Consider the following 288358-nt stretch of genomic DNA (forward strand, 5'->3'; position numbering starts at 1 on the left):
ACAGAAGACTTCTGTGTTTCCTTTTTTCTAACATATGCCTCATGTTCTTTGACGCGAAATTTTAAGGCTCTCTTAGTTTGGCCAATGTAAATTAAACCGCACTGGCAAGGAATCCTATAAATACCCCAGGAATTCATATCCGGAATGGGGTCCTTGAGTATAGAAGTTGGAATTTTATTGATGGGAGAGTAAACAACCCGAAAGTTAAATTTCTGCAAAATATGTGCAACTTTATAGCTAATTGATGGAAAGAAGGGAATGACAACAGAATTTTTATAATCTCCTAAAATAAGAGTGTGGCTTTTAGTGTGTTGAGATGAGAATTTTTTAACTGCTTGATTAATAATGTTGGGTGAAAAGCCCCTGTCAATAGCTATTGCTTTTAAATAATTTAGTTCTTCATCAAGGGCTAGTTTGGAGGAGCAAACTTGAAGAGCACGGAAAACATAGGAATAAAATGAAGCTAACTTTTGTTTAGTCGGATGACATGATTTAAAGTGTGGTGGAAGGCAAACCGATGAAGGTTTACGGTAAACTGTAGTACTGAAGTTGGATGTGTTACGTGTGACCAGAATGTCGAGAAACGGAAGAGAATTGCAAGTCTCAAGTTCAAAAGTGAACTGAATAGCAGGATCAATAGAATTCATTGCTGAAAGAACTCTATTTAAATCATCTTTATTACCTTCAAACAGGGTAAAAGTATCGTCTACGTAGCGGAACCATGCCGCGAATTTTAAAGTTTCAAACAGTTTTGATTCATAATAATGCATGTAGATATCAGCCAGGATGGGACTGAGGGGGCTTCCCATGGCTAATCCCTCAGTTTGCTTGTAATATTTATTTTGGAAAACAAAATGTGTTTGTTTCAAACAGAGTTGAGTGAGAGAAATTAGCTCATCAATTTCGATGCAAGAGAAATGAAATTCGCGAAGTCTGGTTTCTAGACATCTTAATGCACCCTCCACTGGGACATTGGTGAATAATGATTTTACATCAAAAGAAACCATGAGTAAATTACGAGGAGAAATGTTTTTAACCTTTTTTACAAACTCTATTGAATTTTTTATGGTGTAAATGTTATTGTCTAATAGAGTGGAAAATCTAGAAACTAAATATTTAGCTAATGGATACGAGGCAGTACCTAAATTTGATACAATAGGGCGGAAAGGAATACCACTTTTATGAATTTTGGGAAGAGCATATAATCTGGCACAATTCGCAACAGATGGGACAAGCGAATGTTTTAAGTTGCTTGAAATGATTTGCGAAGATTTGATCGCAGTTTTTATTTTGGATAAGTCCGAAGGTGAAGGATCTTTAGGGATCGGATTATATGGTCCTTCGTTTAAGAGTTTAGTGACACCATCGATGTAAGTGTTCTTATCCATGACGACTATCTGGCCACCTTTGTCGGCCTTTGAAATGACAATATCCGGGTTAGAATGAATCTCGCGCATTGTAGCTCTTTCTCTCGCAGTTAGATTTGGTTTCAAAGGTTTATTATTGAATTTCACATTATGAGCGATAAGATGCCTAATCATTTCTTTCTGTGAATCTGAAAAAAAAAGCTTTCAAGTTCAGTAAAGTTTCAGATTCACAGAAAGAAATGATTAGGCATCTTATCGCTCATAATGTGAAATTCAATAATAAACCTTTGAAACCAAATCTAACTGCGAGAGAAAGAGCTACAATGCGCGAGATTCATTCTAACCCGGATATTGTCATTTCAAAGGCCGACAAAGGTGGCCAGATAGTCGTCATGGATAAGAACACTTACATCGATGGTGTCACTAAACTCTTAAACGAAGGACCATATAATCCGATCCCTAAAGATCCTTCACCTTCGGACTTATCCAAAATAAAAACTGCGATCAAATCTTCGCAAATCATTTCAAGCAACTTAAAACATTCGCTTGTCCCATCTGTTGCGAATTGTGCCAGATTATATGCTCTTCCCAAAATTCATAAAAGTGGTATTCCTTTCCGCCCTATTGTATCAAATTTAGGTACTGCCTCGTATCCATTAGCTAAATATTTAGTTTCTAGATTTTCCACTCTATTAGACAATAACATTTACACCATAAAAAATTCAATAGAGTTTGTAAAAAAGGTTAAAAACATTTCTCCTCGTAATTTACTCATGGTTTCTTTTGATGTAAAATCATTATTCACCAATGTCCCAGTGGAGGGTGCATTAAGATGTCTAGAAACCAGACTTCGCGAATTTCATTTCTCTTGCATCGAAATTGATGAGCTAATTTCTCTCACTCAACTCTGTTTGAAACAAACACATTTTGTTTTCCAAAATAAATATTACAAGCAAACTGAGGGATTAGCCATGGGAAGCCCCCTCAGTCCCATCCTGGCTGATATCTACATGCATTATTATGAATCAAAACTGTTTGAAACTTTAAAATTCGCGGCATGGTTCCGCTACGTAGACGATACTTTTACCCTGTTTGAAGGTAATAAAGATGATTTAAATAGAGTTCTTTCAGCAATGAATTCTATTGATCCTGCTATTCAGTTCACTTTTGAACTTGAGACTTGCAATTCTCTTCCGTTTCTCGACATTCTGGTCACACGTAACACATCCAACTTCAGTACTACAGTTTACCGTAAACCTTCATCGGTTTGCCTTCCACCACACTTTAAATCATGTCATCCGACTAAACAAAAGTTAGCTTCATTTTATTCCTATGTTTTCCGTGCTCTTCAAGTTTGCTCCTCCAAACTAGCCCTTGATGAAGAACTAAATTATTTAAAAGCAATAGCTATTGACAGGGGCTTTTCACCCAACATTATTAATCAAGCAGTTAAAAAATTCTCATCTCAACACACTAAAAGCCACACTCTTATTTTAGGAGATTATAAAAATTCTGTTGTCATTCCCTTCTTTCCATCAATTAGCTATAAAGTTGCACATATTTTGCAGAAATTTAACTTTCGGGTTGTTTACTCTCCCATCAATAAAATTCCAACTTCTATACTCAAGGACCCCATTCCGGATATGAATTCCTGGGGTATTTATAGGATTCCTTGCCAGTGCGGTTTAATTTACATTGGCCAAACTAAGAGAGCCTTAAAATTTCGCGTCAAAGAACATGAGGCATATGTTAGAAAAAAGGAAACACAGAAGTCTTCTGTTGCTCAACATTGTTGGTCTGAAAATCACACTTTCAATTTTTCTGCTGCCAAAATTATTCAAAAAACATCTTCCATTGGAGAACTGGATTTTCTAGAGGCATTTCACATTCATAAAAATCTTTCTGTTCTAGTTAACGATCCTAATTCCAATCCAAATCTGCCTTCGGCTTTTAGAGAAATTATGTTTTAGTTCTGGTTTCGCCAACAGATGGCGCCACTTGCTTATTCTTGTCCAGGCTTTCTTATCTTATCTAAACATTATTTCCTATCTTGTTCATTTGCGGTTTTGCAGCTGAAGATGATGGTTCGGTAAAACCATCGAAACTAGTCCTGTGAAAATTTTGTAAATTAACGCTGATTTTTGTTGTTTGACTTCTGAATTAGCCAATAGTAATTTTACAGCAGTATTAACTATCAAAGACAAGTAAAAATGCATCGAGAACCAAAATTAACTCGGTCTGAATTAAGATTTCACCCTTAACATAACACGTTTGCTTTTTACGCTTTGTATTAGCTGGATTGCAGTCTGTCTGCTCCTTGTTTCTTACTACACATTTATCAAAAATGTTAATTTTTGGAATAGGCATAAATAATGTGCCAACTTGTTTGTGGCTGCAACATATTTGCTGGAAAAAAAGTTGAATTAAATCTACCTCGACTGCCAAATTTCTTATTCATTGTGGATTGGAGTTTCAACATCTCTAAGCCATCAAAATTCTTGCTGTTCATTACGGATTCAGCTGCTTGTATTCGACTACAGAATCTATTATATATATATATAATATCATTTCATTTGATGGTTGTGAATCATTACTTTGAATGTATATATATTATTGATTTCATTATAAATATATACATATAGTACTGTACCTCACTGCATATATTTGTATTTCAGTTCTTTAATTGGGAAATTAAACAATTGTATTTAATCACATCAGCTTGTTTAACAATTTGATACCTAATGAGAAATGTATTGCCAAAGGATGGTACTTTCTAGCATCTGCTTAAATTTTAAGTTACCTACAATGCACTCAACTAAATTAAAAAAAAAAAAAAAAAAAAACTAGAAGAAACCCAAATTTTCAGGAAGAGAAACATTATTAACAAGCAAGGAAAAAGAATACGGGACTTGCAAATTAGAAACTTAACATAGAGTTCAAATTTAGCATACTTGCTATCCCCTTAAAGCTCGCTTACCAATGATAGTAACACCCTGCAGCTTATTATGACATGCATACACATAGATGTTTTGCGTGGAAGAAAGGATGAATCCAAGAATATAATGTAGTGAAGAAATAATAATATACAAACACTGTGTCGACCCCTTATTACAATACTTTGAATGTTACCTGTATCTCTCAAAAGATAAATGAAACATGAAGATAACATATAATAAACTTAATAGTACCCAAAATACAATAAATTATATTGTAACAAAATGAATTTTAAAAAATTTACATGTTTCAACAAATACCAATTCTCAACGCACAGTTCGGGAATTAAGAAAATATCTCATAGCGTATAATGTTTTATTCCGTATCTCACTTTTAGCGCTATATAATCTTCCACAGATTTTATATAAATAATATCTACAACATAATGGGTATTTATAGTATATGTAGTTCCTGATGTAAAAAAGATCAACTTTTGTACTGTAAAAATTCCATCTATGTGAATAAGTATGAATATACTCATATACACATAATTATACTAAATAACTAATTTAATGAAACTAAATTCCTATAGAAAAATGGGGAAAGTGTAGAATCGCCCACTGCTTGGCGTGTTTTTAAGAATTGCACATACTCGGTATCCATGTACACATCGACCTATTTTCACTTAAAAAAACATCTCAGAATTGCACAAAAATGCCATTGTGCACTCCTTTGACTTTATTCATGTATACATCAACCTATTTTCACTTAAAAAGTCAAAAGAAAATTGACAAAAATCCAATTCCTTTTACTTTTGTACAAAGTGCCAAATAAATAAGTGGGCAATTCTGCACTTTACCCAAAAAATATATAAAAATACCATTTACCTATATATATTAATAATTTATTATTACACAAGGTTTTTCATATATCATCTCAAAGGAACATAAATTTAATTAAAGCGATGCATTATTGGAATAAATTTGAGTCAGTGTTTTACGTGCAAGTTATTTAGATTTCTATTGTAGAAAGAATACTTGAAATAATGTATAGAAATATTATTTTGAACCATAAAAATTCTCAATAGTAAAATTTAAAGTACTGAAAAGGTAGCTATTGTTTTTGACAGTAGATTGTATAATATAAAAATACCTCATGCCGAGCATTTTCTGAAATTACAATGCTAAATGAAATTGATATAGTGCAGTATTTAGCAATAATAACTTTTTGTAAACAAATGTGGCTATATTCGCTTAATTGTAATGACAGTAATTTTAACTGCATTAGTATAAGGCTGTACAGAAGATTTATTTATATGGGTTTTCATCCGCAGAGAACAACCGGATTCCCTGTGGAAGTGCTTCCGAAAATAATGTTTAAATATTACTCTAACTATATTTGAAAGCAATGCTATAACAGTGCCCTTATAAGACTCATGATCCGAAGAGCTTTGGTTTTAAATGTCTCGTAAAAACTTTCAATTACTTCTGCAAAATTCATACCCACGTAAAAATTACTACACCGAAGTCAATTGATTATACAGCAAAACATTCCTAAAACAATCAACTCCACAATTCCAGATAATGCCAGTTTCCTGTAGCCTGACAAAACTATGAATGATTTTTAAGTCCTGCTATTTAATTATTGTCCTGACAAATGTGCCATTATCAGAGGTGGTCATTTAAGAAAATAACCACTATACGAGGTTTCAACTTAATGTAATTTTTTTTCAAATAAATAATTCACTTTTTATACTCCCAAGACTAGTACATTTAATATTACATAAATCTTATTCACAAATCTATTTCTATTTCAAAAGCAATTTATGAAAAACACATTTGAAATTTTCTTCATCAAACTAATAATAATGAAAATTAAAGTATGCATAAAAATGATTATATGTGTTTTAACAAAATAGCACAAAATATTTAATGTAAAAATGTGATTCTAGTCTCATACTTGTAAAGAAAAATAGACCAAAAAGGAAAAACAATGTAAGCTACTATGATCATCTAAATTTTCACATAATTTTAGTAGTGGAATAAAGATTCCTTAAGCTTGTATGTCTTGTCTACCCCATTCAATAAGTAATAAACACATTAAATACTTCAATGTTTATTTCATTAATAAAACTTACCCTTTTTTGCTCGCGAAATATAATTAGTACATTTTTTAAAACATAAAAAAACATTCTTTTTGCTCGGCCACATCACATTAGTCGAAAAATTCAAAATTGAATCATGCAAGATCATTTTTAAGTAAGGTATGCTCAAATTTATTAGTACATAAGGAAGCACTTCCGGAGAGAACCCGGTGAATGTAAACATTGCTAAATTTGGCGATAATAGTTAAAATCTGGTAACCCAGCGGATTCAACCTATTCGCTTGTTGCAACCATTCATCTTGCGTCCATTTTGTTTCGTTATCACTGTGGTTCTTCGCATTTGCAGATTTCTATTATTCTTCTTTTATTTATTACTTTTTTTAATTTTTTAGCTACGAATAGATAGAAATATTTTCGTAGATCCCGGTTCTCGGTTCGGGATGAAAGGAAGAAAATAAAGCGGGAGCGGTGAATGCTAATTTGTAATACGGCTGTTCACGTTGTGTTCTTAATTATTAACAGCTGTACGCACGCAGAACCATGAGGTTCGAAACGCTCAAATAATTCGTTTTCGTACTCCGCAAAAATGTGCGTTTTAAATAATTAAGTAATGCTTTTATTTTTATTATTGTTTATTCTCACCTAAAACTATGATAATAAATCAATTTTTATGGCGTAAAATTGTAACAATATATTGTTAATGCTTTTCTTACAATAACCTTTCAGAGGATGGCAGGTGTGACATAAATAGATTATTAAATTTTAATAATAAATACTATTTATTACTGATTATCTGTGACAGAATAGTTTGATGTATTCCCATGGTCATCAAAATTAGCAAACCACTGCTGGTGTAAGGAATATAGTTCAAATGACTCTTGAAAAGTAATGAAATGTGTAATGTTCAAGTTTTATTAACAATGCTACTGAAGAAAATTTGATTACTGTTGAAGGTTATTAGTATTGTGAAATAAATTATGAAAAGGATGGGTATTTGTTTCAATGTAAATTGCTTTAACCTGCATGCAAGTAACATAAAAAAAAAAAAAAAAAAATACTGAAAACTGTTAATCAGAGTTCATACACATTTCTGCACACAGAAATTAAGGACCATTAATGAAAAAAAATTCACGACCTATGAGTAAACGCGAACTGAATAAATTCAATTAAAAATATTAGCGATGCCTGCATTTCACATTTGTAATACCATCCTAAAAATAAAATAGATCCATAAGTAGTATGTATTATTTATTACTAAACATGATTAACATAATTATTAATAAGTTTGAAAATGAAATAAACTTTAAGTAATTGATCAAGTAGCATTAAATATTTTACACTTATAATAGTTGGGCATATTTGAAAGAAGTGACATTTACATTTTACTAACTTTATGTAACTTTTTTTTTGTCTCATAATGTCACATACTTGGTCAGGCTAGCGGTTTAGTAAGTAGCAGGTTGATTTTATGTCAAATGGCATAGGTTAAAATGAGAAGTATCATAATCAGCAAAATTCATAACAAAAGTTAATAATTTAATAATTAATTTCTGTTTAAATTTAATACCAATTTATTTCCGTATATCACGTTTAACCTGTTAGTTTTACATCTACATGCTTATTATCTGTGAATTTTTACTACCATATGCTTAATATATTGTTTAGTCTGCTAACTAGAATTTACATGCACTAAAAATTACGTTTACAAAGTATCACGTTTACGGCTCGCCTCAAGCGTCGATGAAACGCGAGCTTGGCGAGTAAAAATGGAACGGCGCCAACGGGTTCGCTCCCGAAGCGCCAACGGGTTCTCTGCGGATGAAAACCCGTACATAATATTCAAATGATAAAGCATCTACATGAACAAGCTTTAAAAAAGTATTTCTAAACTGTAATCAAAAAAATAAATTTTCCAAAATACAGTTTCAGTAGAATGCAAAAACTACATTTCTGCATCTGCACACTGAAACAAATTTTTAAGTCTGAAATTATCACTTTTCAGTCTTTAAGCACATTGTTTTTCAGGATAAAAGTAAAGATGGAAAATCAATTTAACGCTCAGAAACTCCATTTCACAACTAGTCAGTTATCAGCAACGTTCTCTCAAACATTTGACACGATTACACGTGCATGGCTTTAGTGGTATATTCATAGTCAGTGCTGGTATTTTATTATTTATTACTAATTTCTAAACAGTAAAACATAGTAAAATTTGTAATACAGTAAGTCCTAGTAAATAATATACTGCATTACTACAACTACGAAGAAAATAACACCACCATCACACAACAATAACTAGAGCGGCGCCATATTGCTTGTTTGGGAAACTTCTGAGAGTGAGGGAGGGAGGGGGAATTTTTTTTTTTCACGTCAGCGTTAACAGGGAGAAAAGTTTTGCGATTGTGAATGAACTTGTTCGCATTAAAGAGATGTTGGTTGATATCGGTGTTTATTTGTAATATCAGAAATGTAAGTGCTTATGTGTGTGTATTCAGAGAACCAACTCGTAGCAAAAACCACCTCCCTAAGACGACCGCCTCTGAAAGAAACCAGTATTTCTGAAAACATAAGTATACTTTGGTATTGAATATTCCCTCTGGAAAGCGACCATTCACAAAGAAAATTCTGCAAGTGTGTCCGGTCGCCTTAGAGAGATTCATTCCGTAGATGCACTCTCCCTAAGACGACCACCTCTAAAAGATAAACGTATCTCTGAGAACGTGAGTATCTATTGGCATTGAGCATCACCTCTCTAAGGTGACCACTTACAAAGATGAATTTTTATTTGCGGCTGGTCGCCTTGGAGAGACCTCGTTGTGTGTGGTGTATATGATTACTGTTATTGTTTCCGAAAAAAAATTTAAATCAAATAAATAAGCATATTTAGTAAAAACCCTCTCTAAAACGACCACCTGCGTTTCCAGGTTACTCTGGTGGTCTTAAAGAGATCATATTTTCATTCTGTTAATTTTATTGTTTACAAGAAGTATATTAACGTCAGATAAAAAAATAGCACAAACCCATATAAACCAACAAAAGATTTATTATTATATTGATACCAGTAAGAAAACCAGTAAAAGTCAATATAAACCTATACAAACCAGTACAAAGTTCTGCCATTGAATGTTGGTTGTATGGGTGTCAATTGATACCAGTAAGAAAAACCCACAGAGATCAATAGAAACCAGTAAAAGTCAATAGAGACCATCAAAAATTCTATAGGTACCAGTAGAAAGTTTTACTGGTTTCTATGGATCATTTTGAAACCAGTAAAAAAAACCCAGAGAGACCAACAGAAACCAGTAAAAGTCAATAGAAACCCATAAAATCTTATGGGTACCCATAAAAAGTTTTACTGGTTTCTATGGGGCATTTTTAGTAGGGCTTCCACATACGGAAGGATCAAGACCTGACATAGTTATAGCAGAATAAAGTGTCCATTCATGAAGATGTATGTCAAGATATATGTTCAGAACGGATGAATTGTAAAATTTTATTTTTCCTAGCTTTAGTCTAGCTTTTAGAATTGTTGTAAAGTTGGCCCTAAAAATGAAACTTTAAAGTCATTTAGTTAATTTAAAAGTTTGAAGAGTGTAGTTAACGTAAGTTTTTCAGACTTTAAAGTCTTAAACAAGGTCGTTTTGAGACCTTATTTTTTGAGTATTTAAAGTCTGGTCGGAAGCTATGTAAGGATTATGTTAATTTTATTAACAGTTAAATTTTAAGTTCCTTTCCTGTCAAATTCTTAACTTCAACTTACTACTTCCGGCCAGAACGTAGTTTTGGAATCTTGCTGAATATTTAATGAGGAGGAGCGGTATTTAAACCACGAAGTTACTTACTGAGTCAAAGAGAATCAGAGTTTCTAATTTACGCGCGTCTGCCTTTTTGGCCACTCTCTCTCTCAAAGCCGTACTCAGGTCCTTGCTAAGTTTCGTAGTCAAATAAATTGAGGGGCCAACTGGATTTGAATCTTGATAGCTTCACAATATTTCTTTTGTTAATCTTAGTTTTAGTTTAACTCTTAGTCTCTTACTTTCAAGCCCAAGTGTCGGCTTTGTTTGTACACTCCCAGGCGAAGTTTTGTTAAATCGTATTGGAATAATAAAGGGTTATTTACCCTTCTATCTTGTTGTTTCTTGTCATCAGAACTTCGCTATCTAGTTCTTAAGACTCGTCACTTTCTAGAGTAACTGAGATTTACACAGTGAAAGTCTTACAGGTCAATTATGCAGTTACAAACAAATAAAAACAAGATTTCATAAAAAATAGTTTTCCTAACCGAATAAAATATTTTCAGTGCAGAGTAGGAAAGTTTAAAAATTCTATAACATAGAAACGTACTTTTCTCAATACAGAAGAATATCAACAAAAATGATCTATTTTTGTATAAAAAGCAATATTAATTTAAGAAAATTAATTTAAATTAATTTAAAAAAATTAAAAATGAGTCATTATAAAGACAATTGAATTTATGAATTGCGTTTTATTTCTTGAAAAACAGGAAGAAAAAAACATATTTTAGGGCTAACTTATTAGCATTTTTTTTTTTTTTTTTTTTGTGCATTTAGTTTTTCCGTTTGTCTGATTTCAAACAGTGTGGGATAATGGCGGAACTGGTTAGCCAGGCTATGCAAGGTATTGCTGTATCTTTTTTAAGCGAATCTATGAAAGATTTTTGTTTTAAATTTAAATTGCAGTTTATTGTTAATCAATCTTAAATCCATGTGAATTTTGATTTTACAGTTGTTGGGTAATTTCGTTCTTTGAAGAGTATAGCAAAAACTAACTTGTATATTTTATTTTAATTTTAAATTATAATTAATTCTAAACATGATCGAATTCATATAAATTGTATTTTACCGTTGTTCCATTACTCTAACGAAGAAAGAAGTGCTGCTCACTAATACGCCAAGTTTAGCAAGTTATCGCCAAATGTGAACGAAATTAAAGGAAATCTTGGAGGTACTAGAGCAATCGGAGATCTAAGTGAGGGTTCCTTAAGTTCCTAAAAGTGCGGGGAGAATTTTCGGCTGAAAAACCTCTATTTTCCTTTTTGGCTCAACTTCCATGGCTAAAAGTGGACATCACCGTGGGGATGGTGAAATTTTAAAGAGAAGTGATGGGTCATTTAGCAGTCGATACTCAAATATGCATCGGAAATAGATTGCCGTAATTGAGATCCCAGTGATTATGAAAATTTTATTAATAAAACTGATAATTAATTCTTTATTAATATAATACTATATCATACAAAATGAAGTCTTATTCAAGAAACATGGGTACGCAAAGTTTTGGAATTTAAAAGTCATTCGAGGGAAATGCTTCCAAATAAAACTCGCTGGCTGAACGGACTGGCTGCATGGACGTTTTCGTGATTTTCTCCGCGTGTAGCGTGTATATGAACCAGCTTTGCTTAAAATGTCCCCCACGAAGGCATGCCTCCTCCTAGGCAGATAGCCCTCGAGGCTTTGCCATAATCACACAAACCAAACCAACCAATCAAGGTAAAGGTGATATATCTTGTAGAATCTGCGGAGTAATATCTTCAATATATGTAAGTGAGTGGCACGGGAGATATTGGCCATTACGACTAGGAAACTCGCATACGGCTCTATGCTTTCTATAGAATTTGAATGATGAAAAATAAAATTGATTTCAGCATATATAAGAGTTTCGTGTAATAATACTATAAAACTGGTAACTTACATGTTTGTGATTACTGGCTTATATATCACCGGTATGGGATGGTGTACAGAAAATTAATATAAGATTTTAAAATTAGATTAAACGGTGGGTATAAGTTCCCATGAAGGCTGTTGATCCCAAATGATCTTTAAGTTGGTGGTCGCAAAATTAATTCATGTATCACCAGTGTGAGACAAGTGTAGTAAATTTAGATAGATTTTAAAATTAAAATTAACATGAGGCAAACCAACGCTTGTGAATGCTATTTGATAGTCACTGGTCCTGACGAGATATGGAAATTTTAATAAAGATCTCGTACATTGAATTATTAAAGAAATCAAATTTTAATTGAATCCTTTACTTGTAACAAAAAATATAAAATACAAATAAGTATGGAGGAACAAGACAACATTTAAAAATAAAATAATAATAACACCTCTGGAAAGTTTAACAAATAAAATATAATCGCAGAAGTTGTATAAATTATGAAATGAATTTAACTTTAATTAAATTTATTTGTGCTCCATAGTTTATGCCAGAATCTGTCACACGTTATATCCTTCTTTTTATAATTAGTTCGTTTTCTATGATGTTCTGAGACCAAAAAGTGAGTTTATAAAAGTGTTTTAAAGCTCTGGCTTAAATTCTGTTAAAGGTTTCACATTTAATGAGATTGTTATTAAACTAGACATATACAATCAAAGAGGATCTTCTTGTATTTGTTGTGTTTTATTACTATCTAGCTGTAAAAATTAGAACAGAATTTCAATCCATCGCCTTGACGTTAAACAATCTGACACCCAACAATAAATTTATTGAAAACAATGGATATTTTCCAGTTCCTATTTAAATTTTTGAATATTTACACTGTATTCGACCGAATGTAAACGAAATCAAACGAGATCCTAATTCTAAAGAAGAGAAAGATTAACATCGGTCATATGGTGATTATAACACAGAACATGTGTTTTTTTTTTTTTTTTTTTCTTGATTTGATAAAAGAATGAACAAAAGGAGCAAGGGCTTGCAAGGTAGTGATAAAATTAATCTCTCGAGGGCTCGCTCGAGGCCCGTACTGATTACCAGTGGTCATTGGTGGTGTGTTAACGGCATCACGTGATGTCAACCTTGTGCCACTGATGTGGGGAGATGAAATAAATTCAGACTGCTTTTAAAATTAAAAGAAAAGAAAACCTGTGCTGTTCATGGCAGTTTATTATGGAGACCTACAGGTTGATCGTTACTTTCTGTCGACTCACGGGCCATCGGTATGAAGTAGTGCAGCATATTAAGATATACAATTTTAAAGTGGAACCGAAAGATACTGGTTATCTACGGTTTCGTTACTAGTGATCTATGGTTATTGGCGGTCAATCCATGTTACTGCAAGGCGAAGCAGAAAATTTAAATCGAATGGTAAAATTAAATTTAATGGAAGGAAACCATTGACTTAACAGATGACCTCGGTAGTCATCAGACTACCATCTAACCCATTGGTCACTGGTAAATTAGGTTTTCAGTCACCAGAATATTGGAATGCGATATTTCTTGCAGTGGTAACATTTGGCAAAGCAAGTGAATGATAACTACATGGTAGAGAAAGGTAACATATCTCACGAAAAATTATGAAAGATTCTACTGAGGGCGTTTATACTAACCTCGAACAATGTCTTGAATAATTAAGTCGTCTCCTTTATTAAATAAGCATAAAAGTCTCCTACTGTTTAACATGTCTATTTTGAACATACTATAAAATTGTTAAATATACGATTTTATATTCTGTATCTTGAAATTTTAGGGATTAATTCTTAAACTACATAGTTGACCATTGTAATTGTGTCATCTAAAACTGTTCCAAATGTTAGATTTAAAGGTGAATATGAAAATAAGATTGCAATGCTTTAAACTTTCTATACATTTGCATATTTTACTAAAATTTCTCTAGAATATTGAGGATTTTTATATGAAACTGGCCGTTATTAGCAACCTTATAATTTTACTTTTAGTCCCATATGAATTCTATTGTAGCTACAGATTTAAAAAAAAAAAAAAAAAAAAAAAAAAAAAAAAAAAAATTTGTGCATTTAACTAAAACGTGTATTTTAAAGTTAAAAAAATATGTACATTATATTATCATATTTGAACTAGTCGCTGTTTTCAATCGAGTTTATTGTTGTGCTTACCATTTCATTAAAGACTTGATTGGTCTTTCCGTTCACTGCGTATCAAAGACGGAATCTGTTGTAGAGACATTAGGTTAATTGAAAAAGCTGGAGAGATGAAAAATTAGCAACCGCCTTCGCCGGGAATCGAACCACAGACCTCTGGAATACCGGCCCAGCGTGCAGAACCACTACACCACGAAGGCATGCTAGGAAAACGTGAGAAATACCTTACATACTCCCCTTTTTATAGGGCGACTAGGGTTTTAAGGGTGTGGAGAATCATCATCCACAACCCTTTTAGTTCGGGCGCCAGTGTAGAGACATTAGGTTAATTGGAAAAGCCGGAGAGATGAAAAATTTGCAACCGCCTTCGCCGGGAATCGAATTACGGACCTCTGGAATACCGGCCCAGCGTGCAGAACCACTACACCACGAAGGCACGCTAGGAAAGCGGAAGAAATACCTTACACTGTTATTTTAAGAAAATTATATAATTGCAGTGTTTTCAGAGTTAATCTTTTTTACGTCTATTTATTTATTTATTTATTTTTGTCTGTCTTCACGGAAAGTAACAAAATTTAACTATTCTTTCTAAATGCAAATTCATCTTCGATATATTTTTCTATAATCTGCTGTACAATGCGTTTCTTTCTATTCACAAGCCTTTGAGCTTCATAAAAATACTCACTGTTATTAAAAATACTTTTGAGTGTACTTTACAAAGAGATAATTAAAAAAAAATAATATTTTTTATTTACCTTACATTTATCAAATTACAATATATATATATATATATATATATATATATGTCATAATAAGAGCACAGTAGCGAGCAAAAGCTGAAGTGCGTCGTTATGAAAGATGGAAGCACGCGAAGAGAAAAGTTTTGGTTTACAAGGTCAGTTTCAGTTCTTAATTATTACGTCATCAGAGTTGCGCGGGCCATAGAGTGATCTAGAAATGACGCAATGCAGAGAAGTTATTACGATTTTAGAATAAAGAGGAAGAATTAATGTTTTTAGTTATTCATATAATTTTATCTTACATATTCCCCCCTTCAAAAAGAAAAAGGTGTAGCGACAGAGAAGCCTTTTGAAAGAGAAATAGTTAAAGCACTAGCAAATGTAAAAAAAACACATAAATCATAAAATTTTTGTCCTGTAAAGTATAATTTATAAATATCAATTTTTTTTAATAAATTTTTAATTTTTAGAGTCCTATTGAATTTTTCAGCATTTCAGTCCAAAAGTCTTTTTGTTTGAGAGTTCACATAATCATAATTCTTCAGGGAAGGTTCTTGTTATTACAGAATATCACAAAATAAACTTTTACATAATTATTACTTATAATCAAATGTAATGCACATAAATATTTATGATACTTATATCCATACTGATAAATTATAATTTAACATCATATAATAATAGGATTAAGATTTTCAGAATTTATGGTTTCACCGTTATCATCTTTCATTTACAATTCCTGATTTTACCAAACTGGAAGCCTCGCAATACTTCTAAACAAACATATCCATCAATAGGGCTGTCCTCTTGAGCTAACCAGTGTGTTTGTTCTCTGCACTAGTGGCCCAGGGTGCCTAGGCAGTTACTTGAAAAGGCCTCCGTTCCTTGCATTAAGGTAACTGGCCTTTGAGAACTGCACTAATACATTCCATAATAAAAAAAATATATAATTATAATAATATAAAAAATTTACATGCATTCATAAAATGAGAGCCTCCAACATTATCTTGCATGAAGAGGGTAAAAGGAACAACTGTACAGAGGTAATTACAGGCTTCTGTTTTAGGAACCCAGTACTCCCTCGACATACACTGTACTTAACATACAATCACCCATAAATTTTACATGCATTTACCATAATTTCATATTACGTATCTGTAATAATTTCACTTATTTTTTACACCAACTTCATTTTTAGAATAGTTATAAAATTCGTATTCAAAATTCTCAACAAAATTTCAAAAACATAAAAACTAATCTTAATATCATACCCTATGAATAATTTAAGTAGCTTAAATTTCGTTACTTAATTTGCTCACACATAATAATGAAAAATTAGAAAAATTAATGAACAAGAATTTCTCATAACAAATTGCAGAAATTTTAACCAATGTTGAAATGAAAACTATAGAATCCTCAGCACATTAAATAATTTAGTTCCTGAGCTAAATTCACACGAATGTAATACACTTTAAGCTGTTGAAAAAGCAGAAGTGCAAATAATTTTCTGTCGCACACACTTGCAAACACTAACTCAGATCGACCTTGAAAACGCTGTAATGCTGAATTCCTAAACGGTAATTCACTGATGATTTCCTTTTCACTAGGCATTCGAACTTCTCAATTTATCGAGAGATTACTTTCAATCTGTAAACACTACGCGTGATTATTTTTTTGAAGCACTTGCAAAACACCACAGCAGAAGAATGATCTGTTATCTTTTTACACACTGAAAAAACAAACTTGATGATTCACTTCTTTCACATTATCTTGGATTTATCACAAAACGATGATTTGAAGAGCTGAATTAAATTTTCCATTGAGGTTTCAGGCTGCAGGAAACTATCCTTACCGGCTTTATTGTCATAATAAAAGCACAAGGAAATGAAGGACGGAACACTGTAGATGCGTAGTTATCCTATATTGAAGAGGAAGTAATCTGATTGCGTCGTAAGCTAATGTGTTGACTTCGTAAATAAAACATGGCAGTAGAAGCGATTTTAATTCCATTTTTATTTCCAATTGATATTTGTGGCCACAATCACTTGGCACTCTAGTCGTGCCTTTCCACAGATGATTTACATTTTTGATATTGTTGGGATAGAAAGCAAGCCAGCGAAATTACATCTTAGGACAGTACAGAGCAAAAGCTGAAGTGCGTAGTTATGACAGATGGAAGCACGCGAAGAGAAAAGTTTTGGTTTACAATTCGGTGATTGGTTGTCAAGAGGCATCTGGTATTAACGGTTACGTAAGATCGCATGATTAATTTGAATGACGCAATGCAGATACGTTATTACGATTTTTGAATAAAGAGGAAGAATTAATGTTTTTAGTTATTCTGATTCATATAATTTTATCTTACATATATATATATATATATAATAATAATAATTTATTTCCTAAACAGTATTGATTAATTGATTATATTATCTCCTAAGTTTAATTAAAGTAGAATTATTTTAAAAGTGTGCATCCATACTGGTAAGTTATATTTTGAAAGATGTTTTGAAGTAATTTGAAAGCAAAATGTTAATAATGTTTTAACGGGGACCGGAGTTAAATCATCACGAAGAATAATATTTCAATTGTAAAAGGAAAAATTAAAACATGTAATCATTGTCATTGATCGGATATATATATATAAACAAAAAGCATATTGGAAAGAAAATTAATCATACATAAATTTTTAAGGCACTATATATATCTATATATTCCATAAAACTTCATGTATTAATATTTACAAACTGTAAAATCAGTGAATTATATATATGTAATAATTTTCTTCATTTTGAAGTATTTACATTATTTACAACCCGGGTATAAATCTGACCATTCTGAAAAGTCTAAATGTCCGAATCTGAGTCTGATAATTGCATCCTGAGTATGCAGATGGTTTTCTTCAAATGGAAAACTATACAGATAAGATTATGCCAAAGCTTCGTTTTGTTCATGAATCTGTAACAGAAAAGAAAGCTTTATGTACAATTCATCACCGGTAGAAAAGTTACAAAACTTAGATAAAAGATTTCTGGATAATAAGCAATTATTATCTCTGAAGTAGTATCTAATAAGTCATTTATGAAATGTAACTTTAGAAATAGACAAAATTAAACATTTTCGGTAGTAGATGAAATTTAAACAATTTACGTATAATATAAATTACAAGACGGAAAGAAATTAAGTACATTATTAAGATATAAGTCCGTTACATTTATCTTAGTTTTCTTTCCAAGTTTTTAAGTGTATTAATTTTAATTTCTGTTTTTTATTTATTTATTTATTTATTTATTTTCGATTTCTGCGTTAGATTTTTCCTGCTTATCATCGGAGGATCTTTTCACTAGAGAATTCTGTTGGTACCAGCATTTTATTCATTCATTCATTGCTTTTCGGTCTATGTATACATAGGCATATAAACAGAAAAATAAGTATAGGAATTTTAATTACAAAGTTATATATTATTTATTCATTAAGAGTTATTAATAAGAAATTTGGCTGAAAATTATTTCTTTTCATGTTTCCCATAGGAGATGAAACAGCATAGGTTATGTAAATATTATCTAATTTCTTTTATAAAATCTCCACGAAAGCAATTCTAAGCTATTAGCCACCTTATAAGTAATAATTTTCTGTATAGCTAAGCAATCAGGCAAGTATTTTTCCCAGTAAATTTTCATTTAACTTTTTATTAATACATGTTTGAATCAATGCTTTTCAATATTTATCTTACTTTCTTATACTATGCTGTTGAATTTAACTGAAATACTGAAGTTGATGGTTAAGTTTCGAGCATTATAGCATTTTTCAATTTAATTCACAACTAGCTGTTGCATCAGTAATTTCTAATTTTATGCAGATATTTTTCTATAAACAAGCAAAAGAGTTTTATAGAAATTACTAGTACATACACATTAATGTCTTATTACCATGAGAGAATAAATTATGGACAAAAATTGTTTCTTATTCAATAATTAGAAATAACAAAATAATAATAATAATAATAATAATAATAATAATAAAAGATTTTATTATATTTCTTAGGATAGAATTGTCGAAGAAAATTATATATTTGTCTTCTAGGGTATATAAACGTATGAAGCAAATGTAAAAGATTTATTAATTATCTTCTTCGATGCAGGGGATATTTGAAAGAAAAATACAGTTTAATCAAATCTGAATTCCGTTTGACCATTTTCATTATTTCTTTTTAAATATATTCTCTATTTTAAAAAATGTAGACGGAGCAAAATTTTATCAATGACATACCGAATCCTCAGTTATACTTTAATGTAGATTACAAATTGTTAAATTTCTAGAGTATAATTAACTCTTTTTTTTTTTTTTTTTTTTTTTTTTTTTTACTAGATTTTTCATGGTCTTCGGGAGCTCGTAATTATATGGCAGAAAGAAATTTTGTGCTCGTTATTTTATGATATATTCAAGTGACCAAAATATTAGAAGTATCTCCGGCGGATTAGCGCTTACTGAAACTAAATGCAAACTATAGACGAGCGAACACCTGGGCTTCCCAAATACTGAAATAAAATTCATGGGTGTATGAGGCAACCTTAGCAATAATACCCCTTCATACACTACTTTACAAACATTAACCTCGTTGCATCTCTTCAAGTGATGTTGCAGGAAGAAACAAAGTAATCTTTTCTGGCTATGTATTCCTAAATGTTCTCGATCGGATAAAGATCGATAAAATTGTTAGTTTATACGCTGAATATGTTATTCGTGTAGGTATCGGTAGACAACCTAACCCTGAGAGGATAGACGTTATCATCTATTAACACAGAGAAATCATCGACTACATCAGCACATATGGATCAAAGATGTCGTTTTTAGGCGTCTGAACTGTGACAAGAGCATATGCAAAGCAGTGTGGCAGCATAAACATATTTCTGACCAAATGATGATATTGTAGCTTCGTCTCTGGCATTCTCCAGATCCTAAGGGACTGTTCACACTGGGGTTTAACTGAGCTAACGGAGACATTTGGCATAGCCGCTACAAAGCCATTTCTTCCTAGAGCAGAAAGTTAAAAAAATTCTGAACTTCACGTACAGCGAACCTAGTCGACAAATGGAACTGACTGCGTTAGCTCAGATAAATCCCAGGTGAATGCATTTTATATGACGCAAATCAAATTGTATAAAATTTGGACTCATTTGTGAAGCGTAATGATTGCCAGTATTCTCTGCTTCTCTTATTCATCTCAACCGCAGTGATCTGTTTGAAGACAGAGGCGGAATACAAATAGTTAAGTCTTCTAGCAAATATTCTCTATATGTGCAGTGTTTTCTTCACAGTAGAAGTAAGTATTCTTTTTGAGGCTATAAAATGATCAACTATAAGCTGACGCACAATCGTGCTTCATCGTCTTTTAGCCGAAAGAGTCAGGAAGTGGTCTTTAGAAGTACTCGGTGTCGGTGAATGGTTTGGGACTTTGGTTAGTGTGACACTGCACATTTCCTAAGAAACTGATTCCATAGTCAGGGGGTAACACTACATCTAACATTTTGCTGCTTCGTTGCTTCAACTTGTGACAAACCCCTTGCGACAAACCTTTTCCATCTAATCAGCTACTCCCCATTTTACACACTAACTACGACAAACTTTTTCTCTGGAACGTCGTTTTCAATATTAAAAAAAATCAATAAACACAAATGCTTTATCTCAGTTTATTTTTATAAATGTATCCCCCATGCCTGCAATTTAAAATAAATACAAACGTTCCCTAAACAAATAAGAATAATTATTCGCGCATGTTTTTTATTACTTTTATCTTTTAGCTCTTCTCTAAATTTTATGCGATATTCATATAATTGATTTTTGTAATACTGTAGTAGAAAAGATATTTGTTTCTTAATCTTTTTGAAGGCAGTGCACATTTGGAGAAAGAAAGATTGATTATTCCCTTTCTGGAGTGACATAAAGTCCTCTGGAGTGTCTTGGTGGAGTTTTTGACAGTTCTCAAGAGCAGCTGGATCAATGATCTACCGCAGATATATTAATACTGATGTACGCGGTAACGCTAGTGAGCAAATATTGGTTGCCCGTGTGACCTTTATGAATGGGTTCAACAGATATTGTTGAGAATTGAGTAAAGGGCAGATCACATTAGGCTCAAAAACAGAAACCCAATGAGTTTCGGCTAGGAAGGTGGCAGCAAAATGTAAATAATACACTACAGAATCCAACGGCTTATTTGTGTGACACTGCTGATTTTCTCTTTCAATAAATGAGAACTGTATGTCTTATGTTGTACGTGGAACATCAAAATTAAATTTCTGAAGAATCACGCTGAATTATATGGTCAGACAAATTCTATTTCCCACGATCGTGGACTAATCTTTAAGTTGGTTCTGTCCTATGCGATGGAGATTTTGTGAGTAGGATAAATGCTCCTGTGAGTCACTGGGACCTTCTATGTTTATGAAACATCTTTAAAAATTACTTGTTACCAGGATATGTTGCCTGCATATTTACACTGTTTTATTAATCGACTCAAAAGAGTTAAAACGAAGTCGCAATTAATGTTGTAACAGTCATGGTCTGCAATTCGTTCTGTCAACATCAGGCGGAGTCGATGTTTTAATGAGTACTGGTTTCATGTTGTTGGTAAGGAATGTGTACAATGTTAAAAAACTAGGATCGTTAAGGAAAAAAAGTAGGTGTAAGTTTTTGTTACCTTACGTTTATGATTGTCATGGAAATAATATGTCCTAAAGAAATGTAAATGTATTGACTTGATTAAAGCATTTTGATAAGGAGTATTTAGCACTGTTCTCCCTTTAGTTGTTACAAACATATCATATCCTACGATTATTTATTTTTAAAAATACAGATAGAATGTAGATGCAAAAAATCATATAAGAGAGCAAATTACACGGGACTTATAACCTACAATATAGGTTTCTTTCTTTGTATCTATAATTTTTAGGTTTACCACTGTACCTTTTATACTTCTGTGAATGTACTCTTAGAATTTTTATACCCTTAGAAATTTTATGATATTTAGTTTTATTGTTGCTTAACTGTCCACCAAAACATTGAGAGACTGAAATACAATGCTGATCTCAAGAAAAAGAAACTGAGTATACACAATTTGATAACGTAAATCCTCTGATAAAATAGTTTTGTCTTAATAATTTAAACAGATGCTAATGGGGGTATATTTAGTAGAATTCTATATGAAATAATAGAGCTTCAATTATGAATTCAATACTAATTTAAATTTAGAAACATTGATTGCGTGTTTCTGCAAACATTTTATCTATTTTGGAATAATATCATAACTTTACGCACAATAATGAAACACTTACCAACATATTCCGTGAAAAGGCTTGAGAAATTGTAAAATTCTTCTAAAATTGCGTCTGAATTTTCAACATATTGTGAATCTTGTGAAGGCATTGGACTGTCGCTCAAAAGTTCAAAACTCGGTTCATATAATGGAGAGTATAACATGTTTTCTTGAAAATTCTTGGCCGGCGAATGAAAGTTATTATTATCAAAATACAAATTTAAGTTCATTGGGCTTGTGGAAGGAACCAGCTGCTCTTCGTTTGCTGAAGGTGAGTTACTCATGTAAATGAATGGCAACCTCCTATCCTGCTGCTTTGCGTTTTGGTAGAATTGCGATGCATCTGTTGTTGATTTCCAACTGCATCTCTCTTCTTGCAAAGTCAGATCCTCTCCATAAGCTATTTTGATGGAGAAGAGAAACATATGAGTCCTTTCCACTTATCATTTTAGAAGCGCATGCTTTAAAGATTAGGCAGATCTCTTATCTACACAGCGAAGCAAATTTTATAAAAAAAAAAAAAATTGTTACTGTTTTTAATAGATATTTATATGTTATCAAAATTTATTTTATTCAAATTTTCAAAACGTATAAAAGAAAATATACTTTTAATTGTATGTGTGTTTTTAGTATATTCACTGAATTGCGACCTCTTACAAGTGTTTGGTAAATTCCCTTTTTTCTCTGACGAACATTGAAACTGAGTTGTAATCGACTCAGTAAAGTGCTAGAAAGTATCGAGATGGATATCTAAACTTTCGTTCTGCGAAGTATTTATAGCGATTGAACAAAGAAACTGGTGCTAACGTGTGTTTCAAAATATTTCACGAATGGTCGATCATGTTAAACTTTGGCATTCAGGAAGCACATTTGTATGTCTTAACATTATCGGAGTGCGCTTGCAGTTTCTCTACTAAAATTCACGCTCAGTTGAAATTTAATTCAGTATAGTGATTTCTAACCATAGTACGATACACAGTTACAATGGAATTGCATTATTGCAAAACCCAGTAGAATATCCGCTTAGTCCCCTGTAAATTCGATTCAACTTTGGTAACGTTGCTGTATGGGAAATTGGTGTTGCACTACCTGGTTTTTCGATTTTGCTTCAGTTCTTAAACACTGATGCTTTAATTATCTTTTACGAGTCTTCCGAACTGGATTCTGAGATTAACGAGCAACCTGAACCGGATTACAACTAACTGCATTTTTGATATTACGCAGTGTCTTTGACAATTCTGTTGATTAGACACAACTATATCCTTCGACCTACTGGGTTTACGTACCACTGGCTTAGTATTTTACTATGGCAACAGCGGGTCTGAGAGCACAATAATACGGAACCAGTTCCAATGGCCAGAAAGGGCAGCCAATTCTGTTCCGGACGGTCGCGGCTTCGGCCATTCGAGTGGCCTGACGGCCAGAAGTGTGGTTCTTCAATAGAATTCTTTGCCCTTTGTGGTTTCCGTACCCCTGGAAATGGTGACCCTGGGTTGCCGGTTTAATGAAGGTGTTAACTCTCTCACATGGAAGTCGCACCAAACGCCCGACCATTCAGACATCGGCAGGTCACCCGAACGCTTACGATTCCTTTTCTACCTAGTGCTTTCCACCAATCATGTTAATGCACTGCTCATTGCTTTCGGGAGTTGTTAAATAAGACGCCAATCATTCTTTTGAAGCGACTAAAACTAGTTCTGTTATTTTAGTGCACCTTCTTTTTCCTATGTTTACTTTGTATGCTTAGCTATTGATGTCCAAAGTTGCAATCCTAAGGGGAAACTGCACACAATGGAGAAAGCTTCCAAGAAAGAAGTTGCCGCTTTACTTAATAAGGTAATTGTTAGTACAAGCCCTAAAGTAAGTAATTGTTAGCACAAGTCCTAATTAGGTAATTGTTAGTACAAGCATTCCCCCATGACAAGCGTTCTACTTGTCATGGCGGAAGGAAATCCAATCCAAGAGAAATTCGTACACAGGGACATTTTCGATGTTTGAGGAAAATAAAGTTTGTCCTCTTAATGCGAAAGAATTAAGAGAGAGTTCAAAATATTTAAATCTTCTCCGCAGTGAAGTGGAATTCCATTGCGAGCGGTCTACGAGTACGCAACGACGGCTCCCTTGTGAGGGCTTTTTGAGATTTCCCGGCCTCCCGCCTCATATGGAGGTGTAGGGTCCGTCCCAGTAGTTCCTGAATCAGAGATGGCAAAACAAGTAACTTAAATATACTTGCATTCTTTTATGAAAACTTTGTAGAGACTGTTTTTATACTCCAAACTGGATAATCCTCACTGTAGAAAATGAATTAGAATTGATCGTGGCCTCCTGTAGGTCTGACAACAGCAAGAACATATAATTTCTGTCTGGAGTCACGATTCAGTGAATATTCTGTACACACACGTGAACGTATATAAGATATCTATGCATGTGATAATTTTAATGAATTCACTGGTGCAAACAGAAAGTTTAAGTTCAAATACAAGTTTTACTATTTCATTAGACAGAGTAATAGTACAAAATTTTAGTTTAACAAAAGCCGAAATGCTTTTAATTTATTAGCTTAAATGATTTAAACTGATCAGAAGCATATATTTTTCCATTCTAATAAAAATATAAACATACATTTATATTTAAACAAATTAAATTTAAATTTTAACAAACACGTATAAAAGTAAAAAAGCTAATTTAAAGCCGAAATTAAAAAAAAAAAAAAAAAAAAAAAAAAAAAAAAAAAAAACGCAAAGCAAATTTAAAGCAGGAAAAATTTAGAAAAAAGTGTAAACATATAAAAGATTTAATTCTCGAACTAATCTACAATATCATTTAAATTCAGAAGCATAAGCAAATCAAGTGCAAAACCAATCCATGAAAATAAATTCACTAATTTAGTAAATTAAAATTAATCCAAACAATTTTTTAAAAATGCATGAGTGAATGACTGTTGAGCAGGCAGGAGACAGACTTATCAAGGGGAAGTTGCCTCGAAACCTAACTCTCCAATCATTCAATTCGTGTTTCGTCATTCATGCAGGCAAGGGTAAAAGTCAAAACCAAAAGTAAAAAGGTGAAGAATGTCCAAAAAGAAATACCAATAAAGTGGTACCCTTAGAAATTAGCATTTAAGAATTAAAGTTCTAAAAGGGAAATACTAATGAAGTCTTTTGAGAAACAAGCAAGTAAAGTCAAGTATTAAATTAAACTTTTTTTAAAAAATTAAATTTAAAAAAAACTAATTTTTTATAAAAAATAATCTAGAAACTATAGAAACTAATCTATTTTAGAAACCCTTGTCTACAGAAACTAGACATAATCCATATAAACCAATAAGAAACAAAAAGAACTAATTCACAATTTTTAAAAAACAAATATATACTTAAAAATATAATTTCATATATAGAAAATACTTAAATACTACATAAAAATTTTTAAAAAATACTTAAAGGAAGTAAATAGTAAGTTTTAATTCTAACTTACGTACTAAATGAGCGTTGGGGTCTGCAAAAGTGTTTTAAAAGAGAAGTAAGTGTGTTCTTCAAATTAATTATATAGATGGCGCTTATGTAGGTAAAGTTGAGTACCAAGCTGCTATCTTTGTTATATTAAAAATTTTTTGCAAACATTAATATTAAAATATAAATAAATCTAGAAAAAATTAAAAATTAAAAATCCTAAATGTATGTAATTCAAATTTTCATTTTTACGATAAATTATTTAGGGAGTTAGGCCAATCTAGAGAGATAAGTTTGCTTGAAGTCATCTAGAGAAGTAAGTTTGCTTACATATCTAGATTGGCTTAACTCCCTAAATAATTTATCGTTAAAATTAAAAATTGAATTACATACCTTTAGGATTTTTAATTTTTAATTTTTTCTAGATTTATTTATATTTTAATATTAATGTTTGCAAAAAAATTTTAATATAACAAAGATAGCAGCTTGGTACTCAACTTTACCTACATAAGCGCCATCTATATAATTAATTTGAAGAACACACTTCTCCTTTAAAACACTTTTGCAGACCCCAACGCTCATTTAGTAGGTAAGTTAGAATTAAAACTGAATATTTACTTGCTTTAAGTATTTTTTAAAATTTTTTATGTAGTATTTAAGTATTTTCTATATATGAAATTATGTTTTTAAATATATATTTGTTTTTTAAAAATTGTGAATTAGTTCTTTTTGTTTCTTATTGGTTTATATGGATTATGTCTAATTCTTTTTTAGTTTCTTTTTATTGATATGCATATTCGTGTCGGGGTGGTTTCTGTAGACAAGGGTTTCTAAAATACATTAGTTTCTAGATTATTTTTTATAAAAAATTAGTTTTTTGAAAAGTTTAATTTTTTTTAAAAAGTTTAATTTAATACTTGACTTTACTTGCTTGTTTCTCAAAAGACTTCATTAGTATTTCCCTTTTAGAACTTTAATTCTTAAATGCTAATTTCTAAGGGTACCACTTTATTGGTATTTCTTTTTGGACATTCTTCACCTTTTTACTTTTGGTTTTGACTTTTACCCTTGCCTGCATGAATGACGAAACACGAATTGAATGATTGGAGAGTTAGGTTTCGAGGCAACTTCCCCTTGATAAGTCTGTCTCCTGCCTGCTCAACAGTCATTCACTTATGCATTTTTAAAAAATTGTTTGGATTAATTTTAATTTACTAAATTAGTGAATTTATTTTCATGGATTGGTTTTGCACTTGATTTGCTTATGCTTCTGAATTTAAATGATATTGTAGATTAGTTCGAGAATTAAATCTTTTATATGTTTACACTTTTTTCTAAATTTTTCCTGCTTTAAATTTGCTTTGCGTTTTTTTTTTTTTTTTTTTTTTTTTTTTTTTATTTTTTTAAATTTTGGCTTTAAATTTGCTTTTTTACTTTTATACGTGTTTGTTAAAATTAAAATTTAATTCCTTGCAGCAATGGCGTAAAGAATTATTTAATTAAATTTGTTTTTAAATTTTAATTAAATTTATTTAATTAAATTCTATTTCTTATACAACATACATTTATACATGTATTGTATATGAAACATACATTTATACATGTATTGTATAACAGTTAATAATGCATTGATGCGGTTTTCATTTCCACAGGCCCACCAGCGGCCGAGCGGTAAAGTCGCTGAATACTGGTAGTTCGGTCCGAGGTTCGAACCCCGCGAACGAGCTGGCTTGAATGGGTGTTTTCGTGGTTTTCCCCATGTTTAACGTGTATACGAGCCAAGTCCCCTTAGAAAGTCCTCCACGAAGGCATCCCTCCCCTTAGGCAGATAGACCTCGAGGCTTTGCCGTAATTAAATAACCTAACCTAACCATTACCACAGTTAATTTGAATTTATATTTTTAACATAAAAAGCATTCTAACATATTCTGAAAATTTTATATGCAGAATAAAATTTCTGTTTTTTATTACTATTTCTTAGATTATCTAGGATATTCAAAAATAAAATAAAATGTAGGTATTTATTTGATGTAGGAGACTTTAAAATTCTTGTTATGTTCAACGATAATATTAAAAGGACAGCAATTTAATGTTTCTACTGAATGTTTTATTGTCGGCAGTGACTTAAATTGAAAGGAAAAAGTTATTATTTAATCAGAGGAAAAAAAAACATGCATATTTGTTTTGATAAAAATTTAAAATTTATCTGAGTAAAAAGAAAGTGTACATAATTTCACAAATTAAGAAGAGCCTGAATTATACTAAGTGAACTTGATTAAAATCTATGATAAGCAAAAGCAATTTTGTGCAGAGAACAACGTAATAATTGATCTAAATTTTTTCTTTTTCGTTACATACGCATATTCTAACTCTTGTTTAAATACACAGATTGAAATGCAAGGTAAACTGAATGCTCTACGTCTTACATTCCTAATTTATTAAATTTAACTATCTAAATGCTACATATTTCATTGTTCATCACAAAATCGAATTCGATTTTCATGATTAGTGCCATTTATCTTTTCTGGAAAAGAGAATCAGACAAATATCTGAATGTTGCACTAGAAAATTTGATTGAAGTTTAATTAATTATTAAAAGACATTTGCAATTTGTACCTAACAACAGTTAGTACAGTTAGTTGCAGGCACATATTTTTGATTAATGTAAACTACATTGGAAAACATTCGGATTCCCTTTTGGTTAAAGTATTTGCTGTGTCTAATAAACTTTAAAATTACATTCCCTTCCATTTGCAAAAATATTCATTCTCCTATTCACGAATATCTCACAGTACATTAAGGTTCTGGTGGGCAACTAATTGTATAAGTTATGTATTGAAATTTCTGGCGAACATTACATTTCATTTGAAACCAGTTCCTATTTTCGATAATGTAATGTATTCCCAATTTTAGAACGTTTAGTATTGTATCTTACATTACACGCAAAAGGAAGGCAATCATAAAGCATATATTTAAAAAGAAATGGTCAAATCAAATTCAGGGGATTAAAAGAAAACGCATAACTTTCAAATCCTGAATAGAAAGTGCTAAAATAACTAGAAACGTAAAAAGTATTTACCAGATATATCTTTCGACTGCTTAGGTGGCGTCAGTCTATTTTGGTGATTGAAAGTTGTGAAGGACGGCAGGGGTTTGCCTAGCCTTTGCTCTCCTGTTAAATAAAAGGAAAATTCAATAGGAATTATTATATGTTAAGATTTTATATGTTTAATTTCATCATATTTAATTAAAATGCGTTCTGTCTTTGTTTCAAGAACTTCAAAACTCAGTCAGTTAACAGTAACATGAAATTTTATTGGAATAAATAACGTTCGAAGACAAAGGAATAACTTTGATTAGTTAAAAAATAAGTGAAATGCATAATAGTGAAAGTTTCTGACTATATATAAGTGATGAGTTAAAAGATTTAAAGGAATTTAGAGCGATATAAAATAGTATATGGTTGAAAAAAGATTTAATGTCATGCAGAGGGATTTCTTAAGACATCAGAATGAAATTGTTTTTAAAAGCCAAGTCATAGAATACAAAACTGAGAAAGAGAGAAATGTGTCATCTTACCCAAAAGATAACTTGAGGAAGTTATCGTTGACAACTGTTCTAGATTGATAGTCGAACATAAGGAAGGGGGTGACTGGAAGTCCATCATTGTTTGTATATCACTGTTTGGCAGCGGCGATATTCGAGGGCTCATAATACGCTGTTCATCAAGAAAAGGTGATGACTGGAGTTCAACGCATGACATTTCTTGTAATTCGTGAGCAGATGGAATTGTTTGAAAAGGCGATGTTCTGTCGGCGATGGACGGAGTGACTTGAGCAGGCGACATTCGTTGGACGTCAGTGATAGGTGATGCTGGTTGAATATCTGCGCTGGGTAACTTTGCGCAGAAAGGAGACATGCTTTGGATTTCTGGAATTAATGGTATTGCTTGGAAAGGCGTAAGGCGATGATCGACTTTCTCATTGGAAACAGGCATGCTTGAGGACATCTGGGAAGAAGATGCTGAAGAGTCATGGTGAGTACGTATTTCGGAAAAAGACAACGTAATATCTTTTTCAATACTTTTCTTTCTACCTCTTCTTGACTGTTTCGGCTATTAAAAAAGAAAAAGAAAAATACCAACTTAATAAATTTCCTCCTATAACAGAGTTTTTATATCAGAAATGTGGGAAGAGTTATATCTAATATATTTTTTTGTGCATTTCATAAACATGAATGATTTATGTTTGAGATTTGAGAAACTTTAAGAATAATACTCGCTATTCTTCGTAATTTTTTGTAGGAAATGTACACAAATCTTATAATCTAATGTTCACGTCGAGAATCTCTGATCTTAATTCTGTGAGTGAGTGAAATATGCCATATAGTATTATTTCTTTATTTCATTCTTTTTTGCATTAATATTTTATTATTATCTTGCTTTAATATGAGATAAAATTAAAAGGTAAGTAATATTGTAAAATAACAATAATTTTACTTCCTTTTTCATAGTTTCCAGTTTATTCTTTGCATGAAAATAAATACATCAATTTTGATGAATATGGAATGCTCTTTCAATCCTACCTACCTTAGAATTTACCAGATAGTATATCTTTTGACTGCTTAGGTCTATTTTACTGCCTGCGATCTTTAAATAAATTTTAGAAAATCTAAAATTACATGAATCCTTCCGAAAATGCATATAATCGGAAGCAATTAACTGTACTGCCTAATACGAGTTTCTTCTGTCATTTTTTAACTACGCAAAAGCGCTTGCTAAAGGCATTATTACATGATAGTTTACTTTAATTATCACAATTCAAGTACGCTTTTATCAAATATGTTACTAAGGCAATTAAATCTAATTAAAATTATTTTCTTTTATTGAAATTTTATTATTAAAAATAAATGAGAGACAATGTAAAAATCTCTGTGTAATAATAAATTCTTCGAAATGACTAACAGGCATTATTTGAGAAGAAATAATTTAAAATGTTGCTTTTCGGGTCCATAAAACTTTCTGAAATGGAAAATGATCTTAAAATTGAAGTTAAGGTCTTCGATAGCTCAAGGACAGAAGATCCAGTTGCCTTTCGAGTTCCTGATCCGCAACGCCGACCAAAGTTTATTACTTAATATTTTGTTCACGAAACAGTAAAACTTCTCATACCTAACATCTTCTGCCGCCAAGGTAATCAATAGTTCTTTGAACATAAATAAAATTAAAATAAAGTTTCAGCTCTCCTATGTGACCATCTCCACAAGACCACTTCCAAACAATAGTTCGGAACTTCAGTGATCGTGAGGTTATTAGCGTAGTTTCGCTCAACAGTAATTTTGCAATACGAAGATTATATTTGCAGTGTTAAATGAAAGACCATCGAGAGTCTATATTCTTAATGTTGCTGAAAAAAGAAGAAATAAGTAATAAATCTCCTTGAAATAAACAATTAATCTGCTAGTAGTTGATATGGCCAGAAAATTCAATTTCACCTTTCTTGATTTAATTTTATGCTGCTCATATCCCCACTCGAGTTAAGTCGTTATATGTAAAATATTTAGAATGCAAGAATTTTAAATACCCTTGAAACAGGTGCCTTCGTATATTTTCGTTTTTTTGAGCTACGGCATACTTCGTTGCTTCCGAATGTAGCAATTCCTGCATCTCCTTCATCGGATGAGCTTGAACTTGATGAAGAAGTTGGAACGCTTCTTTTAGAGTTGTTTTTGTCAGCTTCTGTTCCTGTATCTGCATATGGAAACAAGCAAACTAATGTTAGAAAACTAGATGGGCATTTGAAAACTCAGACTTAATGCAATGGAAAGCAGAACTGTGAATTAGCTGCATTTATATTCTCAAAAGAATATCTAGAAAATTTAAGTTTTCCCACATTGCTATTGTTTCCTATAAAACCAGTTACATCTGGTTTTATGTGTGAACTCTGATTGTACGATTTCTCATTTCATATAACTTTTGCAATCATTTTTAGCAGCAAGTAAATTTGGTCGTTTACAAAATGAAATATTTTAAAAAATGTACGCCGATCTTTTCCCTGCTAACGAGCGTCGTAAATTATTAACTGAATACAAACGGGAAATAATACATCTGAAACAAATTAAGAGTGAGATTTACTAAGAAATCAGACATGACATTAAATTTTATTGTTTTCAGCTGAGGTAATTATTTTAGTAAGCTGACTGGGGAATGGAATTTTTAAAGGAATAGTTAGAAGGATTACTTATAATTGCTTCAGTCATATTCATCTCTAAATAGAGTTCAATTCTAGAGAACAAAGCTTCATTTGTAAAATGTCTATCTAACAATATTGCATATTAAAAGAATTTGTCACTTTTAAACTACTAAATGTTTAATCTAGGTAAAACACAATAAGCTTTCACATTAAAAAAATCTGCGTTTCGAAAATATGCAGGTTGGTAAAATACATTTGAACGCTTTTCTTACATTTGTCTACAGCGGGACATATGCTTGATATTTGCACTCTGTTAGAAGGCGAGATCTTTGCATATATTCTTAATGAAAGTCTATAGGCCTTTTTTGTCTTTTGAGTAGTAGATCACAGGAAAACGAATAATTACAACTTTGTAAGTGAAGAATTTCTGTCATAAGTCGATGAGACTACTCGGAATTAGTATACATTCAGTAGCTTTGATTTTTTAAGCAATGATTTTCATTCAGAATATTTCAAGATTTCCTTAAATATAAATAAAAATAAAAATGTATGTTAATATCCATAACTACGCAAAACTGTACCTTGATAATTAAAATCGAATGGTTTGGAACTCAAATAAGACTAAGGTAATGAATTCAGAGTTATGTATACTGAAGTGAAAAACTAAAGTGTCACTTAAACGAACGGGATTATTCTTTACGTTTAAAAAAAAATTAAATTCGGAAAATATTTTTCCATTTTTGTAGCTTATAATTACAAAAGTAAGTTTTGTTAATTATTTTATTCAAAACTAGGGAACGAGTAAAAAGGGAGCTAATACATAACTGTGTAAATGTATATGAATTTGAAACTAAATTTTCATAAGTTTGTATTATTTTGATGATTTGTTTTCACAATGCACAAAATTCGAGGGGATATTTTTATGTTATTATAGCTTTGAAAATAATTTGAGGAAGCTAATTTTCATTAAAGAAATTTCTCGGAGTTTTCGAAAATGAGGCTATGTTCTGAAGTTTCCTCTGCTATGTTCAGACATACTGCAAACATGTTCAGTCAGGCTCAATTCCAGGAAGTGATACCCGTCGAAAACATCGCGGAGAAGAACGTTGCGGGGAAAACAACGCAGGAAAAACGTCGTCGTCGTACTACATGGAAGAAAAGAAAGCAAAGAGAAAACATCGTTGTATGAAACAAAGTGGTACGAAAACTTTTAAACTTATCTTGCTAACTATTAAATGTCATTTATAAAAACATATTAGTAGATTTTAATGAAAAAATATTGTATAAAAAGATTAGAAAGAGGAAGGTGCAAAAGATACAAATTTTGTCAATTGCTTTACATAGCATTCATTTTTACTCATTTTCAGATTTCGAATGCTTAAATTATGTTAAGTTATAATATAAAAATATGAAATATCGAGGTAAAATTATTATTTGTTTTCTCTTGTGTTTACAAATCATTACGAGGAAATTGACTTAAAATTTTTCTGTTGTAAAACACATTTCTAGGATATTTTCGTCATGCGATAATTTGTAAGGCCTCCCCTCCCCCAACTCAATATTTTGTACGACGATGTTTTGAAACTTTTATTTAGAGTTTTAAAAAATATTTGTTACATTGCACTGCTTTATTTTTTACTACGACGTTTTAGATTTAACAATGTGCTAAGTTTTTACCTTGTCTTCTTTTCTCCCATGATGTTTTGTACGGCTACGTTTGCCTCTTGCGTTGCTTTCTCCGCCATGCGCTCGTCTACAATGCTGTGCTGCGATATTTTCACCTGTAACACGGAAAGCGGGCTTATCAATCGCCTGTGTGGATACAATCACTTTTCATGCTCACGGCCAAGCATCTCTCAGTAAAGTCGTGCATTATCATCCGCTGATGAGACTTTTGATAAATCTCACTACGTTCTTGTAAATATAACAGGCTTACAAGCAGTTTGTTGTGCTGTCATCAGTCTTTTTCTCTTCGATAATAAACCCATTAAACGTTCTTCTGACGGTATCGTGGCCGTGAAGTACCCTATCCCTAGGGAGCAGATACTCATCCTTTTTCTCTAAAGTAATAACTGCGTGAGTAAATATGGAAGAAGAATATTTGGCGGTCAGTTAGAACTGTGAATAATTTTGAATGATTATGTTCGGTTACTATTCTTCATGTCACTCGTCACCGATTTAAATGATTTCTTCTGGGCATAATCAGACAAAAAGTAGTCAAAGTTTACTCTGGCTAGATTTATAGTACAGAAATAGTTATCGGTACTTTAACGCTACGCTTCTGCTGCGCATTCGGTAACACATACTAAATTTGCGTGTTTTATTGTACTCAGGAACTTCCTAAATCATAAATGGATCAATTATTTCCGACCTATCTTAGTAGTTAAACTGTATGCAAAATTAATACAGGAAAGCGCGAAGTTTTATTTTTCACTTCTTTAATTTTTCATTTCAGTGTAGGTTATAGCATATCAAGATTACTATATCATGACGTTGCAAAGAGACAGAGAGTGTGTGAGAGAGAGAAAGAAAAGAAGGTGCGTACCTATAATTTTCCAAAACAAACGATCCTTAGTTTTTTGGACTAGTTTCAGTTCTTTCTTACTTCTAAGAGCACATCTAAAATTTGCTTTAATATCACGAGGATTTTCCTTTTTATTTCCTGAAAGAAATAAAAGTATTTTATCGTAATCATTCTAACAATAATTACGAATTAATATATAATATAATCTCATTCATATAAAGTAAATTAAAATTTTAAATTATGCAAATTCAATTGTTAACAAAATAAATTGATGAATTATTGCTACGAACTAATTTGCAATATCATTAAATTCAAAAAACATAAGTAACTGAAGTGCAAACATGTAATTACAAGAAAAAACAATACAATCCTAAAATGTTTATCTTAAAAACTTAAATTTTTTAAAAAATAAATTTTAATTTGCATAAAGTGAATAATTGTTGAGTAGGCAGGAGACAGATCTTTTCAAGGGGAAGTTGCCCCCAAACCTAATTCTTCAATTACCCAATTCGTGTTTCGTCACCTATATATGTAGGTATGGGTTAAGAAAATACAAAAAACCAAAAATAGTGATATGTTAAAATGAGAAATTTAAAATTTAAGTAATTTTCGAAAAATATTGAAAAGAAATCCACTATAGGAAAAAATATAAATTAAATGTATTAAAAGTACATAACCAAAGTAATTTAGAATCCCAAACATATATAGGTACTTCCCCGACACGAATTATGCATGCAAACCAAAATAAACTAAACCAAAACACTAATTCTAAAAAACATAAAAATTGCAAGAATAATAAATGATATAATATATAAAATAAATACAAAAAGGCAAGTAAATAGTTTTGGTTTACTTTTTACAACATTATCCCAATATATTTATATATGTTAAGGCCAAAATTTGAAGTCCATTCAAGTTGCGAAATGATCGACAGGTCCGATTATTAGAAATGATTTGTGTTTTTTCTAGTTTGGCATGCTATTTCCCGAAGTGGAGATCTCTGGCCAAAATTCAATGCGTTGAAGTAAGGCGGTTTGGTAATAGGCATATTGAGTGCCGTCTTAACAGCATTATGGGCTCTGGGTAAAGCGGTGTGCTGGGGCATCTGATACGATAACCACTCACAGAAATAAAATATAGATGGATTAGCCTTGTTCATGGGTCCCTGAGCAAGTGTTTAGCGTTAAGGCGGCCCTGGGCGTGCGTGAATGTTTATGTGGAAGGAATAAAAAGGTGCTATATTGTGACGATAATATTCCGTTCTTTTACTGCTTTTTGGAAATCCTAAAAAAATTGCTGTAAATACAGAAATAAGAAACTGTTGTGCAATTCCAAATGTCATAGAAATTCAACTTGTTGCAACAAGTGATGATAATAACTAAAGAATAAATAATAGATTTAATAGCTTGCCATTTTTCTTCCAACTTTGGGCGATCACCTGTGCCATTTTGCGAACTCGCTGGGTAAAGCGCAAAATCATGAGAAGATCGAAAATTGGGTTATCAGTTCACAGGAACATTAACCAACATGCAAAATGGCTGGCCAATTGGCAAACTGGCCGATTTTGGGCTTTGGCTGCAACACACACAAACAAATATATATATATAAACTAGCTGCTATGCGGCCAGCCTTCGTCTGGGTTTTAAATGTACCGGAAAACAAAGGTCTTCTCGACAAACCTCTCGACGAACTTCCTCTCGACAAACGTCGTATCCAGGAACCTCTCGACAAACGTCTAGTGTCCAAGAGAAACATTAAATTTAAAAACTGCACAGAATTATTGCCCTCATTTTTCCGAGTGGCAACAGTGCTGATTACAGCAACAATGGTAACAGTTATATGTGAGCAAGAATGGCTGCGTGCTTACCGATTTGATGCTATTTCATCAAGATATATAAAATAAAAAAATCTCGTTCGAATTTTGAAAAAATCGCTTCGAGATGCACTGGCTGTTATCTAGATGCATCTATGTACCAAATTTCGTAGCCTTGGGTCTATTAGATTACGCGCAGCACGAACGAAAGGCATACACCACGCAAACAGACCCTTTCTTTTGTTATATATACTATATAACAAGTGATTAAATCTCCAGAACCCAGCGAAGTCATTTATGTAATTGTGAATGACTGTGTTATGTCATTTAACAAGCACAGCAACAACAACCAAAAACATTTTTTTAATCAACATTTTTACTGGTTGTTCCAATATTTAAACAATACCCAAACTTTCTCAGACAGACGCTAATATCTGTAATCTAAAGTAAAGTATCTCTTAAAATACTAATTACGAGAAATAATGAAAATTTAGATGATTCATGACGATGAATTCTAAGCAAGCATTTGCGCAGTAATATGGAATTAAATTGGAAACCTCGTCAGACCTAAAACTAGTTTTCTTCCCTTTCAAAGTAATCGCCCTCATGCATTTAGGCACAAAAACTATTACAACAGAGATTTTTTAGAAAGTCTTGACGTGCGTGTAGAATTTCTGCGATTCACCCTGAATCGCCTTCCGAATCAAAATAACGACCATTAAATTTGGTTTTAAAGCTTTCGGACAAAAAATATTCACAATGGCAAACCTGTTAAGGAGGTAGATTGATGTTAAAAGTGACGTTCTCAACAAGAAATGTTGTTTCTTCTTAATATCGTATAAGGAATTTTCTCTTTCCTTACCACATGTCTTTTTGGTGTAATTCGAAGCACTTCCTGCTAGGAATGAGGTGGTTCCCGACGAGGGTAGTTCGAATCCCGTCGAGGGTAGCTCTGATTTTTCAATTTTTTGACAAAAAAATATTTTGAAAAATGTTTCTACAATTGAAGCTTGGCGCTGTGCTGCGGTGAAACAATAATTAGGTAAGGCCTTAAAACTACAAATGTTCTCTTTCAGTAATCCCAGCCTTTCAAATTAAACCGCCTCTTTACATTAGGTCGAATCCTTGGTGCACAATATACTTCCTTCTCCGAGAGAGAAAGAAAGATATTATTTTCATTTTCCGCTCAGGATTTGTTGTCTCAGAATTTCAGATCCTTTATTTTGCTGCCTCTTCTCAGAGTGGTAATATAAACAATTGAATTCATTGCTCAGACCTGATACATTAACTTTGTAGCCGAACCGTAGACAGGGTCTGGCAAACGTGAATTAAAAACCTGGCAAACAACATTCCAATCATGGTCAAGTGTTGGTATTGGTGCATTAAATGCTGAAGGGATTACTTACAGAATCAGATTTAATTTCAGTAACTTTTTTAAAATTTTAGTCGCCCTTGATCGTTTCTTTTTTATCAGAGTATACTTAGCTGAAACTGCAATGTTTTGCCGATGTTATTTACGATGTTCGTGGAATTATTATTCACATCTTGGTTAAGCTTTTCTTTATTTCAAAAGAATTAATGTAATTTGTTTCAATGAAGTGCGTGTCGCTGATGCTTCCACTTCCATTTTAGTATTTTTGCTACTAGGAAACCAATAAAAATTAGATGTGCAAACAAGACACGAAGATAAAGAATGGTGCTCATACCATCAGTCTTTATAATATGCAAAGGACAATATTGAACAAATGAAAAAGTATTTTTAGAAATTTATTTAACTAGCATGTAATTTAATAAAAGTGTTTAACATTACAGGTCAGCAGCAATGGGAAAAATGAAAATATTCCTATTGTTAGAAATGCACTCTTTTCCTCGTAACCGTTACTTCTGAAACTCCATATTTTCGTGTCTTATGCTGTTCAAAATTTTCAACGATTCTCATTTCTGTTACCCACTTTTCTCCCTTACCATCTGTTTACTTACAAAGACTTTGATTCCTCTTTCATTTTCCCGAGAAATCTTTTATACAGATAAAGGAATCAGGAAAAAAAAAAGGATAAATGTAATTAAATCTAAGTAAGGTTCGTAACGTTTTTTTTAGCTGTCAGACAGAATTTCTGATCAAGAAATAAATCGAATAAAATTTACGCAGTGGATACCATTGGCTTCGTAATAAGAAGCAAGATATTTGCATGTTATTATGTTGATGTTATTATTCTTGGTATGAAATATTACCTTTATACTTAGCCCATGCTTCGCAAACTTCCACTTGTTTTCGTGTCCACGGATCGGCTGCTTTGTGCATCCAATACACATAGAAAATTTTGCTATCTTTATCTGACCATCTCAAACCTTCAAATGTCTCTCTTTCGAGGTGATCTATCAACCACGGCAGAAGAAGAAGTGACTCTTCCTTTGACTCAGGATTTGCCATTTTTTTCTGAAAGGATATCATTACATTTGTAAGGGAAAAAAATTCAAAATATTTCTCTTAATAATAATGAATTTAAATATAGTGAACCGTCTTTAACACGGCTACTCATCGTTCCAGACCAATGTGGTCATTTTTGAATGGAGTCACCATCCAGAGATGAATATCAATATCTGCATTTATTTATGTTCTCAAAAATACTTGTTACGTTTAGAGGTGGTCATTTTAGGGAGATGGTTGCCACGAGAGAATCCATCTTGCAAGGAAAGAATAAGTTTAGAAGGTATAATGAACCTCTAGAGGCCCCCACCTCTCTAAAATGAAAACTTATCATTAATAAAACTGATCCCTATTGCTGAAGAACTAAATGACGGTTTGCCTTGAATGTCACCTAATTAAAGCAACCACTTCAACAGAAAATATAAATTACCTGGAACTGTGGATGATCATCTTAAAGAAAGTTCATAATTATTAAATTAATTTAGGTACATTTGATTATCTTTCTATTAAATGAAAAGAAACTTATTAACTTCAACTCTTTTTAAAAGATTTATTTTTTAAAATTCAGTTTTAAGACTAGACAGCAGCAACGTATATGTTGTTTCACATAATGAATTTCTTTACTCTTCAAATCTCATAACTGCAACTTATCGAAACCTCAAGTTCGTTATCCACAACAAGATAAGACATTCGACAGGAATGAAACATTTAAAGGATGAAATAGTAAAAATAATTCTTCATGTTGTCCCACCCCTAGAAGCTTGTTATCTGTTACTATAAAATAAAGGAGCCAATCGCAAAATAGCATACGCCCATTTTGATACTTGAATGTTATCACAATTATTATTTCCTTTCAGATGTATTTTAAAATGATAAAATCTTTTCAGTTAGATAAAAAGTTTAACTGGATTTTATGCACACACACACACATACATACACACACACACACACACACACACAAAAAAAAAAAAAAATTCGGCAGGCTTGAGAATGTAATATTTTAAAGCATTTTAACTGGGCACTTTGCCTGACAAATGTAAATGAAGGATACTGAACTGTAATCTCCTTTACTTGCAATCTGATAGGAGTACGCCAGAAATTTCAGGATGAATTAAATCATAACATTGGTTCGCTAGTTTGAAGAGACTGCCCAAAAAAGTGTGATGTCAACTGATGAAGCTACGCAAAATAGGTGACGCGGAATGTTTGCGTACGTTCACAATCGCTGAGGTTGACTAAAACATCAAAGGAAATAAAGTATATTTTCCCATGTGCAAAGTGTAATATAAATATGAATCATTTCCTCATCGCAGACATTTCAGACCACACTACTCAAGAGCTTTTTATTATTATTATTTGGGAGGGGGGAGGAACCTGCAACTTATTAACAATTGGCAAAATGCTGTGTTTCTCTTGTATTATCTTCAGCCTGAAAAAGATTTTCATGTAACCTTAAAAAATAACTTTTTTTTTTATTTGAAATTAACTTAAAATATAATTAAGTCAAGAACAGAAATTGGCATTTCAATTTTGATTGATTGAGACTAGCTTGCATCGTTTACCATTTTCTCGGAGTACCGTGAAATCACCGCAAGTGACAATCCACGATTAACATATGATTTTAATCCTCTCTAGAAATGGTGGTCTCAAAGAACATGATTTTTAGCGATGTTTTTTTTTTATCGTGGTTGAATTATGTTCTCAGAAATACTGGTCAGTTTGAAAGGTGGTCCTCTTCGGATAGCAGTTGTCATAAGAAATTGAACCGTAATTCCAAAAATATTGTGAATAAACAATAATTTTGACCTGATAGTAACTGATAGTAAGTGTCTTAACTGATAGTAAAAATTAGGTAGAGAACTAGAATAATATTTAATGGATCAATAGATTTCACGATGATCAAAATACACCTAAATGAAAACAGATGAAAAAAAATTATGATCAATAGATTTCGCAATAATGGGTTTTACGATGAAATGAATGGTCATAAAAATTTTTACATGAATGATAAAATTCCCCAAAATATAAATTTTAAATTTAAATTCTGCTGTTATTGCTGTGAAACCAGTTATCAGGAAGAGTAAAGCAATATAAACAGAAATTTATTACCATCATAGAGTAGTTCAGTCACTAAATGTAAGATTCTTATTATTTTAATTTAGTGTAAAATTCATTCATTATTATTGATTATCACGATAATCCCAAAAAATAATCACGGAAAATAAAACAATAGAACTATAAATCTTTAGCATTATAATTCAATCCAAACACTTAATTCTCATAATGATGTTTGTTGTAATTATAACATTTAAAATTTTAAAATACTATTTTAGAACTTTGGATAGTTAACAGCAAGCGAAACCGAAAGCGTAAATGAAATCTTTTGACACTGTAATATAATCAAAGGCTAAAATAAAATCTAAATTTTGATGGCTGCGTTAACTTTTAGAATTTTAAAACTTGAGCATTTCGATCATCATGAAAAATAAAATAATACAAATTCAAATCTCTTAAAATTGTTATATATTTTAAACTTTGCCTACAGGCTGATATCTCTCTTATTCTTTGCCTTATCAAGGAATAAATTAACCAAAAAATAAAATAAAATAAAATAAAATAAAAAAATAAATTATAAAATATACTATTGCTGTTTGATGGTCATTATTCCAATTTAGGTTTCATAATCTATTATTATTACTCTAAATATTCCAATAATCAGGAAAGCAAAACCACAAAGTTGTTGAAGTCTAAAAAGTATAATATAATCCTAATACTTAATTCTCTATATTGATGTCTGCAATTAATATTTCAATTTTACATTTAAAAAAATTTCTCTAATTACATAAGCTGCATATATTTTGATGACCAGGAAAAATGAAACTGTAAAAATGCAAAACTTAATAATTATAAGCAGATTTTAGTGCAAACAAAGCTAAATTAATAAAGAGCTCACCTTAAGAGAAATGCTACATGAAGAGAAGCAAGAACGAGAAAGAAATGTTGCTTACATGCCGATAACCGGGAGTTTTGAAGAGGGAGATAAGCTGCCGACAAGCACGCGATTGGACGCTGGTTTTTCCCTACGTATCAGTTCCTTGTTCCCGCGGAAACGCATTTCGAATTTCAGCAGCGCTCCGAGAAAAATTAATAAAAAAAATAAAACCGCTCCGCTCTTTTACTGATTCATGATCACGAGCATTGATGGCCGACAGCCATCTGTATTCTCGCATATACAAAGTTGAAATGCATCTAGTTTAGAATTTCAGATGAAATGGGAAGTTGTTTTATTATGGGCAAAAAAATTTTATTTTTATATACGTTAAAACCCAGCTTAATCGAAATCCGGTGTAAACGAAACAATGAAAAAAAAAAAAAAAAATCGATCATTTAGTTTGAAAATAAATCACCACAGTCTTTTTCATTAACTTGTAGAGACATTAGATATTTTTTGGAAGTAGGCAAGATGAAACAGTAGCAACGCCTTCGCCGGGAATCCAACCACGGACCTCTGGAATACCGACCCAGCGTGCAGAACCACTACACCACGAAGGCACGCTAGGAAGGCGGGAGAAATACCTTATAAACTTTTATTCCTCTTTTAATTTTCTAACAGTAAAGATTTTTTTCATAAAGGCAGCAAGCGCCTACTATGCATTACATTATAAATTGCGAATCTCCATAAAAGATACGAATTTCAAGTTTTTATGCTTAATGATAGAATTTCGTGTAATTGGGAATTAACGCTGTATTTTAAGATTTCTTTAAAATTAATAAACTCTCAAAACGGAAGCATGAAAAATTTCACTAATTTATAAAAAATGCATATAAGACATTCCAAATAAATTTTGCTATGAGAAAATTTCTTAGTGGAAAATTCTCACTGCTGTTGATGCTATTACAAACAAGAATTTATGAAACTACAAATTTAAGATATGATTTTTTTAATTCATACTTTTCATAAAATGGAACTTTTTTTAAGTACTCTAATCATGCTTTTTATGTATTGCACCTTTTTTTTCTCTTTAATTCTATAAACTATAGTGTGCTTAATTTTCATCACGAGGTTTCTTATTTTATCCTGGAACATACATGTTACAATGTAAAAATAATAATTGTTAACAATATAACGCTTCTTCTTTTTCTTTTAATTTTATTTTTAATATATATATACCGTAAATACATATTACTTATCTTAGGCGATTAAACGAAAATAAAAAAATTAACTAATTAGAAAAGCATAAAAAATTGAAATAATTTTTAAACTGCATTTCAAAACGAGATTATTATTAGTATTCACAAAAACAAATTTCACTACATGTTATCCGAAGGAGATGTTATTCAAAATTCCTCTTCTCTACTTAAATTGTATAAACTAAATCTTATTGTATTACCTCTAAAAAACGTCTGACTTTAAATTAAAAATTAATTCAGTGAACTTCCTCGTGGTGACCATTTCTCTAAGACGACCGCTCTAAATATGACCAGTAGTTCTAAGAGAGAATTACTCACCAGCAATATTTAATGTCACTCTTCTAACACAACCATCTCTAATGAAGTCCAAAATCTTCTGGAACAATGTGTGGTCGCCTTAGAAAGATTTTATTGCATTTAACATTTACATAGGCCTGCCAGAGGAATGTTCAATATATTTTATGTTCAAAATATTTTTCACTTTGAATAATGAAGTAAAACTTCTTTATGATGGCCAGGCGATTATGGCAAATCGATTTCGGTCTTTAGAAGAAAGCACGGTTGACAAAGGATGGTCAGCATCTATTTCGTGTTCTAAGAAATATTGGTCATTTACTGCAAGTGGTCGTCACGGAAAATGAACTAGCTGATAGTGCCACTTCAATATATCTAAGAGAAAAAAAAAAAAAAATTCCATACTCTACAGTCTACAGTGATCTCTAATACACCTCTTTTTAAATCGACCACCCCCCCACGAAATGGCAAAATCGTCTGCAGACGTAGATAGTGAACTTAAGGAAATTTTATTTCTTATCGACATAACACTACGGTTATTTTCATTGAAACTACAGTTTTGCAGATTTGTACTGTGTTACAGAAGATATGTGAACACGCTCAAGGACGATAATGCACAGTTCCAGATAAGTTTATGTGTTTGATTTATTGTGGACATGGTCATCTTAACAGATGATATTAAGCACTGACGCTTGTGTACGCAATTATCACTTTCAGAAGTGGTCACCAGTAGAGGAATTTCTGTATATCAAATACGTATAGTTGCTTTGAAAATAAAACTTCGTATTATATTATAGTAGTTATATTTTTACAATGTACATATATTTTTTGCAGGTCTGGACTCATGCTGAATTTATCGTTGTTTGAATCATACGCATAACCGTTTTGAGTTTTCTTAAAAATATATTTTACTTCATAATTTTCAGTTTTAAGCGATATTACCCTATTTCGGCAACACATTTTGATATAACTTCACAAAGTCTTCTTATTCAGTAAATTCAAGCACTCCTTCAAGGTGTTTAAATTATTTGTACGAGGAATCCTGAGCGGATTTTGTGTACGCTGCGTTTATTATTCATTTCAAAAATTTTGAGAAGTGGAAAAGTTTGTGAATTAGATGGGAGTTTCACTCAGTGATTCGCCTTGGATCTTCCGAAATTGAAGCGTACCACATGATCTGCGAACTAACCACTATTTTACCCTATAACACAACGAAACACTATTTTGTTGCGTTTAAGTTAATAAAGTTAAGCAGTTTTAAATGCATTTAAGCAGACAGTAGTAACATTATAGAAACTTTATCATTTTCCTCTGACTAAATGCGAATTTCTGTTATCTTCAAAAATAAATGCCAAAAATTCCACATTTAAATTTCTGAATTATAAGATATAAAAATATGTTACCCTTTTCTCAGAAAAGGAATTTTTTAAATGTATGTTTTTAAAAAATTTTATGAAGTCTGCATTATAGCAGCAGTATGTTTTCTAATACAGAAAAAAAAAAATAATTTTTAATTTTCAAGTGACTGGATATAAATTATGAGGTACAGGAAACATATGCAATGTGGTCACAAATCATTTTAAATTATATTCTTACGGTTTTAAAATGAATTAATGAAGCTTATGGTTCAACATTTTCTTGCAAGTAAAATAGAAAATAGCTAACATCATTTAAAAAAGAACTTCAGTTTGTTGGATAAAAACTGAATCGATATTTGAATTATAAATACGATCAACGTTTTCCAATGCTAAGAATGCATTATCAAAAATTATTCTTCATACCTGGTACTTTCAGCTCTTAAAATTTTATCAATAATGTTCTTTTTTTAATCAATAATGTTTTTTTAAAGTATTATTTTGGGTTTTCTAAGTAAGACTGTTTTCCCTGATGTACCTCATATTGAATCTTACTTATAATCGGAATAAATTTAACCAAACGGCATATTATCTGTGTACTTCTTTGGCGATTAATCAGCGGTCTAGGTCCCTTAAGTGGAGAAACATTCCGGTTTTTCTCTGTATACAGATGTGCATTTTTTAATTTTATTAGAGTAAAACTTCTCATGACGTAGAACAGAAGACTACCTCTTAATGTGAAGCATTATTTCATAATAACATAGGAGCAAACATAGGGGTTCCGTTTCTAAAGCAACCACGTCCATTCTGGAATTGTGTGTTTCTAATCGTTTAACTATCCCTATCGAAGTAAGTCTTCCTCAGAAGTGATGGTTTTATAATGTTTAATACTGATATTTATCTATGTTCTCGGAAACAGTAATGCTTAGTACAGTAATTTTGAAACCGATATCGAATATCTGACTGATAAAATAGTTCATTCCTACACTTAGAATTGTATCTAATATATGAATCACAACCATCTGTCACGTGATTTCCCTTTTCTAATGCACTATTAAAAAATCTGATTAAAAATAAGACATTGTCCATAAAATCATTCGGAATTCAAAGTATCGAATTCCGAATTTAATGAATAGCTTACCTCTTACAGTCGTGCTATCAACGGTAATCATTCACATATAATTATTTTAGCTGAATGTATTATGTGCAAAATGTTTAAACCGAATGATTGGTTTGGTTTACTTGATTAAGGTAAAGTACTCACGGGCTATCTGCCTAAGGAGAGGATGTCTTTGTGGAGGAATTTATAAGGGAAACAGGCTCATATACACGTTATACGAATGATTTCACGGGGAAAACCACGAAAATGTCCATGCCATGGCAGTCCGTTCGCCCGGATTCGAACCCCAAGCCGAACTATCAGTATTCAGCGACTTTGCCGCTCGACCGCTGTTCGGCATTTAAACTGAATGAAAGGTTATATAACTATTATACATAAATGAAATATTAGTTTGTTACTATGGGAAAACATCGTCCTAAACTTGCAAAATTATTTTAAACATATATCGGAATATAGCAACTAACATAAATAATCATTAATTTTTCAAAAACCAACTTCGATTAGGAAAATTTTAATGTAATTTGAAAAGTCGATTTAAAACCTGTTTAAATTTTACATTTTAAAATTCAGCTGTGAAACTATTGCCCAGAACTGATCTAGAATAATTAATTAAATTAAATAATTACAAGTCGTTGTAATAGCGATAATAAAAATAAATTTTACTGACAAATTCCTAAGAATGAGCATTATTATCGTAATTTTTATTACCATATGTTAATTTCTTACACAAAGCACGCTTTTAAAACATCGTAATGACAAAGCCATACCTGAAAATATCGCCACAGTGATTTAATTACTATTTTTTGCCTTGTCCCAAAAGATTTTCTTTCATAAGCTTCTCAAGTTTGGCTGCGAACGGATGAATTCTGTCTATAATATTTTTTTTAGTCGTAGTTCAGAGCATCGTATAAATACTTTTAAGCAAATATAGGCATGCACATATATTTTGTTTTTAATTTTAGTTTAAGATTGCTTAATTGTATTGACTGTGCTACAAGAAAGGAAAAAGTTTTACAGCTTTTGTGTTAAGCTATCTGTAAACACCAGCGATTATAAGAACCGTATATTTCGGCGTAAACGCATACTTTCAATACAAATAAGATAGAAATTGAACAGTGCGCGTTATACGCCGGATATAAAAGTCATAGATTAAAAATTAGGAAAAAAAATCAGAGTACAAAAATTACCTAATGCTGTTTGTTGAAAAGAAATGACATAACATGTAAACTTAAAAACTTTCATTATCGGATAGTATGAAAGATTCGTCATGTTCGTCTTCCGTTGTACATTCAGGCAGATCTCTGAATTCTGTTTCAGCTTCGCCATCATTGTTACTCTGATCCATAAATAAGTAATCATCTTCCGTTCTAACTTTCACCAACACCAAGCATCCTTGCTGAAGCATATTTCCATTTTCTTTCGCAAACTGAATGTGCATTTGAAACCAGCACTTTGTTTGGCAGGAGCCATATTTGACACTAAAGGGAACACTAGATCAACTATATTTCAGCTAAAGCAAATGCTATTTACTAAGGCCTTTAATGTTCATTTCAAAATCATGGCTTCAAGTGACTACAGAAAGGAAAAACATCTGAGTCTTAATTTCGCGAATTCATTCAGGTCGGAAGTAGTACATTCGTATCCCAAATTATTTTCACCTTTCTCTCGAAACCCTAGAATATCATTCTTGGACCTTTAGGTGTTTAAACATTAAAGAGAATTATCTGTCTTTATTCCTCATTTCGCAGTCATATACTTAAAGAAAATGAAAGTATATTTTTAATTAAATATTTTTCATTCGATTAGAAAATCGTAGTCGTTTATGAGAGAAGTGTTTCCATTCTCTTTTAGATCACGCCATACTTCAACGCCTCGAAGAAGATTTTGATGCCTTCTATCACATAATATTAGTCCTACATCGGTAATGATGTGACCAATGATACACCGTTTGATAACTGAGATTAATTTCAGTTATAAAACGGTGTATTTTAAGCAATAATGAGAAGCAAATATCTGATTTCTTTTTTTTTTATATTAGTATTTTTAATTGATTCCATTCTTTTCTTTTCTCCATCCACATGACATCGGGCCACTTGGGAAAGATGTTAGTCTCCCTTTAAAAGTACATCGATTCCATATTTGAATATGCCACTTCACAAATGTGCGTAGATTTAAATTCTTTGCTTTTCATGTTGGCTGATTCACCAACTTAGACTTTTAGAAGTGATTCTAATCACGCAACTTTCTATTATGTAATGTAATTTTAGGTAAGATAACTGACACATTTATTTTTCTTATAATCTGTTTATCCTCCTTTCTAACCAATTTTCACATTTATGGGAGGCAATTGAATTCAATAAACATACACTCCTGTGTCTCAAACAGGAGTCTTGATTCTCATGCTACAGTAGGTATCCTTAACCATCCTAAATCAGAATGCTGAGTTATTGATTATATCTAATTATTACGGACATAAAAACAGCGACTGAATATAACAGATTTTGTGGTAGAATTTTAGAAGTAATTCTAATCACGCAACATTTGGTTACGTCCTGTAAGTTTAGGTAAGATAACTGATACAATTTTTTTTTACTTATACGAGTAATCTGTTTTCTCCTCCTTTCTAATCTATTTTCACATTCATGGAAGGTAATGGAATTCAATAAACATACACTCCTATCTTTCAAACAGGATTCTTATAAGTATGAACTTCATATCTATGAAAATGAAATGACTATTATGTTTAACGATAATATTTATCATTAAACAGTAAAATACCATGGAGAAGAATCATCTAGTCGAAATGTCCTATAATGAAATTTAATTTTCCGCAGAACATATATAAACTGAAACCTATAAAATATAATAAACTGACGAATAAAAAATAAAAAAATAACAGCATATTTTTAAAGAAAATCTATAGAGGATTTTGTTAAATCTTACTATTCATACTGTCGTTTATTACATCGGCATAATAATTTCCGCTTACCACTTATTAAACTTAGCGTAATTCAAAAATTTTAAATTAAACGTATTAAAATTTAATAGCGAACTTGATCAGTAATGTAAAACTTCATTTGTTCAAGCCGAAACTTACAGTCTGAAAACAAAGTAAATACAGCACGAATTATTTGCGACACAAGACGTTGATTGATTCTTTCAGAGAAATTTAAAGGACTAGAAGAATGCTGCGTTCCAACATCCTCAATGAAATCATCTAAAGCTTGAAAGTTTTCTAATTTGGGGCCTTTAAATCTAATTTCGTAGTTTCGTGATTAAGCTGCTTTGCAAGCTCTAATACACAAAATAGCAATAATAATCACCACTGAATTGTAAAATGTTTTATATTCTTAATTTTCTTTAATTCGCTTTCCCTGTAGAAATGAAAATTGAAGAATGAAGATGGTGAAAAACATATTTGACTAAAGTCTGAGTGAGCGAGCGCACCGCTAAGATGGCTTCCAACCACGGAAATGAACCAAACGGAATTGTATACCATCCCAACGAGTCAATCTCTGTCGAAATATGAGCAAAATTTATCCTTTTTTTTTTTGTTCATGAAAATGTAAAGATCATTGTGAATGATCCATGTATTGTTTCTTGCTACATTCAGATTCATCGTACTGGTATTGTATTTTTGCAATCAATCCATATTCGTAAAAACGAGTAACGCAGGAAATGCAATTATTGTTCATCTTTTTTTAACTTTCGATTTGCGTATATTTCCTCTTTTTATTTCATATGATATCTGATCTGAAGATTTTATTTGCAATATTGTTTCCAATGCTAAAGTTATAAATTTCTAGCATTGCTACTTTGACTGCAGAAAATTGTCATAATCTATTATTACCCATGATTCATATTGGAATTACATCTAAATATACGATAAGCTTTTAATTACTTCATTATGATAAATCTTATATTAAGCAAAAATAGTCATAAAATGGTACAACTTTCATTTTATTTGCTTATAGGAATGTATTTTCTTTTCAGTCCCAAAATGAAATACAGTTAGATTTTACTGTCACGACTAGCAATTGATTTTACTATCACCACTAGCAATTACTCGGCATACTAACAATTAACGAAACGATATAACGAAACAGAAGTAAACAGAACTGAATGGAGGTTGGATAGCTAAAAGTGTCAGATAACATAGAAATACTAAAGATGGGTTGTAAAGAGAGAAGCGCCTAAACAAAAAACAGTATTTTATTAAAAAAATTAACAATATATGACAAAATTCATTAAACAGATCAGAACATAATTTTTTATACCCGTAACAGTAAAACTATTTGGTTAGAAGATAAAGATAGGCACATTGCAATAAAGTTTACTGTAAAAAGTTTTGCAATCGGAAAAATGTAATATGATATATATTAAACAATTATTCTGTGAACTTCAACAAGTTTCTGCATAGTCAACAAGAAAAAGCTACTGTCGATGTCATGGTTGATGATCTGAGAACTGTAACTCGTCTGGAGGCAATAAAGATGATGTATGTTAAATGAAATACACAATAAAGTATAATAATATTATTATCATAAATGATTATATATAATAGGTTCTATCATGTGAAGCTCCAATGCAAAGCCATCTACAAAATTAAAATAAGTGTGCCACGGTACTGTAAAATTCCAATATTTGTAAATAATGTAAAGTATATTGTATATATATTTATATTATTTACAATATTTGTAATACAATATTTGTAATAAGTAAAATGATGATTTCTTAATGCATTCATTTCAGTGTAAAAGAAAAATTCACAAACGAAATGTCTGCAGATTTTCTGGGATAGTGGCATAAAAATAATTTAAATAATAAACGTTTCAACTTTCTTTTCAACTGCGTGTGCGCGATTCTTTTTTTTTTTTTTTTATTATTTCTCTTTTCGTGATGTATGCTACGTTACATTCATCATCTTTAAACTCAAAATTAAATTTATCTTCAAGTGAATTAAACCACATTTTTAATCTGGTGAATGTAATTTGACTTAAAATCAAATACACTAATTTAAAAATATTTCTAAAATTGATTTATTTATTTAAACTACAGCCTTGGTCAAAAGTATTAGGCACCTTATAATAATGCATATACTTCGAAATGGTTTTGAGATAAATAAAAATCAAACTTTTTCTCATGAAATATAAGCAATATTTATCACAATTTTAATATTTGGTGCTTCCACCTTTAGTTGAAATTACAGCAGCAACTAGCAATTACTCGGCATACTAACAATTAACGAAACAGATAATATTTAGCGAAATTATTACACACTCATGCCATTCCAAATTTGTTCAAGAGCATTTTAAGAGAAACTTTGGATGTTACTGGATATGTTGGTTGACTGGTTTATTAGATTATGGCAAAGCACTCGAGAGCTATCTGCCTTAAGGGAGGGATGCCTTCGTGGAGGGCTTTCTAAGGGAAACTGGCTCGTATATACGCTACACATGGGGAAAACCACGAAAACGCTCATGCAGCCAGCCCGTTTGCGGGATTCGTACCTCGGACCAAACTACCAGTGTTCAGCGGCGTTACCGCTCGGCCGCTGGTGGGCCGTTACTGTGTATTATTATAACTTCGCTTTAAAAGATTCTATATATGTTCTATCGATTTAAAATCTTCGGACTGCGGTAGCCAGTCTTAAACATCTATATTATTATAAAGAATCTACTGCATTAAAATCAATGGTTTGTTGCAACCACATTTGCATCACCGAATAATTTACAAAAGGATGGTTTTAGAACAGTTTTAAGAACATTGATGTATATCTGACTATTGAAGTGACCTTAGGAAATGTCCTACTTCATTATATCTCCAATTTATATAATCATCATAATACAACCTCCTCTATATTTTACACATTCTATGTTGCATTCTTTACATTTTTTATCTATCTTCATGCCAACAACATTTAAATCATATATATGTATATGTGTGTGGAGAAGTAATCTAACAGATTATAAAATAACTATAAAGAAGACTTAAATCTAAAACAGAAGGTGATTTATGACGAGGAAAAAGCGGAATTATTCTTTTATAATGGCATGTAAGTACTCTCTTCATAAAAGATGCTACTTGGCCAGTTTGTAGTAATAAAGGAAATCGTTTAGTAACGAGGCAAACCAGTTTAAACCAGTGAAGAATAGGAGTCTAAACGCCCAAGGACTATGCAAGTATACGGATATATAAAGATAGATCGTAAGGAAAAGAAAAATTAAATTATTGTATCTCTCATATGGAAAGCAAGAATATGAAAGAGAATATTTCTTCATGTGCCCGTTCTCCAAAACGTTAATTTAGTTTCTCGTTCTCCTAAAATTTATCATTATATCCTAAAATTTATTTATCATTTATTTATATTAAAGAATACAGGAATGGAAGCGACTACGAAACAGATGGATATTGTTCGAAAATATTAAAAATTCTTCTTTTTCAGAGATATTTTCACGCGTGTTAAAAAGTATAAGTTCTTTTTTTCGTAAAAATGGTTAAAAAGACAGATAATTTTCAAGCTACGTTAAACTTCAAACTTATTTTCGGAAAAATATATTAGAAGCTTTTTAACACCCAAGAAAATTACTTGCTCAGCGTCAAAATTTAGCTTGAGAAATATAGCAACTTGAGGGTTTAATCCTAGTATATGATACACGCGGGAGTATAATAAGTCTAAAACGATGTATAAAAGAAATTAAGCAAGCAACAACAACAAAGTTTTTTTTACACAGACGATTCAGTATTTCTTATTCAATTAATTCAGTTTTCACTTTGCCACAAGGCAAAAATATATAAAAACTCAATATATTTGTATTGAAAATTATGAAGTAAATCTTAAACACTTATTTCCTCGAATAAATTCCAGAATGGATTAAGCATGATTTAATTCGCAATAATAAAAGAAGGCGTTAGCTTTGTTATTGCGAAGCTTGCTTTATCTGTGTTGGCAATAAATCCACTATCCTGCTGTTTCAAATGTAAACAAGCAATGGCCGCCATGGCAAAAATAATTAGGCTTAGCGGCACTTAAACAACTCTTAAATTGTTGATAATTCTAAAAATATTGCATGCAGATTTACTAAAGGCATAAAATCCTTAACCGGAAGATAAGAACAATATAATTCAATCATTTTTAAAGCAAAAAATGCACAATTTACAAAAATATAAGAATAAAGAAACTGACATCATTGAGCCGAGTAACAGAGTGGATATATATGTATATATATACATATATTTATATATTTTGGGTGAGTCCGATTGCAACCAAAATACGAGGGGCAATTGCAACCAAAATACTACATGTTATAGCAGTCCTATATACAAAATTTCAACGTCCTGAGGCTACTCGTTTTTGAGTTATGCGAGATACGTACGCAGAGACGCCACGAAAAATTCCCTTCAGAATTCATTTTAAACAAGTTTTATAATTTTTTTGGGGGAAAAAGGTCCTTTATTCTATCCTTACGTACAGATGTCACGCAAAAACATCGTTAAATTGCATTCGATAGCGGTCAAAATGGATATTTTCGTTGAAATATGATACCTGAAATTTTTCGCGATTACTATACTTCCTTTTTACTTCGTACAAGGAAGTAAAAAAGGTGAGGGATATATTTCTACTTGCTAGTGTAATTTATCGAATGAATTCCTGTAGTGCTATATTTAAATAGTATTCGATATTTTGATTTTTAAATTCATTTGCTTTATTGTTAGCCCATATAGGCGTTAGCTCGAATGAGCCATTTATCTCGAAACGGGATTTGGCGGCGTATCGCTGCAAATGTCTGAATCAATTTTCAAATTGTTCCTACGAAATATTATTGCATTGTATTACTTTTAAAGAAATTAAATAATGAAGAATCTGCAATGAATTTATGCATGTTTCTTGCACTGTGAAAAAGCGACGGTATCTAGAGCCATTAACTTTTGAATAACGTAGTCCTCCACCCGCACATGCGCACCTGGAAACCCGAATTTCGAATTTCGAATTTTATATTTCATATTTTGTAAAACTTTAATGAATTTTTAACAAACTCAACGATCTGAAAGCCATCAGTGGCAACAATGTACGGATTAAAACATTGTTATCTGCAGCGCCCGAGACTGTATATCGGAAATTCTAAAGATGTGCGGTTTTTAAATATTTTGTGATTTTGCTGTTAAACTGAATTTTATGTGGCTTAAGTTCGAAGAACATGATATTCAATTAATAAATTTAACACACAAAACTTTAATAATAAAAAGACAGAAAAAGTTTTGTAAGGCATCTTACTAAGGAAACTGTACATTAATGTAATAAACTGAGAAAAGACTGAAAAAAAAAAAAAAAAAAAAAAAAAAGATAAAGAAAAATATTAGCCAGCACTTAACATTTCATCGGAATTCTAAACACATGCTACTTTTAAAATCTTTGTAATTTAGCTTTGGAATTGCATATGGCGTAAGTGCGAAGAAAATGATGCTTAATAATAAAGCTGGAAGGATGAAAGGAAAAAAAAAAAAAAAAAAGGTTAGCAGGAGCTAGTGCAACAGCAGACTGGTAAACTTCGATCTCAACAAGAGTGTAGAAAAACCTTAAGAAACTCTTTTGGGCGACCGTTAAAATTTGAGCCATTTCAGATTTTTCTTTTGTTAAAGATTAAAAAAAATTTTTACATTCATTTACTTTATTGTTTAATAATTAATGAATGCAAATAACGTCATAAACTGTTTTCATTAAGATTTTGATGCAAATAATCTCATGACTGGATAAAAAGGTCAATCATGACGCTTCCTTACTGCTATACCTCATGACCGGATAAAAATTTCTCATGACTAATTAGAAGTGAAAGCTCAAAAAAGGTCGAAGGTATGAACACGAACAAAATGCGTTTTTCTAAATGCGAATACTCTGACATCGAGTTATGATTTTAAAATAATAATTCATTTATAAATGTTTCTTCAATAATATGCCTATCTCTCCCTTTTACGGTGTAAAACATCATAAAATAGCCCAGAAAACGTATTTAGGCAGAAACAGTAAAAAATGCAGGTTCATGCATGTGGCATATTACAGAGATAATGTGCACACGTAATTTTGCAATTCATTTTCTTCTCGTGTTGCAATAGGGAAACATTTTTCGTTTCCTCGTGCTAGAAGAAACCGGTAACACATTTATTTTTGAATATTTAATAATGCAACAATCTATAAAAGTGCATACTGGAATTTTCCTTTGCTTTTCATCAGAAGCTACTACCAGCTTCACGAGATGCGAAATTGTCTGATATAAATAAAATGAACTTCGGATTGATTTTGCTGAAAGAGCACTGTTTTGACGTGATAAATAGTGGATTAGAATTTATCATATAAGATGCATAAATAAACGGGATATCATGAGCAAGTTTAAAATAATTTGTAATAATTACAAATTAGATTATTTTATTTAAACTAATAATAAATATGCATATTTAGTCCAAAGGGGCTTTGTCCCTGAAGGACTATTGTTTTTGTTTTGCGACTTTGCGTTGAATCACTATAAATGTCTGTTTCACTTTTCAAACTTTTGCCACCAAATGTTAGAGTCCTGCATTATATTTGAAGAAATTAAATAATGAAAAGTCTGCATAAATGTATGTCTATTTCTCGCACTGTGATAAAACAACGGTACATAGAGCCATCGAATTTTGAATGACGTAATCCTCCTGCGAATATGGGCAAGTGGAAGCCCAAATTTGAAATTTGGAATTAGTTTTATGATCAAGTTCATATTTTGTAAAACTTTAACGAATTTTTGAGTAACAAAATCAACGATTTAAAAGCAGCAATGGCAAGAATCTACGGGGGGGGGATAAAAACCTTTTTATCTTCAGCGCGCGGAAATGTGCATCGGAAATTCTACAGATAGGCTCATTTTAAAATTATTTTGCGACATTGCTATTGCAGTGAATTTTATGGTTTAAGTGCGAAGAATATGGTATCAAATAAATAAAGGTAACATACAAAACGTTAAAAAAACGCCCCTTTGGACGCAATTTAAAATTTTAAACCTTTCAGATTTTTTTTTTTTTTTTTTTAAAGAAAAATCATGGAAATGTTTGAGTTTGAAGTTTCATGTATGAAATACCATTGAAACCATTCAATATAAAACGCTTCAGGATGCTGATGCACTTTCAATTGTTTTAATAACTTGATGTGTAATGATTTTAAAATTTAAAGCCTGGGGACTATGAAATTTCTAATGTTTAAGATTGATGTGTAAACGATTATGAAATACACAAAAAATACAATACATAAAAGCAAAACATTTCATGCTGGGGAAAATTTAACAGATTTACTCAATTGTTTCATAAAACATTTCTTAATATCTATTTTTTTTTTTTTTTTTTTTTTTTTTTTTGTCCTTTGTGTAAAATAAGGAAAAGACATTAAAAGCTTATTTTACAACGGAATTGTGATTTTATGTTGCAAGACGAAGCTTTAGCTATTATTTTTGCTCGGATGTGTACTGAATAAATGGAAATTTGGATTAACGATACAATGCCCCATTTTCACCAAAAATCTGTATAATTAAGTATAGCTGAAACAGAAAGTGTCAACAAAACTGAAAATAACATTATTATCTTTATAGTTGTAAAAATTATGTCAATGAAAGATTAAGCAAGTTACTTTTACGGCGAAACTTTCCCAAGACGGTTGCACACATGATCTTCTTCAGAGAGATGATACTGAATACCAAAGTTTCTTCATGATTTAAGGTTTGGTTTATTGAGATCACGGCAAAGCACACTAGGGCGATCTGCCTAAGGGAAGGGATGCCTTCGTGGGGAACTTTTTAAGTATGATCTAAGGAAATAGTAGTTAATCTACCGGAGTTTTTAGCTATCGGCTACGCATAAATAAATAACCACAGGACCACATTCTTAAATCAAAACTCTAAATTGGTTGATTTTTATTTCTTACTTTAAAGGGTAGGGCCATGTAGAACTGAATTTGTTGACACTTTTGTTTATCACTTATACAGTTTCCTTAATATCTGAAGAATATATTTTTCATATTATAAACCCAAATCGGAGCTGTAAAAGTTATCAAAGCGACATAGTCGAAAAGAACAACTCAAAAAGACGCCAGGATATCTCGGAAAGAGGAGTTCGTCTAGGGTTGTGACGCCTAGGGTAACGTCACTCTAGACGATTTTGCGGAGGAGGGGAAGTTATATTATTGGCCCTGGGATTGTAGATTAAGCTCATATAATGGTATATTTATTTAATCATTATTTTTTTCTACTTTTCCTAAAGAAAACTTTAAGCGCGTTTTTCTCAAAACACAATTCTTAGCGCACGGTGAAACCTCACTCATTTAATTGGCCGATCGACTTCAAATTTTACAGATATTCTTTATTTTATTGATCCTACCTTAAATCTAAAAATTGACAAAAAAACAATAATATCCCTATTTATAACAAATTGCTCGTAACATTGCGCTTCTTAGTCTTATTTCACTCCGTGTGGTGTCAGTTATGGAGGTTAACAAAGATGTCTTCTTGCTTGAAAGTTTCCATCTTACCTTCATAATATCAATATCTTGGCAACATACGGATTGAAGGAAAAGGTACTTTCAGTTATTCACACTTTGTTGCTATACGTTGTGTTGCTGCATATTATGCAAAGTTTCTGCGGGCATTTTCAGGCCTAAGAATTGCATCAATTTCGCTTAGTGTAATATTAATATGCATACTTTTAGGGCCGATCCTAGCGGGAGACAAAATGGTGCACAGCAGGTGGACGGCCAAATTCAGCGGCCGCGAAATGATTATCAAACATATTATATTTCTGTAAAAAAGGGCGGATAATTTGTATTTGCAAATTTGCGCTTGGGCAGCTGACGGTCTAAGATCGACACTTAACTTATTTACATCCAGCTGAGTTGCTGTATCGCCTCTTATATGACTATCAGCATGTGTACTCAATTGGTGGAGCATTCTGTTGTCGCTAGACCCAGGCAAAAATCTCTTTGGAATTGTAGCGGAAAAATTGAAAATTTGTAGCGGAATTTGTAAAGTTACTTCGGGACATGGGTATTTGTGACCTGTGATTATTAAAGAAACCCTGTCAAGACTTTGCTGAATCAGGATTTTATCAATGTTTTATACATTATGATTCTGAGTTTACAGAGAACATTTATTCTAGAATTCAGTGGTGACTTGAATATAAGAAATTATTCAGATGCATTACACTGAACCATTTCAACTGCATATATTAAAGCACATCATATGTGCTGTTCATATATCTGCAGAGTTCTTGCGTAATATTTCCTTGTCACATTCATAATAGTTTCTTGTGGTTTTGACTTATTAACAGTTAACTTAGAATTCACTAAAGTATAGTCTGCCTAATAACTGGTGCTCTGTATATAAGTAAACCCACTTATATATATAGAGCACCGTTTTATATGTGCTTGGAATTTTGTGCTGGTTACTGGTACAGAACACTTGAAGATAGGAAGAGAAAATACTAAGTTCATTATAACACCACTCAGCTGATATATCCGCGCTGAGTGTATTCTATCTTTTTCTTCTTTGTATTCTAGATTGCTTATATTCTAGCAGCTTACTCTTTTGGAGTTGTTTCAACCATACCTGGGCATAGCGGTTCATTGTAATTTAAGGAACATCTCCTTTTTCATTTTTTATCGACTGAAATAGATTTCAGATGTTTTTACTCATGAATTTGTCTTTTTCATCTAAATCTTAGCATTTCATTCTCTCCAAAATGAATATTCGTTTTCTGGTTTATTTTTTTCTCCTGCACTTCCTTATATGAAACGTGAATTGTTTAGTTGAGTTCAGTAGATTGATCTAGAAAAGTAAGTACAGCAACCTCTTTTCAATTAAAACATAAGCCATGCAAATAAAGTTAACCTTACAATACGCTGTTTTTGAAGTTAAAAATGCCTACTTGATTAGAATATAAATAATATCGAATAAAGTTTCCTTTAGTTGTAAGTTGTTGCAAGCAACAGTGAGAATTTTTTACATATTTCAAAATATAGGATCATTCCAAAAGTATGCCATTTTTTATGCGTTACATTTTTCGAATCACACTGAATACAATAATTGTGTAAAGAATTTTGCACAGTATCGTATGAATCCCCTTTATATCGCTTTTTATACAGTAATGTATATACAGTATTGTGCATTACTACAATAATGCAAGTTTAGTGTAGGAAATAGTACAATTACAACAGCAATAAATATTAATGAAGAAGCAACTATAAGAGGTTAACTCGAGGAAATTTCATAGGAAGTTTATGAAGTTCAGAAATAGGGATTTTATTTTTCAGTATATTCTAAAATCAGATAAACTTTTAAAAATTCATGATAAAAATCTTTTAGACAGTTGAAAAATCTCGCAAAAGCCACCGAATGAAATTTCCGTAATATCTATGTAATCAGAGTAACATTTTCCGCCATTTACAATCAACAGAAGAAATAAACAAAGCTGAAATATAAGTTCCTCCAGCATTTAGCGAATAATAGTAAGCTTCAACGTTTGTCAATTAATTCAGTATTTTTCCTACAGGCAATTTAAGTGATATTTTCTGGTAAAATGAAGAGGAGCATTAATTAAAACTCCTACTTGCAAACGGTAGTATTTATCATTTATTGAAACATTCAGAAGCAGCAGAGTGTTTTAATGTGTATTTATTTCGCTTGGAGAAAAGCATGCTATTCATAATGAGCTTCATATGGTAAATTATTTACCTACTTAGATGCAGATAAAGATTACATCTACATATTTGATATTTACTGTGGTGCATTCTTTAAGTTTTACTGATCAAACCAATTCACACCAGTTCTCACCCCTTTTTATAGACGTTTGATGGGCCTATATCTCATCGTTTACATTCATCCATATGGGCAAGATTTATTGCTTAATTGACTTCGGCTTGAAGTTGACTTCTTTTGCCACTACAGATAATTTTACAAACAGATTGGTGTTGCAGGCTTATGTATATATAACATCTTTACTAACTAGCGTATTAAGTTTTGCAAACGAGACGATATTTTTTAATGCAATTCTCAGAGACCTGTAATGCAGACGTATAGACCTCTTATGCAGAAGTATGCAGACGAAAATTCATATTATTTCAGTTGCAAGTAATTTTTTCATTATTTCTTGCTCTCTTCTTGACAGCATCTTACACTAGTTTGTACTTAAATGTAATATTCTAAAGGCTAAGACCTGTTAGAAAATTTTCATGTTTGGATATTCATTTACTATATCCCCACACGGAAGTGTTTCTCTTATGATTTGCACGAATTTATACTCATGGAAAGATGTAGAGGTTTTCAATCTCACGGTCGCACCGCACATAAAATTTCCATTCGTAGAATTGCGAAAATGCAAATTTATTTGAATCCAAATGAATTTGCATTTTCAGTCTTGCTTTAGTCTACTTTTAATTCGACCGCGTCTAGTGAGCTCGTACATTGAAAGAAAAATTGATAGAAATGAGACGATTAAGATAAATCGATTCATTAGCTTTTCAGTTCAAAATATAATTATGCTGTTGCCCACCCTGCATGCCCTTTCGGAAATATCCAAGGCATTTATAAGTTCCTTTCTAGATTCCTGAAGTAAATCGCTATAAATTTTGACTACTGCGCAAGTCGTTTATTTCGAGCACTGGTATTTCGGTCAGAGTTTCGATTGCCGCGAAAGAGCTGGCTGCATGGGCGTTTCCGTAGTTTTCCCCATGTGTAACGTGTATACAAGCCAGTTCCCTTAGAAAGTCTTCCACGAAGGTATCTCTCCTCTTAGGCAGATAGCCCTCGAGGCTTTACCATAATCACATAAACCTAAACCCATTGCATTAACACCCTGATGACGATGCAGTGAAAGATGTTGCTTTTGTATTCTTCAGATATCTTGTCTATTACAAAAATATTAAAAATCATTAAAGAGCAGGCGATATTTCCCATCAGTTTATGTGTCTGCATCAAAGAATGTGATGTCAAAAATAAAAGACTAGTATTAATAGCCTCGAAACCACGATATAAAAAAGTCAGTGAAGTAGAAAAAATGACCTTCAGAAATCTAGAGGTACTGAATAGCAACAAAAGTTTCAGTAAAAATTTTAGAGACAGATACGAAAAAAGTTGAGTTTGTATAAAAGTGAACTAATAAAGTGCAGCGCTATATCAAGGTATATTTTTATTACATTAAATTAAATTTATTTTGCGTAAAAGTTACAAGTTTTGTCATTGGATATTATTTAAAAAAATTTTCTCCCTTCTTTCCGCGTGCCTTCGTTCGATAGAGGTCCAGGATTCGACTCCCGGCTATCCATTTTTCAGGTCTTCAGCATCGGAAAAAAAATATAATGACTCTATAAGTGGCGCCCGAACTAAAAGGTGGTGGGCGATAATTCATCACTACCAGGAACTGGCAGCTAGAGTCTCCTAATCCCCAATCGTTCTTTAAAAGGCGGAGTATATTAGGTAATTTATCCTTCCCTTTCGCAGCCTTTACATTGTAATTGGAAGCACAGTCGACACTTGTTCAAGAGGTCTAGGGTTCCGAGTCCTGGCGAAGGCACTGCACGTTTTTCACGTCTCCTACTTCAAAATAATCTAATGACTCTACAAGTGGCGCCCGAACTAAAAAGTGGTGGACGATAGTTCGTCATCACCAGGATTTGGCGATTAGTCTCCTCATCTGCAGTCGCTCTGTAAAGGGGGAGGGGAGTTCATAAGGTATTTTCTTCATCCTTTCCGCATGCCTTCGTGGCGTAATTGGAAGCATACTCGAAGCGTATTCAAGATGTCCAGGGATCAATTCCCGGCTAGTGTACTGTACATTTTGCACGTCTTCCGCTTCTAAATAACCAGTGATTCTACACTTTCAATATTGCAAATTATGTTTATATTATTTTATTTTATTAGCCTTTTATATTTCGTCTGACATATGTTTTTAGAGGGTATTAAGAATTAATTACAGTAACTTTAGTTAGTTTTATAATCTTAGCCATGCGCAAACAACGATTTTTAGATTACTTTGGAATGCTGCTGCTATAGAAATGAAATAAAAGTGCTATAACGAGTACTTGTTGATTAGCATTTTTTGCACGAAGTAACCATTAAGTCAATACAGATAATTATATCTAAAATGGAAATAAATTAAAAGCTGAAATCTTATACTGCTAAAACATAACTTAATTTGCTAATAAGTGGTTAAAATATGTATAAAGTTAAAAAGAGGTATTTCCCAAAATTAACCGGACAGTGATGAGGGGGAAAATGAATCTAAAGTGTAATGTAAAAATAATTACCAACTAAAAGTATGGAATGCAAAAAGGCATCAAAGCTATAAAATCATCATTTTTATATTTTATTTTTTGATCTTTCTGTTTTTCATCATCATCTCTTTGAATTCACCTCCTGCTCTGGATAGGAAAGGCATTTTGCTGTTGCAATCGTAAAGATGGATTGTAGCTCTACGAATACTTAACATCTGTCTTAGGTGCAATATATATACAGATATATATATATATATATATATAGCAGTCATCCATAAAGGGTGTTAACTTCGAAAAGTAACAAGTTTTTAAACTTTATGCTCGTTTTGATTTTCTATACGTGATAGTAATTCATGGATTTATTATTTTTTCAAATATTTTTTATTTCTGTTTGCTGAATTTGTTTCCTTTTGCATTATTTTCTTTTAAAAACACATTTATGTTAATGTACACACATACACGATTTGCTTAGTCAATAAAAATAAATTATAAATTTTGTATAAAAATTCATTCATTAATAAAACTCAAAATAAATAAAATAAAATAAAATTTCTTTATATCCTGTTATTGTTTAATAGAAATATAACCGTAGTTTTCCTATATCATATGATCTATTTTTTTACTATATTTAACAGTCAAAATTACAGTAGAAAGAAAACGCATTCGGTAGTGGGAAAAATTGCGTTTTAAACAGTATAAGAAAAATCCAAATTTAACACCTATTTAAGTACATGTTAAGTACACGATCATAAAGGCAAGAAGCAAAGAATAAATAAAATATTTTTCAGATAATTTATTAGAGAAATTTTCATTATTTTTTTATTACTTTCCAAAAATAAACAAATAAAAAAAAAGAAGATAAAAAGTTAAAACTTATTTTTCTGCATTTGTAACTGTAAATAAACGAAATAAAAGTTTTTAAATTTCTATTTATTTTTCTCCTACTAGATTTGCCAATTCTTACGCGAGTAGTAAGAATAAGATCTAAAATACAAATAGGAACCTTACAATAAAATGCAATTACATTATGTACTATGAGAACATATTAATTTCCATAGCTTAAAAAATACTTACATCACTTGAAGCAAATAGAACAGACGTTTAAAAGTAAAATTAATTAAGAACATTGGAAATAAATTGTAAGCACAAAATGGTGAAACTCTCAGGCGACCATCCTTACTAGTAGTACTAGTACCTATGAAAATGACCTAATTTTCGAGAACATACATAAACAATGGGAATAAAATCACTGATGGTAACCATCTTCTCAAAAGATCTGAATCTTATGGAATTGTTGGTAAACACCTTTTACTATACAAACATTAGAAAACAATATCATTTCGTGGTTTTGTGGTTGAACATAAAAGGAAATAAAATTTTCAGTAGCCAAAAATAATTAATAATAATGTCTTCCTGATAATGTCTTCCTGCATTTGCGGTTGGATGTAAAGACAGTAAATATTCACCATTTTTTTTTTTTTTTTTTTTTTTTTTTTTTTAAGTATTTGATTGACTAAAATATTCTTCCAAAACTTGCTTTCCGTTAACCTGCTTTCCATTCTAAGCGGCAAAGGTGTTTGTTTAACAGTGAATTTCAATAAATTCTCTTCAGATTTGTTTCATTTTATTATTTTTTCATACATATTAATATATAACATATATATTAACACACAAATGAATTTTTGTTCTTTATGGGAATATTAAACCAAAGGAAAGACTCCATAATATCCTTATGTAATATTTTATACATAATTTTATTTTTAAAATACACTGAAAACAAATCATAAATATTTTCTGAAATAAAATTTCAAGGGCACCATAATGTTGATTTATTTATTTTCGGAAAAAAGTTCTGTTATTTTTTCCTAGTTATCCATAATTTACTTTTTGTAGTACTAAGATAACCGACCTCTTTCGAAGGGCCATTTTCAAAATGTTTGTTATATTTCTCAATTTATGACATTTTTTTATTGGATTGTATTCACACTTAAATATAATCACTAGAAAAGTGATAACAGATTCATTATTTTGTGAAGTTCGTGCAAAAACTAAACATTTTACATCGAAATTAACAAAAACATCAGCTATCACTGACTAGAAAATAATTATGATTAACCATAAGAGTGCAGTGAAGTAGAATAATTGGAAAATGTTGATTAATGCATGGCTAAATATGCTAGTCAACACACAAAAATTAGAAAACAAACGCGTACACTATTGAAGGAAAAATTATATAATTTAAATTCTGTAAGGCTAATTTTTTAACTCTCAGCCTATATCATGCATAATAATATGCAAACTCTGTTTGCAAAATTTCAAGTGATTCTGTAAGGGAATTTTTAGAGTTATCATGGTTGTTTGAAAATAAATCATAAAAAAAGTATAAAAAATAGCGTTTAAATTTCTCAGATTAACAATGCCCCACATATATACACAACTATTCACTTTGCCAAACGTAAAATGAGAAAATTTATAGTAAAAATACTTTTCCAGATTCTCTAAACTAACTTAAATGCTTAAAATTATTTAGATAACACATAACATAAAAAGGCGAAAATTAAGTTTTTAATTTGCCCTTTAAACTTTCACTTCCGCTGTGGCAAAAAATAACTTCCGGTTTACCGTCTCTCAAAAAAAAACTGGTTTATCTTCACTTCTAATAAACATGTTAAGAAAAGAAAAGTAGTTTTGATTGTATTATGACCTTTAAAAATGTGAAATAAAAAAATGGAGATTTTTTAGCCGAAATCGGCCTTTCGAAAGAGGTCGGTTACCTTCTCTTTTGCTTTCATACTATTACTATCTTGCATTTCTTATGTAAACTCTTCTAATATTTTTTAATTAGTTATTTAACGCATATAAGCAATTTTATGAATGTAAAATAATAGCTTGGAATACTTTTATTTATTTTATTATTTTGAAAACCATAGTTATTGATCAGCTAAAATCTTGGCATATAAAATAGAAGTGAAGTAAACAGGCTTATAATTCTTTATACGTATTATATTAAAAATTACTTTTGCTGAATTATACATATAAATATTTAATTATAGACATGTGTCAGAAATATGTAAGACAATAAAATGTACAAGTTAAAAAATGGAAATTTTAAAATATTAAAGTTACGATCAGAAAAATCTAATAATATTAACTATTCTTTTAAGTAACAAACATTGAGAAACAGAATACAATAAATGATGTTTTACATGAACTAAAACAACATTAAATTTAACATAAGTAACAAACTAAAGCACAGCAAAATTTGAAAAATATTTAAGTATAAATATTTGCGAAAACTTAAAACCTCGTGATTTTCTTTTCTTTTTTTTATTTATTCAGAACATTTAAGTATTTTAAACGTAAAGCACAATTTCAAAGTGTCAAGATAAGGTTCAGAAAAGGGCATATTTTTACACAGTTCGCGATAAGAATCATATACATAAACAACAGCATAAATATATCAATGCACAAAATTTCTCAATCAGACCCCTCACCTCCACACATAAATACCATAAAATCATAAAATATTAATGCATTGCAAAAATTAAACTCAATAACATCGATATTTCAACAAATAATTTTAAGCTTAGCATAAAAAAATACTGATGTCTTTCTAGATTAAAAAAAATAAACATGACTTAAATACTAATTATTACAGTGGAGAGAGGAGGGGACCAATATTTATAACAAATAATTTTATTGCAACATTTTGAAAACAAATATTTATTCAATTAAATAATTTTAATTTCGAATGCATTTAAAGTAGTCATAAATTGTAATTTAAATGAAATACTAACCTTTTTAATTGTGAGATTTTATTATCATGAACTTACTTTAGCAACTCTGGGCATCTTGTTAAATAATATTTATATTTTTTGTTGTACTCATAGATGGGGTTTTATCTGATAGAAACACTGTTAACAGGGAGATTCGGTGTAGCGGCGAGAGATGAAGAGAGAAATAAAAATTCCCTATTCGAAATCCCTAAGAATTTACTTCCTCATAAAAATCCCTAGGAGCATTCTGATTGGCTAACCTTGTTCTTGTATTCCAGGAAATTCTAGGAAAAGTCAAGAGGCGCGTATATTGCGTAATCGCGGCGCAAGAAACGGCAACTTTTCAGTTGATACTCTCCGATTGGCTGATTTAATGCATTTACTTCCTTGTTACTGTTTCGCGCTAGTTTTGGTTTCTTAGGTTTGTTCGTAGGTCCTTCTTTTTACCAATATATACAAGTTTACTTGTTAATATTACGTTATATTTTAATATTTATTATTTTAATTCTCGCTATTCATGGGTTTATTGCAACAAACAATAAACCTGACGTTAATTAATTTGTTCCTAATAAAAACGTAGCTACAGGTTAGGAATGTTTTTAACAGATGTTGTATACAATGAATTCCATGACAATACACTAAATGTTTTAGATTTCTGTGATGCAAAATTCTAATTAATAAATCAGCATTTTTCATTCATTGACAGTTACGCAGTTTGCCAAGTCAGTCAAGTTTGCATTTAATAGGATTATCTCATTATGGCCAAGAGTATAAGAAATATGCATCCCAGAATTTTGATGGAAGATTTTCAGAGAGAAATTGCTTCGTATGGTTGTTACATATGATGGGGCATCGCTGCATTTCCGTGAATTCAGCGTATTTCTACTGTTGGTAACAGAACTTGGAGCGAATTGCCAGTTCGTTGTAACTTTAGCCTTTCACTCTCTGGTGGCTGAAGTTTTCTGCAAAGAAGAAGATTTTTGTAATTAAAATTCTATGAAAATATGAAAATTTTAACCCGAAATTTAATTAATAAAATAAAAGAGAAATGTGAAAAAAAAAATGATAAACCATAACACCCATATATGCAGTGGCACCTCTTATGACGACCACTTTCCATAAACAATACAAATTTCCATAAATCCACTTTTCAAAATAACAAGTATTTCTGGGAATGCAAAACATCAAGCTTGAATATCATTCCTCCTCTAAGAAATGCCATTGAAAAAAAATTCTGATGTGGACACCTCATGACATTTTTGTACGGCCTATTAAGTTATTAATATGTATAACATATTCTGCTGCATTTCATTTAAACTTATTTCCTCGAATTATTCTAACTTAACTAACCGATCCTTCAAGACAAGTTGAAAATGACCTCAAAAATTGCAAATACTGAAATTGAATAATCAGTTTTTCTCGTAAGGGAGTCAAATTTCTTATAATTTTATTTTTTAAAAACAAGAGTAAAAATTTCTCAATATAATTATAGGAACCGGAAGATCATAATAAAAGTCAGATTTCGTCATTCGTCAAAAATTAATTCGTTTTAACATTTGACATTGTCAAAACATGAATATGTTCTTCGTTTAAAAAAATTCTGTAACTAGAAGTAAATGACTACGTCTGACGATTGCGAAAATAAAAGCTGAGTAAGGACTTTTAAGCCGGGTAAGGATATACCGTTTGGTGCTGGCGATTGCAATAAAAAAGGGAGGTGCACAACTTGATGTTATAGCAGTATCATATACAAAAATTCATCGTTCTACGGCTAATCGTCTTTGAGTTATGCGAGATATATGCATATATACGTAGATACATACGGACGTGCAGAAAAAATTCTTTTTGAATCCACTTCAAATCCATTTTACAGTTCGTTTTGAAAACATTGCTTTTCATTATGTCCGCACGTACAGATATCATGAAAATATTAAATCTTCGAAATGGATAAGAGAGCAGTCAAAATATATATTTCCGTTGAAATATGATACCCAAAATGTTTAGCGATTACAATACTTCTTTTACTTTGTACAAGGAAGCAAAAATGTGGAAGAGTAAGCCAGTTTCCGTTTCATTGGGCATAATGCTTCATATTTTAAACAATAATATCATCGCAAAGTAAATGAATGATGTCAACTTAATGTAATTTAATTATATGAACATAATACAATTAAGTTTCGAAAAATAATAATAATGTCACATCCTTAAGGAAATGGCATCCACAAGAGAAAATAAAATCATCCGAAAGTTTGAGTGGTCGCCTGACGGAGGCTTTAAAATAATAGCTTAGGTACACTTTTTGAAGGTTTCGCAGGAATTTCTCTATTAGAAACTTTATAAGGGACTATTGCTTTAAATGGGAAAATGAAATGTAGTGAGCCTTTTCACTTACGGTCCGGATGATTCGGTCTTCTGTGGAGGTGGTTGTCTTACGGAAGTGAAGTTCAGTGTCACTGCTTGCTTGTGTTTTCAGAGGTATTAATCACTTTTAGAAGCGGAAGTCTTCGGAATGCGGTTGCCACTACAGAGTTCACTGTGATAATTTCCGTTTAAAAGAAAGCGAAAATTTAGAGCGATAATAATATCAAGTTCTAAATTTAGATTTAAATTTAGAACTTGATATTATTAAGCTGAATCAGTAAAGACAAAAAATTTTTCAGGAGTTTTAAGTTCATTTTTTTTATCAATGAGTCTTTAAATATTATGCACATTCCGTAAAGTATTATTTTATATTTGACAGTAATGTAAACCGTAGCGCCACCCCCTTCCCCATATTTATACTGCTGCAGAATTTATCTTCTGTATTTTTCGGCACGTACATGTGAAGTTCCCGAATGCGCACAAACTGAAAGGAGCGAACAATTTCTCATTCTATTCTAACGCCAACGTTTGTGCTTATTTTTTTCTTTAGGCTTCATCATCCATACAATGGGTAAAGGGTATGTTATTCCCCGCAGGTCAGCTTAGTTGATTTCAAATATTCTAATTTGAAACTAATGTGATATATATGCAAATAAATAAAAGGGTAAAAAATATCCGTCGATTTGAAAGAAGTTACTTTTTGCTTCACTAGTTCGGAGGAAAGTGCATGTGTCGACCTTGAGAGATAACGGATTTCACTCTTCCAAAGCAGCTAGCTCTTCGACAGCGGCGGCCGGGTTGCCAAATTTAAATTTCGAAATAAAACCTAACGTTCCTAATAAGACAGAAAAAGACGAAATACAGTAGACTCCGCTTAGTGTGATCGCGGTTAATCATAGTAACATTCTTAGGCAGTTATCTAATTGTCAGAGCTTCGCTCATTTGTATATGACACCACGGTAAACATCACTCGTTTGTATACGAAACACGGTAAACCGATCGACAGTTCGGTTAGTAAAATAAAAGTAGTATAGAATAAATTTGTTTTAAACTGAGCAGTCAAGTAAAATAGAAAAAAATTATAAAAATTAACTGCCAAGTGACAGAAAAATGTAGAAGTAAGGGTGCAAAACAGACTGCAGCCATTTAAAATTAGGCAAAAAAAGGGGGGATGTAGTTTGGCGTAGAATTGAATAATTTCATCGATCTTGAGAGTGATCTGCCACAGGTAGTAGTACTTTAGCAGAAAAAAAAAAAAAAAAAATCTGCGAATTTCTCTTCTTTAGGAGGGGGAAAACATTCTCTGTAAAGACCTAAGCTAAACTGAGACTGCTTCTTCGCTTCTTTATTAAATTACTTAAATTCAACTGTTATTTTCAAGGAAACTTCTTATCAGTTAATGTTATTCCGTTACTGTTATCAAAATAGCCGTGGACAATCGTGTTCTGATTAAACGGCGCGTACTGTAAATTTAAATATCCTTTTCGCGCTATCGTTTTAATAAAAAAGTTAGGTCAAGGATATTAGTGCCCAATGGCGTACTCAGAAATTAATTTTTTTTTTGTGTGTGGGGGAGTGCATGAAATTATTGCCATGAAAGAAGCAATTTCTTTAGTTTATAATTATTACACGGTAAAAAACTAAAGTATACGCTCTATCAACCTTATTTCTCCTATTTATAACTGTTCAAGCATTGATGTAATTTTTATCACATCGTAAGTTATAAAAGTTACAAAACTAAAGAACATTTAAGAAAAATAATAAAAATACCATGAGAACAAAAATAGTTACTTACTAGAATCGCTGGAATTCAACATCATTGGAAAATTGATAAAAATCTTTTAATGATCGAAAAAATGGTCACAAGTCAACATATATTTTTATTTATGTATTATCAGGTTATTTTCTTCTTTTCCCCTTCTCTTAACACCATCTGTCTCCGACTTCTCTTCACTGTGGTTTTCCTCTTTTAGAGATTGAGGCTAGTCATGAGAGGCTACTACAGCTCTTGTTTCTAGCTTTAAGTGGCGAGAAAACTACTCATGTGTTTGCCATGTGTAGAGATCCGTGTCACTGGAAAGGAGTGTCCTGATAGTTGAGGGAAAAGGTACTGTCCCTAATACACTGCACTTTGTTGTCCTCACGGGTGTCAATCGGCTGTTCTTCTGACCTTAGTGTCGGCGGCTTGGGGATAAGGTCTCGGGAGTACCTGCTTTCGGGAAAGCCGACCATGGAGCTTCAGTTTGTTATAGGAACACAGGAATCTGGGCTCCCTTTTTGGGATCCGTGGAGGGTTGGGCGGTCGGACTCAAATCTTTTTTTCTTTCAAATATGGCGACTCCAAATATTCGTATGATTAAAAACCAAGAATCTAATCACATCATTACAAATACCGAACATGCTGAAGAATTTACTATAAAAAAGATGCGTACCGATGCAAGTGCTAATAAACCTAACGTATGTCCACATTTCCTTGTAGTCTCAAGCCCTTCTGAAGAAATGTCAAAGGTATTAATTACCATTCGTAATTAATAAATATAATCGTTCTTTCATTAGCGAGCCAATAAATATAAAGCTTCGTCTTTCTGGAGATTTGTTTATCGATACAACTTCAGCCATCCAATCTGCTTCTCTCTATCGATTAACCAAGCTCGGGCAAATTGATGTAACTGTGTATGCACATAAAAATGCTAAACTTTTGTAGAGGCGTAATTTCTGAGTTCGACCTTCTGTTTGTTTACGAAGAAAAGTTCGTTTTAGAGCTAGCTGATGAAAATGTCTGTGCTGCCAGGCCGATCATGGTGCGTAAGGAAGGTCAGTTGATAAACACGAAACATGTAACCCTGATCTTCAACTCTCCTGATCTGCCTAAAAATGTTAAGGCTGGGTACCTCAATTATCCCATACGACCATATATTCCGTAGCCGATGTGATGTTTCCAGTATCAGCTTTTGGTCACTCTAAGAGAGCACCATCTAAATAAAAACGGAAAAACTTAAGTACCACCGCTACATTTTACAATGATTATTTTTCAATTTCTCAATAGAAATATTAAAAGTAAATATATTTTGCCATTTGCACAACCTATTGGCTATTTATATATTAAATATGCATACACAAAAAATATATTAGATTAAAAATGGGTTAGCATTTTTATTATCAAAATTTAAGTTATAATACTTTAATTCTAAAATTTAGTGCGGAAGTTGGGCTCTTTAAGAGAGACAAATTTCTTTGTGTTTGGTCTTATTTCACTTAGTTTTAACCGCAAATAAAGATCCACTTTTAATTTTGTTCTGCATTTAATTTTTAAATATAACATGGAAGAAAATCTGTGTTCACACCTTTAAAGTTGCCTTTAAAGTTATTTTTCGGTTCAGACAAAATTTAACAAGTGTATTGGTTTTGAAATCTTCAGTATGAGTTTGATCACAGGAAATTTCTATCAATTCTTCTTTTTCTTAACGAGATTTTTCTTAATTTACTTTTTCTTTGCGTACCCCCTATTTTTCTCTTACGTACCACCGGTTGAGAACCCCTGCTCTAAGATTTCCTGCCGTGGTAAACTCACGTGTGCACGTTGTTCGATGGTAGGCCACGATAGTAAAACCTGTACCGCTGCTCCCCTGTGCATAAATTGTAAGGCTGAAAACGTAGCTTCTCACGCTCATGTCCCAAATGGAAGTCAGACAGGGAAGTTCAGGCTATTAAAATTGCGAGAAACGTATCCTATGCAGAAGCCAGAAGGATAGTTGAAGGCACTCAACCATGAGCATTCATATCTTTTGCAAGTGCTGTTAAATCAACTCGATCTATTGGAAACTAAACATCAGTTAACACACAAACACCATCATCGAAATCCCAGAAGTTTAGAAGTAAGCCCAAAAATGACAAATCAACTGATGTAATAAAAAAAAAAAATGAACTCGCTAAAATAAAAACTAACATACATAGAAGTGCTAGTAATAGTTCATTTGATGACATGATTTTTGATTCTGTTGATTCAGATAACTTGTAAATAGAGAAAATAAAAACGCATCACAGAAAGAACAAATACCACTCCTAATCGCCCCTCTCATATCATGAAAATGTCGTGTTTTCCCCCAAAATCTCTTTGATATCAAACACATTATCTGTGTGTATCGTCTTGTGTGCTTGGCAGTCCAGGAAACGTTGTAGAAATCAGAGCAACAGGTTAAGCTTTGAAGATACTGTTTGAAGAGTAAAGGAAATCCTGATGGTGATTGTGCGTGTGAGTTCTAGCTTTACTTGACTATTCCTCGATCTCAATCTCGTTAAGAACGAGCTTCCAAGCTGTAGCCATTAAAGTTAATGTACGGAATTTGGTTTCGATTTGTTCTCTTTACCTGCCTCCAAACCAACACATCGATCAACCAGATTTAGATTATTTAACAGAACACCTTTATCGTAATGGGAATCTTCAATGCCAATTGCCCGCTGTGTGGAAGTAAGGATACAAATTCTCGAGGCAGGCAGATAGAGCAAATGATCGAAGATTACTGCCTTTGTCTCCTCAATAATAGACAAATACCTATTTCCACGAGCCTGCAAAAACTTTTAATGCTGTTGATCTTGCCATCTGTTCATCATTTCTTTTTAGTTTGCTCAGTGTAGGGAATGATCCTTACAATAACGATCAGCTTCCCATTTTTCCACAGATGTGCCTACCGATGAAGCAGTGAAATCAGCTACTGATGCTATTATGCAGGCAGCAATAGTCTCTATACCTATGATATCAGCAAAACTACGAAAATATCCAAACCCATGGTAGAACCGTGAGTGCCAGAAAGCTCTGAGACAGCAGAAAAAAACTTAGGGAACTTTCCGTATGTCTTCTTTGTCAAACTTCATAGCCTTCAAATGAGTCAAAGCAAACGCAAGGAAAGTAAGAAGTAAGAGCCAGAGCGATACACGGATAACATATGTGTCTGGGATAGCATCTGCTATGCCATTTCTTCAAGTAGGAATCATCACCCAACATTTCTTTCTACTAAGCTTGTAAGGATCCTAAGTTTTACTAACGTTTATTTTATTTTAAATCTTTACTATCACTTCTTATTTTCTACTTCCGGCCAGAATTAAAAGCTTTAACTTATTTATGTAAATTTGTCTTGCTAACGCCAAGTACTTAAGTTGTGGCTTTTTGCCAAGCAAGATAGAGGAAGGAGTTATTGGAAGCAGGCCGCTTGCCATTGTCGTTTTACGAGCTTTCACTCGGTTGATTGTTGCCTTCAAGGCCAGAGGTTTAGTCCTCTTGATAATTTCAAACGTATCGTAGTTTTAGCAGCTCTCCGTACTACACACGGACTTTGTTAAATAACGGCCAATCTTATTGCTAGGCACTTGTATACTCATTCAAAGTTAGTTTTAGTTAGAGTTTTAGTTAGTAGTTTTATATTCTTACGTTCAGACCACAAGTGGTTGGTCTCTGTATTCCGAAGTTCCAGAAATCTCTGTAAAGATAGAAAAATAAAGGGTTTCTTATACCCTTCCTGTGTGTATTGTCTACTTCACAATTTATTGAACATAGCTTGAGTAAGCTCACTGTTCCGAGTCAGGACAGTTCATGTTTCGAAGGCAAGTCAAGAGGAACACAAGTCCTGATAAGCTGAGCTCGGAGAAGAATCCCATTGCATTTTAACTCTTCCAACTCTGAACCTTATAACAGTATTTTAACGATGCTTCAGTTGAAAAGAGTTGTATCACAGATAAATAGAACTACTCCGGGTCTATGTGGTTTAGTTAAGAAATGCTGGTTATTCTAACAGCAAATTACATTGAAATTTCCTATTCACTTTCTCATTACCAAATGAAGAGCTTGAAGACCCACATGTAGCTATTAGCAACCAAAATTTTCCAATGAAATCAGTTTTTTCTTCGTCAGTTAACTTACAATTGACGTAATTTGATATGTCATATTTTTCAAATTGCGATGTCGTTTTTATATCATAGGTAGTTTCTGAAGAATAGTGAATTATTAATCTCTACTTGTTTCCGATTCAGATAGGCTATTTTCTACTTCTTCATTGTTATTTAAAGCAGAGTTTCCTGCTTCAAATTGACATTTGGAATATTTTTCACCAGAGTTAACATAATTTAAAAGCGACTGCTGTTTACTCTTACTCATGGTCGAATCGAAAAATTAAAAAAAAAAAAAAATATTCAAGCGCATTTAAAGCTATAAGATTACAAACATAACAACTTGAGCGAAAGGCCATGGATTTCCTGACTACTGTTCATTTACCGAGAGCCGAGACTACTGCTCGAGCACCATTCAACTCCATAAAGAGATGATATGCTTAGATGGGCACTTTCAGAAGACCTGCTTTAGGCGCTTACATATCATTATCTGGAAAGAAATAATGCCTCCTGCATTTCTTTCACAGGAGCCTGTTTGGGAAGGGGAACGGAACATATTCTTTAGGGATGCACCCCTCTTTTATATATAAATATTGTCCAAGACGCATATGATGCAAAAAAAATTAAGCATGAGGAGAAATGAGAAGAGTAAACTTGGAGGGGGTGCACATGTCCTTTTGCACCTCCTGGGTACTCCACCTTTAGTGTCAGCACCTACTGAAAGGAAGCGAAGATGAAAAATTTGTCGTTTCTAAAAGATACAGCATTCGGAGCTAGTACTACCCGAAATTTCACAATACTACAAGAAGGTTCAGATAGGTGTAGTATTTATTTTGCTTTAATTTTTTTATTTTGTTCAACGGAAAATACAAGAAGGAAGCTCTAGAGTTTCGACATTATTACTGATCGATAACAACATTATTAATTCAGAAGTCAAACAACAAAAATCAGCGTTATATTTACCAGCGTTATATTTTGGTAAATATAACGCTGATTTTTGTTGTTTGACTTCTGAATTAGTATTTATTCGGCGTGTTATTGTGTCTTAACAACATTATTATTTGGGATTATTAGACTATTAAATGTAAATATGGCAAACACATACTTCATTTCGTCTATCTGTTCGTCTATTATGACTTTGGACAATTATGAGCCTTCATATTCAGCGAAACCTCTCGAGCTGTACACCTTAAGAAGAGAACCATCTTTGAAAGTGATCATTATTTCTGACAACATAAATAAACATCGATACTTAACATCACCTCTCTAGGAAGACCATCTCCACAGATGAATAGGGGATAGCTTTGGAGGTTGGGGGTGATAATCGCAATACCACAAAACAAATGCTTTTGGGATACTAAAAGATAAATAAAATTGAAATGTTTTCATTTCTGAGGGAAAAGAATAATTCCCTTAGTTGGGGAAAAATATTATTTGAGAAGATTATTAAACAAATGCATGTGTTATTCGTGATATTAATTTCAGCAAGGTAAAATGCTTTCACTCAAGTCGTACTGCGCACAGAGGGAGAGTATCTTGAATTTGGCTTAAAAATACTCATTCTAGCGACAATAATTGCTAACTGAATTGTAAACTATTCGGACAGGGAAACAACGGAGCTGCCAGATTAAAATTTCGAAATAAAGCGTAGTACATTCTCTCTTAGTGACCACCTCCACAGATAACCAGTTTGAAAGTGATCAATATTTCTAAGAGCATAAGCAAACACCAGTAATGTATATCGACTTTCTAAGATGCCTCCACAGACATAACCGCCTCCACAGAAGACCAGAATTGTCAAAAAACACAAATAGTTTCTTTAGAGACAGTTTGCTGTACTGTCAAAAAAAAAAAAAATCAAATAACTTTAAATGCCTAAACAGTAAAACCTACCATTGCGAGCACCTTCTTCGAAAGTGAAATGGTTTTTGAGAATATAAACAGACATCAACACTGAAGATCACGATATTAATGTTCTGTAAAGTGAACATTCCCACTGAAGATTAAAGTCAACTGGAACGGAGGTTTCACTTCATTTTCAGTAACTCATATTAGAGTGAACTTTCTTTTAAAGACCATATCTCTAATATGATACTTATGAAAGTGACTAGCATTTGTGAAAACATAAACAAACAACGGCAATAAGCGTCGGCTGTCTAAAACCACTACATTTACAGAAAACCAAAGTCCTTTGAAACTGTAAGTGGTCGTCTTAGAGAAGGTTTACTGCACTTGAAATAATCAAATTTACGATATTATTGCAATGCACTGGAGAATCTATGGCAAAAATGTTGTCAGATTAAAACTTTTCTTTATGAAGTCATCACGATGTCCTTGTAATATATGATAGCTGTAACTGTGCTCCAGTTTTAGCCTATAATGAGAAAATTCAAGTGAACTCTGCCTTTTTTTTATTTCCTTGTACGAAGTAAAAGTTTCGCGGCTTGCGAAAAATTTCGGGAATCATATTTTAGTGAAAATACCCATTCTGATCGCTTTCGAATTCATCTGAAAGTTTTTTTTTTTTTTTTTTTTTTTGGGGGGGGGGCGTGATATCTGTACTTAAAAACAGAATAAAAGACTTTTTTTTTTCTCTCCAAAACGGGTTGCCAAATGGATTTAGATGGAATATTTTTAGTGACATCTGTACGTACGTATGCACGTAGGTATCTCGCATAATCCAAAAACAAGTAGCCATAGATTGTTGAAATTTTTTATTATGGGACTGTTATAATATGTAGCTCTGCACTTCCTTTTTTGCTGTAATAGGCCGCATCAAACTTGTATATATATATGTAATATTTTGGCAATATGGCACATGAATGAAGCTTGGTGTGAAATGACACAGAAGAAATTAAATTTATAGCTGCATATCTTTATTCAATTCAAAAGGCATATTATCATTCTTTATTAAATAAGATTAAATTCATTGCGTCATAGTATTCTAACAAAGGGAGACAGATGAGAGCGGCAGCATAGATCCTAACAGCAGTAGAGGCAGAAGCGGTCTCCCACGCAAAATGGCGCGAGTTCTCTATTTATAGAAGCGGTTACGTAATAGCCTCGAATGTTCTCGAAAGCACTGGTCTAGGGGGAAGATCCTGAAATTGAGGAAAGTTAATTAGAGGTTGCTTGTTCGCATAGAGCAAAGCCGTCCTATTTTTTATATTTTACATCTCTTCCCCCTCCCCCCCCAAAAAAAAAGCAAGAAGCCGAGCGAGCAAAGCATTAGTAGTACATTAGTGAAGCAAAAAGTATGAAGAAAGACACGAAGAAAAATATCCAGGACATAGCTTACAGACTTTAACTATGCCCTATCATAAGTCATGATCTTTCTCATATAATTATAATTTTTTTTTATTATTATACTTTTTTAAATTGTGGAATGTATTAGTGCAGTTCTCAAAGGTTACCTTATGCAAGGAACGGAGGCCTTTTCAAGTAACAGCCTAGGCACCCTGGGCCACCAGTGCAGCGAACACATTGGTTAGCTCAAGAGGACAGCTCTATTGATGGATATGTTTGTTTAGAAGTATTGCGAGGCCTTCCAGTTTGGTAAAATCAGGAATTGTAAATGAAAGATAACAAAGGTGAAACTATAATTTCTGAAACTGTTACTCCTATTATATTTATGGCATTAAAATATAATTTATCAGTATGGAAATTAGTATCATAAATATTTATGTGCGTTACATTTAATTATAAGTAATGATTATGTAAAAGTTCTATTTTGTGATATTCTGTGATAACAAGAGCCTTACCTGAAGAATTATGATTATGTGAACTCTCAAACAAAAAGACCTTTGGACTGAAATGCTGAAAAATTCAATAGGACTCTAAAAATTAAAAATTTATTTTAAAAAATTGATATTTATAAATTATACTTTACAGGATCAAAATTTTATTTTATTTTATTTATTTTTTAAATTTTATTTTTATTTATTTTTTTCATTTGCTAGTGCTTTAACGCTTTTTCTTTAAAAAGGCTTCTCTGTCGCTTTGCCTTTTTCTTCTTGAAGGGGGGGAATAGGTAAGAAAAATAAAGAATATGCAAATCATTAAATTAGCGGCGTAAATTAATTTCCTTCTCTATTCTAAAAATAGCAACATCTATTTGCACTTTGTCATTTCGAGAAAAATCTATGTCATATACCTCTTACGTAATTCTGATGATGTAAATTGAACTAAAACTGAAGCAGCCAATAATAATTTTACAGCAATATTAACTATGCAATCAAAATGCTTTGAGAACCAAAACTAACTCAGTTTGACTTAAGATTTCATCCTCAACATGACGCACTTTCTTTCTACGCTTTGCCTTAGCTGGACTGCAGTCTGTTTGCTTCTTCTTTTTTGCTTTTTGCCTTTGCAACAGGCACATTTAATATGCCGACTTTTGTGTAGCCGCAACATGTTCCTGAAAATAAAACCGAAGGTTTAATCTGCTTTCGCCTCTAATTTCCTAGTCATTATGGATCAGCACCCCAGAGTTACAACGCCGAATGAGGACAGGTATTTGGCAGTTACTGACAAAAGAAACAGGCGGAGCACAGCCTCAGACCTGTCTCGTCACTGGTACGACAATTTCAAGGCAGACCGTGTACAGACGCTTAGGGCACATTGGTCTATATGCTCGTAAACCTGTCAGATGCGTTCCACTTACTGCAACTCACTGTCGCCTGCGGTTAGCCTGGAATAGAAAGCATGCATTGTGGATACCGCAACAGCGGGCTTGTGTGATGTTTTCCGACGAGTCCAGGTTTAGCTTGCGGTCTGATTCTGGCCGGACATTCATATGGAGAGCTCCAGGTACCCGTTACCACCAAGAAAACATCATTGAACGACACTGTTACGGTGGTGCAGGAGTGCTCGTTTGGGATGGAATTATTCTGTGTTCCAGAACTGACCTGCATGTTCAAATTGGAACCATGACAAGCCAAATCTATCGGGACGTCATTCTAGAACAACATGTACGTTTGTTTCGGGGCGCCATGGGCACACAATTTGTGTTTAAGGATGACAACGCCCGTCCTCACCGTGCAAACATCGTAAGCGAATGCCTTCAATCGGAGGATATCACCCGTATGGACTGGCCAGCATTCTCACCGGACTTGAATCCAGTAGAGCACGTGTGGGACATGCTTGGCCGACGAGTTGCAGCCCGTCAACCTCCTCCTACATGTCTACCGGAACTTCGGAGAGCATTGCGTTTTGATTGGTGTAATATCCCCCAAGATCAGATCGATAATTTCATTCTCAGTATGCCTAGGCGTTGTACGGACTGTATTGCATCGTCTGGGAGACATACATTGTATTAACAATCATACCAACCATGTAATATTGGTTTTTTGTAAATAGGTTCTTTTTGTAATTTGCTCCCGGGAGAAAAAAATCGCTAATTTTTTTAATAATATCAAACATATAGCATCTTTTCTTGCTCTTTACCTTTTGTTTAATAAATAAGCTTTACAGATAAGTCAAATTTGTTTTGCTTCTAACTCTTCCTTTGCCTGATTTTGTATTATCCTTAATTTATGGACATGAGTGTAGTTTAAGTTGTTGGAATAAATAAGATTTGAATCACATAATTTAGTAAGTTTTTATTACTGTTATTTTATTTTCTCATTTAGAACGTACTGTATAATTAAGTAAGTTTTTAACTTCTATTATTTTCTTTCTCATTTTGAATGTATTGTGTGTTTTAGGTTCTCATGTTCTTAAGTTCTTATTTCAAGTCTCAAGTGTATTTATTCGCGACTGAACTACGGAGAAGAAAATATGATATTGTTGTTTACTTCCACGCCTATCGAATTAATTTCTATCTTTTCGTTGCCCTGCGTTGGCAACACGCTTTTGAGTTTTGTCGTTCGTAGAATTCGGTCGCTAAAAGCGTAGCTGACCTGTAACTGTTGTAATTATTATTTTAAAGCTTATCTGTACTGCTGAATAATTACTAAATGTTTACGTGTGAATGTTTTGTTATTAAATGTATTCAGTTTGGTTTAAATAGAGGAGAGTGACTGAATTTATTAAGAATGTTTAAAGTCGAAACTGCGTCATCCATGTCGGCGTCATTCTAATGCGAGGAACGTAAACAAATTTCTGGAGGCACCGACGAGATCAGATCGAGAATTCGTCAGGAGTTCAAGTACAGATAAGTGCTTTTTATTTCGATTTACATCTGAATTTGATTCTTGAAGTTTTATAGCTATTTCGTATTGATTTTCATTTAGAACTTGAATACTTCGATTACTTATTATGGATCAAGCTACTGTCATTAGATTGCGTGGTAGGGCAAAAGCGGCCTTCACAAGGCTTCAGAATACTATTTCTTCCGATTTATCTAAAAATGAAGTAATTTTGCATCTGGAGCGCTTGGAAAGGATTTATTCAGATTTTGATAAATTTGATGCCCAATTACCAGAAGAACAGTCAGAAATTGAAGATTTTGAATCGAAGTATTTTAGTTTGAAACTTCAGTATTAAAATTTATTAGATGTATTAAATGCGGCTAATGTGCCAAATGTTTCAGGAAATTCTAATATTAGTAACTTTAAGTTACCTATTTGTTGAATATTCCTATTTTTTCGGGTATCTTTAATGACTGGATGAATTTTAAAGATTTGTTTGTTGCAACAGTGCATAATACTACTTTATCGAATATACAGAAATTTCAGTATTTAATCGGATCACTTGCTGATGAACCAGCTTCTATAATTAAACATATTCCGTTATCAAATAATTCTTATGAAGAAGCATGGGCAAAATTGCTCGCTAGGTACGATAAAAAGCAGCAAATCGTAAATCGTTAATTAAAACATTTATGGATCAAAATGTATTTCACAGGTTGATAATGTTAATTTACGACAATTAGCTGATACTTCCGATGAAGTTATCAGAGGTTTAAAAGCTCTTGGTGACGAAGCAACGTTTAGGGATCCATGGTTAATATTTATGTTGCTTCAAAAGGTAGATTCAGAAACTCGAAAGTTATGGGCACAGACAACAGCGGAAGATGATTTTCCTACATTGGATCATTTTTTGATTTTTAAATTTAAGATTTTCTTCTCTCGAAATTATCATAAATAAAGAAGCGGAAGCTAAAGTTGTTGATAAAAGTAGTAATGTTAGTTCTAAAACATTACATAATTCTAAATTTAGTAATACTAAATGTTCGAAATGTAACGGACTTCATGCGTTATATAAATGCGTTAAATTTAAGAATTTGGATGTTACTGCTAGACAGAACTTTGTACGAAAACGAGGATTGTGTTTTTATGTTTAAATTCACATCTAATCAAAAACTGTAATTCACAGTTAAAGTGTAATTTGTGTAATTCAAATACGCAAAATAGTTTGTTGCATGAAGATATTAAAGCTAACAACGTACAGCTTTTAACAGCGCCAAATGAAAACGAAAGCACTCGAGAGAGAATTTCGAATGAATCATGCGAGGGTCAAGGTCAGGTAGTTAGTAATATGATTCAAAATTGCAACTCGGCGATTTTGTTTACAGTTCTCGCACTCGCATTTTCATCCAGTGGCGAAACTATCGAAATTAAATTATTATTGGATTTCGGAAGTGAAAGTTCGTTTATTTCTGAACGAGCTGTTCGAAGATTAGGATTAAAAAGAATTAATCAAAGGTTACTTTTGCGTGGAATTGGCGGAGTGCCAGCTTCCAAAACTCGTGGTTCTGTTGATTTTAAAATTCAGTCAAAGTTAAATAATGAAGTAATTGATGTTAACGCATACATTTTGGATAGGTTAACTTTGCCATTGCCGGAACAAGTCATTAATGTAAAGCATATAGAATACATTAAATCTATTCCGTTAGCGGATCCGAATTTTGCTTAACCCAAAGGAATTGATTTGATTTTAGGAGCTGATTATTTTTTCTCCGTTTTGAGATGTGGCCAAATATATGGTTCGAAAAATGAGCCTGTAGCTCAAAATACAATTTTCGGTTGGGTGATTGCTGAGAAGGTCGGAAATAATATGTAAGGTCCCAAAACAGCAAATTCACACTTCATAAAGTTAGAAGATAATATAAATATTGATTACGAACTTTAGCGTTTCTGGGAAATGGAGGATATTGTCGATGTTGGAAAGAAGGAATTTCTGACACCTGAGGAACAATTTTGTGAATCACATTTTCAAAACACTCATTCTGTTAATTCAGATGGGCGATTTGTGGTAAAACTTCCATTTTATAAATCGCATTTGAAGTTGGGTGATTCAAAACCGGCAGCAATTTCTAGGTTGCGTTCTATGGAACGAAAATTCAAAGATAATCCGGAATTTGAAAAACAATATAAAGATTTCATACATGAATATGAACAGTTAGGACATATGACTGTGATTAATGATTATTTATCTAACAGATCGGATATAGAAAAGTTTTATCTTCATCATCATGCGGTCATTAAACCTTCCAGCACAACGACAAAATTAAGAGTAGTTTTTGATGCATCCTGTAAATCTGAAAATGGTATATCATTGAATTCTCTTTTAGGGGTAGGTCCGAAATTACAAAGAGATATTTTTGAGATTTTGATTAATTTTCGATTTTCTAAAATTGTTTTCACAGCCGATGTGGAGAAGATGTATCGTCAGGTGATGGTAGCCCCTGAATATCAGAATTATCAATTGATACTTTGGCGATACAATTCCAGTGATGAAATGCGTACGTACAAGTTGAAAACAGTTACTTATGGTCTTTCCTCTGCTTCAATTTTAGCAACTCGATGTCTGAAGCAGGTAGCTTTAGTGTCTATAGAGGAATCAGATGTATCTCGTATATTGCAAGAGGATATGTATATGGACGACTTATTGTCGGGTGCAAATACAGTTGATGATGCAGTATCTGTCTGCAAGAAAATATCTTCAATTTTACATGCACGCGGTTTTGATTTGAGGAAGTGGAGTTCAAATTCTGTAGAATTCTTAACTGAATTTAAGGAACATTGTTCAATGAATTCTGATTTTGAGATATCTCCTAATTCGAGACCTAAAGGATAGAAAATGCGAGCAGATTCTGCTAATATGCATCTCTTTGTTATAGGTGCGTTGATGTGCAGTGTAACTTTAAAACTATTCCATTGGAATTCAACTACTGATACCTTTAGTTTTAAAGCTACACTGCACATCAACGCACCTATAACAAAGAGATGCATATTAGCAGAATCTGCTCGCATTTTCTATCCTTTAGGTCTCTTATCTCCTTGCACTATATTGATTAAAATATTCTATCAAAAGTTATGGTTAGTTAAAGGCGACTGGGATTCAGTTGTTCCCCAGCATATCTCATATAATTGGTTTAAATTTCAAGAGACATTCAGTCAAATCAATAATTGGGAAATTCCGAGATGTATCATACTTACAATGGACAGTGTTATCCAACTACATGGATTTTCTGATGCATCTTCGCAGGCCTATGCGGCAGCCATTTACTGTCGTCAAAAATTCCATGGTACGGTTAAGGTTAATCTTTTGGTATCAAAGACTAAAGTTGCGCCTATAAAGCAAGTATCCATTCCTCAATTAGAACTCTGTGCTGCGTATTTGTTGATCAGATTAATGCGATCTCTATTGAACATTTTAAAGAAGTTTGATTTTGAAATCTTTGCGTGGACGGATTCCAAGGTAGTTCTGTCTTGGCTATCAGCTCATCCACGTAAGTGGAAAACTTTTGTGGCAAACAGAACATCTCAAATCATAGAAGTGATACCTATTAAGCATTGGAATCATGTTCCCTCTAAACAGAATCCTGCAGACATTGTTTCTCGTGGTATTAAACCTCAACTCCTACCAAATTGTACTTTGTGGTGGAATGATCCACCATGGTTGCGTCAGGAAGAGAAAAAATGGCCTAAATATGAATTAAAATCTGAAGATGATACTGAAGTAAAGGCCGAACAAAGATCTGATCCTATTTTTATTTCTCATATACGTGAATCGAATGATTTATTAGCTAATTTGTTCGAGCATTATTCTTCGCGTTGTAAAATTGTTCGTATCCTGGTTTACTGCCAAAGATTTATTACTAATTGCAAGAAGCATCATGTTACTCAGAACATTTCACGTAGTGGTATTAACTCCAGGTGCCTTATGCCGCTAACATTTCTAGAAATTCGAGTAGCAGAAAATTTCATTATTCGTTGGATTCAGAATCATTATTTCAAAGATGATTTAAAATGTATAAAAGAAGAAAAACCTTTACCCAAGAAGAGCCAACTACGTTCTTTGTATCCATTCGTAGATAAAAATGGTCTCTTACGGGTGGGAGGACGTCTTCGAAATTCATCTTTAGCATTTAACGTCAAACATCCTGTCATACTTCCTTCTCGACATAAATTTAGCGAATTACTAGTGAAAGAACTTCATATTACTTACCTTCATGCTGGTCCTTCTTTATTATCACACCTCATCAGGCAATCTTACTGGATAATTGGAGGAAAGAGACTGATACGCAGTTGTGTCAACCATTGCTTAATATGTGATCGATTTAAAGCTGCTTCAAATCCGCAATTGATGGGTGACTTACCTGAACATCGTGTTACTTTGGAACGACCTTTTTACGCATCTGGTGTGGATTACGCTGGTCCTATTACTATGAAATTTAATAAGGGTCGTGGCTCTAGAACAACGAAAGGCTATATAGCTCTGTTTGTTTGCTTGTCGACTAAAGCTGTGCATATAGAAGCAGTCAGTGACCTGACGGCAGACTCGTTTATCGCTGCACTTAGACGTTTCATTTCACGTCGCGGTGCACCACGGCACATTTACAGTGACAACGGTACCAATTTTGTGGGAGCATGCCGAAAACTACAAGAACTAAATCAGATTTGGTCTTCCTTGTATGCAACAGAAACGCTTCGCCACACTTCGGAGGAATATGGGAAGCCGGCATTCGCTCAGTGAAATTTCATCGGAGAAGAGTATTGAAAGAGACTCTTTTAACTTACGAAGAGTTATCAACGCTACTTACCCAGATCGAGGCTATTTTGAATTCACGTCCGCTTACTTACGTGAACGATACTGATATTGACTTTATTAATGTTTTAACCCCTTCTCATTTTATTACAGGTGATATGTTGACTTCCTTTCCAGAGACACATCAGTATGTTTGCACAAGGAGTTCTAGGTGGGAACTTGTACAGAATCTACGTCTGGGATTCTGCAATCGATGGAAAAGGGAATATTTGACTTCTCTTCAGCAGAGATCCAAGTGGCAGCACAACAGACCCAATCTAAAGATCGACACGGTGGTTCTTGTCATCGAAGATGGATCTCCACCTCTAGCTTGGCCTATAGGACGGATCATCGATGTCCATCCGGGGAAGGACGGCTTAGTTCGCGTAGCTACAGTCAAAACTAAAACTGGTATATTTAAAAGACCAATTAATAAACTTTCACCTTTGCCTATGTATCAGGACTAAACCTGATAGGGTGGGAGTATGTTTACTTCCACGCCTATCGAATTAATTTCTACCTTTTCGTTGCCCTACGTTGGCAACACGCTTTTGAGTTTTGTCGTTCGTAGAATTCGGTCGCTAAATGCGTAGCTGACCTGTAACTGTTGTAATTATTATTTTAAAGCTTATCTGTACTGCTGAATTATTACTAAATGTTTACGTGTGAATGTTTTGTTATTAAATGTATTCAGTTTGGTTTAAATAGACGAGAGTGACTGAATTTATTAAGTATATTTAAAGTCGAAACTGCGTCATCCATGTCGGCCTCATTCTAATACGAGGAACGTAAACAATTGTTATATGTTCAACATTCACCATTAGTACATGGTGAATGTCGACATTCACGGGTGTAAGTCAGAAATAAGAGTATTTGGAAAATACTTCGGACATACACCAAGAGACTAACTATGTGAATGTTGACATTCACCGGGGAAAGTCGACATTCTCCAGATTTCGGTGTTTCACCGTAACATATATATATATATATATATATATATATATTATTATTATTATAAGGAACAACCCTGATCCTCCTAGTAGGCACGGCTTGCTTGTGCCGTGCCGACTAATAATTCAGCAGTACAGATAAGCCTAAACATTTGAATTGTGCCGTATCAACAATTCAAATGTTTAGGTGGGGCTCGGTGTAACGAGGCGCCATTTGTTTACATTTGAAACTCTTAGTAGAGTATAGTGAATTAAGTCAGTTTGTGCACTAACTTCAGTGTCTTTTTGCCCAGTGGGACCGAAAGTTAATTTTCAAGTCTGTGCAACGAAAATTTGGTCTTCCACCCATTAGCCGAATTGCTTGTTTTGGCGTAGAAACTCTGATTTTAATTGTAAAAATTGTCTTTATGTAACTGATTTTAACCGTATTTGGTGTTTTACTTTTTTTTTCTGTATTTTACAATTTTTAATGAAGATGTCTTGAGTTTTTATGCATTTTTGCCTTGCCGTGAAGTGAGAGCTGAATTGATTGAATGAGAAATATATATGTAATAAAATTCGAAGAGATAAGTTTAAACGAAGTGCAGCAAAATATGTGTATAATTTAATAGGCCGTACAAGGCATATGATATCCACATGAAGTTTTTTTCCCCGACTATTGCATTACTAACTGAAGTTATTTAAGCAGCAGAAGTAAAAGTGAGGAAGAATTAAAAAAGATTCCATGGTCATTTTTGTGTCCTTGAATCACATTTAAATGTACGTGATTTTCATGTAAATAATTTTAACATGCAAAAAGGTCAAAAAGTTAAAAGAAGTTTATAAAACTAAATTAAAGCCAAACAGACAAAGGGGGGGGGTTTCTCTTTGAAAGTGCCGATTTGAGTAATTTTCAAAGCAACCACTTGATCGAGTGGTTAAATTATACAGAAATCTGCTTCCTTTCTTTTTAATATCATTGTGATTATTTCTACACTACTCTTTGTTCAGGGATTGTTTTATATATTCTTTTAATTTTCAAAACGAGTGTTAGTTTGAAAGGGTTAATTCAACTTCAATGAATATGACGACCAGCTTTGTTAAAAATTTAGCGTACCTGTTAAGTCTTTGTTCCGATCAAGAAATCTGGTTATTGTTCCGTTCAAAAATCTTTGTTCTGAGATGCTGCAGCTGCCTCCAGACAGATGGATATTTTTCTAGCTGATGTATCGCAAACCATCTTCAATCCTTCTTAAATTCTCCTTACTCATGTGTTGCTGTATCTGTGTTTAAGAAAAACAAGATTTGAAAAATTGGAAATATCTTTTTACATCCAAAAAAAAAAAAAAAAAAAAAAAAAAAAACAATTTACCAACTGACCAAGATTTTAGAATTTGACCAAGATTTTAAGAAGTTAGATTTTAGAATTTCGAAGAAATGAATAATAAGTTTTTGTTCGCCAGTTAGTTTTTAATTATTCATTTCATTCTTTAATTCGAAATAGATTTTGCTAACAAATGATAAGTACTTACATTCTGATTATTAGGAAAAAATAAAATTTGTGTATTTTTATAGAAGGCTTTAGGGTATTTTCTCCCTCCTTTCTTCATGCCTTCGTGGTGTAACGGTAGCACACTCGGCGCATATTCGAGAGGTCCAGTGAGAGGGCATTGCTCATTTTTCGTGTCTCCAGTTTCAAAATAACCTAATGTCTCTACAAGGCAAGTAACGAAATTCAGTAGAAAAATTATCATAAATAAACACGAAAGTTATTACTGCAAATATCTATTGTATGAAATGAAGTTTTATACTTATTTTCTAGCATTTTCATTGTGATTACTGTATAGCCGTATTACTAATGCATAAAATGGAATGAAGAGAAATACTACGTTCTCTGTAAAGCATTAGAATTTATACTGAAAGTATACGCATTAATGATGAAACTTCTATAAAGCTGGACTGAGCTGCAATAAATTGTAATCAACAATACATTTCGTAATTTTGCCAAATTTATATCGAATTCCTGCATTTGCGAATAATTCACTTTTCATGAATCCGCCCCACTTAAAATAAAAGAGTTTATACTTCCGCTTTTACATTATAAGGTATTTCTCCCTTCTTAGCAAGTCTGCGTGGTGTAGTGGTCAGCACGCTCGGCGCGTATTCGAGAGGTCCGTGGCTGGAGTCCCGGCGCGGGCGTTGCTCATTTTCCTCTCTCCTCTCAAAAAATGTCTAATGTCTCTGCAACGTAAAAGCCTGAGATAGCCTAAAGCTTTTCTTCTTTAAAATAATTTAAACATTAATCATCTTAAAACCTTCTTAATTTAACTGACATTATAGGATTTGTTTAGTTCTGTGCTAATAATCTGTTGATTATCCATCCATAAAATATTATTAATTTAAATTACTATTTAAATTGTAGAATCCCACATTTTTAGGTAGCATACACTAAGTCAAGACTCTGTATTAGACACAAGCGACTTATCACTATGCCCAGATAAACAATAGAACGTAAGAAGACTATAAAAGACCGGGTTTTTTTTTTTTTTCTTTCTTTTTTTTTTTTTTTTTTCAGAACTCAAATAACCGAACCGAAGGCACCGCTTGGGCTTACAAAAGCAGCCAGCATTTATGGCATGACTCAAAAGTAAGGAATTTCAAATTTAAGCTAAGCTAAATGATAAATTAACTAAAAGATACGCAGAAATAATTAACGCGCAAGTTGACTTCAAATCTACACCGGCGGGACAAGCACTATTGACCAGAATAAAAGCAACGTCGAAGATAGAATGCTACCATAGAATTGCAACTAATAACACGGCCTTCAGCAGGCGGATCACTCTCTGTCTAAGCAGTCTGAAACCTTCCCTTAAATACTATCTCTATCTCTCTCATTAAATACACGCAAATTAAATTTAACACTTCGGCAGGAAAACGGAAAGGGAGAAGTGACAGTAAAGATGCGTAAAATAAAATAACTGATTGATTAAAACAAATAAATGCTTTACAAAACAATTAAAATTCTTACAAATACTTATCATATAAATAGGTTTTTGATTAATATGTAATGTTTTATAATATCACATTCTGTATAACGTTTTTTTTCCAGCCCAAAGGGCTATTAATTTGGTTTTGCCATTTTGCGTCGAAAACTTTAAATGCCAGTGCCTTTTTAAAATTGTTGCAACCAAATATTATCGCTCAATGTTATATTTATAGAAGTTCAATGTATGTCTGTTTCTCGCATTGTGATAAAACAACGAATAAATATCTAGAGCCGTGAAGTTTCGAATAACGTTATACGAACATTAAATTTTTTTTTTTTTTTTTTTTTTTTTTTTTTTTGTGTGTGTGTGTGTGGAAGCAGGCAAGATGAAAAATTAGCAACATCTTCTCCGGGAATCGATTCACGGACCTCTGGAATACGCCCCCAGCGTGCAGACCACCACACCACGAAGGCATGCTAAGAAGGGGGGAGAAATACCTTATAACGTAATCTTTCTAAGCATTTGGAAGCCCTAATTTAGAATTTGAAATTTGTTTCATTATCAATTTCATATTTTGTAACACTTCAACGAATTTTTTATTAACAAACTCAACGAGCGATGACGAAACTGTACAAGCGATGGCAACAAACAGAGGGAGCAATGGCAAAACTGTACGGGAAAAAAAAAATTCTCCAGCGCGCGAGACAGTGTATCAAAAATTCTAAAGAAATGCTCATTTAAAATTTATTTTGCGTTATTGCTGTCGAATTGAATTTTATGGTTGAAGTGCAAAAAACCTTTAATAAATAAAGATAACGCACAAAAGGTTAAAAAAACGTCCATTTGGGCCTACAGTTCGTTAGTACCTCAGTAATACAATATTTAGACCCAGAAGATTATCAGGATTCAGTCTTTTCACCAACAGAAAGTTCTAAATTTTACGAACAAATTAACTATACCCGTCCTTCTGAAGTTTAAAAGAATGGTGAATTGGAGCATAAAGACATTTTCTGCAGAATTCTTGGTAAGAGAAGTGGTGCTTATTTTGGCTTAAAAGCTGAGTTATTTTTGATTTTCCTCTACGTCTGGTTTTTTCAGATGCTTTATTCCAGATATATGGATGAAGTATCAGATATTTTGAGCAGCCAACTGTAAAAATTTTCAAATTGCCTCATCTAACAGCCCACACATGGATAAATGCATTTGGTTTGGGATTTTTTAAACAAGAAATCTGAAAAGCTGACAGAACGCCTTTCTAAGTTCTTTATATTCCAGGTGCGTAGGAAAAAGTTTATGCATTGGTTTCCTTTTGATATTCCCATTTAGATTACTATTTTATAACTGCATTCCTGAACCAATAATAAGAATAGGTAGAAGAGAAATACATAATCTATAAAAATACGACAAAATTTAGAAAATCTGTGAGAGAAGTTTCCCAAGTATATTCATTGCATGTTTGACATTTCATGAAAGCTCGTTGCCAATCTAGTTTAACGTTTTATGTTTGATGCAAGTATGCATGTTATTGGCAATGTATGAAAGCAGGCACTGCAATAGAATGCTGCCTAGGTAATAGAATTGGACGTCAAAGTATGAAACGATTAATATTTCGTACATTTCCTAAGCATTCTATGTAATGTGGAAAGGCAAACCTGTAAAGTTTAAAATACTCTGGCCTAGTGAGGTTTCTAATGCAATGTGTCTAGGCGTTCGACGCTCGCCTGAGACGGAAAATTCGTCATCTGCATTTCAGTCTTGTGTGTCGAAAGACACTACTTTGCATTCGTTCAGAAAAGATCCTATTGCTGTGCTGGATGAAAATGGAAGAGCAAGATGTAGTGTTCAAAAAGGAATTACGGTATGCTGACGTGTAAAACGAAGATTCTTAGATGAATTGTCTAGAAGGCGAGCCTTGACTGCAAAAAACAGTATTTTCCTAACCGAAAGTACATCTAGAAGTTAGTGAGGAAAAGACTAACACTAAGAAGGAATGAGACTATCGGCTGCTGAATAGCTATGATGTGATTGAACGGAGAAAAAGTATAAACTGATATGTCCTGCTGCCTTATCGCTATCGAGTTCTAAATCACCTCTTTTCAAAAAATATATTAAAAAGAAGCCTTAATATTTTGCCTAAATAGCATTTGTAATTTTATATAATGTCTTAGCATTACATAAAAAACCTAGACAAAGTATACATAATATTAAAATAATTCGGGTATTTCATACTTTATTGAAAAATGCCAGTCATTCAAGATATTGCTCAGATATTCTATAGATCCGTTCATATATTGCCGAAACATATGTAGTACATGTGGTTCTTTAAATGCGCTTAGAACATTAAGGCAATGAGCATATAGATAGGTAAATAATCCTAATGCAATAAAAATGGCAGAGATATTTTTGGAAAATAATCAGGAAAACATATCTCTTTCATGAACTATTTGGGAACATCATGCGTTGTGAGGAAAGCAAAGGCTTAGACAATTGAGCCATTGACAATTGGACAATTAGACAATTGGCTATTTGAGTTATGATAATTTTATGATAACTTTTTTAGGTTATTTGAGTTATGAATACATACGCATTGTGTAATTCTTTTTTTCTTTCTTTCAACAATAAATATAATTTTACAACAATTAATCTCTATTAATACAGCATTTACGCTGTATTATATACTTCACATGTACATCATTTTAAAGCGCCTAAGAAGACTAAAATGCTTTCTATAAAGCATTATAAAGTCCCGTATTCTTTGGTAGCATCAAATGTATGAAAGATTCAAGACTTTTATCACTGTGTTTTGTAAAGCACCAAAGTGACTAAAAAAGAGTCTAAAGTATCCTTTTATTTAACTAAAATTAAAGTTAATAAAAGTACTATTCAGAAGGTTACAGAAACCAGCAATTATAATTTAAATCAAGGATAATGAATTTGACTTAACTAATTAATGGCAAGTTAACCTAACCACTACACAAGTAGAGTAACGCGCAAGTTGGCTCTGACTTAAAGTCCGCGTAAAAGGCCTAATGGCTAGAATAAAGCAGCGCCGCGGAAACAGCTCTCAAGAGAGTGAAAATAACAAGCCTTGAGCAGGCGGAACACGTTCTAATTCTACCCTCTAAAACCTTCCTTTAAGTATTATGTCCTTGTTACCTCATCTGAATACAAGCGAGCAAGAAATTTATATTCTGACGGGAAAATGGAAAATGAGAAGGAAGGAAAGCAAATTAACATAAATTCACTAGTTAGTAAAACCAGCAAGTCTCTACAGTATATAAGCGTTATTCTATATGGATTTTTGAATGTTGCAATATATGAATGAAGAAGGGGCACGAAGGGGAAAGGTAAGAACGCATAAAATGAGGGGCAATAACATTACGTCAGATCGAGATCGAAAGATTTTCTTCGCGGATAGATTGTTTCTGTTTTTATTCTTAAAGATTGTTTAAGACTGTATTTGTCAATATTCGGGTATGTGGAACCATTGCCTCGCTGTGATCCTGATCCAAATGATTGGCAGGATAAAATCGATTTTTTTATTGATGTTAATGAATATGTTTAATATAAATGGGAAAAAACCCCACTATCTATATTATTTTCTATCTATGTACGTGCAATTATCGCGGGAAAAAGAGATTTTCAAAAAACAGGTACAATTCTATTACATATATGCAGATTACTTGTCCTCAACGAATTTTACCATTTCTATTTTTAATAGCAATAACGTATTCTTTTCTTCTCTGATTTTTGGACGGTATTTCTGCTCAAAGTCATTTCTAAATTACATCATTGTTCATTATTTTCAGCTGAAGGGACTTTGAAAGGTTCTAAAATTGTTCAACCAGAAGTTGTGAATAATTAAAAAATGTATTTATACGGTTCCACACACATTAAATGTTAATTCCTAGAACAGCAAATCCAGGTCGACAAATGATCGCCCATCTTACTTCATAAGTACAGTAAATACATATTCAGATGAAAGTTTAAAATAAACCTTTTTATAAACACATCAGCCAGATGGTTACAGAAAATTGATAACAGTAACAGAAATATATATACATATATCTAAAATTTCAAAACAAATGCTCAAGTCAAATTAAAATAGTATATTAAAAACAAAGTAACGCGCGCTAAAGCAAGATTTCCTCAGGCCTAAATACTTTTACGAAACAATGACAGCTAGCAAAACTAAAATCAAATAAAAAATTAAAAAAAAAAATCTGAAAGGTTTCAGATTTTAAATAACGTCCAAAGAGGCGTTTTATTAACGTTTTGTGTGTTACATTTATTTATTTATTATCATGCTCTTTGCACTTAAACCATAAAATTCAGTTCAAATGTAATGTCGCAAAATAATTTTAAAATGAGCATATCTTTAGAATTTCCGATACGCAGTTCCGCGCCCTAGAAATAAAAAAGTTCCCCCCCCCGTAGAGTGTTGTCATTGCTCGCTTTTAAATCATCGAGTTTGTTAATCAAAAATTCGTTAAAGTTTTACAAAATATGAAATCGATCATAAAACAAATTCCAAATTTCAAATTTGGGCTTTCAGATGCCCATATTCGCAGTAGGATTACGTCATTCAAAATTCGATGGCTCTATGTACCGCTGTTTTATTACAATGCGAGAAACATACATACATTTATGCAGATTCTTCATTATTTAATTTCTTCAAGTATAATACAGGGCGATAGTACTTGGTGGCAACGATTTGAAAAGTGATGCAGCCTTTTAAAGTTTTCAGCGCAAAATCGCAAAACGAAGCGAAACAGTCCTTCAGGGACAAAACGAAATAGTCCTTCAGGGACAAAGCTCCTTTGGACTAATAAGCAATTCAGATCAGTCGCAATAAATTGTTTCAGAATAAAGGACCAGCGATAGCTGCCTAAAGGCTGGCTCTCGAGCTCAAGAGCGATGCGCTTAAATTTGCATCCTGGTGGAATTTGACGAAAGTAGAAATGAAAATAAAAGTAAAACAGTAAAATGAATGATTAATTAACATAAAAACCCGTGCATTGTCATATAAAAACGAATATTAAGGTTTTTTCCCTCGCTGCATCCCTTCAGAAATTTCTATTTAAAAGTTTCCTTCTGAAGGGTAGGAAAACATTTGATTACTTCAGATAGAAATGATTTCTTTTTTAATTATTCTTTCCACTGATATCGCAAGTTATTTATAGAACAATGATGAGAAAAATAAAATATTTTCCGCATTTAGAATTTATGTTTCAATAAGACATAATTTAGAATAATCGTATCTTCATGGAAAAAGAATTTTTCTTTCGTCGGGTTGAGGTGGAGAAATACTTGAAGCTGACTCAACTTTATTGTTTAAGAGGAAATTTCTCCTGTTTCGGGTGAAAATGAAGCGTTGTACTTTCATTTATTCTGAGATCATAAAGAAAAAATTGTGATTTCGAGGTTCATAAAATATTTTCATAACCGTCGTCATATTCCATTAAATTGCCCATTAACAACGCTTGCCAAATCTGTGTACATAACAGTAATTTGAAGAAGAAAGGTACTACTTAACGATAAGAAAAAAGACAAACTGGAGAATTTCAAGGGAAAGGCAAAATATTTCTATTTTGGATTTGAATTTCATGTAACTACGATACTGAATATGGCGAAAATAAAACATTTGAAATTGAGCGCTTTTGAAAGAAGAAGAATGTAAGAAAAATGTTGAACTCTAGAAAAAAGGCTAATATATTTGTTGATCTCTACGGAAGATGGATATTAAAATAGATAAAAAAAAAGCATGCGACAAAAAACACATTCATAAACCATTAACTAGCTAATTTTCTGTCATTATTTAGTGCGCAAGAGAAAGCGGAAAAAAAAAAAGAATATACAATGAACCCTCTCCAAGAAGACCATAAACAAACCTTACAATTTTTATCTTCTGTGAAGATGGTCGCCTAAAAAAGTGACATTCGATATCAGCGTTTCATTTTCTCAGAAAATCGGCCACTTTCAAAGGCTGTCACTACAACACAAAGTGCATTCTATACAGCCTTCTGTTTTCCTTAATTTTACAATTCCGTGGATGTGGTAGGGTTAGCAGACGTTTAGGATCTGTAATTAAGTCCAGGGCTGGCACGTTGTTTTAGAGCATGTGAAGCATGCATCCTTTGTCTATAAATTAAAAATAATGAAAAGGAAATACTGCTTTTTTAAATTTAATTATACAGTAAAATCCTTATCAATTACTTATAATTTACGATAACACAATGCAAAATATACAGCTTTGCATTGTGTTATCGATTTACTTTAAAGTCAGAAATTTAAAGCAAAACGTGCTGCACGCAGTCGTGTCTATCCCCCCTCCTGTCCCTAATAAGAGTACCGCATGCTGTCTCAGTTGACGAAATATTATTTTACAAGGACAAAGGGGACTCTTTTCCCTTCTTTTCAGTCACATCCTGATAGAACCTTTCCCCAGTTACATGCGATCCCGTTACAGCAGGGAGTTGAAAGAGAATGTTCATTGTTTACCTTTTAATTTAACACATTTCATTAAGACAAAGGTGGTTTTTCCTCCTCAAGGTTTACACTGGGTTATAAATTTAGTTAAGTTTGGTTTATTCTTATTTCCAGACTTCATTCAAATTTTCATGTGACAATGCTTCTGCAGTATCTTTTGTAGAAATTTGAAGTATAGCTGAAAATAAAATAGAGGGGCATTTGAAGGATCTAATCCAACATGTATTTATTTATCTTTTGAACTTTTTCTAAAAAAAAAAAAAAAAAAAAAAAAAAAAAAATTCTTAAAAATGATAAGCTTTATAAAAGGTGTGTAAAACACGAAACGTTATCACATTAAATAATGACCGAAAATTAGCTAGTTAATGGCTTATGACAGTGTTTCTCATACTTTTTCAAGTGGAGACCATTTTTATAAATTAAAATGATCTGTGTATCATCTTACTCTTGTCCCCTTCAAAAGCTAAATTTTAAGCATATGTTACTAACACTACATTTATATTTTTAAAATGCCTGTGATTGAAATTAATTTAATTTTAAACTGTACTAATTTAATAAAATTAAATTTACATTTTTAATAGTTCAAGGCTATTAAGAGTTTAAATAATCTTTATATTGCTAACTAAAAATTAAATAAATGTTGGTTATTAATGAGATGGATGAACTTGTGAATGCTTGCATAGCTGTTCCGTGTCTGGATGTACGTTGGTAAGAAGCACCACAGTCCTAGCGCTTTAAATCCTTATCTTTTTTTTCTTCCAGACTAGAGTTCTAATTCCGTAGGTAGGATAACTGGTAATAAATTCATAAAATCTCGGTCTTTCGAGAAAAGTAATAGGCTTGGTTTATTCGATTACGGCAAGGTACGCGAGGGCTGTTTACCTGAGAGGAGGGATACCTTCGCGGAGGACTTTCGAAGAAGACTGACCCGTATCCACGTTACACATGGGGTGTAAGTCACGAAATCGACTCTTCCAGCCCAATCCCTTGGAATCGAACCCATGTCAAACTACCTAGTGTCCAGCAACTTCTGGTGGGCCTGAAACAATGATAGAGAGTTGCCTCGTGTAATTTCCAAACTATGACATTTTCGGCTATAGTGTAGACATTAGGTATTTTTGGAAGCAGGCAAGATGTAAAGTTAGCAACGCCTTCTCCGGGAATCGAGCCGCGGACCTCTGGAACATGCGCCCAGCGTGCAGACCACTACACCACGAAGACACGCGAAGAAGGCGGAAGAAATACCTTATAACAGTATGTCAAAAGCAGTTGATTAGACTTTTAATTTGTGTATATTTTAGAAATCTAGGAGCATCAAAAGGGCATTTTTCGAGTACTACAAGAGGTCTTTGGACCACAGACTGAAAAACGCTGGTTTCTGACACTAAAGAACTGTTTTCTTTCGGCCTGGTTGACTGTTTTATACTGAAAGAACATTTTCGTGGATTAGGGATAGATTTAGTAATTTCATCATGTTAATTACTGTCTATTTTAAGACAAGAAAACTTTTTCTGTAATCAGGGCTTAAATGCAGTCGCAATTAAAAAAGAAAACTCTATTATTAATGCAACATGTGATTTAGTAGTAATTAAACCGATATTGCTGCAATATACTGAAAGTTTGTCTTGCAATACTTGGGAAGAGTAAATTCTCGGGGGGAAAATGAGCTGATAAAAAAGAAACTCTCTCTTGTGAAAAACTCAACTACATCAAGAAGAAGTTGTATCCATCTGATCAAAAAAGGCTTTAATTCTGTTGGGAGAAAAATAAAGGTGCAGTTTTATATCGTTTTAATAATTGGTAGAATTCGCTTACTATATCATAGTAATTTTAAATATAAACAATTTATTATACTTATTTTCAGTTACGCCTAAGCTTAAATGTCAGAAATGTAAATTTAAAGTAAAGAATTTGGTGTTAATTTACAATAATAAACAATTCATTATTTTTTTAAAGAGAAAATAGAAATTACGCGTAGCATGGAGAATACCATGGACCTTATAAGAAATAGACTAACCCAATTGCGTTTTCTCCCTTGTCTGGCGCGTTCCCGGCTGTCACCTTTGATCACATCCGGAGGAGTAGAGACGACTTCCAGAAATTAGCAACGGTTGGCTATTGCAGCGCGTACAATTGTCACGAAAAAGCTGGTGGTAGTGCCTCGTTTCACAAGTAAGAATTTTTAAATATTTTTATTTTTGATACTGAGATTGCTTTTTAAATACATAGCATGTTTTTAAAGCATAATTAACGTTCTAAATAATTATAAAGCTTTTGCATGCTTTCAGGCTTGTATATATTTTTAGCTTTTCCTAAGATGTAAGCGAATTTGTAACTTCTTCTTTTAGAAAATAATATTTTAAATCTGAACTAACAGAAAAATTCAACCAAGTAATTTTCTCTTACAATTACTAAAACTATAACTAATACTAAACTATAACTAAATACTAAAATGCGTAAAAATGAATTTTTGAAAGTTTTTCTTTAAAATTTATAATCTTTTGCTGCTTTTTTAAATTATAGGTAAATTTTAATTATAACTTATCAAAAATAAGAATATTTAAGAACGAAAAGTATACATCTTATATAGCTGGTTTTGTTGTTAAAAGCTTAGCTTATAAAGTAAAATGTAATATCTGTTTCTCAGCTTTAGTTTCAACAGAACCATATGATGGTTTGCTAGGTTTCAAATATTATAAATCTGGATGTAAAGGTTTGACTTCTCCTTTTAATGACGTCCGAATGATTAGCAAAAATGCAGAAATAATTTTTAGGCAGACTGAAAAGGAGTTTAAATTAAATAAAAAAAATATTATAAATAAATTTCATGACTCTAAAAGTCTTAAAAAGCGTCGGAACACATATATTTCCTTCTCTTCAAGACCATATTTATGATGATGAGCCAGATAAAAACCACCTGATTAATTAAAGCAATGATATTTCAATATTTAAAAATCAGAATGCATCATGCAGTTGCATGTTACAATGAATATAAACAGAGAGAAAATATTCGAAGCAGATTTACTAAATTAATTTTATTTAAGCATCAATAAACCATATTATCTGTTTCTCTTCCTCTCTCTCTCTCTCTATATATATATAGGTGTGTGTATTTACATTAATAGATAAATAAATATAATCTTATTTTCACAAATATTTGAAATAAAAAGTGAAGTAAGCGAATTTTTCAATGCAGCAAATATCCTAAATTGTTTACTTTCATACATATGTATTTATGGATGTATAGTCATTCTGCTTAAAGTATTTACAGGTATATAAAATTACAAGGTTACTTTAGGCGCATTAATAAAAATTTAAGATTGGACATATAATATCTTGTATTTTATAGCAATTATTTTTTTTAATTTATTTCTAATTCCGCATAAGATTTTTTTATTTACTGCGAATTTTTTTTTAAATTTTTCATTACACTCAGAAAAGTTTATGCTGCGAATTTTATGAGTTATTAATATTGTCATAAATGATGATCTTTTAATACCATAATAATTTTAAAAACAGAAAAAATAAATAAAACAATCCTTGGTTTCTATAAACATTTGAAATGATAAATATTTGCTACTACTGCCTGAAAATGTTCATAAAATTTTTAAAAAATTACCAAATCTTGTTTAATTTTACCTTATTTGTTTCATAGCACCATGTCAATTTATATTAATCAATCTTACTTAATATAAATTAAATTAAGAATATAATTGTAAATATAAATTAAGAAGAATATGCCTATATTTTGCGATAAAGACTATAATCAATTAGTAACAGGGCATGGACGCTTTCCTATGTACTTACAGAGATTCCACCTCCAGGGGGTAAATTTATGTCTTAAATGTGATACTGCCGGTGACTGCATTCATTTTATTGAAAGTTGTACACTCACGGGGGGGGGTAAGAGCCTTACATGGAATCGGAAATGTAAGAGAAATGATTCAAAATTATAAAAAAGGAGTAAAATTTGCACAAGACATTATGAAAGTCATCAATTCTCATAAACATGTGATCGGTATCTCTGATTGATCGAGCTAATATACTGAAAGCGTTCAATTTATTGAAACTACCATTAAAGGGAGAGAAAGACTTTGTATGCAAAAGTGCAGGGACAGCTTAAATGTTTTTGTGTTTTTATGTGCCGTGTTATTCTTTTTAGTTTACTAAACCTTTTTTTTTTTTTTTTTTTTGTTAAGCTGCTAAATTGATTTTCTCGCCGGCTCGTGTCGTTTGTTATTGGAAGGGTTGCGCCTACTTTTCTTCATGAGGTTCAACAAACCAGCTGCGCTCGTATAAAACAAAACCTTGTAATTTCTAACGGTGGCTTTTAAATGTGCTACTAAAGAAGTTGCATTTATTTAACATTCTGCTGTGCATGAAATTAATTTCAAGATACTTGACTATGCATGTGACTTAATTATGAGGTTATTCAAAGGGAAGTTTTCAGTTGCACTAACTAAAAGATGAAGCAATAATTATATATGTGATTTCTCCGTTAACTTTCATTAAAATGTTAAATCTTTGAAAACTATCACTTTCGTGACTTTAATCATAGAAAGGTTAAGTTGCACAGGCATAATAGCAATCCCCAAAGTGATTAGGTTCTTTGCTTTAGATTGTGGGATTTAGGCGAAACTATTATCTTTTGTGATAGGAGAAATTTGAGACGTTTTCTGTGACTATCGTTTCAAAAATGTCAAGAAATGTCAACGTATTATTTTGATAAAAAGATGATATGCTACTCTATCGATACCGCCAACAGGAATTTTTAAGAAACATGTAAATAGAAGAGACCAGAAGAATGCATTCAGAAATAATTTGTCAATAATTTGTCATCTAATTTTAGCATTGGCTGCTCAGTCAGATAAAATATCCGTGAATATTTGAAGTGATGTTAAAATATGCAAATATTTTTATGTACGCAGTAGTAACCAGACAACTAAAAGAATTCTATGAATTTGTAGATGTTGAATATAAAATAATTTTATTTCACAGCAGTTTAAGAGTTTTCAGCTTACTTCCGACAATACAAAGAATTTTAGCTATACTTGAGGGTCTAGAACCATATTTTGTTTTTAAACGAATGTCCGGACAATTTTACTACACTTTTTTAAAGGTTGTATAAATGAAATAAACCTTCTGTTTTTACATGAAATGTTGTAGTTCTTGCTGGAGATGGAACGAATTTTTAGTCGTGGCCAAGAAAAACTGCTGCATAAATATGGCTGGAGGAAAAAGCACACCTGGCCTTTATCGTTAAAACATCATTTTTATTTTGAACAGGAACAATTATTCACAAATACATTTCAGCTTAAACAGGAACAACACTAGGAATGCTAAACGCAACACACCCCACAATTTCTATATACGCGGTTTATGTTTTAGACAACAGGAAAAAAAGCTTACTGAAGAGACATAACTTTGCTAGGTAGAGCAAGCAGGCGAAAGAGTGATGTGTAATAACTGCAGTTGTATTTATAAGTTCGGGAAAGTCTTTGTTTTAATTCTGATCAACGACTGGGCAAAAGGCTTCACACTGCGGTTACTGGAGGGGAAGTGAAAAGTAACACTGGGAAAAATGGAGCCTTGAAGAGGGGACGTGTATAGTTAAAATTAAGAATTTAAAGGGCCATTCCAATTAAGTTTAACTTGGTAGTAAATTTTTGTTCATATTTTGATATGTTTTATATATATATATTTGGACCGCAAAGAAGCTGTCGTGAAGTGTGAGGGTTTGAGCCTTGTAGACGAGCTTTACTTTTTAATATTTTAATTTTACTTAAACTTTTGTTTCTAAATTTTCGTAGTTTGCAAATACTTGATATCCACACAGAATATGCGATTACTACACAAATTGTGTAATCTAAATTTTTAAAAAAATATTTCAAACCTTCTTCTGTGTTGGTGATATTTTACTTAGCAGTTAAGACGATATGATCTTTACGGTTTCAAGAATTAAATTTCAGCGTTTTTTTAACTCGTATATCGTGAATCTTATCATCGATATTATCTCTGAAAATGACCAGCATTCTAAGAATTTAAATAATCATCCAATACTGAAAAAATCCCCTCTCGACGAGGACCATCTTTCCAGAAGACAATCATGTGGGTTCGTGAATTATCGAATCTGATTTAGATGTTACTTTATTAGCAAAAAGCAAAAAATAGGAGCTGTCTTTTTTTTAAAGGGGGAGGAACCGAATGAGGAGATATAACATAAGCATTGTGACAGCTGTGCCAAAGATAAAGATGGAGAGAAAGATTATATAATCGCACTCTGTAAATTATTAATAATTGCCTACTTCGAGCCAAAAAATTTATTGCTTACATTAAATTACACTTTACTATTTAGCTGTTCTACACTTTTCCACTGAACTAAATATATAAAATCGATCTAGGAGTGCATCAGTTCGCGAAGTCGAAATTCAAAGTTGATATTTCTTTCCCTTATTTACAAAAACAATTACAAAAGATAAGGAAGATAAAAAAAGAATCTTGTTTTGTTATTTCATTACCTGTAAGCACAATCAATAGATATATTTTAATTACTACTGAAAATAAATTTCTAAAAAGTGCTTATCGTTTGCAACGTACACTTACCTGGAAGCACTTCTGATAAATATTATCTCCAGTTTTATATCAGTTTCCAAGAAAAGCCGATAATTCTCGAAAATGTGGCAAAACGATTAGATTTATTTTCTGATTTTTGAGCATAGTTTTATTTAGCTTATACGGTGAAACATCACATAGCGACCATCTCCCATATATGACCAACTTCAAAAATGACCAGCATTTTTCGAAATACAAATATACATCAGTTTTGAAAAACCTAGGACGATCAATTCTACAGAAGACCGAAATCATTAGGAAACTTGAGTGGCCGTCTTATAGAAGGTTTTCAGGGTTTTAGTTATGAAGAAGTATAAATCGCTGTCCTTCAGACCTTACTAGATTAACAAGTGAGTTAACACTCTGTCAAAATTAAGATGACGGTATCCCTCTAAGGTTAAAATAATCTTTTTACTTCTTTGTATGAAGTAAAGGAAGTATTGTGATCGCGAAAGATTTCGGGTATCGCATTTCAACGGAAATATCCATTTTGACCATTTCTGAATCCACATGGACTATTTTGTTCACGGGACATCGGTACATACGGACAGAATGAAGAACACTTCCCCCCAAAAAAGAATAGGTTAAAGTTGATTCACATAGTAAAACAGGGTTAAAGTAATGTAAAACGGACTTTTTTGTAAAACGGATTTTAAATTGTATTTAAAATGGATTTTTGTGACATCTGTACGTATGAATGCATGTATGTATCTAACATAACTCAAAAACGATTAGACGTAGAGCGTTGAAATTTTGTATGTAGGACTGCTATAGCATCTTGTTGTGCACCAATCTTTTTTTTTTTTTTTTTATTTTTTTTATTGCAGTCGGCATCACCAAACGTGTATAGAAAAAAACTGAGTAATTACATTACAACCATCATGAAGAAGATTTTCTGCAACTTGATTGTTGTAGTGAAGAGAAATTTCTATCATATGTGGATGTACAATATGAACATATAATTACAGGAAATCTAGACATTGTACAGGATCAAGAATTAAAGCAACTTCTGAAAAAAGTACAAAATTTCGATCAGAGAAATACATTCCTAAATTTAATTGTTTCGAAAGTATTTCAGAAGATATCAATAATTTCATATTGTTGAAAGCGGGTTCTTCGCTAAGTTTACCAACTCATCTATTTAAGGAATGAAAAAAGGAAATATTCGAGGAAAAAAAAAGTAATATTTATAAAACTAAAGGATTTAAAGGAATTAAAAATTGAAAAGTTTTATTTTAGAAGTTTTTGCAATTGAAAAAACAAATCACTATTACCAAAATTTGTAAAGCAAGCAACATTTTTAATATTTTATGAAAATGTTATATAATTCTCTTATTAAATCTGCTCATACATTCAGATATATTGCCGATATTATTACATTCAACAATAATAATCTAATTGAAATAAGCAACATCTACCCCAAATGTTTAAGACTTAACAAGACCAATAAAAATCAGTTAACTGTAGATTATCTGGATCTTAGCATTTATAATCTAAAAGAAGTAAGACTTTTAAATAAAAAAGGATAATTCATTTTTTAAAAATTAAACTTATAAACTGGAATACCAACAGCTCTAAAAAATTATTACAATTTTTTAATAAAATTACCAACTTAAAAAGTATGTACAGAAACTGAACAACAGCACGAAATTCTTCTTACTAAAAATTTTACATGAAAATGAATTCCAATTAACTTTGTCTTAGTATCGTCTACTTAAAAAGGATGGAGTGGTTTACAACTATAAAATTTTTTAAAGTAATGAATTTTTTATCTGAAAGCTCAAATAAAAGAAGGATGTTTTAGACGGTTTTATAGTGTAATTTGTATATATATATATATACAGATGGAGGACAAAATAATGCGAACACCTGTGAAAAAGTATGACGTATTTCACACCTGCAGTAGAGCTACGCCACATGCAACAGAAGTCTGCCACCTAGTTGAGCGTGAAGAGGAAGATATCAGTCTCTCAACAGCAGTCACCTGCGTTGCATGCTTCGATCGAACTGTCTGTGAGCAGATGAAATGTCACACCTGTCATAGTTCCAAAGAGGAATGATAGTTGGAGCGCATTTAAGTGGAGCATCGGTTACGGAAATAGCAAACCTTGTAAGGTGTGCAAGGAGTAGGGTATCAGCCGTTATAACAGCGTAAATGAAAGAGGGTAAGACGACGTCTTCAAAGCACAAAAGTGGCCGAAAGTCAAAGATGACTGATAGGGATAGACGGGTCTTGAAGCGCATAGTAGCCAAAAGCACAAGCAGTCGTTATCCGAGATAGCATCCGAAATGAACAGTCATCTCCAGGACCCCGTTTCAACAAAAACTGTCAAAAGGGAACTTCATGCTGCGAACATTTATGGTAGAGTGGCAATTCGTAAACCCTTGGTGAGAGTAACTAATGCTTTCAAGCGACGCTAATTGTGCAGAGATCACAAAGGCTAGTCCCCCACAGCAGTGGCAACAGGTAATATGGTCAGATGAATCGTCATTCACCTTATTTCAGACGACCGGATGCATTTATGTCTGGAGAACGCCCAAAGAAGCGTTTCATCCTGACTGCCTCTTGCCGACTCTGAAGCATGCGGGTGGCGCCATTATGGTATAGGATGTGATATCTTCGCGCGGTCTTGGGCCACTTGTTATTCTGCTTAGGAGGATCACATACAATCACTATCTAAGCATTCTAGGGTATCATGTGCATCCTTTTGTCCAGACTGTATTCCCTGGGGAGCGACAGCTTTTTCAAGACGACAATGCCCCCATCCACACTGCTACGCGTATTCAAGAATGGTTCGAAGAGCATAACGATACAATTGAACATCTCGCTTGGCCCGCTCAGTCTCCGTACTTGAATATTATTGAACATTTATGGGCATATTTGGAGTCCAAACTTCGTTCCCGATTTCAACCTCCATCCGGACTTTCGCAATTAGAGATCGTTCTGCAGGAGGAATGGCTTTATTCCTTTAAATATTGTCCATGACTTTTACGCATCTTTCCCACGTCGCATTCAATCTGTACTTCAGTCAAATGGTGGTCCAACCCCTATTAATAAAGATTTTCCATTATTTCACAGGTGTTTCTATTATTTTGTCCTCCATCTGTATATTACTGTATAGTTTTACTTGACTATACTTTTTCATTAACAGAAAGCATACTATATTTTAAGTCGTTATGATAAGCAAATAAAGTGAAAATTTTATTCTTTTCTAACATTTCTTTCTTTCTTTCTTTTTTTTTTTTTTTTTTTTTTTTGGTTACTTGCATTATTATAATTCTTTCCAATTATAAAAATAGAAAATTACTATAAATTCAACTTTTGGGAGATTTCAAACTTTCCTTCGCCAATAGCACCTAACAGACAATAACTAGAGTCACTTTATCCTTTTGAATTAGCGTTCTTTGTTTTTTTGTTCTTCCATCAGTAAGTTAAAAATTTTTTCTGTCTTAATTATTAATATATTTTGTAAATTATTACGGTTTAATTTGAATTTTAATATTAGTAAATAGTATGTATTTTACTTTTGCTTTGTTAGGCATTGAATTGATTTAATTTAAATCAATTTTTTTTGTGCATTTTTATTCCGTATAAAAAGTTGGCGACTGTGTCTACACTACAGACATTCAGAATTTTCGGAAGAACTATTATAATTAAATAATTGAAGATGGCTCATCAGCTAATTTTGGATGAACAAAAACGCAGAGGTTTTTCTGTGGGGAGGGACTCAATTGAATCTGATCTACCTCCTCTTGATAACGTTATAGATTTTGATTGCATTCCTCTTCCTATTTTTTGTATTTTTGTGTATTTATGTTGTTTTCGGGAATTCTTCTTGTTTGAGAATAATTAGTTGATTTTTTTTACAATTTTATTGGAAATTTTTGGGATTTTACTGGTTTTGAATTTCATTTCTTTCATGCCTTTATGGATTACGTTCTAAATTCCTTACTATTTTGTCTATAATTAATTTTCAGCACTATATTTAGCTCAGATATAATATTGGGATATTTTTTTAAATTTATGATACTATATATATATATGTAAGAAAAGTATAGAAGATTAAATTAACAACATAAATTTCCCTTCTCTGTTCTAAAACTAGTAACACCTCTCTGCACTGCGTCATTTCGAGAAAAATCTATGTCATATGAATCTTACATAATTCTGATAATGTAAACGGAACTAAAACTCTTAACTGCCAATAATAATTTTACAGCAATATTAACCATCCAATCAGAATGCTTTAAGAATCAAAACTAACTCAGTCTGACTTCAGATTTCATTCTGAACCTTACGCGCTTGCTTTCCACGCTTTGGCCTAGCTACACTGCTATCTGTCTGCAGCTGCTTTCTTGCTACAAAGTTATCAAAAATGTAAGCCTTTTGGAACAGGCACATTTAATGTGCCGACTTGTGTGTAAACGCAACATGTTGCTAAAAATTAAACTGAAGATTTAGTCTGCATTCGCCTCCAAATTTCTTATTCATTGTGGATAGTCGTTTCAAATTAATGGAATAGAAATACTTCTGTTGAAAGTGCGAATTCAGTCAAAACTAGGAATTTTAATTTGAAGATATACGTACTATATCAAGTAAATGAGCAAAAAGGCATAAATGGATTTTAAAGATAAAAATCTAAAGGTATCTCTGCTAAAACAAATAATTAAATTTATATTTCATTAATAATTTTCTGTTTCCGATTATCCTCTAGGTAATAAAGAGCAAAAATTAATATAAAATCTTATTAAGTTATTTCTTTACAAGATTGAGATAAAATTATTGAAAAGTACTTATTAAAAGTTTTAAATTGCAATATTATTCGTATTAAAAATTTTAAAGTACTAAAAATACAGATCAAAAGGAAATTAATTATCGTTAATTCCTTTCGAAGAAGGCCGACTTTTCAAGAGGAAATTGTCCTTTTCCATAAAATCTGCAGTAATTAAAGAATGATTTCGTTTCGTCTCTTTCCTACATTTGAATTAAATTCTTTTCAAAATGCGAGAAAAGTTAAGCAACATAATATTTTTTAATTTAAATTAAACATTTTCATATACGCGAAGGAAATTCCTCGACGTGATCTAATTTCACATATTTACAAAACATTTTTAAACCGATGACTGGCATAACCGATGACAACAACCGATGACTGGTAAATGCAAAGAGCAGCATCAGTTTTAAAAAACATATCGATAATCTTTATATAGTATATAAGCGGCTAAAGTGTGTGTCGCCGATAGTTTATTGTTGTCACTCGGAAAAATGTGCGCGGAAATTAACGTTTCCGTAGTTTTTAATTCACATCTCAACCGATTAAAGTCGTACGAAGATTAGAACGGTATCGATGGATTCGGAGAAGTTTTTGGAATCCGAGGATACACGTCTCGAATTTCAACTCGGCGCCGTTCCGTAGATATTCAAGAAAAAATAATTTGGCACGTAACCAAATCCCTCCAATAGAGAAAACCCAAGAAAGAAAGTGCAAAATGTAGGGAAAACGTAGGACAAAATTAGTTTTTAATTAATATATCGGCTAATTAAAGTCCCAAGAAGACACGAATGGTCAAAATGGTGTGCCACGGAACTGCGGAATCCAACGGTGTGCTTCATTAAGCCCGGGAGCCAGCCGTTTAGGAGGAGATGATGTTTCTTCACCCCATATATATGTATATGCAGCTTAAGTGTCTGTTTTTCGCCGATAGTTTATTGGTTGCTTGCGTAACTGTACTAGCCAATGGGATAAAGTTGCCACGGCACAAGGTTGCCGTTTCAATTGAGACGTAGACAATTTCCTGTAAAACTTGCCTTTGCTATGACCATCCATAAGTCTCAGGGCAAACGCTTAAAAGCGTTTTGGCATTTTTTTTTACCTGAGCCTGCATATGAACACGATCAGCCTTATGTTGCCTGTTCAAGAGTTTGTGAAAGAACAGACGTAAAATTAAAAATAATTGATGGTCCTCTGCAAGGCGAGCTTAAAAATGATGGAAAGATCTAAACAAGAAATGTTGTGCACAAAGAGACCTTTAACATGTGAATAAACATTTTATTATTTAAATTACCTTTATTTATTGAGCTAGCGGTGGCTCTTAAGAAATGTACCACCAGTGGTTTTCTTCATTGCATTCTACTTTAAGCAATTAAGCAAGTAGAAGAGGGAAACCCCGTGGGGCAGTAAGCAAAGAGGCGCCTCGCCGCCTGCCCTGGGTAATTCAGTTTGAATTAGCAGACACCTTTGCACAAATCATTTTAATAACAATTTATAATATCTAGAACAGCGGTCATTTCGTATGAACGCCGGGCTTTCTAGTTCAATATAAACGAAAAGTTATAGATTAGACAGTTTAAAATAGTTGTATTTACACTGAAAATATATTGGCCAAAAATATAATTTTAATTTTAACTTACAGCTGAAATTCTTTAGTCGCTAGGTTAAGGAGGTTCGTTTGGAACGAACCTTCTTTCAGTGTAACTAAAACTATTTAAAATGATGTAATTTAATTCATTTTTGTTTATATGAATTACCGACACGTTTTTTAAACTGACTCTTCTCTTCCTATTTACCAATCATTTTAAATGTCGAATGTGTAAGTATGTTGAATTAGATCGCGCTGAAGAATTTCTTTCGTGTATATGAAGATTTCTAATTTAAATCCAAAAATATTATATTTCTTAGTTTTTCTTTTCCTCACTGCGGGGTCGTAATGGATTGAATGCTCAGAGAGCCAATGATAGCTCGATAAAATTTATTTTTAGCAAAAGAAACACTTTGCAGTTCTGGAACTTTTCACAAAAGTACTCGTACAGTACTTCTCTGTACACAGAGTACAATAAGTAGTTACACTTCCAACTGCTAAGAACGTTAAACACAACGCAAAGCAAAGCGCATCTAAAAGCAGAAGCTCTCGCGGATATCTCAATCCTCCAAAGTCGCTCTGAACTAACAACAACTTTTGAGAAACTGATACTCTCCCGGTCTTACATAGTCCCCCCCCCCCCGCCGCTGAGAAATCTCTAGTCTTCCACTTCTCTAAAATAATGGAAGGCATATGAGGGCCGGATACGGTTACAGTTATTTCTATGATCAATTACAGTTATACAATTACAATACCTCCATTACAACTATACAGAGACCGGACAATAATGTCAACAAATGGTCACCAAGTACGGCAACTTTTGGCAACTTCTCACCAATTAGCGAGATAGCTATTTACCCAATGTTAAACAGACTTGCCCTTGTATTCTTATTTTTTCAGTACAGCTTCTTCTCTTTCAAGCATTTTATTTTACATTATGCAGAAAAATGCTACAACTTCACATATAATTTCACTAAAATTATTTACTTATATACAAAATTCGAACCAATATATGTTTTGTAATATATCAAAAAGTGACTTAATTTCTTTACATTCATGTACCACGTCATTAATGACGAAGTTTAAGTTGTGAGACGATCAATGTACATATTCTGCTTTTGGCTGAATAGTTTTTTCTTACTTTTCCTGGAGACCATTGTAAACACCGCTCATAACATATGCACCATCATTTTCTTATGCATAACATCTGTTAATTAAAATTTCGTTTTTAATTACGAAAATGAGAATGAGTTTTTCCAATACATTGAAATAATGATCTTTAACAGCATAAAATCCGAAAAATGTTACTTTAATTATAATATTTGTGGGCTCTGAATTATCATCTCTTGCAATTCGAATATGTCTTAAAACGACACTCATTTTATCCTTCTTCAACATGTGCTTAGTAGCCGCCTGGTAATAAAGAATCAAAGAGATATTTATTTATCTAACTCACCAAAATTTGTTCTACATTATGACCAGCAGATTGAATTAATTATCTAGATTAATTCAATATCGCACTTTTGAAATGTCAGTAGGAAAAGTGCATCAAATATCGTACCTTTCCTACTGACATTTCAAAAGTTTGTTTTATAACATTCTCAAACTTACTTAATTATTAACCTGAAATAAAAGTGCCATGATAACTAGTATTGTATAGCTTCACTATGCCAACTAATAGCTAATGTACTTTTGACAGCCTAACGGCAATGTTAAATAACCGTTCTGAAACTATTTTCCAAAAATTTGCCTTGTAAATTTTATCGAATATTTTCCCCGTGCTTCATGTACACTGCTAAAAAAAAAAAAAAAAAAAAAAAAAAAAGGGGGGGGGGACAGTGCTATATCTCCCGTTCTACTGGGGCGATTGACAAAATTCAAACTACGTTTTTCATGTCTCGAAAGCGCGATTTAGGATATATATTAGATTTATATATAGTACTATTCTAACATAGGTATTTTGACACAAAATCGGACTTTTTCTGAAATAACATACCAATTTTTTTACATATTTCGATTCTACGACTCAAATTATGCCAGAATACCAAGTTTTGTAAAAATCGTACGAATAGTTTTTAAAATATTAGCTCTCAAAATTTTAGCTCCTCAATGTTAATTGAATTTGGCAAATATTTATTAATATCTCTTTTTTTATTAAACTTTTTTGATTTTTTCTCTCATATTTCGAAATTTTGGTTCATTCCAAATAAAATTTACCCATTTTTTGCGTTTTATTTTTAAATTTTTATTTTTAAATAATTTCTATAGATTTTTCGAAAAGAATTTTGAATTATAACCTATAAAATTTTTACCATCATCTTAAAGTAGGTGTATTTTTAAGCACATCTGCAAAAAATTAGACTTTTTTACTCAAAATTTTCTAAGATATACACGAATTTACATAATTTCGCGTTTTGAAATTTGGCACCTTTTTTTTGAGCGATAATAACGCCAAATGTGGTCTATGGATTTTTGTTACACTGAATTGCCACAGCTATTTTTAACCTTAAACTTCAAGTAAAATTTTACGGAGAATTAATTATATGACATTTTTTCCCTCAATGATGCGTAATAAATATTTATTAATACTATATGAAAGGCTATTTTTTTAAATTATAGATGATATTATTCAAATTTTTAACTATTTTTTTTTAAATTTCTCTCGTATCTTTTCTTTTTTTAAAAAATTTAAGAGTAAGTTTTTGTAAGAGTAAATTTTTACCTTCGGCGTTTTATCGTCTGCTACTTTACTTCGTTTAAATCGAATTGTCTAAAACTGAGAATTTTCGTTTGATATTTATTTGAATTTTATGACATTAACTGCATAATTTATTTCTAAACAAACTGTTGCTTTTGAAGTGGCTGAAAGGGCGGCTGATACTATTATCCATATTTTTAAAGCACAATATATTTTTATAGAAACATAATATTTAGAATAATCATTTTTTTATAAAAGTCAAATTATGATATAAACATACAACCCTCTAGAGACTGAATTAATGGAAGTTCAATGGTTATGTAGAAATGATCTGCAGCTACTTAATGGCTGGATAAGTCAGCAGATTCTGTGGACAAGTAAGAATAATTATATAAACGACACCAACATTCTGGATTCAATAAACAACGAGGATACGATGTTTACTAAATGAATTTAAGAAGTTTTAAAACATAAAAAATCAACTCATTTTTTTCCTAAAATGTATTTTTGTGCGTAGCGTATTTTCATTATATCCTTAAAATTCTAATTTAGAATGTAATTGTCAAGAACTGAATCCTAATCATCAGTAATATAATAAGTAATTATTACTGTTATTATTAAATCCTTCTTATAAAGTAATTGCAAATATTTCAAAAAACTTTCTGTCTGAATGCAAACATTTTTCTATGCAAATATTTTAAATTTTATATTAATCAAGATTGCACACCATATTACTTATTTCCACTTCAATTCTTACCGTCAGTTCTAGTAGAATTTACAAATCAATTATATTTAATTAAGGATTGAATTGGATTATTTAATTATGGCAAAGCACACGAGGGCTATCTGTCTAAAGGGAGGGATGCCTTCGTGGAGGACTTTCTTAGGGAAACTGGCTCGTATACACGTTACACATGGGGTAAACCACGAAACCGCCCATGCGGCCAGCCCGTTCGCGGGATTCGAAACTCGAACCGAACTACCAGTGTTCAGCGTCTTTACCGCTCGGCTGTTGGTGGGCTATTTAATTAAGGAATGACCATCTAAGTTAAGAAACAGCGTACCGTAACAACATTTCAATTATTGGTTCCGTATCTTTCATGTTACTCCCGATTGGCTAGCTACATGATTTTTAATGAGTATTCGGATTTTACTAGTAACTTCACTTGGAAATCGCGCTTAAACTAGGTTAGTTGGTTATTTGAACATAGAAAGAACATGGGAGCTATTTGATTAAGATGCTTTCATAGAGAATCTTTGTAAAGAGAACCTAAAAAACTACGAAAACCAACCATGCAGCCTGGGTTAGACTGAGCAGCAAACAATTAGTATTTAACAATCTTTTCTTTTTCAAATGCTAGGCAACTGATGAGGCTCCAATTAAATCTCCAATTTAATATTTTATTTGTAAATATTTAAAATATTGTTGTATTCTTTGACACAAAAAGCAGAATTTAAGTTTTGTTAACTCGTTAGTAAACTACCAAACCGTAGTGCAAATGAATATTCAATTTCTTTGGCAATAATTGTATTCACTTAATATTCTTGGAATATGAGCTAAAGAAGGAACGTTCTCGGAAGATTAAAGAAGTGTTTAAATCCAGTGATATTAGGTTTGTCTTACAAGCTCAGGATCAAAACGATTCTGCAATTGCCCGAGTAGTTGACTTGTAAATGGATGTGAATTAAGCAGATGACTTTTAATCTTACGTTATTCAGCCAGAAAACGTATTCCAAATGTTTTGTATTGCATGACAATGCATCTTTTCATTATTCAATAACCAGTCGGAAAACCGCTTGTGTTCGGAAAATAAGTATGTATATTCAATCGTCCTGCATGTTCTTCAAATTTGTCTTCTTGTGATTTTTTTTCTTTCTCAAAAACTAAAGTTGCCTCTCAAAGGAAAGTTTTTTGACATTGAAGAGACAAAATTAATATGACATCTACTTTTAGAGGCATGTGAAAAACACATCTCTACAAACCTTCTCTTCCATTACATGTTGTGCAGTCAGACAAAAAGTTACATCAGCGTAAATTCTATAATCTATTTTTATTACACTCTGATTACTTTATTAACATACAGTGAATATGTACTAAATCTTTAGCTTAAGTAATTCGGAATTTTTGACGGAATTGTTGTCGGAACTAGGACTTAGAAGATAAGTCAAACTAAATATTTCGATAACCCAGTAAATTCAAGTTCGAAATTTCAATATTTTATTTTCGGAGGGAGGGGAAATGTTTTCAGTTTTGGTCCATTATATTAAGTATATTTGCTTCGATTTTTTATTTTTCCATAAAAGCGAAAATTTTACGCATGGTATACATATAACGCATAGCTTCAAATTAAAATTTAATAATATACAGAGTGGTTATAATTAAAGTTCCACATTGAAACGGTTATAAAAGGAAAACTACTGGATCAAATGTTATCAAACTTGGAAATCGTGTAAAGGAGGTCATGGGAATTTATTTTCCGCGAAAAAAAGGAAGTTCGAAACCTCACTACCAGGGGGGAAATGGCGCTGTATGCAATATTGTTAAACGAAATATGGGTCGGAATCTAACCTAACCTTTTGTTAAACGGGTTTAATATGTTGTATACCCTTAAGAAACTTTGAAGTAGGCAAATTATTATTTAAAGATGTTAAATTCGATAAATGTCGAGTGCACCATCCCTGTAAGTGAGAATTTCGTCCGTGAAAACCACGAATTAGCGATTAGAAAATGTGAGATCGCAAATCACTCTCACAAGTGCGTACAATCTGGAAATCGTTTTCTTACAGATCGCTAATTTGTAATTTTTTAAGCCTGAATTCGGCACTAAAACATGAAGATACTGATTCAAAACGCTTTTAATCGATTTGGGCCAAAGAAATCTCTCATGTTATCTATCTATGTTCCATTGCATTCTCCTACTGCATTTGATTGCATAACAGTCATTTCACACCGTTTACTGTTGAATGACAGCTAGTTTTATAACTGAACCATTTTTTTCTGAAGAGCAGTCGACAGCTGGACCACTGCGATTGCAGCTCACTTAGAGCCAATATTAAAATGTTTCGTGATACATGAACTGCAGTAACGTGGCATTTTAGATACTACGATTTTTATGCAGGGCTGGGCACCACCTCAAGAGTGTCGCATAGTTACATAGGCAACATTTCACGAATGAACGTCTTATAGGCCAACACTTCCCCTCTTCCCACCAGACCTCAACCTCTGTGACTTTTGTCTATGAGGTTATCTCAAAAGCACTGTTTATGGTGATAATCTAAACAATTTGGCAGAAATGAAAAATGTGATACACTGATAACATTCCTCCTGATATGCTATGTGTAACGTTTATACGAGCCAGTTTCCCTTAAAAAGTCCTCCACGAAGGCATCCCTCCCTTAAGGCAGATAGCCCTCGAGTGCTTTGCCGTAATCTACTAAACCAAACCAAAACCAAACCTGATATGCTAAGAGCTGCTGTTGAGAATGCAGTAACATGATTTAACTTGCTTTCGGAAAATGCTGGACGCTACATTGAACATGCTTTGTAACACGTTTCGGAAAATATTAAACACATTTTAAACAGATGTTTTCGCGTCTTATTTTATTTAACAATATTGTATACAGCGCCATTTTTCCCCTGATGGTGAGTTTTTGAACTCTTTTTTTTTCCGCCGAAAATAAATTCTCATAACCTCCTTTACACGATTTCCAAGTTTGATAACATTTGGTCCGGTAGTTTTCCTTTTATGACCATTTCAAAGTGGAACTTTAATAATAACCACCATGTAAAATAAGCTTTAAAAGTCTGACAGTTTGGTTCAAGTCCCAACTTTAAAAAATATATATATAAATATAAATTTTTATATTAATTCTCTTAGAAAGCATGTTTTAAGAAGCTAATTTTTCTCTCGCGTTATAGATTGTATAAAAAAACATGATCTTTAATATGATTTAGATTGTTTCAGCCGATATAAGAATCGGGTTACTCTGTGGTACAGAATAAACCCTGCTGGACTGTTTTATTTCTTTGTCATTTAGCAAAAATCTTTTAATTAAAATATTTATCCTTTGGACTTCGCTTTAAACTTTATTTATAGCTAAAATGACTAGAAAATGAAAAGCTGTCTTTAGCTGAAACGCTATTCATATAATTGATATTTTAAAAAATTGACAAGAATGCAAAATGTATGGAAGTCTAGCAGTCGAAAAATCTTAATTTTCTTGTGTGAGCACTGAAAATAACTGTAGAAGGAAAGAAGAAAATTAGGGAGAAAAGTAAGCAAAAATTTGCAGGGAAATTGGGCTGTCAGACGTACCAAGATGTTCAAAAAGTTGGACGCTTTCGAATATACTTTCAGGATACTTCAAAGAATTTAGGTGTTCAAAGAGAAAACACTTGGACGAGTACACCAGCAAATACCATCAATTGAGCTTGTGTTAACAGAAAAGACAAAACGATATCATTGTAGATTAAAGTGAAGAGAGACTGGTTTTAAACTATATGGTTGTGTAAATTACGTTATAGAACATCATATCGTATCATAAATGGTGAATCCCATGATTTCCTCAGTCGAATTATTTGAAGATTCAGGAGTTTATCCAGTGATGTATGTGGATGTCACTTAAAGATGTTTTTTTCCCTTCCTGATGAAACAGCGGCCGAGCGGTAAAGTCGCTGAACACTGGTAGTTCGGTCCGAGGTTCGAATCCTGCGAACGGGCTGGCTGCATGGGCGTTTTCGTCGTTTCCCCATGTCTAACGTGTATGCGAGCCAGTTTCCCTTAGAAAGTCCCCCAAGAAGGCATCCTTAGGCATCCTTAGGCAGATAGCCGTAGTGTGCTTTGTCATAATAAAATAAACCAAAACCTTTTGATGAAACCAGTCTTTCCTTTCATCTCATAGCTTCAAAATGTTTAGCCTCTAAAGACTGATAAAGGCTCTGACGAAATACTTCGTGAAGAACTTTCTAAGGGAAACCAGCTGTCATACGCGGTACACATGAGAAAATCCACGAAAACGCCCATGCAACCAGCTCGTTTACCGGGGTTCGAACCCCGGAGTGAACTACCAGTGTTCAGCAACTTTACCGCTCGAACGTTTGTGGGCCTTTATGAAATGGAAGGCGATAACTTTATTTAAAATGATTGTCAGAAATACCAAAATGTTTCGAAAAGTTGGATACTTTTCAATATACTTTCAGAATGCGTAAAGAAACAGAGAAGAAAAATAAATTTTTTCGTAAAATTTAGTATTCGTATTTTTTTAAATTTAAAACTTTTCAATCTTATGATATTTGATTCTTGCGATTTCAAAAATAAAATATTTGACTAAAATATGAATAACATTTTAAGAAACCAAATATAGGATAAAATTGTGTAAAGCAATGGGCACAATGATAAAACTGTTTAAAGCAGTGTATGCAAGTCATCCTAAGTTAAAATATCGGTTATACATCTCTCTTATTTATATATATTTTTTTCTGAACGGAACATTGAAAGGCGTGTAAAACTGTGCTTTACTATATTCATATACTTTTTCTCCTAAGGAAACTAGGTTTCCATATATTAAGAAGTTCGCCAAGTGAAGTATTCTTGGCGCAAACTGAAAAAAAAGTGCCAACATAAATTTGTGAATTTCTCCGTAAATTTCGCTCCAAATTTTACAAAATTTCATATTTAGGCGTAATTTGAGTAGTAGAATCGAAATATGTAAAAAAATTGGTATGTTATTTCAGAAAAAGTCCGATTTTGTGTCAAAATACCTATGTTAGAATAGTGCTATATATAAATCTAATATATATCCTAAGTCGCGCTTTCGAGACATGAAGAACGCAATTTGAATTTTGTCAATCGGCCCAGTAGATCGGGAGATATAGGACTGTCCCATTTTTCTCTTTTAATATAGTATGCAGTTTTCAAACGCATCGTAGTCTGGGTTACAAAGTATTCTTCCGGAAAAAACGCAGTTCAAATAAATAAAATCAAATTCTGGAAAATTGATATTAATAAATATATTTAAAATGCTCAGTTAAAAGGAATAAATAGAAAATTTTAAAACAATTATCTCAAGAGACAATGCAACACAAACAATTAAAATAAAAGTAAAAAATTTAAAAATGACCTAAAATAATAGCTATGACGAAAAGTATATATAAAGAAAACTATTTGAAAAAAAAATAAATAAACGCTGCACCTTTATTTAAGCAGTTCGAATAGGTAAATAGAAATTTTTGAAACAGTTATTCGGAAAAAAAAAAAAAAAAAAAAAAAAAAAAAAAAACGTGCAACTTAAACAATTAAAATGAAATTCGAAAAGAAAAAATTACTTAAAATAATAAGTTATAATTAAAAATATAATATAAAGAATATTATTTGGAAAAAAGGAACGATGGTGACATTTTTTCCCTAAGGAAACTAGGTTGCCATATATTAAGAAGTTCGCCAAGTGAAGTATTCTTGGCGCAAACTGACAAAAAAGTGCCAACATAAATTTGTGAATTTCTCCGTAAATTTCGCTCCAAATTTTACAAAATTTCATATTTAGGCGTAATTTGAGTAGTAGAATCGAAATATGTAAAAAAATTGGTATGTTATTTCAGAAAAAGTCCGATTTTGTGTCAAAATACCTATGTTAGAATTGTGCTATATATAAATCTAATATATATCCTAAGTCGCGCTTTCGAGACATGAAGAACGCAATTTGAATTTTGTCAATCGGCCCAGTAGATCGGGAGATATAGGACTGTCCCATTTTTTTTTTTTTTTTTTTTTCTTTTTGAGCAGTGTACATTTCTTACGTATGTGATTTGGAAGAACTGTCGGTTTTTACTATTACCGTTAAATTTTTCCAACCTCTAATACCTAAACGCCAGCTACTATTAAAGTTAGGAAATAACAAACACAGTTTTCAGAATACAGCATCCAGTAATTTAAGAGTGGTCTTCAAACTTTGTCGACTCACGGAACCTTAGAATTATAAAGTATTTTCGGGGAAGCCTGTCCCACCATTAAAAAAATAGATCCTTAAATAATATTTAAAGTAGATGAATATGCTACAGGTATTTTATTTAATGAAAATTAAACAAAAGCACTTTATTTTTATTAAAATATTTTAACATAAAAATTAAAGTAATTTACTCCATTAGTAGCAGTAACACGTGCTCCAGGTGTCACCTACTCTTGCATTACGCTTAGTGACGGGGCTCTGCTTGCATTTTCTTTTACACAAATCTTCGGATGTCTAGCTGTATTCATGTTATCTGCAATCGTATCTTATATTCTGCATTTAATTTGTTTGTATATTTTTTGATTACACATACGCTGAGAAAGATATTTCGCTTAAATATTTTGTTCTGAATGGCATTAAAATGTTTATTGCTGTGTGAGAAATGTTAAGTATAACTTCACTAATCTACGACCAAACGTTTCGGAGCTACTCTTGCTTAATTTTGGATTTTAATGTCGAATTTGTTTGGTATACCAATAAGTTGCTTTCTTATCGTATTACTCGAACGGGTTTTTTATTCAGTTATACTTAATGTTTGCTTCTGAAAAATTCTTTTATAGTTTTCTTCAATTGAAAAAGGTGCTCCATTGTACACTTTTTAACACTGTTGTTTAAATTCAATTCATTTTCGATTAGCAAACTGTTTGATTTTGCAGAACACTACTCGTCATTCTCTTTGTCACCTTGTAACTTTTAAAGCTAATCTTTAACTAAATGTATCTTTATATTTTTTAGTTAATAAACACTAGTCAGCTAGTGTGAGTGCTTCATAATTTTATTTTCGAATATTTTTTTGACTCCTGGAACCTCGGGAATGGAATCGCGGAGCCCCGGTTCCGCGGAACTCAATTTGAAGACCACTGATTTAGAGAAACACAGGGGGGGGGTAGTCTTGACCACACTTCGTCATGGATGTATAATATGCTGCACTAAAATGTCTATTTCCTTGCTTAGGATCTTTCGGAAATGGATCCGTATTTTTTTCTTCATTTTCATCACAATTAATTAGAAATCTTCTCATATTATCAATAATACTTTTTACCTGCATTATTACCTACATCTGTTGATGGGAATTATATTTCTTCTGCATGCTTATTCTCAGGCTTACTAGTAGACATAGCTTCAGCCGCTAACATAGTTTTTAGTTCAGCCTGTTCAACCTTACAGGCAGAGACGATATCCACCGAAGAACCTTTCTCTAGATATAAAGTTTTAACAACGAAGTTATCAAATTTGGGGAGTTTTTCCTGTCTTCTGCCTGCTTTTTTTTTCTTTTTGGGCCTTGATATTTTTTTTCTGATCCGTATTAAATAATATATATATAGTATTTAATCAATTCTCATAATTATTTAAATTTTTCTTACCTTCAAATTTCATTTTACAACCAACAGTTCTTAAGAGCTTGCAGAACTAAATACAGCACGCAGACTGCTACAGGACGTGGGCATTTAGCTGCTCTGCTTATCCCTTTCATAAAATACACATGAGCCTTCTTTTTATAAAAAACGGAGAAAAAATAAGTACAAAATGCTTATCACAAACAAAGCAGGCTAATTTTGGTTAGATTACACTTGCGCATTTTATGACAATGCTACTATACTGCATACAGGCCAATACGTTGCAATATTATTATAATTTGGTATTAAAAAGTTATTTATGATTTCAGCCTTTACTGTACTTCTTCTTTCCGTTTTCTCATCAGAAACGTAAATGGTTTATAGAGTATTTAAGTTGAGGTTTTTGGACTGTAATGCAGAACATGTTTCTCCGTCTGGAGGCAACGTAACTTAGTTTTGCCAACTCTGATCAAATTGTATTTATTAGGTTCTGCATTATAGCTACCGTCATTTAAATGTGACTTCGGTGAGAACTTTTGAGCCAACTTAGATTTTAAGTTAATTGCGTAGTCTTTGATTAGTCCATATTTTGAATTTTTAAACCTTTTCAAGTCTCTGTAGTTAATTTCAGACATAGCGATAATTTGCTCTCAGCACCAGAATTAATGTAAATGAGGTAGACTATTGTGGCATTTAATTTTATTTCTAATTTTTATATTATTCGAAAAGAAGATGCAAAACTGTTTTATAATTAATAACATAATTTATTCACAAAGCTTAAAATTAAATCAGTACATATAAAATATCAAAGATGGATTTGACAACAAATTTATTAATTTGATATTGCTCTTTAAAAATTAAAAAATCAAAAAGTGATTGTCTTTAAAATCTCGTGGGCCCTTTGGCATTGCCTATTCTTGCCTATCTATAGCTGTGCCACTAGTTAGAGTGGGAAACAATCTTTAAAACGAAACCTATCCTAAATCTATAGCAAAATTATCGGTTTCTGACTATTTTTCAAAAAATTATGTTTCGAATTTCATTTTTCCCTTTTTTTTATATTATTTTAAAATTTCAACAACCAAAAATGTACCTATCATATAATTTTGAAACTTCATTTGATTACGCAGCAAGCTGTTTGCTTTCTTTTGAAGCAAGAATGGCCAAAAATATTAATTGGATGATTTTCTATTGTTCGTTTGATATACTGCATTTATGATTCGAACAGAGGGAGAAGCTTTTGTTCTGCATATGGCCACATAATATGAACGTAGTAATGGTTTCAAAACGAGGTTCCATGACATTATATTGCAAGCATTTTCTGTCATCTGCATATATTTTAGATACTAGAATTCAAAAGCATTTATTTGCTCATTTGAAGAATTCTTTGTAAAGAAATTACGCTTGCCATATGTCATTTTCCCCCATCATTTTATTTTTGTAATTGCTTTCCTTAAATATGATTGTCATACTTAACCTTAATTAATTTTTTAAACTAAATAAAAGATAGAGATTTTTGCATTTAGTGTTCTTCATTTTTAAAAACAGATTTTTGCAATTAGTATTCATTTCCTTCTTTTTTCCATTTTATTTTTTTTAATTAATTTTTTGCCGTTTTTAAAAACTTAACTACTGATTGCCGTTTACAATCATTTGCAGCAAGTCTGGTATTCCGTGGTAAAACACTAAAATTCCTGGGCTTAATGCCCTACCCCTAATTGAAAAAAATAAAAAGTTACTAAATTATTTGCACAGTAACTTAAGTGATATTTGAATTTTGTGAACAAGAGATAATAAAGGTCAAAATAAATGTAATGATAAGGGAAACGCGTTGCAATAGCTTTTATAAAGCAGAAAGCTGTTGAGCTGGCGCTTACTCTAACACAAGAGAGTAAGAATCACAATGTGCCAGTTGCCGTTTTTGTTATTACAATCATTAATATTACAATTATGAATTTTAATTTCAGAATTATTAATATTTTCCCGTTTATTATGAAATTTTTGACAGATAGTAATGCATTCTTTATTGAACAAGTTTGAGATCTTCATGCATAGTATTGTTCCGAACATACCTTGGGCAATTAGAAATCTACCTCAAACATTTTTTGGGTAGTTTGCAACTGCTGTCTGTTAGTTCTGCAAGAATATACCCAGACTAGAAAAGCGTATATAGCATGAGACGCAAAATGGATTTATAAATTACTTATTATCAATAGATAGGATGTTGTTTCGAGCAATTAAGGGATAGAGTTTACACTTCCAAAAATTATGGGTAATATGTATGTGTGGGAACCACATGAGAGATTTTAGTGAGAATCAGCCCAAGGTGCCTGTGATATGCTTTTAGTGCCAAGGTCATTATGCGTATCGCTTCAGCACTAAAATGCTTAAAACCTCAGAATTGTAAACCTTAACCGTTAAATTAATGAAACACGTCGATTTTCTGAAGATACGTTACATATTAAACATTAATTTAAAGTGTTCACATGAAATGACATATAATGCTAAAATTGTTCAAAGTAGAAACTCTCAGATTCAAATCAAGCCGTCAAATAAAAATTTTGAAAAGACGGCTGATTTTTCGACAATGGAGAAGTAGACTGTCTATTTTTGAGCAGGCGGTCTCGTTTTCAAGAACCAGTTGAAGTCCATTCTTTCCACACTTTTCGATATAAGTTCTCATTATTTTTATTTCCGAAAAGAAACTGCACGTGTCATAGCACATATCGTCAGATCACGTGATTTTAGTAACATGATAGTTATGCATGTTCATATGACCTCTGACGTCATCACAAATTCGTATTGGTTTCATAAGTTACGGATTGTAATTCGATTTTTGGCTGTTTTAATTACGTATCTAAATTTTGACGAAAATTTTAAAACTATACTGCTAATTATCCGTTGCTTAAACATTAATCTTTTAAGCGTCACAACACATAATACATACAATTTTATTACAAATTTGTAATTAATTACAATATAATGTTTTTTAAAGAAGTAATTTAAAAAATCTAAGTCAACTGAGAATTAATTAAAAAATTAATTAAAAAAATTAATTAACTGAGAATTAATTAAGAATTAATTAATAGTCTTAGATTTTTTAGCTTTTAATCAAGTTATTCATATCCATTGTTATATGCTACCTCAAATTTGAATTGTTAGCATTTTTATACTAATTTTTTTGTGTTGGCAATTGTCTTTTCTAATGCATTATTTTTTGCTTTATTTTAATTGTCAATTTTTTCAGTGAATTTTCGTTCTGCTTGGTTAACTTACTTAACTTTATCAGATTCTGATTATCTCACCTTGTATTTAAGCCTAAATAAATTGTTTATTTATTTATTTATTATAAATTAATTTCAGTTGATACATTATTTTAACATATAATCATTTTATGATATATTAAAAAAATTTGAAGTTGCAAAAAGTAGCACAAGAAAATAATGGAGGGACGAAAATTTCGCAAAATCACATACATATAAATTTTATCTCACAGGTTTATCAAAAGTAGCAAATTTGCAAAAAATCGCATGATCTGGCAACACTGTGTCAGACCATGACCATAAGAGGGTCCCAGTTCCAATAAATATTTGGTCAGAACTAAAAAAAAAAAAAAAAAAAAAAAAAAAAAAAAAAAAAAAAAATACATGGAAGCAGCGTGAAATTATCGTAGAATACAGACGAACTAATAATAATATATGATAACAGGAAGGGTGGTACAGAAGGACACAGTTGCATTAAAACCTAAGATTACGAATGATTTATAAAATACAGTGCAGCATAAACAAAATGAAGTATTCAGATAACACAGAAGGAGTGTTTGCTACTAACATGTTAATTAATACAATACAATGCTGCACAGTTGGATGAAAGACAGTTGTTGTTATACGTAAGATACGATACATGAACGAACGATAGAGAATACAAAGTACGAAACCATGAAACGCCAAGAAATATTTAATACGTATTACGTAATTCAATACGCATCACAACACATAACACATAAAATTACAAATAAGTAATTAATTACAATAAATTACAATATAATATTTTTTTAAAAAGCATTTTTTTTTTAACTGAGTGTATAATTTGATTTTATTCTTTAATTTTGATGAGCGGTGTATAGTACAATTTATTTATCAAATGCCAGTCGTTTGGCCACTAGGCCGTTAGACAATGAGCTCTCCAATATCTCGCCACACGAGAAGAATAATCAGATAGTGCACGCTTGTCCAAATGTAAAGCAGTCATATCCTGTCCAATCACACGAACAGAACGCGTAAAAGAGAGTCAACAATGTTAAAATGAAAGAGGTGAGCACGGAGGCAAACGTTCTCAGTCAAGATTCTAAAAGTTGCAACTGCAGCCGCACGAGGCGAGTCAGGAACAAGTTGTGGTCTAGAAAACAGTACATTCCAAGGTTTGCCATTCGAAAGATGCAAAGCTGTATCATGAAGAAATCAGCTAGAAATGCTAATTATTTCCAATTTAGCTGAATGGAATCGCAATTTCACAAGGGGTTTCTGAAGAACAGAAAAATCCCTTCTTGGCAAGATAATAAGCTCTCTCTTTTCCCTCAATGCCTTAGTGGGAGGGGATCCACTGGAAGGATACCCTGTTAGGAAATTTCTCAAGCAAAGTCCTTTATCTTAGGATTCGGGGGTTCTCGACTTCTTTATTTAGATGTGCCTGTAGTGCAGAAACAGAATCAGAAAGGATCACAGTTTTTCAAAGAAGTTTTGTCCTTTAAAAAGCTGTTCAATTGATCTAAGAATAGACTCCGTTTCTCCATCAAAGTGAGTAGTGAATTTTCTAACCGGAAGGCGAAAACAAAAAAGTTCATTAAAAGATGAGAGCTTCGACGCCTTGCGAAAACTCAGAAAGTAAACCATTAGTATACACATGTAACCAGTTACCTGAAGGGTAACGGTATGGATGCTCTCCAAAGCGATCGCGCGTAAGGCCTTGGGAAGAAGATCCGACTAATTTTCTGAGTAAGATCCAACCTCATATGAAGATCCATATAATGAAACGAGCAGGCGGGGAGGAATAAGCACCTCAATCAGCAAGTGATTAATAATTTGGTGACGTTTAATGTCACGGACACATTGTATAGAACTTTTCTGAGTCTTCAAATTACGTTTTGAATGGAAATCAAAATCACGCCGAAAGGCATCCTTTGGAAGCCTAACTAGCTTATTTTGTAGAATGGTGTATAGTAAGTACAATAGTTAAAACATATTATTAAAAATTATCATTTTATTAGCATATTATTAGTGCACTATAATTTTATTTCGCTACTTACGTTAAGCAAAACATTATTTAAATTAGTTTGCAGAAAGTGTTTCTAAATTACGTTGCTTAATGGAGGTATGAGGTAACAAATGAGCCTGCTCATAGTCTTGACTGGCATCATTTTGTTCATTTTCTGCATAATTTCTTTGATTTTAAGAGCTTGCGGTCACATCTTTTCCAAGTTACTTTTCCCAACATTTCTGAACTGACATGGGGCTAATTTTACTCTAAGCTAAGCCAATTCTATAGCGACATCTTTCAGAGCACTGTTTTCAAGAATTCTGTAAATCGCAATACATTTTTCCTTAGCAGTCCACCATTTTCAACGATGCATGTGGATGCATGAATGACCTGCCATGTTCTTTTCTGATGAGTTCTTTTTTTTTTTTTTTTTTTTGCTTTTAGCTTCTTCAATGTCTGACAACCTTACCTAGCAACTTTTATTGCCAGAAGTGGAACAAAGCGAATGATTTTCTCATAGAAATATTTGATGCTTCGAAACCTGAGGAAAAGTATGGATTTGTGGCTTAAACAATCACGCATTAAGCGGATACGAACAATAAAAGTAATTATAATCATTCATAAGTTAGAGTGATTCCGGAGAAAAGGAACTATATTACAGAGCTGTAGTAATTCACCAAAGTTGTGACATATCACACTTGACTGTCAATAGCATCAAGTCCGCGAAATATATCATGAACAAAATGCAATGGTTGGGCCTCTCATAGGCTTAGGCCTTCGTTTTTATCTGTGACAATACGTATTTGCCCAACTTCATCACAGTTTTGAAAGAGAATCCCACAGGAGGCAGATCTAATCGGCCTTCTTCAGGATTTAAATCCGGGTCCTAAGCTATGGCATCCAATTTCCCTGCCAATACGATGGTAAATGCAATGAAGTTAATAAAGCCAATAGCTTAAATTTTTATTTACACTATAAACACGGAATGCTTACAACAGAAATACGCAAAAGTTCTTGAGCATTGATCGGTGCTTTTATCTTGTCTTGCGGCTTGTAAGAGAGAGTAATTGCTTTTTGTAAACGTGTTAAAGAAGTTTGAAGCTTCATTTTGCGACAGTATTAGCATCCATTAAAAATTCTTTTAGAACATTCAGCGTGAATGGAAACTAGTGCTAGTTCTTGGCAGTTAATTTGCTAGTTTCTAGAAATCTGAGAATGATTTAATCTCCGAACATGAAAGCATCCAACTTTTTCTAATGCTTAAATTCTCGTTTTTTTATCAAACATTGAAATTAAGGGAATTATACATTTTACCATTATGTGAAGCTATACTTGATATAATTTAAATTTATTAATTCTACACTATCTACCAACAAGTATTTGGACACCTGTGATAGAAAAGAAAAACAAAATTTATTCAAATTAAATAGTCGGTAGAGCTTTCTCTAGCGGCAATTACAGTCTCAACCCTCCGGGGCAATCTATTGGAAGTCCTTGTACGACAGCTACCTGAATTTTCTTGCACTCCGATTGGAGAAGACATATAAGTTCTTTCACCGATATTGGACGGTTGTTGCACCCGTTCATAGAGGTTCTCGATAGTATTCAGGTCTGGGCTTTGGGCAAGTCAGTCTATTCTGCTAAGCTTATTGTCACCATTCTAGAACTCGCAATATGACAGTTGTCGAAAGGAAGTCCTGAAAGGAACATGGGTCCAACCAGTAAAAAAACTGCCACAAAGTAGGAAGCACTGTCATCCAAAATAGTACAGCAGGCGTCAGTGAGTTTACCGTGAATTTGGTCGAAGGGTTCAGTCCCACAGCAGTAGAAACACATCCAGATCATAATTCCACTTCCATCGAACTTTACTCAGACACAATGCATACTGGCAGAAAGCGTTCTCCAGACAGACTCAGACCCTGCTATCAGAATGATAGAAGGTTAACCTTGATTCGTTGCTTCAAAGAACTCGTTTCCATTGATCAATGGCAAAATGTCGGCGTGCTTTGCAGCACATCAACCGAGCAGCATGGTTGGACCTTTTGATTAAAGGTTTATGGGCAGCAGCACAACCATAGAAACCAAGCAAATGTGCTTTTTTACGGATGTTATTCATCAAAGGAACACTCCCGGTTGCCTGCTGAAACTCCTAGAGTATGTAAGCCATCGGTTGGGTGCGATTCTTCCAAATTTCTCTGGACAACAACCGTCGGTCCCTATCTCCCAGTTTCGCAGGTCTGCCGATTAGAAGCACTTTCCGATAATCACCGGTCACCTTCCACTTCACATAGATCACTGCCAAATTTCGGTAATTCGGCTCACTGGATATGCCCCTTAAGGATCGACCATTTTTGTGATATCCGACGATTACACCTTTATCGAAATCAGAAAACTCTGCACTTCGTGGCATCTTGTATGCCACTAATATCCGTGTTGTTTCCTACAGGACATTTAATGGTGGAGGGCGAGACGTACACCAGGACCTTAGATATCGGCATTTGCATGGGTGTCTAGATACTTATTGGTAGATAATGTATATATTAATCCTTAAAAGTGAGCTGTTGTTCAAAATAAAAACAGTTTGCAATTATTATCGAAAAACTGCAAGTATATACACGAATCTCCAAACTAGCATGATGTTTCTTCCATGAAAGAGCTATTTTTTAAAACTTATTTTCTATGCATTGTCGAATTGATTGAGAATTACTTTATCGAATTAATTGAGCATTACACAGTATATTGAAGTGCTGTTAATTTTAACTCTTCAGTTATTTTAGCTTTTACTCAGTCAGAGATTTGCATTTCATCACATTCGTTATTGAAGTAAACAGAATATTACAATATTTTCGGATTCTGCTTGAGCTATTTTTGTATGTTTCTCTTCTCATATAAAATCCTCATCATTTGAAGCTGCAATAAAGGTTCGCATTTTCATCTTTATTCAGTTAATGTTTTCAGGAGAACTTCAGGAACAGTTAACATGCAACAATACCTAACTAGCAAAATTCATAAACAATAACACCATTAGTGTAACCAATAAAAGATGCTTCTAACGCCATGTAACTCATATATCGTTATAGAACCACCGTTTATGCGCACGTTAACCATGAAATATTTTAAATATTCTGTAGCCTAATATTATATTTTCGAACAACATTTTTTTGATCAGAACAAAACAAACACGATGAGATTCAAACAATTTAATGAACTGTGTATTTTATAACCTTACAGCGATAAGCTGTTAAACCGTTTTGCTACATACTTTGTGTCTTTAGTTTACTGCAGAAGATGATGTTTGCTTATTTTAGTGGAAAGAGCAAAGAATGCAAAAGCTATTTTCTTAAGGGGGGGGATTGCCAGTGTAAAGAACGCTCCTGAACTCTACTAGAAAGACCTATGATGCTCTTGACTAGAGAGAACGTCGTTAGCAAACTCCTCACACTACGAGTACTATAATTCATTTTAACACCTTATTTAAAGAACTGTGAATGGCAACGACTTAACTGAGAATTACGCATGCGTAAAGAGATGAGATTTCTGTGAGACGCCTGTCAGTGAGAGAGAGTTTTGGGAAGCTCCGCCAGCGAGCTGAGGTGTGGAGACTTTGTTCGTCCAGTGAAGAAGAGGGCCATCTTCGTTAACGTCTCTGATCGTGTCACCAGCTCGGATATCTACTAAAGTTTTCTAAATGTATTAATGTTGTATCTGTGATATGTTGTGTTATTAAAAAGTGATGCATCACCACTATCAGTGTTGATTCCGTTCCCACTGAAGCATCCACAACGTCACAGACGAAAAGAAATAAAAAAAATTGACAAAAGAAATAAAAGAAATTTGGAGGTTCCACCGAGATTTGTGTGACAAGAGACCAGGTATGTGTTCTCCACAATATTCATTTCCAGGCCTGAAGTGTATAATGTAGTTATTTATTACTTATTCGGGAAATCAATTCCCAAAGCAGAAGTAGCACATCAGTGCATAAGAGTTTTAAACACTCAATGTGTTTGGTTTATAGTATATCTAACAAGATATTTTCCTTTTGTTGTATATTCGGGAAAACATTTTCCCATTAACACGTAGCACATCAGTGCATTTTATAGCACGTCAGTGCATAAGAGTTTTTAAAACAATCAAACTGTTGCATTTATATATCTAACGAGATATTTTTCTTTTGTATGATAATGGGAAAAATCCATTCCCGTAAATAAACAGCACATCAGTGTATTTATATTTAACGTTTCGCTATCGATTTGTGTGATAGAATCTGAACTATTTATTTTGTGTATATGTGAAAGCACATCAGTGCAATATTGCAATTTTCATTTCTAAGTCATTAGAAGAAAATTTATGTTAAATTCTTGTGAAAGAAATAAGTTGTTGAATATATTAAAAACTTGTTACTTTGGTTTTCTCATCAAAGCACACCAGTGCTGTATTTTAATATGATGTGTTTTTTCGGATAAGTAGAATGTTAAATTTTTATCATTTCATGGTTATAAAAATTAAAGCTTTGAGCAGTAAAGAAATGTTCTAATAGTGTTGTGATTTAAACCTGCGCTTATCGAATTTACGTAGTAATTGCGTTGGCCATATGGTTGCCAGCGGAAGTAGCTGTCATGAAAATGAGAGTTAATTAAAGGTGTTTATATTTATTGGCGCCACTCTGTTTTTTTTTCTGTCTGGCTGTACCAAATGAAAAGAATTTGTTATTATTTTTTTTATACGAAGTATTCAGTAATTTTATGTTTGAATGGAAATAAATCCAAAATGATTAATGCTTTTATTAACCTTTTATTTTTATTTGCCTAATTTTGTAAGAAAGAAGAAAGTGTTTTTTTATATCTCTGATATATTTTTATGTGTATTATTTGTGAATAACTATTTGAGTTCTTATTTGTTTTGAGCAATTACTTTTGTGAAAATGGCATTTTTGGGAAAAGCTAAGAAAAGGGATCTATTCCTTGTCGCTTCAGAACTTGGGGAAATAGCTTTAGAAGATATGAAAGTGATAGATTTAAAACAATTAATAACGAATAGTAAAAATTATGAGGAAGAATTTGTTAAAAATTTGTTAGAAAGTATTATGACTGATAGGATAGAAAAGGAAAACTTAGAGAAGCAAACAAGAGCGAAAGAATTACAGTTAGAACAGGAAGCTAGGGAGAGGGAATTTCAGATACTACAACAAAATAAAGAAATTGAAAAGCAACAGTTAGAACTAGAATGCCTTAAAGCAAAACAGAACACTGAATCTGCTAAACCTGGAGGTGAAACGGTATTTAATCAGAATTTTCAGAAACTAATGCCCAAGTTTAATTTAAAAAATGATGATATCAATTTATTCTTAGAACTTTTTGAGAGGCAAGCTAAAGTTCTAAAATTGCCCACGGATCAATGGGTGTCATATCTCATTGGTGTCCTTCCGGTTGAGGTAAATAATATAATTGCTAGGGAACCTGAAGAACAGGCTAGAGATTACCAACATATTAAAGAATTACTACTTAAAAGATTTAAGTTAAGTGCGGAGAAGTTTCGGCAACTTCTTGTTAAGATTAAAAAAAATCCGGATTCTACGTGGTACGATTTTTATCACGAAATTAAAACATTTTTAGATGGGTGGCTCAAGGGATTAAAAATCGAAACATTTGAGCAACTCAAGGATTTAATGTTGGTAGATCAGATTAAAAGGCGCACGCCTAATGAGTTTAAGGAACATTTTATAGATGAATGGGCCACGATCACTTCACCAAAACAGTTGGTGGGTAAAATAGAGGAATTTGAAGATGCGAAAAAGACGATGGTTGGGAAAACGAAATTGGGTGAAATGAAAACGATAATATCAGGTAGACAAATGGGTGTTTTTCAGTCCACTGGTAACGTTTTCAAAAATAGAAAAAAACCTCAAGGTACACAATTTAAAAAAGATGATGATGCACGCAATGTTGGGAAAAAGTCAGACTCGAATTTTGATAGGAGAAAAAGACTCCAGTGCTATGAATGTGGATCTTTTGACCATTTACGTCCTCAGTGCCCTAATTTTAAAACTAAAAAGGCAGATTTGTATCGGATAAGCGGGAGATCAGAAAAGAATCTGTTAGATCCCTATACGTTAAATGGAAGAGTGAATGGTTTTGAAGTACCTATTCTAAGAGATACAGGAGCAACGGTAGATATTATTTGTCAGAAATATGTAGACAGAGATAGAATGAAGGGGGAACATGTGTGGGTTCGACATTTGTTGGATGATCATATGACTTGTTTACCTGTTGCTGAAGTAGATATTGAATGCGATTTGGGTACAGTAACCACCAAAGCAGCTGTTATAGGAGATCACTTAGACCAAGGACAATATATATTAGGCAACCAGACAGCAGCTCTTCTCAGAGGAACTGAGAAAAATTATTCGGCGTATGTCGGTAATGTTAATGCGGTCGTTACTCGATCTCAAGCACGACAATTAAAGGAAGCGGAAAATTTAAGTGAGACGAATCAAAATTCTGAGCTGAATGAGTTAGAATTGGAAGAGGAGGACGATGCTCATGAGAAGTCTGAAAACAGAGAGATATTACCTCCTGTCGACCTTTGTGTCCCCACAAGTCCTGCGATTCAAATAGACTCAAGTACTTTTATTGATGAACAACAAAAAAAGCAAAGAACTTGCGCCTTTATTAGAACTAGTAAAAAGCGGAAGTAAAACAAGTTATGGGATTAAAAATGGGGTTTTAGTAAAAAAGAAGGTAAATAAGTTAGGAGGAGAAGAACATTTAATTGTTGTCCCAGAAAACCTCAGAGAGCAAATTAAAGCAACTTGTCATGAAGGAACTTCAGGTCACTTAGGAGTGCTGAAAACAAAAGACCGGTTAATAAGACATTTTTTCTGGCCAAATTGTTATAAAGACATTGAGGAATTCGTTAAAACATGCGACTCCTGTCAACGTGTAGGAAAAGCAAGTGATAAAAAGAAAGCACCGTTGGTAATAGTACCTGTGATATCGGAAGTCTTTAGTAAGGTTAATGTAGATGCTTGCGGGCCTATGCCTACATCTACTGAAGGTAATAAATATCTTATTACAGTTATGTGCTTAGCATTTAAATATCCTGACGCCGTCCCGGTACCGGATATAACGTCGAAATCTGTTTTAAGTGCACTCTTGCAGGTATTTAGTCGGATGGGCTTTCCAAGGGAGGTTCAAACTGATCAAGGGAAATCTTTTATGAGTCGCTTAACCGTTGAATTTTTGAAGAGGTTTGGAATAAAAATTTCCAGAAGTTCGGTTTACCACCCCCAGAGCAATCCTGTAGAACGGTTCCATAGGTCAATAAAAAGGGTCTTAAAGGTATTATGTATTGAAGCTGCCCCAAAATGGGAAGTACAATTACCTGCCGATCTCTTTGCCCTGCGGACAGTAACGCATGATAGTACAGGATTTAGTCTAGCTGAGTTAGTGTACGGGACCAACCTCAGAACACCTGTCGCATTATTGTATGAGAAATGGTTAGATCCTCAGGAAAAAGAAGATACTGTAATAGAATATGTTTTCGAATTAATCAATAGGTTAAAGAAAAGTAGAGAATTAGCTACAGAGAAAATGGAAGAGGTGAGAGACAAAAGGAAGAGATGGTGTGACGAAAATGCCGTGAAAAGGGAATTCCAGCAAGGAGATTCTGTATTAGTATTAGCAGTGAACCAACCCCATAAACTCGCTCCTCAATGGAAAGGGCCGGGGAAAATAGAGAAAAGATTATCAGAAACAAACTATGTGGTTAGTTTTGAAGGGAATCAGGAAGGGAATAAAGTGTATCACATCAATATGTTAAAACCTTATCATAAGAGACCTGAATTTTTGAATATGGTACTCCTTGACAACGAGGAGATAGTTGAACCCTCGGAATTAGAGGAGGATTTTCCTTATAAGTTAACCGATCCCAATGTGTTTGATTTTAATGAAATAATAGCAAAAATAATCTTAAAGAAAGGCTTAATGATGAACAAATCCTGCAGTTGGGAAAGTTATTGGTAAAGTTTTCTGCTATATTTTCGAATATTCCAGGGAAAACAAATTTAGTCGAACATGATATCGAACTAATCAGTGACAAACGCGTACAGCATAAGCCTTATAGAATGACAAATCGACAGAACGAAATTCTTAAAGTCGAGATTGAAAAAATGTTAAAATACAAGATTATTGAACCAGGACCCTCTGAGTATACTTCTCCCATGATCCTTGTTGAAGCACCAGGTAGGGATCCTAGGCCGTGTATTGATTACAGAAAGTTAAACGAAATAACGCGTACTGAGTTCTACCCAATCCCCAATATAGAGCAACGTGTTGAAACTGTTGCAGCAGCCAAATTTATCACCTTGATAGACTTAACTAAAGGTTATTGGCAAATTCCGCTGACCCCTAGGGCTCAGAAAATCGCTGCATTTGCTACAAATTTTGGCGTAAATAGGCCATTGCGAATGCCATTTGGGCTTAAAAATGCTCCTTATTATTTTAGTAAAATGATGAGCGAAATATTGTGCGGATGTGAGAAATATGCGACCCCTTATTTAGATGATATTGCTATTTTTTCTGAAACGTGGGAGGAACATTTACAACATTTACATGAAATTTTAGAAAGAATAAGAAAAGCCAATTTAACTATTAAACCCTCTAAGTGCAAGTTTGCACAAGAAGAAGTCCAATATCTCGGTCACATAGTAGGTCGAGGAAAACGTTCTCCAGCAGAACTAAAAATCGAGGCGGTTCAAAATTTTCCTGTTCCCACAACTAAAACTGAGATTAGAGCTTTCTTAGGGTTAGCTGGATACTACAGACAATATATACCCATGTTTTCTGCTATAGCCGCACCTTTGACAGATTTGTTAAAAGGGAATAACAAAAAGGGTAAAATTGTTTGGAATGATGAATGTAATGAATCATTCAAATCCTTAAAAGAAAAGCTATCTAGTAGACCTGTGCTACATGCACCCGATTTTTCTAAACCATTTATACTACAGACAGACGCATCAGATCAAGGATATGGTGTTGTTTTAGCCCAAAAAGATGATAAAGGAGAACATCCCATATTGTATCTCAGTAAAAAATTTACTGATAGTGAGCGGAAGTATTCCACCACTGAAAAAGAGTTTGCCGCAATTCTGTATGGAATAAAAAAATTGAAAGGGTATATAGATGGGCAGACTAAATTTTCAATTCAAACGGACCATAATCCCCTAGTATGGCTAAAAAATAATGCAGGTAGAAATGGTCGATTATTACGCTGGGCCTTAGCCTTGCAATCTTATAATTTTACGATACATCATAAAAAGGGAAGTGACAACTTAAATGTAGACTGCTTAAGTAGAAACTCTGTACATGCCAGTTAAATAGACTAGTTATCATTTCTTTTAAATTATTTTGTTATTTGATTATGTATATTGTATTTTTTTTTAAATTCATACTATATAGTAAATTGTTAACTTGATTCATAAAGACAAAATTTCTGTGTTGGTTTTTCATATATTGTATATGTATTGTTATATGTATTTTTTATGATGGCCTGGTTATGAGAGTGGAGAACCTTTGTAACAGTGTAGTTTAAAATTAACTGGTAAAATGTTGAACAATCTGTATTGAAACCAGAAACTGTGAACTGTGAAGGTTTACTTCTCCTGTGTCCGGAGAAACAAAAACTGGAGGCGGAAGGTGTTTGTTTGTAGCGAACGCCTGCCTGAACTTCTATTTTATCCTGCAAAGTTTTGTTTCCTCTGTGTCCGAGGAAAACAAAATCTGGAGGCGGAAGGAGTTAGTCTGTAAAGAACGCTCCTGAACTCTACTAGAAAGACCTATGATGCTCTTGACTAGAGAGAACGTCGTTAGCAAACTCCTCGCACTACGAGTACTATAATTCATTTTAACACCTTATTTAAAGAACTGTGAATGGCAACGACTTAACTGAGAATTACGCATGCGTAAAGAGATGAGATTTCTGTGAGACGCCTGTCAGTGAGAGAGAGTTTTGGGAAGCTCCGCCAGCGAGCTGAGGTGTGGAGACTTTGTTCGTCCAGTGAAGACGAGGGCCATCTTCGTTAACGTCTCTGATCGTGTCACCAGCTCGGATATCTACTAAAGTTTTCTAAATGTATTAATGTTGTATCTGTGATATGTTGTGTTATTAAAAAGTGATGCATCACCACTATCAGTGTTGATTCCGTTCCCACTGAAGCATCCACGACGTCACACCAGCTTGGAGGACTTTCTAAGGTTTAACTAGTATTTCCATGACACAGCTGTAAATGACGATGAAAAGACCCCGAGTGACTGATTGACCATCTTAATGATTTATCTATCTATTTCTTCTTTTATTTGTTGATCGCTGTGGATATTTTTATTTTAAATGAAGAGATTAAGAACTATAATAACAAAATTAAATTATCACTAACTGGAGCTTGTTTACTCAGCATCTACGTTATTGCAAGAATTGTATTAAAATTTAAGCAAGGAATGAATTTATTTTCGAATTTAATCAAGAATGTCGGTGATCGACATTCTTGGTTAAAACTTCAATACTGTTTTGTAAGCAAAGTGCAGGGTGATTATAAAGGATTAACCGGATTTCAATGCACTGCATTTAAAAAATATTGCGTACGGAATAACGAATACACTAAAATAAATGTAAAGTATCCAAATTTACATCTCGTTTTTAAAATTCGTGTGATTACTTCAGAAAGGAATTCCCATACCACTGGAATGGACGATGCGCTGAATATGATTTAACGCTATTCGCATGGCCTTCGCGATCACCAGAACTCACTGTTTGTCATTTCTTTTTTAGACGTATGTTAAAAACTCTCTTTACATGCTTTCACTGCCTCAAACTTTGGTTGAGCCCAAAAGAACAAGACAAGTTTCTTTTTTAGCCCCATGCTCAAGAATTCCTTTTACCAATGCATTTTAGCGCACATGTGGACGAACTCGAAAACCTCTTAGACGAAAAATATTGTGTTACCGAAGAAAGCCGCACTAAAATTTTGTGATGATATTAACAAAAATGTTAATAACGAGTATTTTCATTTACATATCCACGTATAGTATTTTTTTATTTCATCTCATACTTTGCAAGCATCATATTTCGGTAAAATAAATATCTTAATCAAGCATTTGTCTTATAAAATATAAATAACAGCATTACAAAAGTGTCAGATGATTATTAATTTAAAAAATTAAAACTAATAATAACTAAATATAATTAAAAAAGAAAGGAATAGAACAAAGTGCATTACATGTCACAAAAGAAAAAACTGCATTCTTAGAATAGATTGCATATGACTGATATTTCATTATATATAAAATAATATATCTAAAAGCTCTCAGTTATTTTTGAAACGAAAAATGTGAAAAACTAACGATATTCAGATGACATTTTCAACCTCGACTTGAAAGATAACTCATACACATGGTTACAATTTTAAATAAATTAATCTCACTTTTAATTTATCGAGTAATATTTCAGTATTTAAAGTTCAGTTGCTGTTATTATTATTGTTGAAAATTTAATTTCGGGCTAAGTGATTTATAAAAATTGAAGCAAAAGTTCTCAAACTCATTTGCACTTTTCAGGGACTTATTGCATTGTTTTTGCACTTAACTGCATGGGTGATATCGATATTTGTATAAAGTATATTGTTTACCCATATCTAAAAGAGGTTTCCCCAGCTTCGTCAGTGGAAAATCCTAACAGTCCAAACTTCCTATCTTGCTGATAACTTAAATCGTCATGGTACTAAATAGGTCATTTTTCACTCATTTCTTAATCTGATATCATTCTAACCGTCTAGAGACTGAAATGAATGAGATAAAAATGAATAATACATTTCGTAATAACAACTCATATTTATGTTATGAAATTCGTTTTATTGTACCCTTGGCATTATTTCCTTTTTTTAGCTTTGTAATGGTCTCTCAGTCAGAGATATTTTATATAGGAAAATTAAATTATTTTATGATGAAAAATTATGTCTCTTGTTCAGTATAATAAAATAGTCTTTTCATTATGAACAATATAGATACAAAGTTTCCGTTTCCCACAGATCACAATATTACATCACTGTTCTAAAGTTGAAAAATCTTCTTACATATTTAAATTGTGTTAGTTTCTATATTTATAATAATGTAAGGGTTAACTAAAGAGATTAAAAACTTGTAGTTCTCTTTCGCAATACTACATGTGACAGTCTGGTTCTGAGTTTAGCGAAGATTTTATACATCTCTTAAGAGGAATTTGACCCTACAATAGAACACCTATAGCTCTTTGGCTACAGGGAGTAAAATAGTATTCAGTCACAGCGAATAGAACTGTATTTGGTCACATGTAGTAAACTAGTGATGAGTTACAACAAGTAAAACGGTAATAGAGAGTAAAATAGCATTCAGTCACAGCGAGTAGAACGGTATTTGGTCCCAGCCTGTAGAACGGTATTCGGTTGCAGCGAATGCGTGTGTTATTAATCTTTGTTCTGGTAGTTGAAGAGGATGTATCTGTGACTATACGGTAGAAATGTGACTTAATTTTTGTCTGAAACTTTAGAAGAGACATAACGGAATAAGTTAAAGCTACATTATGCAGCTGGTAATTAAATATTTATTCACACATGCCTCGACAATTTTTTTATTGCTAAGGTACCTAATTATACGTCATTGATTCCCATACATCAAAGATTCATGAGATCGGAGTATGAAAAAAATACAAAAATTGAATTACAAAAAGGCAAAAAAGTAATTAACCTCATTACGATAATAATTACTACATCGAAACTGGAAAATGGACTACCATACGACTACATTAAGCATTAAAAAAATTGTCGCTGGATGTCAAATGCATCAACTCTGTAGCGCGCCATTATCGACTGTATAAGTTTTCTGTCTTCAACAAGGAACATTTTTGCAAATGATCTCTGTCCAACTCAAAATCTTGGTTGCTCAAAGTGCCCAAGGGACTAAAATATATACTAATGCAGTGCAAATGTTTAGTGAGACAATCCCATCCAATCTACAAATGGAGCGGCACAACTGCGGCGGATCTGGCAGAGTCTAAGGAAGAGTCAAATCGTATTCATTCCACCTCTTATTCTTAATTTCTTCAAGTAATTTAATATCAAAATTTTTCCTCCTTGCATTTTTCACTATTTTTTTCATTGATGTAAATGGTACCATGCTATTATTTGAATCCAAAATTTTACTTCCCGTTTTAGATAATTTATCAGCTTATTCATTACCAGTTATTCCAACGTGAGTCGGGATCCACTGTAAGACAACAGTCATCCCTTTTGAGGCTAGAAGGTATAGAGTTCTTCTGCGAGATTAAATATTTTTCTATTCCGCAACATTATGTGCAGAAACTTGAAAGGCTGAAAGGCAGTCTAAAAAATAACAATATTCTTGAGTTATATTGTTCTAAAAATAATTTGTTCAGTATGACAAGCAAGTCCTGAGAAGACATCGAATTATGAATAAGAGAATACTCTCAAAGTTTTTCAATCATCATATGCATGTTGTTGATTATTTCGTGTCCGGACATGAAACATTAGAGCTGCTTGTATAATCACGATGAATGTATTTGTCCCTATAACTAATCATTACATTTGAATTCTGCTGGTGATCGTACTGATTCAATTCAAATCCAATTTTGATTTATAACTTGCGATAAATTAACCCTCCGACCATACAGACAACTATTTTGCCGTCTTTCGTAGAAGAACTTGAAATTGAAGTGTTATCATTTTGCAAAGACAACCATTTAAAATGATCCATGCTTTCTCGGATTATGAACTGATTCCTGCGACGTGGCAGCAGTTTTCGCGGACTATCATATTAATTGTGTAGCAAGAACATTATAGTTCTGGGAGCTGCAATGAAAATGAAAATAATAATAATAATAAGCATCCTTTATTGCCTTATTGTTAAAGGCCTTTATCATTGCCATCAAGGACACCCAGTTACCAGTGCTTAAGAATTAATATCTCCTTAGTCTATCAAAACTAAAAAAGAACTAATCTATAACAATAAAAGGCAGAGATTGTCTGTCTGTGTGTAAGTCGCATAACATATTTTGACAGGATGGTTAAAGAGTACCTCCTTGAAGCCTTTTTTTCGAAATCCGATTTAGATTTTGTTACTTAAATTTGTAGTGATACTTTGCGGAATTTTCGCGCGGCTCTTTGCTTAACGAAATAAATAAAAATCTCAGAATTCTTAGAGTTCAGTTAGACAATGATGGGATCATCATTGCCTAGCGAGGTCAAAAATTTGCGTGATTATTTTTTATATTTATGCTCGTTTTAGATTTAAATTCTGTGCTAAAAACGCGGATTTGAAAATTTCACAGATTATGATAGCAATAATACGCCGCCTTTTAAAACAAGAAAAATGAAAAGAATTACTAATTGGGCCGATTTTTCTAAAATTGTTTGGCACTATTTCGAGTTCAGGAAGGAATTTTTCTCACTTTCTGATCAATCGTCGAATAATCTTCTCTTAAAACGTGATTTCAAGGATAGGACATTATACTATGTTGCTAAAATGTTTTCTTTTCGTCGCAGATTTTCCTCTTTAATATTAATTTTATTTATTTATTTAATATTGCCTTTTCTCTTTCTAAAAAGAATTATTTTCAAAGAATTAATAAATTATTGCATTATCAAACATTACTTACTAAACATTCTTCTTCCATTATACAAGCACTGTTGCTTTTTATCTTACAGAGTCTCGTAATATAAACTAAATGAGAACACTGGAAGACTTAAGCGATTATTGCTATGTCTTGTAATTTACAACAGAGATTTGGGAAAGGGTTAAAAGAGCCTTTTATTCATTCAGAGAAATTAACGTAAGGCACAGCTCGTGCTTAGAAAACCATCCACCTTTTATGGCGTAAACAAAGTAATCAACTGAAAGTAAATAATTAAATTATACGTCAGTCTAACCGCTATACAGGAGACAGGAGGCCACTGGGTAGCAGCTGGGTGCCGCCATGAAGACTTTCATTTTTATTGCTCACTCAGTGGGACCATGTTTATTTAAAATTTTACAATGTTACAATAAAAATTTGATTTTCATATATACATAATTTTTATGTATACTTGACATACATTGACAGAATTTCATAATAAATATTAACAGAAATTTTGATGACATGAAATATCGAATGCATAATGTAGATTACAAATGAAAAGTTAAATACAAAATTTTGGTTATATACCTGATAAATAATATACGATTTTGATGATACGCTGAAATGTAATAACAGTTCACAGATGATAAATAGTTCATAATTCATAAATAGTTCGCTATTTATAAATGTTCACAGTTCATAAGTCTGTTAAAGTTTATTTATCTGTTAAAGTTAACACTTAATCTGAAGTAAATTTTGATAAATTTTATAGTGCCTTTAGATTGTCAACATTTTCCATGAGATATTCCCTTAAATTTTGAAGCTTTTTGCGAAGAGGTTTACTTCTGAGTAGTTGTTTGAACTATCTTTAAGCATTTTCACTTGTGATAGGACGGCAATGGAGGTCTTTAATTGATTGTGCATTCAAACAGGTAATTCAACCGCTACACAGGCAGAATGCGCTCAGGTTGATTCAGACTTAATATCGGCATTACAAGCCTAAAGCGAAAATAACACGACGCCGCAGATAAACTGCTATTAAGAGATTCAGCTAGTAACGTGGACTTCAGAAAGCGAAACACGCCCTGATTCTACCATCTAAAGCCTTCATTTAAATATTATTTCTTTCTATCTCATTTGAATATATGCTAACTATAGAAATTAGCATTCTAACAGTAAAACGGAAAAGGAGAATGACAAAAAAACCCTGAAACTAGTTAATAACTAGTTAATAAAAACAAATGAGCTTCAGCATAGATTACGCATTTAAAAATTCGTTTCATTTTATTTAGCTGTTTTCTTGCTACACATTTTACTTTCAGTTTAATTTGACTGGCATTTGAAATTATTTACAGTGAACTTTAGAGTGACAATTTATAACTTTTTCCATTTTATACGGTTACATGCATTTTCCTCAAAATTTCGTTATACAAGATAATTTGTGTTTATATGCAATATTATATTTTTTTAGGATTAATTTAGCATTCACAGTTCACTTCCTGCTGTAAATCTCACTCTCTACTCGTATATATTTCCCTTCCGATTTAGTATTTATAAAAGTAGAATTTTAAAACAGAAATACCGAAAATTTGCTTTAAGAATCATGAAATATGAAATTTGGTAGCTACTCATTTGCCAGTTTAGTATACATATTTACTAGAGTTTCGAAAAAAATAGGCTTATAAACATTACTTGCTGAAACAGTAATTAGGTTTTAAACTAAAGTTTTCATTTCATTTTACTTTGATATATATATTATTAAAGCTAAATTGAAGGACCTTCATCAACATTTTCTCGTTTAATTTTTTTAATGAAAAGGATGCGCGGTAAGCGACGTTGAATGTATTGAAAAGATCAGTTTAATGTGTGGTATAACACCGCTTTATTTAGAGCTATGCAGGCTGGTTTTCTTACACGTTTTCATTTTGCTTGATTTTGTTACATCAAATCTCGAAATTATTTTTGATGACCCATTTCTGTAAAGCGAAATTTCTGGATTATAATACATACGTATTTGTGTTTACAGTTCAATAACTGTATACAGAATTCTTCTAAAATTCAATACTGATTATTATCATAATTATATAGTGTTGGATTGAATAAAAAGTCCAAAAAGAATAGTGAAAATTTACATTCATGTAATTTATAAAATTTCAATCAAACGTAACACGTACATAATGAAAAATATCTTTTAGAAACTTGAAGAAAGGAAAACTGATGAATCTTCGCGAAGATTACTTCGTTTGTTTACTTGCACCGCTTTTGCTTCTTATCTTTATGTGGGGAATACTTTCGCCAACAATGAGATTATTTTTTCTTTTGTCGAAATGGGAAAGCCTCAGATGAGACATAATCAACTCGTCCAGCTAGCACTTGGAGGTCTGTGATTCAAATCCTACCAAAAACATAATTAAATTTTCACATTTCCCGCGCCGAAGGTCTAATAACATCTAAGACTTTAGGTTATCACTTTAATAAATAATAAAAAAAACTTGAATGACCGTGAACTTAAGGTTTTGAAAAATTATTCCTTTATAAATTCATAATTTTTCTAACTCTTGTAGTATCAGCTTTCATTGTAAATTTATTTATACATATTCGCTTGAATATGTGTATTTTACCATTCAGGTAATCTAAATCTAAATAAATCTTCTTTTTGCCGCTATCTTTCTCTTACACGTGCCAGTTTTCATATTATTTTAGAACTTACTGGAGAAAATAGCATTCTTAGTGGTCATATTGCTTAGAAGAAATAAAAACCATATTCAAGTTATTAATTATATTTATACACCGTTCAAAGGGATAACGATTAGTGACTCAGACAACCATAACGATTGTTCGTGGAAAAGATGTGGTAATTAACGGTGCACTGACATGGCAGAAAACTGAAGGTTAAAAAACTGAAATTAAGCCTTGAGGCCTGAAAATGGAAAAGATGACAAAAGAGGTGGTTAATAAGATGAAATTAAAGAGGAAACATCGTTCACCAATATTAATGGCGAAGAAAAAGATGATGATTTACCTGCTGCAAGAATATTTGTCAGACAAATGGCCTATTTTCTGCAATGTGTTTTTCTGAAAATATTTATTATGCAGACGAAACACGTTTATTCTAACGTGTAGTACCCTAAGATGTATAACTATTTTTAGATGAAAATTTGAATCCGTTTAAATTAACGAAAAATATTGAGATCATTTTAAACTACTTCAATCTGTGTAGGAAAGAAAGAAGAAATATAATAAAGAGTTTACTAGGGGACTGTCGGTATAAGTCAAAGGCATAAATGACGTAAAAATGTTTTAATGAATGGATTTTGAAATGGGATAAAGAAGTGAAGAATGATATTCTTCTCATTGACAACTACACAGCTTATAACGTAAATGTCTTTCTTAAGCATATTGAATATATTGAAGTTATTAAGCATACTGAAGCTAAGAATTTACCAGTAAAAGCCAAAATCATAAGTCAGCCGCCCAGCCGGTATAGTGGTTAGCGTCGCTGACTGCCGTGCCGAAGGGCCCGGGTTCGAGTCCCGGAGTACATGTTTGTAAATATATAGTGTTGGTGCGGCATGGCTGCACTCTAAATATGTGGCGAGCCGAAAGTCCTCTCGTGTGGTTTGGGGAAAGGGAAAACGGGTGGGAGATCCTCGGACCCGTCCCTTTGGGATGCTCTCCATCAAAATTGGGGGCGGAACTTAGCTAAATCTGTCATTTGAATGGTGCTCGAGGCTGTTGCCAACGGCATACATATTTTAGCACACCTTGCCACGAGGAATTTCGTGGGCTTGGGCTGACTACGTTAGAAAAGTGAGCATATGTAACAACAACAGCAACAATCATCAACAGCAACAATCCGTGGTTATGAGAGCGATGACAGAATATTCTGCCCGTGAAATGAGAATTAAAGTTCCTTATAACATGAATGCTAATATAATTGAAATAAATTAGCAAACTATCCTTCTTTGATGCACTGCATTTGCTGAAGATAACTTTGACTTGCGTTTTAGAAAAAAGATGCTTTAAGCCTGCCGCCCTTAATTAAATACAGAGAGTTGAAAATGAAAAAGCAATACATTAAACTAATATGAATTGTGATAAATTTCACGTTTTGGTGGATATTGGGGGAAAAAAATTCAAGCTGAAACTCTAGTAATAGAGGAAGACATTTACCATTTGATTTAAGAAACAAATCCAAGCATAAACTTATACGGAATTTTCTCCTTCCTCCTTCGTCTTCAAGGTGTAAGGAGTAGCACGCCCAGCTAGGATTCAAGCGATCAGGAAGAGTTTCACTCCCGGTAAGGGTAAAACTAATTTTCTCTCTTTTCTGCCTATAAAAATAGCTTTGCAGCGGCATCCGAACTAAAATATGGTGATCTAATTAAAATTAGTCCGAACCGAAAATTTGGATCCGAACTAAAATATTCGTCCCCATTTATATTTTGCGATTAAGTTTCCTCTCTTGCCTTTAAGTTCAGGAGACTCAATTAGTCGTACTTGAAAGTGGAGTGAAGAAATTTTCTTCTTCCTTACTGGGTAGGTTCGTAGTGTAGCATATCCGGAAAAATTTTCGGAATTTGAAGCCTGGCGAAGGCATCTCTGATTTTTTGTGTTTGCTGCTTCAGAAAGTTGTATGAAGAAAATGAAATAATTTTAAGTGAAATTCTTGAAAATGCTGAGATGAAGGATCCCTTCGAGAATTGAGATTAAAAGTGCAACTTAGGTCAAACATTTTCTAAAAACGTATACATTTTATAAACGAATTTGGTATAATTCCAGGCAATCTGTTATTAATTACTTTTTTCTAATTAGAATGTTATGAAGGTAAGAAAAATATTTATATGTCTTTAAATATATTTATATTAATTTAATGAAATTCAACTGATACTTTGTCAAAGGTACTTTTTCGCATCTTTTAATACTACCATTCGATTAATATTATCAAAAAAGGTTGTTGAACAAATGAGATTATTTTAAGCGGCGCCCACTGTGCTGGAGGCTAAACACTTTCATCAGCACTTCCGCTCCAATATTTCTTAACCTTCGAAATTTTCAAGAAAAGAAGAATGAGATTAGAAACTTGTTAGCATTCTTTGCTATCACTGAAATTCTGATAAAGCTACAATTGCGAACTGGCAATCCCTTTGATTCATATTAAAGTATCATTTCTGAATCCGGTATATTATATGTTTTTATCTGTGAAAAGAAAATTGAAGAAAAAAAGAATGCTGGAATGTATTTTGTTGAGCGCAAGGGCATAATCAGTTCTCGAGATAAGTACAGTGAATTTTCTCTAAGGTAATCTGCTTAACATCCTAGGTCTTCTGTAGAGCTGGTCTTCTTATTAAACTCTCGCTGGCGGAGGTTATCAATTTACTTCATGGATTTACTTTTTTCAAGGTTTTTAAATATGTTAAAAAATTGTGCTAAAAGTATGGTTTTTCGATTTATTAATACAGTAATATTACGAACAAAAACAGCAATTAATGTATTAGTGTACTGGTATTGATATTCTATAAGTGTACTGGTATTAATGTATTTGAGCACTCGTATTGGAGGAAAATTTCGAGGCGGATTATTTTCCTCTGAAACATTTTGAAATGGCTGCGAGTGAATAATTGTTTAACATCCGGAATATGTGTCAAGGAAAAAGGGTAAATAACGGAAGATTATAAATTTTGGTTAGTAACCTCAAAAATATTCTCCGTTTATTGAAATACAGTGATACCTCTCGTATCGGATACCTATGAAAGTGAGGAGTTTTTCTGAAAACATAATTAAACATTGACATTGACACCTGTTTATCTCTAAACCAACTTTTCTTAAATCGTTGGTTGCATCTCAAATGGGGTAGCAAAGAGAAATGTTGGTATCTCGAAACTTTAATTCAGATGCATGAATTTAAAGAAACACTAGTCCTAATCCGTTCATTATCTTTAGTTTAATATATCCTCTTTTCTTTACAGCTCAATTATATAATCATGATACTGGCCAAGCCCAGCTGTAAGTTATATTTATATATTGAAAAATAGGCCATTCAGACGGGAAAGTGGTTAGTGACTCGACAGTACCGAAGGGCCTTGGTTCGAATCCTGGACAAGGCATGGATGTGATTTGTCCGTCCCTTCATAGGAGGCAACGGTTGGCCACCTGTTAGGTATCTCCATAATAAAGAGATAACCGCTACCGGTCTTAGTATTGGCCAATGCCTAAACCTTTAGAGTCCGCCACTGGAATAAAATGTGGAAACAAATTCTGAGGTTAAACTAACAGCATTGCAGTTTCAGCATATAAGTTATTTCAAAATCAAAATTTACTGCAAAGGAATAAAAAACCCATAAAAGGGGAATCTATGAAGAAGATGCCTAGACCGACTACTAAAAAGAAAGTACACGATATTCTAAGACTTTCCAACTACTGTGGAGATTACATTCCGAATTTTTCTACTTTAGTATTACTTTTGGCAAACTTGCTTAAAAGAGAGTGTTCACTAAGATCACACTGGAGCAATGGAGTAAAAATGGTTTTTCAGAACTTTAAGTAACATTTTTTCAATAGGTCATCACTATTCATTCCACTACTAGCAATCCAACTACAAACTGATGCGTCAGCAACAGCTATTGGTGTCTGTCTTAAACAGACGATCAAGGGCAAGAACACCCTATAGCATTTTTAAACCGAAAATTAACACCCTGTCAAAACACATGGTCTACAACTGTGAGAGAAACCTAAAGTGTTTTGGAAGCTCTTCAGAAGTTTGTTACATAGATTTTTTCGAGCAGAGGACCAAGTCGTATCTGATCATAAACTCAATCCCACGACGCAAAACTTATGCGTTGGGCGGTGATTTCACAAAGGTATAGCGTAAAGATTTCTTACCGAAAGCGACAGCACGGAAACGCAAGTGCTCTATCCAGATTACTGAATAACGACTCAGTGACTAGAGAGCATTGCACACAAAACAAATCGGGTTAACACATTGTCTGTAACTTATAGAAATATGCATACATTATTGTTATTATTATTGTATTTAAAAGAAAGCGTATCATATATACAGCTTCTGTTATAATTATTAAGAACTGTTTTCCGAGATTTATGGATAATTATCATGGTAACTACATGCTACTGACCATTCTGTATATTAATGTTGAATATTGTTATATGAAGAACCTGAATTTTGTCATGTTAACATATATGCTTTGAATGCACAATGGTTATGTATATGTGATCTTGTGTGCTCCGGTAAAATAGCAAATTCGAGATAGGACTAGATGAACCTCCGGCACATTCTAAATAGGATTATGTGCAGGGGTACAGAGACAAGTAATATATATACAATATAAGATAAATATATGTAAAAGATAAATTTGGACTGCTGACTCATGCTCATGCTCTTTTCTTCCTCTTGCAAAGCTATAAAAATGTAAACATTTTGAAATATACACAAGTAGTGTTGTAGAGTTCTTAGGTATTATTTCGGAAGCATGAAAGATGAAAAATGAGCAACGCCTTCGCCGGGAATCGAACCTCTGACCAGTGGAATGCGCGCCCAGCGTGCAGACCACCCCAGCACGAAGGCACGCGAAGAAGATGGGAGAAATATCTTATAGTGCGTCAAATTGTTTGTGCCCACTGCATGCTTACTGAAATAAAAATGAAGATTTAATCTGCCTCGACTGCCTGTTTACTTTACAAAACGAATTCAACGTTCTAAGTATTTATGTAGTCAATATTTCTGCAATATTACATCTAAGTCTGCTTCTATTACATATAATATATATATATTGAAAAACTCAAAGACTTCTTAGAATAAAATATAAAAACTAAGAGATCATTGCTGCATGATCTGCGAAATTGCTGCATGATCGAAAATAATAAAATTATTAAAAGAATAGGAAAATGTTAAATATTGTTGTATTTCATTTAAGCTCCGATTTTTTCCTATTCTTTTAATAATTATATATATATAAATGGAGAGAGAGACAAAATAGTAAGAAATCTAGAACGAAGTCCACAAAGACGTGAAATCCAAAACCAGTAAAATACCAAAATTTCTCAATGAAAGTGCAAAAATACCCATTAACTAAGTGTTTCAAAGCCATAAGAAATTCCGAAAACAACAGAAATTTCAAAAATACATAAAATAGGAAGAGGAATACAATCAAAATTTGATTCAACGTTATCAAGAGGAGGTAGATCAGATTCAATTGAATCCCTCTTCCTATGAAAGCCACTGCGTTTCTATTAGCTATTGAACCATCTTAAATTATTTAACTATAATAGTTAATCCGAAAACTCTGAATGCCTCCTCGACGCAGTAGCCTCCCTTCAAATGAAATAAAAGCATACAAAAACAAATTTAAATGAAATAATTACAATGCTTAATAAAGTAACAGTAGAATATACACTATTAACTAATATTAAAATTCAGATTAAAACATAATAATTTACGAAATATATTAAAAATTAACAGAGAAAAGATTTTTTTAAACTTACTATTGGAAGTGCAAAAGAACAAAGGACAGTAATTCAAAAGGAAAAGGTAGACGCTAATAGTTGCCTGTTATGCGCTATTGGCGATACTAATTCGCAATGAATGTGTGTGATGATAATTTAGTTCGTTACAGATAATTTGATATTAGATGAGCGCTTAACTGGGGAAGACACCTATTATTTTTCAAGCATGGCCAGAATGGGAAAAGACGACATGTAGCTCACAACAGAAGATTTTGTAGTAGAAGATGACGGGAACTTTTAAAGAATTACAAAATCACTTGATAATTCGAATATGTCTTATTGGTTGTTGATTGCTCCATTCAGACATCTTATGGCATGGCCCTGAACAATGTGGGCAATCTGCACCTTACAATTTAAGTTTTTTTTTAAATTTTTAAATTTTTTTTAAACAATGGAGAAATATAGCCAAGGGAGAGACGTAGCTTATTCAGACAAGCATAGACGGCAAAAGAGAGTGGTCGGAGAATTTATAATCTCAGAACACTTTGTTTTAATCCTCAGCAGCCAGCAGTGACTGGGCAAAAGTTTACAGCAATGTAGACACTGCAGGAGAAGAGTAACTTTAGTGAGATAAGTTGAAAATTCTTTCAATTTAAGAGGTTTATAGCCAGTTAAATGTCTTTTATATTTTACACATATCTATCTATGTATAAAAAGACGGTACTTATGGTCTTCTAAGGAGACGTATAGGCTTCCCAAGAAGTGACGTGTAAGATTCAAGAACTTGCAAAAAATCGCCAACTGGTGGATACTGGCGCTGAGGCAAGACACGAACAAAACTTAGCCAATAGAACAGCTGAGTTAGTAATGACTCTGGAAGAAGTGCGTGTACAGGAAGAATGGCAGATTTATACTGCTGGGATTTTAATATGTGAAAATTATGTATGCCTTTGTGTGTGAATGTTATAATAAACAACGTTGTCGTATTTCTGAGTTTGTGGACTCATTGACTTTATTTTATGGTCAGTTCGCGATTCTACAACTTACAGTGAGGTATCGCTTTCTGTGTTTTGAAATATCGTAGTGGTGTGACTTCAAATTCTTACTAGCAGTATCTTCACTAACTTTTTTTTATCGTGTTACTAAATTTAAACCTTTTGCTTTTTGTTTGAGGTTATAATAATGCAAAATTCTAAGTTTGATCATCTAAACTTGAAATATGTAGACACATTTATATATGCACTGAATTGCTAGCTTTGAAATAAAAGCGATTAACTGCAGTAACATCAAAAAAAAAAAAAAATTAGCTACCTCGGCTCCAAATGAACCCCGTTTGGTTATAAGTTGCCTGCTGCGCAGATAGGAAACGAAAAATTAATATCCAATATGCAATATCAGGCCCACCAGTGATCGAGCGGTAAAAGCCACTGAAAACTGGTAGTTCGGTCCGGGGTTCGAGTCCCGGTGAACGGGCTGGCTGCATGGGCAATTTCGGGATTTTCGTGGATATGTAACGCGGATACGAGCCAGTTTCCTTTAAAAAGACCTCCACAGGGCATCCTTCCCTTTCCGCGTAGTGGCTAAGGGCTGAGCACGTAATAAGTAAAATAAAAAAATGCAATATGTTACTTATTTACAGCCTAAAAGTACTTGTCACTTTCATTTATGATATCACGACAAGATTCCCTGCATTTTTAATCTTAAAAAATCTGATGTAGACACTACATAGATTTCTATGGCTTATTTAAAGTATATGCATTGTTAGCTGCTTTTCATTTAAACTTATTTCCTCGAATTATTCTAACTTAATTAACAGATCTCTCATGACAATCTGAAAATGAGATCAAAAACTGCAAATTTTGAAATTAAATATCCCACTCAATTTATGTCCCACGGGACTTCTTATAATTTTATTTTTAGTAACAGGTACAGAAATTATCCAGATATAAGTATAGGAACCGAAGATAGCATTAAAAGATAAATTTCGTTATTCGTCAAAAATTATTGTTATTTTATTTTAGTTGACATTGCCAAAACATAAATATTTTTGTCAATTAAAACACTTCTGTAACTAGAAGTAGATGACTACGACGAATGATTGAGAAAATAAAGGCCCAGTAAGGTCTCTTAAGCCGATTAAGAGTGGATATATATATATATATTGTTGCGAAATACTAAACTGCGGTAAGATCCCTTCGCCGCAAAGTGTGTTAAGGGTTGCCAAATTTGACTGGAAATCGCCCATTTGGCGACAAAATTGGCGATATGCCATAGATGGGGCGAAAACATTCTGGAACGAATTCTTACCGGTTTTCCCCAGAATCCTCTCGAAGGCAGGTCAAAAGCTATATATACCCTGCCTGTACGCGGAGTAGTAGTGGTATGTTGAGTTCATTGGTAGTGTCTTTGAATTCAGAGAGTAACTCGAGAACGATTGACCGAGTCGGGAGCTGCACTTTAGTGCTTTGCCGTGAAGCTGCATCTTGATCGTTATAGCCTGATAGCCTAAACGCTGTGTTGCTGATTATTTAAGCGTATTTGTCGTAGTTTTTCGATGAATGTAACGCGTCTTTGGAACTGTCCTGTATAATACTGACGAATAAATTGAGTTTTGATTCCTCATCAAGTGTTACCATCAATCACTCCAAATCCACGAACCCGTAGAAATCAACAATATATATACACTTTTGGTACTCCTGATTGCAATAAAAAAAAAGGGAAGTGACCAACTAGATGTTATAGCAGCCCCATAAACAAAAGTTCTGCGGCTAATTTGAGTTCTACTGCATGCATACATACATACATACGCACGCACAGATGTCACGAAAAAAATCCCTTTTGAAACCGTTTTAAATTCATTTTACAATCTGTTTTAGATAAAGCAGTCCTTGATTCTATCCGGACATGCAGACGTCACCTAAAAAGATCGAATAGATTCGGGAAGGGTCGAAATGGATATTTTTGATATATGATACGCGAAATTTTCAGGAATTAGAATACTTTCTTTACTTCGTACAAGGAAGTAAAAATTTTGAGTGTAATAACTTTAACCTCCCGACTTTTTTAAATTTTCAAATAAAGTTCATAGTATATGAATTAGTCGCTTTTCTTTCTAAGATAATTCATATTCCCACGGAACGCATGAATGAACCATGAAAACCTAGTACAGCCAGTCCATTCGCTGAGAACAAAGCCTGGTTGAGCTACTAATAATACACGGCGGTTTTGTTCTCTCAGTCACTAGTGGCCATTTTTCTGTTAACAATAAAAATAAATCAGAAATTTTAAGCGGTATTTTGTATACCTTTGTAAGGTAGAAATATTTAATGTGTATTTGGGAATGGGAAACAGGACCCATACTGCACAGAACCGACAGGCTTTCTGCTAGTACAGGATCGACAAGGCAGCTCAAAAACCAGTTCCGACTGTTTATTTTTACTCTAATGCATTTTAATTTAAATGCAACATCAGCTTTGCCTAAATTTTAAGGAAATTTTTAAAGAATTTCGTATGAGAAATTTGTAATCTGAAATTTCATAAGCGCAAATTTAAACTATGAAAAATGTTTTCCTAGAAAGGGATTTCACAGGCCTTTCTGAAAAATAAAAATAAAATAAAATAAATAAATAAAATAAAATAAAATAAAATAAATTGTGATGCAAATAACAATTAAAAAAGATTAGATACATCGATAAAAGACTTCGTTATCAATATAAATTACATTATCAGTTATCCATTCTAATCTGGTATTTGATAAATGCAAATTTCAACTGGGAAAACTGCTTTCCTAGAAATGAATTTCAGAGGCATCATTCAAATATAAAAGCTACTACTTGGAAAATATGATATTAACTATTAAAAAAGAATTAAATGATAAAAGAATATGTTATCGGTATAAATTAAATTATCAGTTATTCATTTTATGGTTACACTTATCGCCAGACGTATCTGCGTTTCATATTAGGATTCCGAAAGAAGCAAACGATTCACATTATTTTATGATTTAAGAAACGCTTATTATTGATACGCATTTCAATTATAAGCATTTCGTTCGTTTAATACGAAACATAGCAGAGATACTGAGATTGTAGGGTTTATATTTATTTTAACTAACATTTAATTTAAGCTATCTTTCCTGTCAAACCTTTACTTTTCCCTAGTATTGCCAATGCTAGAGTATGTAAATTGTAGTAGAGCGCGCAGTGTATTCAAATTTAGCAGAAGTAAGTTGAGTTTAAATAGAAGGGAAACGAGTTTGTAAGTGTGCTTCTTGAATCGCGAACGTGAAGGTTGCTAGGTAGAAATTTAAGAACCGCGCGTTTCGGCCTGTGTGCCTATCTCGGCAGTTTTCTGAATCTTTCAACTGCTTAATTAGTAAGCTCGCTGAATCTCAGCTGTATTTTTAGAACGCGGTAGGTTAGTTAAGATTTCAGAGCCTCGTGGATAGTGATCTAGCTATTTATTCATCCAGTCATTATTTTTTCAGTTTTACATTCTGTTTCTGTTAAACCGCCGGGTAGGCGTAGTTTGTGAGCGTCAAGTGGACGCAGCTGTTATTTTTAAAGTTGAATAAAAAGAGCTTTAAACCCTTCGTACGTTTCTGTGTAAATTCACACTTAGTAACAGTCACTACCACAGTTGCTGACAAGTTGGGGCCACACCTTACCACATTTGGCGCCCGAACATCTTACGAACTCAGATGGCCGAAAATTGGATGGAAGCCCCTGTACAACTCCAACAGCAAGAAATGGCGAACCAGTTAGAAGGGTTTGGATACCTGGTCCAAATTATGACAGCATCTATCAAGCCAACCGTCAATTTCGACGGAAAAAATTCGGTGGCGATATTCTTAGAAGGCCTCGAAAATCACTTCCAGTTATACCCTGTGCCTGAAAGACAAAAAGTTGCCATTGCCACATCTGCACTAAGAGGACAGGCCTCACTATGGTGGAAGAGTATAGGGAAATATTTATTAGAAGAATTCGGAGGCCAAACATACACCTTTGAAAATTTCAAAATATCATTATTAAAGGCCTTCCCCATAGTGAAAGACCGAGCAAAGCTAGAAGCCGAACTTTAGTTTTTTATCAACGTAATATGGAAGATTTGACGGACTTTATTCTGCGATAATTTAAGCTGACAGACATGCTGTATGGAAAGAAACCCGACACGGAGATAATTGAAATAATTTTACCAAGATTGCTACCTGCTGTCCAAGATTACTTGGAAATCCGAAATCCAAGCACCTTGCAGGAACTCTTCGAGTTGGTGGTCAAGTTCCAAAACCGACGAATAGCGGAAAAATCTAGAGGGGCATCGTATTCTCAAGGTCCCCGAAGACAATTCTCAAATCAACAGACCGGTAACACAAATCGCTCTTATTGGGGAAAGAGCTATCAATCCAACTCATCGAAACTCGAAGGTCAAGGAACTCGAAGGTCAAAAAGGAAATTTGAAAAAAAACCGTCCGCGTACCCAAAAGACTGAAGTTGAAAAGAAAGCTTTAAACGATTAGAGGGGACTGTAAAAGCGAGGGTCCAGACCCCTAAAGTTTCGCAAAAACCCTTAAGAAGATACCTAAACACGGTCGTGGTAAAAAATTCACAATTACCAGTTATACAAGTCTTGGTTAGCGATGTACCAGTGGAAGCCCTCACTGATACAGGGGCAGAAGGTAATTTTATGAGTGATAAATTTTTCAATAAGAATTTTAATAGATTACGGTTATTTAAAAATAAAAACACAGAAATTATAGCGGCCCAAGGAAAAACCTGCCAATGTATCGGGAAATTATCATTAAAAATACAGATAAAAATGAGAGCCTTAAAATATTAATTTTTGTGGTGAAAAATTTACAGAATCCAGTCATTTTAGGCATGGAGTTCTTAAAGGCCGCGAAAGCCAAGCTCAATTTTCAGGATAATTCGATCATGCTGGAAATGGATCGGAGGGTCGTGGAGCCAGTGAAAGAACCGCAGGTAGACTTGAGCCATTTGAGTGTCCATGAAAGCCAAGCCATCCAGCAAGTGATGAGTACTTTTTCAAACTTGTTTTCAGAACGGCCTGGTAACTGTCAAATTGTAACACATGATATACAACTAACTGCCGATAATCCCTCTAGGGTTTACCCTACAGGTATGATCAACAGAAAGAACAAATTATTGAGGAACACATTAAAGAAATGCTGCAAAACCAGATAATAACGCCCATAAATAGTGAGTACGCGAGTGCAGTCGTACTATGTAGGAAAAAGAACGATTTTCCTCTTTCAGATAAAAGGGCTTAAAGGTTTGCTACATAATAAAGACTTGGAAGAGGTTTTTAAATTATTAAAAGAGGTCGGTCTTACAATTAACGCATCGAAATGCAAGTTCGCGACAAAAGAACTTGAATATCGGGGTTATAAAATTTCGCAAAAGGGTATAGAAAATCAGTATTCAAAAATAAAAGCCATCAAGAATTTCCCACCTCCCCAATACCGCCAAGAAACTTTCTTCTTTCCTTGGGTTATGTTCTTATTATCGGTCGTTCATAAAAGATTTTGCGAATATTGTTGAACCATTGTTAGTAATTAAAAGAAAAAAAGTAAGTTTACGTGGACAGCAGAAGCAAATACAGCATTTGAAAGGTTAAAAGAACGACTCATGAATGCCCCTGTTTCGAAATTCCCGGAAGGGGACGAAAGCCTGGAAATAGCAGCAGACGCGTCGGACTATGCCGTAGGTGCGCTTCTCATGCAGAATGGGCATCCTTTGGCATTTTTTAGTAAAACTTTAAATTCTACTGAAAGGAATTATACAGCTACTGAGAGAGAAACATTAGCCGTATTAATGGCTGTACAGAAATTTCGAATTTATTTCGGCAAAGCGCTAGTAACAGTCTTTTCGGATCATGCGGCTGTTGGTAGACTTTACTCGGGGAAAAGCCTAACGCCCAAGTTAATAAGATGGGTTTTAAACTTCAAGAATATAATCTAATAATTAAATATAAACCAGGTAAAGAAAATAATGTCGCTGACGCACTATCCCGAATAAAACTGGACGATGAACGGAATGAACTCAAATGCGCTGTGTTGACTTCAAAAATTTTAGATTCTAGAGAAACAATTATTGCTGAATTGAAAGCTGATCCTGAATTTGGAAGTATTTATGCTTATTTAAAAGACCCTGAAATCTTTGAACATACAGATGTCGCCGCAATAAGAAGTAGAGCAGAAAACTATGAAATAATAGATAATTTATTGTTTTTATATGAAATCAACAAACGAAAACTTTGAGTATAGACCAGTCATCCCAGCCTCGCTTCGACTGAGCATTTTGAAGGAATTACACGACGCGCCAACATCGGGTCATTTAGGGGTCAGAAAGACTATAAGAAGGGTACACGAGGCGATATATTTCCCGCAATTATACAAAATAGTAACTGCGTATGTCAGGTCCTGTAATCAATGTCAATTAATAAATGATATTAATTACAGCCCGGCCGGGTACTTAAATAGCATTCGCGCTACATTTCCGAATGAAATTTTAGGCATAGATCTCCTTGGTCCTTTCCGCCAGAGTGAGTTAAAATCGTTTTCTTTTAGTAATTGTAGATCATTTTTCAAAATGGACAGAAATTGTTCCACTTAAACGCGCGTCAGCCAAAACAGTCGCAGATGCATTCTTACACAGGTACATTTTAAAATACGGTGCACCGATAAAAGTCATTAGCGATAACGGTAAACAATTCGTTAGCCAAATTTTTGAAAACATTTGCTCTGGACTTGGCATACGCCATATCAAAATGGTTCCGTATAGACCACAGGCAAACATCGCAGAAAGAGTTAATAAAACTATTGTAAAAATAATTCGAAGCTATGTTAGCACACATCACAAGCGCTTGGATGGCTACATAAATGAGTTACCTTATGCTTTAACAACAGCAAATCATGATACTACTGGAAAAACTCCAGCAGAATTATTTTTAGGGCGTAAGTTAATTACGCCACTAGATAAATTATTCTTTGTGCAACAAAGGAAAAAAGAATTTAAACAGAAAGATGTACAGAAACTTATCGATCAGGCGATTAAAAACTCGGATACCGCAAGAAATAGACAGAAACTTTATTACGATCGAAAACGCCGTGAAGCAGATTTTAGAGTAGGTGATAAAGTGTTAAAGCGGAAATTTTCTTTATCAAGTGTCCCAGATAATTTCACTGCAAAATTGGCACCGAAGTTTGAAGGCCCCTATGTAATATAGGAAATCAAAGAAGTCGTATTGTACCTTAAGAACGAGAGAGAGGAAACCTGTAAAGCAAGTCCCGACCAGGTGAAAAAATATTACAATCCAAATGATTTCGAAATCCTTAAAAGTTTCTTGCAGGACTCAAGCGCAAAAGAAGTGGAAATTCTAGAATTAACGCCACCCACTCCACCACCCAAGAAGCAGAGAACAGAAGAGGAACCTAGCCCTTCTACAAATAATTCTAGTGTTCGAAAAGAAGGAAGGAAAATGTTCAGACTCCAGCTTTCAAGAAGTGCCGGAAATCAACGCCGCCTCGTAAAGAATCTTTGGTAAACAGGACAAGACCAGGTACAACTTCCCACAGTAGAAAATCTGCGACGAGGAAACCACTTCCAGGGCCAGATAGATCGGAGGGCGCCAAGATCAGCCGTCCAGGGGCCAAACGGAAGAGACAGGAACCCCAAGACTACCACCCCAAGAGGCCGGCGTACAGAGGGCGAAAAAGGAAAGTTGCCTTGGAGGAAACTCGAAGAAACCAAAAGAGGAGGTTAACTTCCATGAATTCTGTAACGTGGGATCAATTTTGCCAGAAGAGGATGTCGGAGTTCCAAGCATCGAAAAGTCAAAGATAAATTAAAATCTTCTATAATTTTTTTCTTTTGTTCTGAAATGTTATGTGTAAATACGAAGTTCTATGTGTTGACGGAAGTCAATTTGTCTCGGTTGAGATTTAGTTTTGTTTTATTTAGCTAAGGCAAAAGCATTATTTTCTTTAAGTGTAAAATCTAAGAGCAAGCAGTTCGTGTTGGTCGAAAGACTGGTTCTGTTATGTTAAAGCCAAAATTTGGCCGAAGGTAAAATAGCTTCGTATTCTTGTATTAATGGAAAATTTAGTTTCAGTGCCGCCAGCTTGGCGAAGAAAGCGTGAAGTAAAATTTTATTTTCTCTTATTCATCTTATTGTAAATTGTAAAAATTATATGTATTAGAATTTTGTAAAAATAGGTAAATACTTGAAAGTTATGTAAAAGTAGAATTTAGTCTAGAAGCATAAAATTTTAGATGCTAAAAGTAAATGCTCGAAAGAAACGAGTTAAAACCTAAGTGTTAAACAGTAGATAAAATCATGCTTTAGAGCGAAAGCCTGCATGTCAAAAGATAAATGAGGGGAAAATTTAGAATGAATGTGTTTTTTAGGGTTCTCCACCTACACTTGAATTTAAGAACGTTAAACATAGCTCATCGAGTTTCAGTATCTTGGATTAGGGTGTGTCATATTTGGTCATTTGAAAATCTAACAAATCATTGTGGTTAGGGGAAATGTTGAAATACAAAAACACGAAGATTCCCGTTTGACACCACACATGGTGGAGAACCAGGGTAAAGTTAAATTCATGTTTGAATATTTGAATGATTGTGAAATTTAAGCAGTTAAATAAGGAAAAGAAAAGGATCGAAAACGAAAATTTATCGAGTGTTAAGAAAGTGTAAATAATAATGTATTTCGAATATACTGATACTTATTCCTTCCAGATGCTGGAAGGAAGAGAAAAAGATTGATTGATGAAGACCAAACAGCAGAGAGGATCCTGTAAGAAGATATTGTATTCTAATCGTCCACAAAAACGATTGTAAATTCTTTTTAGGCAAAAGTTTGTTTTATGTAAACGGAGCTCTTGAGTCTTAGGTTAGAATATGGAAACTTTTCAACAGGTCGTTTCTAGGACCTGCTTCCAAGTTTACCAAATTCTGGCAGTGGCAAATGTAGGGTTTACATTTATTTTAACTAACATTTATTTTAAGCTATCTTTCCTGTCAAGCCTTTACTTTCCCCTAGTATTGCCAATGCTAGAGTATGTAAATTGTAGTAGAGCGCGCAGTATATTCAAATTTAGCAGAAGTAAGTTGAGTTTAAATAGAAGGGAAACTACTTTGTAAGTGTGCTTCTTGAATCGCGAACGTGAAGGTTGCTAGGTAGAAATTTACGAACCACGCGTTTCGGCCTGTGTGCCTATCTCGGCAGTTTTCTGAATCTTTCAACTGCTTAATTAGTAAGCTCGCTGAATCTCAGCTGTATTTTTAGAACGCGGTAGGTTAGTTAAGATTTCAGAGCCTCGTGGATAGTGATCTAGCTATTTATTCATCCAGTCATTATTTTTTCAGTTTTACATTCTGTTTCTGTTAAACCGCCGAGTCGGCGTAGTTTGTTAGCGGCAAGCGAACGCAGCTGTTATTTTTAAAGTGGAATAAAAAGGGCTTTAAACCTTTCTTCTTAGCCCTCCAGCGGCCGAGCGGTAAAAGCCGCTGAACACTGGTAGTTCGTTCCGGGGTTCGAGTCCCGGCGAACGGGCTGGCTGCATGGGCGTTTTCGTGGTTTTCCCCATGTGTAACGTGGATACGAGCCAGTTTCCCTTAAAAAGACCTCCACGGGGCATCCCTCCCTTTCCGTGTAGTGCCTAAGGGCGGAACACGTAATAAATAAATAAAAAAACCCTTTCTTACGTGTTTGTGTAAATCTACATTTCGTAGTAGTCACTACCACAGTTGCTGACAAGTTGGGGCACACGTTATCACAAGATCATATCATATTGCTTTTTGAAATTTTCTAAGAACTATTCATCTTTAAATACGATAGTATTGTAACTCAACTGCATTAAAAATCTTCAAGTGAAATTTATTTGTTCTTCATATATTGGTGAACCATTGTTTGAAAATGATAAGGATTTAGTGTACATAGTATTTAAAAAATGTAAATAAATATTAATCTTATTGGAGTAAGAGCAATGTCTAACATTTCCTATGTTCAAGACATCCACACTGGTTTACCCGGACGCGATTGAATTCAACCTATAAAGTGTCTGATGAAAAAAAGAAAGTACGATGTTTCTGTAATTTTACGAGATGTCTCTGGCATTATAATCACTTTATAAATAGTCACCTGTTACCGAATAAATGTTACGGACAGCGTCGTAAGAAGCTACTTACCCATTTTTAAAGTTCCGCAATTTTTCCTGAGTTTGACAGTGGATTGAGTGATAGTTTCGATTTCGAAGTGCTTCTGGTGCGCATGGATTACATCAAGAATTGATGAATCGATTGTTTTAGTGGATCTGTGAAATGTAAATTCCGAGCGTATGTGGGACTGAAATACTTCTAAAATGGTAAGTCAACTTTAAAAATTTAAATTTTGTTCTATATTGCAATATAACTTCAGCGGTAATGAATGCAGGTAGAATTTTCAGAATGCATAAAATGTGTTAAGAATAAATGAACTAGTTTTTACTAAGCAAACTTTGGCCGGAAAAGCTATAAAAATATAAAATTAAATAAAGGTAGCTGTATTTCCGTTAAGCCTAATTCTGCTATGGCTGAAGGGGATAAAAGTAAACAAGCCGAAACTAATGCAACATCTGCGACTGTCGCCAAGGTCAGCATCAAAATTCCTCCTTTTTAGAAACCTGACCCCAAAATATGGTTTCTTCAGATTGAAGCCCAATTCCGAAACGCCGGAATTACGGCTGATCAAACAAAATACGATTATGTGGTCAGTTCTATTGAAACAGGGACGTTGTCACATATCTCTGATATTCTCACCAAACCACCAGACAACGGCAAATATCCGGCCATTAAAAAAAGGCTGATTGAAATTTTTGCCGACTCTGAAACACAGAAAATCATAAAACTTCTGACCGAATTAGAACTGTGTGATAAGAAACCATTCCAACTTTTCTGCGAAATGCGTAACTTGACGGCTGAGAAATTGCCAGATGAATTTTTAAAAACTTTGTGGATGCAACGACTACCACTTGATATGCGGAGCATTTTATCTGTAAGCAGTGATGATTTGTCCAAATTGTCTACAATGGCTGACAAAATATGGGAATTAAATCCCAATCCATCCCAGGTAGCTTGCATTGTTTCTTCCCCATCTGATAACATTACCCCCGAAGATTTACAGAAGCAGATATCAAACTTGACACTGCAGATAACAGAAATGAATACGCGTAGAAATTCCAGTCCACAAAGACGACGATACAGGTCGAATTCTAGAAATCGTTACAAAAATAACAATGACCCAAATAATTGTTATTTTCATCAACGCTTTGGTGAGAGACCGTACAAGTGCACCCCACCATGTAAATCCCGGTCTCGAAACAGGAAAACTGATTCCCCGGCCTTCGATGACGATAGAAAGCCAAGGGGTACAGCTGAGTCATCTATATATGCGTGACAATGCATCAGCAACCCATTTTTTAATTGACAGTGGAGCAGAAATATCGGTTATCCCACCATCACCATCGGAAAAAAAGAACTGTGGCTAAGCTTGAGTTATTCGCAGCTAACGGTACAACAATCAAAACATACGGTCAGAAATTATTGGAGCTCGATTTAGGGCTACGCAGATCTTTCAATTGGCCTTTTATCATTGCGGACGTTAATAAACCTATCGTGGGAATAGACTTTCTTTCACATTTTAATTTGTTAGTCGATAGTAAAAACAGGAAATTAATCAATGGCACCACTTTATAAACGGCTAAAGGTACTTTGTGTAACAATAGCGTCACTCCTAAATTCATTGCTAATACTTTTCAAAACCCATAGAGCCATCCTAAACAAATTTCCTGACTTACTTAAACCCAACATAAAAAACAGTAAAATTAAAGAACATGATGTGCAACATTACATCGAAAACAAAGGTAACCCTGTATCCTTTAAAGTCAGAAGACTTTCACAAGCAAAGTTGATTGCCGCGAAAAAGGAATTTGATTATATGTTGCAAGAAGGTCTCTGCAGACCATCGAAAAGCAGCTGGTCAAGTTCATTACATCTCACTTTAAAAAAATCCGGTGACTGGAGACCATGTGGCGATTACCGTGGCCTTAATGCAAATACGGTACCAGACCGTTACCCACTACCATTTCTAACTGACTGTACTCACATTCACGGACAGCACGGAAAAACGGTTTTTTCAACCATAGATTTAATAAGAGCATACCAACAGATTCCTGTTCATGAAGCTGATATTCTGAAGACAGCAATCATAACACCTTTCGGACTTTCTGAATTTCCTTACATGACATTTGGCTTACGAAATGCTGCACAAACCTTCCAAAGGTTTATGAACACAGTGCTTAGCGGCCTAGACTTTGTATTTTGCTATCTCGACGACATTCTCATCGCCTCTCCAGATGCTGAAACACACAAAAAACATCTTGAATTAATCTTCCAAAGATTCAATAACTATGGACTGTGCATAAACATTGTAAAATGCAAATTTGGCTTGAATTTGGCTGATTTTGAAATATCAACGGAAGGAATCAAGCCACTTCCATCCAAAGTCGATACAATTAAAGAATATCCTAAACCAGAATCCTTCACAAGCTTGCGCAGATTTTTTGGCATGGTGAACTTTTACCATCATTTCATTCCAAACTGCGCCAAACTACAACAACCTCTGACAATCTTGCTTAAAGGGGTAAAGAAAAACAGCAAAAAACCTCTAATTTGGACCGAAAATGCGCAGAACGCTTTCATTGATATCAAAAACGCACTGTGCAACTCTGTAATGTTAGTTAACCCCAATCAAACGGCGCAGATCACCCTAACTACAGATGCATCTGATTCTGCCGTGGGTGCTGTGATTCATCAACTATCTAATAATGAAAACCAACCGCTAAGTTTTTTCTCCCGATCCCTATCACCAACACAGAGAAATTACAGCGCATACGATCGAGAACTTCTTGCAATCTACCTAGCGTTGAAGCATTTTAAACACATTCTGGAAGGACGATCATTTACTATCTTCATTGATCATAAACCTATCACTTACGCCTTCCACCAGAATTTAGATAAAGCCTCTCCAAGACAAGTACGACAGTTGAACTACATTGCTGAATTCACTACAGACATATGCTACATTTCTGGAGAAGAAAACATTGTAGCTGACACGCTATCGAGAATCGTCACCATCGCTATCCCAGCTCCAATTGATTATACAGTTATAGCAGATTGCCAGGAGGATGAAGACCTCAGGATTCTCAAATCAAATTCCAGTTTCAAAATACTAATTCCTATTCCGGATAGCAATAAAAAAATTTACTGTGATACCTCCACTAATTTTAACAGGCCATACATTCCTAAAGAATTTCGCGAACAAGTATTTCTTTCTATACATAACTTATCCCATCTTGGGATTCGTGCAACAACGAAGCTGGTGACAAAAAGATTCATTTGGCCTGGCATAAACAAAGACTGTCAGCAGTGGTATAGAGCATGTTTGCAATTCCAACGAGCCAAAATTCACAAACATACCCATGCTCCAGCTGCTGAATTCAAAGTTCCCAATCAACGTTTCAAGCACCTTAATATCGATATCGTTGGACCTTTACCATCTTGCAAAGGTTTTAGGTACCCGCTTACCATCATCGATAGATTCACTCGGTGTGTCGAAGCTGTACCTTTGGAAAACCAAACTGCAGAGTCAGTCGCAAATGCGCTCCTCGCGACTTGGATTTCGAGATTTGGAATTCCAGAGAAGATAACATCTGATCAAGGTCGACAATTTCACAGCCAACTCTTCAGATCCTTGAGCAAATACCTAGGCTTCAAGGCTAACAGCACCACGGCTCATCATCCACAATCTAATGGTTTAATAGAACGGCAACATCGAACCTTGAAAAACAGCCTAAAATCCCACCTGCAAAAGTCAAATTCTTGGACTGACGGGCTACCTTTGATTCTTCTTGGCATTCGATCCACCATTAAGGAGGATTTGCATTGTTCTTCTGGTGAACTTGTGTACCGTTCACCAATCTGTTTGCCTGGAGGACTTTTCAGTTATGTCCCTACTGTTACGCATTCAGATTTTATACAAAAATTGCAAAGTCACATCCAAAACCTAAAACCAACACCAACAACCAGCCATGACAAAAAACCAATTTTCGTGCACAAGGACTTAGCAAATTGTTCACACGTATTCATCTATAATAACATAATTTCATCTTCTCTTCAACCACCCTATCTCGGACCATATTAATTTCAAAAACGTTTTGAGAAATTTTTCGATGTGGAAGTTTCAGGTAAAATAAAAAGGATATCGATAGATAGACCATGTTTCAGCCTCAAGAATGTAACAACAACAAATCTCCCGACACCTGAAGCTGATAACTCCAAAATCTCACCTCCACTTCCTGGAGACAATGATTCTTCCCAAGATATTCATCCTAGAAATACAAACGCTGGACGAAGGGTGAGATTTCCTGCATACATGAAAGATTACGAGGTATAACGCTATCACTGGGAAGGGGATGTGTGGCGACATCATTCGCGTTAATGAAGCGCCATCTGTGAAACTTCTCGCATGCAATTTTCTTTTCGCCAGAATGGCAACACGAAGCAAGATAGAAGAAAAAGAACGATGACTGATTTTTTGTCTGTGTGATTCTATATCTACAAAATGCAAATAAATATTAATCTTATTGGAGTAAGAGCAATGTTTAACATTTCCTATGTTCAAGACATCCACATACATCATTCATTCAAGGTATGCAGACTTGGTTTGTAGCTGGCCTTGTATAACCAAAATAAATTTTAAAAAAAATAACAAAATAACAAACTAATATTAAAAAAATAAATATAAAAAGAAAAATCTGAAAGGTTTCGGATTTTATATTACTCCCAAAAGGGTGTTTTTTTTAAACGTTTTGTGTGTTACCTTTATTTATTAAATATCATGCTCTTCGCACTTACCGTGAAATTGAATTCAACAGCAATATCGCAAAATAATTTTAAAAGTGAGCTTATCTTTAGAATTTCCGATACACAGTCTCGCGCACTGCAGTTGATTATTCTTTTCGTACAATGTTATTTTTCTCCCTTTGAAATCGTTGAGTTTGTTAATCATAAATTCGTTAAAGTGTTAGAAAATTTGAAATCAATAATAAAGCAATTCCAACGTTGAAATTTTGTATATAGGACTACTATAACATGCAGATGTGCACCTCGTATTTTGGTTGCAGTCGGCCGCGCCAAACGTATATAAATATATTTATATATATATATATGTATATATAAATATAACGTATATATATATATATATAAATATACGTATATATTATATACATATAACGTATATATATATACAAATATACGTATAATACGTATATATTATATACGTATATTTATATACGTATATATAAATTTATATACGTATATATATATATAAATATATATATATATATATATCCACTCTGTTACCTGGCTCAGTGATCTCAGTTTCTTTACTCTTATATGTTTGTAAATTGTACATTTTTTGCTTTAAAAATGATTGAATTATGTTGTTCTTATCTTCCGGTTAAGGTTTTTATGCCTGTAGTAAATCTGTATGCAATATTTTTAGAATTATCAACAATTTGAAAGTTGTTTAAGTGCCGCTAAGCCTAATAATTTTTTTGATGACGGCCATTGCTTGTTTACATTTGAAACAGCAAAGCAGTGGATTAGTTGCCAATCTATAGAAACGTAGCTTCGCAACAACAAAGATAACGCCTTCATTTATTATTGCGAATTAAATCATGCTTAATCCTTTCTGGAATTTTTTCGAGGAAATAAGATTTACTTCGTAATTTTTAATACAGATATTTTGAGTTTTTATGTATTTTTGCCTTGTCGCGAAGTGAGAACTGAATTAATTGAATTAGAAATACTCAATCGTCTGTGAAAAACTGTTTCTTTTTTGTTTTGTTTGCTTAATTTCGTTTATACATCGTTCTAGCTTTATTACAGAATTTGAACAGAACATGTGGCAACGATCAGATAATTCTTTAAATGATATAAATTTTGTGCATTCTGAGTTATAATATGAACGAAATATAATATTAAGTGAACCTAGCGCCAGAGTGTCGCTATGGTAAACAAATAGAGTGAATTTTAAAGAATTAATTTATTCTATTGTAGTTTATGCGCTGTCGGCGCAGTAGATTTAATTCAATCCAATAAGTTTAAACGAAATGCAAGAAAAAAATGCGTATAATTTAATATTCCGTACAAGGAAGTCATGTGGTGTACACATCAGAATTTTTAATAGAGTTGTTGAGACATTAGGTTTTTTGTCGGAGGGGGGGGGGAAGTAGGCAAGATGAAAAACGAGCAATCGCCTTCGCCGGGAATCGAACCACGGACTTCTGGAATACCGGCCCAGCGTGCAGAACTACTACACCACGAAAGCACGCTAGGAAGGCCGGAGAAATACCTTATACAGTATTTCTCGATAATTTCAAAGACGTCATGTCTGATTTTTTAGAGAAACGCGAAAAAAAAATTTTAATGGAGATTCAAAATTTGCTCCGTTTCTAATTTTACATTTTTAAAACTTATTTAAAACTTAGAATCGAAAATTTGCATATATATATTTTAAACAACTATAGGATAATTTCAAGGTTTTATTTTAAAGTGGAGAGCCGAGCACGTGCATCATTTACCCCCCCCCCCCGACGATAAAATTAAGCTAGGACAAGTATTCCTAATATGAATCTCAATAAAGTGTTACTCTACTTGGCGGTATTGAATTAGTACTTGATTTATGACTTGCCTTAGCGATTTATTTAATAATTTATCTGATAATTTTTCATAATTGCTTGCGCTAACTTTTATTTTATAAACATCATAAAATAATGAATTTAAAATCCCTCTCATATATCTAAATGTTACAAAACTCTATTTATTTCACAGAATTATAAAACCGTTGTTTAATAGTATATTTAAAATTCATTCGCGAATTCAATTGCATTACCTTTAAGATTTCGAAATATATAATCTTTCCATTAAAATGTTATTTTTGTTTTGTTTAATTACTGTCATAATATTTAATTTCGAGTTAACAAATTAACTAACAACTCAGAATCCTTCAGCATGCTTTGTTACAATAGTGATTGTAATTTAAAAGAAAGCACTTTTATTTTTAAAGAAAATGTAATAAATCGTTATTGAAGAGTTTATTTCATCAACAAATAACGTTGCATAGAACGAGGCAATGTTTCCAACCGTTCCCATGATGAGAAAATTATAATGACATTTGTTCCATTGTGAAGGTATTCGTACATCAAAGTAAGGAAGTTTCGACATCGGGTTTTTTTTTAACGCAATAACAGACGTTTGCCACCATTTTCTTTTATTTAAAGATTTACAAACCATTCATACATTTAACATTTCTGGTTTTTCCAACTTGCGAAAACTAATTGCACTATCTGCATAGAAATATGTCTAAGAAACACTTGTTTTAATAATTTTTTTGAAATATCTTTTGAAATACAAAAAATACTTTACACGTATTTAATTTTTGTTCTTGTAAAATAAAATTTAAATTACAAATGAAATCAAGTTCCTGTGAAATTTCAGAGTTTTACGGTAAAAATTCAATAAAAATTGTTTTTCTAATATTTAATGCTTCTCGGAAGTAAATTACATTATAGATAACTGCATTTTATTTAGAATATTCCATTTTAATTTAAATTTAAAAACTTAAAAGAGCATCTTACATTAAATTTTGGAAAATTTGAGCACCACCATAAATTAGGTATAAGTGCAGGGCCACCTATTATTTAAACTAAGTGAGTTAGTAATGGCCCCTTACACTATCTATCCAGATTAAAAACGCCATCCTCGAGCCCACGGTGCCGTTCTGGTGCCAAGGTACCACTGTTGTCTGGTGCAACCGACATCATAAACTCTGCCACCTCTAGCGATGTCATCGGTTGTCCGTCATATCTTGTGTTCGAACCTACGGTATTGTTGAAATATTTACGGTAGATCATTTACATTCAGTGGTTATGTAACTGTTGCACGATTTTGATTATACCACAGCAAACTTGATCATATTGAACATTTGTTCTGTACAGCTTCGTACAGATCATTGGATATTTTATGATTTTGAACATTAAAACATATAGATAGTAGTTCATACAATTTATTCCCATGTATATGATATTTATTCAATGGTTACAGTGTGATTACATTAAGACTTAATTCATATTATTTACATACAATGATTACCATATGATACCGCTATTTCTTAAATACTGACGTTTTTTGGACAGGTGGAGCGTGTTATTTGTGAATCAGCATTCTATTATTGAACATTCTACCGGCCTGGACGCGGAGTTCATGCATTGTTCACTTGCGCAGTGTACACACGCAGTGATTGAAACAGGAATACACTGATCCTTCATTATGTGCACACAATTCTTACAGCAGTGTTGCACTGCTGTCTAAACATAAGCATTTTTGTTTTTCATGTATGCAGTGCATACATGCAGTTGTTACAACAGGATTGCAGTGAGGTTGGAATTATATATTTTATATACGCAGTGGTAGTATCATGATAACACTAATGCTTAGAGCCAAAATGCTTTAAAAATAATTTTCTTCATGTCAAATGTAGCAGACAGAAAGCTAGTGATTTCGTTCGGTTGGATTATTCGCGAGTGGAGCTATATGAAAGTTTTCCATATCTGCAGTGTCAGCACAAGTAAATTTTTGTCTTTATAAAATCCTCCAGAAAAGTTACAACATTTTTTTAAATCAAGAGCAGCTGATCTTCGAAATATGTAGGTTTGACCTGCTTGGTCGGTTTAAAGTACTTTGTTTTTCCACTACATATACTGAAAAATATTTTGAATATTTTTAATAATTTGAAAAACTATTAAACTAATCACATAACCTAAAATATAAAAGATTTTAAAATATTGGGTGTCTTTAAATATATAAAAGTTATTTAAATATTAATCTAGTTATTATTTATCATAAAAATAAATACAAGTATATTGCAAAGAATCAAAGTTTGCCAAAATATTAACGCACAACCTTTCGTAAACTTCATATGATGCCACCGCCTCTGAGAGAAATGCAAATAATTTTAAAATACATTTTTTTTCCTGAATAAAATGAATTGTAATACATGTTACACTCTTCGGATATCTTTTAGCTACCAGTAAGCCCTGCAATGATCTTTTGTAAGGTTTTAAACGCCCTATGATGCTGATCATCTGCACCTGAACAGTTTACAGTTCAGTAAAATGAACATTAAAATAAAACGTGATCTCTCTCTGTTTCCTATAATTTTTCACCATTTAAGTGCCCATAAACTTTAAACAATATTATAAATCCCAGAATCTGGAGCTGACCCTTAAATACGAAAAGGATTAGCATGGGTGTTTCTTTATTACACTATGAGACTATATAACTCATTTTACAAAGCTCCGTCAAGAAAATAATTACAGTTTGAGTATTAAAATAGATTCGCAATTTGTTTTTATTTGTATTTTATTACAGAAAATTCTACACATCATAAATTACTTTTCGACATATTCGCAATGCCAATAAAGGCAATAAAAGCAATCTTAGCACTAATTGTAACATAGCCGCCTTGTAGGATTCTGCCGCTTGCGACCTGAACCAGTTCATAAAGTTTACCTTGATCACATCATCACTTGCAAAGTTATGGCCGGCATAGAAATTTCTTAAGATGAGGAAGCAAATGGTAGTCGAGTGGAGCTAGGTCCGGACTAAGGAAGGAGAGAAAATTATTCTCAGCGATAATATGAATCAAGCAGCTTCGTCGTTATGCGTGTGGTATTGCGTTCGCGCGTTGTCATGCAACAACACAATACCAGAAATCAGTAGTCCACGCCCTTTTGTTCTGCATCGCGCGCCGTAACTTCGTATCTGTCTCCCAATAAGCTGTAGCATTTACTTTTGTGCCTCGTTTATCCAGTCCACTAACAAAATTCCTTGCCAGTCCCAAAACGTTGTGCACGTGACTTTTCCTTCAGGAAACTTTTTTGGACTTCGGGGAACCAGCATGCCGCCATTCTAGTGACTATCATTTCGTTTCAGTTGTCTGGTGGCAAAACCATGCTTGTGATAATCCTTTTCAAAAAATCATTTCCTTCTGTCGCATAGCGCTGCAAAACTCCAAGGCTGCTCCCGTGCATTTCCATTTTTGAACGTCCGTTAATGTTTTTGGTACCCATTACAAACACAATTTTTTAACGCAAATGTTTAGTCACATTTAATGTAATAAAGATCGTGATATGTTTTGAAATTGCAATGATAAATCAAAAATCGTGAATCGCGCACCAGTTCTTCGGTAATCTAAAACAGGCGTCCACTGCGTTCTTCGTCGCGGTGCTGTGGTGAAGCAATCTCTTCAAAAAAAGTGATTTACAGTGGAGTAGCTCAGGGCAGTGTTTTAGGACGGAAGCTTTTTACAATATTCATAAATGATATGCCTCTACCTTTTCATTCTAATATTCTCAAATATGCCGACGACAGTCATCCTCACCAGTTCACGAAGTCCAAATAATGCTTTAGAGAAACTTCAGCTCCAAGTCAACATTATTAACAAATTTTGTCAAGACTGGAAAATCAAACTAAATAATGATAAATGCTTCGTAGTTCATTTCCGCAGATACAGGAAAAATATCACAGTGAATGTAAATATCCGACTCAATGACCAAGATATTCCTGTTGCCAACTCTTATAAATACTTAGGTGTCTATATTAACAAAATCCTAAATTTCAAAGATCATATTCAATATCTTACAAATAAAACTAACGTTGCTTTCATTGCTCTCTACTCATTAATTGGAAGAAACTCTTAAGTTAAACCTCCGTACCAAGAAAAATATCTACATCTCACTTATTCCTCCAATAATCCTCTATGCAGTTCCAGCCTGGGCTACTTTCCGAAAAATAGACAGACAAAAATTAAACGTTCTTCAAAACAAAATCTTACGTAGTATAATGAACGCAAAAGTTCTGCAACCTGGTTCGTGCGAAATTCTCAAATTCATAAAGGCCTGGATATCAACCCAATTCACGACCAAATCCTAATTTCCACACACAACTTCTTTGAAGATATGAGAAATTCTCCCTATGAAACTATTAAATCGCTTACAGACTATGAGCCTACTATTGAGCACGTAGTGAAAAGACCTCGAACGATCCACCACAATTCTAAATGGTGGTACTGTATATATTGTACAAAATTTTTATTTTTCTATTACTCCTCCGTAACTATTCAAGAAAGATTAACTTTGCAAAGTTAGGACTTTATTTTTCATCAATTAGATGAATTCTTCGTTTTACTACTTAATTAACAAGATTTTTACTTTTCCTTTTTAATTTTTACTAATTCGTATCGTGTGTTTTAAAATCAAAGTTCGTGGTCAACACCAAGTGCTTACTCTCGCCTCATTAGCCCTAGTGACCCACATGACCTCATTTTCGCCTTTTACAGTTTTCTATTTATTTAATGATTATATCGCAAGTTTAGAAGATTTTCAAGTGTTTCAAAAGACATAGGACTCTTAATTTCACAGATAGATGTTGCTTTTACTATATTCGAACTTTATTTATTTCCAAAAACTACAAAAAACTTCATTTTTCGAACTCTGACTCCTGGACCAATCTTAATACCGGAAGCTGATCACGTGTTTTTGCTCTTCTAGACTCACCCAGAAGGCTTTCATTTCGCCTTGCTGAGCACTTTGAAGCTCAATTTAAACCTAACACAAGTCCCTGTGACTTTGTCTATGATGTCAGGTACTGTGTAAAAGAATGGCTTGACGCTCCTAAAATGGATGCTAGTATAGAGCTCATTTCACCCAACGAAGTGAATGATATCATTAAAACGTTACGTAACAGAAAGGACCCTGGCTTCAATGAAATCAACAATGGTGCTATTAAATGATTATCTCCTGGAATAATTTCAAGACTCACTGGAATTATTAACGCACGCCTGTATAACACTTACTTTCCGAGACGATGGAAGGCCGCAAAAATTATCGTCTTACCTAAGCCAGGCAAGGATCTGAAGAAACCCGAGGGATATAGGCCGACCAGCTTGCTTCCCGGTTTGGGGGAAAATTCTAGAAAGAATTATACTTAATAGGCTTCAACCTCACATGAATAAACTTCCAGTGGAACAATTTGGATTCCGTAAGTCACTTTCAATTACCAAGCAGTTAGTCAGATTAAACGTGTTTATTGGTGGTGCCCTTCACAATCGACAGAATGTTTGTTGCCTTACTCATGCTAGACGTGGCGAAAGCCTTCGACCTCGTTTGGCATGAGGGGCTAATTTTCAAGCTTATCAGCTTAAACTTCAGTAATACTCATTCTACACTCGTTTCTTAAAGGACGCAGATTTTTTATCAACATTGGGAAAGACTCTTCCGAGAGTAAAATGATTCATGCTGTCGTTCCCCAGGGATCTATTTTAGGACCCATTATCTATCTTTTCTACGTGGCTGACATACCGAAGATCAGCACGGACCATAATTTTTTCCTGGGCTGCTACGCCGACGACACAGCAATTGCTGTAAAGTCGGCTAGTCAAGATCTTGCAGTTGACAAACTCCAGAACTTCATGCCGCACCTTGAGCATTGGTGCACAAAGTGGAGAGTGGCAATTAACGCTGATAAATCTGAACTGTTAATTATCAAAAGAAAAAACCCCAGAACTCTTCTAGCTAGCAAACTAAAGCTTTTCAACACGGAAGTTCCTTTAGTTGCAAAAGCACTTGGAACTGAAAACTTCAAATGGACTGAGCACATAAAGTATGTAAGAGGGAAAACTCTAGGAGTCATTCAAAGGTTGACACCTCTGTTGGATGCAAACTCGAAATTGGACTTACGCGGTAAAAGGCACATTTACATTGCCATTATTAGGCCGATTTTTGCTTACGCGTCGCCTGAATAGGCTTCAGCCAGGTAAAGAGATCTTCAGAAACTGCAGATCACCCAAAATAAGCTTCTGAGGACTATGACTAATGCATACTACCTGGTTTCAAATAATACACTTCACAAGGACCTAAAAATCGAGACGGTTGAAGAGTACCTGCATAAGATGAAAGATAACTTTTTCAAAAATGCGAGAAACTGCGAACACTTCAAGAAGCTCAATGTTTTAAACTACGTTGTTCTCACGGAAGACTCTGATATTAGACCACTCGCAGCCCACCTCATCCGTGACGCTAATTTCCCTACTTAATTTTATCTTGTACTTTCAGCTACTGCAATTTTTGTTCTCAATTTGTATCGCATCTTATTTTTATTTTTTGTGCTATGTAAAATTTTTGTATCGCATTTGATATTTAACTGTACATAATTTCTCACCGCTCTGTCTGATCTTTTTTCACTTGTTCGCTTTTTAGCCTTGTCTTGGCCTGGGATGCACGGTCACCCCCTTTCTCTCTCGCCTTTGACTTTTAATTTACCCGCTCGGACTCTACTACTGCCATGTGCCCTCTGGGCCTTTTATCGTGAGCCGGAAACGTCGCGCTTCTTGTACGGCAATACTTATACGGATACGGATTTCATTTCCCCTCTCGCCGCCATTGATATAATCCCCCATGATATGCCATGATATGCAATTTAGCAAAACTTATTTTGTGAGTTCTCTCATTCATTGATCTCGCCTTCGGTCGCGGTGTATTTTTAAATACACCTCTTAAATTTTTAACTTTATGCCCTATGGTATAATGATAATATACTTGTAAGAGTTCCTAGTAGCTAAAGCCAGCAGTAAAGATATGATCCATGATCCAAGAATCCTCGTCGCGCACATTTTCTTTTCCTTAGGTAAACATCCTGACCCTATTTCCCATCATACCTTCACTCATCGCGTTCTCACCTAAGTTTCACTTACTTAAGACAAGAACATTTCTCCTATTCCAAAACTTGATAACGGCTCTTATTTCACAGCTGGAAAGCCGATCGACCGTTTTAAACATCATTATCGATAAACAATAATTTCAAACCTTAACGTAAACATATAAAATGGCTGGTCTAATTCGTTCTGAATTTTAACTATGTAACTATACATACGTAAACTTGTCGAATTTTTTTTATTATCTGTTTCATAGTTTGTAAAACTTTAGTGAATTTTTGATTAAAAAAACTCCACGATTTCAAAGCGAGCAATTGCAACAATGTACGAACAAAAAACATTTTTATCTCCAGCGGGCAAGATTGTGTATTGGAAATTCTCAAAGATATCCTCTTTTTAAATATTTTTTTATATTGCTGTTGAATTGAATTTTGTGTGATTTAAGTGCGAAGAACACGATATTTAATAAATAACATACTAAATGTTAAAAACGCCATTTTGTGCGTAATATAAAATCTAAAGGCTTTCAAATATTTTTGTTTGTCTTTTTTTTTTATTTGTTTGTTTTTGTTATAGGCAGATCTTAACAATTTTCGATGTTGAAATTACAATTACAATTTACAATTTAGAAATTATAATTTTTATTCTGTACCGTGCTCTAATTTATGGTTTCAAAGAAAATATTAGCGTTGAACATTGAAGCTTAAAGCTAAAATAACTTTACTCTTTTACAAGTAATAACCCAAAAAACAGAAAAAAGTTAGGATTTATGACAATGGAATAATGAGTAACGTAATTAAGAGGAAACCATGAAACATATGCTGGTTTTCTTTTTAAAAAAATAAACAACTGAACTGAAAAAAATAATTTAAGAGGAAAATATAAAGCAGACATTGAATTTCTTTGACAAAATAAACCTTTCAACACTAAAAGTAATTGCATACATTGTTTGAAATGCTGATTCCTTTAAATTTCGTTAACGAAATTTGTAGGAAAGTTTTGACATTAATATGCATATTAAACTATCAGTATTTAAAATTAGTATTTCTGTTGACTGAACAGCAATTAAAATTAGCATGCGTATTAAGTAAACAGCATTTAAAACGTGTAAACATAATATAGCATTTTATTATTTTCATTATGTGAGAGGTGTGTGGAGACTAAAAATCAATGAAATCTAGCCTTATGGGACAAATCAGAGGTTTTGGTTTGGTTTAGCTTGGTTATGGTAAAGCACTCGTGGACTATCTGCCACGAGATAGTGGAGGGATGTCTTCGTGAAGGACTTTCTGAGAAAAACTGTCTTGTATACACGTTCACATAGGTAAAATCACGAAAACACCCAGGACTAAAGATAGAGAGAAAGTAAACAAGTTTTTTATAGTTTCTGTAGTTTAAAAACGTTTTTTGCTAAGTCATAAGAATACCATTTTAATTTCACCAGAGCACTTTTAAAATTTTTCATTTAAATTTGGTCGAAAAAATATGGAGAAAACGTGTTTAATTTTAAATAATTCCAGCATATATTTTATATTTAATTTTTAATAAAATCAAAATGATAATCTATTGGTTGCAAAGCAATAATAATTTATTGCACTTTTGTTCACATAGATGCATTGTATAATTCTTTAATAATGCTTCATCTGCAGTTGTACGTATACAAATATTTATATAAATATGTACATGAAAAATACATTTTTTAATAATCAGTTCTTAAATGGATATATGTTACTCAAAATAATACTTACTTTAATAAATCAGAATAAACCAAACCAAACCTCTGGTTGGTCCTATAAGGCTAGCTTGTATGTATGTCTGAAGAAATTGTAACACAGAATTATTCGATCTATAAAGGAGACACTTTTAAAAACTATTTCTTTATTTTAAATATATGAAACAATATTCCAGTGTAATATGAGCCACCTGTTAACCAATACAGATTTGTATCAATTAGTACTAGGAAAATACAAAGCTGATCCAGAAAGTAAATACCATTTGCGCGTATCTCCTGCGCATCTGGCAATTCACAAGTTTACGCCTCCTCGGGACTCAAACTCTGGACCTCTCCAATATGAGTGTCATCATCATCGATCATGTCATCATGGATCCTCATCGCCACGAAGGCTTGCTGAAATGAGGGAGAAAATAACTTAGATATTCCCCCTTTCAAAGAGCCCCGCATAGGGATCTGGAGGCATAGGGAGAGGACTCAATAGCCAAATCCTGGTGGTGACGCCATCAACTTCTTTAGTTCCGGCGCCGCCCGTAGAATAATTTAGAATTTTTCAATGTCAGGAAACTGAAGAAATCCTCAATGCCATTGTTGGCACTCGAACCCTGGACCTTTCGATTATGTGCCGAGAGTGCTTCCAGTTACACCAGGAAAGCATGCGGAAAGGAAGGAGAAAATATCTTACATACTCCCCTACTTTAGGAGAAAATATCAAGGGCGACTGGAGATGAGGGAGCACAATCGCTAAATCCCGGTGGTGGCGAACCATCGTCTGCCACCTTTCTTAGTTCGGGTGTCACTTGAAGAATAATTTAGAATTTTTTCAATATCAGGAAACTGAAGAAATCTGCAGTGCCCTCGCCGAGACTCGAACCCTGGATCTCTCGAATACGTATCGAGTGTGCTTCCAATTACACAACGAAGGCATGCGGAAAGGAGGGAGAAAATACCTTAAATAAGTCAAATAAGAGTAACAATAACTAATTTATAAATTTAAAGGAACATAATTGATTTATTATTTACTTGTGTAATTATAAATTTTATATACAAATGTATTTACAAGCGGCACTTGATCACAAGCACTAACGCATGTGTAACCAAGGCTCTGTCTGGAGCATAGGGCAAAAACCTCTTATGAAGGCCCGTTCTCCTCTAATTCATTTCGCTATATCAATGATGTCAATTAGATCAAGTATTTCGTGAAATAACCTAATAATTCAATATTATTTTTTTTTCATTTCTAGTTACTCAAAAAATACATTTTACCTTTTCATATGTTTCGTCTTCATATTTTCAGCTAAAAATATATGTTTATATAAAGTACAATCAAATAAAGCTTTATTTATTTTTACGAAAAAAAAAAAAAAAAAAAGACGGGATAAAGAGGAGAACCTAAAGTGCTGTGAACTGACTTTATTATTTGATTACAAACCTTAATTTATTAAAATACAGAGGCAAGTCTAAATCAATGGAGTTAAAATATTTATCCGTTTAATATTCAAGCATCTGGCCATGCCTATAGTAATCAAAAGCCATTCATATTCAGGTGACATCATGAGATTCAAACGCGTTGGTCACACAAAAGCAGAAACTGGCTACGCATTTTATTCTTAGTCTACAAATAAGAACTTTGCTAAACCATATTAGCTGCCAATGAGAAAGCAAGGCGATGGTCCAATGTCTGATTTTTGAAAAAACGTGTAACTGAAATATAAATTTTAAATTTTTCTCATATTTCTAATTTTATATTTTTAAAGCATAAAATTGGAAAAAAATATTTAAAATTTTCTACATTTTAAATGCTACAGAAGAAGCCCGAAGCACACATTCCATTTGCTCATGTGGTAAATTAGATCCCGTTCGTAATTAGAAGTCCTTATGGCTTTGTTTACAAATCTATACCTTCTCCATTACTTCTTGCCGAAAGTGTATTTTAATTTTATTATGTAGATGATGGCATGTAAAAAATGATTATAATACAGATCTTTAAGTTTTTTAATATATATTCAATAAGTAGTATGCTAGACTAGAAGAGAAACACGCTAACGTGACAATCAAAATCGTAAAAACAACCTTGTATTTAGCGTAGGTATAATGAAACACTCAATCGATTTCGAGGGCAGCTAAAGGTCCCTCCTCATCAGGAGAAAGAAATACCTTGTAGTGTTTATATTTATTTTAACTAACATTTATTTTAAGTTTAAACTATCTTTCCGGTCAAGCCTTACGTTCCCCTGGAACTGCCAATTCCAGAGTATGTAAATTTTAGTAGAACGCGCAAGGATTCAAATTATCAGCGGAAGTATTCTGAGTTAAATAGAAAGGAAACGAGTTCGAGGTGTGCTGTTCGTACTTCACGAGCGCGGAGGTAGTTAGCCAGAAATTGAAGAACCCCGCGTTTCGGCCTGTGTGCTTGCCTCGGAGAATTGTTAATCGTTCAACGTGATATTCAAAGTTTGCTGAATTAGCAGCGGTATTGTAAAACGCGGTGAGGTTAGTTTCTTTTAGAGAGCCTCGTAGTTAGAGTCTTGTTATTATTTTCTTTTCAGGTTCTTATTTTTATTTTACCGCCGGGTCGGCGTAGTTTGTGAGCGTCAAGAGCACGCACTTGTAATTTATTACGTTGAATAAAAAGGGACTTAAACCCTTAGCAAGACTTTGTCTATTTTCCAGTTTCAACAGTCGCCTCTTGGTTGCGTGCAAGTTGGAGGCGCGCAACTCTACATTGGCGCGCGAACACTTATCGAACTGAAATGGCCGAAAATCGGATGGAAGCCGCGGGACAACACCAAGGAATGGCAAGCCAATTGGAGGGATTTGGATACCTGGTCCAGACTTTGAGAGCGTCAATCAAGCCAAACGTCAATTTCGACGGAAAAAATTCGGTGGCGATATTTCTAGAAGGCCTAGAAAATCACTTTCAGCTCTACCCTGGGCCTGAAAGACAAAAAGTTGCCATCGACACATCCGCACTAAGAGGACAGGCCGCGCTATGGTGGAAGAATATAGGTAAATTTTTATTAGGGGAATTTGGAAGCCAGACATATACATTTGAAAATTTCAAAAAATCGTTAGTAAAGGCCTTCCCCATAGTGAAAGATCGAGCAAAGCTAGAAGCCGAACTATATAGTTTCTATCAACGGGATATAGAAGAGTTGACGGACTTTATTTTGCGAAAAATTAAGCTGACGGATATGCTGTATGGGAAGAAAGCCGATGCGGAGATTATTGAAATAATCTTACCAAGATTGTTACCTGCTGTTCAAGACTACTTCGAAATTAGAAACCCAAGCACATTGCAGGAGCTCTTCGAATTGGCAGTGAAGTTTCAAAATCGCAGAATAGCGGAAAAAGCTAGAGGGGCATCGTATTCTCAAAGTACCCGAAGGAAATCTTCAAATGAGCAAACCAGAAATGCAAATCGCTTTTATGGGGGAAAGAGCTATCAAGCTAACTCATCGAACCTCGAAGGTCAAGGCCCAAAAAGAAAATTCGAAAATAAACATCCGCGTACCCAGAAGGCACAAATTGAAAGGAAAGCTTTAAACGAGTAGAGGGGCCTGTGAAAGCGAGGGTCCAGACCCCGGAAGTTTTAAAAAAACCCTCAAAAAGACATTTAAATACGGTCATCGTAAAAAGCTCACATCTACCAATTATACAAGTCCTGGTTGGCGATGTACCAGTAGAAGCCCTCATCGATACAGGAGCAGAAGGAAATTTTATGAGCGAAACATTCTTCAAAAAGAATTGTTATAGGGTACGATTATTTAAAACCAAAAATACGGAAATTATAGCGGCGTAAGGAAAAACCTGTCACTGCATCGGAAAATTGTCATTAAACATACAGGTAAAAGAGGAAAGCCTCAAAGTATTAATTTTTGTAGTGAAGAATCTGTAAAATCCTTTTATTTTAGGTATGGAGTTTTTAAGGGACGCGAGGGCCAAGCTGAATTTTCAAGACAGTTCCGTGCTGCTGGAGATGGACCAGAGGGTGGTGGAACCTGTGGAGAAACCGCAAGTTGACCTTAGCCATCTGAATGACCATGAAAGTCAAGCCATCCAGCAAGTGGTGAGTAATTTCTCTAACTTGTTTTCAGAAAAGCCTGGTAGTTGGCAAATAGTTACTCATCAGATACAATTAAATGCCGAAAAACCTTGTAGGACTAAACCTTATCGTTATGACAAACAAAAAGACGTAATCATCGAAGAACATATTCAAGAGATGTTAAAGAATAAAATAATAACGCCCATAAATAGTGAGTACGCGAGTCCAGTGGTACTATGTAGGAAAAAGAACGAGTTTCCTCCTTCGGATAAAAGGGCTTGGAGGTTTGCTATCGATTACAGAAAACTAAATAGTATTACTAAATTCCCAGTTTACCCTTTGCCGGTTATAGAGGAAATTATTAGACAGATCAAATCGACAAGATACATGTCTGCTTTGGACTTAACGTCTGGCTACTATCAAATAGCTATGAGACCCGAAGACATACATAAAACCGCGTTTATAACAAATTCGGGCACTTATGCATTTTTACGCATGCCCTTTGGGTTGTGTGGGGCCCCATCAACATTCCAGAGAGCTATGGACATTGTTCTAAAGCCTGTCCTAGGAAAATCAACTTTAATCTATCTAGATGATGTAATTATAACGAGTAGTACGTTGGAACAATACATTAATGATCTAGAAGAAGTTTTTAAATTATTAAAAGAGGCCGGTCTTACAATTAACGCCTCAAAATGCAAGTTCGCAACTAAAGAACTTAAATATCTCGGTTATAAAATTTCGCAAAAGGGTATGGAAACGCAAGATTCAAAAATAAAAGCAATCAAGAATTTTCCACCTCCCAACACCGCCAACAAACTTTCTTCTTTCCTTGAGTTATGTTCTTACTATCAGTCTTTCATAAAAGATTTCGCTAATATTGTTGAACCACTCTTAGTAATCAAAAAAAGAGAAGTAAATTTACGTGGACAGCGGAAGCAAATACAGCATTTGAAAGATTAAAAGAAGCGCTCATCAATGCCCTTGTTTTAAAATTCCCGGAGGGGGACGAAAACCTGGAAATTGCAGCAGATGCGTCGGACTATGCGGTGGGTGCGGTTCTTATGCAAAATAGCCATCCTCTGGCATTTTTTAGTAAAACGTTGAATCAGACACAAAGGAATTATACAGCTACAGAGAGAGAAACATTAATGGCTGTACACAAATTTCGAGTTTATTTCGGCAAAGAGCCAGTAACAGTCTTTTCGGATCATGCGGCTGTTGGTAGACTTTACTCGGGGAAAAACCTAACGCCCAGGTTAATAAGATGGGCTTTAAAACTCCAAGAATATAATCTCAGAATAAAAAATAACCGGGTAAGGAAAACAATGTAGCTGACGCACTTTCTCGTATAAAACTGGACGATGAAGGAAATGAACTTAAATGCGCTGTGTTGACTTTTTTAGATTTTAGATTCTAGAGATACGATTATCACTGAACTGAAACCTGATCCTGAATTTGGAAATATCTATGCATATTTGAAAGACCCCGAAAGCTTTGAACACGCAGATATCGATGCGATAAGAAATAGAGCAGAAAACTATGAAATAATAGATAATTTATTATTTTATACGAAAACAACAAATGAAAATCTCGAGTACAAACCAGTCATTCCAGCCTCGCTTCGATTAAGCATTTTGAAGGAGTTACACGACGCGAAAACAGCGGGTCATTTAGGGGTCAGAAAGACTTTAAAATGGGTACGCGAGGCGGTATATTTCCCGCAATTATACAAAATAGTAACTGCGTATGTCAGGTCCTGCAATCAATGTCAGTTAATAAATGATATTAATTACAGCCCGGCCGGGTACTTAAATAGCATTCGCGCTACATTTCCGAATGAAATTTTAGGCATAGATCTTCTTGGTCCCTTCCCCCAGAGCGAGGTAAATAAAAATCGTTTTCTTTTAGTAATAGTAGATCATTTTTCAAAATGGACAGAAATTGTTCCACTTAAACGCGCGTCAGCCGAAACAGTCGCAGATGCATTCTTACACAGATACATTTTAAAATACGGTGCACCGATAAAAGTCATTAGCGATAACGGAAAACAATTCATTAGTCAAATATTTGAAAACATATGCACTGGACTTGGCATACGCCATATCAAAATGGTTCCGTATAGACCACAGGCAAACATAGCAGAAAGAGTGAATAAAAACATAGTAAAAATAATTCGCAGTTACGTTAGCACACATCACAGGCGCTGGGATGGCTACATAAATGAATTAGCTTATGCTTTAAGAACGGCAAATCACGATACTACGGGAAAAACCCCAGAAGAATTATTTTTAGGCAGAAAGTTAATTATGCCTTTAGATAAATTATTCTTTGTGCAACAAAGAGAGCAAGAGTTTAAACAGAAAGATGTGCAAAAACTTATTGATCAGGCGCTTAAAAGCTCGGATACGGCAAGAAATAAGCAAAAAGTGTATACGATAGAAAACGCCGTGAAGCAGATTTTAAAGTTGGGGATAAAGTATTGAAGCGGAAATTTTCTTTATCAAGTGCCCCAAACAATTTTACTGCAAAGCTAGCTCCAAAATTTGAAGGCCCCTATGTAATTCAGGAAATCAAAGGAGTCGTATTGTACCTTAAGAACGAGAGAGGGGAGATCTGTAAAGGAAGTCCCGATCAGGTGAAAAAATACTATAATCCAAATGATTTTGAAATCCTTAAAAGTTTCTTGCAGGACTCAAGCCTAAACGAAGTAGAAGGTCCAGAAATAACAACAATTGTTCCACCACCCAAGAAGCAGAGAACTGAAGAAAGACCTAGCCCTTCTACAATTCAGACAACGGTACCAAAAAGAAAAAATGAAAACTTTCAAACTCCAGCATTTAAGAAAAACAAGAATGCAGATCCACCGCGTAAAGAAACCTTGGTAAAGAGGAAAACACCACCTACAACGTATCGCAGTAGAAATTATACATCAAGGAGAACGCTCCCAGGGCCAGAGAGTCAGGTGCAAGCAAGGCCGCCGTTCCGGAAACTGAAAAGGCAGCAGGAGGAACGAAAATACCAGGAACAACAGAAGAAATTCAAGAAGGACTCCAGACTGGAGGACGTCAAGATCAGCCGTCCAATGGAAAAACGAAAACGACAACAACCCGACGATTACTCCGCCAAGAAGCCAGCATGCAGAGGACGCAAAAGAAAAACTAATGTGGACGACACTCGGAGGTCAGTAAGGAGAAGATTGACGTCCATGAAACCTATAACATGGGAACAATTTTGCCAGAAAAGAATGACGGAGTTTCAATCATCGAAAACTCAAAGATAAGTTAAAATCTTCTATATTTTTTTTTCTTTTGTTCCGAAATGTTATGCATAAGTACGAAGTTCTATGTTTTGACGGAAGTCAATATGTCTCGGTTGAGACTTAGTTTTGTTTTACTTTATTTAGCTAAGGCAAAAGTATTATTTTCTTTAAGTACAAAATCTAAGAACAAGCATTTTCTGTTGGTCGAAAGACTGATTCTGTTATGTTAAAGCCAAAATTTGGCCGAAAATAAAAATAACTTCGTATTCTTGTATTAATAAGAATTTTAGTTTCAGTGCCGCCAGCTTGGCGAAGAATGAGTAAAGTAAAAATTTATTTTCTCTTGTTCATTTTATGGTAAATTGTAAAAATCATATGTATTAAAATTTTGTAAATATACGTAAATACTTGAAAGTTATGTAAAAGTAGAATTTAGTCTAGAAGCATAAAATTTTAGATGCTAAAAGTAAATGCTTAAAAGGAATCAATTCGAATTTAAGTATTAAACTGTAGATAAAATCATGCTTTAGAGCGAAAGCCTGCATGTCTAAAGATGAATGAGGAGGAAGTGAGAATGAATGTGTTTTGTAGGGTTCTCCACCTACACTTGAATTTCTAAGAATGTTAAAGTAGCTCATCGAGTTGTAGAATGTCGAGTAAGGTGTGTCTATTTGGTCGTTGAAGTCTAACAAATCATGGTGGTTAGGGGAAGTGTTGTAAGACTAAAACACGAATATTCCCGTTTGACACCACACATGGTGGAGAGCCAGGGTAAAGTTAAATTAATGCTTGAAAAATTGAATGAATGTGAATTAAGCAATAACTAAGGAAAAAGAATCGTTTAAAAACAAAAATTTATTCAGTGTCAAGAAAGTGTAAATTATAATGTATTTAGAAAGATACTGATACTTATTCCTTCCAGATGCTGGAAGGAAAAGAACAAGATTGATTGATGAAGTCCAGCAAAAGTTGCTGTAAGAAGAGAGATTTGTAAGTATCGACAGAAATTTAGTATACAATTTGTTACATAAGATTTTTTTTTGTGTAAACGAGGCTCTTGAGAGTTAGTTCAGAATTATAGAAACTTACAACAGGTCGTTTGTAGGACCTGCTTCCAAGTTTTCCAAATTCTGGCAGCGGCAAATGTAGGGTTTATATTTATTTTAACTAACATTTATTTTAACTTTAAACTATCTTTCCTGTCAAGCCTTACGTTCCCCTAGAACTGCCAATGCCAGAGTATGTAAATTTTAGTAGAACGCGCAAGGATTCAAATTATCAGCGGAAGTATTCTGAGTTAAATAGAAAGGAAACGAGTTCGAGGTGTGCTGTTCGTTCTTCACGAGCGCGGAGGTAGTTAGCCAGAAATTGAAGAACCCCGCGTTTCGGCCTGTGTGCTTGCCTCGGAGAATTGTTAATCGTTCAACGTGATATTCAAAGTTTGCTGAATTAGCAGCGGTATTGTAAAACGCGGTGAGGTTAGTTTCTTTTAGAGAGCCTCGTAGTTAGAGTCTTGTTATTATTTTCTTTTCAGGTTCTTATTTTTATTTTACCGCCGGGTCGGCGTAGTTTGTGAGCGTCAAGAGCACGCACTTGTAATTTATTACGTTTAGTTTAGTTTAGTGACGGAGGACGTGGGCACCATCCCTTTACCGTTATGGTTAATTGGTAATAGCACCACGTCCACCCTTATCTAGAGACTAGTGGGACTACAGGTCATACTTTACAGTACTTACGATATCGTACAATATAAATAAACCATACAATTTCCTACATATGCATGATACAGTATATAATCAAACAGGATTATTAAAGCATAATGCTGGTGCGTATACAGTTAAAATGCAAAAGTTAAGATGTAAAATACTAAGTATCGATTAAAGTTATATGACTAAATAATATTATATTATTCATGCATAAAAACCTTAAAAAAATAAAATAAAAAGAATAAAGAAAGAAAATTAAAAAAAAAAAATACAATATCCTACATATGCATGATACAGTATATAATCAAACAGGATTATTAAAACATAATGCTGGTGCGTGTACAGTTAAAATGCAAAATACTAAGTATCAATTAATTATATGATTAAATATTATTATATTATTCATACATAAAAACATTCAAAAAATAAATAAAATAAATAAATAAAATAAATAAATAAATAAATAAAAATAAGTAAATAAATAATGCGCTGTATATATATATATATTATACATAGAATATGCCATACAAAATAATACACATACACATTAGGAGGAGAATGTGGAATATAGGATCATACAAATACAGGATCAAGTCGTGAGGATCATTGAAAAGTACATACTTAATGTGCTTCACAAATTCAGCCATAAGTATCATTCATACAAATGTAAGCATTCTGGAACAACAAAAACCAATAATGGTGTACCCTCATATTTGCTACAATACACTACACTGGTACAGTAATTTCTTATGAAATATTTTACTTTTACATTTCAGAGACACAAAATTTGATAGAATTTGTACTGAGTGACTATTTGAAAGGGTACGTTAAGACTGTGGTAAATAATAAGCAAAGTAAACATATTGTTTTTCATAGGGGGTGCATAAGATACAGTACAATGATCATTTCATTAGATCAGTCCGTTATAAGAATATCACTAAAATTTATAAATGTAGCATTAAACCAGAGTTTACCACGAAGATTATGTACTTTGCATCAATGCATTATGCCTATGAATGCTACACCTGGCACAGGTCTATTCCAAGACCTTTAACCTTTTCCATAACCTTGTTAATTTTATTAATCAAGTGCCTCTGCTTGATTAGAAATTTGCAAAAGGCTTGACGATTTTGCGAAGGGAATCTGATATGTAAGCCTTCTGTAAGAGGGCATTTTTCAAGGTAATGCTCCGGAGAGCCTAACTCTCCGCAGGTGCAAAAGCTGGAATCGCTTATTTTAAATCTCTCAAAATAAAGAGGAAAAGGGCCATGCCCTGAAATATAACGTGTCAGATGGGGATTTCCACAGCATCTATCTTGTGTAACGTAAGAAATATGGTAATAAGTACGACGACCAGTGGTACTATAATCCCATTCTTCTTGCCACTTACTGATTGCTTTGAGACGTAATGCAGATTTCAAATGTGAATGCGGCCAAGGTATGTGAATTTGTTCAGCAGCAATTCCAAAAGCGGCCTCCTTGGCGAGAGTATCTGCAACTTCGTTTCCATATTCACCCATATGTGCCTTTATCCAAGCTAAGTGGATGTCATGGCGTTGATGTTTTCTAAGGTCTTGTTGAATATCTCTAATGATTTTGGATGGGTGTTCTGGATTACTAATCGCATAAATAGCTGAAAGGCTATCAGACTTTATAGTAGCCTTTAGGATTTGGTGGGTTAGCAAGTAGCGAATAGCTTGCGCTATTGCTACTGCTTCCCCTTGAAAGACACTGTTATTGTTAGCCAAATGGCCCTTCCATTGTGCAATGACACTATTTTTTTGTAAGACAGAAAATGCGCTCCCCACATTTCCTTCAATTTTAGATCCATCCGTATAAATTACTATACTCGAGGGGCTACGGTATTCTGTAGGCGGGACATGTAGTCTAATGCCAACACCATAATCCGCAGGGTGAATGCTGTCAGATGTTAGTTTGGTTTCATATTCCTCCGAAGTAAAATTTTCTTCAGCAAATGCTATTGGCTTGTGTAGCTGTATTAACATTTGTCGTGCTGCTTCCTCCTCAGTTCTAATATGCAGTGGGAGCAAACCAGCCAAGACATTTTATTGCATCAGTGGAAGTAGTAATATATGCCCGAGTTATTCCTAAGGCAAAAGGGCGCTGAATAGTAGAGAGATGCTTGATTTTTCTCCTCTGCATAGGGAGAGCCCAAATTGCTGCTGCATAAGTTACTAACTTTTCTACAACCGTTGTGTATAAGATCTTTTGAATGTGGTGGTTCAAACGCCACTTGTATCCATAAAATTGTCTTAGTTGTTTGGCGATGGCCAGGGTACGCTTTTTAATAGAGAGAACATGAGGAATCCACGTAAGTTTTTCATCAAAGGTAACACCAAGATATTTTAATTCTTTTACAATTTTGAGCCTCTGACCATTGTGTACAATACGCGGTCTCCTTGCCAAAGAGCCTCCCTTCTTAGGCACCAGTAAAATTTGACACTTATTTTCTGCTATGACTAATTTCAGTTCGTCAGAATTTCGCTGGAAAATTTGACAGGCCTCATTGCAGTTCTTTTGCAATTCTTCACGAGAATGTCCCTTGACAACCAAGGCCGCGTCATCGGCATAGGCAAAAATGTTCGTATGCGCAGGCCAGAAAGCATTGAGTAGCTTATTGAAGGTTAAATTCCAGAGTTGAGGACCTGCGCAGGAACCCTGCGGGCATCCTCTCGTCTGTGACTTTTCAATAATTCCCGCTGAATGTATAATCATTATTCTTCGATACTGTAGATAATGATTTATAGTATTAATGATATTGCTTGGGCAGCCAGAACTTCTTAGAGGCTGCAAGATCGCTGGCCACCATAAGTTGTCAAATGCACTCTTCAGGTCTAAGCTGATGAGTGCTGTATGGAGACCGTGATATTTGTTGTCCATGATAGCCTCTTTGATATCATGCAAAGCGTGTAAAGTGGAAGTTCCTGGCCTAAATCCATATTGCCTGGGACTGAGGATATTATTAACGTGTAGATAATATCGTAGTCTGGTCATAAGGAGTTTTTCAAACAGTTTACCAAGAGCCGGAAGTAAACAGATTGGTCGGAAAGATGTGGGTTCCGCTGGATTGCGATCTTTTTTCAAAAACAACACCACTTGTCCGATTTTAAACGATTTCGGGAATGTACCCGTAGCTAGCAATTTATTGAAAAAGCTAACAAAGATTGTTGGCTTGGCCAAAACGACTGTTTTAACGATTGCATAATCAATGCCATCAGGGCCAGGGGCCTTTTTCTTTGGCAAATGCGCTAATATATGTTTTAGTTCTTTCAATGTAATATCCCTATCCGGTGGCACGTTGGTAGACATCTGTTCTGTGCGTATAGTTGCTTGTTGCTTAGAATCTTCGGTTGGGTCATCCTGACTGAAGACGGAATCCAGGATCTGTATTAATGTTTCCCTTGTGTAGTCCTGAGTAACATTTATTCGTGTAGGGATGTGTAACTGGGCAGGCCTAAACAGCTTTCCAGTCATAATCTTATGATGAATACCATAGATGTTTTGTGACTCTGTACAAAAAGCATGCCATGAATTGATTTTAGCCTGCAAAATTGAACGTTTGTACTTCGCTCTTGCCTGTTGATAAATTGGGAGGGTCTTAGCTGGAAGGTTTAGTCTACGCTCAGTCTTTAACCTTCGACGTAACGCGCGACATTGCCTCTGCTGAATACGAAGTTCACTACTCCACCAATTGATCGTAGTCAGTTTTTTAGTACTACGCTGTGGCAATATGTCATCACACGCTTGCTGTATACACTTTTGTAGAGTCACTGTGATATTCTCCAATTCGTCTCTAGAGTTCGCTTGAGTTAGCTGTTGTTCAATACTTTCAAACAAATTCTTGACTCTAGTAGTAAAAGCACGTTTACGCCTACCAGGTAGGTTGTAACGACGAATAATATTAATTGTCGTCGGTTGCTCTATTGAGAAAGTAATGTAACGATGGTCGCTTAAGCTAATTTCATCATTAACCCTCCAGTTTTGTATTAATGGCGCAGCTGAGGCTGAGCTGACCGTCAAATCAGGCCAGCCTTGTGCGTAGATTCTGTCATATGTCGGAGGAGCGTCTGCTGTGTTATGTAAAACAAGATGATTAGCAGACAGAAAATCCTCCAGAAGGCTTCCTTTGTCATTCGTAGAAGCATACCCCCAAAACCGTGTTGTGGGCATTATAATCGCCTGTAATTATTTTAAGAGGAATTTTAATCTTTTGCAGGGTATCTGTAAGAAACTGTGTAGTAGCCAAAATATCTGCAGAAGGAGGAGAGTATTGTGAGATAAACAGTAAAGATGCTTCTTGTGCTTCTATAATGATTGCAACATTATCGCGTTCAATTGCTACGATAGCCGGAGACCATATTTTGTTGCAGTTAATAATAATGGCCCTAGGAGGATATTCTACATTTCCTTGTTGATAAATTGTCCATTGCAATGGAAATCCCACTGCAATTCCGTCTCGCGTGTAAGGTTCCTGAGCCATTATCAGGTCAGCACCAAATTCTGCTGCAAATTGTGCTAGTTGAGCAACTGCTGCTTTTGCTCGCTGTAAATTTATTTGTATACATTTGATAGATAATGTACTGCATATTGTATCTTTATTTATGACGTTTGATAAATCAAGATTAGCAGTATTCTGTATTATCTCGGATTGACTGTACCTTGCGCTGGTATTGTGGGCATTCTGGAGCATAGGCTGGATGGAAGTAGCTGTATTTGGTGCCATAGCGGGAGTTGGCCTCACCACAGTTGATACACTGTGGTTGTTGGGCTGTGCAATCACGGTTCCCATGTTCTTCTGCACAGTAGGAGCAATATTGTTTTCTACTTCTGCAGTCAGCTTGCTTATGCCCATATTGCTAGCATCTAAAACATCGCTGGAGGCCAATATGCTCTGAGACTCTATGAGCCTGCCAGCCGAGGAAGATTTTTCTGTGCTGCATGATGGCTGCAAAGCCTGTCGACTCACACTCAAAAACCCACTTGATTTTGCCTTTACGACGTTCTTGTAATCGGAATAGGGGTTTAAAGGCATTCCAGTGATGCCGCTGAGTTCTGCGAGTACTTCTTCTGATTGTGTGGATACCGGCAAGTCATGGACGGTGCATATTGGCTTACGTTTCCATGGACGGGTGACTTCCGCTGGGATATCTTGTTGTTGAAGCTGTTGTTCGAGGATTTCGACATCTTCAGTGGATTTACAGACAACCTCGAAACCTCCTTTGTTGAGCTTAGAAATTCTTTCTATACCTGCCTGTAGCTTGGAAAGTGGTACTTTAGCGTTTAGCTGCGCCTTTAGCTCAGTCTCTGTGACGTCCGCTTTGGGACGTATGTATAGACTTGGATTCTTATGTTTCTTTATAATCTCTGCAAAAGTTGGTTGAGAAGCTGTTGGCAAAGGTGGAGGTGCCTGTAAATCAGGTGGTTGTTGTGCTATCGGTAGAGGCTGAGAGCGAGCCAATTCACAGCAAAGCACTGTAGATGTATTAACACATGTGTCTATCTTTGTTGGCTTGGCTGCTAATTCTGCACCTTGTAAGGCCAGCGTCTGCAACGCAACCAGGGAGTCTAATAGTCTGGTGCGAAGAACTGTAGGTAAAAGATATTTAGTACTTCTGGTGGTGGCCGCTACCTGTCTAATATCCTCACACAAAATAGCTACTTTCTCTGCGTAAGGCAAATCAGAGGTCAATAAATTAGTGGCGTCTATGTCACTTTGTGAATGCGCGGAATCACCGTCAGTTGGAATCACTGATTGACAGGACATGCTGTCCAAGAACTTTCTCAGAGTTGCAAATTATCACACTCGTAGTGTAACTCTTTATCAAATACTTAACGTAGAATAGCTATTGCTTATTGCTGTATAACAACCAATATATGATAAAATTTGGTAACAATAGGTCCCTTTCACACCCAGTAACAAGAAATTACAGTAATTAAAACATGTAGTAGAATAAGTAAGATACTAAACATAATTAACAGATGAACTATGACTAAAAATTCTCTAAATACAATCAAACTGACTGATTTTTAAGTGCAAGTAGAAACATAAAAATACAAGTAATTAAAATACAAATTAAAAGATTAAATAAACATTTCAAGTAATTAAAGGTAAAATACAGAGTGCATAAAGATCAGTTCTCATGTAAAACACATCAAAAGCACGCAACTAGAGCTTTAAAACTAAATTTTTAGAGTTTGTCGAATAGTGTTCAAAGTTATCGAAAAGTTATTCGACGACGAGAGCTATAATGTCGAAACTGAAGATGAAAACGATGGAATTAAAAACACTATGCAAATCCTGTAAAAATGTTAAACATTTTGAAAAAAATAAACATGCCAGTTCTTGAAATTCCTGGTTGCAATGGATCCGAAGATATATGCATATATTTTAATTAAAAATTAATTTCTGGACATGGAATATTTAACCGATTTCCTAGGCCTACCAGGGGAACCACGTGGTAGCTAGGCGGGACCCTTCCGTTGCTGTAGCGGCAGAAGTGGTGAACAAAAACACGGTAAATTGCGACTGCCTATTTTCTTTTGTTAGAAGCACGAAAACACAAAAATCTGGAGAAATATCACTCACACACACTTAAACGATGTATCCAAGGATGCAGGAGATATTCACGCACATTTTGATTATAATACACACGTCGCACTCAAAAACTTCCACTGAAAATTGGGAAAAAACCAAGAGCTCGGCGTGATGGCGTGCTTCCTCGTTGCATTAAAAAAGCATTAAAAAAGCTCGTTGCATAAATTAACGGCTAATTTATTACGTTAAATAAAAAGGGACTGAAACCATTGGCAAGACTTTGTCTATTTTCCAGTTTCAACAGTCACCTCTTGGTTGCGTGCAAGTTGGAGGCGCGCAACTCTACAACCTAGAAAGAAGAAAATAAAGGAGAAGGAGTCACAGAAACACGTGGTCCTTATCAGCACTGCACGTGGTTATAACTAGATTTTTAATCAGGGTTGCACTGGCCGCCTACTTTTACTGAGCCAGGCTATCTGATCAAGCATAAAGGACAAGAAAAATTAGCGAAGTTAAAATAGAGAGCGAGGGGCAAATGCACCTTACGCTCGGGGGTCTGATCTTCGTTGTACGTACTAGCTACACGCTTTCCACGACGCTCCGTCTTTTGTTTGAATAACTGTGGAAATATTGCGATTTATATTTCAAAAGTAGTTGCTCTGTATAGCCAACATCCCAAGGAATGCGGGTATAGCAAATTTGTGATTCTAAGTGCCTTAGTAAATTAATTACGAGTTAATTACGTTTTCCACACAGAGGATTACAGTGTAAACCTATCTACATGACTACAAGTGCCCTCCCAGCAGCCGTTGCTTGCCGGCGTGCCTTGTGTCTTATACCATTGGAGGAGTAATATCTTCACGAGTAATTTGTTACCAGTTACAAGTTTGTAGCTAAATTTGAAGTCGAGTTATTAATTTTTAAACATATTTCGTGTGTAATTCCGTGAACTTTGACCTTTCTGCAATGTCAACGGTCGACCGGATGCAATCTACCCCCCGTAACTTTCGATTCCCATTCTACTAACAAAGGGTGAATACTGGCAAGTGGAGCATTGTTTCTTCGATGATAGCGCGGGAAATAATTAAGCCACGACTTCAGTTCCAGCATCATTGTTCTAGTCACTAAGAGAGCGACATAAGTTTCAAAATTTGGTGAAATTTGGACAATTAATTCAGAAGATATTATTTTTATCTGCAATTTTTCGGATTTGGTAAATTCCGTGATGAGTGACAGCTATGTATGCAGCGCATAGTGAATGAATTTGCATATTTCCATACATCAATTAACGTTTGTCCGATTACTTCAATAGTGTAAGCTACATTAAGTGCCTGAGAGATTCGCGCCTCAACTACCAGTGTTTATATTATTCAGTGCTCCCATTGTTTCTCCGTACAGTGTAATTAGTGCAACTCTGTGATTAGTGTGTTATTCTTCAGCTATTGTGTCTTTTGGATTACCATGATGTTTTGCACAGATGAAAAACAGATGAAGTTATAGTGCTTAAGGTAGGAGTTCATATAACTTCTTCAATAGTTCATTATTCTCATTTTTAATTACCCAATTACGCTAATTAATAACCAATAGAAGGTTTTCCAAGGAACTTTGGACTCATAGATAATTACAACAATAGTTACTACTTGCTTATGATTTTATAGTTATTTTACTGTTTAAATATGTCTCCACTAGGATCAAGTTCATTTAATTAGCATTAGACTTCGTTAATTAGCATCAATTCATTTTTGCGTCAAACACGCATTTGCCTGCTCTGTGTTAACTCTTACGGGCATCATTACTTATATGCATATATATAATTTAATTACTTACTCACAGCCTACCCTAATTATAGTGTCACTTTGTCTCTGTTATCTATACTGCTATAGTGATAGTGTTATTTTAATATAGTGTATGCCACACACACACATTAGAATCTGCATCAAAGCAACAAGTTCTTTATTTACTGTGACAGCTTTTACACTAGGTTTTTAATAGTCCACAGTGTAACATATTTCTCACTAAACTGAGTTACTCCTATCTGTGACACTGATTGAACTTTAATACAGTAATACCCTGTACCGAACTTTGAACTATTTTTTTTTTCAGTACTGCTATCTTGATAATATTCCCTGTATTACTGAACTCTGCAATCAACTGCATTTTCAAACACAATTGCATACCTCTTTATCATATTCGTGAATGTTAAGAATCAGTGTTGTGTGACATCAATTTTGAATAATGTTGCAATATTGAATAGTGTTCCTTGCCATGCAACAAAAATCTGATGTACCGACTGAAGAAGACCATACCCCTATCAATGGCATACTAGACCCTTTTGTCTTACTTTCTTCAGATCGGACGCACGCAGAGAAAATCGTAGCATTAGCAGAAGATATCAGACAGGCCTCGGCGAGATCCAGAAGGAACAAGTACCTCTTGCCAAACGACGTAAGGATACGCATACAAAAGTCGTTAGAAGTTATACAAGGGCTAGTTCTAGATGGCTCGAAATACACACTGAAGCCAGAGACAATTGAAATTGGGGTCAACACATCCACTTTCGTCTGTTGCGAAGCAGTACGCGCACAGATTTCTACAACCTCGAGCGATCTTCCAGCACTGAGTACATCAGTTTCTGACGCAGCAACATCAGCAGTTATACAGGAGCCACCCCCACGCTCTTTTGCAGAAGTAGTGAAACTAACACAGAGGTCTAGTTTAATAATAAAGCCTACTGGTAAGAAGAGAGAAGCACAACTCAGGAGGGAGCTCCAAGAAAAAGCCCCGATTAGCAGCCTACAAATTGCGGTGGAGCATATCTCCTCAACATCGAAAGGAGAATTAGAGGTCTTTTGCAAATCAACTAAAGACATAGATCAATTAGAAGAGAAATTACAAAATGCCAACCTTGAAATTGATCTGCAAAGACGGCAAAGAAGAAAGCCACGCTGCACAGTTCATAACGTCCCGGACAACATCATGCCCGAGGAACTCATCGGGGAAATCGCTGCAACAGCAGAAATCCCATCCAAAGGCATCAAAGCGCTCTTCAGACTCCGAGAACGGAACCCAAAGCGAGTGAAATGGGTCCTGGAGTGCCAACCGTCCATCCTCCCGGCAGTCCTTAGGGCAAGACGAATTTTCTCAGGCTGGCACGTACACGTAATCACAGAGTACCTGGGCATTCGTCGCTGCTACAAGTGTCAGCAGCTCGGACATACCCAGAATAAATACACACGCAAGAAGAACTTCTGTGCCTACTGCGCCGGACCGCACAATGTCAAAAACTGCAAAGCAGAACTACCAGAATGTATTAACTGCCGTGACACAAACGATAGACATGGAACCATGTGCGCGGCTCTCGTGTGGCCTCTTTGGCTACTCTAGATCTTGGGGGGGCGCAGGCTGAACTGATTCACCATATGGTAAAGGTACAGTGCTTGCGTCTTCCGTCAATGGAATGGAATGCACGACTGTAGGCACCCAGCCTATGCAACTGAATGCGCAGAATACCAGCGAGCAGCTGCCTACATCCGCAGCATCACCCAATATTAATAACAACACACCACGTAATTGCGAAAGTCAACAAGCACAAAACGTTTAGATAAACACAGTGTTTAATTCAAACGAAGAACCCATCAGATTTTTACAAATCAATATGCAGCGAGCCAGGGCTGCGGTCCCTCAGACAGTTCAATTCGCAATTGATAATAAAATACACTTTATCATAGGTCAAGAGCCATATACCCGAGATGGCGCGGCAGCAGGTTTTCCATTGCAATGGACAGTATTTCAAAGTTCCAATCACGACCATCCACCAAGAGCTATAATAATAAGATGTAATCCGGACTGGTCTCCAACATCTATCTCTCTCGATCAAGATCACGTAGCAGTGCTCCTAGAAGTACATTCCTTGGCTGTTATCTTAGCGTCGATCTATTCTCCTCCAACAGCGGATATTGACCCGACGACAAGATTCATCCAAAGTATCATACATCGATTTAAAATCCCAAATATGATCTTCGCAGGCGATTACAATTCACATAATACGGCCTAGGGATATCGAACTACAGACCCGAAAGGGAGAGAACTAGAGGACCTTCATATCCTCAAGTAATCTAATAGTCCAGAATACAGCTGATGCACCGCCATCCTTCGACAGAGTCTTTGCGCAGGGATGGTCAGACCTCACCCTGACCACTCTGCACGTAGCACCTCTTTTGCAGGACTGGAAAGTCGAAGAGGAAGAGAGCCTCAGTGATCACAAGTTTATTACCTTCTCTATATCGCACACCACCTCCGTGTCCAAGATCAAACGCTATAACCTTCCTGGCCGGAAATTAACAACATTTACGAAAATTAAAGTGCAGCTAATGCGCCTCGAACCTTCGCTCCAACTAGCTAACACGGCAGCAGAATTAGAAGACTTCTCCGTAACATTACAAGAAAGAATGCAAGCCATATGTAATGAAAATCTCCCTCTTAGAAAACCTAAGAGACTCCAAGGCATTAACTGGTGGTCGAATGCGCTCAGAATACAGCAACGAAAGTGCAGAGCACTGCGAAGAAAACTCAAAAACGAAAGACGGTTGGAGATAGAGTGCAAAACCCTCACCATATTTCAACGGGAGCGGGCGCGGTACAAAAAGATGATTATTCAGGCTAAGATTACTTCCTGGAGGGAATTCTGCACCCATGCAAAAAAGACGTATGGTATTCACCACAAAATAGCTACCGGTAAAATTTTTAAACCTTCGCAGCTACAGATCCCTCTCTCAATCACCAACAGTCAGGAGTACACGGCAGACACCCTACGTACGCTCTTAAACGCAGTTTTCTGCAAAGACGATGTACTGAAGGACACAGCAGAACAAGCTCTTCTCAGAACAGTAACAACCACACTGGACACCCCAACAGACCCGGATATTACAATTAATGAACTTCAAAAAGTTCTTTCAACTCTGCCGCGCAAGAAAGCCCCTGGGCCCGATGGGATGGACTATGCTATCACCAAAGCAACAATCAAAACTCACCCTAAATTCTTTGTTGACTATTTCAACAAGCTTCTGGCAGCAGGCATATTCCCAAAACCCTACAAGATAGGGCAAGTTATTTTATTTCTGAAAAAGAACCGGAACCCAGCCGAGGCCACATCCTTTCGTCCTATCTGTCTGGGGTGGGTAAGGTACTAGAAAGGATTATCATAAACAGGCTACGGTACCATTTACACACGCAAGGATTCTTAAGCTCGAGACAATACGGGTATAGGACGGGCACTTCTACAGTCCACGCACTCTTCGACATTAGAGAAGCAATTTTAGAGAACCGACATAGCGGCCACCATACTGCCATGATAAGCATCGATCTCAAGAACGCTTTTGATACATTATGGCGGCCGGCTATCAAACAGGCTCTGCGGAAGGTAAAATGTCCGAGCAACCTGTATAAGATGCTAAGCAACTATCTACAGGATAGAAGACTACTAGCAGTTCACAACGCAGGCATAATAGAACAGGAGCAGACGAGAGGCAAGGGTGTCCGCAAGGGTCGTGCGCTGGTCCACACCTGTGGAATCTAACTTTCAACGAAATTTTAACAGCTACATGACAAGCGCTCACCCAGATCTACGCCTACGCAGACGACGCAGCGCTAATAGTGAAAGGTCGAAACCGAAGAGAATTAGACACTCACTGTAACGAAATGTGCCTACAATTCTACGCCCTATGTGACAACCTTAAACTGAAAATTCCAGAGCACAAATCCAAAGTGTTATTAATACCTAAAAAGGGAGGTTCTCCGTAAAAAGACCAACCATTAAGATCAACAATCAGAGGACACAAATAGTCAATCAACTAAAATATCTGGGCCTTACATTCGACCACAAGATGACCTGGATACCACAAATCCAGGACATCAAAATTAGAACAGTGACAATAGCGAACCAAATGCGATTATTTCATGGCCACAAATGGGGCCTCAGTCCCCATATTTAGAAGGCCCTCTTTAACACAGTGGTGGAAAGGATAGTCACCTATGCAGCAGCAGTATGGGCTCACCCAATGCAAAGCAGGAAAATTAAACACCTTTCTACCATTCAAAGACCCTATGCACTGGGTGTCACCAGAGCCTACCGCACGACCTCATCAGACGCGATCACCGTGCTAGCTGGTCTCCTTCTCCTACACATCCGTGTCGAAGAGGAGGAGCAAGACAAATCGTCCTGCGGCTTAAAAGACCTGTCACCTTTGACGAAGAATATTTTAATCCAGAGAACTATGAAGCTAAATGCTGCCCTCTCAAAATCCATCCAGCAGTCAAAGGCACCGGAATAAACCTAATTACCAATCCCACTACGGCCCACCGTCCAGCACAGATTACCATCTTCACTGACGGGTCGAAGATAAACGAAAAAGGTGGGAAGTGCCTATGTGGTCATGCTGCAAGATACAATCATAGATCAATGGAAGGGTCAACTAAGGCAATTTAATAGCGTTTTCAAGGGAGAAGCAGTGGCAATTGCGCAAGCAATCCGCTACCTGCAATCCCACCACTCCCGCAACGCTACAATAAAGACAGACAGTCTTTCTTCGCTATACGCAATAGGAAACCCTGACCACCCATCCGATATTATCAGGGAATACAGGAAGATCTGCGAAAAAATTCTCAACTCCATACAAGACTTGAATGGATCAAAGCGCATGCCGGCCACCACGGCAATGAATTGGCTGACCATCTAGCCAAGGAGCTGCCACAGGAGCAACATCTCAACAAATCAACATCCCATGACCAGTGTCTTACCTGAAAAGAACATGCGCTTAAAGACAATCGGGAAATGGCAGCAGACATGGGATAACAGCGATACCGGCCGACGGACTTATTACCATGTCAGCTACGTGGACACTACCAAACATTTTGCAAACATGCAATTGGTAAGGTACATTACGGGTCACGGACCATTTCCCGAGTACTTTAACAAACGCGGGATAAGTAACACTAGCCAGTGCGCATGTGGACAGACTGGCTCTCCGGAGCATTATCTGACCTCCTGTCCCCTTACAGAAGGGCTACACATCAACCTTCCGTCGACCAATCGACAAACTTTCTGTAAGTTTTTGATAAAACAGAGCCACTTGGTTAGAAAAATAGGGCTTTTAATGGATAAACTGGCCGACCTTGACACAGACCTGTGCCATACTTAGTCAGCAATATAGACGAATAGTAATTCAGTGTCTAGCACCAACTACCAACACCACAAAATAACTGTGAATTATCGTAAGGAGTATCCAACACACCTAGTAATATAGCAAGAATGAACTATTTAATCAATTTGCATTATGCCAACCAAACGAATTATGTCTATTATCTGTACCGCAATATGTAAATAAGGACCATCTGTACCTGTTTAAAAATGTATCTTAAGTACCATCACCATGTAGTTATGTTTTATGTAAGTATATGTATAATGCACCCAATGATTCTATACTCAATGTAATTATGCGCCTTGTATTTGTATATATATATATGTTCTAGTATAAATGTTACTGTATTGATCATTAACTGTATTAATCATTGCTGCATTATTGTATTAATATTATTTATCATCATCAAATTAATAGCACCAACTGAACCTTATTACGTACTTTCAAGTCTACGAGACTAAGGTACTATGTGCATTAAGATTGTGAGCCCAATGATTACTACGTGCCTAATACTATGTATATATATCCTCGTATGTATGATAATGTAACCATGCATCCGAATATAACATCACGCAACATGACGCTTTACCGCATGGTGTTAATCTAAAGTCTTAATTCTAAAAAATCCATTGCATTAACTAACTTCTATAGCATTATTATTATATATATTATGTATATATATATATTTGTTTATATATTATGTATCGTCTGTATATGTACCACGTATATAATGCTTATAAATCCAATGATTACTGCGTGCCTAATAATTGTGCATACGTGTTTTAGTATGTATATAACTGAATCCATGCCTCTGCGCATATCATCCTGTAGCATGGCACTGTACCACACGGCGTTAAACTAGGATCTTGCACTAAAACTAACAGCAGCAATGAATTGTTCCAGCATTGTACTAATCTTATCTATTATGTACGTATATGCATAGTGCATCTAATAATTATGTATCCTATGTTAATTATGTACCTAATATTTGTGTATTTTATATATATAGTATGTGTATTTTATATATATATATATATAGTATTCATGCGTCAGTATTTAACACTGTGTAACATGAAGCCGTTTCGCATAGTGTTAAACTAGAATCTTACTATAAAATTAACTGCATTTATTACTTTCTATAGCACTGTATTATGAACCATCTGTTTATATATGTATATGTATACCATGTACCTAATACCTGAGAATCTAGTGGTTATTATGTGCCTAAAAGTTGTGTATATGTATATTAGTATATATATTAGTTTATCCATCCAATCGCCTACAGCATCATGTTACATGTAAAAATAACAGCACCAATTACTTGCCCTAGCATTGCATTAAGAAACTAATATATGAATATGTATATGTATTATGCGTCTAATGTATATGTACCCAATGACAATTATGCACCTTATAATTGTTGAAGGTATTCGTGGTTCATTTTTGTTTACTGTTACAACTTCGCTAAATCGAGACGAGCAGATGAATGAAACAGAATTAAAGTTCTTACCTTAATAAAGTGTAATCCAAGCTGCCGGTGTATGGAACGGGATCATTATATTAGCAAACACAAAATAACATATTTATTAGGTATATGAAGAAAAAAATATAGCGATGATTACAAGCGTCGTTTACTGTCCATTGCATAACGCGAGAAGTGAGTCATACAAGGAGAGAATGTTTCTCCTTCTTTTTGGATCAAGTCCAATCACAGTTAGCGGGGGTGATGGGGAAATTAACGCCGGAGTGTACAGCTTCATCGCTGTCATTATGAATTGCTCCACAATCTCCCACTCGATGAGCTGTTCTGTCCGAAGTAAGGCCGATTCCTTTTAATAAAAACTCCAGCTGTTGTCTGGTTTTGTGAACATGTCCGCATACATCATTTCACTGTTGCAGTGTATTAATTTAACAATCCCTTGATTTTGTAAATCACATACGTAGTGATATTTCACATCGATGTGTTTGGTGTAACTGCTTCCTTTCTCTTTTCTGGAAAGATTTATGCATGATATATTGTTCTCGAATACGATGTTCGCTTCCTGTTGAGCGAAACCTAAATCTTCCATCAGTTGTCTAATCCATTGTAGCTCCTGCAATGTTAAGGCTAGAGCGATGTATTTGGCTTCTGTCGAAGATAGGGCGACACAATTTTGTTTCTTGCTTCCCCGTGATACCGTACTGTTTCCTATTTAAAATATATATCCGGATGTGGATTTTCTGTCAGAGGTATCTCCTGCCCAATCAGAGTCACTGTAAGCTTTGATGACTGGTGCACCATTGGATTTTAGATCTAATTTGTAATTAATTGTAGCTCTCAGATATCGTATGATTTTAATGATACCGTTCCAGTCCGATGTTGATGGATTTTCTACTTTTCTGCTAAGTATTCCAACAGAATTTGCTATGTCAGGTCTTGATACTGTTGCTAAATATAACAGTGCTCCCACTGCTTCCCTATACTTCCAATTATCGGGAAAAACGTCATCCTGGTTGTTTTGGTTCTTCGAAAAATTCGTAGTCATGGGTGTATAGCTTATTTTCTTTGGTGACTCTCCGTCGAATTTTTCGATCATACTCTTAATCTTGTTAGCTTGATAAAGTTTAAAGCTTCCGTCTTTTTCTTTTTCAATTCCTTGATATGTAGACACTTCTCCAAGATTTCGAATGTCGAAATATTCTTTGAGAATTCGTTCAACTTCTTGAATTGATTCACACTTGTCGCTCGCGACTAATATGTCATCAACGTAAACGATTATGTAAGTTCTTGCGTTTTTCTCGATTAGTGTGAAGGAACATGGATCAGCCTTTCCTTGAATGTATCCTTGTTTGCGCAGGATTTCAGCTATCTTGTGATTCCAGTTTCTGGCTGCCTGTTTTAGTCCGTAGATACTTTTATTCAGTTTACAGACTTTATTTGCTTCTGAAGCAGATATGTAGCCTTCTGGTTGCTTCATATATATATCTTCTTTCACATCTCCATATAGAAAAGCTGTTTTTACATCGAAGTGATTTACGTGCATTTTCTTTTGAGCTGCCCCCTATTGCCAAAATAGTCCTTATTGTACTTTACGACTGGTGCGAATGTTTCGTCGTAGTCGTGCCCAAATTTTTGGCAATATCCTTTAGCTACTAAACGAGCTTTGTATCTGATAACATTTCCTGAGTCGTCGGATTTTGTTTTAAATGTTTATTTGTTTCCAATTGCTTTCTTTCCTTTTGGAAGATCGACTAGTTCCCATGTTTTGTTCCTCTTCAGTGCTTCCATTTCTTCTTTCGTAGATTTTAAACACAGTTCCTTTTCTTTGGTAGGAAGAGCTTGCAGTTCTTCCCAGTCTTTAGGAACTTTGATTTCTTCATTCTTAGCCATGTATGAGAATCTGTTTGGTGGGATTCCTTTAGTCGTTCTGTGGGATCTTCTCGGTAATAGGGGAATTTCTTCTGTTTCAATTACTTCCTCTGTAATAGCATTTGGACGTGGTTCTGTCAATTTATTTTCCTTAAAAGGCCATTCTATTTCCTCATGCTGATCATTTAATTGACGAGGCATTTCTTCTTTTTTTGTTTTCATCGAATATTACGCTTCTGATCACGACGTTGTTTGCATGTGGCATGTAAATTCTATATCCTTTAGTACGGTCACTATATCCAACAAGAATTCCTTTTTCTGCTCTTTCGTCTAGTTTGCTTCTTTTCTGCTTTGGAACTCGACAATAAGCTGTGCTGCCGAAGACTCTGATATGGCTTAGATTCGGCTTCTTATTATTTATTGTTTTTTCAACTGATCTTGATGGTAGCCTGTTTTGTAGATAGGTGGCTGTCATTACGGCTTCACCACAAAATTCTCTTTTGAGTCCTGAATCGAGTAGCAAGCATCTTGTCATTTCCATTAAGTGTCGATTTTTTCTTTCTTCTCTACCGTTCTGTTGCGGTGAATATGCTACGGAGGTTTGATGTTCGATTCCCTCTTCCTTTAGATAGTCTTCAATCTCTTTGCTTGTATATTCTCCTCCATTGTCTGTTCTTAAGACTTTTGGCTTCTTTCCAAATTTGTTTTTCGTCATGGTTACAAATTGTTTTAATTTGGAGATAGCTTCATCTTTTGTAGCTAGCAGATAGATCGTTGTGTATCTCGAATGATCGTCGATGAATGTTATGAAGTATTTCTTTCCTCCTAATGATGTTGTACTGATTGGTCCACAGATATTTGAATGTATCAAGTCTAGAACTGATTTTGCTCTATAGTTGTTTAACTTGGGATACGGCAATTCAGTCATTTTGCTTCTGATACAGCATTCGCATTCTTTTTCCTTTTTGGCTTCTCCGTCAATTCTTATTCCGGTTGCCTGGTCATCATTCTTTAGCCTCTTGATTGCTTCATAATTTCTGTGTCCTAGCCTTCTATGCCAAAGATCTATATTTTAAAATACTATAAAATTAATTGCATCAATTATCCTCAACGGCACTCTACAATGTACCATCTGCTCATGTATATAAATGTGCCATGTACCTATTGATTATGAAATCGAATGATATAAGCATTGTAAATAGGTATAGCATTGTAAACAGAATAACAGTATAGTATTGTAAATAGTAAGTATAGCATTGTAAATAGGAAGCTGTACCCATGCACCCGCATACATTTCTACGTAACGTGACACAGTAAGGCAAAATATCAACCTAGTGTCCTATTATGAAATTAATAAGCACCTATTACTAGTTATAACATTATTTTATGGATCTAGAGTTTAAGTATATGAAGTAAGTACCAAATTACAAATGTTTATGTCACCAATGACTATTATGTACCAAATATAAGCGTATATACGCTTTTGTCTATATGTAATTGTGTATGTCCTTGTTTATATGTAATTGTATCCATGTATCTACTAGTGTTATCACATAACTTGGCACTGTATAGTTAATATACATCTATTACGCACTGAATAATCATGTACCTAATGTGTCTATACACAAATGTCTGTATATATGTATATGAATTTATGTTCTGTATATATGATAATGCAACTATGCATCTGCACATTTTACTTTGTAACACGGCACCGTATCGCAAAGAACTAACTAGAGCCCCACTCTAAAATTAATTGCACAAATTATCTGTTCAGCATTGTATTAAGTACCTATTGTTTATATATGTTAAAGTAACACTTACCTAACGCTTGGGTATCCACTAATTACTGTGTACCTAATACACGTGTTTTAATATCTTTGTACATTGGTTAATGTACCTAGGAAACAGTACAAATAATTCAGTAGCAAGACGCTGTACCCCACAGTACTAATCTAGGGTCTAACTTTTAATTAACTGTACTAATTACTTATTCCAGCATAACATTGCGCACCTAATATTTCAGTATGTACATGTCTTCTGTAATCTAATGATAATGATTCAAAGGGGAGTGAGTGAGTGAGTGAGAGATTATGGCGCAAAAACCAAAGATGATTATAGTGCGCCGAATGATTCAAAGGAGTAACTCAACATATGAGTACACACGTTATGTATATATGCTACCGTATCCATGCTTTTGCATACACCTTGTAACATGGCAATGTATTATCCAGTGTCTAACATTAATTAGCTTTAACACCTCTGTATGAAGTACCAAATTTGTATGTATGTTTATATATTAGTATATTAGCACAATGAACACGTATGGTTATCTAGGTAAAGGTAGATGTGGCGCTATACCGATTAACCGTATTGGTAGAGGGGTGGTGCCCACGTCCTCCGTCCCATGTCGCATGCAGCTTACGCTCAAAATCTGAACTTCAAATAATGGAAAGCAACCACTGAACGGATTTTTATACCCTCTGGTAGTACCAAACGCGAGGAGGTAACGCCATCTATCGGCAAAAATAACTCAATTAAGATAGTAGAATTTTAAAGGCATTAGGAAGGACTGGATTGGACTTCAAATCATTAACTAAACCTGCTAAATCTTTGTGAATGTGAAAAGCCTCAAGATAATCCAATTCACCTATCGAAGAAGCCTTTTGGATAATTTTTGCAGACCCAAAATCAAAATTATGGTTAAAAGTCCAACTATGATACGCTATTGAAGACTTGTTAATTTCGCCTTTTCTGACATAAGATTCATGTTCCTTGATACGAAACTTCAACGCTCTTTTTTTTTTTTTTTTTTTTTTGGCCAATATATCTTAAACCACACTGACACGATATACTATAAATTCCCCAAGAATTCAAGACAGAAACGCAATCTTTTAGAATCGAAGGGTGAATTTTATTAATAGGAGAGAAACCGACTTGAAAATTGAATTTCTGGAGAATCCGTGCAATTTTATAGCTAACAGAAGGATAAAATGGAAGCACGACAAGGTCATTAATATTATTTCTAACAGTGGAATGTCTTCTTTGATGGGAATCTGAAAATTTTTTAACGGCTTTATCAATAATCACGGGAGAAAATCCCCGGACAATCGCAACTGCTCTCAAAAAATTAAGTTCATTGGTAAGCAAAGATTCAGAGGAACAAACTTTAAGCGCGCGGAATAAATAATAGTAAAAAGAAGCCATTTTTAGCTTAACAGGGTGGCATGACTTGGCATGGGGTGGTAAACAAACTGCAAAGGGTTTACGGTACACAGTGGTGCTAAAATCAGTTTCATTGCGGATTATAAGAATATCGAGGAAGGGGAGGGAATTGTTGGATTCAAATTCAAGAGTGAATTGGATGGCTGGATCAATTGAATTCATATGATATATAGTGAGATATATAGTGAGATATGATATATAGTGATATATAGAGAGATAATGATTCATATGATAGAGATAGTGCTTTAGAGATAATGAACGTGAAATTCATTCTGATACTAATATCATTATCTCTAAAGCTGATAAGGGCGGACAGATCGTTGTTATAGACAAACACACATATATTACTGGAGTCTCTAAACTGATAAATAAAGGCCCATACTGCTCGATCCCTAAAGATCCTTCAACTTCGGACCTCACGAAAGTAAAAAGTGCTATTAAATCTTCACACATTCTGCCAACTCAGTTGAAGAAATCACTTATTCCACCTATTACTAATTGCGCTAGACTTTATGCTCTTCCAAAAGTCCACAAAACCGGTAATCCTTTTCGACCAATTGTTTCCACCATAGATACTGCTTCATATCCTTTGGCCAAATATTTAGTTGTCCAGATTTTCTCCTCTACTTGCTAACAATATTCACACTGTAAAAAATTCTGTTGAAGTCATTGATAAACTTAAAAATATTTCTCCACTTCGTTCCATTATTGTTTCATTTGATGTCAAATCACTGTTTACTAATGTTCCGGTCGAAGGAGCACTAAATTGTCTTGAAACTAGGCTTCGGGAATTTCACTTCACACATACTGAAATTAATGAGTTGGTTTCGCTTACTAAAGTTTCTCTTACTAAAGTCAAACCCACTTTGTTTTCCAAAATGCATATTTTCGTCAAGTTGAAGGATTGGCTATGGGTAATCCTCTCAGTCCGGTACTTGCTGACATTTATATGCACTATTTTGAGATGAAATTATTTGATAAACTATCTTTTCGTCTTTGGATTCCGTATGTTGACGACACTTTCGCACTTTTTGACGGTCATAAAGAGGATTTATCCGAGATTCTATCTATTATGAATTCAATTGATCCAGCCATCCAATTCACTCTTGAATTTGAATCCAACAATTCCCTCCCCTTCCTCGATATTCTTATAATCCGCAATGAAACTGATTTTAGCACCACTGTGTACCGTAAACCCTTTGCAGTTTGTTTACCACCCCATGCCAAGTCATGCCACCCTGTTAAGCTAAAAATGGCTTCTTTTTACTATTATTTATTCCGCGCGCTTAAAGTTTGTTCCTCTGAATCTTTGCTTACCAATGAACTTAATTTTTTGAGAGCAGTTGCGATTGTCCGGGGATTTTCTCCCGTGATTATTGATAAAGCCGTTAAAAAATTTTCAGATTCCCATCAAAGAAGACATTCCACTGTTAGAAATAATATTAATGACCTTGTCGTGCTTCCATTTTATCCTTCTGTTAGCTATAAAATTGCACGGATTCTCCAGAAATTCAATTTTCAAGTCGGTTTCTCTCCTATTAATAAAATTCACCCTTCGATTCTAAAAGATTGTGTTTCTGTCTTGAATTCTTGGGGAATTTATAGTATATCGTGTCAGTGTGGTTTAAGATATATTGGCCACACAAAAAGAGCGTTGAAGTTTCGTATCAAGAAACATGAATCTTATGTCAGAAAAGGTGAAATTAACAAGTCTTCAATAGCGTATCATAGTTGGACTTTTAACCATAATTTTGATTTTGGGTCTGCAAAAATTATCCAAAAGGCTTCTTCCATAGGTGAATTGGATTTTCTTGAGGCTTTTCACATTCACAAAGATTTAGCAGGTTTAGTTAATGATTTCAAGTCCAATCCAGTCCTTCCTAATGCCTTTAAAATTCTACTATCTTAATTGAGTTATTTTTGCCGATAGATAGCGTTACCTCCTCGCGTTTGGTACTACCAGAGGATATAAAAATCCGTTCAGTGGTTGCTTTCCATTATTTGAAGTTCAGATTTTGAGCGTAAGGTGCATTTGCCCCTCGCTCCCTATTTTAACTTCGCTAATTTTTCTTGTCCTTTATGCTTGATCAGATAGCCTGGCTCAGTAAAAGTTGGCGGCCAGTGCAACTCTGATTAAAAATCTAGTTATAACCACGTGCAGTGCTGATAAGGACCACGTGTTTCTGTGACTCCTCCTTTATTTTCTTCTTTCTAGGTATTTCTTTCTCCTGATGAGGAGGGATTTTAGCTGCCCTCGAAATCGATTGAGTGTTTCATTATACCTACGCTAAATACAAGGTTGTTTTTACGATTTTGAAAGTAGTATGCTTTTAGAAGCGCATCAGTTCTGATCCAAGTTCTTATTGAATTCTTCGAAACTATACCTTGCACACACACACACACAAAAAAAAAAAAAAAAAAAAAAAGTGGGACATTTAAATATACCTTCCGTTCTAATGGGCCAATTGAAGACATTTAAATTGCATTTTTCATATCTCAAAAGCGCGACTTAGGATATTTATTAGATTTGTATACAACACTGCTCTAGCACAAGTATTTTGGAACAAAATGACCTATTTTTTCTCGATATTTCGATTCTACGGCTCAAATTATGTCAAACTGCCAAGTCTTGTAAAAATCGCATGAGTAGTTTTTAAAAAAACTAACTCTCAAAATTTTAGCACCTCAATATTATTTGAGTCGTAGAATCGAAATATCGAAAAAAAAATCATTATGTCATTTCAGAAAAAATCCGATTTTGTGTCAAAATACCTATGTTAGAGCAGTGCTATATGTAAATCTAATAAATATTCTAAGTCGCGCTTACGAGAAATGAAACATGCAAATTAAATGTTGAATGGGAGATACAAAATATAAAAATGGTCCCACATTTTTTTTTCTTTTTCAGAGTGTGTCTTTAATTATAAATAATTGTTTCTTACAATGGCATGATTGAATCTTAACACCTGCCCTGGAGACAAGTCGAGGTCATTATAATACTTATTCAAATATAGCTGTCATCCATTCAATAGAAAACCAAGGCCACTTTTTTATATCATTTAATATAACAAGATCTCACCGAGAGGTTCACATCACCTGTTATTCTCAGTTTAGTGTTTCAGTTACTTAATTCATTTGTGTTATGTGTGGGAGGAGGAAGAAAATTCCTGATGATAGAACAGTTATACAATATTTTAAACAGCTAAGGTTAGAAAATTGGAAATAATAAACTAATGTTTATTTCCTTAGTGCCCTGTTAAAATTTTCGAAACATCCTACGCTCTGTAATTACGTATTACAGAGCACCGTAAGCATTAAAATGTTTCGGCAGTTTTTAAGACAGAAGTTCAAGTTTCTAATCTTAAGAATTTTTATAGTCATTAAAAATTTCTGCGAACAGTTTTAGTTTTACATTATACAACATCCGCTCCTTATATTATTGCAGTGGGGACTAATTTTAAGACCCTGGATGATAAATTAAAATTTTTGTCTGGGCCGCGTGCTATATAATATGCCATATTTAACTGGAACAATAAATACCTTTCTTCCAAGCATTTTGTGATATTCATTTTAAAGATAATCCTAAGATGGTTAGAAATATCAAAATGTACACAAAATGAGAAATTCGGTGAATAATAATAAATTTTTCATCCACTAGTTGGCAACACTGTACTATTCTCTTAGTCTGTAGTACAAAGAAACGAACATAGTTTACACAATACTAAAATAACAGTGCTTAAAAGTAAAATAAATGATACGTACACTGCTATATGAAGTACAGTATTGAGAATTATATTACTAAGGTCTTACAATTCTTACAAGAAAATAACGATTTACTAGGCTCTCGATGACCTCGACAGCTTGATGTATTGTAAATTTCCCTCCTATTATTGCTAATTTCACACCTAACGAAAGATTCATTGTTAGTTTAACACCTTATAAGAGTGTGAAAGCCTTTATTTTTAGAGAACATGAGCACATCATGCACAACATGATTTTTTACTTAGTCTAAAGTAAGATAATTGAAAAATTTTGATTTTTATTAAATAATTTTCAGGATAACTACGTGTTTATTTTATGCAAGTTCAGATTTTTATAGGATTTTATTTCAACAATGAATAAAGAATTAAAGAAATAAAATATAAAACAATTTTTTTTCACAAAAATTAAGCAAGGAATTTTTGATTTTATTTAAGTATACAGCTTATTTCTATTTAAACTAAAATAGTATTTCTAAAATACTATTTTATTATATTACTTATATATAATATTTTAGCTATAATAATAAACTAAAATAGTTAAAGTGTAATTTTAATTTTAAAACGAATAAAACCAGTTTTTAATATAATGACTATATAATTAATCAATTAATAATAATATGGATAAAACCAACAGTCTTAAGACTAAATAGTTTTTAATTTACTGACTAATACTTAATTAAAGAGTACCCTGAGAATACTCATCTTTAACTTTTGTACAAAAAACCATAAAACCTATTTTTGCTTAACTAAAATTATGCTATTACTATTTTTCGAGATGTTAGCGATATTGTTATTTTTTATATAAAATAATACCATAATTATTTGCAGAATGAACAAAGAGCAAAAGACCTGTATAAGTAAAAGCTATATATTTAATATGCATATATAGGAAGTTATACATTTCTTGAACATAAGAACAACTTTATTTTCTACATATTTATTTAAATTAATTTTACAGCTTCTTAAATTATGTACTACAACATATTACCTTTTTATATTATTTAAAAGAATAAAACGACAAGCCTAATTGCATTGCCAAAGTGTGAATTGTCCGAACTGGGAATTATTATATTCTTTATTCTAAATTAATAGATTTCTTCTTAATTTAGAAGTCAGAAAATTAATAACAAATTATCCTAATATATTTTTTAAAGTTAAAATGCGCATGTGAAATTGTTAATGTCTTTCACAAAAGCCTCTTAATAATTAAAAGAAATAAAAAACAAATATTTTTTTTTTTTTAAACTGAAAGCTTTCATGTTTTATATTACGGCCAAAGGGGCTTTCCTTTAAGATTTTGTGTGTTATCTTTATTTATTAAATATCATGTTTTTGCACTTAAACCATAAAATTCAATTCAATAGCAATATCACAAAATATTTAAAAACAGCATAATTTTAGAATTTTCAGTAGGCAGTCTCACGCACTCGTTTCAGTGTTAGCACTGCTCGCTTTGAAATCGTTGAGTTTGTTTAAACAAAGAATTGTTAAAGTTTTACAAAATATGAAATAGATAGTAAAGCAAATTCCAAATTTGGACACTCAAATGCCCATATTAAAGTGGAGGACTATGTTATTCAAAATTTGATGCTTCTAGGTGTTTTTTCACAATGCGAAAAATATACATACATTCATGCGGATTTTTCATCATTTTATTATTATTTTTTTTTAATATAATGCAGAGCTCTAAAATTTAGTGGCAACAATTTAAAAATGGAAACACCGTTTTGTAATGGACTACGCAAATTGCCAACACGAAATTAATAGTCCTTGTAGAAAAGGCCCACCAGCGGCCGAGCGGTAACGTCGCTGAACATTGGTAGTTCGGTCTGAGGTTCGAATCTCGCGAACGGGCTGGCTGCATGGGTGTTTTCGTGGTTTTCCCCATGTGTAACGTGTATACGAGCCAGTTTCCCTTAAAAAGTCCTCCACGAAGGCATCTTTCCCTTAAGGCAGATAGCCCTCGAGTACTTTGCCGTAATCTAATAAACCAAATCAAACCAAACCTTGTAGGAAAATTGCCCCTTTGAGCTAAAAAGAAAAACAAATTCGTTTTTAATTCAGAAGTCAAACAACAAAAATCAGCGTTATATTTTCAAAATTCATTGTGAAAATTTTGAAAATATAACGCTGATTTTTGTTGTTTGACCTCTGAAAAAGTATTTGTTCGGCGTGTTATTGTGTCTTAAATTCGTTTTTCTTTGAGTCAGTACATTATTTTAACATTTTTGTTCTCAGTAATAGCCGTCTGCAATAAAATGCAGGGATTTTTTTTTTGTCAAAAATTGTTATTTAATAAAAAATAAGATATACTTAATAATGTTGTTGTTATTATTATTATACAGTCGGAGATATTTTAAGCATTAAGAAAAATTTAGGGTTAATAAGAACTAACGATTAAATATAATAATGATCTGTGTAAATTAATATTCAAAGTTAATTCATGCAACCAAATTCTGTTAAAAATTTCTAACTCACAGTTCCAAAAGATTTTGATCTTCTGTACAGGTCATCATCTTAAAAAACATGATTATTCACCGTTTTCAATACGAAAGTTTTTAAACATTCTAAGAATTATTTGTTCATTTCGGATGTTGGAAAATTAAGCTCAACGCCTCTAAATGTTGTATTGTGCTCTATCGGAGATACAAAACAAGATTAAGAGTTAATACTGATATCTACTTAGATAGAACTCTAATCCCTGTAGCTAATTCCTATAAATATTTAGGTGTTTACATAGATAAGTCTCTCAACTTCAAAGATCATCTTATATCTTAAACAAAGCAAATGCAGCCTACATGGCAATTTATCCTATTATCGGCAAAAAATCGAAGCTCAGTCTAAAAATAAAGAAAATGCTTTACATATCTCTAATTCGAGCGATCATGCTATATGCAGTGCCGGCATGGGCAATCGCCAATAAAACTGAGCGCAAAAAATTGGATATACTTCAAAATAAAATTCTACGTAGCATTGTGAATGCACCTTGGTACGTGAGAAACTCTATAATTCATAACGACCTGGATATTCCATCTGTGCATAACTTTATACTCATGACAGCTCACAACTTCTTCGAGAAGATGAAGCATAGTCAGTATAACGCAATTAAACAAATGTTGGATTATGATCCAACCATTGAATATACTGTCAAACGCCCAAGGACAATTCATCACAATTCGTTATGGTGGTAACTTGTAAATTTTAATTTTAAAATTTACTTGAACTCTAATTGGACTCTATCCTATTATTTGTGTTGCATCTTATACTTATGTTAATCAAGAAAATTTTTTATTCAAGATTTTTATGTTACTATTTCATTTTTTAAAATTATTTTGTATGAATTTTTACTTTATCGTATGATTCTACGAACTTTTGAACTTTTTACGGCCTATCTAACTACTGCATACTTCTGAAGGACTTTGAACTCTTATGCCATTCACAGCTTCAAAATGTCTTCGCGCCATTTTCATGATGTCTCACTATTGCTTATCCTGCACTCTTAGTAGCTATATTGAGCTCACCACCTACATTTGCCATACAACTCACTGAACCTGCCTACATGCTTCAATTTAATGCCATTGCTTACCACTGCAGAATTTTTATGATGAACGCCTACATTCGTAAGTATTAAGATATGCCTGCTCACGCAGCTGAATTTTCTTCGCCCACGGGTGTTGGTACTTCCCTAGTACCATTTATTTGAAAATATCTTTGCCTAGTGCACTTTAATGCGATCTACTGGCGAAAACTCTTTAGTAGTTAATGACCAGAAAAAAGTAAGTCATAAGTCATATAAAATTTCGGATGTAGTTTTCGACAAAAGTGGTCGTCATGAGGAGTTTGTAGTCATTCTTAACTCGAACGATAAACAAGCGATTATTCTAATAATGTTAACCATTTGACATACATAAATGACCTTCTTAGTGCAAATATCCAGAGTTTCCGGAAGGTTTTCGCCATATCCGCGACGCCATTTTAAAATAATCCAGACAGATGAATTTTCACTTTATGATGCATGATTAAGGCTATTGAATTATTTATAATATGATTCTGATGCAAAATATGTTAATATTGAACTAGATATCTTAAATTTTACATTCCTCAGCTAATTTTATTTTGCAGATTTCTTGCACTTTTACCAAGAAAATCCCGAGCATGAAAAGAGGTCTTCTACTTAATCGAGTACTTTTAAATATCATTAAAAATAAAATTAACGATCAATGTACATACTATTATGAGGATAAACTTAGTAGTGTACTACACATTCATGTAAAGCAAAATTAAACAAAATACTATTTACTGATTTAATTTAGTTGAACCTTATAAAAAGTCCTCCTCCCTACAGAACACTGTTCTGATAAAATAAAATTTAAGATGGAAAATTATGCTGAAAAAGACTAGGGGTAAAGGAATGGAATTCGCGCATTTTAAGTTTCATTAATTCAGTAAATTACATTAATTTCTAGCAAATATTTTTCTTGGTAAAGGCTATGAATTTCGGTGATTAAAAACTGGAAGTCTTCGGGTAAAACTGGCAAAGGTATGTGTACATAGAAATATATAAAATATGTATATAGTATGTAACAATATGCACATAACTATGTTTGTAGTTTATGACATTTAAGTTCAATATATGGTATTTATATGAAAATTAATTGGATTAGAAGGTAACTGAATATATAAATTTTATTTAAGCTTTTAATGAATAATCAGTTTGCTATGGTAATGTAGTGATATAACGCAGTGATTTAATGTAATGATAATGAAAAAATGCAGTGATATAATGTAATGATATAACGCAGGCATATAATGTAATATAATGCAGAGTACGTATTGATCAAAAATACCCATTTAAGGTGCAAACCAATAAAACCTAGCACAGAATTTATATTTATCTACAGTCAGTTTATAAATTATATTTTGTAGCCTTGGCTACTAATGTTTAAAATTAATTTATGACTAGTAACAGCATGAATTATAAACAAATAGCTAAGTTATTGCATTTTATTTTCCAGCTATCGAAATGCGACGCTACGAGCAACGTTTTGAAACCAAAACCTAGCAATCATGAATCAGAACTAGAACTAGTTGCCATTCAGCATAAAGAAATTTAAATATAAATATGAACTACTTATTGCCATTCAGCATAAAAGAAATATAAATATGAATATTAACAAAATATTAAAGTTAATTTTATAAAATAATTAAACACATGAACAAATATATGAAATAAAAAATAATTATTTCTCATGCAATAACTGGGACACTACACTACTCCCCCACCAGTAACTAAGTTACGTTACGAAGATGGAGAAATAGGTAGTAACTAGTATTGCAGTGTTAACCACTATCAAAATAATTTAGTCAGTCCTTGAATCTAACAGGTAAACGTATAGTTCTGCCTGTGCGAGAATGTTTTTGATTCACATCCGAATTTGAGTCCGGTCTCTGCAAATTAGTGTAGTCAGGTTGTATCAACTGAGAATTTTCCTCAGCTAAAATATATGCTGGTTTCAAGCGATCCAGGGATACATTAACACGTTTTCCTTTTATGCTAATAGTAAAATATTTGTCCTTGCGATCAATAACAGGAAATGGTCCTTCATAAGGAGGTTCCAAAGGTTTTTTTACCCGATCTATTCGCTGAAACACATGAACAAATGGACGATATGAACCATCCTTTTTCGCAACAAGGTGCAAGGGGCTTAACCATTGGGAGTTTGATGGACGAATTATTCCATTGTCAAGCATAAATTTAAATTCCTCTTTAGCTATAACTAAGCGTTTTGGATCAAGCTGTCGTGCCTTTGAATAAACGGGTTGACCATCAGTCGTAATAAAATGTGTAACACCATGTTTAATTTGTGTAGGAAAAAGGTTAGGTTTAGAAATTTCGGGATATTTCGACAGTAAATCGAAAATTTTTATGGATTTATTTAATGTGGTTACTGAGTAATCACTGGAAATAGCAGCGACATCACACTGGACACAAAGCTGTGTTACGCCATCAATTAATTTTTTCTTATTTATATCGATAAGCAATTTATATTTGCGAAGAAAGTCAGCTCCTAAAATACCTTTTGTGACATCAGCAATTATGAATGGAAACTGAAAATCACGACGTAATCCCAAATCAAGAGTTAGCGTTTTTATGCCATAAGTGGAAATATCTGTGCCATTAACTGCATACAGTTTATATTCAGTTTTACATTTATTCTGTGAAGTAGCAGGAATTATGCTTACGTCAGCTCCGCTATCAATAAGAAAGTGCAAATTTGATCTTCGGTCACGAACGAATAAACGAAATTTGCGACAATCCTTCATATTTTCTGCAGCAGCGTTTGCCGCTGAACCTACTGAAGATTCGAGTTTTCCTGGTTTTTGGAATCGCTTTTTACCCAAACACACGGAGATTTGCAATTCTCTGGAATGCATTTTGCTCCAAAACGAAAGTGATAAAAACAAAATTTGCCAGTAGGGTCATATCGTTTACGAGATCGGCTTCGAGATCGTGAACGTGAATTACGTAAATCCGAGTCCCTGCGTCTTGAGCGAATGGTTATTTGATCAATTTTTTGTTCAAGAAAGGTAATTCTTTGCAACAAATCATTTGCGGGAACGGAAGGAGCATTAGTACTAAATACTTCTGGTTTCCGATTCATATCACTAATTTTATCTGCCATAGACGCTAACTTGGTTACATCTTCATCACTAACTAATAATATATTTTTTATGGAGTCAGGTAGCTTCTCCAGCCATAAAGTTTTGATTAGATTTTCAGACACATCTGTAGTAGCAACTGATCTCAACTTCTGCAAAAGGTGGCTTGGTTTCATGTCTCCAAGTTCGATACCAGTAATCAAATGTTTAATCCGTACATTTTCACTTTCTTTGAATAAATGTAATAACCTAATTTTAGCATCCGAATATTTTGTGGCACTGTCGTTCGTTACAATGTCCCAAATATTTTCGACGAAGGTTCAAGCTGTGAAACTAAATAATTAAATTTCGTTTCTTCTGAAACGATATTACTAATTTTGAACTGAGCTTCAACTTGAAAAAACCATATTTCCGGTTTATCAATCCAAAAAGGAGGTATTTTTACACTCACCTTATGAAGCTCCGGTGACTGCATCGTATCTTTCATAGCAGTTTCAGAAGAGTCATTTGTTGACATTTCGAAAATTAATCAGGGTCACCACGATGTAGCCTTGGCTACTAATGTTTAAAATTAATTTATGACTAGTAACAGCATGAATTATAAACAAATAGCTGAGTTATTGCATTTTATTTTCCAGCTATCGAAATGCGACGCTACGAGCAACGTTTTGAAACCAAAACCTAGCAATCATGAATCAGAACTAGAACTAGTTGCCATTCAGCATAAAGAAATTTAAATATAAATATGAACTACTTATTGCCATTCAGCATAAAAGAAATATAAATATGAATATTAACAAAATATTAAAGTTAATTTTATAAAATAATTAAACACATGAACAAATATATGAAATAAAAAATAATTATTTCTCATGCAATAACTGGGACACTACAATTTGTATTTATGTGTAAATTATATTCGAATCTTTTTGTATTCAATTTGTCAGCTGATTAATTAACCAATTTCTGAAATTTTCATTCTTAACGATTGGGATGCTCTCTTGAATGAGATTTAACGGAAAAAAGCAGGAAGGAATTAAAAATCATATTTTATTGTTTTTTTAAATGAGAATACAATGCAGAAAATTTTATTTAAGGTAACAAACTTGATTCCAATTGTTTTTTCCCCTTTTTCCATGATGAAGAAATGTTTAATAAATTCCGCATAAAAGTGCAGATTTCCATGACTTTAAAAACTGTATTTCATCGGTAATATCCGTTTAATATTTTAAAATTATGTTTAGAGTTTTATTTTGGGGCAAGAAAACTGAACGATTTTCTTTAAAAATTATTCGTTTCGGTATCATATCTCTACTGAATTTTAACCTTTAACTAGAAAGTTCTATCAAGAAAAATTGTATATGAGGTAATAAAAAAAATTTTTAATATAAGTAATAGCTCAATCAATATAAGTAACATAAATATCTGAAATAACTTTAGTAATTAAGAAATTGAAAACTGAAGCATTTTGTTTAATGTAAATGATCTTTCCAAGTGAATAAGCAAAGGTATTATGAATAGTGTATTTTATAGATTGAAGTTAAAACTTAAACCGTTTCAAGGAGTGAACTATTAGTCGAAGTGAAAATACAGCTTACTAAAAATACAGAATATAATGAAATAAAGAAAAAATTGCAAAAGTAATCACAAAATGGCTTCGACTTAGTTTGCATTACACATGCATTTTAAGCAAGAAACATTGCAGTAAGGTAATTAATCATATCGTATGAAAATAAATGCAATTTAGTAAAGGCGATGGTGAAAAATTTTATAACAATGGAATGATAATATTATATTTTGAATTAAAGTAATATTCTGCATAATTATTTCGTTATATTGAAGAACTGCTGTAACATTTTGCACCAAGCTGATCTTATAAATGTAACACAAGAACAAAATAAAAAATCATTCAGTTTTAAGTATTCGTATTTTTTATAGAGAGCAAAATGTTGGCGTAGTATTTACAATTACATTTTATTAAAAGAAGCATCATAATTTTAGAATTTAAGCATACCTCATTTTGGATGCAATATCAAAATAAAATCCAGTACAAGCAAACGTATTAGTTCGCGTCGTTTCTTTCACGCAATACTTCAGTAACCGTTCTCTGGTAAATAGCTATAGACGTGCAGCTTCAAAATCCATCTCTGTCTGGGTTCTTGTTTACAATGTGGACACGCTTAGTGACCGGCTGTTCTTTCACTTTCAGCAAACCATGACAGAAGCATACGGGAGCGCTTAAAGTGAAAGTAAAAGAGGGACTGGAAAAAACTATGGCAAAAATTTTGTCAATGAAAATTTAAGCATTTCGACATGTCTCCATATGTAATCCAGTTCTATTAAATTAAATGAATGAGTAAATAAAATAAGGCGAAAAATTATTTAATTTCTGGCTTTAGACGCAATTTTTTTTTTTTTTTTTTTTTTTTTTTTTTTTTTTGTCATACATGAGCATATGTTAAATTTTCTCACCATGAAACATTTTTAATTCTTACAATGGTGCATTCAAACATATAAAATGGAAGCTTTTCTCGAGAACAACTGCAAGAACACTTTCCCCCCCCCCACAAAAATAAAGAACCTCTTTTTGACATAATTTTAATACTACTCCCATGTTGTGGTGTAACCCATTATGCGTTTAAATCAAAAATGAAATTAATGTTAAATTATAGAATTCACTTATGCATCAGAAAAGTAGCATTTTTAAACATATAAATTATCGAATTCACTTATGCATCAGAAAAGTAGCATTTTAAAGCATACAGATACAAATTCTAACGCTTAAACATGCCAAATTTTTACTGTGAGTGTTATTGTTTTGGATAAAAGTGTTTTTAATACATTTAAAAGGCTTCGTTTCTTAAAAACCTCTTTATATTTTTTTTTCTTGTTAAATTCCTCTAAATTAGCGTTTTCCATTCACGTGCTTAACGCAGTGCATTTTAAAACATAAAAAGCAAACTTCCAAGAAATAATTTTTTAAACATTTTTTAGATAATTCTCATGATAAACCTTTTTTTCGCATTTTTAACGCAAAATTGAAAATAAAATTGAAAATTGCAATAAATTATATTCTATAAAGATCATAAACAACAGTAATGCATGTGTGGGGATGTTAAAAATGCTTTTACAAGTCCCACAGGTCTATTTTTCAATAAGAATGCACTTACATAATAAGAATTATTGCAAAAAAGTGGACTTCTTTTATAAGATATTTTCTAGTTAGTATTCACGTCGCGAATGCAAAAAACTATGCTATGTTGCCAACTATCCACTTTGATTTGAATTCGACCTGTGATCATTATACAACTTCGAATGACCATCAAAAGATGAAGTTATAGAATTCCCTCCGTCCCACTGCAGGATAAAATTATACTCTTTCTTGGTTGAAAATGGCTATTTTTAACAGGAAGAGCATTCAGAAAGGTAATCATGAAATTTCTAACATATGTTTATGTTTAATTTTTAACTAGCTCTTAATTATCCCGTTCGCATCTTTCACAAGTAGATTTCACACTGTGTAGCCACCGAGAGAGTGGCTTCTAGGATCTACCAATGGGCATCCAGTTATATTTCTGCCATGTCACATGACCTTTCGCGTGCTTTAAGATTTCAGCAAGATGGTTGAAAATGTTTTGCGACGCAATTTTCTGTATAATATAATTAAAGCATCTTGAATTTCTTCTAAAAATTTTTATTGTGAAGTTAGATTAAGTACAAGCAATTGTGAAGATTTCACTACCTGGTTGAAAAATTTGAAATAAATACAAACACATGTTAGATACTCCGCAAAAATATCAATGTGAAATATTACTTAATAAGTGATAAATAAGATGAAGAAAGAAATATGTGATAAAGATCTGAAAGCAAACGCTATCTTTGCATAAAACTATGCATATGAGAAAATATTTACACTTTAGTAGTCAGCGTTTTCATTGCAGTCTGAATGAAAAAGATGTTCTATAATAATAGCCAATGCAGAATTTTATTCAAAGTGAACTTTACTAATTAGCATTCGTATACATTTAGTGTGTTAAATTTCACATTTAATAACTGTTCACTCTTAAATGTACTGTCTACACAAGAAATACTCAACAGAATGAATTTATCTTATTCACAACAAATATATTCAGTTTATTCACCTACAACTTTTAATGTCAACAATGGATATAATTAGATCATATAAAATATGTATTCTGAATCTTACACTTTAAAAATCAAAAGAATGCAAGCACTGAAATAAGAAAACACTTGCGCCATTGTAATGCTTCCAGTTCTTCTCAGCTCAATTAAAAAAAAGTCTATACACTTGAATTCTCTTAACCCACAGGTGTTAGTAAATGCATAATATTCGAGGCTAATTGTGACTTAAGTCATTTTCTCGATGTAAAGAGCGATAATATGACGTGAATATCAATCCAAATATTAATGCGTGATAAATTCGCGAAAGTGAAATGTCAGCGATAATTTAAACTCAGAAAACGAAAGCACTACGAGATTTTCTACTGTTACGTCATACATTTATAACTGCGAAACAAATGCAAATTAAAACGTAAACAACATACGCTCACATGCACGAAGATTTAGCGTCACAAAAGTATTAGGAGCTCATTAGTCCATTTTCGAAACCCCTTCCTCAGTGGCTATGCTGATGTGCACTTGTGAAATATACATCCCGTTCACTGGAATTTGAATATAGTTCGAACTAACAATGGTGAGTGGTCTCATTCCCCCTCTAATAGGTCTAAAGATATTGAATTTAATTATATTTATGTTTCACTAGTTTTCTTTGTCTGTCCGTCTCTGTCTTCCTATATATATAATGTGTAGGGAAAATTCTGATACATTTGAGATTCGAGTTTTCGGTTTTATATGAATTTTAAAGTCTTTAATGAAAATTTGAAGAAATCTTTTTTCTGGTTTTGATCTCAAATGGACCAGGAAAACGAAATTTATTTTGGAAACATATTAATCGACTTTTATAAAGCTTTAATTTATTTTCCCCTGATGAGTTCTGAATTGGAGTTTCAATGAAAGGAGATTAATTTTTATTTGTAGAATTTTGTACATTTTCCCTTGCTCATTCTTATTTTTCGAGTTTATTCTACGGTTGCAATTATTATATTATACAGGAATAGCATTGCCTTTATTCCAATTTAATAATAAATTTAGATGCTGTAAGTTTATTCTACTTCAATCCTGCGCAGCAGGGGTTTAAAAAAAATTTTAATTCTAATTTTTAGCCTATTTTTATATTTCTTTCTACAGCGTGTTTCAAAAAGAATATACGTATTTCGAATGCATATATTTATTAAACTGTATGACATACCAATATGAAACATTACAGACATACGTACGAACCTCTCAAATTCAGATTACAGATGTTACAGATGTTCAATATGTCCCTCCATCAGCGGCACGAACAATATCACATCGATACTCAAATTCCTCCCATACTCGGGCAAGCATGTCCGTCGTCACTGATGTTATGACAGTACGGATCCGGTTCTTCCCCTCTTCCAGGTTCCGTAGGAGTGGTGGTACATAAACGTTGTCTTAATGAAACCCCACAGAAAGAAGTCACGGGGTGTCAAATCCGGTTACCGCGAAGGCCAACTGAGACATGCTAAGTCGCCAGCTCCTTGACGACCAATCGGTTACAGCCGAAAACATCGCGGACGAAAACGTCGCGGAGAAAACAACGCAAGGCGAAAACGTCGTGCTACAAAACATCGTGGGAGAAAACATCGCAAAGAGAAGACATCGCAGTTCTAAAACATCGTGGTACAAATCATCGTCGTCGAAAATAAAGCGGTTCAAAAACTTCGCAGTTTAAAAACATCGTCGTCGAAAATATCGTGGTACAAAATAAAGTATCTACAAATCATCGCATGACGATAACATCGCAGACATGCTTTATTCAGGCTTTAGCATGGCATTTTTACTTTCATATTTTTTATTAACTAATTAATTTTTTTCTGAGAAAATAAGAAGGAAACTTAAGCATAGAAAATTAATGCAACTTATAGCTCTTAATGGAATTTTAAACTGACATAGTTAACTAACAAAGACCATTAGCAAATCATTTTTTATAAAGTTTTTACTGGTAATGTTTCATGAGAAGTATAATCTATAAGTGCATTTAATTTTCTATGCTTAAGTTTCCTTCTTACTTTTTCAGCAAAAATTTATTAGTTAATAAAAAAATGTGAAGGTAAAAATTATCCTTCTTTACATCTTGCGATCCCAAATCATTACGGGAATATCCATTTATAATTATTAAAATTTGAGAAAAGCATGTCTGCGATGTTATCATCATGCGATGATTTGTAGATACTTTATTTTTTACCACGATATTTTCGACGACGATGTTTTTAAACTGCGAAGTTTTTGAACCGCTTTATTTTCGACGACGATGTTTTGTGCCACAATGTTTTAGAACTGCGATGTTTTCTCTTTGCGATGTTTTCTCCCACGATGTTTTGTAGCACGACGTTTTCGCCTTGCGTTGTTTTCTCCGCGACGTTTTTGTCCGCGATGTTATCGGCGGACACCTTACAAAATGCCACACGTTTGCGTTTGTTATCAGAACGCCAGAGCCTGTAACAAATGTAACTTGTAAGGCTTCATAACCAACCGACGTCTGAAAACACGCCAAATTGTTGTGAAAAATCAAACGAAGACCGTCTGTCTTCTTCAACTCTTGAAGGCATACGAGCCGTCTGCTCGTATCTAACCACCACTCTCGACCACGTCTGGAGGCTATCTGCTGCTGTCTGGAATGATTCTTACTGCGCTGTGCGGCGATGACGTCAGCTGGTATTTCGCTAAGTTGGCATCGGGCGTTAACGATTCCCACAGCTTCGGCCAGTTTGAAGAGGCATCGTCCTCGATGTCTGTTGAATGGACATCACTATCATGTACCTGCAAAGATAATAAAAAAAAGAAAAGAAAAAAGAGTATCAGGTCCTTAGGGTTTGAGCTGATACAAACATCAAATCAATTTGACCATGGCTTCATATGGTCAGCCGCAGTAGATGTCAAATTCGGTCCTTCATGGCATCCTACTTTTTCGACTTCATATCTGTCGTTTGGTCTTACAGCTATGATTTTATACGGTCCATGAAACTTTGGTCGTAGTTTCAAGCCAGTCCGATATTGAGTTCTCTGTATGGCTACCAAGTCGCCAATCTTGTACAGTTTCGGTTTCTTACGTCTTTTGTTGAATTGTTTTCGATTCTCTTCTCGAATCTTCAGAATGTTGTTTTTAGCATCTTCTCTCATTTCATCACGTTCTTGCATCAATTGCTTCAGATATTCTTCATTCAATACCTCACTAATTCTCAAATCTTCTTTATTCTTCATTTTCGTGCCTATGAGAAGCTCAAACGGTGAATATTTCGTACTTCTCGTAGTTGTACTGTTGATTATCCTCTGGACATCTGGAACATACTTAAACCATTTCGTTGAATCTTCATGTGATAATTTCGACAAAACATGAATCAAAATTCTATGAATTCGCTCAATCTGTCCGTTACCTCTTGGAATATCGGTAGTAATTTTGACATGTTCTATACCTTCTTCAGTACAATAAGCTGAAAATTCTTTCGATGTAAAGGCACTACCTCGATCTGAAATGATTCTGGCTGGATTTCCAAATACAGTCTGTTGTTGCTTCAATTTTGAAATAACTTCTTGCGTAGTTGGTGATTTCACTGGATAGAACCAAGTAAATTTCGTAAAAGCGTCGACCACAGTTAGAATGTGTTGGTATCTCTTGTCCGTTGATGGAAGAGGTCCAATAAAGTCGATATGGTACGTACTCAAAGGAACGTTTTCTTTCGGTACAGGATGAAGAAATCCTTCTGCTTTTCCTTGCTTCTTGTTGTACAGTATACATTCTATACAGTTAGCAATTACTTTTTCAACTTTGCATTCAGTCTGGGAATATAGAATTCTTGCTCAACAGCATTCACGGTTTTATCTACAGGAAAGTGACCTTTTTTATGTACCTTCTGTATGCTTTCGTTCTGTAAGGATTCTGGCACTATTAGCAGATCTTTACCATTATCAAATTTATACAAAATATCATTTCTTATGAAGCATCCATTTTCTTCTCCCTTCTCAGGCTCACCAGCGGCCGAGCGGTAAAGTCGCTGAACACTGGTAGTTCGGTCCGAGGTTCGAATCCCGCGAACGGGCTGGCTGCATGGGCGTTTTCGTGGTTTTCTCCATGTGTAATGTTTATACGAGCCAGTTTCCCTTAGAAAGTCCTCCACGAAGGCATCCCTCCCCTTAGGCAGATAGCCCTAGTGTGCTTTGCCATAATTAAATAAACCAAACCAAACCAAACCTTCTCCCTTCTCAACTAAAGTCTTTATCAGTTTCACATGTTCATCTTCATTCTGTTGTTGTGCTAACCGAATCTTCTCAGATACATCGGATGTATATGATGTTAAAATTAGAGCATTTCTACTGAAAGCATCAGCATGTTTCATTTGGCTTCCTGAACGATGTACAATTTCGTAATCGAATTCTTCAATAAACATTGCCCGTCTCGCAATTTTAGGAGTTAAATCTTTCTTATCTAAAGTTTTCTGAAAAGCACTACAATCAGTTACAATTTTGGATTTAGTCCCTAACAAATAGTTTCTAAACTTCTTCAGAACTTCTATTACTGCAAGGGCTTCTAATTCATAACTACAGAGTTTCTCTTGCTGCGGTGAAGTCTTCTTACTCATATACTGGATTGGGTGATAATTACCATCATCAGACAATTGGAGTAATACCGCACCAAAGCCTTGACTACTAGCATCAGTATGAAGTTCTAATGGATATCCTTGCCTAAATATGTGTAGAACAGGTGCTTGAGAGAGAATTTCTTTTAATCTGCAAAATGCCTCCTGTTGTTCGGAATCGAACTTAAAACCAATACTTTTTCTAAGCAAGTCACTAAGAGGTTTAGCTATTTTAGCATACTGAGGAATGAATTTACGAAAATATCCCGTTAGTCCTAAAATGCTTTGAAGTTGTTTACAGTTACGCGGTTGTGGAAAGTTTCGAACAGCAACAGTTTTGGAAGGTGACGGTCGAATAGTTCCGTTTTTAATTACATGTCCCAAAAATTCAACTTTACATTTTAAGAATTGGCACTTTTTGAAATCTATTTGTAATCCGTATTCCGAAGCAGTTTTGAATACTTTTTCTAATTTGTCTAAACATTCAACTTCATCATTAGCCGGTATGACTATATCATCCATATAAATAATTAGTACACCGTCATTTAACAAGTCACGAAATACTGAAAAAATATACCTTTGAAAAACATTTGGACTAATACATAAACCAAAAGGAGCTTTAAGAAATTCGTAAATCCCATTATGTGTTACAAATGCGGTATATTTGGTGCAATTTTCGTCTATGTCTACATGGAAAAACCATTTTCCAAATCTAGTGTCGTGAAGACTTTGACTGTTCTAAACGATCAAGTACTTCCGGAATTAAAGGCAGAGGAAATTTGTCTTTAATAATCATCTTATTTAATTTCCGATAGTCGATGCATAATCGTTTCGAATTAGCACGCTTGTTACACAAAACAATAGGAGCTGCATAGATAGAATTGCTAGGTTTTATTATTTTTTCTTTTAACCATTCCTTAATTTGATCGTCAACAATTTTTTGTTCCGCGAAAGACATGTATCTTCTATTTTGACAGACAGGAATTTCATCGCATAAATTTATTTGCATCTTAAAGTCAGATTGTCTATTTTTCCGAGGCTGGTAGGAATTAATTAAATTACGCAGTCTTTCTTTATGTTCTGCATTTGAAATGTGCGATAGATCAATCTCGTTGACAGAAATAGCATTCACCAGATGTGGGGGGAAAGGTAATTAAACGTCAAGCCACTTCCGCTTTCGGGGTTTTTGTTTACATTAACAGAGACGCCAGACGACTGAGAAAGATCATAAACATTCTTCAATATGACACAGCAATATTCAAATTTCCCATAACGCAACGAACGTTAGAATTTCGATATGACTCAGCAGTTATCAAGTTAAATTACTTTTATTCCGATGAGAAATTATTTGAAGGCCATTCTCGGTAAAAGAGAAGTTAAACTGATTCAATACATCCAAACCTAATACAATTTGATTACATAACGACTTAACAACATAAATTTTCGTACTAAGTAAAAAACTATCAATTGAAATATCAGAAATAAAAAAGCCGATGGGGTACGTTTGCTTCGATTCAATTCCGTTTAATGTGATATCGCTACAATTTAAATTAGGAGAGCCAATCTACTTGTGTAACTCTACGCTGCATATCCGAACATCATCCGAACCAGTGTCAACTAGACTATCAACTAAATGATTATTTATTTCTACAGTCTTCATAATTCTATCCTTGTCAGAAATTCGTTGTAATAAGGCTGCTTGTTGTGTCTCGGGGGTTCCGCTCTGGACAGTCCGTTGACTTGTGCCCCAAACTTTTACATTTAATACATTTTATACCCTTCGCTTTGTTTACACAGTGCGATGACCGATGCCCATATTCCTGGCAATTAAAACACTTGACCTTATTAACGTTAGATTGATTTCGGTTTGATGACGCAAGCTTACTTCTATCTTTAACTTGGGTGTCTACTTTCGGTTTCGGATTTTTAAACTTATCATTGTCCTATCTCATTGTATCATAAATTTTAAGCCTTTGTTTAAATTCAGATATTGTTTCGCAACCATATAGTATAGTTTTCCTCACCACCGAATCGGGAATACCATCTATAACATATTTAATTAATGAAGCATCTTCAATGTTACCTCGCGAACACATTTCTTTCATTTTCAAAAAATACTCATGTAACGATTCATTAGGCATTAATTTACGCTTACATAACATTTCATGCAATTCAGCAGAATTAAAAGCTTTACCATATTCAGATTTCAAAAGCTTTTTTATCTTACACCAGTCATTAACTTTAGGTTCACTCTGAATAAATAGTTTCTCTTTACCTTTTAATGATCTTTTAGCAAAAACTAATTTATGCAAATCACTCAATTTCAAAGAATTTATAACATCTTCAAATTCATCAATCCATTTATCAACATTTTCATATGCATTACCAGAAAAAGGATTAACAATACTTTCAATATCCGAAAAACTAAGATGAGGTTTAAAATGATCTTGAATTGGAAGCTGCATACTGTTATTTACTTGAGACTCGTTAGAACCAGGTTGTCTCTTTGATTATCATCAAGCATTACTTCAGAAATTTTATTAATAGTTTAATCTTCAATATCACTATTTTCTTCATGCAAAATATTTTCAAATAATACAGATAAATCACACAGGAAAGAGACAATTCGGGTTACGACTTCCGATTTTAAACCTTCTGAATTTATGCACAATACATTGCAAACTTTAATTAACTTATTCAAAGTAAAACTATTTTGCACTGTATCTATTTTCTTATTAAATTCTTCAGAACCTGGTTTAAACATAAAGCCAGAAAATTCACGTAATCGTTTCCGGTTATTTTGATCTCCATCAGTATTAAAAATAAGCTTTGCAAACTTTTGATTTCCGAACTTTTACTATTCTTTAAAGCTGCTTCCAATTCTGGAATTTCTACTAACTTCATATTGGAAAGAAAGTTTTGTACTCACCCGACAGATGATCGTCTTCAATAAGGGTAATCCACTCTTTATACGAGTAATCCAATAAATCGAATAACTTGTGAGAACAGTTCACTCAGTTAGTCAAAGCACAGTTCGTAATGTCACTCGCACACTTTCGAGTTCGAGGCCCTACGTTGGGCGCCATGTTGTGTGGAATTCTCTTTTAAATCAGAGCATGAGAGCACGTAGTAATTTAAATATGCTTTATTTTAATAGAAAGAAATAAAAGTAATTGAGATAAATTAAGTAAAGATGAAGTTAAAAGTATGCAGAATTAAGATAATGATGCACAGACAGTCCTTTTACACAGAGTTCGATGGCTAGCTTTAAATAGTATAATCAGCTAAAGGCATAACAGCTAAAGGTGAAAAATCAAACGAAGACCGTCTGTCTTCTTCAACTCTTGAAGGCATACGAGCCGTCTGCTCGTATCTAACCACCACTCTCGACCACGTCTGGAGGCTATCTGCTACTGTCTGGAATGATTCTTACTGCGCTGTGCGGCGATGACGTCAGCTGGTATTTCGCTAAGTTGGCACGGGCGTTAACGATTCCCACATATATATATATGTATGTGTGTGTATGTATTTATATACATACATATATACATACATAAAACAATTTTAAAAAAAAGCGAAATATAAACATGCCTAGTATTTTCGCGCATTAAGCTGCTGAAAAATTGTCAGTAAAGACATAAAGTAAGAAATTTAGAACTAATTTTTTACAAAGACCAAAAATTTAAATTCATAATTAATAAATTTCAAATAACCCTATAAATGCAACAAAGAATTTTAAAAATGTTAAAACCAAAACTTTTAAACAGGTAGTACCCTAATTCAAAAAAATTAATGAAATGAAAGAAGAACATAACAGAAGAGTGGGGCCAATCAACTTCAGTGTCACTTCGTCAGGAGGAAGGAATATTGAAATCAATTGAAATCTCTCTTCTATAAAAATCCCTACTTTTTCTGTGTCTAGAATTAGTCGATGAATCATTTAAATGTATTTAAATTATAAAAGTTCATCCGAAAATTCTGGCCCTTCCCTAAAGCAAGGAGAAAACAAAGTAAATTCTAATTGGAATCCTGTACCTTAAATAAAGATAATTCTATTTTATTTAAAGAATTGAAACTGAAAGTGAAAAATATAAACCAAAATTTTACCTTTAAACATATAGCTTATAATCCAAAGAATTTTAAACTTTAGTGAAATTATAAAACTTAGGTGAAGAGACTTAATTAAAACTCACAATAAGTAATTAAAAACCTTGAGCACTTTCATTAGACCTCAATTGAAGCTAGGAATATCGCGACGGTAGTGATGTACAGGTTTGCCATTTTAGCTTCATTGGCAAAACTAAAAAACCTTAGCGAGAAAGTAATCGCTCAAAAGAGTAAAATTTGGTACAAAAGATGGAATTTTGAAACCAAAAGAAAAGTTTTAAATACTTGAAAATGTTTTTAATTTTGGCAGAGAAAAAGATTACTTTATTAATTGAATGAAATTAAAGTAAATTCTGACACTTTTAAAACAAAAATGGGAATAAAGAACATCATTCAGTGTAAAACTTTAATTAAATTTTAAAATCAATTATTCTTTAAACATAGTAGACTCAAAAAGGTGCCTAAAAGGTGGTCAAAAATTTTTAATAATTGTTCTGTGGATATGAGTAGAAAAACCATAAAGTTGCATTTAAAATTTTTTAATATTGTAATTTTACAGTTATAGAAAAGGGCAGAAAAAAAAAGTAAAAGAACTATTGTTAGGAAAGTAAAAATCTTCACGTCATGGGCTTATCATGACGACTTTGAATATATATGGCCCTTGTTTAGTAACAGAATAGTATTTAAAAGAAAAAAATCAAAACCTATAAACCCCTTAAAACACATCCTTCTTTACCCTTCTTTTGGAGCTTTCAGATAAAAATTCATTCTTTTAAAAAGTATTATAGACTACTCCAGATTTCTTTAAAAGACTATTAATGAATTTTAAAGGAATTTCATTAGCTTTTAAAATTTTGGTGAGAATTATAATTTTTTTTTTTTTTTTTTTGTGTGTGTGTGTGTTTCTATTTTAATATAAACATTTGTAATTTTGCTAATTTGGTTAATAATAGTATTTACAATAACTTTTTTAGATATGTTGGAGTTCCAATTTATAAGTTTATCGGTAGAAAAATTAAAATATTTTCTTTTATCAAAAAGTTTAATTTTTGTTAGATTGTGAATACTTAGATCAAGATAAACTATTTCTGTTTGGTTTTTATTGGTCTTATTTAGTTTTAGACAGTTTGGGTAGATGCTGCTGTTTTCGATGAGATTAAAATTGTTGAAAGTAATAATGTCATCAATATATCTATAAGTGTGTTCGAATTTACTGAAATCATTAGCAAAACGCTCTTTAGGAATTTGATTCTTTAGAAATTTAATTAATGAATTTGTGCTCTTTTCAACCAAAATTAAAGCCAGTTACATCAATGCAAGTGCTCTGCTCAAAGTAGGCATGAATACAGTATATATTATACTATATAGAATACAGTATGTATATGTTAATTTCCAATTTGCTTAGTTAAGTATATCAAAATATAATGCTGTGTAACATTCGGAATGTATTATACTGTGTTTATACAATGTTAAGAATGTATGTAAGTTCCCAATCTAATATTGTTTTCCCATGGAATAAGTTTAAAAATGTTAGAGATATTTCTTTGATGTACATAAACACAATTAAGGAGTAGTTTAGTTATGCTAAGTAGTGTGCCATGTCTTAATATGATGTGCACAGTATAGCTAAACAATAGACAGTGTTAAATATTGAAACTGTATAGAAATACTAGCTCAGGTTATTACTCGGAAGAAAGTAAGACACTCAGACCAAGTACTTTTATGTAGTGTATGGCATAATACTCCAATGTGGTTTCTTCTTACTCTCTACCGCCAATTTCCGTTTAAGGCTATCTCAGTCAGCTTCCGTCATCTTGACCCATCTAGGGCAACAGTTCTTCCCCTATTGACACCAACGTTCTTTAACTACTTCTCCTACATCGTTTAAACACCTCGTTCATGGTCTTTCTCTCCTTCTCTTTCCCTCTGGTTTTCGGACTGTCAATTTCTTTACTGGGTTTGCGTCTCCGTACCTGTATATATGGCCTAGCTATCTTAATTGAGAGGCTTTAATCAATACATTTTAATCAACATTAAATTAAAAGCTGTAAATATTAACTCTTATTGTTGCGGAAATTTATTTAATTTACTTAAGAGTTGTTTTGCACTGAAGACCCAAAACATTATGACCACTTACTCAGTAACGCGTTGCGTGACCTTTGGCCTGCAAAACAGCTTGAATTCACCTTAGCATGGACGCCATAAGTACTAGGAGACAGTACTAATTGTCTAAATAGCGGTCACGCAAAGTCAAGATATTCCAACATGTTGGTGTTTGAGCTCGGAGTTAACGCTCTGTGACATCTCAAATGTGCTTTATCTAATAGTTAGCGAGTTAAGTAGCCAGGACATTAACTAGAATTCATCCTTATGCTCCTTGAATTATTCCAACGCTATTCGAGCTTTGTGACATGAGGCGTTGTTCTGCTGGAAGATTCCATTTGGGAAGGCAGACGCCATATGTAAGGGTGCAACTAATCTGCAGTAATGTTCAGATAGTTCACAGCTTTCTTGATCTGTTCTACTATAGCTAAGGGTCCTAGAGCTACCTATGAGAACATTCCTAAAGCATAATACCGCCATCATCAGCCTTTGTATGTCATGCTGTACAGGGAGGAGTAACTGTTCGCCAGGAAGATGGCGTACGCTGGCATGACCATCGACGTGATGAATGAGAAATCGTGATTCATCCGACCAGGCAACTATCTTCCACTTATCCATGGTCCAGTCTCGATGCTCCCTGGTCCATTGTAGGCATAGTTGACAATGACGCTTTGTTAACAGTTACACTGCAAAAGAGGACTGCTGGCCCTGTAGCAATAATTAGCCTTACAGCATTATCGTCCTCTCTGCAGTTGCCATCCTTTACTGTTGCGCCGCCTCCGCAGAAGGCCCCACACAACATCACTGAAGATATGAAAAAGAAAAAAAAAAGAGAATAGTTATAAAAGTAACGTCATCACTAAAGGAATCACCGTCTTGTACACACTATAGATTCTAAATGGGAAATCGAAGTTAAAAAGGTCATTAAAAAATTGTCTGGGAAATTCCTCTATAGTTTCCAGTGGGGAAGAATGATGCCATGGAAGAATGACGCCATTTTACAATTAAAAGGTAAATACAGTTTCTATACAATTGATACAATTTACAAAGGTAAATACAGTTTCTATACAATTGATCCGCAGTTTCTTCAGATATTTTCTTCAGATCTTCAGCTTTCATAGTCTGTTCTACCACACATAAGGGTCTCAGTGTTGCCCATGAGAACTTCCTCCAAAGCATAGTACCGCCACCACCAGCCAGCTTGTGTATGACATGCTGTACAGCGGGGAGCCACTGTTCTCGTGAAAAACGAGGTATCCTGATACGACCACTGACGTGATGAATGAGAAATCGTGATTCATCCGACCAGCAACTGTCTTCCACTTATTCATGGTCCAGTCTCGATGTTCACGGCGCCCCACTGTAGGCGTAGTTGACAATTACGCTTGGTCAACAGAGGCACATGAGTGGGACGTCTGCTGCCCAGTCTGATGTCAAAGATAGTCCGCTGAACTGTGTATTTCGAAACACTTGCACTTGGCACTGCATTGTATTGGCTGTCAGCGGAGTCACTGTTCCGGCGCCGATTTTGCTGTACCAAGTGGGACAATCTCTACCGTTCTTTTTCTTTCTTTGATAACGCGTGGGCATCCAACACCTGCTGGTTTTACCGCCATTTATCCACTTTGCATTAATACTAACATAGGTAAATTGTGAACAACCTGCCAGTCGTGCAGTTTCGGAGATACTCATTCCGAGTCTTCGGGCCATTACAATCTGTCCTTTATGAAATTTGATTAGATCAGCAGCCCTTTCCCATCACTCACAAAATTAAGTGCAAAAATGATTCCTTACTTTCTCCAGCAGAAGTTAATTACCATTCCCACTTAATCGCATGCCCTAAACGTATCCAGACGAGTTTGTTAAAAAATGTGGGGATGGTTATAATGTTTAGGCTTGTCAGTGTATGTTTAAGTGACTTTCCTATCCCTTTTTCTTTCAACTCACACTTTTTGCCAGAATGCAAATTGAATAACGCTCGCGTAGTCAAATGAGGCAGAAATTAGTATTTAAGGGAAGGTTTTTGGAAGGTGATATCCCAGCATCTTCTGCGTTGCTGTCTTGCTTTTCTAGCGATTAGATTTCTGTGGCTTTGAGCTATTCTTGCAATTTCGCTGATTTTCTAGCTGAGCTAGCCTGCACGGTAATTAATTTGTGAAGCCGTTGGGCTAAACTTAACTCCAATTAATTTTAATTTATTCATTAGAGTTAAGGCAAAAAGTGTTGGCTTTTTGTAAGCATGAGTTGGTGCCAACTGTGAACTATATTTGAGTTGATAAAGGATTCTTTACATCCTTTCTTTGTCGTACTTCAAGACTTCACGATTATTCTCTAAACAGTTTTCTAACGTCGAGCTTAATTTATGATGTACTAAAAATCATTTGTTAGTTGTACTAAAATTATTTCTGTTAATGTTCGCTTTGAAATTCAGTATTTTCTTTTGGACTCTTCGTAAGCCTTTGTAATGCTAAGCAATAAAACTGAGAATCTTGAGCACAACAGAAGGCAAATAGATAAACCGGTTTCATTTGAAATCGTAAAAGTTGGAGAAGAAATTCTAATTACCAAATTTGACAGTTGTAAACGTATTCATCATTTTACAATTAAAAGGTACATATTGCTGTACGATAATTTAAATCAGTTTGAAGAAAACAAAATTTTGACGAAGAATTGGATAGTTTAGAGATACGAATTAAAAAATGTTTCCATGATTTAAGCTGAAAAGAATATTTGCGATTAATACAATTTACAGTTCCGGAATCTTTCTATGAAGTTTCATGAACTTTCTTAACGGAAATTTTGAGAACGTGTGTATGTTAAAAACACATTATGAAACTCTACTCTTGATTCTAACAAATTATTAAATGACAAAGAAATACCGTACTATACATAGGCTTTACTTAGGACCAACAAAATAAATTTAAATTCAATATGATGGTTTATCTTATTTATACATGCATTATAACAGGACAGGACAGGACTAATTGTGGGAAGCATCAACACATCGCCATTGGCAGAACTGGTGTCGCTCCTTCACTCTAACCGTCTTGAGGAGAACACTTCCACACGCATCGGTGTTAATGCATTAGAACATTCATGCATTAGAACAGCATTTTGAAATTGAATTTTGAATCTGTTCATGCATTAGAACAACATTTTGAAAACAAACGTTTAAACTTGAATTTGCATTCAAACGCTCTTCTAAATCTTGAACAAATAATAAATGAATAAGCTGAGGCTCTCAGAACACTAAATGTCAAAATACTTTGCAGAATTCTACTTTTTAATGACGGATATCATACTAAAATATCTATTTCGACCGCTTTAGAATCGATTTGATTTTTTTTTAGTCCAAAGGAGCAATTTGCCAAAAAGGACTATTAATTCCGGTTTGGCATTTTGCTTCGATTCACGATAAGCGTTCTTTCACTTTTCAAATTATTGCCACCAAATATTATCGCCCTGTATTATATTTAAAAAAAGTAAATAATGAACAGTCTACATGAATGTATGTATATTTCTCGCACTGTGATAAAACAACGGTACCTAGAGCCATCAAAATTTGAATAACGTAATCTTCCATAGACTATGGGCATGTGGAAGCCCTAATTTGAATTTGAAATTTGTTTTATTATCGATTTCATATTTTGTAACACTTCAACGAATTTTTGATTAACAAACTAAACTGTTTCAAAGCAAGTAATAGCAACACTGCAGGGGAAAAAAAATTCATCTACAGCGCGCCAGACTCTGTATCGGAAATTCTAAAGATATGATCATTTTAAAATTATTTTGCGATATTGCTGTTGAACTGAATTTTCTGGTTCAAGCTCGAAGAACATGATATTTAATAAATAAAGGTAACACACAGAATGTTAAAAAAACGCCCCTTTGGGACTTAATTTAAAATCTGAAAAACTTTTAGATTTTTTTTTGGTGCGTTTCAGATTTTTTTTTATTTTTTTAAATTTTATTCATGTGTACGTATGAATAAAATAAAGGACTCTTGTCTTCAAAACAGTTTGTAAAATGGATTCAGAAGGGACTATTTTACGTATGTATATATCTCGCATAACTCAAAAACGATAAGTCATAGAACGTTGAAATTTTGTATATGAGACTGGTATAGCATCTAGTTGCGCATCTTCTTTTATCGGAAGCAACAAACATACATAAATCTCTCTCTCTGTATAGTATAAATATTTATATATGCGTGCTGTAATTTTATACCTTTAGTTAATCTATAGGAAATAGTTGTACAATTATTAACAATTTAAAAGTTCATGTGGCGCTAGACCTAATGAGGTCGCCATTTGTTTAAATTTGAAACTCTTAGTAGAGCTGGCAATTAAGTCAGTTGGTACACCAACATCAGTTTCTAGAATTTAACGTTCAATTTTTTTTTTTTTCCATCGAAAAATCTGTCTTCCTGCTCGCTGGACGAAATGCTTGTTTTTGTGTAGAAACTCTAATTTTAATTGTAAAAATTGTTTTTAACTGCTTTAATTGCATTTGGTGTTGTATGTTTTTCTGTATTTCACAATTTTTAATAAAGATGTTTTGAGTTCTTACGTATTTTTTGTGTCTTGCCGCGAAAGGGGATCTAAATTGATTGACTGACAATTATATTTCTAACGAATTCGAGGAAATAAGTTTAAATGAAGTGCAGCAGTAAATTAAGGCTGGAGATATACAGATGTGCAGCCTTACAAACGTTGGCTCAATTCTAATTAAATGAGTGACTAATTCGGCTCGCCGACTAATGTTATAACGTATTTAAAATAACCTAATGTCTCTACAGTGGCGCCAGAATTTAAAAATGTGGTGGACGATGATTCTTTGCCACCAATGTTTGGCGATTGGGTCCCCTAATCCCCAGTCGCCCTTTAAAGGGGGTGTATATAAGGTATTTCTCTGCCCCGGGCGCTTAAAACCTTAGCTACTCCTCTGATACGGCTCTAGGCCTTTCTACATGCTATAGGGTTACGTTCGCCTCGAGATAGACAGTGCTCACTTGCCGGCTTATTTTTGCTCATTAAATTGTTCCAAAATATGGCTGAAATTAGTAAAATTCTTCCGACTCAAAAAGGACGCAATAAAATTAATGCACGTGGTTATTTAATGATGCAAGATAAGAATCGCGACGATTTGTATTATTGGTGTTGTGAAAGAAGAAAATATGATATGAGCAAAGGTCAAGTAACAACAATATTTTTGAATGGACGACATCAGCTCCGTAAATTTATTGAGCATAACCATGCTCCGCAAGCGAGTGCAGCTGCTATCACAAAATGTACTGGCCAATTTAAAGAAGATGCTCGGCATACCGGAAATCAACCGTGCCAGATAATTCAAAGTAACATCGTAAACACTTCTCAGAACATTGATCCATACTTTCCATCAAAAGAAGTTGTTCGAAAAAAAATTAAACGTGTCAGGCAAAACGAAAGGCCGTCAGAACTAAAAACATTGAATGAAAATGATATTCCACCTACTTTAAGAAGTACTTTAATTGCTGAATTATTTTTAGTAAGAGATTCTGCAGTTGGAGATGAGAGATTTCTAATGTTTACAACAGTTACAAATGTTAAACGTTTATCACCGGCACATTATTGGATTATGGACTGCACATTTAAAACGGTGCCCACAACATTTTACCAGCTAGATACAATTCACGCACCTGTTGGATCTCAAAATTTCAGAATTCTTCCACTGGTATATGTTTTGATGACAAGCAAATCTGCAGAAAATTGCAAAAAATTATTCCAAGATTTAATTGATTTCACTGAAGAAAGTAATATTGAACTGAGGTCATCTAGAATCATTAGTGATCTAGAAAAGGCAACTATAAATGCTTCAAAATCAGAGTTCCTCAACGTTACTAATACAGCTTGTTTTTTCCATCTGTGACAGTGTGGTTGGAGAAAAATCCGACCAAATGGATTGGCTTCTCGCTACGGCACAGATGAAAGATTCAGTTTAATGCTTCATCATTTACACTCACTTCCAAAAGTTAAGCACATAGAGGAAAATTCTAATTTCCGGAAGCAAATCAGAATTGAGGAGGATGCAATTCGCTGCAGAGGTGGATGGAAGTATGCAAATATGTTTGGTAACAGCCAATCGTGCTTTCATGTCAAGAAATGTGCAAAAACGGCAGTCTTATAAGAAGCCAGCTTTATGAAGGGTTACAGAAGTTGATTGTAAATGCTAATAGAAGGTGTTTAAAACTTTCGTACAATTTGTTTTCAAGATATACGTGTTTCTATGACTTCCAGAAGACGAATGGAAGATTCTGAGCGCTGGCGGGCTGTGGAGCGCATTGAAGCAGGACAGTCGATCACAGATGTTGCTCTTTTCTTCCGCGTTCATCATTCTGTAATTTCACGTTTATGGAAACAATTCGAAACCACACAGACAGTTGTCCGAAGGCCCGTAGCCGGTCGCCCAAGGGTTACAACTCCCGCGGAAGATCGATATATTGCTATTGTAGCCAAGCGGAATCACAGAGCGACCTCCACACGTGTGACATCTATGGTTACAGCGTCCATTGGTAAGGCGATATCTGCAGCTACTGTACGCCGAAGAGTACATATGAGTGGACTGTACGCCCGGGTACCTCGAGTTTGTGTTCCTCTATTCGTCCAATCAAAAAAAAAAAAAAAAAAAAAAAAAAAACACGACGGGTGGTGCCGGGAACATGTCAATTGGAATGTGTCTGACTGAGGCAATGTCATGTTTACTGATAAGTCAAGATTTGCTCTGGAGCCAGATGACAAGCGTATAAGGATATGGCGTGAACAACGAACACGCAATCAGTCCCAAAACATCACCGAACATCACGCATTCCGAGGCGGAAGCATTATGGTGCCGGCAGGGATTTCATTAAGATACCGCAGCGGACCTGCACATCTTTAAACAAGGTTCTTTGACAGCTGTCCGATATCGAGATGAAGTCTTAGAACCCATTGTGATATTGTACGCTGCAGCAGTTGGCCCTACTTTTGTTTTAATGAACGATAACGCACGTCCCCATAGAGCTGACATCGTCTATGACTACCTGGAGAGTGAAGGGATTGCGCGTATGGCGTGGCCAGCATATTCGCCCGATCTTAATCCCATTGAAAATCTTTGGGATGCTCTCGACCGTGCTGTATCTTCACGTTTCACACCTCCAGCCACTCTTATTGAGCTGGAAACTGCTCTACAAGAATGGCGATTGCTTATTTCTGCGGTGGTTGACCACCTAATTGAAAGCATGGTCACAAGGTGTAAACTTTGTATACAGATGAGGGGGAACCACATACCCTATTAAATGTCTTTTTTTCCATTTTATGCTGTTTATTTTCATTTTATACATAAATCTGTTTAAGTTTCCAGTATGACATTATCTGATAACTTACAAAAATTTAATATTGTTTTTATTTCTGTATATAATTATTGATTTTGTTTTATGCATAAATATATATGCTACTTTCCTGCCGAAATTTGTGTCAATCAAAGCAGTGTTTGTTGATTTTTTTGCATTTTACATCCTCGCGCTTAACTTTTGGAAGTGAGTGTATTTGCATTAGCGTTTATCCAGTACATATCGAGAAATATTCGTGGATCAAATATCCTTTCCATACTTCACCAAAATTCACTTCACAAGAAGAAGATAGTTTCATTAAACTCTCTTGCGACAGTAGCAGTAAAGCAAAATTCTTTTGTTATTAGTTAGTGGAGTTTTGGGTAATCATCAAAAATGAATATCCAACTCTAAGTTCAAAAGCTTTAACGATTCTAGTTTCTTTTGCAATATCATATCCATGCGAAGCTAGATTTTCAGCTGTAACTGTAATAAAGAGCAAATATCATTCAAAGATCAACAGGGAGCAAGAAATGAGAGGAGCAGTATCAAGTCTTCTCCCTCGCTTAGAAAAATTTTGTTAAGATCAGCAAGCTCACCCGTCTCGTTGATTTTGTTCTATTTTTCATTAATAATAATAATATAATATTCTTCTGTATGAGTTCAATATACACCTACATGAGCCTCAGTTTGTGGTTGTTTTCATTTCTGTGCCTAGTCACTGGTATCAGTATACATCGTGTTTAATGAAATGTTGTGATTTGCTATGACACTATATAGTAAGCAGGTTGTAAAGCAGAAACTTTGAACAACGCTTCGTTGAACACGACTAGGGCGCCGTGACAAAATACTAAATTTGTAAGTGCGCCGCCAACTGAAAAGGTTTAAGAACTCCCTGATATATAATATATGAAAAATATATTATCATGGGTAAAGATGATTTAGATGCATAAAAGATAAAGACAACTAATGAAGATTCTAGGACAAGAAAGAATGAAGCTGAAGTAGTAGTTTATATATAACCTTGATCTATTCAAGGAAGGAGATTTTTCATTCACACATTCTGATGAAATCTCAAAACGATTAGAATCATTCGGAACTTCACCAATGATAGCTTTTCTTTTGCAAAGTTATCTGCAACCAAAATAATTTCCTAAAATTTACGGGTGCTGAGGACTATTGCATTTCCTTTTATCCTTTACGATTTCCAAATATAACAGTAAAGGCCAAGATATGATACTGTGTATGTGTAGAAGCTGTAAGGTTCTGCTGTATCTAAGCGTACAAATCAAAGTCTTGCAAACCCTTTTAAACAAAGGGAACTATCGCTTTAGTCTGAAGCAGTGAACACGTCGTAAGAAGATTAAAATAACCTTTTCATTTAACTCTTAAAATAAATAGACTTGTGCTCCAGATGAACCTTTACTACTTTATGACATTTAAAATAATATAAGATGAATTTAAACTCAAATCTAAGCTATTTAGTTTAAGATTATATAAAACAGACTACTTAAGCTGATTCAAGATACTAACGGTGCTTATTTTAAACGTCGGCTAGCAAGATGGTTAAAACCGAAATAAAACTCTGACAGAGCTAGCGTAATTGCAAAGCGAGGCTTCTAGAAGCTCTCCCGCTAAAACATCCAAATCCTCGCCTAAAATACCCAACAACTAATTTTCATGCTTGTGAGGACTACGAAAGATGTAAATTTTGCAAATGATAATAACTAGTTAATTAAACATAAAATCCTACAAAGTTATGGTTACCTAGTATTTCCTTTCGATGAAAGAATCACAAGAATGGAAAATATTTACTGTATGTCAGCATTTGATAGCTACTTTAAAAATAAACATAAGTATAAATAAACGAACAAAGTAAAAAAATGTGGTTACCTAACAAAGGAGCGTACTTGATGTAAGACAGTATAAGTTTTAAAAGTGTTTTCCTTGAGCTTAACAAAATAGATTAACAGAGCATGCCAGGCTATAATATGTGAGAAAAAAATGGTGATGGATAATAGGTGATTAACTTGATTGTTAACTCCTGCTTTTTATGTCAGTAGAATCTACTTGGCAATTTACTTAGATCGGCAGGTAGTATTGGTTGCAATTCTATGCGATACTTTATATAAATACCTGTCTGGGATACTCTGTGAGGTGCCTATTCCTAATCTAGTCTTCGACAACTTTATTCCATGTCAAAATTCCGTGCATCACATCGTTGCCCCACGTTGGAGAGAATTGTGCTTAATGGACACGCCGATAACCGGTACGACACGCATCCCGGATGGCCACATCAGGACGATAAACAGTCTTCACACATTTCTTGGCTTTTACCACTGGACTTTTCATCTTTTCAGTACTGCGCAAGGAGTAATACAAAATTCTCAAAAATCCAGGGACAAGCATTTCAGACGTAAATTAAGATACCTATATTGAAATCTTTCGTTGCTATAACTTCCAAAAGTGACAATCATTTGTAATTCAGTTGAATATTTTTTAATAAAAGAAGCTTCCTTACAGTTGTGACGTTCAGACATATGCACCCTCGGACTTCCAGGTGCTTAATGAGAACTATTATTATTTCTCAGCGACAGAATGGGCAGCAGACCTTTGGGGAAAAGGTGCAGTGAAAACCCCCCTAAGTGTGGTTTCCTGACATAAGGGACTAATTATTCTCTTTCCAGGTTTTTAATAAAACGAGGAGAGAGATTTGTGTAAAAAGCTTTTGGTGCTGTAAACGAGTGAAAGCAGACGCATTTTAGCGTCGTCGCGGCCTTATATGAATTATGGCTGAAATGATTCAATTATTTTAATATTTATTCAAGAATTTCTTATTAAGTTTTCAAAATAAATATTTTAAAAGACAACCTGTCTTTTCTTGCACCCAACACGGTGTTCTGACGTTACACAGTGGTGGATTAAACTATAATTTTTTAAGTTAAAATTAATGCACTTATTGCTAGTTATCAAAATCGTATTTTTTATTTATTTGTATATAGATAAAATATACGCACGCTTATGATTTTATTATGTAGAGACACAAGAAAAAGGCAAAATTTATAATAGAATATATAATTCAAAAAATCAACAGGAAGCTTCTACACATGTGTTTTCGGCAATTAATACATGCATTATTTATTGCTGAAAAAAGGAAGTGATAAAATATGAGATACTTGTTTAATTCTTTTTTGATTTTCTGTCGTATTTTCGCAACTACAATTCTTTTTATTATATCGTCACAAAAATATTATTGTATACATATAGAGTGCGTATTAAATATCTCTACATATAATAAAACAAAGAGTCTGTCTGTGTGTGTGTATGTGTGTGTCTTTCGTTCGCGCTGTGCGTAAGCTAATAGACCCACGTCTACGAAATTTGGTACATAGGTGCATCTAGACAAGAGCCAGTGCACCTGGAAGCGATTTTTTCGAAATTCGAATTCGAATTTTTTTATTTTATGTTTTGTGACGAAATCGCGTCATTTTGAGACATAATGGACTATAGGAAAGCGAGATTTTACTCTACACTCCATTTTCCCATCATCATGAAACGTAGGCACTTAGCTATTTTACGAACTTAAAATAAATTTCGTGTTTCAATAAATCGATTAAATACGAACTTATTTAACAAAGTGAGCTTAACACCTTTCCAACGGGATTTTTTTCAAAAATGTTTTATGTTTAAAAATGTACAGTTTATTTTTCTTTGATTTTTGGACACGTTAAACTTTCATCCTTGCGACTGCTTTTAGAAAAAGAATTTTGGAAAAATGATAATATTTTGTATTTTTAAAACATTTTTTAAATGAAGCTTCCGATTACACTTCTCACATCTCACATCTTTAAAAATGTGATTTTGGCAACAATTTTCCTTTCTTATTGCTGTTGAAAGATTTTTGATGAAATCGCATCATTTTGAAGAGTTTCATTCTTTTAGAAATATGGGTTTGGCAACAATTTTTCATCGTATTTCTTATGTCACTGTTTTTAAGAGATTGGCATATTGTCATTTTTTTACTTCCTTGTACGAAGTAAAAAGGAAGTATTGTAATCGCGAAAAGTTTCAGGCAACATATTTCAACGAAAATATCCATTTTGACCGCTATCGAATGCAATTTAACGATGTTTTTGCGTGATATCTGTACGTAAGGACAGAATAAAAGCCTCTTTTCCTCCAAAAAAATTATAAAACTGCTTTAAAATAAATTCTGAAGAGAATTTTTCGTGGCGTCTAACTCAAAAATGAGTAGCCTCAGAACGATGAAATTTTGTATATAGGACTGCTATAACATGTAATTGTGCATCTTCTATTTTGGTTGCAATAGGCCGCACCAAAAGTATATATGCATAGATATAAATAAACCCACTCTGTTATTCGGTTCAGTAAGCTCAGTCTTTTTATTCTTATACATTGGTAAATTGGGCATTTTTTGCTTTAAAAATAATTGCATTATGTTGTAAGGATTATGTTAATTTTATTAACAGTTAAATTTGAAGTTAAAGTTTCTTTCCTGTCAAATTCTTAACTTCAACATACTACTTCCGGCCAGAACGTAGTTTTGGAATCTTGCTGAATATCTAATGAGAAGGAGCGGTATTTAAACCACGAAGTTACTTACAGAGTCAGAGAGAATCAGAGTTTCTGATTTACACGCGTCTGCCTTTGTGGCCACTCTCTCAGAGCTGTAATGTTATTACGCTCGGCTGTACTCAGGCCCTTGCTAAGCTTCGTAGTCAGATAAGTTAAGGGGCCAGCTCGATTTGAATCTTGATAGCTTCGGCTATATTTCTTTTAGTTAATCTTAGTTTTAGTTTAATTCTTAGTCTCTTAAGTTCAAGCCCGATTATCGGCTTTGTCTGTAAACTCCCAGGCGGAGTTTTGTTAAATCTTATTGGAATAATAAAAGGTTAGTTACCCTTCTATCTTGTTGTTTCTTGTCACCCGAACTTGAGCGATTATTCGCTTATCGGTTCTTAAGATTCTTCACTTCCAACATTAATTTAGAATTACAAAGTGAGGAACTCTACAATGTTGTTCTTATCTTCCAGTTAAGGTTTTTGTGCCTTTAGTTAATCTGCATGCAATATTTGTAGAATTATCAACAATTTTTTTTTGAAACTTAGTAGAATATGAATTAATTCTTTCTGCACCTTCAGTGTATTTTTGCCGAGTGTGACCAAAAGAAAACTTTTAGTTTTGTGCACCGAAAAATATGCTTTCTTGCCTGCTGGCCGAATCGCTTGTTTTTGCGTAGAAGCAAAGAAGCAGTAATTTTAATTATAAAAGTTGTTTTTTAATTGTTTTAACTGTACTTTCTTGTCTGCTGGCTTGTGTTTGAGTAGAAGCTATAATTTTAATTATAAAAATTGTTTTTTTAACTGGTTTAGCTCTATTTGATGTTTTATGTTTTTCTATGCCTTTCAATTTTTAATGAAAATATGTTGAGTTCTTATGTATTTTTGCCATGCCGCGAAGTAAGAACTGAATTAACTAAATGAGAAACATATCTCTAATGAAATTCGAGGAAATAAGTGTTTCATATTAGCAGCAAGTATTGTCTCCAGTCTGTCTCGGACAGAAAAGAAAGTTTACAAGTAGCACACGTGTATTAGGTAAGCGGCGCTGAATCGTCTGTGAAACACTCTTTCTTTTTTATTTGTTGAATTTCTTTTATACATCGTTTCAGATTCATTATAGTATTTGAATAGAATATGTGGCAACGGTTAGAAAATTCTTCAGATGATATAATTTTTGTGCATCCTGAGTTATAAAATGAATGAGATGTAACGCTGTTAAGGGAACCTGCGCCAGAGTGTCGCTATGGTAAATAAATAAAGTGAATTTTAAAGAGTGCATTTTTTTTATTATGGTTTATGCGCTATCGACGAAATACAGTGTCTCACAAAAGTGATGGGACACTTGTGCTTTACAAAAGGAAACTGTAGTAAAATAAATAAAAGAACGTGTAAAAATTTTTTGGGGTGTGTTTCATACTTAAATTTAGTAACAATTATTACATAATGTACATTTTCACAAAATATTAAAATAATAATTTAATAAAAAATACAATTGTTTAGAACGGAGCAAAAAATGGCTCACATAAGTGATGGGACACTTACTTTTCCATCAAATATTTATCCAAAAATTTTCCTTTTTAAAAGGTTTTAATATTTTGTTGGATATCCTTTTACTTTTAAAACATGATTTAATCTTCTTGGGATGGATTCGACTAATTTATTTATTTATTTATTTATTTATTTATTTATTTTTTAATTTTTGGAGTGATTTTACCCCATTCTTCTTGAAGCACCGATTTTAATTGTTGTTTTGAAGAAATGGTGTGTTTGCGAATTCTTGATTCCAATTCTTGCCAAACATTCTCTATGGGATTTAAGTCTGGAGATTGTGGTGGTGTTTTTATTATTTCAGGACAGTTATACAGCAGCCAGAGTCTAACGTTCAAAGCAGTGTGCTTGGGGTCATTGTTCTGGTAAAATTTAAAATCGTTATGAAGGTTCAATTTTCGTGCTGAAGATTTCAAATTTTGATTTAAAATGTCAATATACTTGTACTGATGCATTATACTGTCAATAAAAACAAGATTACCAACTCCAGCGGACGACGCATACCCCCATACCATAACTCCTCCTCCACCATGTTTTACTGTTGGCACCAAGTCCTGTTTGCGAAATTCTTCCTTGGGTTTTCTCCACACCAAGATTCTACCGTCAGAACCAAATATATTTAATTTACTCTCATCAGCAAATATAACTTCATTCCAGTAATCAGAATTCTTATTTATGTTGGATTTTGTGAAACCAGTCTGAGTTTTCTATTCTTTTCACTTACGAAGAATATTTTCCTGGCTGCTCTACCGTGATATCCAGCAAATCGAATTACTCTTCTTATTGTCTCAGGATTAACAATTACTCCATATAATGCTTGTAAATCAGCAGCAACTTTAGGAGCACTCATTCTTGGATTTTTTTAATATTTCGAACGATAATTCGCTTTATTCCATTGGATAGCTTTGATGGTCGGCCAGATCTTCTTTTATCCTGAATCCTATGATTCTTTTTATATCGTTTAATGACATTGAAAACTGTTGAATGACTCAAGTTAACTGTTTCAGCAGTTTTTCTAATAGATTTTCCACGTTCAATATGCAAATTAATAACTAATTTTCGAATTTCACGCAAGGTTTCTTTTCGTTTAGCATTCATGGCTGCACAGAGCTAAAAAACACAAAAATTCAAAAAAAAAAAAAAAAAAAAAAAACTGGAGGGAAATACTCCAGACGATTTTATAAATTATTGCCAATTGCTTTTGAGTAAAAATAAAAACCCAAAAAATATTTTTATTTTAGTACGTAGTAGTATCTAATGGTGTCCCATCACTTATGTGAGCCATTTTTTGCTCCGTTCTAAACAATTGTATTTTTATTAAATTAATATTTTAATATTATGAGAAAATGTATGCTATGAAATAATTGTTATTAAATTTAAGCAAGAAACACACCCACAAAAATGTTTACATGTTCTTTTAATTTATTTTATTAGTTTCCTTTTGTAAAGCACAAGTGTCCCATCACTTTTGTGAGATACTGTAGATTTAATTAAATTCAATAAGTTTAAATGAAATGGAGGAAAAAATGAGTATCCAGAGGTCCGTGGTTCGGTTTCGGGTAAAGCCGATTGCTCATTTTTCATTTCTCCGGCTTTTTCAATTAACCTAATGTCTCTACAGTGGCGCCCGAACTAAAAGGGTGGTGGATGAGGATTTCTCCCCACCCAGGATTTGGCGATTGGGCCCCCTAAAAACTCCAGTCGCCCTTTAAAAAGGGGAGTATATAAGGTATTTCTCCCGCTTTCTTGGAGTGCCTTCGTGGTGTAGTGGTTTTGCACGCTGGGCCGGTATTCCAGAGGTTCGTGGTTCGATTCCCTGCGAAGGCAAGTGCCCATTTTTCATCTCTCCGGCTTTTCCAATTAACCTAATGTCTCTACATCGTACAATGAAGTCGTGTGGTGTACACATCAGCTTCTTTTATTCATCGACGAAAGAAAACATCTATTTCTGATGAGTAATTTGTGCTTATGGTACTTTTGAATATTCTTAATGTTACATCCACATTACGATGTACACCGACAAAGCTTTTTTTTTTTTTTTTTCATATCCAGTTGTATAAACTGCGCAGATGTATATCTAAGTGTTCATCATAATTTGAATATTCTAAAAAATTAATACAATTTTAACAAAACTGTGTTCAATAATATGTTCAAAACTGTTCAGTTTTAATAAATATTCATGCTGGAAGGTTTTGATTTTCAGTAGGTAAATTTTTTAAATTTTCTAAAATTTCAAATTCATGAAATGCCTACTCGAATGCTAATCGACCTTTTTCCAATTCGCAAAGAAATCAAACAGAAATTACAAGGAAGTTTCAATTAGACATTTTTTTATTGTTTAAAATATCCTGTCACAGATTTACGTCGAAGAGAAGTTTTCATTTCCTCTTATGAACGACATTTACTTCATTATCTACATCAGTCAACACCTTCCCATTTCCTCCGAAATTGCCTATATTATTTCTCGCACACTTTTAGTTATCAATGATGAATTTATACAATTTCGTTATTGTGGAACTAGCCATGCCAATACTTTCTGTTTTTAATTGCTATTATTTTGTTAAAAACAGAGCCCCATAAAACTGTCATTTTTGCTGATTCTAAACTATCTGTATGATTCCGCAATCCTTTTGCTTCTTTCCTTGTTATGCGTTTTCCAACACTGCGATTTATTGAGCCTTGTAAAGGATTATTTCTTTCCATAATGGTTATAAGGTATTTTCTCCTTCATTTCCGCATGCCTTCGGTGTGTATTTGAAAGCATACTTGACGCGTATTCGAGAAGACCAGCGTTCGAGTCCCGTTGAAGGCATTTGGCCTCTTTTCGCATTTCCTGCTTCAAAACCCCAGTGACTCTGGTATTAAGTGACACCCTAGTGACAATGGTAGTTTTAGACAGTGGGCAGCACATTTTATAAATTCTGCACCAAGATTCCTCTAAGGTTTGTGTCACTGATTCTTAAATTTTCTGAAAAGCCAACTACTAAAAAAAACTACTGCTGTACTCTCTTTCCTGCTTCTTTCTCCCAGTTATATATGTCAGCATTGCGAAGTAACTTTTTTGTATACTGACCTTGGGTTTGCTCTTGTGTGACATTGCTGACTCCTGGTCTACTCAAAAGCAACTACTCTCATTGTGGCTTCTCCCACTTCTGCAAGTAAGTGACGTCAATGTTGGGAAGAGCCTAACCTTGTTCGTCCACTGATTATGTTCTGCACGATGGCTTTACTGATTACGATTTTTATTTACTTAATACGCGCTCAGGCAGTCTAGCAAATTCCTCTCATAGTCATTAGATTTGCATCGGAGTTCTAAAGATTTATGTTCAGTATTTCATAATAAGAATGAAAATTACTGATCACAAAAAGGTGACCTTAAAAATTTCGATTGGCCAATTATAGAAAATAAAGCGTTTATTCGCATTCAAGAAGAGAAACTTAGTAAGGAAAAACTTATTTCATTTCTGTATTTAAATTATGCCGAATCTTCAGAAAGGAACGAAACATAACTTAGCAAGTGACATTTCAGGATGTTCAGGAAGTGACGTTTAGTAAGAAAAACCTTATTCAATCAATCCCCACCCCAAAACAGAAAAATTTATAGACCAGCGTGCTGATTATTCGGTTAGAGAAGTATTCTCTTATCCTTCCCCTAAAAGGATGTGTAATATAGAGATTATGAGATTTGAAAAAAAATTTGAGATGTTTTTTCATCAGTTCATGGTTTTTTGATAAGAAGGTAGAAACGTTTTATCGATGAAAACGTTCTTGATGAAATTAATTCTGATTTTCAAGGGTTTAAAAATACCAATGAAGAGAATTCAGAAGTATGGATGGATAAAAAATAGAATGATAAAAATTATGAGATTAAAATTAAATCAGTAATTAAAAAGAAGCCGATAGAAAAATGCATAAAGGAGAATGAAGCTGAAAGTCAAGCAATCCATGTGCCACTATAGAGTATTGGAATGTACAATAAATTGTAATTTGTATAACTGAATAAACTGAATCTGTGTGAATGAAAAACATATAAGGTATTTTCTCCCCTGTTTGCTTGTGTCTTCGTGGTGTAACTGAAAACACGCTCGGAGCTTGTTCACCAGTTCCCTGGTTCGAATGCTGCTGAAGGCATTGCGCGTTTTTCATGTTCCAGCATCTATATTTTCCTATTAATTCATTCTCATTCTTCTTTAGCTGTCCCATACTTTCCATGGTAAAATCAACAATGAAAAATTTTTGTGCCTCCTCGAATCTTTGAGCACATTTATGAAACACCTCCTTTCTTTGATGCTTGAGACTGCGGGGAGCATCGTTTTCAAAGTAGTTATTTAGTTCAGCGGGGTTCGGAGTATTGAGATATCTCCATGTTAGCTTCGCTCTTTAGATGAGCTTTGTATTGCGTTGTGTTTAACGATATTGCTAGTTTGAAGTGTAACTTCTGATTGTACTCTGTGATACTGAGAAGAGCTGTACGAATATTTTTGTGGAAAGTTCCGGAGCTGTAATATGTTTCTTTTGATAAAAATTAATTTTATCATGCTATCATCAGTTCTGTGTGCATTCAATAGTATTACTAACAATATTGTAAAATAGGCAGTGCATTACCGCCTAACTTAGTAAAGCCAAACCAACGTTTTCTGCTTTTCGAAGCCTTTTTTGAAGAATTAATTTATTTTCTTGGTATGGATGCGTTCGAATACTATTCAGGATTGCCTGACAAGCAAATAAGACCAATGAATGATTATAGTTCGGACAGGGTTCGGTTACCGAAAAATGTGCTATATGCGTGGAATTTACTTAGTTTGTTCCTGCAATGAGATTACAAACCAACTCTCACCAATAAACTCTCCACGAAGACTTTAGGGTGAAAGTAGAGAGCTCTCTCGGGCTTTTCGCATTAACTCTTTACCAACCCTCAGGAAGAGCGATCCCTGCAATATTATATAATAAATTTATTTAGATTTTAGTTGAGATATCGGAAGATGTAAATTATGAAGGCCAAATAAAATCAATTTAGCACTAAAGTTTTAGTTTTTCCAACAGGGAAAAACTTAACATTCTTACTTTTTATAGGTTTGTAGAGTCATCAGTTTTTTTTTTTTTTCCCTTTTGAAACAGGAGATCTGAAAAATGTGCAATGCCCTCGGCGGGACCCGAAACCTGGAACTCTGGAATACGCGTGGAGCATGCTTCCAATTACATCACGAAGGCATGCGTAAAGGAGGGAGAAAATTATCACTTTTAAAGGGCGATTGGAGATTAGAAGACCCAATCTTCGAATCCTGGACGCCTATTCTACGAACACTGGAACCATCTACTATTTTCGTGAACAATATTGCCTAAAAAAAACGGTATTGTCTTCCACCTAAGAATGCTGCCTACATGCTCTCAAATCATAAATTTCGAGCCCTCTAAACACGGGGGAAGCTGAAAAAGAAGGAACTATCCCTTTCGAGTCGTGGGGAAAATAGACTTTATATGGAGGAAAGTGAGAAAACAAATTGAATTCTTCTAATGAATGCAATTTTTTACAATGAAAATGGATTATTGAACGATAAATTGTAAGGCAAATAACATTTTTTTAAGCTGTAGGAGTAGAAAAACAGACATTTGTTACATCAATGTATCAGGTCTAGTGTTTCTTTTGACTTGCTTTGGAAACATGAATGGTCCTGAATAGAACAGGGAGCTTACTCAAGCTATGTTCAAGAATGAGTGAAGTAGACAATAGCAGGAAGGGTATACGAAACCCTTTATTTTCTATACTTTACAGGAATTTCCGAAACTTCGGAATACAGAGACCAACCACTTGTGGTCTGAACGTAAGAATATAAAAACTATTAACTAAAACTCTAACTAAAACTAACTTTGAATTAGTATACAAGTGCCTAGCACTAAGATTGGCCTTTATTTAAAGAAAAGTACGTATGTAGTACGCCGAGCTGCTAAAACTACGATACGTCTACTATTATCAAGAGGGCTAAACCTCTGGCCTTGAAGGCAATCAGCAACAGAGTGAAAACTCGTAAAACTAGTGGCAAGCGGCTTGCTTCCAATAACTCCTTCCTCTCTCTTGCTTGGCAAAAAGCCACAACTTAAGTACTTGGCGTTAGCAAGAGAATTTGCATAAATAAATTAAAGCGTTTAATTCTGGCCGGAAGTAGAAAATAAGAAGTGATAGTACAGTTTTAAAATAAAATAAACGTTAGTAAAACTTAGGATCCTTACAAATGAACCTGTAGTAAATACTGAGTTTTGCATTTCGAATATTATGTTACATGTTATATAAAACATGTTGCCGGAATAAACAATTAAAACACAACTTCAGATCTTTAGAACAGCCATTTTCATTTATTTTTAACAATAATCATGGAAAGCAAAAGCTGGTAACCGTGGTAATGCTTTGCGACTGCGCAGATAGTCTTACAGACGATTAGCGCACATCGCAGCACAAATACAAAAATTTTAAACACACTCCACTTGTACTCTGTTAAGAGTACATTAAATATTAACAGAAGATAAAATACAACACAAATTAATAACACAAATGCAAATATCATAATACAAACAGTACTGCATGAGCATACAACTGTACTTAATGACATTTGTTATGCATAAGATAATATTAAAGGAGAGATATAAGGTTATTGCAAGTGGATAAATTAACTGGATTGGTCTTTTATATTGTCTCTTGTCAGTTCGAATAACACATGAACGTATGTGTCCGTCACGACCAGTAAAGCACCTCTTCGACAATACCAAGTGGCCAGAGAAATTTTGATTTAGCGGCCCCTTCAAGCAAAACTACATCTCTTCTATTAAGCTCATAATTTTCGACGAGTCAAAGTTTCCTTTCGATTTACGAAAATTTCAACAAATTATACTTTTAGCTAACTTTCTTTTGACCAGGAAACTAAAAATGGGCTGGAGTAAGAGGTTTGGGTTCATCTAATTCATGGCTTACATAAATAAAGGGTCTATAATTAAAAAAATATTAATATTATTTTTATACCATATCGATTTCCGCTAGAATGGTCGTCATTTCCTGGAAGCTAAGACGAGCTTTTCCAAGGACTTGCCTTAAAGGGTCTTTTATGTTTCTTATGAGCCTCTCATAGAATACATCCCATCATTGGCATGAGGGACGACAAACTGCCACGTTGGACCAAAATTTGGGAAAAACCTTTCAGAATGTTGCCTGTGGTCTTAAAACTTTTAGCATTATCAGAAATGATGACCTTACAATTCCTCCTTCTTGCCAAAAAATGTCTTAAGGACAAAATAAAACTTTTCGTTGACATATCAGTAATTAATCCCATATGAAGGGCTCTAATAACTCCACATGTGAATAAGGCTATGTATGATCTTTGTTGAGTGCCCTTTCCGGAACGAAGAAAGACTGGAGCAGTGAAATCAACTCCAGATACATGGAGGATAGATGGAGGATTTTCCAATACTCGATCCTTTGGCAATTGAGCTGTTATTTGTTAAGCAGGTTTTACAGAGTATCTGCTACAAATGAGACAAATTTTTAAATATTTTAAAACTTACCTCCCCTTTGTAATCCAAAACCTATTTCTAATTTTAGCAAGAATCGCAGATACTCCACCATGGTAAATTTTGTTATGTTCTCTTAAAATTAATAACTTGATGAATTTCGACTGTTTGGGTAATATAACCGAATGGATTTCATCCATGGCAAATCCGCTTTGTTCAAGCCTACTTCTTACGCGCAAAAGACCGTTTTCATCTAAAAAATGCGTCTAGCTTATAAAGAGACGATTCCTTAGGAATTTGTGTACCACATTTAAGGCATTCTAATTCAGAAGAGTACACAAATCTTTGTTCATACTTTATCCAGTCCTGTTTTGCCTTCAAAAGTTCAACTGCAGTGTAAGGTCCCATTTTTACATGTTCTTTTGTAAGTTTACCAAAGAATCTTTTAATTAATACCGTAGGTTTGAGTACTTTACTTAGGTTACTGTAGTTATTCAAATATAAAATGAATTGAGAATTCTACACTGCACATTTATTTTGTGTTGTAGTTTCAAAGTCTTTTCTGAGTTCTAAATCCTCAGTGAGATTCTCAATTTTAATCTTATCAGGCCGAAACAATAAGGGGGGACTCACCCAAGGTGGTCCATCGCAACCATAAAGGATCTCCAGCTAAGATTGAGGCTGAAATACTCCTAGAAAGGATATCCGTAAGATTTTCCTTTCCAGGACAATGTGACCATTTGTTAGGATCGGTCAAATTTTGAATTTCTTCTATTCTGTTCTTCCCAAAGGGTTTGTATTTACAGGCTTTACTTTTTACCCCAAACAGACATATTTTGGAATCAGTAAAGAAGTAGCAGTTTACATCAAATTTCAAATATTTACTTAGTTGTTTGGCAAGCCTAGAAGATAAAAAATATGCTAACAGTTCCAAACGTGGGAGTGGGATAAATTTGAGAAGGGCGACTCTATTCTTGGAACATATAAAACAAGTAATAACTCTATTGTCTCAAGTGGCCACTCTCAAATATGCCACTGACCTGTTGAGATTGAGATTGTTGGAGTGCTCCCCACCCACCTGATCACGAAGTGATCATATGATCTTAAAGGGGCAATCATAAAACCAAAAATAACTAACCAAGAAAAATATATGTTAGTATAAGAAAACAAAAATAAGGAAATGTACATATATAAGGACAACACAAACACAAAATGCTACCAAACAAACAACACAGTGGAATTGACAGGGCATCACACATAAAAACTAAGAATTAAAACCCCTTAACTCCCAAGTGTAATTAAAAATTTAAATTAAATTAAAAACTCCTAAAAATTACTGCACCACCAATAATGCTCACCAAAGTGAATCCCTCGAACCAAAATGCCAACAACTTGCCTATTATTATTAACAAAACGCATTAGAATTCTTGAAAAATGCTTAAAATGTTTAAAATTCAAATTCTTAAAATCAAATGATACATTATTAAACATTTTTCTAATAGTATCTATTAGCGGACAGTCCACCACGAAGTGTCTGGCATTTCCTGGAACACCACAATTCAGCCATAATTCATTGTCTTGTATATTAAACCTATTCAAATAATATGGAAACCTCCCATGTCCCATAATCAATTGATTCATATCTATATCATTGTAAATAAACATGTTATTTGAAATATTAATATCTGTATATCTATATAATCTGACACTGACCTGTATGCCGCCATTGATGCATCTGAAAAGAATGAATATCAAATGAAACACATATAAATTGAATTCAGAAAGATAATATCGGAGAACTGCGACGTTATTCAAATATTCAAATTCGCTGTACCACAACTGCCACTTGTATTCCAGTGAATACGGGAGTTCATCATCCCAGTCCACGCCAGCTGTTCACAGCTCTTGAAGTAATAGCTTAAGTCGAAGTATGAAAGATCCGATGATTCCAATTGGATCAAAGATACGACCCAATATTTTCAAGACGAATCGCTTTGTACTGGATTTGTTGGAAAGAACATCATCAAATTTTTTATGTCGAAAAACATCAAGTCCTCGTCAGTATTCCAGGCCATTCCTAGAACTTTCGACGGCGTACGATATCCAATGATGGCTTTTTCGGTACCAATAGTTTCTATACCATCTCCCTTCCATAGGTTGGCGAAGTTCGACAGAATTAGTCTGCCATTTCCTTAGCACCATTCCAGCATTCTTGAGAATTTCAGTGCTTTCGATGCTGGTTTTCAGAGCTGCCTTTACTTCGTCAGCTACAGCAACAAAATCGTCAACCCAGAAAGAATTTAGTAGCAATTCACAGGTTTCTCGCTACAAATTTCGATAATTTTCAAAATGAAATTTCAGTGTAGCTGAGAGCAGGTAAGGAGTGCAAGTCCAAACAAAACACGATTAAAATTCAGCACAATCAATTCGCTTGAACTGATATCATCAATCCAGAAAGATTTAGTATACCGACGATCTGAATCTGTGTCGATTTGAATTTTCAGGAAGGCTTGCTTTATGTCTGATATATAAGCTACAGAATTTTATCTAAATTTTAATGGCAGTTCAAACAAATTAGGATACAAGTTCGCACCAGTGTGGAGACAGTCATTTAGTGAAAGTTCTCCTTCTCCATGAGCTGCACCATCAAATACAGTTCGGAGACGGCTGCTGACCTTGTCTTCTCGAATAACAGCATTGAGGGGGTAAGTAAAATGACAATTCATCCCCTAACAAATCCGAACATTCTTGACAGTTCTTGAACCTCCGAACTAAAGTATTAAAACGTTTCAATGGACCTCCGCATTATCGCCCAATTTCTCCCACTTACCTGCTATCCACGGAAGCTTCACACAGTGCCTGCCATTTGCAAACTGAATCGATTCGTTAAACTGCTTTAGAATTTCCCTTTCTTCGACAACGGAAGTACTGGTTTCGTCACTTTTAATGCCCAAACTCTTCAATTCCTAAAAGCATCTTAGCTCAGAGGAGACCAAATCTCTTTCATTGAGAACGAGATTAATCGACTTGGACTTACTAAGATCATCATTTTTTACTTGGAGTGACCATTGAGGCAGTTTCTATAGCTACTAATGACGTGTTCAACCGCTCAAATCTCTTTATCAAATCCCAGCAATAATTCGCTCCTATCAACAATGATATTTCACAATTGCTAGATAACTCCTTAAAATCAATTGTTAAAGAAAATCCTCTGGACTTCATTTCTGCACAGATACCTCGATCTGGAATACTTATTGCAGCTTTCGATATTTCATCAATTTCTAATGCTTCAATAAGCACTTCACTTCCATTTAAAATATTTCTCAACTTCAATTCCACCCTTCGGCAAATCTGTTTTTTTCGGAATTTTTTCCCCAAAGCTATAACTATTCAATTTTTCTAAACCAACAACCTTTAATCCCAAACTTTCAGAAACTTCTTTCTTTACAAATGTGCGCTCAGATCCATTATCAAATAAACTAGAAATAAAATCTTACTACTCTTTTCCAACAATTTCTACCATTACACATTGCCACAAAATTCCTCTTCTGTCATTCAACATATAATTCGCTGAAGTAGCAACTATTTCATTAGATTTTCTTTCCGAACCATGTTCAATCCCCCTTTTTTTTTTTTTTTTTAAGAATTTTCTAATTTAAAGCATATTGCGCGGGCGTGTTTACCGTTGCAAAAACAGCAGTTTGCCCCTTTGTAGGCCTTTACACAGCAATTTATATTACAACATAATGAACATCTTTTTTCTCGTAAAAGCTTCTCTAATCTCTCTCTCTCTCTCTCTTTTTTTTTTTTTTTTTTTTGAGAGAGAGAGAGTTCAAATTCTCACACAACTGGCTCACATGCAGCTAACTGCAAAATATACTAGTGTTTGAAGTATCACTGGTCAGCAATTCATTAGCGGAGTAAAGAAATTTATTGCAAAAGGGGGCTCCAAAATTACTTCGGTTAGATTGTTTATACTGGCTACGAGTTGTGTGCGATGAAAGAGAGTGTATATGAAATGCTCTCTCTCTCTTGCAGCAATGGAACGATGTAAAAATCCATCAACTCCTTCAAATTATAATTAGTGCTCGAGATTTGAATTCTAAAACGAGGTCGCTGGGAAAAAGTTTCAAAATTACAGCCAAAGCATTACGCTATAATTTTCTGATTTTATACGTAAACTCTCAAGAGAACGAATTTGGGTTTGGCACTTAAAATACAGATTTCTCAACTCTTGTAAATTAGAAGTGTTTTTAACGGTGTCATGTTCAACAATTTAAACATATGGACATTGATTAACACGTCCTTCTGGCCAAAGGTGTCTTGGATTAATTTAAGAGCTGACTTATAGTTGTTTAAGGTAATAGCGAAACCTTTAATACAAGAAAGAGCTTTGCCTCCAAGGCAACTAAATAAATAAGAAAATTTTTCAACATCTGAAAGGGAAGGATTTTCGTCAATAGAATTTTCGAATTGATTCCAGAAATTTAAATACTCAGATGGGTCCCCGTAAAAATACGTATGAACTTTCAGGTTAGGTAACTTCGCGTTTGTATTTGAACTACTTTGGTTGGTTATGAGTTGCAAACATGCGGGTTCTTGTACAAATGAGGACTTCAACGATTTTATTTTGTTTCTTAATTTTACCGAGTTAAATATATTTACTTCATTACATTCATCAATTCTTTCTATTACCGATTGTAATTCTGCATCATCTAAAAGATCTTCGATTTTTATTGTCAATAGATTTGAACTGTTAGTCTTTTATTTGTAACTGAACTAAAAGGCTCTCGGCTCAATCCTAGAATAAGCTACATCAGCCGATACGTTGTTTACTTGTCTTGGGCTTGGACACGCCTTTTTATGAAATAATATTGGTTACGCCTCTTCTTTAAAAAAATTATAAGTATGTTATAGCTTCATATTTAAAGAAAACTTAATTTATATTTTAACTCTGAGTTGAAATGTTAGATTTATAATGTCCCGCGCGAGATTTTTTTAATTATAAATCTACTTTTGTGTTTTGTGTGGTGGTGTTAGTGTTTGAAATTAATCAATTTCTTGACTTATTTAATAATTTCGGACGAATGGTAATATATTTAGCAGAGAAAACCTTTTTAATTAACAACGAACTTATTTATTTAGCATTCTAAACATATAAAAAAGAATAACATTCCATGCGTTATCACGCTCAAAGTAATATATAAAAAACATCGCTGTTGCCACAAAAAATCTACACTATAACGAACATATTAAATTATTGTGTATTAACTGAGTTCGTGCACGTTCCTAAACATCCTCCCACCTTGCAATTTTTAGGAAATTGCAACGTATTCTCTACTCAGTTCAGAGATTCAGTCAATGAGGAACTTTTACTTGTCTTCCGAACCTAGTGGTTATGGGTCTGCCTATTGTAGGGGACTCAATCAGAGGCTCAACTATCCTTGAGGTATCAATCTGACCATCCAGAGCTGTTGCTAGTTGGGGGGAACTTCTAAGATCCGCATCTTGATCTGGATTTAACGAGACTTGAGGCTGAGAGACGAGTCACTTCTAAAGGATACAGGTTTTGGACGGGTCTTATTTTTTCTCCGTCAGCCGTTTTTACTTTTGCCACTCTTACATGACCATCTGCACCTGGAAATACTTGGACAACAAGTCCCAGTGGCCAGTTGATGCGCTTTTCCGGAGTTCTAATCAGCACCACATCACCCACCTCTAAAGTGTCTCCTTTTCGTTCTCTTCTATGGAGTAGCATGGCTAGGTACTCATTTCTGAATCTCGAGAGTAAATCAATCCGAAGATTTTGTAAATACCGCAAGCTACGATTTAAACTTTTGCTGTCTATAGTATTCAGATCCTTTACATCATGGTGAGGGATTCCTTGTATAAAATATGCAGGTGTCAATGGCTTTAACTCCACAGTCCCGTCTTCTAAGTAAGTTAAGGGTCGTGAATTCATTGTTACTTCACAGTCGTATAGTATAGTTTCCAGCTCAATGTAACTGAACGTTTTAGAGCCCAAAACTCGTCTTAAAAGATCTTTTACCATCCGTACCAACCTCTCCCAAAATCCTCCCCACCAGGCAGCGGTTGGAGGATTAAACTTCCATTTAATCTTCTCAATTGTTGAGAACTCCATTATTTTTTCCCAATCAAGTTCGTTTAGTGCATTATTCGTTCCTACAAAGTTGGTACCATTGACAGTATATAAGATGCTTATTCTACCCCTTCTTGAATGAATCTTCGGAGTGCCATTATAAATGAATCTGCTGATAAAGATTTCGTCAATTCAAAGTGCACAGCACGATAGATCGCACAAGTAAAAATCACAATCCATGCTTTTTCGCCAGACAATACATACAATGGGCTAGCCAAATCGATGCCAGTGACCTCAAAAGCTCCAGCATATTTAATGCGGTCCTGTGGTAAGGGTGCAACTGGTGGTTGAACAGATTTGCCTTTGAATCTTTTACAAATAACACACTTTGAACAAATTCTTTTCACAAGACGTCTCACACCGACAATCCAATAATCTTCTCGCAAGTTGCAGAACAAGGTCCCTGTACCTGCATGCTGCAGTCGCCGATGTTTCTGTTCTATTAGGCGATGAACTAGTGCATGGTTCCCTGGTAATATAATAGGATACTTAAAGTTTTCGTCTTCGTCACTTAAAATTAGTTTGGTTCTTACTCGAAGAAGTCCAAAGTCATCCTTAAATGTAATCATCCCTTTCAAATTTTTTCCATCAGTATTCCGAAAGTTTTCGACTTGAATTAAATATAACAACCTTTTCTTTGCACATCACCGTTATATGACGTTTGTTGCAAACTAGGCATTTCACAGAACTTTTACACTTTTCGGCAGCATGCCCAATTTTTAGGCAGTTAAAACAAGCTTTTTCTTAGTAAATTTTTCTTATCTTCCAATGAAAGGCTGTGCAGCTTAAAGCACTCATAAGAATTATGTGTTTCCTTGTCACACCAAACACAAAAATTAAGCTGTTTCTTCTTTGAATCTCCTGCTTAAATACAAGCTGCTGTGGCTGGAACCGAGTCCAATTTGTCTGGAGCAAAAAAACTTGTACGGGCCAACTGAAGACGCTCTTCACTTTCAACTTCAATTCGGAGAAAATGCAATAAATTTTCCAAATTTTCAGTGTGTGCAACACTTTTCCTACGCTGGCGAGATCGCTCCCATGCCCTCAGCATTTTTTCAGGTAGTGAAGACTCTACAAGGGGATACAGCATAGCTGCATAAATCTCACTTTTTACCCCCAACGTCTCCAAAGCTCTGAGATGAGTCTCTAACTTATCATATAAGTTGGATAGAGTCATATTTCCTTTTTTGCTAGCTTGAGCCAAAACCAACTTTAATAATTCGCGAACATAGATTTGTACCAGTAATTCGTCTCGTGCAAATCGAGATTTTAGCTGCTTGATAGCTTCTTTATAATTCGCGCCAGAGGGAGGATAACTAACTATCTATGAACTCTCTCGCTGGAGATCCAACGACCGTTGCCTGCAATAGGTAAGAAAAGGGAGAGAAGTCCACCCGCCTGACATTGCTGCCATATGGTTATAGGATCTTCCTCCATCCATCCACAAACGACGGCGTCCAGCGGCCCGGCCATGATCTCCGAGCAAAGATATTAATTTAAGCCACGAGAAACCAAAGATTGAGCTCGGTAACTAAAACGTTAGAATAAAGAAACAAAAGCAAACTAAAAATTACAAGCCTTACATGGCCACAAAGCTGATATAACATACAAACAAAAGGAAAGGGAGAGAAACAGAAGAAATCTAAATCAAAATAATATTGTTAGTATAATAAACTAAAAAGAGAAGGAAAGATTAAGCAAAATTAAGACATACAACAAACATCCACACAAAACCACACACAAACGTAAGATAAATCACACTCTCAAATAAATAAAACATCGGGAAGGGCCAAAGTAGAGCGTCCGCGAGGAATTCCCAAATAAAGTCAGAGCTAACCTCTTAACGAGTTGAACCAACAGAAAGATCATTTCCGATTTGACCGCTGAGACACTAGTTCTCAGCCGTACTATACAGATTATAAATTCAAAGTGTAAAATTTAAGCATTAAAGTTTGGTACTATAAACGATTAACATAAATCTCCTCAGAAATGATTCTCATATTCAAAGCATTTAGTTAAACATTGGTTTTACACTCCATGAGCTATCACTGACAAAAGTAAATATAGATAATGCCCTCACTAACAATCCTATCAATAAAAAGTGTGTAAAATAAACGACACAACACAAAAAATCAAAACTCTTTCGGGTTTACAAAAAATTTTTAGAGCATGCGTCTTGCTCTTAAGGTACAAATTATACCACAAGGTACAAACATAATATACATGAATGACACAACACAATTAAAATTTTAAAGCTTAAAACAGAGCTTCACAATAAAAATCACAAAGTTAAAATAATACTTTCTGAAAACATTCAGAATATCAAGCATAAAATACAAATATATTAAAAATCACAAGATAAAATCATTAAAACAATACAGAGTCAAAGAATTATAAAATCAATAAAATAACCATAATGACTAAAAGCACAAAAACACTAAAGACAAAGTCAGTTTTTTAAAATCATCCAATAAAATCATTCATAATAAAATCCAAATATATATACATATAAAGGTAAAAGAGATTTCAAATTAAAATACCACATTCATTTCTATTTACATTCAAATAGCCCAGAACGGCCTCCGCGTACTTAACATGTTTCCTCATATCCAAAACGTGACCATCTGTGATTCCATATAGATCTCTTAAATCCTTAAAAACATCACAATGATAGAAGAAATGATTCGAGTCAGCAGGAACTTCACATCTTGGGCACAAATCCGATTCTTGTAAGCCAAATTTTTTCAGGTAAGTCGGGAATCTTCCATGTCCAGAGAGAAATTGATTAACATCAATGTTGTTGTAAAGCGGCATGTGTCTCTTGATCCGTATGAACTGTAAATTCTCTTTGTTCCTCTCCGACACAGACCATATGCAATTCCATCTCTTTAGGCAGTCCTCTAGCATAACTCCATTGGCAATTCTTTTCGATCCAGGAATTTCAATAAAATCAGCAGAATCAGATAAGGCAGCCTCCTTAGCCAACACGTCCGCTCTCTCGTTACCCGCAAAACCTGCATGGGCTTTAATCCAAAGCAATTTAATTATAACACTTCCAAGAATATCTCCATACATTTTCTTAATGTTAAAAATAGTAAAATTTGTGGTAATGGGACGAGATAAAACTTGCAACAGAGAAAGACATTCGCTATATATATTGACAACAGAGGAACATGGAATATTAGATTTAACATAGATTAGGGCTTTCTCAAGAGCACAACATTCGCCCTGGAACAACGAGTTATAAGAATTCATCCTATAACATGCATGATGAATTTCGCTGCCATAATAAAATACAACAAAAGCCGCACCTATTTTTCCATCGATGCCCGAGCCATCTGTATAAATATCAAACATATCAAAAACAGGTAAATCTTTATCAAAATTACAGACAATATTACAAGCAGGGTGTATAAGCAATCTATTAAATTTTTCAAATGCATACTTAGAAATTAAAGCGTCCCCATAAAGTTTAAAATCAATGCTGCCATTTCTAAAAAGAAACTTATCATAATAGATACTGTAGAGAATCGAGAGAGGCGGAGTGCCGGCCAGGATACATAAAACTTCCGTGGAGACCGTCCTGAAGCTACGCGTCATGGCCAAGCACCAGCTCCTTTGAATAGTATCCAATTTCATGCGTATTCTACAGAGTTCCCCTGCTCTGGAACCCCAGGATCCTATGCCATACATAATAATGGGTACAATGACATTCTTATAAATTTCACGTATCGTGCTGGCCTTGATGTTTAAAGCACACGCAGAAAATGAACGTTTATAAAAAATTAAAATTTCATTAGTCTTCCTCTGTACAACTTTAAAATGTTCAGCAAAGGTGAGTTTAGAATCGAGGATAACACCTAAGTATTTCATAGTGTCGACAAATTTGATTCTTGAGCCATTAAATCTTAACTGAGGTGCTCTGCATTTCCTGCCACCCTTCGGGAAGAACAAGGCGTTGGTCTTCTCCAGACAAAATTGGAGACCCTCGTGCGTTCTCCATTTTTCAAGATACAAAGTAATCTCTTGAAATAATCTTTCCAGCTTTTCTAAAGAGTCTTCTTTTAAAAGAACAAGAATGTCATCGGCATAAGCGACAACCTTAACATTTTCGGGAAAATCGGATTTAAGCAACTTATTTATAATCAAGTTCCAGAACAGGGGTGCACTACAGGAACCCTGCGGGCAACCTTTATATATTTTCACAATGGCATCATCCTTATCATCGAAACTTATATTGTTAAACAAGATTGTCCAGTTTTCGAAGTATGTCATATAAGTTCTAATAATGTTAAATGGAATCTGCAAATCCAAGAGAGTGAGCAGTAGGGAGGACCAACTAATCGAATCAAAAGCCGATGAAATATCGAGTGAAAGAGCAACGACGTGTGTATCAGATTTATTTTCTATTATGTATTTAGTAACTTCGTGCAGAGCAGTATCAGTACTATGGCAAGGAAGGAAGCCATGCTGGTTTGGGCTTACTTTATTGTCCTTCAAAACCCAATATAGTATTCTATTAGCCAATATTTTATCCAGTATTTTCCCCAAAAAACCCAAAAGTACAATAGGACGCTTCTTTCCATTTGATTTAGGAATCATTATGAGCCTTCCCATCTTCCAAATATCAGAAAAAACACAAAATCTAAAACATCTATTAAAAAGAAGATATAAAAATTCAGGGTAAAATCCATAAAAAACTTAATAAAAACAGCATGAATTCCGTCTGGCCCAGGGGCACTTTTACTGCGGAGCTCTTGTACTGCCCATAGAACCTCCTCTTGTTTCAAACCTGGATTCATCATGGAATCACCCTCTAAAATGGCTCTAATGTCATCAAAGTTTTCACGTATACCTAGGTCAAGGGTATCAGTTAAGGTTTTCCTGTTCAATTCGACTTTATTACTCATTGGCTCAGAGGCCACCATCATGTTTCTACTTCTAGTTTTACCAGTGGCAATTCTCAAGAATCCATCATGGTAAAGCTTAATGTTCACAAAAATCCTACATGTGGCTTCAAATTTAGTCTTTCGTATTATACGTTTATACAGAGCCATCTCTTTTTTATAGTTTATCTTCCTCTGTATTCTCTCTGCTTCAGAGATGCCAGAAATCTGTGATCTTTTCCTTAAAGCACGTAAGCGTCTGCGCAATCTCGTAAGGTTATCATTCCACCAAGTAAAAACTGCTCTGTCCTTATGCTTAGATCGCAGTTTTCGAGTAATCTGACTTCGCAAGTTCTTAGCAAAATCTTCAACGAATTCATTCATCTCATCAGCCGATTTAATCTTTTTTAAATTATCATGATATCTCAAAACTTCAGACTTATAGCCACGGCAAAACTTCTCTATTCTTAGTAAATTTCTTGTAATTCTGAAATGATCTGGTTCTGGAATATCTCTATCTATCTCCAATATTAAAAATTTGTGATCACTCATGAATTCTTCTTCCGAGATCACCAGATCGTCAGGGTGACAATTCATACTTGTAGAAGCCATTACTAGATCCGTCCACCCAATTCCTATAGAAGAAGAAAAGGATGGAGGCGAATGATCTGTGTTTAAAAGATTCAATCCGTTGGCAATTATAAAATCAAAGACCAAAGTCCCCCTAGGATCGATGTTAGGAGCACCCCATGATGAATGTCTTGCATTAAAATCACCAAATATAATTAGTTTCTCATAATTTGGGCAGACATCTTCCAATCGACTAAGGCATATCGAAACATCCGCAGCAGGAGAAAAATAACAGGAGACAATGCCAATCCTGTTCGCACCAAAGATTGAGATACAGACAATTTCATCAGACTTAAAATTAAAAGCACATTCAATAGCTTTGTTAATGATCACAATGGCTGTGCGTCCACCAGGATGTAAAGCAACACGCCATGTATTCTGACAAAAGGCCAGATTTCCGTTAATCAGGTAGGGCTCCTGTAGGCATAAAATGTCAGGGACAAAACCCAAGACCTTATCTAAAACCGGGAGCTGGGCGGCGGCAAGAGAACAGTGATTAGCATTCAAGCTAACAATCTTCATATTAAAATTGACAAGAACCAGATAAAACACAAAAGTAAAAAGAAGGTTTAAAAACATATGTACAAATAATTGGAACCCGAGTCCGAAGCAATTCCAATTTATATTGTTACGAAGTTGCTATTTAAAAAGCTAATGTTAGTTCATTTATAAATTAAATGGTTTTATTTCTCGCGCAGTGCAGCGCGTGACGAATATTAAAAGAAAGCTAAGCTGGAAAACTGAAAATACAAGAGCGCGTGCATTAAATAAATAAATATCTCTTTTTGGATTTCGAGAAAGTACTGGAAAATTCTAGCGCGTGATTTTAAAATCTTATAAAAGGAGGAAAACATCTCAGTTTGTAGTTGCTGCTTGGTTTGTTGTTGTTTAGAAAACTGCTCTTGTTGATTGTAGCGAATTCGCGGATTAGCGTTCTTTAGCTGTTTTGAATTACGTTTTATTGGACATTTGAGTAGTTAAAAGATAACTACTGTGAGATATTGTAATACTGCATCATAACTTAAAAAACTTTAAGCATTTTGTTGTGATAATAATAAATTTTTGTTCATTTTTCATCGGACTTGTGCATTCTTTTCGTAACGAACCCGTACGCACGCAACAATTTTTGGTGTCAGGAGTGAGGTATTGAATGCCAATAACAAGAGCGATGGAAGAACAATTCAGGCAAATGATGACTGCATTTGCTGCTTTCCAAGAAAAGATGGAAGGAGCCGTCAACTCCGTTAAGGAAGATATAAAAGCTGTACAAGAAAAGATGGAAGCTGGCCAAACATCATTTAAAGAAGAAATTAAAGAGAAAATGGATGCTGGTCAAATATCCGTTAAGGAAGAAATGAAATTCTTAAAGACGAGATGAAAACAGGTCAGGACGAAATGAAAAGAGAAATTACCTACGCAATAGAAAATAAATTTGAGGCTATGGAAGGCAAAATAGACGCGGTTGAAATTAAAGTTGGACAAATTGAAGAAAACGTTTCCTCTGTGAAAGCGCAAATAGAAGACAGAGTTTCGGCCGTGGAACAACAAATAGGTTACAAAGTTGATTCAGTCAAAGAAGAAATAGAAGGAAGAGTTTGTTCTGTTAAACAACAAATCGAACAACAAATTGATGAGAGAGTTTCTGCAGTTGCCAAAGAAATGGATACTTTAAAGAAATTCGTAGCGTCGGCAGGGAGCGGGAGTGATGATTTTAAATTCTTACCGATGCCTGCTCGTCCATCTCTGAAGCTATCCACATATGATGGGAAGACATCCTGGCAAGTGTATAAGACCCAGTTTTCTATCGTTGCGGATGCGAATGGATGGGATTCCCAAGCTAAGGCCTGTCATCTCGCCGCTTCTCTGAGAGCAGACGCAGCGGATATCCTGCAGACGCTTCCCGAAAATCTAAGGCTAGATTTCGAAGCTCTATCCGGCGCTTTGGAGCTGCGCTTCGGCGAGAAATGTTTAAAAGACTACAGCAGGCTCCAATTAAAATCCCGTCAACAGAAGCTCACGGAAACACTTCAGGAGCTCGCCACGGATGTTGAAAGGCTGTCACATCACGCCTTTTCGGAGCGTCCGACAGAAACAAGGGAAATACTGTCCCTGCAATATTTCATCGATGGCATCCGGGACCATGAAATACAGAAAGCACTGCGAATGGCGGATGTTAAAGATCTGAAAAGCGCTTTAGTGTACGCCATGAAATTTGAGGCAGCCCAGCAAGCCACTCGTAGAGACCGCCACCCAATCAGAGCTGCTCATGTCCAGGAACCAGGGGATCAAGTCACCGCTCGACTTGACGATTTAACTAGACAACTGAACGCCTTGAGACGGAATATTGGTGAGAAGAAACCGACCGTTAAGTGCTGGAACTGCGGTGCTGAAGGACACATACGACGAAACTGCAGAACACCCCAGGGCACGGATAATAAAATGGATGAGTTGACAAGACCAGTGAATGCTTTAAGACGGAATAGTGGTGAAACGAAACCGACCCTAAAGTGCTGGAATTGCGGTGTTGCAGGCCACCTACGAAGGAACTACAGAACTCCCCAGAGCACTGAAAATAAGGCATACGATTTAAACAGACAATTAAATGCCCCGGGAAGGAAAAGGACTGACAAGAAACCAAAGTGCTGGAACTGTGGAGCTGAAGGCCACGTACGAAAGAATTGCAGAACACCCCAGGGTACGAAAATTGAGACAATTTCTGAGCAACGACGCAGGAAACAGATTAATGACCATATCAAGGAACGGAGGTTGCCAGATAATGAAAAACCCTGTTTTAAAGCGCTTAAGATCTCTATAGTGAGTGGCAACAATAACGGACTGTCCATCAATGGGAATATCGATGGAGTGTCTTGCAATATGATCATTGACACAGGAGCTAATGTTACCATTATTAGGAAAGATTTAGCTGAACAGTTTAAAGATAAACTTATTTGGACGCCATCCTGTGTTACCCTTCAGACTGCGTCTGGTGACAAGATCGACATAACTGGGAAGTTAAACGTAAACTTCACGTTTGGAAGTGCCGCCTACCATCACACGGCATATGTGGCGGATATTACAGATCCATGCATACTCGGATTGGACTTTTTAAGGAAATACAATTTTTCCTTAGATTTCAAAAACAATAAGCTGCTTTCAGCATCTGATGGCATGACTATCCATCCTCAAAAGGGATCCTCGCCTAGAAATGTCGACGCCTTGTCCGAAAGATCGAGCTCGGGAAGCTGCCGAAATCATACCAGGGTCGAAAAGAAACTCAACACTACCAGCTGTTCTCCATCCCAGAAGCTCTTCGGTCGAGACCTTCGTCTGCCTTGTGACCGCCTGTTTAGTCGCCCTACGGATGCGCCTTCATCGCCTGAGGAACACATCCAAAATGCCCAGGCCCGGTTTCTTTGGATGCACCGTTCTGCACGAAAGCGAGTCAACTTGGCGACGGAGAAAATGAAGACCAGATGCGACACAAGAGCTACTAGACAGAGATCCAACAAAGGAGACAAGGTGTGGTTGTGGAACCCGATTCGGCGAAAAGGAGTCAGGCCTGAATTACAGTCACCTTCGGATGGTCCATATACAGTCCTGAAGAGACTGAATGACGTCGTGGTTCGGATCCGTAAGTCTTCGAACTCTAAACCTAAAGTCGTTCATTACGACAGGTTAGCTCGTTACTATGGCCATAGTACATAATGTAAATAATTGTAAATAGTATAAGACCATGGTCCATTTTGTTTTTAAATGTGTATTTGATTTGTATTTGATAGCATTTGATTTGTTTTATTTATTGCATTTATTGTTCATGTTGTTTATTATTGTAATGTAATGCTTATTAATGCATTTATGCCACAGTTGTAAGTTTAGCTTCCTGTCCAGGGATTGTACTGCCCGGGACGTGCAGTCCTTGGGAAGGGGGCAGTGTTACGAATTTGCTATTTAAAAAGCTAATGTTAGTTCATTTATAAATTAAATGGTTTTATTTCTCGCGCAGTGCAGCGCGTGACGAATATTAAAAGAAAGCTAAGCCGGAAAATTGAAAATACAAGGACACGCATGGACACGTCTTATCAGTGGCGCGGTGAGACACATCATATTTAGTATTGTACTTCTTATTAGAGAATTCAAAATTAATACACCTTGTACTTTTTTCATTACAGTCTCTTTTAAAGTGACTTCCCGAACATTGGGAGCAACATGTCTCAGATTTGCAATGTCTTTTTGTGTGTCCAAAAGACCAGCAATTAGTACACTGACGAGGTCTTAAAAACAGTTTTACACTGTAAGATTGCTAGTCAATCAAAATTCTCTTATTTTTCAATATTTCTCTGTGACATTTCGAATCAACAGTAAGCACTCTATGAGACTTCCCTTCCTTAGTAGTAATATCGAAAAAATGTCTAACACATTTCTTGTTATATTCACAGTTCTTACAGAATGCCGTAATCAGAGTTTCATTGTCCAGATCTTTATCAGTATCGTAAACAATCACTTTTGGTCTTATTAAACGCTTCTTTCTCATGAAGATCTTAGATGCAAGATTTTTCTCATGTATGGCTTCTTCAAGTCTTGATACTTCTTTTTTGTTGGCCAACCTGAGTCTAAGTTCCCCATTCTCAAATCTCCTGGATTTATGAATGTGAATTCCCAACTCAGTAGGATTGATTTTCCCGACGATTTCGTCATATACATCTATGCCTGGAGCCAAAGGCTTAAAGCCAAAAGCCAAAGGCCAAAGAGTCAGTTCATCTGAACCCTTTACATCTACAGTTTCTTGTTCATTTCTATAAGACAGTCTTTCAAAATTTTCAGTAATCATTCCTCGCAGGTCGTGAATCTCACTCTTAATATCTTTAATCTCACAGCTTGTGTTAGCGCTAAGTTCCATCTCCAAAATATGCAACCTTTGGGCCGTAGATCTTATCAAGTCCCAGAGTAATTTTATCTGGGAGCATTGCTCCGATTTTTTTCTGTGTCTTAATCTTATCAACTATTTTATAAAGTTCCTTCACAACTTCATTAATTCTATTAGTCTCTCTCAAAGTTTTATCCAATGCGTCCTCCTCCTCTCGACACTCACTTTTTTCTGATCCCGCCATCTACTTTACAAATTTCTCGGAATTGGGCTCCAATCCAAAAGTAAAATCAATACATGAATGTAAGTCACAAAAATTAAAAGAATTTTCAAAATACAGTAAGGCCCATAAAATACATTATAAAAGAGAACCTCTAAGCACTCAAATTTACGAAAAAAGAAAAAAAAAAATGGTGCCCACAGGGCCTGACTCGTAGGACAGTTTAAAAAGGTTTTACATAGAAAAAATGCCGTGCACCTACAGATGTAGTTTAAACACGGACTTACATACCTATAACCTTAATCACTAATTAACTTAAAAACTAATTACAATAAAATTACAATAAAATACACAGACACACAAACTACCAACCCGAAAGAGAAAGAAGAAAAACACCCACAATAAATTACAGAAAATCAAAATACAAAACGAAGAGAGACCAGAGACATAATATAGACCAATGACAAAACAAGTTGCTATATACGCTATAAATTTACAAACAGATTAGGAATATAAAATATATCTCATTCAGATTACAACTATGCCAAACTATGTAGTAAACGCTAACACGCGTTCAATATCATCACAATAAAAAGACAATACATCTCTTTCAAAATCTACAAACAGTTTGCCATATAATCAATTGCTACATGCACAATATATCATACAATCAAATTAGGAATAAAACAAATATCTCATTCAGATTACAAATATGCCAGTGTATATTATAAATGTTAAAGCAATTCAACATCACCACAATAGAAAGATCATGAATTTCTCAAGTTTTACAAAACAATTTGCCATATAATCAATTGTTATACATGCAAAACATATTGCAATCAAATTAGGAACAAAACACAAGTCTCATTCAGATTACAAGTAACGTACCCGTTTTAGGGCAGTATCAAAATAATGCCACATGGGCGGATAGAAGACAGTTCACGAATCGTCCTCTGCCAATACAATTTCACAGTAATCAGTGAAAAGCTCTAACTCGCATAAACTCCAATAGTTCGCTTGAGTGAAACCAGCAAAGAGAGACCCGTTCCAGCTATGTCCTCTTTTAACAGATCACAATGTCTGGCCGTGTACGCCACCCACTACCGCCCAACACAAGAACTATTAAAAATAAAAACCAACATTTGTGTCTGCCTGCAATAGGTATTGAAATTTGTCATCGTCATCTGTATTTACATCTTCGTCGATCTTCTTAAACTGTCCCCAAAATCCTAACCAATTTCGGGTCTCCCCATTGAATTTTTGAAGCTCCAACTTTGGTAATTTAAAGTTCCTTTTCGTGGAATTTTCTAAAATTCCAGGTGTAATTACAGGAGTGGAATTCACCATTTTGTTTTTAAACTGATATATTTATTACGATATGTTTCATTTGTGTCAAAATCAGCCAAATATTCCCTTTCGTTTTCACTTTTCAACAAAAATTCGGAAATTTGTGATTGAACTTCATCTAATCTATTGAATTTCTCTTCCAACTGTGAGCTCAATACTTGGAGTTGATTAACTTCTACGTCAGGCTTTCGAATTTCAGCATCTAAAGTATTGGCAGTAATCGTAAACGACTGCCTTAGAGGCTTACGCTTTCGTAATAAAAATTCCATGATTTTAAATTCAATATGTCCAATATATTCAAATAATAAAGGATATAATCAAATAAATCATAAACTCACTTGATAAATTCCAATACGAAATCGATGTTTCGTTTTCAGACCGTTGTTTCGTTTTCTTCAAATAGCCATTCCGTCCTGTCACCGGACGCCAGTTGGGTAAAAGCGCAGAATAGGCTGCATCAACAAAGTTCAGTAGGAGGAGCTGCGTGACGTCCATAAATGGGTGGGACTAAGCTTATGACGTCACAATGCAGTCTCGCATTTACACTACGTGTACTTTCTATGTTCTCTTAAAAATAACAATAATAAATTGTTTAATATTGTAAATTAATATCAAATTCTTTACTTTTAATTTACATTTATAACATTTAACCTTAGACGTTACTGCTAATAAGTATAATAAATAGTTTATATTTAAAATTACCATGATACAGTGAGCGAATTCTACCAATTATTAAAACGATAAACAACGTCGCAGTCTCTAATACTTGTAGAGCTTCAATATTTTCAAAGATTTTTATTACATTAGTATTATTATTTTTATTAATTTTTTTTATTTATACAAATAAAATATTTTTTTAATTTAAATTTATATTGTAGAACGTTTCAATTTTATCATTTTTACAAATTACCTTCTTGCTACGTAACGGCATAATTCCTTACATACCAATAATTAGACAATTTTCATTATTTCTAAAAATTTTAAACTTTACATTAATAAAAAAAGAAGAATATTTTTTATTGCATATGAACATCATTACACAGCTTTCATATCAGTTTCTAAAATTCCTAAATCACGCCATATTCTGTGTAGGCATGCTAGAATTCTACGCATTAATAAATAAAAAAATCTAATTTCTCAGAATGAAAGAAAATAATATAATAAAATAAATACTACAAACTTGGAACACTAAGCAATGCTTCACATACGCACGCACACCAATTACGATACCAAACACTACGTATTAAAATAAAGTAAACGTTACTTCAAGAGTTAAAGTTAACAATTTTGCTACTGTTGAGTAGATCGTCGGGCTATCGATATATGTCGTAATTCGGAAAGCGTTATAAACATATCAAAGCCAAAAAATTAAAAATACAATTTAAATGAAAAATGACGTCTTAAATATAATTCACAATTAAAACAACAATTCAAATTTAAAATACACTAACGATATGTTAAACATTGCACATAAATAAAGTTACATTACTGCTCGGCATCACACACAACCTCGTTTTCTCTTCTACACAACGATCAGTATTCGCTCGAAAAACATGAAAGAATTCCACAAACTCGGTGTCCATGTGCTCATCCATCTATTTTCACTTAAAGAAAAATCAGAGAATTGCTCAAACTCCGCATTGCGCAACACATTGACTTTGACCATGTGCACATCGATCTATTTTCGCTTAAAAAAAATCCCAGAGTTGCACAAACTCGGCATTGCGCACCACATTGGCTTTGCCCATGCGCACATCGATCTATTTTCACTTAAAAAAAATCCCAGAATAGCACAAACTCGACATTGCGCACCACATTGGCTTTGCCCATGTGTACATCAATCTATTTTCACTTCAAAAAACATCCCAGAATTGCACAAACTTGGCAATGCGCACCACATTGGCTTTGCCCATGTTCACATCGATCAATTTTCACTAAAAAAAAAATCCCAGAATTGCACAAACTCGGTATTGCGCACCACATTGACTTTGCCCATGTTCACATCGATCTATTTTCACTTCAAAAAACATCGCAGAATTGCACAAACTTGGCATTGAGCACACATTGGCTTTGCCCATGTACAGATCAATCTATTTTCACTTAAAAAATCCCAGAATTGCACAAACTCGGCATTGCGCACAACACTGGCTTTGCCCATGTGCACATCGATCTATTTTCACTTAAAAAAACATCCCAGAATTGCACAAACTCGGCATCGCGCACCACATTGGCTTTGCGCATGTGCTCATCGATCTATTTTCACTTCAAAAAACATCCCAGAATTGCACAACATCGGCATTGCGCACCACATTGGCTTTGCCCATGTGCACATCGATCTATTTTCACTTCAAAAAACATCCCACAATTGCACAAATTCGGCATCGCACACAACCTCGGCATTCCGCATCACATTGGCTTTCCCCATGTGCACATCGATCTATTTTCACTTAAAAAAACATCCCAGAATTGCACAAACTCGGCATTGCGCACCACATTGGCTTTGCCCATGTTCACATCGATCTATTTTCACTTCAAAAAACATCCCAGAATTGCACACACTTGGCATTGCGCACAGATTGGCTTTGCCCATGTACACATCGATCTATTTTCACTTAAAAAGTCCCAGAATTGCACAAACTCGGCATTGCGCACCACACTGGCTTTGCAAATGTGCACATAGATCTATTTTCACTTAAAAAACATCCCAGAATTGCACAAACTCGGCATTGTGCACCATTCAAAATCGTCTATACGTCTCAAAACCGTCTCTTTACTAGTTTCATATTTGTTCCACAAATTGGGCACTTATACGATATTGCAATCAAACTTTTCTCCATACACCACTCAATAGCGCTCTTTTTGCCTCTTCGCTCCAACTGATTAAAAAAATCCAGATTCAGATACTCGTCCATTCTGCAGTAAGCACCAATTTAGACACACTCATCAATAATCAAAACATTCTTTAAGCAAAAGAATGCTTTTCTGTATTTTCAGAAGTTACGGTTATAATTTTTAATTCATGCATTCAATATTTTTAATCGTTTGCTAAGGATCGTTTGGTATCTTAATAATACATTTGTGAGAGATAATTCGTTGCATTAAATGCTAACACTACCACACAACACACAAAAGTAGATTTATAATTTAAAAAATCTCGCGCAGAACATTATAAACCTACCATTTCAACTCAGTTAAAATATAATTTAAGTTTTCTTTAAAAAAATCTACACTATAACGAACATATTAAATTATTGTGTATTAACTGAGTTCGTGCACGTTCCTGAACAGTTAGCATTTAACGCAACGAGTTATCTCTCACAAATGTATTATTAAGCTACAATAGGACTGAAAACAATCATTACCAAACGATTGAAAGTATTGAATGCATGACTTAAAAATTATAACTGTAACTTCTCAAAATACAGAAAAGAATTCTTTTGCGTAAAGAATGTTTTGATTACTGATGAGTGTGTCTGATTCGGTGCTTAATGATTGTCTGACTCGGTGTAGAATGGATGAATATCTGAATCTGGATTTTTCTTTATTTGTTGGACCAAAGAGGTGAAAAAAGCGTGATTGAATGGTGTATGGAGAAACGTTTGATTGCAAGATCGTATAAATGCCCAATTTGTGAAACTGATATGAAAATGATAGAGCGAAAGAACCGCATAGACCAGAGGTTCTCAACCGCTGTTACGCTCACCACTGGTGGTACGCAAAGAAGCAAAGTATTTTTAACTATTTAATTCAAAAATTAAAACCCCAACATCATGATTCATTTTTTTTTTCTCTAACACTCGTAAATTTATGCGATACGAGCTTTATTCAAGAGTGGTGGTGTAGTAGTATTTTGTAGTGGTGGTACTAAAGGTTTTCAGTTTTTGTTTAGATCGTACGCGTTATTCAAAAGGTTCAGAACCGCTAGTATAGATGGTTTTGTAGAGTTACTGGAGGCGAATGTACACATCTAATTTCAAGGTTTGTTCGAAAGCACTCGTGGTTTGCGAAGAGTAAATTGAGTATGTGTGGTGTTTTGCGCGTTACCTATACGTGGTTGGGTAAATGCGGGAATGATTTTATACGAACGGAATTACGTATTGCTAAAAATACTGTCACAGATTGGAAATGTTTTTGTAAGGAAGTGTGAATGGAGTTATGCTTGAAGAAGAATGTTATGTTGGGTGGGGAAGGCGTGATTGTGGAAATTGACGAAAGTAAGTTTGGCAGGCAAAAATATTATAGAAAAGAAAAAAGTCGAGGGGAGATATGTTTTTGGTTTACTTGAGAGAGGGACAGAAAAATGAGTGTTTAGAGTGGTTGAAAGCAGAGGTTCCGAATCATTGTAGGAAATCATTAAACAGAATGTTCTGCCAGGATCGACTGTCATATCGGATTGCTGGAAAGCCTACGACTGTGTCGAGTCCGAAGGATATGCGCATCTGAAAGTCAATCATAGCTTGTGTTTTAAAGATCCGGAGACAGGTGCGCATACCAACAGTATTGAGGGAACTTGGGCAGCAATCAAAAGAAGTTTCCGTGGTTCTCGTCAGGCAATAGAACAGTTTGATTCCTATCTGGCTGAGTACATGTGGAGAAGGAAACAGAAGAAATCCAACGCATGCCAATTGGTGATGCATATATTTCTCAGTGAGATCACAGCAATATATTCTGTAAAAGGAGAGGACTGAAGGTAAGTTTCATTTATTATTATTGACTTATTAAAATATCGGGAGCTTGTCAAAACTATGGCAATTTGGATGTTCGGTAGTTACTTTATTCTGGTAGCTTTATTTTCGTTTTGTGTCATTTTTATGGAAACATTTTTTTTACAACTCGAATCAATGGAGTTTCTGCAATTCCGCGAGTTTCTGCAATTCTCTAATTTTTTTTAAGCGAAAGCAGATTTCTGAGTATATGAGCATTGTAAAGTTTATTCAATGTCTGTTTTTTTAAGTGAAAAAAGATCGATGTATAGATTGTGCGCGATGCCGAGTTTGTGCAATTCTCTGATTTTTATAAGTGAAAAATAGATCGATGTGTACATGGGCAAAGCCAATGTAGTGCGCAATGCCAAGTTTGTGCATTTTTTTTTTTTTTTTTTTTTTTTTTTGAGTTAAAATAGACCGAAGTGTACATGGATACCGAGTTTGTGTAATCCTTTGATGTTTTTCCAGCGAATACGGATTGTTCTGTACAGGGGAAAACGAGGTTGTGTGTGATGCCGAGCAGTAACGTTACGTATTTTATGAGAAATGTTTAACATATCGTTTGTGTATTTTAAATTTGTATTGTTGTTTTAATCGTAAATCATATTTGATACATCGTTCTTTTTATTTAAATTTTATTTTTAATTGTTTGTTTTTGATATGTTGATAATGTTTTCCTACTTACGATAAATATGGATAGTCTGAAGATCTACTCAACAATAGCAAAACTGTAAACTTTGACCCTATAAGTAACTTTTACCTCATTATTTTAATACGTACAGTTTGATATCGTAATTGCACTTGATAATGTGAGTTCATTGATAATATGTGCGAGTGCATGTGAAGCATTGCTTAGTGTTCCAAATTTGTAGTATTTGTTTTTTATATTATTTTCTTTCATTGTGAGAAATTAGATTTTTTATTTATTGAATGCGTAGAATTCTAGTATGCCTACAAAGAATATGGCGGGATTTAGGAATTTTAGAAACTGATATGAAAACTGTGTACGACAGGGATGTCAAACTCATAGGTACACTTGGGCCAAACAAACAAGGTTTAACTTTAGGCGGGCCGCAAAAAACAAAAAAAAAAAAAAAAAAAAAAAAAAAAATATCAATATTTATAGAAACGTAGATTTATTTCGAATAATACAATAATAAACATATATATATATATATATATATATATATATATATATATATATATATATATATATATAGAAAAGAAAAAGAAAAATTTAATGTTTACGTCCTGATACTTGACATCTCTTCTCTTCTATTATCTTTCCTATTTCGGGAGAAATTTTGTTTGCAGTGATAACTTTCAACGCTGACCCAAGGTGAGCATCATTAATACGGTTTCTAATAGGAGACTTATTACCTTTCATGACTGAAAATAACTGCTCGCACCGATAAGTGCTACCAAACATGGAAATAATTTCATATGTGAAGTTTCGAGTATTTTCAAACCTGGCTGGTAAATATTTGTAAAATTCAGGCACGCCCACTTTGAATTTTGCTTTCAAATTTGAGTTGCATTGAATCTCGATCACCTCCATTTGCATATGGCTGGGTACTGAGTCAATACTTATTGAGAAAATCGAAGAAAACAAAAAAAATTTGTCTTCGAGGGAACTAAAATCATTAAACCTCGTTTCAAATTCAGTTGTTAAATTTGCAATTTTTTCTGCGTATTTTTGAGTACAAGTATCATCTAAACTTGATTTGTTCATGCTGCACGTCGGGAAGTGCGTCAAATCTTCATTGTTTTTCCCAAAGAACTAGTTGACATTTGAATGCTTTAATTATGTCAAACATGTTCGTAATGATATGATCTTTTCCTTGTAACGATAAATTTAAATCGGTTAAGTGTTTGGTTATATCAACCAAGAAAGATAAATCTTGTATCCATATTGGATCGTAAAACAAATTTACGTCTTGATTTTTCGTTTTTAAAAACTGACATATTTCTTCTTTCAAATACCAGAATTGTTTGAGAATCTTGGAGCAAGATAACCAACGTACCTCGCTATAGTAGGACAAACCCGAATATTCACTATCTAACCTCACTTAAGAAAGCAGTGAATTGAAGCTCATTTAAACCTCGAGATCTTATAAAATTTATAACTTTTTTTATATATGACAAAACATTCTCCATATTTATTACTTTCGTGCGTAGAACTTCTTGATGTATAATACAATGCATATGATGAATGTTTGAACCGTGAATTTCATTAAGTTTTTTTCTTAGTAATGCTATGAAGCCCTTGTTTTTCCCGGTCATTGATAGAGCGCCATCTGTAGCTACAGAATTTAATTTTGCCAAAGGTAGATTGTATTTCTGCAGAAGTCCAAAAACACAATATATCTTCTCCTGTGGTAGTACCAGGCATCGTCGGTATTAGTTCCAGTAATTCCTCAAAAATGTTAAAATTCTTGTCACAAGAACGAAGAAACACTGCTAATTGAGTTTTGCCAGTAATGTCCGTGTTCTCGTCACAGGCAATAGAGAAACTTTCGAAACTAGATGATTTCTTTAATCTGATCACTTAAATTCGAGGCTAAATCAGTAACTCTTTCCGCAACTGTATTTCGAGACAATGAAATTGATTGAAAAGCCTTCATATTTCCAGGACAAACAATTTCTCCAGCTTTCATTAGGCATTCCTTGATGAAATCACCGTCAGTAAAAGGCTTCGAATGTTTAGCTATCAACTCGGACAAGACGTAGCTTGCATGTACCGCCGCTTCACTTTCTTGCAATACTTTACTAAACATGGACTGTTGCTTTTTCACTCCTAACTTGAGCTCTTTCAACTTTTCTTCTCTCATTTATCCTTCGTAATTGTTATATTTCGATTTGTGTTGTTCGTAATGACGTTTAATATTATATAACTTTGGTACATTAACAGTATTATTACATATCAAGCAGATTATTATTTTTTTTTTTTATTTCACAGCAAAAATATTCTAAGTCCCATTTTACTTGGAATATTCTATGTTCGTCAGCGACTTTTCGTTTAATTTTACTACCACTTGGTTTTGATATAGACATACTGAATACAAAGGGCTGGAATAAACACGGTTAACGTTAAAAAGTTAACAAAAATTTATTCTTTCCACAAGAGATAAATCAAAATGCTGAAATATTTCTTCAAAAATATTCTAACAGTATCACAAAATGTCAAACGTTTAGCAAAAATCAATTCAAAACAGAGAAACTAATTCTATTTCACAGCGAAATCGCTACAAATCAATCACAACATTAAGTAAACAAACAGTTCGCTAGAACTACAGCTACTACTGAGATGAGTTGTTTATGCTCGGCTTTTATAAGCTTTATAATTAATTTCTCGAATATACTGGAAACATCTATAAATATCTGGATTTTTGTGGATGGCAACAGCAATTACGAGATATTTATTTATTAGGTATTAAATGCACGCGCTGTTCTATTTTTAACCTTCCAACGCAACTGTCTTTTCAAAAATCGTCTGCGTTGCTAAGGCAATATGAAGCAAATCTAATTACAATTCTAAATTTAAAAAAAAAACTAATTAAATAAATAACTATGAAATCCGTAACAATATGAATTAAGTAATAATTAATAATAAAGCAAAGTGCATGCACAGGCATGCAACAATATATCGTACAAAACTATGATTGGAAAACTGAGACCATGAGTTCAGCCACATTCGGCTATCGGGGGATGCGTACATTATGTTGAACTGCGGTGCTTAACCACCAGGGTGCCTGGGCGCCATAGCCCTACCCCTCATCGAATAACATGATAAAAGTTTCGAATTATGAGAAATATAACTGAATGTGCTAAATAATTAAATGAGCAAGAGTTTAAATTCATAATTGCTAATAGTTAAATACAATTTTTTTCCTTAAGTACCTAATTACTAATCCATACATAATTAACTATTTTTTTAACAACTATTTCACAGAAGAATACATATACACACAAGAGAAACAAAATACGAAGTGCGACGCCTTAGTGCCACTAGTAAAAACAAAAAGCAATCAGGAGGAAAAAAGAACAATATACAATAAAGAATCTGAGCAACAATTTGCATAACACATATACAAAATACACATTACTAACATTTAGGATCGCCCTTGGGCGTTTCCTGAAATTGGGGTCCCTAGTATCATAACAATAGTTAACAACCACAGGATTGTCCAGAAGTTCCTGTTTATCATAAAATGCCCTAGATATGCGGCAATAAAAATCACAAAGATCCTCTATTCTTAACTCTTTACGAATTTGGCTATTCCGAATGTACCAGGGGGCATTACATATCATACGCAATACCCCGTTTTGGGCAGCTTGTAACTGCCTTCTCAAACTTTTGCACGAGTATGCCCAGACGGGGCATGCATAACTAAGAATTGGACGCAACATGGTTTTGTAAATGAGCAACTTATTATCAATAGATAGAACACTGTTTCGAGCAATTAAGGGGAAGAGTGAAGCTTTACTAGCTCGTAACTTCCTGAGAATATGTGTAACGTGTGGGTTCCATGTAAGAGATTTACTGAGGATCAACCCAAGATAAGGGACCTGCTTGACCCAGGGAATGTCCACACCATACATTTGCAGGTGAGTCGGTACATTTGCAGGTGAGTTCTTCTTAGTAGTAAACAGTATGGCATGTGTCTTGTCGACATTCACTTTGACTTTCCATTTGGTCAGCCAAGTCTCTAGCGAATGGATGTGGTTTTGTAGCTGTTGTATTGTTGAGCTAACAAATGCATTTTGAGTTAGGATCGCTGTGTCGTCTGCATACATGGCTAGTGTTGTGTTGTGTGTAGTGGAGATGTCGTTCACGTAAATATTGAATAGGGTAGGGCCCAGAAGGGATCCCTGTGGAACACCAGCCCGTATAGGCCGGTTTGTGGATAATGAACCAGAAACATGAACGACAAAGTGTCTACCGGTTAGGTAGGATTTAATTATGTTTGTGATGTAGCCTGGGAGTCCCAGGTTGTGTAATTTGTATATGAGGGCATCCAGCCATACTCTATCAAAGGCTTTGGCGACATCTAAGAAAAGTCCACCAGTGACACGATGTTGTTGTATCCCACTGCTTATTAATTCAACAACTCTGTAGCGTTGATGCGTTGTCGAGTGCTTACGCCTGAACCCAAACTGATAGGGTATGAGGATCTTCTGCTCATCCAGGAAGATGTTTAGTCTATGTAGAATAACTGCTTCTACGATTTTGCTAATTGAGCTTAGCAAACTGATTGGTCGGTAACTCTCAGGAGCAGTCGCAGGCTTGTTGGGCTTTAGCAGAGGGACAATTTTGGCAGTTTTCCAACAAGTTGGGAAGTACTGCTATCGCAGTATGATATTCACTAACTTGGTGAAGTAGAGTATTATCTTGACAGGGAAGTGCTTGATCATCTCATTTGTGACCCCGTCTACTCCAGGGCTCTTCCTTTTCGCAATTCGCATGATATAGAGACAGACCTCCGATGGCATGGCTGATATAATGTTGTCTGTGCATGGCTGTGTGGTAAAATTGAAGTGGAAGTCAGCAATAAGCTGTTCAGTGTCTGAGTCTGAAATGTTGTTAATGCAGAACTGAGATTCCAGATGCTGAGCTAAAAGTTCTGCTTTCTCAGTTCCGGTGTAATGGATCCGTTGAGGGCCGTGAAGGGGCGGAATGGCGTTATAGCATTTTTTGTACCTCTTCACTGCTTTCCATAAGGAGTTATCCTCTGCAGAAAGAGATCTGAGGTAGTTAGTCCAGCGATCTTGTGAGAGTTTATTTGTAAGAAACTTGACCGCTTCGCACAGGCGATTGAAGTTCCTTTTATCATCACGGTGTCTGGTACGTTGATACGCTCGTCTTGCAGCATTTCTCTCTTTAATCAATAATCTGAGCTCTTGAGGCTTGTGTTTCATACCAGGTTTAACTTCAACTTGTGCTTTCGCATAAGCATTTTGTATATTTTCAGTGAGGTCCTTGACCAAACTATCAATGTCACTCCCCTGAGTGCACGTGTCCCCCAAAAGCCGAAGGTAGCTGAACGCAAGCTACTCACACGCATTTGTAATTTAAGTAGTGTGTGTGTCAGCTCGCTGTGAGTAATCTAACAACACTGAATAAATTATCGTTAATTACTTAGCAGTAAACATTTCATTTTTTCTTCTTCAATATGTTATTTTATTATTATATATTATTATTTGCCGATATATTTGCCGGGCCGCAAAAATATTTGTTGTGGCCCGCGAGTTTGACATCCTTGATGTAAAACAATGTTCTTTAAAATTTTCATGCGCTAAGTGCGGTAAAATCATAACACCCTGATTCACTTAGAAAAACGAAATAATTCATCCCATAGTGTACCATCGAATAATGCTAGTGAAATAAATATTTCAAGCGAATTAAATCCGAACGCGATTAGTTTCGAAACTGAAAGTGCGACTCCTTCCATAAATCAGTCATTTGTGGGAACGAGTTATGAATGTAAACATAAAAGCTTTTCGTGGCCCAGAGTAAAGGTTTCCTTACCAAGGTCGAAAAGCTGACTCGTTTTTGTCTGCTGCTGTCATTAAGGTTCGAATGGGAAACGAAGAAATAATAAACATTTTAGCAATTCTCGACGTAGCAGTCAAGTCAACCTAATTCGAAAGGAAATAGCGGATATGTTACAAATAAAAAAACAAGCAATAAATGCTCCTATATCTGGCCTGAATAATTCGATTCTAACTGTTAAAAGTAAGCTAAGTGGAATCATCAGTGGGAAATTCGAATGGAGAATTTTAAAGAAATGTTGAATTTTTAGTTGTAGATAATATTACTGATCTTACTCTTTCGAAACAATTGAATGTTAAGAAAATTTGTTTTCCAACAAATATTTGTTACGCTGACCCCAATTTTTATAGACCAACGAAGATTGATGCTCTTCTGGGAGCTGATATATTTTACCTGCTGCTCAAACCAAATCAAATTAAATTAAAAGAGGAATCTATCGTGTTGCAAGAGACAGTGTTTGGTTGGGTAGTGAGTGGGTCTATGAATTTAAGTAAACAGAGGAGTTATCATTGTGGATTAGTAAACAATTTCGAAGATTTAGATAATCAGTTAGCGAACTTCTGGGAGTTAGAATCCCTTGGTATAAAAGATGCTGTTAAGTTAGAATACAGCGCCACCTATTGGATAAGTAGAGAAACTCACTTGGCCATCTGGATTCGGCTAAGCATCATGCCAGAGCATGTATTAGATCTGAATAGTTAATTACTGTAAATAAATTAGTTAATTCTTTTGCTATACAGTCCACTTATTAGTTTAGAATCATAGTACATGGTCAGCAGAACCGGAGAAGTGAACAAAATGCTGGCATTAGATAGAAACAAAACTTCGTTAAAAGCGAAACTAACTAGGTTAGAAAATGTAGTGAAGGAATATGATGATAGTTCGAATAAGAATGAAATTCAAATAAAGTATAGATCGCTACAAAGCATTCAAATGGATATTAGAAACTTGAGGATTAGATATTTCGAAAGCGTTGATGAAAAAGATGTCACAGCCATCGATGAAGAAATCGCCGAAATGGAAGAAAGAACTGAAGTTCTGGAGGTAAGAATTATGGAAATTCTATCATCTATAGCACATTCTGAAAATGAAAATGATTGTAGTAAATTTGATCCTAAAGTACAAATACGTTTGCCAGAATTACCAATTCCTAAGTTTTCTGGTAAATATACCGAATGGAATAATTTTAAGATTCAATTCGAAAACATCATAGCGAATAACACGCAATTAACAAGAAGTTCAGAAACTCTACTATTTAAAGGCTGCATTAACTGATGAAGCAAAAAATCTTGAAACTGTTGGTGATACTTTTAGTTCTCTATTTAAAGCTCTTCAAGATAGGTATGAAAATAAAAGAATATTAATTGAGACGCATATAAAGTCAATAATGGATTTACGTACTTTGACACTCGAATATTCTAAAGGAATAAGGTATATAATAGATAATGTTACTAAAAACGTTAGGGCTTTGAATGTTTTAAAATATGGGAAAAATAATTTATCGGATATTCTGTTATTAAATATCGTACTTCAGAAACTAGATTTTGAAACGCGTAAACAATTTGAACTCAGCATTAATGCTACGGAAGTTCCTACGTTTGATGAATTAATTTCGTTTTTAGAGAAAAGATGTCAGTTATTGGATAACATTAACCGTAATGCTAATAAAATGAAATATCCGTTAGAAAAAAATTCGAAATCAAAGGCTCTGATGGTTAAAACCGATAGTGTTTCGATTTGTGTTATATGCAAAAATAATAATCATCCACTGCATAAATGTGATTCATTTTTGAAATTAAATCCAAATCAAAGATATGAAATAGTTAAAACCCATAAATTGTGTCTAAACTGTCTCAGTAACGAGCATTTAATCGCAAAATGCAATTCTAAGTTCAGATGTTCGGAATGCCATAAAAAACACCATTCATTAATACATCGCCTGCTCAGAAATGGCGCCATTCAACATAAGTTAGACAAAACAAAAACGGAAGCAGCAAGTGACGAAATTATAAACAAGAACGCAGATGTCTCTAATAAAAATCAATCAAGTTGTCTTTTGACACGCAGAAAAAAACGTGTTATTGGCGACTGCAATAATATATATTTGCAATTCCGAAGGAAAAAGATTCCCAGTTCGCGCAATACTTGATAACGGCAGCATGAGTTGTTTCCTGTGTGAAGGAGATGCTAATTTGTTAAATATAAAGAAAGAAAGAATTTTTGCATCTGTATCCGGAATTAATGAGAACGTTATAAATATTAATTATCAACTAGATGTACAGATTTCGAATAAGGATTTAACATATGTAAGATCAGTTAATTACTTGGTTATTTCTAGAATAACCAATGTAACTCCATCAAGGTGTTTAGATGTGCAGTCATTAAATATTCCCATTGATATTGAATTAGCGGATCCGCAATTTGGAACACCTAACAAAATAGATATGTTACTAGGGGCCGAATTGTTCTTTGAGATTTTAAAAGAAGGAAAATTTCAATTAGAAAATCAACCGTTGATATTTCAAGAAACAGTTTTTGGATATATCGCGTCTGGTGCATGCAAGAGTGACTCAGAAGTAAATTATTGTGGTTTAGTTCTAAATAGTGAAGAAAGAGTTGAAGAAATTTTACAAAGATTTTGGGAAGTTGAATCCATTGAAAATATCGAGGATGCTTTGAGTGAAGAAGAAAAATACTGTGAAGAACATTTCAAGCGTACTCACTATAGACAAAATGATGGAAGATACGTAGTTCAGTTACCCATAAGGGAAGGTGTAGAATTAGGAGAATCGAAAACGCTGGCTGAGAAAAGATTGCATCAAGTGTGGAATCGACTAGAAAGTGATTCGAATATGAAAACATTATATAAGAATTTTATTAAAGAATATAAGGATCTAAATCACATGGAAGAAGTTCAAGAAATTGAAACATCGACTTGCAATTATCTTAGTCATCATGGAGTTTATCGGCCAGAGAAAGCCTCTACCAAGCTTCGCGTTGTGTTTAATGGATCCGCGGTTACTAGCAATGGAAAGTCACTGAACTCAATATTAATGAAAGGGCGAATACCTCAAGAAGATTTATTTTCTATTATTATTAGATTTCGAAAGTACAACTATGCATTAGGAGCTGATGTTCAGAAGATGTACAGACAAATACTTATTGAACCATCTCAACGAAACCTGCAGTTGATCTTGTGGAAGGAATCAGTTGGTAGTCCTGTGCAGACTTACCGTCTAAGGACTGTAACATACGGAACAGCAAGTGCACCATTCCTTGCAACAAGGGTCCTGAAGCAGTTAGCAATGGATGAAGCGACACACTTTCCTCATGCCTCAAGAGCCATACTGAAGGACTGTTACGTGGACGACATTATTACTGGAGCTAATACCATGCAAGAAGCCAAGGAGTTGCAGACACAGTTAACCTGTCTTCTAGAACGTGGTGGAATGCAGTTACACAAATGGTGTTCAAACAATCCAGAATTATTGAAGAATAAAGAAAGTGCTACTCAGGATTACTCCTTTCAAGTTACGGATAAGCCTCAGATTACAAAGGCCTTAGGAATGTCATGGAATACGTCTACAGACTGTTTTTCTTACGATTTAAAGATACTTGACTTTGAAGAAACAGGCACGAAAAGAGATGTCTTATCAACGATAGGTCGCCTGTTTGATCAGTTAGGTTTAATTGGACCTGTTACGACAAAAGCTAAAATATTTCTACAAAACCTTTGGCTTCTAAAATTAAATTGGAATACACCTCTTCCTAAAAATTACTTTGAAGAATGGAAGGAATTTCTGCATAGTCTAAAAATAGTCAACGATTATCGCATCCCTAGATTTGTTCTAACCAATGGATTACAACAAATAGAAATTATAGGATTCTGTGATGCTAGTCAGAAAGCCTATGGTGCTGCAATTTATGTGAAATGTATGTCATCTTCAAATGAATGTTCATCAAGACTTCTGTGCAGCAAGTCTCGTGTGTCACCTCTGAAGTCAATTACCATTCCTCGTTTGGAACTTTGTGGTGCAGTTCTGTTGGTAAAACTAATGAAAAGAATATTAGAGGCCATTCAGCTACCTATTGTCAAGGAGTATTACTTCACTGATTCGTCAATAGTATTAGCATGGATTAAGAAGGAACCTTATCAACTAAAGACATTTGTTGCTAATAGAGTATCTGTTATTCGAAGCATGACTGCGGTTCATGAGTGGTACCATGTTAACACTCACAATAATCCAGCTGATTTGATATCACGTGGAGCTGAACCTAAAGATCTTCTTCATAATGATTTATGGTGGTATGGACCAACTTTCTTGACTAAGAAGAGGTTTTTGACTAATCCTTGTGAATTAATTTCATCTGATATGGATAATGGGGAATACGTCAAAGAACTCAAACTTAAGGATAATGACTTAGTTAATCTAAATGTGAACTCTAATTCCCTTGTTTTAGATCATATTCTTAACATTAGTAATAACTATATTCGTATTATTCGTGTGTTAAGTTTTTTTTTTTTTTTTTTTTTTTTTTTTTGTAGATTTATAGCCAATTGTAAGGGAAAAAATTTAATAGGTTCTCTAACAGTTAAAGAATTGGATGACGCTGAGAAAATCATGATGAGGTATGTACAGTTACAACATTTTAGCAAGGATATTTTATCTTTAAAAAATAAGAATTGTGTTTCTTCCAAAAGTAAGTTAAAATTTTTATGCCCATTTTTAGATAATGATTCTCTTCTGAGAGTAGGAGGCAGACTTGCCAATAGTAATCTTAATTACAACCAAAAGTTTCCTTATGTAATGCCAAAAGATCATGTAGTTACTAGATTAATTTTTCAGTATTACCATGTTAAATATTTACATCTTGGTGCTCAAGCACTATTGCATCAGGTTCGTAGTAAATTTTGGGTTATTAATGGTCGAGATATAGCTCGAAAGGTTGTACATGAATGTGTAACATGTTTTAAGGTTAAATCAATTGTATGTGAACAACTTATGGGAAATTTACCTAGCGAGAGAGTTAATCCAGGGTTTGTATTTAATACGTGTGGACTCGACTTTTCTGGTCCGTTCCTCATCAAGTATAAAAATCAGAGAAAGGGTAATTATGCAAAGGTGTACGTTGCTATATTCATTTGTTTAGCTACTAAAGCAATACATTTAGAGGTAGTAACTGATTTAACCACAGATTCATTACTTGCTACTATTAAAAGATTTATTGCTAGACGTGGAAAATGTAATACCATAATGTCAGATAACGGTACTAATATGGTTGGTGCAAAAAATATGAAAAAATTGCATAGTTTACTCCTTAAATCTAATTCTGATATAGCAGATTTCTTAACATCTGAAGGTATAAATTGGAAACTAATTCCACCTAGAGCACCAAATTTCGGTGGTTTATGGGAAGCAAGTATTAAGTCATTTAAATACCATCTTCAGCGTACAATCAGCAGTTATAAATTAACTTTAGAAGAATTTTGGACTGTTGTCACGCAGATTGAAGGTATTCTCAATTCTCGTCCAATTTTACCCTTTTCAACAGATGCAAATGACTTTGAAGCCTTAACGCCAGGTCATTTTTTTAATTGGACGTTCCATTACTTCATATCCTGAACCAGATTTGTCTCATCTTACAGATAATAGACTTTCTAAATGGCAAGTTATTACCAAGTTCATTCAAGTTATTTGGAAACGTTGGCAAACTGATTATTTAAATCATCTACAACAACGCACCAAATGGTTTATTAATAAAGAAAATTTAAAGGCAGGTATGTTAGTTGTGTTAAAGGAAGATAATCTTCCGCCATTTAAATGGTCTTTAGCTAGAATTCTAGAAGTTTTACCTGGTAAAGATAATAAGGCCAGAGTTGTTAAAGTGAGAAAACATCAAATGGTGTGTATATTCGATGTATTAGTAAAATTTATTTATTACCTATCCAGGATAATAATGCTTAGCTTACATTATTATGTTCTTATTGAAAATTGTGCTTTACATTAAAATGGAACTGTTTAAAGAATAAGTTCGATTATAGAATAGTGAATGTTTATGTTTTTAAAATGTTGCATTATTTTATATTATATTCATGATGAAATAATCTATCATCTTTCATATTATAGTGTAGAATTAGTTTTTCTTGATTGTTAAATTGTATGTATGTTAGTAATTTGTATGTTGAAATTCGTAATTTCAACGGGCGGCGGCATGTTAAGTTAGAATACAGCGCCACCTATTGGATAAGTAGAGAAACTCACTTGGCCATCTGGATTCGGCTAAGCATCAAGCCAGAGGATGTATTAGATCTGAATAGTTAATTACTGTAAATAAATTAGTTAATTCTTTTGCTATACAGTCCACTTATTAGTTTAGAATCATAGTACAGATGCTGAATTGAGAAATGAGAAAGATAAGGCACTAGAGATGTTCAATGAAACAGTTTGTTTTAAAGACGTACGATATGGGGTTGTGTTACCGCGGAAGAGAAGTTGGAAGGAACTTAAGGACAATTATGATGTTGCAAAAAATCGACTTGCAAACCTTGTTAAGAGAATGAAACGTAATAATTCCCTGTATTTAAAAAAATGCGCATTAACACGGATCATTAACACTAAGGTGCTGGATAGAGGACAGATTAATTAGCTAACAAATCTTAATTTTCATAGAGTAAAAATGAATTTATCTGCATTCTATAAGAAAGCAAACATTCAAAAAAAAAAAAAAATTTCTATTTTCGCACTCATAATATTTTTCTTAAATATTCAGCTAGTTTGTATTCAAGTTTTCCAATCGATTATAATTAGTAATAAATTAATACACTAAATAAATTATTTAAAAAATTAAAGAGAATTTTAATTGTTATTTTCCCTCTAATAAACCCTCTTCAAAGTTCATAAGAATTCGATCAGCTTTAGTCGAGGTTCATTTGAATCCAGGATGTTGATGATCAACCATTTGCTGATGAGAATGGATGCCGATAGTCGATGAGAAGATGGTAAATTCTAGTAATTAGTTGAAGAAAAAATATTTGTGTATCCAAATTTTTCAAGCCCTATTGCATATAGATAAAAATACTTATTCTCGTAATTGCAGGAAACATATATGCTATTCGCTTCGTGGAATTCATTTTTTCCCGCTTTTTTCACAACTTCCGTATTCCAGAATATGGGATGTTGGGCACACCCGTTTTTCACTAGCAGCGACATCTGGTGGCCCACAAACTGTAGCCGACTCTCGGAGAATAATAGACGTCCTGGTGACAACGAATTACAGTCCACCATCTTTTAATTTGGGCGACACTTGTATAGTCATTAGAATTTTTGAAGTAGGACCCAGCTCTTTGTAACATAAAATTTAGAGTTTGACGGGTCTTCAAACCCGGTTTTAAAATACAGGTTTTTAAAGTAAATTTGTCACATTCGAAAACCGGTTTAAAGAATTGATATTATTCCGTAAAAATTAATTTTAAACTTATTTGATTTCATATTCATTCTATGCAACTGGCAGCAAACATAATTTTCAACGTTGGCCAGTGCTTGTGTATTGTGCACAGCGGACGTGGCGGGACGTGGCGGGAAGACGGGCTTAACCCATTTATTTTATGTCAGTAGTGTAGAAAAATTAGGTATTTTGGGAATCGAACCACGGATCTCTGGAATACCGGCCCATCGTGCAGACGGGAGAAATAGCTTATAGTACATATGTGCAATCCCATCACGAGTCACGGCAGGTTCTCTTAATATTGTAAAGTGAAAACTGGAAACAAAAATGTATAGTTGTTATAGTTGGTAAAAATAACTTAAGTAATAAGTATGTTTCTAATTTCCATGTTTGTATTTTCTATTTTACATTTGAAAACTTTAATTTTATTATATAAATTTCTTCTCTCAAATATTAATGTAAAAGGGAAAGCTTTGGCTTCTGTCTAATGGGATTTTAAATAAAAAAAAAGGGTGTTAAAATTCCATGTTTTTCTTTCGCAACGTTTCAACATAAATTATATCTTTTTCAAACTTCGGGATTAGATTAAGAAGATGCATGTTTTTTTCAAAATTCCTAAAGAAATGCGTAGATTAGATTTCTTTACATTAGATTAATATTAATATTCAAAATAATAAAATAAATTTCAAAAATATTTATTTAATAACTTTAATTTCATTTTTAGATAAAAAGGAATAAGTCGGAAGTTTGGGGTAGTTTCAAAAAGTTAGGAATGGACAAGGCAATCTGCAATCATTGTTATTGGGTGGAGGCGAGCGAACTTTTTCTCTTATGTGCATGCGTATTAATTATGGTGGCGCAGCTGTCTTTTCTCCTGACACATCCGTCATTCCAGCGTATGGAGAAGGTGATATACTATATGCTGTGTGATAGTCAATATGATTTGCTGTGTGCTCTTTTTATTCGTTATTCCTTTAAATAAAGTATGTTGTCCTAAACAGATGGCTAATTTTATTCTGAATATGAGCCTCTGAACAACAATTGTAATAAATCTCCAATAAGTACCTCCTATGAAGGGACATACGTCCATTTAACGTCCATACTTTCTCTGGGATTCGAGGCAGGGCCACTCGGTACGGGAGAATCACTAACCATTTTCCCATGTGAATGGCTCAGTACAAACTTGTAGTTCCCGTTTGCGTATTTCACAAGTGCACATCTGTGTAGCCACGGAGGGAGTGACTTCTAGGATGGACCAATGAGCATCCAGTAATATTTCTAACATGTCACATGACCTTTCGCACGCTTTAAGATTTAAGCAAGATGGTTGAAAATATTTTGCCACGCAATTTTCTGTGCAAATTTCTGTACATCGTCTACTTCTGAAAATTTCATTGTGAAGTTAGATCAAATATAAGCAGTTATGAAGATTTCACTACCTGGTTGAAAGAGTTTGAAATAAATACAAACACAATTTGGATACTCCGCAAAAAT

The 288358-nt window shown here is 34.0% G+C and overlaps 1 protein-coding gene across 4 annotated transcripts; it reads right to left on the reverse strand.

Annotated features, from left to right (window-relative positions):
• Window positions 1-16994: 16994 nt before the first annotated feature.
• Window positions 16995-216299, reverse strand: LOC118191705 (uncharacterized). Of its 4 annotated transcripts, none has more exons than XM_085826359.1 (11): window positions 216143-216299; window positions 86998-87163; window positions 69893-71072; window positions 65794-66698; window positions 38526-38730; window positions 34502-34618; window positions 31348-31514; window positions 29345-29879; window positions 28845-28937; window positions 22336-22716; window positions 16995-17959 (listed from the first exon to the last, which is right to left on the reverse strand). In XM_085826359.1, the coding sequence occupies exons 4-11, from the start codon at window positions 65809-65811 to the stop codon at window positions 17952-17954; spliced, it is 1524 nt and encodes a 507-aa protein (XP_085682485.1). In that variant the 5' UTR covers window positions 65812-66698; window positions 69893-71072; window positions 86998-87163; window positions 216143-216299; the 3' UTR covers window positions 16995-17951. The 4 variants fall into 4 exon arrangements, with proteins under 4 accessions (XP_085682485.1, XP_085682488.1, XP_085682486.1 ...); XM_085826362.1 differs by having other exon boundaries at window positions 65758-66698; XM_085826360.1 differs by lacking the exon at window positions 69893-71072.
• Window positions 216300-288358: the final 72059 nt, after the last annotated feature.

This window comes from Stegodyphus dumicola, chromosome 1, assembly GCF_044657685.1.
Source record: "Stegodyphus dumicola isolate Sdum_Otavi_A_Nest chromosome 1, ASM4465768v1".
Lineage (NCBI taxonomy): Eukaryota > Metazoa > Arthropoda > Arachnida > Araneae > Eresidae > Stegodyphus > Stegodyphus dumicola.

Excerpts from the sequence above, each read along its gene's own strand:
- LOC118191705 (XM_085826360.1), bottom strand. Across the intron at positions 31,515-34,501 it reads TTTGTTTTGGAAAATTATAG|ATACAGGAACAGAAGCTGAC; the intron begins GTACGCACCTTC and ends TTCCATATGCAG. Across the intron at positions 29,880-31,347 it reads CGAAGGCACCTGTTTCAAGG|CCGAAACAGTCAAGAAGAGG; the intron begins GTATTTAAAATT and ends CTTTTTTAATAG.